The sequence below is a fragment of the Corvus hawaiiensis genome, chromosome Z (assembly GCF_020740725.1).
Source record: "Corvus hawaiiensis isolate bCorHaw1 chromosome Z, bCorHaw1.pri.cur, whole genome shotgun sequence".
Classification (NCBI taxonomy): Eukaryota; Metazoa; Chordata; class Aves; order Passeriformes; family Corvidae; genus Corvus; species Corvus hawaiiensis.
In genome coordinates, this window is record NC_063255.1 from 12,639,306 (window position 1) to 12,884,869 (window position 245,564).

General features: G+C 36.7%; 2 protein-coding genes across 12 annotated transcripts; one reads left to right on the forward strand and one right to left on the reverse strand.

The window, feature by feature from the left end:
* Positions 1–256: 256 nt before the first annotated feature.
* Positions 257–60,389, forward strand: CPLANE1 (ciliogenesis and planar polarity effector complex subunit 1). Of its 5 annotated transcripts, none has more exons than XM_048290918.1 (55): positions 257–679; positions 816–967; positions 1,756–1,891; positions 2,084–2,203; positions 3,027–3,256; positions 3,602–3,708; positions 5,407–5,563; positions 6,792–6,895; positions 7,038–7,220; positions 8,583–8,832; positions 9,809–10,012; positions 11,182–11,939; positions 14,318–14,502; positions 15,237–15,317; positions 16,173–16,337; positions 17,077–17,250; positions 22,665–22,893; positions 23,133–23,266; positions 25,003–25,220; positions 25,458–25,622; positions 26,659–26,797; positions 27,122–27,231; positions 28,302–28,463; positions 28,628–28,736; positions 29,088–29,397; positions 29,825–30,746; positions 31,928–32,091; positions 33,128–33,261; positions 33,837–33,919; positions 34,756–34,824; positions 36,993–37,072; positions 37,940–38,008; positions 39,516–39,708; positions 40,315–40,572; positions 40,750–41,484; positions 42,383–42,549; positions 43,773–43,902; positions 44,714–44,768; positions 45,839–45,943; positions 46,431–46,526; positions 47,168–47,280; positions 47,534–47,732; positions 47,999–48,243; positions 49,134–49,227; positions 49,874–50,035; positions 50,972–51,085; positions 51,445–51,475; positions 52,717–52,845; positions 53,629–53,794; positions 55,416–55,477; positions 55,917–56,081; positions 57,382–57,494; positions 57,833–57,916; positions 59,249–59,418; positions 59,820–60,389. In XM_048290918.1, exons 2-55 carry the CDS (start codon positions 887–889, stop codon positions 59,958–59,960), a joined length of 9,759 nt encoding a protein of 3,252 aa, XP_048146875.1. In that variant the 5' UTR covers positions 257–679; positions 816–886; the 3' UTR covers positions 59,961–60,389. The 5 variants fall into 5 exon arrangements, with proteins under 5 accessions (XP_048146875.1, XP_048146874.1, XP_048146876.1 ...); XM_048290917.1 differs by having other exon boundaries at positions 36,996–37,072; positions 49,868–50,035; XM_048290919.1 differs by having other exon boundaries at positions 9,809–9,961; positions 49,868–50,035.
* A 10,266-nt stretch (positions 60,390–70,655) lies between these two features.
* Positions 70,656–207,050, reverse strand: NIPBL (NIPBL cohesin loading factor). Of its 7 annotated transcripts, none has more exons than XM_048292357.1 (48): positions 206,967–207,050; positions 181,672–181,723; positions 167,551–167,694; positions 164,854–165,019; positions 163,574–163,704; positions 160,334–160,433; positions 158,521–158,669; positions 157,358–157,518; positions 153,494–153,587; positions 143,256–143,888; positions 129,379–130,899; positions 115,871–116,053; positions 111,303–111,500; positions 111,048–111,119; positions 110,869–110,958; positions 109,596–109,699; positions 107,954–108,040; positions 105,545–105,776; positions 104,723–104,874; positions 103,891–103,971; positions 102,698–102,798; positions 101,473–101,611; positions 101,187–101,269; positions 99,979–100,111; positions 98,982–99,125; positions 95,331–95,420; positions 94,867–95,081; positions 94,663–94,765; positions 93,699–93,797; positions 93,461–93,607; positions 91,684–91,818; positions 90,219–90,317; positions 88,661–88,714; positions 87,446–87,554; positions 86,736–86,872; positions 85,100–85,240; positions 84,698–84,791; positions 84,433–84,587; positions 84,081–84,171; positions 80,798–80,971; positions 80,082–80,272; positions 79,238–79,345; positions 77,725–77,925; positions 77,161–77,307; positions 75,228–75,523; positions 74,740–74,914; positions 73,978–74,163; positions 70,656–73,416 (listed from the first exon to the last, which is right to left on the reverse strand). In XM_048292357.1, the coding sequence occupies exons 3-48, from the start codon at positions 167,612–167,614 to the stop codon at positions 73,051–73,053; spliced, it is 8,331 nt and encodes a 2,776-aa protein (XP_048148314.1). In that variant the 5' UTR covers positions 167,615–167,694; positions 181,672–181,723; positions 206,967–207,050; the 3' UTR covers positions 70,656–73,050. The 7 variants fall into 7 exon arrangements, with proteins under 7 accessions (XP_048148314.1, XP_048148315.1, XP_048148313.1 ...); XM_048292358.1 differs by having other exon boundaries at positions 181,672–181,726; XM_048292356.1 differs by lacking the exon at positions 181,672–181,723.
* Positions 207,051–245,564: the final 38,514 nt, after the last annotated feature.

Below are 245,564 nucleotides of genomic sequence, written 5' to 3' on the forward strand. Positions count from 1 at the left end.
CGAATCCCCTCCGTCTTCTGGCCACGCTGCTTTGAATACAGCCGAGGGTACGGGCAGCTTTCTGGGCTGCCAGCGAGACTCCCACCCGTCTTGCCAAGTCGGCGCGTTCAGAGGCGCGGGGCTAGCCGGACGCCTTGCGCTGAGCCCGCCCGGGGCGGCACAGGAAGGCCCGCCCCTCCCGCCGGGACCCGCGGGGCGGGGCTGCGGCTGCGCCCTGCGCCGGCCCGGCGGCTGCCACAGCGCGGGGGGAGCGCGGGGCGGCGGGGCCGGGTTCCCTCGGCGCCCCGGCCCTGGCGAGCCAGCAGCGGTCTGGGTGCGCAGCACCTCCCGCTGCTCGTGCCCCGGGGGAGGAGTCCGGCACGGGGCCGTCTCCGCCCTGAGCCGGGCACAGGCAGCGCGGGTTGCCGCGAATGGCGCTCGGCGGCGGCGGCGGGGGAAGCCTGTGCCGCCCGTCGCTCCCCGCGCTGGGCCGAGCGGCTGGCCCCGCGCCAGGCCGGCGCCCCTGCCCCTGGAGTTCCTGATCTCGCCGGACGTTTTCCTCGTCTTGTGCGTTTTTGGAGTTCTTAGCAATGTACTTGCGTCTTCTCTCTCTTAAGTGCTTCTGAGCAAGCGTGTGATAACCCGCACGGCTGAGCAGCACATCGCCGCTGAGCTGCACGGACGAAAATATAGTTTGGAGGTACGGATAAGCATCAGTTCTCTTTGTGTTTAGCAGGAAGCTGCTAGAGATAGTCAGGACTTTGCGTCTGAGTTCCTCTCCTCTGCGCCTGCCCCCAGATAACAAAAACTTTCGCTCTATTTTTTTTCTTTCTCAGTTTCTCTGTAAATGTGTGAAAAAACCACTATTTGCTTTTTTGTGTAATGGTTACCTAGAAGTTTAGTAAGAATGGAGATTAAGCTAGATGTGCTCATCTCTACGTGTATCAAGCAAAGAAAACCATGGCCTCGCATATCATGGGTTGGACAGGTAAGTGCAATGAACTCGTTATATAAAATTCTGCAAAGAGTTTTAATTGTATAATACTTTGCACTTCCACTTGCTTTAGGAGGGTGTAAAAACAACCTCAGGAAGTGATTTGAGTGCATCTTAAGGGTTATCAAAATAAACGATTTTTATCTTATTGATATGAGGCTGGAGATTCAAAATTTCTCAGGGAAACATTGCAGAGCCTTTTTTTTTCCTACCCCAAAGACCCACACCTTAGATGAGATTGTTGCTTTGATGGTTCTAGTTTTCATAACCTTTTTTACAGTACATTATGGGAAATGAGAACAATTTGGTTTTCCCCATTGCATCCTGCATCTGTTGAAAGACATTCTTTCTTAGACTTCGATAAAATGAGACTAATTTTTTTGCTTCTATGATTTGAATTTAAGGCTGGTTGTTTTTTTTTTTCTATTGAAATCACTGGCAGCTATCTCACTCAATTAAACACTGTAAGACAAGATAGTTAATGTCCAATTTTTGTCATTTTTTAGCAGGTACTTTAGTTGAGGTACTTGGAATAACTTTTTAATAATAACTGTAAAATTGTTTGGTCGTTTGAAACCTGTGAATCAAGTTCATCATCAGTATAGGTCCATGGTAGATATGATGTACTGTAAGGCAAATATACCAAAGAATGAAGTTAATATGGCAATTGCTGCTCTTACTGTATTTTTCCCCTAACATTTTTTTATCTCAGCATTATTTTTCAAGCTTGTGTAGAAAACAGCATTTTGAAAAAATTAAATGCTCTTTAATTCTTTCAATAGGAAAAAGAGGCTGTTTTTCTTCTAGATGGTAAACGTATAAATGAAATTAACCTGGCTTCAGGGAAGACGAAGAAGAAAATCCCTTCGCTGCAGTCATTGTTGAAAAATGTGGTTGTCTTAACAACATCAGGAAATGGTTAAGTATAATAGCTTATGTATTATAAACTGAGGTCATTTTATTTGTATTTGTAAGAGTCTGGAAAGGCAGATATCTAAAGGATCTGCCAGTTCACTGTTAGCTCTAAAACTGTGGCTAAGATGGAAGAGAAGTAATTTTAAGTACTTCACAGTAATATCCTTCAAAACTTCTCTTCCCCAATGAACACAGCTGCTTGGTTGGCAGGAATACTTACAACAGGAGAGCTATTTCTTTGGAATAAAGATCGGGACTACTTGAAAATTGTGCCAGCAATCGAAGAGTCCAAGAAAGTAGTAGCAGCAGCAGAAGGTAGGTTTCTTTTCAATTAATCCTGTAAAAAAATGGAATAGAGGGAAACTTGTTTTCCATTCTTTAAAAGCTATTACGTGAGTAAAAACTATATTATCATATTGTTTTGCATTTGTATGATTTGTATGCTAGATAAACTTTGGCAAATGTCCTTTGTTATTTGGGTGATACAGATTTTTCATTTATTAATCCCTGTAAATAGTTCATTTTCAAATACTGTAAGTGTATTTTTTTAATGGTTAATTTTTTACTGTAAAAAAGCATTCCTGACTAGGTTATCAATATTTTAGAGCAGATATACATTTGATGTAAACAGTATATGGATAATTTGAAGCCTGTTCTCTAGGTGGGCTTTTATGACAAATGCTAGCTGGAGAGAATAAAGTCAAGACACATATTTGCAAACTTAAGTATCTAATACTGCCTTGTATTGGATAGCGTCACTGATACCAGCTTGTAAAGTTAAGTGTTGCAGAAGAAATTCTGTAATTTCAGGGAAGATCAGTAGTACACTTAAGAGCTAAAAGGAATCCATAGTAGAGCCCTTAGACAATCTCAGGAAACATCTCTAATGGCTGAGTGTTGTGGGAAAGATACTTCATAGGATGCATAGAGATGAACGTCCATCTGACATTACTGCTGCCCAAGGTCTGCTATCAGTGGTGAAGCTGGAAATTTAAGATGCTTAACATGGCAGCTTGGATTTCTTGTCATAGATGGGAAGTAAAATTTGCTTCTTCTATTCTTTTTAATTCTATGTCTAATGACGGAACAAAAACTGTTCTGGCACATTGTTGTGTTTGTTGTTATTTTTTCCCTCCAGAGTGTTCAATGAAGTTGTACTTGTATGTATCTGGAGATGGCAGAAAGGTACTATTAACTACTCCTACAGCGTGTGTCTTTCTTTGGGAGAGCACAGAACACAAAAATACAGCCTCTTGTAAAAACTCTTCTTCTGGGCGTTGGACACAAATTTTACCTGATGAATCAGTCATATTGCCTTCTACTGAAGAAAAAGAAACTGGAGTGCATGCTGCTTTCATAGAAAATGAGGTAAGAAATAAACCGTAAAGCAATCATTTTATTTCTTAGTTAAATTAGAGCAACAAAAGCTTCAGTGAATTTTGAAAGCCATGTCTGCCTCTTCGGCATTTTGCGTAGGCTTAATTATTTGGTTCATGTTATATTTAATGACAACATAAGAACAGCTATACTGGATCAGATCAGAGTGTCTAGCCTATTTATGTTCTTGGCAGCCTTTACATTTCTGAATGACAACATTGTATTATTTAATCTGAATTGAAATAGCTATTGATCTAAATACATGGATAATTAAAGAGAAGTTTGTGTGCGATGAGCTTTTTGGGATTGTTTTGATTGTTTTCTCTTTTTTTACAGGTACTAGGTGATTGCTGTTTATCTGCTTTTGTGTTTTACTCTGGCGATTGTTTGGTGCTCACATTTTTGATTCTTCGATGGCATGAAAGTGCCTTTAAAAATGTTAGGTAAGTTCAAAGATATCTGAAGTTACAACAGCTTCAGGAACATTTTAATTATTTTTTATAGTTGGGATTCAGAGATGCAACTGAACACATTTACATGGATGTCCAGTTAGCCTATGGTTATAAGCACCTACTTATGTTCACATATGTATGTTTTTAGGATGCTCTCTGTGATTTTAAAGCCATTCTCCCCTGTCCTTTACATGTCCCCTGTAAAATGTGTTAATATAACAGCATTTATTTACATATTCCATACTTCATTATCAGCTTACACCCAGATAAAAATGTGTGTATTCTTCATTCTATGTGGGTAGCTATGTATACATATGCCTGTTGGCACGCACATGTGTTTTAGTGTCATAGTTTTTTGCATTATGATAATAGAATGTATTTTTGTTGTTTTTTCTTAATATTGCTTATTTTATATTTTCTTATATTTCTTATACAGCCATGAATGCCCTGACTACCTCTTCCTCTTCTTTATTATGCGGATTTGTGTATTTTATTGGTTTTCTGTTGCCCTTTCCATTTCTTTTGCTTGATGAGAATAGTGTGTCTTTATCTGGGTTGGGACCAAATACTGACACAGTTATACTGATACAACCAGTTAAAAATGCAATTGAGTAATAATCTGGAGTATATGTGTAGTCCGTTCCTCTTGCTGGGTGACATATATATCTGTGAGTTTAAATGGATATGTCCTCTGCAGGTGTTACTTGAGTAATTTGCTAAAATTTTGTCCTACACATGATGTGGTACAACTGCTTTTGTTATATGATGTTCTTTTTATACTGACTTACTAATGATGTCCTCCTTGACCTAATCTTCAGTTTATCAAGGGCATGGTAATTCCTTTCTGGTAAAATAAAAAATGAAATAGAGCATAAAATACTCAGTGCAGAAATGTCTGTCTGTCTGTCTGTCTGTCCATCCATCCATCCATCCATCCATCCATTCACATCATAGTAGTTGCAGCCTGAAATTGTAACCACATTTCTAAGACATTTTACTAATATTTTCTTATGCCAACTTAGGCTTAGTTTCATTGCTTGCTGTTTTTTAATTAATTTTTTCATATTATTTTTTTTTTCCTGTCAGTTGGACGGCATGCTTCTAGACAGAATTGTATTTTCTGTCATGTTTTGAATCTTTTTAAGATCACAGAATGGTTTGGATTGAAAGGGACCTGTAAAGGTCACATAGCCTAACCTCCCTGCGATGGGCAGGAATACCTTCCACTAGATCAGGTTGCTGGAAGCATAATCCAACATGTCCTTTAACACTTTCAGTAATGGGTCATCCACAGATTTTTGTTCAGAGCCGCATAGTGTTGATTTTCAAATTCTGAGTATTCCTGGGGTGGGTGGTATTACAAGGTCTGAGGAAGCTCTTCCTGGCTAGAGTGCAAGTGCCTCAATTATGTGTCATTGATCTATATAGATTTGTATGTTCTAGACTTACAGTCCAAATTCCCATCCCATAAAAATAATTCTTAGTGCTCAGATATAATTTTTAAACTTGAGTAAATACAAATTTTTTTTTTTCATTCGTAAAGCATATGAAGAAAAACAGGTGGGGGTTTTTTTTATAGCTCATGCTTTATATGATTTTGTATTGCATGATTTTTTACTATATAGGAATAATCCCATTCTGCAAAATGGAGTGACCACTTGGTTTTGTTGTCTTTTTGTTGGTATTCAGTTCTTTGCCATACCAGATCCAGTGGGTACAGCAGACTTGTTCTCTTGTTAACTTGGTTCCTCAGTGTGTGTCTGTAAAGTCAAGGGGAGCTCTGCTATGTGCATTTGCAGGAGATGGACTTCTGCTTGCAGTAGCTGTTAACCAAACTAATCCAAAGGTATGTATGACAGGGCATCATTTAAGCTAAGAGTTCAGTTTGAATGAAGTGGTAACGAGGATTTAAAAACACAGTTTTAGGGTGATTCGTCAGCACTCATAAGGGGACATGGAATTACATTCACATTGATATCCACAGCTAAAAACTACAGCTCATAATTGTTTGAATGTGATGTTCAGTTAGAAGTAGGTATAAGATCCTCTGTCATTTCTAAGCTGCGATAATAAAGAAGTTAATTTCAGTTACTGCATTTTATCTGCAAAGATTCTGGGTGATTCTGATGCCATGATGATTTTTTGCCTTTTCTTTTAAACCCCTTTTATACCTTTTTACAACTTCTATATTCTTAGTGCTTTTTGCCTACATTCTTGGACTTGTTTGTCAAGCTGAGAGACTAAACATTTTAGAAGCTTTGTAGCTAGGGATCAGTGTGCCCCAGACCCCAAGGTCCTCTCCAGAACACATTCTGTAAACCAAGATAGAACCAGTCAGGGGAAGGTTCCTTGGGGAGGGGGGGCTCATTCAAGCCTCTCACTGGGGAATTTTTGATAGATATGCTAATTAGTAAAACCTATAATGCTATACCCGATCTTTTGGGAGGCACCGTAGTGTGCATTTCGGTGCATTCGACCTGGACGTGTGCACCTAAGGATCCTTAAAATAACTACCAAGGTAAAATCCCTTTTTCCCTTCTAACCGTGTTTGACTCTTGATTTTAAGACCAGGAAAAGGCATCAATTCTCAGTCAAGCCTCAGCCTAACATGTTTTGGAGCTCCCACTTCATAGTGTTATTCCTATTAACAACTCAGAGGTCAAATTTTAATGTACTTTTTAATGCTTATGATGATGGGGAACATGGACCAGTTTATTTGATGTACTAAGTTGGGATGATGCAAACCTTCAAACCTCCAGTTGTTAATTACCAGAAAGACTAAAGAAGACAGATCTTACATTGAGTGTTTTAGAAAAAGTTATGTTAAAAAGACTATTGAGTCATATATTAAGTATATCATAATCCTTAGTTATTTTTCAAGTGTTGAACACGGTGTAGAATTTAATAAATATTCACATAGTAGTAAATATTGAAATGCAATGTCATTTTCATGTATGGTAATGTTACCAGTACGCCAAATATAATGCATAAGTAAATAGTAGACATTTTTTTTACAATAATGACATTTTGATACAAACATTTATGATGTCTTTACATTTATTTTTTCTTTCTAGGCAACTCAGGTTTTATTTTTAAATACGTTGAATTTTGTAACTGTTTCGGGTAGCCTTCGAGGTTGTAGTAGCAAGAGTAGCATGACCCCATCCAGATTCATCAGGTCAGTAAGTGATGCTGTTTCTCCTGCTGTTGTGGATTTTTTTGTTTTGTGTTATGGCTTATTTGTTTATTTTATAACTATCGTAACTCTCTGATGCAGAAATTTGACAGAGAAAAAATATTTTTTTACCTGCCCAATTTAGATCTTACTGGGTTGGCGATATGTGTTGGACTCCTGATAGCCTTTTCTTGGCTTGCATGTTAAAACGTGGATCTTTGATTTTATTGACATGTATGGGTGAATTGCTGACCTTAATTGCTTCTGGATGCTCTGTAGAATTTGGACCAGCACAGTTTATTCCATTTCATCCACTAATAACATACAGGTAAAAGGGTTTGAAAAGGTTTATATATTGCTGTCTTATGGTGTTACCTTACTTTCTATCATATTTATTATAATTTTGCATAAATGTAATCTTTCAAATTCACTCTTTTGCTTTTCATGTGTCTTTCCAATATCTGTTTCTCATTCATAGTTCTTTTCTATTTCTTATAATGCGTTTGTCGTGATGAAAATTGACATTGCGACAATGTAAGTATACATAAAGTGATTTGTTTTTCTAAAACTGTTTGAATTTATTAGTAATTAAAATTAGCATTTTTTAATGAAAGAAGAAAAAATGAAACTTACAAAAGTGCTTAAAGTGCAAATTTATTTTAATCCAGTGCTATTTCTCTGCTCACTGTTTAATTTTATGTATAGAACCTGATGTAAGATATTGTAAATAACATATTTGCATGGACAGAAACTAGGTAGTTTTAAAAATGTTGTTTTGGGATTTTCTAGATCTGAATTCTGAGATTATGCTGCTGGGTGCATGAGAGAGTAGAAGGTGATAAATATGCTTTAGCATAAACTGAAAGTAACACAGTCAAATAGAGAAAACAAGATAGAATCTTAGCTTTAATTATTTTTTAAAAATCTTAATAATTTTGCATGCCTTAAACCAGATAGTGTGTAAATATAAAACCTTGTGAAGGCATTCAAAGCGGTATACTACCTTCTTACACTATCTGGTTGAAAAATCAGATACTAAAATGTATTAAAATACATGAATTATGATGAGATATTGAATGTATGCTGCTAATTTTTTTTCAAATAAACACAATGTATTAGGTGGCTAATAGAATACATGTATTACACAGTTTTCTGGAACTCAGTAAGGAGGGATTTCTGTATAAGGAAGACCTTTCTGAAACAGAAGATTTGTGTGTTTATATAATTTTTCTATTGAATGTCCTAACTGATGCTGAAATTGTGAGATTCAGATTTTCAGGATTCTTTTGTCTTTCATATATGACTTTCTTAGCGTAACCCTTCAAATTTCATATTTCAGTATTTGTCATAACAAATAAGAGCTAGATAAGAAAGTGTGATATAGAAATTTAAAGTCAAATTATGAAAAAGTACAATTATTACTAATGAAATAATAAATGAATACTGAAAGCTGGTTTTAATTTGTTTAAATTAAAAGAAGTTGCTACTGTAGTAAAATACTGGCGTCTTGCAAGCATAAATAGTGTTATCCAGAGCACTCATCCTGCAAAAGTTTAGACACTTCGCTAGGATTCTGAAAGGACTTACTTGGATAGTAGAGTGCATGGTATTACATGTTATGAAGTTATTCCTGTTTGTGATTATTACATATGATAGTTGCTTCTTAATTTTTGATGTATTTCTATTTTAGACAGCACCGCTCTTTCTGTCGAGACTCCAGCCAGTCTCTTGGTTCTTCAGATTCTGAATGTGACCTCATGAGACAGAGATTCTCTGTTGCTTCACATCCAAGACTACCCTACCTCATTGTCTCTGATGGATATATGGTAACACTGCTAAGATTTCCTAACAACTTTTCGCCATCAGGATTTATAAGATCCCTTCTGCTTGATTCAACCCAACAGCTTGAAAATATCCATCAGAATTTGCTGAACTTCAAGGTAGGGTTATGAACTGTTTTGCAGGCTTTAAGTAAAAAATCTCATGTGCATGAAAAAGTGTAAAATCTAGACTGAATACCTTTGAATTATAAAGTTGTTTAAACATGTTGATCTGCCAAACAATGAATACAGTTTTACTGAAATTTTATTCCTTTGATGTCTGGGTGATATTTCAGTAAAATGTAGTGGGTGGGACAGTCTTAATTGTCACTATATTACTTTTTGTTGGAACTGTAAAAGAAGCAGGGATTTCTACATCTGTAGAGTTGATTCAGGGCATTGACAGGCATTATGCTGCTCTGACAAACTCACCCTTTCAGAATGATGCAGAAAGAATTCTGTAAATCCTCTCTAACTTTGTCCCAATGGTTCTGCATGTATTTGTCTACTAGCTGTTCAGTCAAGGGTGGCAATTAAAGCTTAATTAAAGCATTTCTGTTTAATTTTCTGTCACTTCTAAATTGAGCAAAGTCTGGGAGAAGGGAAACCATTGAGGGAAGAGGTCCTGGTACCGTTGCTGACCACATAAGATATAACAGATACTTAGTTCAGAATACTTGCATTTGCTGATAGAATGCAACTTCTCAGTTGCAATTCAGTTTCTGTTCTGGATTTTTGGAGAAGTGAGCTATCATGGTGTTCCTGCATAAGCTAGAATAGTGAGCTTGAGGATTTAAAGAGGTACGTATAGTAAAAATGCAGAAAAATCCTACATACAGGCAAATTTCTAGGCATCAAGAAAGCAAATTCTTTCAAACTAAAGTTGTCTGGTGTGAGAGATTTCTGCTCCCCAAAGCATGGTGAGGTGATAGTTTGTTTCTGTGCAACAGATGCTTGCTGACCTGTTCTCCCTGTCTTTCTGGGACTTTTGAACTGGAGCTTTTTACATCAGTCACCAATTTCCTTGACTTGTTTAGAAAGTGTCTGTCTTGCTAGAAACTGATAATATGTTTTCTGTTGTTGTTATTTCTTTTAGTCTAAAGGGAGATCTTGGTATTTAAGATCACTGATGTCTTTAAAAGCTAGTCTTTTAAAACAAGTTCAAAATCAAAGTTCTATCTTCTCCACCATTCCGAGATTCCTGGAGGAGGACACAACAGAAATGAATGAGAAAACCATGGATTTACTGGTACTTAATGGCATTTTTCCACTTACGATTGTGAAATTACACAAGTTTAAGGTATTATAAGGGGAAATAACAGTGGGGGTTTTTTTTAAAAAAAAAAAGGTTTATTTGTTCTTGTTACATGTATTTAAAATAATTCAATATTGGTTAAATTCTCTTTTTCTGTATAGGTGTGAGGAACATGCTTATTTTCTTCAACTGATACTTGATTTTTTTTTTCAAGCATAATATTTCCTTCAGTATGTATTCACTTTTGGAGGAGTATGTGCCAATCTACATATATATCAATTTACTGTATTTCAGTACATAGAATGGTTTGTGTTGGAAGGGACCTTAAGGATCATCCAGTTCCACCCTCTTCTAGGGGCAGGGACACCTTCTACATGTCCTGGCCTTGGATACTTCAAGGATAGGGCAGCCACAGTTTCCCTGGACAACCCATTCCAGAATCTCAGCACTTTCACAGTAAAGAATTTCTGCCTAATGCCTTATCTAAGCCTGCCCTCTCTCAGCTTAAAACCATTGTCCCTTGTTCTATCACTACCTGACCATGTAAAAGTCTCTCTCCTGCTCTCTTGTAGCCCCCTTTATGAAAGGTCCTGTAAGGTCTCCCTGGAAACCTAATACTTTAGCTTCACTTTATAATAAAATGTATGGGGCTGTAGAGTATTTTAATAACAGTCTTATCCTTAGTAAATAAGATACTTATCTTTATCCTCAGTTTTAGAGGGTTCTTCAATCAGTTCCAAAATCTGTATTTGTCTTTTGGAAGAGTGGCCCTGTGATCATAGCTATTGAAGAGCCTTTCCCAACTTCATTTCATGCTTTTGCATTTTGGTTTGTTCTTTGAAGCTTTTGAGCTTTTGTTGAATAGCTTTTATATCTTACAGGTATCTGGCAAAATCTCTGTCTTGTACTCTAGGCTTAATGAAGGACAGGGTTTCACTTTCTCATATAGTATCTACTGCTGTATTGGCAGTGTAATTTTGTTGTTAGGTAATTTAATTTCTGTCTGCCCAACTGTTTTGCAAATAACGACATTTAATTTGAGATTGAGATGAAATTGCAGTTTATTAAATGTACTAGCATTTAAGCAAGGTAATTGAGCATAAAAATTTCATTTGTGAGACTCACTAAATGTTGGTTCGTAACAGTCTATGCTCTCTCTCTCTATCAATAATAAACTTGAATTAAACTGTTGATTTTTTGCTTGTCTGATTTAGGACCATGAAGAAGAATCAGACAATGAAAAGCAGTTTTGCAATAACCCTTCCAGCTTCTATAACCAAAGAATCCATTCGTTTGTTAGTAAAGCTGATCAAGGCTGCTTAGAATTTGCATCAATGTTTGATACCATCCATGCAGAAGATGATATTGAAGAGAAAGATAAATCATCATTGGAACTATATTCCATTCAGAAAAACCTCCTTGGTGCATGGCAGATAGGGATTTCAAAAAATACGGAAGAGAAAGATGTGTTACTGAATTACACAGTGAACTGCATTATCCACTTTTTCAGCATTGTTCAGTTTGTGAAATGTACTTTGCTAAACCAGGATGCGTCTTTAAACAAGTCTGTGAAGAACACTCAATGGATGCACTGTGTCCTCAAATATTTTCAGCAGTGTTTGACTGTCTTGTACTGGCATTCAAGAGCCAGTGTGACTGGGCATGTGGCAAAACTGACATTAGAAACTTTAAAACTGATGCTTATACAGCGACAAGATCAGTTGTTCTCAAAAAACCTTTTGGCATGCTTCTGTCTTTTGAAAATGGTTTCTCACACTCTAAGTAGAGTATGTGTAATACAGTACGAGAATTTTTTTTCAACTCCTGACAGTAACATTCTTGTGGAACTTGACTCACTCACTGTGCCTGTTTTCTTAGTTCTTGATGACAGTACTACTCAGCAGTTCAGCTCACTGAAATCTCTGCTTAGAGAGCCTCCTCAAGTAAACCGTGACACAGAAACAGAAAAAAGGTATGAATAATCTTTGCATGGGGAAAAAAAAATGTACAGCAAAACCAGGTGATCAGGCCCAGCCAGCACAGGTTTATGAAAGGTGGGTCCTGCATGACCAACCTGGTCTCTTCTGTGACAGGTCACCTACTTGATGGATGAGGGAAAGGCTGTGGGTACTGTCTACTTGGACTTTAGTAAAGCCTGTGACAAAGGTTCCCAGAACTTCCTCCTGGAGAAACTGGCTGCTCGTGGCTTGGACAGGAGTGCTCTTTGCTGGGTTAAGAGCTGGCTAGTGGCTGGGCCTGGGGAGTGGTGGTGAATGGAGTTACATCCAGCTGCAGCTGGTCACTGTGGTGTTCCCTAGGACTCAGTATTGGGGACAGCCCTGACTAATATCTTTATCAATGATCTGGATGAGGGGATGGAGAGCACCTTCAGTCAATTCACAAATAACACTAGGTTGAGTGGGAGTGTTGATCTGCTAGATGGCAGGAAGGCTCTGCAGAGGGATCTGGACTCACTGCTTTGATAGGCTGAAGCCAATGCTATGAGGTGCAATGAGGCCAAGTACCAGGTCCTGCCCTTGTGGATGAAAACAACCTCAGGCAGCACCGCAGGCACTATATCAGGCAGTATATCAACAGGCTGGGGCAGAGTGGCTGGAAAGCTGCCCAGCAGAAAAGGACCTGGGGTGCTGGTTGACAGCAGGTGCACATGAGCCAGTGTGTGTGCCCAGGCGGCCAAAAAGGCCAATGGAGTCCTGGCAGCAGGACCAGGGAAGTGACTGTTCTTCTGTACCTGGCACTAGTTGAGGCATCAAGTCCTGCGTCCAGGTCTGGGCCCCACAGTAGCTGAAAGGGTTGTCAAGCATTGGAGCTGGCTGCCTGCGAAAGTGGGTTGAGTCTCCGCTCCTGTAGGTATTTAAAGGATGTGTAGCTATGGTGTTTAGGGACGTGGTTTCGAGGTGGACTTGGCAATGTTAATGGTTGGACACAATGATCTTATGGGTGTTTTCCAACCTAAGTGGTTCTTCATGATGGAACAAAAATTGTATGAGTTGAACTATTAACTGCAATACCCTTTTGGGTTTTTTTCCTGCATTTTACTCTATGGAAAGTAAAAGATAAACAATTAAAGCATGCAGATTAAGGCTCAGACCTATAGTTGAATATAGTTTGCTTGTGGTGACTATACTATCACTGCAAATCAGCTTGGCGATAACTGATGAGTTGACAGCTGACACCAGGCCTGGTAGTGCAGCATCAAATCAGATATCAAAAATTTAGACGGTTTAAGTGCCTCTTTTGCATTTCACTCTTTCCCAGTTTCAAACTCTATGGAGCAAGAGTCTGCTCATATGCAATATATCAATAATGTCAATTTAGTCAGCAAAGTTTTTATTCATTATGGATGTGGTGTCTCAGCAATAAGAAAAACCCATTTATGGAAACGTACTAAACTGTCAGAGCTATTTCTTCCATACACATAAAGTTGAAAGACACTTAAGTGTGCTGTCCAACTTTTGGGAAAGTATACTGGTATCACTGGTGTATTTCCATACTGCAAAACTCAAATTAATAAAAGTGTGTTATTCACAAGAGCAGGCTTCTTCTTTCCAGAGATTTAGAACATAAGAAGCATTATAACTCACAAATTTAGTCCTACTACAGTAAAACGTATTTCTTAAATAATCCTTAAATGTAGTACTGTGTTCATTGCAAATCTGATATGCAAGGTTCAGTTGTCTCCAAGAAGATAATCCGTATTTTTGATTAATTGTGCTCCAGGTGCTGAGGACTGTGCATATGACTGACTCCTTATGTGTTAATTATGAACCCAGTAGTACTTGAAGATTCAGATGTGTTGCACTTTTGTGCAAGCTTCTTCGAGTGTCTAACAATGTGTATTTGCTTGTATTGTTAAACTTATTATGTATCTGAGCAGGTACATCTAATAGGACTGTGCTAGGCAACAGGGACTTGCCAGCCCTAAAACCATGCTCTGCAGTCTTGTTTTCTTGTCTTTGCTTTTCTGTGTTAGGCTTAAGTTGTTTTCTAATCAGTCATGTTTATAAAGATGCTGATACCAGTTTTGAGGTTTCTCTGTGTGAGATTATTTAATTTCCCCATTGTTTAGCTAGCAAGGAGATGAATTTTGGGGGCATTTAGATGCTTAAACTAGATTGCTGTGTTAAGAAAATTCAGAAGAATTAATGTTTGTTAGTCAAAAATGAGGCAAAAAGTGTTTCATTTTTCCCCCTCACTGAAGTCAAGAAAGTAGTTGATACAACTTAATTTTCAGGTGTATAATGCAAAATAAAAGAAAGTAAGAAATTGATGTAAGCAACTTTGTTAGTTCTTGCTTGATTCCATAATATTGTATTTCTTGAATTACAGGTTGACTGTACTATGGCGACTATTATATAAGAAAGTGCTTTGGTATCAAGTGCAGCTGAAAAGAAAAGTGAACAAGAATGCAAAAGAGGCTTCTGTTGTCTCCTTGCTTTTAAGTCATATACAAGCAACCATTCAGTCTTCAGGAGTGACATTAGAACAACATCTGAAGATGAATTCTATATCTGGTTTGTAAAAACATTAATTGAACACTAGGCAAATTAGGTCCAACTTAATAACAATGAGTGACTACCAGATTTTTAAAAAGTGAACTTCTGAACTTGAAAAATTCTTATGTCCTTTGTTTTGTGTTGTTTCTGCTGAAGTAAATGGGCATCACAATTTGTCTCTTCTGTGTAGAAATCTTGTTTGCTCCATGTGGTCATCATGGGCATGAGCATGTTGTATTCACAAATGTAGTCAGCTTCAAGTAAGCATCTAAATTAGTGTAACCTAAGATAATTGACTTAATCTAGCATATTTATTTTCCAAGCAGTATATAGTTGTAGCCTAATTTCTTAAAATTTACTGTCCTGTGTTCTGCCTTCCTTTTGACTTCTACACTATTAAGCCCAGCTTCCCATTTATGTCTCCCTCTATGATTCTGTGTCCTTGCCATGTTCTTGGTTTCTCTCCCTTAAATGACAGTTCTAGCTCCTCTTCCTCCAACACTCCATACAATGCATGAGCTCCTCCTGGAGGAAAGCTCCTACATTACCTGTCCTGGTGAGGAGTATTCGAAGTCATCTTCTCTCAGATACTCAAAATTTAGACTTAATTGTGAGAATAGAAGTTTACTGGGGACTCACATGTTTCATTCTGCTTTCAGTGAATCTCTGATACTGAAATAAGAGCATATGTATTTGTACATGTAAAAGTAACTATGTAGAGCTTTCAATTTGTTAATATGTCACTTTTATAGGTGAGGAACAGTTCCTTTTAGGCTCATACAGAGAATCTGTGGACATTTGGAAAAGATCTCTTTGTGAACTCAAGATAAAAGGTAAGGGATAAAATCTTTGGGGGTGGAGGGGTTAAGTTGTATAATCACTTTACATTTGTTGACTCTGTGTGCCCTTCAGAAAAAGGGGATGAGACACATAAAGGGTCTGACACATATTTGAAATCAAGATGGGATGAATAGACACCAGACTAGTTGCTCTCTGAGAAAAGTCTGTGAATTTCTATTTTGATACCAGTGCTTTCCTGTGATTATGAAGTATTCCGTGCAGAAAAGCTCTAGATATATCTGTGAGCAAGAAAGAGACAATGAAAAACAGATGAACAAAAGTCAATTCCTTTAATAGCTGTAAAATAAAAAGAATTAGTGTTTGGAAAGTAACAAAACTTCTCTCAGGAGTTTTCATAAGAGTTGATTTGAAACAGATATACCACAGTCTCTTTCCAGGCATCATGGGAAAATTTTCTGCTGGTTATTAGAATTATTCTGCTGGTTATTAGAGGAATACATCATTGAGGAAAAACTTCAGAATCTTGGAAGCTTGGTTGATGCTGAAGTAACTCCACTGTGGTTTAGGCATTCTTTCTTTGAAGTCTAGGCTTCCTTAAGCTCTCCTATCTTTGTCTCAACAGTTACGCCTAGTATTGTTTTGAAAACTGCTATATCTGCAGAAGTAAAAATGTTGTGGATGAGCTTTAACTTACTAGGGATTTAGAGGTTGTATAGAAGGATCATACTCTAAAATAGCTGCTCCTGATTTCTATTCCGCAAAGTATATGTTTCTGTAGATATGTTTCTGGAGAGGAAAGAACTAGTACTTTCACTTGCTGCATCTGTTTTTGTGTTTGTTTTTTTTTCCAATTGGACTTCTGCCTTTTTAAAAATCTTTTAATGCAGGTGGAAAAAGAGCATGTTTTCTTCAGCGTAGATACTATCTTGCAATACTGTTTTGTCACCTGTATCAGTATAACATATCTGAAGCTCAGGGACTCTGTGATCATCTGGTAAGAGAGATTCTAAGGCGATCACAGCTTTCTGCAAGTCAGATGGAAAAATTTTCCGGTATGTTTATATTACCTAAAAGTGTGATAAGGTATGTTGACACTGTTGAATAACCTAGTGTCTAATTTCTCTGCCCTCACATGCATACTTGACAGCTTTTGATGCTTTTCTCTTTACACTGTTTTCAGTGACTTTAAAGACCTTTTTCTGATCCGCAGATGATATTTCAGCTGCACTTGTTGTAATATGTGTTTAGACAACTCTCACTGTCTTCTAGTGTCCTGCTACATAATTTTAGACTCTAATCCTCTCAAGGAAAGACTTTGGATAAGAAAAATAAGGGGGAAATTATGTGAATTGGTTTTATATTAACTTTTTTTATGATGCAACATGAAAAAATAGTAGATTTTAGTTTGGCTGCCAGTCCTAATTTGACAGTGGGATGTTTTTGCAGGTGCTTGTAGTTTTTTTTTTTTTTTTTTACAAAGTCTAAATCTAAGTGAAATCTGAATTTCCAAGTTTGAACAAGTGTTTTTTTGACTCAGTGCTGGTCTAAATTTGGATACTAGAGGTCCGTCTCCAGTCATTAAAAACCTAGTAAAAAAGTCTTCTAATATTACTATAATGTGTAATTAGTGTAAAAGATTAAACTCTGTAAGTTCTGAAAGCTTGTCAAGGAATTAAGTAAGTTTGCTCATTTTAAAAGAATGTTTTATAACCTGTGAGTAAATAATTTTAGCATTCAGATTCAAAATAATTTTTCTCATAATGTTATAATTTGATTTTTTTTTTTTTTTAGATACCAAGTATTTTCAGCATGAACTATGGATGGTAACCAGCATCCATACTGACACTGCCATGGCTGTGATTCGATCCATGGCACGATTCATGGCTGCTTATTTCACAAGGCAGCTGCTCTATATCTTTCCCCCACATAACGTTGACATCCTTCATCCACTTCACATCAAACAAGGTATTTTTTTTTGCAAGCAGTTTTAGTTGCTTAAATCTTACAGTTTTTCTCATGTGTATCAATGATGTCTGTTATGCTTTAACTTGATGATCAAGTCAGCTTTTCAGTGGAGTAGGAAACAGAAAAAAAGGTATAACTGATAAAATTTTTGTTCCAACAGATAGGATCATTTAGGTTGGTGAACACCCGTAAAATCATTGTGTCCAACCATTAATATTGCCAAACCCACCACTAAACCATGTCCCTAAACATTGCACCTGCACATCTTTTAAATACCTACTGGAATGGAGACTCAACCCACCTTCCTGGGCAGCCAGGTCCAATGCTTGACAAGCCTTGTAGAGAAGCAGTTTTTCCTGATATCCAGTGTAAACCTCCCCTGGCATAACTTGAAGCCATTTCCTCTTCTATCACTTGTCACTTGGTAGAAAAGATGGATCCCAACCTGGCTACAGCCTGCCTCCTTTCAAGGAGTTATAGAGAGTGATAAGGTCTCCCCTGAGCCTCTTCTTGTCCAGGCTAAACACCCCCAGCTCCCTCAGTTGCTCCTCACAAGACTCATGCTCCAGACCCTTCACCAACCTTGTTGCTCTTCTCTGGACAGTCTACAGCCCCTCAATGTCTGTCTTGTACTGAGGGGCCCAGAACTGAACCCAGCATTCAAGCTGGCCTCACCAGTGCTGAATAGAGGGACAGTCAATCTCTTTTTCAGTTCACTTAGGGAGAGTAGTCTCTCTTGCTCATGCTATGGAGACATCTCCACAAGAACAGTTCCCTTATGGCTTCAGTGTCACAGCGAGACAGCTGCCCGGGTTGGTTCTCTGCTCACATATGAAAGTCCAGTCCCCGGACCTAACAAGCTTTCCCCACAACTGTTTTCGAGGGTCCAATCTTGAGCTACTGGGGTACCATTTTAAGGTTGGGCTGTTCAGAAGCAAAGGTTCTCTTCACCTATCTCTGGGAGCATCTTCAGCTCCAGGAACAGAGGTCTTCTTCTTCCCTGGGAGCAAGGGTCTTCATCACTTTCATCTCTCTCTGTTCAAGCTTCTCATCAAATCACAGCTACTTCAACATTTGCTTATTTCAGCACAGGTACTTTTGCTCACAATTGCAATTTGAATGCTCCACCCCCCATCCTTTCATGAAATTACAGTGGGTATTTTGATGTATCATAGTCCATCACCATAGCTTTACAACAGAATTTCAGCTTCTAGGTTTGAAGCATCTCCTCCTTCTCCTCCCTCAGGGTTTCGGCTCTTCCTTCTTCACTGACTTTGGTGTCTTTATGGTGTTTTCTTCACGTGGCTTCACTTTTCCTTATCCTCTGACTTGGGAGAGGATTGATGTCTGCAGGCTTCATCTGTTCTGGACAATCTTACAGCACTAAGAGAGTTAATCTCACCCAGGCCCCGCAGCTGGAATTCGCCTCTCACTGTTGGTCACATGATCTTTGTGGGGCAGTGGCCTCAGATGAATTTTGGCCGCGCTGGGCGAGGGCCGGGCTGGCCGAGCCGTGCCGCAGGGCTGCCTGCACGGAGCAGGGCCGCGGAGGGAAGAGGGCCGTGGAGGGAACAGGGACACAGAGGGAACAGGGATACGGATGGAGCAGGGCCACGGAGGGAACAGGGACATGGAGGGAACAGGGCCACGGAGGGAACAGGGCCACGGAGGGAGCAGGGTCACGGAGGGAGCAGGGCCACGGAGGGAACAGGGCCACGGAGGGAACAGGGCCGTGGATGGAGCAGGGCCGCAGAGGGAACAGGGCCACGGAGGGAACAGGGCCGCGGAGGGAACAGGGCTGTGGATGGAGCAGGGACATGGAGGGAGCAGGGCCACGGAGGGAAGAGGGCCGTGGATGGAGCAGGGCCACACAGCTCCAGGGTGGCTGTTTCCCGGCCGGCCCGGCTCGCACTGAGGGGGCTGCGCTGGGTGTCCAGCGAGCAGAAGCAGCTGAGATTTCAGCCAAGCCGTGCCGTGGCTGACCCAGCTGGGCCACGCCCTGGGCTCCCAGTTACCTGTCCAAAAGCTGGAAGAAAAAGATCTTTCCTGGGGTTTGTTCGTTCTTAAATGTGGATCACAGAGGTGTATCAAGCTTCTTAACTGGCTTTAAAAAGTTGCCAATGTTCAAACTAGCCAGTTGATTGGTTCTGTCGGGTCTAGAGGAAGCTGTAAGCATCTCTTTGCAAAAAATCACTTCTGTGGCTGATGGAGCCCTCCTTAACTAAAAACCCAAACTATGCTAAACCGTGACACCCCTGCACCACAGTTAGGCTGAGAGGTCTGTAGTTCCCCAGACCCTTCTTCCAGCTCTTCTTGTCAATGGGTGTCTCTTTTGCCAACCTCCAGTCAGCTGGAACCTCCCTGGTGAGCCAGGACTGTTGGTAATGATGGAAGCTGGCTTAGTGAGTACTTCTCCCTCAGTACCCTTTGGTGCATCCCATCCAGCCCAGTAGAACTGTGTGTGTCTGTCATGGGTTAGCAAGCATAGTCCCGGAAGTGATGTCCTTGCAGGGGGGTGCTTACAGCTTCCTCTGTGACCTGACAGAACCTATCAGCTGGCCTGTTTGAATATGGACAATTCTTTGAGCCACTTAAAGTTGTGACCGCCTCTGTGATCCACACTTAAGAATAAACAAACCCCAGGCAGAGCTCTCTCTCGTTTCCAGTGCTGGGACAGGTGGCTGTGGACCCCATGCGGCGCCCAGCGGGCCCGGCTCAGGCCAGGCTGGGCTGGGCCATGGCCATCCTGGAGCTGATGGGCCCTGTTCCACCCATGGAACCCCCCCACAGCAGGGCTGTGGGCAGCCGGAGCGGCTCGGCTCCCCCTCTCCAGTGCAGCCAAGATTCAGCTAAAGCTGCTCTGCTGTCCGGCAGAGATCATGTGACCGACAGTGATAAGCAACATTCCAGCTGCAAGGCCCAGGTGAGATTAACCCTTTTATTGCTATGAAGAGCTGAAAACCTGAGGGAGGAGAAAGAAGAGATGCTTAAAGCTGAAATTCTGTTGTAAAGCTATGATATATCAGAGCATCCCGTTGTAATTTCATGAAGATATGGGGGGTGGAGTGTTCAGCTCGTAAGCAAAAGCACCTGCGCTGAGATAGGCAGATGCTGACGCAGCTGTAATTTCATGAGAAGTTTGGACAGGGAGAGATGAACCAGATGAGGACTTTTGCTCCAAATGGGAAAGGAGAAAACCTCAGTTGCTAGAGATGCTCCCAGAGATAGTCCTAACGATGAAGATGAGGAGGACCCTTTGCTCCCAGGGAAGGAGAAGGGCCTCTGTTCTTAGAGATGAAATGCTCCCAGAGATGGGTGAAGAGAACTTTTGTTTCTGAAGGGCTCAACCTTAAAATTGTACCCCAAAATCCTTCAAGAGTGGACCCCCGAAAGCAGTTGTGGGAGAAGCTGCAAGTTGGGGGAAGGGACTCACATGCGAGCAGAGAGACCTCTTCCAATGGACTGAACAGAGTTATTGGGAAGTGGGCAGCTGTCTCGTTGTGATAATGTGTTCATAGCATGAACAAGAGAGACTCCTCTTCCTAAATGGACTGAACAAGGTTATTATGGAAGTGGTAAACAGACTGAACATCTTAAGGATTGTCTTTTTACATTGTCACTTGGAGAAGGGAGAAAGGTGGGGGGAAGTGTTCTGAAGGTGTGGTATGATTTTTTTTTTCTTCTTTTAGGTCTGTTACTAAACTTCTTTATATTCTTTCAAGATTGGTCCCTGCTTTGCATTTCTCCTTATTCTTATCTCACAGAAGATAAACAGTAATGAGTATTTTGGGCCAAACCACTACACGAAATTGGTGTTTCTGCCCGGTTACAAAGCAAACCCACTACAGTGTCTTAAGTGGTGTATGAGGTTGCTGACCACTTTCCCTTGGATTGGGGTCTTCATTCTGTTTGCCATCCCTGTCTTCCAGCTCAGGGGGTTTATTAATCAGAAAACTGGTCTTATTACTAAAGACTGTGGCAGGGAAGGCATTAAGTACTTCAGCCTTTTTATCAACTTTTGTCACAATTTTGACTGAAGATCTGGCTCTGACTGACTTTGATCCTCCCAGAAGTGAGATAACAGCAGTGCTTAAGAAGTAGTTGAATTGGATCTGTGATCCAGTGTGACCCCAACTGAAAAGCCAGAGGAAAGCATTTTTTGCTTATCTAAAAGTCAAGCTCTTGGAAGCCAAAATGCTTCAGATACCATATTGTCAAAGCAAGTGAGAATGTCAAGTTGCTTTGGTGTTGAACCCAAGTAGTATTTGTTAGTTTAAGTCCTGCTTCTCAGCTTTTTCTGAGAATTACTATTTATCACAGTGAGTGATTTCAGCAATATTCCATTTAAAGATTTCCTTTGTTAGGAAATTTTTATTTTCAGAGTTATGTTTTCAAATGTTTGTGGGAATAAAGATTTGTTTGAAAGTATTTTAAGTACTCTACCACTAAGTTAATATTATAATCCCATATATTTTTCTACAATGTTAACTTACTTTGATTGATTATGTTTTCTGTAGTGTATTTGAATACATTGAGTATTTTTAATGTTTCTGTACTACAGCATGCACTGGTATCTACTTCTTTCTTCATGGTCTTTTGGACGCTTTATTTAGACAGCTTTCAAGATAAAACCTACAAAATAAAACCTTGATTTTAATATTGATTAGGCAAAGATTGATGTATGTGGTGAGAAAATCGTGGTGAAATTAGTTGAACAAGCTGGATTAGTCTGAATATCTCCTAAGTAATGCAATTGTCTGAGCAAAACAGAAACTGTGAGAGATGCAAATAACTGCTTAGAATTCATGTTGGTCAGCACCTCTCCAGGAGAACCAGGAAGCAAAACCTTGAAAAAAAAATCTAAATCTAAACAAAGAAGGAGATATTAAATTTGTCTGAAGTTTGTCTCTATACATTCTCCTAAAATCACAGAATCACAGAATATTATGTACTGTTCTTTTTCAAAAATGCATTTTAACATTCTGTCTTATGCAGTAAGTAGCAAAGTGAGTACAAACAATGTGAGTACACTAGGAAAACGCTAGGAATTTCCATTTATCTCAGGTGTACCCTCTGGCATATCCTACAGATATCAGGAATATTTGCAAATGATCCATCAGTGTGATTAAGTCTTTAAAGTAAAAAAACCCACCAGTTTTGCACTTGCTTGCATATCCCACATTATTAAGCAGAAAAATAGCCTATTCTGAGCACACTATTATACCATTGCATGAGCTCCCTGTGCCTGCTGCAGATAAACTTCCATAGTGTGCCTCTAATAAAAGTAAATTAGTAATAAAAGCAGTAGTACACTGAAACGAATCCCCAAGCGATGTGAACTAATGAATTCTAGATTATTCATCTGATAGCATGCGGGTTTATGTAAACTTTAAAATGTGTTTTTCATGTCACAGACTTACCTCCTCGTGTCATTCCACTGCAATACTGTTTGGTTACCAGAGCTGTGGGGGACCAGAACCTTTCATCTGTGTGGACACCTGAATATACTCTTGATTTGTTCTTTATTGGTGGACTCATTCCAGAGGCTGTGTGGTTAGCACACACGCTTGGGGACTGGAAGCTCTCTGTTTCAATTGGTCTGGCCTACAAGCTGTATTGTCAGAACTCTGATGAGCTCTCAAGGTAAATTTACACTTGGAATTAGTATACTATATTTTGTTATATAGTTATTTGCATGAAGTTTATTGTGACAAGCCATATATATTGCCTTAGAAATTTATGTTCCCAGGCTCCTGGTAGGTATAGGACTTAAGGTATTATGATTAATTATTTTAACATAGGTATTCATTTAACAGATCTTCAGTGGATTATGTATGGATATTACTTTGTTATTCATGAGAAGTTTCTTATTATACTTTCAGACTGAAAAAAGCAGAGTGTCACCTGCCATTAAGCTTATTACCAATGCAGACTTTTCAGGAAAAGTTACAGTCTCTGTTAGGACAGCCAGTAACTTCTGAACCATCAGGACATATTAAATACAAGAAGTTCACAGGTACTTGAAATGAAAAATAATTGTGGTTATTTTTCATGTTATTTGACTACATACTCAGTATGTATTATACTCTGAGAAAGAAACAATTGCTTTCTCTTCTCCAGTCTGTGTATTACTGTTGTAATGTATTCAAGCACTTTAACTTCGTGAGGGTGTGTGTTTTGGCTTTGATCATTCCAGAAATGGAGTGTATTATCAATCTTGTCTTCTGTATTTGTATTGTCCAAACTCTTATTTGACTATATTTGATATTAACTTGTTTGGAAGAAAACTAAAGCTTCGTTAAACAAAAATTTAATGTATTAACAGTATGGAAAGTATCATCACACTTGAAATTAGCTACAAGAAGGTGTATAGTTTTGGGTTTTCCTTTCTCTTAAAGTGGGTCTCCAGGTCCAGCAGCTAGCAAGGCTGTGTTCCCAGCAGGCACATACACAAGCACACATACACAGCACTTACATACAACTGGCCACACATGAACACCTACAGACCTGCTCACTGCTAACACGGGCAGCACCAACAATCCTAACACATTTCCCTCTCCTCTTCGTCAGGGTGAAGGTCTGCATATAGATACCTGTTTGTACATTCTTCCAGTAGCTGGGCCAGTAGCAAGACCAGTAGCTGAGTGTCACAGGTTGCTCATGTCTGTGTATATGAGCCCCCAAAGCCCCAGCCCCTCTCTGTTTCCCAGTACAGACCCACTCACAAACACCCTCTTCCCCCACACACACACTGTCCATGCACCGCTGCAGTATCTGGCCTTGAGTATACAGCCTGTCCAGATGCCTGACACACACATACCTAGGTACACACTGTATTTCTGGCGTGTGGTCATGACTCCCTGGTTCTCCTCTTGTCTTGCCCTTAGAGACAGGAAGACACACAAGCAGGTCTCTCAGTTGTCTCTCTGGCTTGTTGCAGCAGGGAATTTCTGCAACTTGTATAGACAACGAGGCCTGTGGAAAAGAAATATAAGGACCGATTCCTGATAGATGTTTCAGAGAGATGTCTATTTTCCAGCCGCATGGCCGGGGACTGCCGAGGAGCTGTAGCAATCAGGGGACAACCAGGGTCCTTCCTGGGCAGGGGAACACAAAACAACCAATGGGGGAGCGAGGTTGACCAGTGAGCAGGGAAACCCCGTGCCTCCACCCCAGGGTGCCCCTCCCCCTGGACCTCACGCCACGGGGGAGGAACCCCAACACTGGCTGTTGGCCAGGTCTTCACTGGTACCTGCAGGTCCTGCGAGGTCCTAACTAAATACTTTACTCCTGAAATGCACACCATTAGCTAGATCAATCTGCCTTCATTTACATTTTACAGGAAGTTTACTGGCACAATCTGTATTTTTTACTCTGTTTTTGTCTCTTTGAAAACATTTCAAGTTCTTATCAACAGATAAGAGTTGCTTCAGTCCTTATTAATAGTGTACCTAGTTTATGCCTTCTTGTTAAGAATCATCTGCCAGAATGTTATGCCAAGCAAATGCCTGGCTAAAAAGTTCAATTCTCTGCCTAGAAAAGCAATAGCCTCCACGGTAATGGAGCAAAATTTAAAATTAATAATTGAATACTATTTTTAAATGTATGAGATCTTATCTTAAAGCAAGTAGATGAAGTCTGTCATTGTAATATATGAATGCAAATTCAGATAACATAACCTCATGATGTCAGAATGAAGATCCATGTATTGATACAATTAATTTATCAGCTTCTGGGCTTAATATGTCATAGATCCCATTGAAGAGGAAGATGCAGATGTTCTTTACAGTAAAATACAGGAACTACTAAAAGCAGCTGTTATGGCAGATGTTGATATTCTCTCAGAGACATTTCAGCTTTTGATGGATTCTGCCAAGGATCTTTGCAGAAAGTTTTACGGTTTGGTTCCAGTTGGGCTTTATCTTCCAGCACCACCATTGTACTGTCCTCAGCCAGCTTCCCTCAGTGAAGTAAGTATGTTTCTTGTGTGTTTGTTTAGATGTATTTATGAACCTTCATGAGCTTTGTTCTGGTTCCTTTCAGCTCATTTTTCTGTTTTCTTTCATATCTGCTTGTTTACTTAAGTAGCACAACGATGATAAGAAAGTACGTGTGCATGCTGTAAAGAAGGAGGGATTAGGACCAGAGACAACATTTAATTATATGTCCTTTCTAATTTTGGGGTTTGTTTGTCTTTGCATTTTCAGGAAGACAGCGATGGCATTCTTCTAAAAATGGAGAAAGAAGTCCGTCAGAAAGTGTCAGGAGTTCTTCAGCGAATTATCTTGCTCTTGCGGGCTGCTCGTTGTTCTTGCTCCGCAGCACAGTGGTATATTAGGCAACTGAAGTGGGCAAGAAAAGTTATGCAGAAAGTAAACATTTAACTTTATATTTTTAACTTGATTATCAGTTGTAAAGATTACTGACAAATTTGCAGCTGCAGGAGCATTCAGTCTCACCTGGCCTTTGATGTCATGTTTTGTACGTGTCATCTTCTAGTTTTACACTCATGTTCATTTTTTTTAGGAAACCGGAACTTAAAGATTTAGGGTGTCTAATTCATAAAGTGTTTCCTTTTGGGTGTCTTTCTATACCTGCTTGGTAACATACAAATTCGTTTATTGTCCATTTGAAAGAAAAAAGCAGACTTTAATTGGGAGTTATAGCTGTTAGGTGGAAACATGCTCCAAATCACTTAGGGTTGGATATGGAACAGAGAAGATAATGCTCACTTCAGGTAAAGGGTCATCTCCATGCATAGAACTTGTAAGATCTCATTTTACTTTTGTGCAATTTGTTTGCACAGAAGCAAGTTCAGAATAAATAGATTAAAAGTTTTTGTGTAAAATCAGCCTTTCCTTAGGTCATTGTAACACAGGTACTTAAGGAAGATTGAGTTAATACAGTGGCTGTCTCTCTTCCTGCAACGCCCTTGCAGCAGCATTAATGCAGTGACCGAGATCACAAACTGGTCTGAGTAACAAGTATTTACTTCTGTTTGCATGGTCACATGCTTAATGTTGGCATGGGGAGCTGGTCAGACGTACCAACTGAAACTGGAGGCAAAGCTGATTAGCCTTGGTGACAGCAACCTGGACTGTGTTGAATTAATCTGGTTTCTTGGTTGTGATCTTAGTTCTTCTTATACTTTGTTACTCTTGTATTTCACAGTAATCATGAGTACCATTCAAACAAAAGCATTTTTTGTGCCATAGCTCATATTAAACGTATTCCCTTAAATGAATTTTTGGAGTAGTGAGTTGAAGAAAATGGAAAGCCAGCTTAAGGGAGTTTTACTCATCTTGGCAGTATTCTGCTAATATCCGAGAGGCTGTGCATTCTGTAGTGATGCATGTAAAATGTTAACTGATTTTCATTTCCATTTTGATTATTTACTTGTTTTTATAGATTCGAATGAAAGGTTCTCTTCCTTCGCTGAGTCCATTCCCAGAGACTTTGCTTCGTTACTGCAGTTTCCGCACTGTTCTCTGTGGATCTACATCTTCTGGATGCCATCAGTTTGATGACATGACCTGTAAAATTTTAGGTCTGTATGCAATAACATAAAATAATTTAGAGAAAATCCACATGTGGCAAATAAACTCTTATTAGCTTGAAATAGTATATTGCAATGTGTCAGGAACACATTTCATTTCCAGGTTTTATGTTAGTTATCAAAACTCTTATTCTAAAATGTGCAGTTCTAGATTCAGGGCAGGGGGTCATGCTACAGACCTGACAGATGTGAAAGAACATGAACACTAAGTGGGACTAAGGAGCTGTAGCTCCAGAGCAATACTGAAAAATATCAAGCTGTTCTATTTAATTTATTTAAATAGAATCTCACCATATTGCATGTTTGTATTTGTAGGTTGGTTCAGGGAGTTCTGTGCATTATGCTGGATGTTTCATGTTCGTGAAAAATTATCTGACAACTGTAGGCGGTACCAAACTGCAAGGGAAAATATTAACAATATCAAGGTAATTATATTACTAATATAGTAGAGATACATTTTAATTGTGTGAAGCTATGAGAAGAATTCTAAAGGTCTGTTGTATATTTCTGTGAGAACTTTTATTTGCATAATAAAATAAAATGAGCGCAGTGCTTCCAATGTGAATCATGTGTTTGATGCTACGGAGCAGTGCTGTGCGTGTGAACTCCATCTTCCTGACAGTATTTCTGTTAGGCTTTTGCTTGGTATTTAACTCAGAAGAGCAATAGCTGCCAGGAGAGCAATAGCTTCTACATTCGTTGACCTAAGAATTTACTGTCTGGGTGGGGTTTTTTTTCCCCATTAGGTCAAGATATTTTGGGTATTTCCTGAATAGTGTATATTTAATACACACAAAATGGGGTTTATGGTGTACTAAATATACAGGGTTTTCAGAAAGAATAATGAAAAAAATAAAAACTTCATCACCTTTTCTTTACTTATACCCTCATCAATTGATGTCAGAGGTTCAGGAAGAAAAAGAAAGAAACTACTAGCATATTTGTCTTGTATTCTGTAAAAAGTCCAAAATTTTTCTTCACCAGAAAAACCAAGTTTCAGATAAACAGGATGGCTCTGTTTCAAATGGTAGAATATTCTGATTTTTCTGTACTTTGTGTGACAGTGGCAAATGAGATAGAAAATACTGTTCAAAATAAACTGATCCATCTTAAAAGCCTCTTGCAAGGCTTAATTATCTTGCTCACGAGAAAGAATTTATGATCACCTGAAGTCAGAAGTAGGATTATTTACTTCACAGTTTAGGCAAATCCTCAAGTTTTACCCTGACTGCAAACAGACTCTTCAGCAGAGTGTTAATGGAATTATTTCCTAAGCTGGTTTAAAAAAGCTCTTCTTTTTTTCTCCTTTTTTTTTTTAATTTACATTGTGATCTATTACAACCTTGATCTGTCTCCTGCCCTCACGCACTACTGTTTGGCAGATAAGTTAGAGATTTTTATTTTCTAGGAAAGAAGCATTACTATTTGTAATGTATGAATAATTTTGCTGAAATATATTGTTCATACCAATTAATGTTTCTGGTGATTTTTTTAGGATCTGAATAAGAATGGATATGATGTCTCCACAGTTGAGCATTGTCTGAATGCAGTGGAGTGGGCTTGTCGAATGCTTCCTTTCTGCAGGTTCATGAATGTTGAAGAGTTAGTTCAAGATGTAATTTTGAGTCTGCTTGGAGAATTGCCACCAATAAAAAAGGTGAAAGACCTTAAAACTAGAATAAAAGCAATAGAGATTATCACAAATATTTCTCCTCCTTGGAAGAGCTACTACTTAGATTTTCTAGTGGTATAAGTTCTGTGTGAAAAGACACCTTACTTGTATGTTAGCTACTGGAAAAGATGCTCTTTTTTTTTGTGTAGGTGGCAGAGATTTTTGTAAAAGCATTTCCTAATCCTGAAGATATAAGAGTTTCACTAAGAGATAAATATCATGGACTTCAAGAGCGACTAAGTCACAGTATTGTTAAAGGTAATGTTCATCCCTCTTCAGGAAATTTTAAACAAATTTTATTTTTTATCCTACTTTCTAATTTGTGAGAATACTTTCTTTCATATTCCGTGCAAAACAATTATTGTAGTTTTCAGTTAGACAGCTGAGTTTTGTGACAATTTCTGTATTTTCTGTCTGGTATGTGTATACCAATCACAGAGTATCATGGCTTTCAAAATGTTGGTGGTTCTTCACTTTATCACAGTTTCTTGTTAAATTTATAAATTACTCTAATTTATGATTTTAGTTGAAATCTAATTCATGTCTAAATTTGAGACACTAACTCAAAACTGAAGATTAAGATTGAAAACTTGATTTTCTTTCTTTTAGTAGGCCCTGAAAATGAAGAAATGATGTCTGTTGTTATACAGGCTGCTGAAGAAGTGAGGAAGAAGGCCTTGAGACGTGTAGTAAAGAACATAGGCCCTATAGAAATCAACATTTGGGAGCCAGTAGAAGAGGGAGCATCAAATGATGAGGAACACTGTTATGACAGATTCTCACTAGGCACTAGTCTTAGCACGAGCACACTTACTGATCTTGGGAATCCTCAGATATATAGTGATACAGACACAGCAGACACACTTTCCAATGCTTTGTTTACTGAGGAAACAAGAGCTCAAACACCGTCATTCCCAAGGTATGAAAAAATTGCAGCAGAAAGCTTTTGATTTAAATAAAGGGGAAAACGAAAGAAAAAAGAGTTGTGTCCTGCTGATCAAGTAATCTCTTCACCAAACAGGGTGATTGTCACTTTGGGTGATTTATCAAGTGAAGAATTACAAATTTACCAAATCTTAGAACATCTTAGGATGTTATATCAGTTAGTATGTGACTAATATGTTATTGAAGTGTAAATTATTATCAGCTATGTCCACATGTTACTGCCTAGTTTCTGTCTATGGATTTTGAATTTGATTAATCTGCCACTTTAGCATTGTACTCATGTAAATTTGGGTTTGTTCATTTGCCTTTTTTAACACCAATGGAAGAAAAGGAACTAATGTTGCATGTAATTCTTAAAATGGATTTGGGTATTAATGGTTCTTACATTTATTGTCTTACAGGGATAACGAACTCCAACGACAAAGGGAAATAGGCAGCAAAAATACCACACACAAGATAAAAGCTCCTAATTGTAAAACAAAACATAAAGTATGTCAAAGAGACATGCTTAATCCATGTAATTTGCCTGTAGTTGGTGCATGGGAATTTGAACGTGATGATGATGAGTATGTTAGATTTTTAGAACTCTTTTTGAGTTATGTTCTTGAGAGAGACCTGATAAAGTATGGTGAGCTTGGAATTCCATTTCTCACTAGCTTTTCTGGGCTGGTTCGAGAGCATGAATTGAACTCTCTCTTTTTTGATGTTCACACAACACTAAAACGTCGACAAAACAAAACTAGAAGTCAAAGTGTGTTTAGCGCAGGGTCTTGCTATACTGTCACCCTGGCATCTTGTGATCCTGAAAAAGTGCCTGCCTGTAGTGAAAACAAAAATATTTTGGAAAAACCAACAATTGTACAGTCCATTGTACAGACCACAGAACCTTCTGTGCATAACCTAATGAAAGGACATCAAGAAGGATTATTTGGTTTAAAATACAAGTCAATTTACAGAGCTCAGACTGACAATCAAGAAGTCACTGTTGCACTAGCAAGCCAGACCTTTCCTAAGCATACTTCCTCTACCCTGCAAACTCAGGCAACTTCTAAATACATTTACAAAACTCTTGATGTAGTTGGTATTCTGCCAGCAGAAGAACTGCCTATAGAATTGACAGGCAAGTTGAGCAATATTGCAAAATTGCTGGAGTGGATGATCAGATGGTCCGATAAAAGACTGCTCTGTGGTTCCAATAAACAAGATTCTTTAGAGGAGCCTCTCCCAACAATACATGTGAAAACATCATCGGCAGCTGTCCTTTCATCTTTTTGGTTGTTAGAACAGCTATATGGAGACAGATCAAAGAGCTTTAGATGTAAGGTAAGAAAAAGGATGGGACAAGTGTCAATGAAATGTGTGAGTGAGTTATGCCAGTAAAGAAAGTCACATACATGTTTTACCTCATAGTTCTGTTCTCAGTAAAACCTGGAGTATTGAGTAACAGCCTTTCTTTTAAGAGTTGCTAAGAAAAGAGAAAAATTCCAGAAATACTGAAATTCTCTCTGTAAAAATACTTGAGTTGGAGATGAAAGTTCTCTGGAAGTTCAAAATATAGCTCATTTACCCAGATACCACATTTTTTGCACAAATTCCTGTAAGTTTGGCCACTGTGTCTCGTCTTAGACATCATCTTTGAGGAAACCTACTACTGGAGATAGAATATGGCAAAGCAAGGCAAAGAATAAAGAAATAGTTTCTCTTGGAAGAGCTTAAGTTCATTTGTCTTTGAGGACAGTGCAGATACAGTCTGACTGGAGTATTTAGACTGCTTAAAGACTGGTGAAAAATGACTAGCACTGTTACAGAGATTTGGAGTATATGTGTGTATATGAAAGAAGAGATTTGCCAGGAGAACCTGGTAGGTATTGCTTTAGTTTATACTTTCAGGACAACTGGATCACTTAGCTCCTTTAATTAACAGTACCTAGAATCAGAGAATACATTAAAGGCTTTGAGGGGAGAGGGTTGTGGGACTTTTTTTGAGAAGGCTTTTCTCCCATTTCAAAAGAGATTTTTTTTTTCATACTTTTTGCTTGTATTTTCTGGTTTTTTGGACAAGTATTTTATTTACAACTTACAAATTTTCTGCATGCACCTAACAACAAGATTATGTATGTCTTTGCCTTTCATACTGTTTTCAGTGGTAATTTGAGAGTTCCATATTATACCTGATTAAGGCCAAATCTTACTGTATATATTTGTCTCGATTATATTGTCATATAGTGTCTTTGACAATTAACACTCAGTTGACACTGACAAATCTTTCTTAGATTTCATTTGGATAATTCAGAGGACCATTGCTTCACTTAATGCAAAAAGGGCAGAAACTCAGCGTTTCACAGGCAACTGTAAATCCAGGATTTCTTGGCTCTATGATAAAGAAAAGGATACGAATTAAGCATAATCATTCTATATGAAAGCATTGTGGTTTTTTAAAAGTGTCTGGTTTTTTTGTTTTTTTTAAAGTAGTGAATTTTGATTATCATTATTTTTATTAATAGCATCCAGATAATCAGTATCTGAAAGAAATTGCATCTCTATCAGAGGCCCAGTCTAGAACAGACGAAGAAAGTAGTATGGATGAAGGCTCTTCCATAGTGGCCAATTCTCCTCCTGGTGTCCAGAATGTACAAGCCTATGATGATCTTTGTGAAAGTGATTTGGGGTAATTTTTTTTTTTAACCTAAGAGCTCTAGTTGATCATAATTCTTCTGTTGAGCACCATGAAAAGATCCACTGTTATTATGTGTTATATATGTGTTTCATTTTGAGTGAAAAGTCAAAGTTGTGTATATTGGTTACAGCTGCATGAAGCAGATGAAATATTCTCCATCAGCACAGGTACATTAGGTAGAGAATAATGTAGCTGTTGCATATTAAGTGAATTGTACATGGTTGTTTATAAACTTAGTGATGTGGAAATAGAATCTAGATTTCCAGTATCATGGGTATCATGGTTTTCTCAAAGAATTCAGAGAACTTCCCCTCTCTTCACTGTAATTTTTTATGATTTGAGATGATTTATGATTTGAGTTCACAATGTTCGTTTATTTTCCCCTGGATTTGTAATCTAGCTGTGTTCATATGTGTGCTTGTCAGAAAAATAGATGGAAAAAGCAGTAATATTTGTTAATATCTTGCACTGTCCTGAAGATGAAGAATCCTTAACCTGAACTCCTCTGTGGCATTTCATCTTCTGTTGCAATAAAGAAAAAAATAGATCTCTAGTATTAGAAGATACATGTATATAGAGAGAGTTAGATAGATCTCTAGTACTCTGAAAATAATCTCTAGTATTTTGAGACATTGTTGTATGTCTTGTCTGACAATTTGCTATTTTTTTTTAATAAAGGAAGTTTCTGTGAGGGAGATAAGTGTAGCCTTAACCAGATGATTTTGAAGACATAGCACAGGTTTGCTTCCATTTTTGGTAGATCGTGTGTGTTGGTTACATTTTTCTGGAAACAGCTCATCTGAAAGAGTGTACCATTAATGACACTAAAATATCACAGCTATCCACAAAAAAAAAATTAAGCTTGGTTGAAGTCATAGTCAGAGAGAAAACTTAAATGAATATTGATTATATCACAACAGTGTTTATTTTACAGTTAGGCACTAGCCTGCAATCTGAAAGGAGCAGCATACTCGAAGTGAGCCAGATACTTACGTTGTTAATTACCTTTTGTAATCCCAATTACCAGAATGTCTACAAAGTCAAAATATTTTGATAAGAAGGAAATTAATCATGGAAATAATTCTATCCCTCTAATGACTGAAGATCTGAATGAAGTGGGACCATTTGTTCAGCAGGAGTTGAGTGTAACACCAGAACAAGGTTTGTTTTAATGGTATATCCTTTTACTATGGTCTGACATATAAAGCAGTAGTTTTGCATGAGTATGATTTTATGTCCCTCTATTTATTTAATCAAAAAATGTGAGTGTTTTCATTGTTGTATTGGAATTATTTTATCCAGTTTGTATTATAACTAAATTATATAAAATTGCTTTATCAAGACTTTCCAATTACTATTTCACTTATGTTACTTTTTTGCTATAGAGATAGAACAATGTATGATATATATGAGAGAACATGTTCTGTTCTCTCATATACGTTCATTCCAGAAATATTCATGCAAGTGTGTAAAACAATTTGCAAATTTTAACAGCTGAGTATGCATAAGTTATCGTATTTGTACCCTTTATATAAGCTGCTTTTTTTTTACCTCTCTCTTTGGGAGCATGTATCAACACTACTAAGAACACAATTTTGAATTTGCTGAAGCAACTTTGAACACTTTACTCCACACTAGTAAAAGAGTGAATTAATGTGACCTGCTGTCAGAAATCGCATAAAAGTACTATAATCCATGTAGTTTTCTAATTTAGAGTGATTGTGTTTATTTTGTAGAGTTCTTTGAGGAGCCATATGAAACTCCGAAGAGCTCCAATAGCTCTGTCAAGATCAAACCTGTAGAACATCAAAGAGAACAGGCAAGTTACCACAGAATCGTCAGGGATAATAGAAACATTTGGATTTGGAAGGGACCTGAAAGATCATCTCATTCCAAACCCCCTGCCATGGGCAGGGACACCTTCTACTAGACCAGATAGATTATCCAGGGCCCCATCCAACCTGGTCTTGAACACATTCATGGATGGGACATCCACAACTTCTCTGGGCGACCTATTCCAGTTCCTCACCTCCTCACAGGAAAGAATTTCTTCCTCTAATCTAATCTAAACCCACCCTTTTTCAGTTTGAAGTAATTCCTCCCTCTCCTATTACTATGTGCTCTTTGTAAGAGGTTCATCTCCAGCTTTCCTGTAGGCTCCTTGAGCTACTGAAAGACTGCTCTAAGGTCTCCCTAGAGCTTTCTGTTCATTATGCTGAACAACCCCAACTCTGTCAGCCTTTCCTCATAGGTGCTCCAGGCCCCTGAACACCCTTTGTCCTGGGCTTGCTTTAGTAGGTCCATGTCCTTCTTGTATTGGTGGGCACAGAGCTGAACACAGTACTCCAGTGAGTCTTCTGAGGACAGAATAGAGGGGAGAATTGCCTCCCTCAATCTGCTGGCCTCATTGCTTTGGGTGCAGCCCAGGAAATGTTTGGCTTGGACAATCTCTCAGTATTCCTCACCCTGTCCTTGTTTCCACCCTCTGTAAGCTTCATTTTTGTGTTTGACTTTGTCTGGGAACTCCTTGTTCATCTATGCAAGCCTCCTGGCGTTTTTCCCTACCTTCCTCTTTGTTGGGATGCATCACTCCTGAGGCTGGAGGAGATGATTCTTGAATATTAACCAGCTTTTTTGTGCCTCTCTTTCCTTCAGGGTGCTATCCCATGGGACTCTACCGAGCAGATCCCTGAAGAGGCCAGACTCTGCTCTCCTGAAGTGAAGGTCAGTGAGCTTTCTGTGTGCCCTCCTCACTGCCCTGAGGAACTCAAATTCCACCATTTCATGGTTGCTGCGGCTACGGCTGCCCTTGAGCTTCACATTCCCCAGCACCTCCTCCTTGTTGGTCAGATTGAGGTCCACCATAGCACCTCTCCTCACTGGCTGTTCTGTCACATGTAGAAGGAAGCTATCATCAATGCCTTACAGAACCTTCCGTATTTCCTGTGCCCTGCTGTGTTGCCCCTCCAGCAGATACTGGGATGATTGGAGTTCCCTGTGAGAACCAGGGTTTGTGTACATGAGGCTATCTGCATATTCCTATCTGCATATAGAGGACCTCATCTGCTTCATCTTCCTAGCTGGCAGCCTTTTATCAGACCCCCACTGTAATGTCACCTGTCCCTGCCCTCCTGGTAAACCTGAGCCATAAACTCTTGGTCAACTCATCCATCCCCGGGCAGATCTCCATGCACTCCAGCTAGTCATTGACGTAGAGGGTGACACCCACCCCTTGTCTCCCCTGTCTGTGCTTCCTAAAGAGGCTGCATCCATCCATTCCAACACTCCAGTCATCAGAGTCATCACACCACATGTCTGCAATGCCAGTAAAATCATACCTGGCAGATGTACACATCTCCAACTCTTGTTTATTCCCCATGCTATATGTGTTTGCATGGAGGCCTCCAGTGAAGCTCAGTTACTGGCAGGAGTAGCTGTAATTCCTTTGTGCAGCGCTTCAGGTGCTCTGTTGACATGCAGTCCCTCTCCAGGCATCTCTTTCTGTCTCTGGCATAAAATTGCCCCTCTCCTGGCAGCTTTAGTTTAATGCCCTCCTCCCCACTTGCCAAGACTATGACTGGAGATGCTCTTCCCCTGCTCTGATAGATGAACCCCATCAGCCCTCAGCAGACCAGGTTTCTCAAAGCAAGTTCTGTGGCTGAAGAAGCCATACCCCTGGCCGTGGCACCAGTCCTGTAACCATTTGTTGATTGAGCAGATTCAAACCCTTTCAGACCCTTTCCCTTTGACTGGGAGGATTAACAGCACTCCAGAGCCCTCATTGCCACTCCCTTCTCAGCCTGCTCCTGGATGTGTCACTGGCACCAGTGTGAAACAACAGTGGCGGATAATAGTGGGCTGTGCAGGGCTTGGTTGTCTCTTGGAGCCCCAGGGAAGCAGCACCTCTCTAGAGAGTGTGTCAGGTCATCAAATGGGTGCTTTTCTACCTCTCGGAAGAGAGTTGCTTCCTACCACCCATCAGCTGTCCTTAGTTGTGCTGGTTGTTACAAAGGGAGCAGGTTAGGCTGCCTTACTCAGCTCCAGCATTTCTCCTGGTGTCACAGGATCTTACATGGAAGCATCGAATTGTTATGAATACCGTTTTCAAAGTATCCTGACTTCATCAATATATTTGTGAAGTTGAGGGCTTAAAGTGTTTAGGATTGGTGAATCTTCTTCCTTGCTTAATAAAAGTAATGATTAGAAGGTAATAAAATGATGTGTGCTCTGATCACTTTTGAAAATGTACATATGCTTTTATATATGTATATATATGTTAGATATAATTATATATACATAAAATTACATTAATTTTTAAAAAACTAAATATATCAAGAATTTTATTTTGCTTCTGTCTGAAAACTCACTCTGGATTTATAAATGAGCCTTCTTTTTCAATGCATCATTTTTGGTCATAGGTATCTTTTCTTTAAAAGTTGCTAAGGGCTATTATGCTATGTATTGTGGTCTTCAATTTTGCAATACATTTTACTTCAGTGAATCTATGGCATGTGTAAAATCCTACATTTGTTTAATTTTCTTAGTTTGTAGGTAGTTTGTGTATAATAGTGTTGTTCCCACATTTTCTTCTTCACCTAGGGAGTGTGAGATTAGCAGAATATATATCCAGGGTACTACATGAATACGAATTTGAAACTAAAATCTCATAATAATGAGTTTAAGAAAAAGAAAGATGCTCAGGTGAATTGTTCTATCTCTTTGTTGCTGATCTGTAACTGTCTTTTGATAAGTATGTAATTTTGATTATTTTTTAGTTATATTTTTTTAATTGGATGATTAATCAAAAATACATAGGCCAAAAAACCTGTACTTTATTGAAGCAGGAGGGATAGAAAAAATTTGCAAGTTAAGATACATCTTTTTATATTCAGCAGGACACCATTTCAGCTGTAGATGGTCCTGAAGATCAAAACATGGAAGAAACAAAGGAAAAAAAGGCTAAACAGAATATGTAAGGGACTTGTTGGGTTTTTTTAATTCCTCTTTTAACTTTGCTTAAAAACAGTAGTAGTTGTGTTAATGATGGTATCCAGTGAAGTCTCAGGGGTTGCTGCTGTTGTTTATAGCAACAAAATCACAGTTTCAAACAGTTTCAGTCATCTCCTGTTTCATGTACAGGTATTTCACATATACGAAGTGCAGGGTTGATGAGTCATTATTTTAGTAATGATCTAATAAAATAAGCATGGTTTGTGGGAAGGTGTATTTTATGTCTAGGAGAAAGATAGACAATAACTGGAAAAATGGAAAATCTTATTATGATGACATATAAATAAATGTCCTTATGTATACGTAAAGTTTGTGAAAAACTTAAACGGCTGACTTTTTGAGACAGTTGAAATCGCTTACTATTTTAAAATTACATGGTTTTGTTTTAACTGAATGTAAGATGCCCCTCAAGAATTTATTATGGCATTGTTTTTTCTCTTCCAGAGATGCAGATTATAGTGATATTAACAGTATTAGTTAAATTGGGTTTTCTCTTCCTTTGTCTACTGGAATCAACCTCTTTTTTGCCTGCTGTTTGAATAGCCAGAACTTTTCCAGTGCTTTTGTTTGAATCAGTTTCTGATTGCTAGGGGAAACAAAACATGAATGTCAGTATTTGCCAGCTCAAATTGCAGTGTAATGCAGTAATTGAAGTAATGCAGATCAGTACAGCTTTGATCAGGTGGCTTTCAAGTATTTCATCTCATTCTAATTAAAATACTTCTTCAGGAGTTTATGTGTATATTTATACACATACATGTATATAAAATGAAAACAGCATAACAAATTATTGTAGAATTTGCAATACTATTTTTTTCTCTCTTTATAGTATGACTGAGGTTGTTACTAGTACCATTTCTCACTCATTCTCCTCAAAACAAGATGCGGAAGTTCCTAGGTAAGATAAACCTATACTGTTTTATGTAATAAAATAAAATTGTTGGTTTGAAGTAATGTGATATGTAAATTTGACTGCAAAATATTTGCAGGTATAGTATATTGAACCTGCAAACTAAGTAGCTTTTCCTGAAACTTCTTTGTACTATAATCCTTGTGGATCATACACACTCGTGTGTTGTCTGGAATATCCCATGAATCAAACCTGTTAATTCAGAGCTATCAGATTTCAAGAGACATGACAGTTTTGTTTTCTCTTTCTGGATAGAATTCATTATATAATATTACTATAGGAGAACATATAGAACACCTGAACGATGATATTTTAAACTTGTGAATACATTTTAATTAAAATTATTATAATGCATATATCCTATGGCAACTGGTATATTTACATAAATATATACAAAATAGAGAGAATGTTGGAATTGGGAAAAGGAGTCAGGAGTCAGTCTCAGGCTTTCAGTTCTAGAACAGTCCTCTATGAAGCTTTTTTCATTTTAGAGGAAGATATGAACTACGCATACTTTTGGGTTCCATTTTCATGTGTCACTAATCTCTTTTCCTTCATGAGCTTTTCATGCCAACTATTTTCAAAGAAAATTTATTCAAACTTTCGGCATCTCAGTCCATGCTTGCACATTCTAATTGCCTTCCAAAAGATTTCATATGCCCCTTCACAGCTCTTAGATATCTAAGATTATTACCCATTAGCCATTGCTTTATGCTTCTGTTTGTTCACATGCTTGGAGGCCATCCTGTACAATTGTAAAAAGTCTGTACAGGCAGCTCCAAGGGTTGCCTGTATCCATAGCAATGTCAGCATTTTTCTTAAACAGAGAAATGTCTCTTGGGTCAATTTCTGTAGGTGTAAGTGAAGTCCTTCAGTTTCTTTATAGCTTAATGTAAATCCTAACCCTCTCTTCCTCATGTAAGGAATTAATGTACTTGATATTCTTTACCTACTAAAAGATCTTGTTGTCACTGTGGGAAAATGTAATGTATTGTACATGTTACTCAAATTTTAAATTATTTTCTTTAATCTGAAATCTTGTTGCTTTTTAATCCCAAATATCTGAAGGAACATTACTTTAAGTCAAAGTGAATCTGTCTTCTGCCGTATTTCAACTAAAAATGTCCTTCTTCATTTTCTATCAGCTCTTTGACTTTATGACTAACCAGGCCTTTTTTCTTTCTGTCAAGTCATTGTTTTCTGCCTGTATCTCTAGTGAAAACAATATTTTAGATACACTTGTGGCTACAAAATCAGATAGAACTTACATCTTTACTGCTGTTTTTCAATATTTTAAGGAGTGTTTGGAAATATGTCATACATGCTCTCTGGTCAAGATTGTACACTGTTAATTATTAAGTTGTTCCTACAAATTAATTATGTTTTTATAAAACACAGCTATCTTTAAAATTTTTATGGACTGATTTAAGACAACCTTAGATAGGTGTTTTGAATTCTGAATGTTTTTCATAGTTCTGTCCTTTTCTTTCTTAAGTAGTGCGGACATTTCTGTAAGTGATTCTCAGCCTTCTCAGACTGTTGTTTCAACTATATCAAGTCTTGCCTCCCATACTTCTGTTTGTGCAAAGAAGCAAGAAGTCAAGGAAAAATCCTCTAGAGAAGAGAAACCAAATGCATCAGAAACTGTTAGGCAGATGCTGCAAGATGAAATGTTTAAATTAGTTCAGGTGAGAGCATCTGATTTTTTAAAGTAGTTTTCATGGTACAAACTGTGTTGTTTAAAAAAATGTAAATAATTACTGTGTTAAAGGCATTCTGCATGTGGTTGTTCTTGAAAGAGATTTCCAGTCCCATGTTAATCACTGTGAAAACTTATTTTAGACTTAACTCTTGCTTCTGATTCAAGAAAATTAGTGGTATAATAATAGAAGTTTGAGTGTGTTTTAGCTATATAAGTCAATGTGCTTTAATAGTTTACATTTGGAAAAATTCTGATGCTGTGATAACTTTTCAACTGTACTAGGATTTACGTTGTGGTAGTACATTGAGCCAATTTCAAGTGACCTTACATTTATTGAAACTTCACAGAAGAAGTGAAGACATTAATCTTGCTTCAGCATAACCTGTCTGTGGCAGGTATTTGTTGTAGCTTATAAAAAACTCCAGTACACATATACAATTATACAAATGAATCATTATTGAATCATCCTATTATTGGGATGGTTTTTGTTTTGTCACCTGATGGCAAACAGCTGTAACATAGCCTGGATATTTTTGCTAAGATCTCTGTTGAAGTTGTTGGCATTGTTAACTTTGTGCATGTGTATATTCAGCTACAGCAGATCAACTTCATGAGTTTAATGCAAATAGTGCAGTCATCCTTTACCAATGTGCCAAATGTGCAGCAAATGTTACCACAGCATCAATCAGTTCATCTGGCAGGGAGCCAGCCTGCACACACTGCTGTAAGCAATGCTTCTCCAAAAACACAAGTGCCCACTCAAGAAGAAAAAGGAAAAACTGGTCAAGAGAGCTCTGTTTTTCAGCCAAGGAAGAGTGTGAAAAACGGAAGCAGCAATGGCCAAATAAAGGTAGGTATATCAAAGTGTGGTTTATGAAGACTATTCAGTATGTCTGATATATTATCTATCCTGTTGAGTTAGGAAATGTGTTCGTAGTGATTGGTATAGAAAGAATTGGGTTTTTTTGGTGCATATTTAGTGCATGGTAACTATGTAAATGCTGGTTTGTTTGCTTTTCTCATTTAGAATCATCTGGATATGAGTGCATCTTTGACATTATTTGAAAGCAACAGCAAGGAAACAGGATTAATGTCACCATCCCAAGATTTGCATTCTTCAGTGCCTACTAAACCACTTCATCTCCTAGCTCCTTCCTCAGGCATCCAGAAAAAAATAAAGCTTATCCCTGTTGAAAAAAAAATTAGTTACTCAAATGGATTTCCTTTGCTTAAGCTCGAATCAAGTTATCATGCCAAACCAGCATTTTTACATCCGATAGAAATGTCATCATCTTTTGCCAGACCACCCCCAGTACCACGACTAGCTTGGAGTTCATCAGATTCCTTATCATATACACCAAGAAAGACTAAGGCAGGAGAAGATTTCCACAAGAATAGATATAACCCTGAGATTCCAAGGCAAATGCATGAGGAAAAGGAGAGATGGGCAGAAAGAGTGCATAAGGGACCTCCCAAATATCTGAATTTAGATCAGTATGAGGGACAGCAAGAAGTTTCACCTCGGCCACAGTTCCCTGCAAATGTCGATGTGTACAAAGCTCCGACCACTCAGAACCTGGCTGGTATTCCACTGTTGCGCTTGCAATTTGGCCCAGTACCTAGAATTCCACCAGCTGTAAGGCAGCCAATCACTACTACTTTAATACCTGTTAAACCTGCAACAAAAGATACTGACTCCAGAAAAACACTACAGGATGCAGGAATATCACTACTTCAGATTAATCTACCTGAGAAAAAGAAGGTACTGGATTTTAATAATATATTTTTCTAAGTTGTAGTGTTTTGTCAGTTTTATGGTTTCTTACTCATCACAAGTAAGTTCACGTTTACAGGCTATGGACTTTGGAAGTGTTCAGCACAGGTATCGGGAGGAATCTAGAACTAAATATATGTGCATATTGACGTGCCAGTGTGAGGCAGCCTGCAAGCCTGAAAGTGTTTTTAATGACATAAGATTGATTCTACATTCCATACTTAATCAACTATGGAATCAATTCATAGTTAATCACTGGTAATGAGTGTAAAGAATTGCTGTCTAAAATACTGAACAGACAATATTTATATGATAAAAAAATAGGGTTTTTTCCCAGAAATTATAATAGAATTATTTACAGAAGTAGAATGTGATGAAAAATCCTTTCTTGCGGGGCAGAAATGGAATGGTAAAAGGCTTGGTAAGAAAATCTTACGGATGCTGAATACCTGATGTTTTGAAAAATTTTATTTCTTATAGACTTATATGCTTGTATATCCCAGTTGAGAAGAATGGAAATGGTTTTCCTTGAAAGGTGCTTCTTCAGTCTCTGTGTGCATTGGATGGTTCCTAACTTCATCCTGAACTATGTACATAAGAAATGCAAATATTAGTGAAACATGTTCTATGGAGAAAATTCATGTGTTCTGTGGAGAAAAGTCACACCTTTTCATTCACTTTCAGAAAATAGTTTACACATGTACATATTGGCAGAGGTTCTGGTCTGATGCTATTAATATTCCATTTCCATTTTCTTTACAAAATGCTACAGGAGTTTTGTTTGTTTAATTGAAATCCAAACTGGACTTACTTTTTTCATGCAATCTGACTGGGATTCCCCTCCCTCTTTCCTCTGTCTTCTTTCTCTGTCTCTGAACACTCTTAGGCACCAAAACTCATTCCACTTCAAGATATCATTGCATTTGAGCAGCTCCAGAAGCATCATTCTGTGCCCAGTACTTCCTTTGGACAAGACCAAACCAAACCTATGGAGCTACTAAAAACCGGTGTTGAACCATTTGAACTAAGAGATGTACAGAACAATAGAAAAAGGCAAGCCAAATTTTTGAAGTGGAACTTCCTTTTGAAAGACTGACTGGTAGCCTGTACCTTCTAGCTTTGACATCAGAGGGAGTGGATATAACTCTCTCAGCAGAGAATAAAATAGCAAATGTTAGTAAAGACACAGCAGAATTGTATCATTAGGGTGTGAAGAGTTTTTGCTCTTACGAGATTTACAGGTAGAAGATTCCAGGGGAAATGTTTTTCATTCCACTACTTGTGTTTTGAGGTCTTCTTGTCTCCTGACTGTTTGCTATACACTCTTCATGAAATGATTTGCTCTTTGCACAATGATAAACTGCTGTCTGGGCTGCATATTGTCACTGTCATCTTCAAGAGGGAAAGGATTATATGCTTTTTCAGTATAATTCAATGTGTAGGCTGTTTTTAATATAGACAGTGATTAATTAACAAAATTCCTGCTGAAGCAGGGTTGGGGTTTTTTTGCTAGGTATGTTATTCATTACTTACAAAATTTCATCTATTAGATGTTAATTGATTCCACAAACAGTTAAAATAGATTTTTAAGCTGCTTACATATCTTTGTTCCGTTCTCATAGAATGCTGATAGAATGTTCTAGAATGGAATACTTGGTTCCTTCCAATTACCATGCTTTTAACTGTCATTCCGGAGCAGAGGCTCAAGAGGAGTTTTTCACTCTTAAAGTGAAAACTTGCTACACTAGTAACTGCAGATAGAGTTTAGAATACATTTTGATAGTATCTGCAGAAGTGCTTGACGCTAGAGTTGCTGTCATGTAATCTATTTGTCACATTTTAAAAAAGAAGCTACAGTTGCTGTCTTGTAATCTACTTGTCACCTAGTAATTAGAAAACTTCGATGGGTATTGAAGTTTGTTTCTTACAGATTCCTTACAGGCCTTATGAGTAGTAATTATTAATTATACACAAGATATAGATGTGAAATGTTATGTGGTTTGTAATATTTAATATAAATAGCTTATTAGACAATTAATGGATTTTAGTGTGATTGCTAGTATTTTTATGGGTTCCTACAACAATTTTATGTAGATTTCAAGCAGGCAAAAATTGTGTTTTGAACGCATCTGTATGCAGCAGCTCTGTTCATCTTTTCCAATCTTTATTTCAGGGTTTATTTCTTAATAGTATTATTTCTTAGAGAACAGCAATCGGTATTTTTGTTGTTTCAGAGCACTTCTTACTCTTTATCTGTAATTAATATATGTTGACAGTAAAAAGAGGCGTAATAAGAAACAACTGAAAGAGAAGGAGGATAAGAAGAAACCAAACGTGTCCTTCCGCCCAGACAACTCCATCATCAGTATTAGTGACACAGCAGTGGTTACTGAATCAGAGACTGGGGTATAGAATAATGTTTTTTTCTTATCCTTTTCCCATTCAAGTATTAATAGAAAAGAAAGAAGCAGGAAACTATAAACCAAACAGTAATGTACATCTCTTCCAGGCTCTAGCCTAGAAATAGTATACATATTTTTAATTCATATACTTGCATTTTCTGTAAACAGGAGATTTGTTTTTATAAAGGATTCCAAGGTTGCTATTTTTTTCCTGAAACATGAACTTGTCTGTTTTGATAGGATATAAGTCTGTATATACATCTGTAGTAAATATATACAAAAATGTTAAAAATGAAAAAAATATAATTTTTCCTAGTAGTAATGCTAGGACAAGTGACCCAGGCAATACTCTTTCCATGTGAGGCTGGATGGATGACAATATAAGAGTAAGCATTACTTAGTAGGAACAGTACCAGTTTAATGCTAGATCACTACCCAGAGCTGAGTTTCTGGTCCATTACCATACCTTCTCTGAGACTTCACTCCAGCACAGCAGCTGGAGACCCTCACCAGACCTGGAGATATCAGTCAGGGTACAGCAGGGGTAGGATAGACTCAAAGAAGAATAAGGGATTTGTGTTACTGCGCGTCACCCCAAGGTACATAAGAGAATGTTACCTAGTCAGTAAATTCCATTAAGTTGGAGTGGATCAGAGGAATTTTAAAAAGGAGTGAGAGCAGTAAGTGACAATTACTTTTTTTTTCCCCAAAATCATTACTCATATGAGGTATATTGGATAATTAACAGCATCAAGAAAGCCTTTAATCTGCACTGGGACTGTTTTCTAAGATGATGCTTTTTTTCCTTATATTAGGATCACAAACCAAAATCGACATCTTACGTTCAAAATGGTTTTCTGATCTCAATGGGCAAGTACAACTCCTTTTAATGTTTTGAGTGCTCAAATAAAAAAAATTAAGAAACATAAGTTTGTTAGAATTCACAGGAAAACTCTATAGTCGTTAACATGTTAAAAACTTGGATAATGTGTTCTGTGGGCTTACTGGCTTAGGAGGGCTTTCTCCAGACCTTTCAGGATGTACAACAGGTATTTGGAATTTTCTGGGGATACTCAGTTTTTAGGGGTTCGGTGTGGAGAGAGATGCAGGCAAATTTAAGATCATATATTAATTATCTGAAGATTCAGAATAGTTTTCCCAAAAATTATAGAAGTATTTTAATTTTTCTTAAAAATGAATGACAGTCTTGTATTTATGTTTATAAACAATGGAGTTAATGGAATAATAACAATTTGAGTAAATTCAATTAGCTGTGGTTGACAGTGATTTCTGTTCATGTGATTAATCAAAATAATTCTGTAAACCTTTCAAATCCTAAATTTTTTATTTATTTTGAAAAGATATTATTCCAACAGTATTTGCCTGCATATTCTAATTACACAAAATTAAGGGCTCTTTTAAAAGAAACTCAATGTTGACAATGTTTCTAGCTTGCAATATGAAGACCATGGCTGTGATTTGCTTCTTTATAGTGTGTTAATTCATGACAATATTCAGTTCTATCACAGGACAAAATGCAATTCATTCTCTGAAATTTGGCCTTAAATGCAAACTCTGTAGAAACAACAATAAAGAAATGAAGACATATGTGTTATAAATATTCCTCCCCTCCTTTTAGGATGTGAAGCAGACTGTTACTGCATACTAAAATATTTAATTTAAAAATCACATATCTAAACTGAATCTTGATTTTAATTCAGTGTAGCATTGTAAGTGTCAGTACAGCTGTATAAAGTAGGTAGCGCAAACTTTTCTTAGAATCATTTCTGAGGTATGCTTAGAGAAAAGTTAAAATTATCTGTTGAAAATACAAAGAAGGAATTGTTGGGGCCCATAGTTGTGAGTTAATATCATTGCTTTCAAAGATGTCTAATTTTTATATCGTTTGTAGACACCGATTTTGTATTATCACATTTTAGATGCAATGGAGAAAGCAAGTACTATCTCAGCAGATCTACATTATTTGGCTTCTGTAGGGAAAAAACCAACAGAAACTCAAGATGCAAGTACAAATACTAATCCAGGTAAGTGCTGCACAGGTAATCTGCAGAAACCAACTATTTCTGGTGCTGCTTCTTGATTAGTTGTGATATTTGGTCAGGTTTCAAAATGCAGCAAGTTTATAAAGGGGAAAACAGTTTTTTGTGCTCTAATTTCTTACTTTAAAAAGAACGAAACCAGAAAACATTGGAATATAAATTACAAAGCAGTAGTTAAAATAATTATAAATAAAAACATTACTGATGAAATTATGTAAGAGTCTCCTCATGCTTTCTGTAAGTCAGTTCTGCTGTGACTTTTTCTGAAAGCTTCTTTTAACTTAACTTGAATTTATCTAAATGCATTTTAGACAATGTTTTACACGTGTGAAATTGTTTCCTTGCCCTCCTCCTCCACAACTTTTCTTTTATTATGAACTGGCAAATCAGAAATGTACGCTTAGATAATGCTGTTGGTATTATCCTTAAACTCATGCATTCTGATCGTCTTCGTTTTTTTTTTCCAATCAAGTGCTCGAATCATATCAGGATCATGGGATCAGTAGATCAGGAAATGAGGTTTCCAAAGTTCAAAAAAACGAGCTGGTCACATCTGTTCCTGCATCAGGTGTGGCTTCAGTCTTTCTCCACTTCATTTATTGTTTGAGAAGTCTATAAAAGTGTGACTGTTCTAACATGGGTTTTGTATCTGAGATGGCTTAATGCACGGGGTAGATAACGTGCTAATTTATCTGACTTCTTGAAACCCAATCCTTGTTTTGTGGATTTTAGCGCCACTTAATCTTTGGAATTTAGTGTAATATAGACCAAATGAATTGACCACTGGGATGTTAAAAGAGATCACATGAAATTGAGCTGCAGTAGCATTGTTCCATAGATACTTCACATAGATTTCAGTACCCAAGTATTTTCCCTATGGTACCAAGAGAGCATGCTAATTTTTCCATTATTGTAAAATTCAACAGTGTTTTTCCATTTGAAGATAATTTTACTACATCATGACTCATTTGCAGATAGTTTTATTAGAGGTTTCTATCTGAGTAATCTAATTTCTTTGGATTAAGTAAAGATGCAGATTTTTTTTTTTTTTGCCTAAGAAGGCGAGACTGGGATATTAATAGCAATCTGGATGGCAGCTTAGTCAAAGCTTTTCTTATCTGCTAGAGAATGCAGAGCTGTTTCCTTATGGTCTGACTTTTTTTGGCTTTTACTGTAAATATAATACTGACTATTATTATTTTCTTGTAGAGTCATCTAGTTCCTCTGTGATGCTACTGTCAGACATGTATTTAAACCTGAGTTTCCCCACTGAAATGAAGGACAAACCTTTACCATCCTTTCTGTCAGATGCACCTGATTTGGTTAGTGATCTAATGTACATATGGCTGAAATGCATTTTAAGTATACTGTTTGTCTTGATGAATTTGGGTTCTTTGTATCTGCATGAGTCAGTTGTGTAATATGGTAGGGAGGATTGTATTTATTTTGTTCTCTAAACAAAAAGCCTTTCAGCTACAAATGTAGGGAGGTAAACACAGGAAATTGTGAACAATGTACTATAAACAGCTTATTAAAAACACATACCGTATAATTCTTCATTATCTTGTTGTTTAGCATAAACAGGAATATATAAGTGTGATCGACATTGAAGACAGTGACATCCTTAACAATTTGCCAATGATACCTGAGTCTACAGAAGAGATAGCTGCTGCACAGCAAAATGAGAAGCTTGAAATTCCATCTACTGCAAAACTTAATCACACAGCAGCTTCTGTTACTAATGCAATTCCACCTGAGGCACTTCAGAAGCAAGGTAAACCATTTCAGTTTTAGATCCAAGAAAAAGTAATACTCTTGTGTTGTCATAACGCCCACAGAAAATCTGCAGCCTTTTCCCAATTAACCTCGTTGTTTTTTAGTCTTAAACATCAACATTGATACACTTGATTTCTTTTTAATGATTCTTGCTTCGTAAAACATATTATTATCTATGGCACATCTGTACCTAATTACTTGGAATATTTAGGTGCTTGTGGCTTATTCAGTGATATTGGTGCATTCTTTTTTATTTATTTTAAGGTGATCATCAGAAAAAGGTATCAAACCAATTGCAAAAGAAAGATAAGAAGTCAGATTCTGCTACAGATAGTGTAACCTGGAACATAGCACATGAAGAAGGAAGAACTCTTCCTTCTTCAGGGCTTCCATCCAAAGTAATTGAAAAAGAATACTTTTCCACAAAACAGTGGGAAATGGATATGCAACTACAGACACTACAGAACATAATAGAAAATATGGAGCAGGATTTCAGAAATAGCAAAATGGTGAGTTCTGAGTGCTAACTGTTGTTTTTTAGACAGTTTATTTTTTCAGCTAAGGACAAAACCTACATTTTGGAACAATGTTCTCAATCTGCTTGGTATCTGTTAAGAGATATTGAGAATAATATTATATATATATATATAAAATATATTTATTGTATATTTTTACACTCAGGTGGATTATTTAATCATGTATATTCTTCATCAAGGTTGTTATTAAAGTCAGATTTTTTTAAAGCCTGTAGGAAAAAAATATTTTCACATATCCTGTATTTGTTTCAGCATTTCATAGCACCTGGGTTTTAAAAATTCTGAGTATCTAGCCAAATCCTGAAGAAAAACCTTTTTTTTTTTTGCCTGTTTTTTTCAGTTCATACTAGTTGATCATTCCTTTTTTAATAACTTCTTATGTATTAGGTATCAGTTATGAAAGTTGTTCTTTCTGAGACTAATGCTCAGTAAAATGCCTCACTCTGGGTTAGTCAGTTTTAGTTTTCACTTTCTAAACTTCAGAAAACTTCAGACTTACGAAGACTATGGAAATGTTCTAATTTCTGTGGGTTTTCGATAAAATATATATTGGAAAACTCCAGCTACTTCAAAAATCATGTGATTGGTAGGAGTAAAACTGTTCAAACAGATAATAGATCTTATATATATTTTTCTCAAAGTAAGCATCCAGAAGATTGAAATTCTTATATGAAATGAATCTACATGAACTACTTTGATTCCTGAACTTGTTTGTTTTCAGCCAGGAAACTGCATTAAAATCTTTGCAAGATTCTGACAAAAAAAGTGTATTTAAAGTAGACTTTGCATAAATATCTGTAGTGTAAGTCTCAGCAATACGTTGAAGAAAGTGTCATTACGTGATTTTTGGGTTTCACTTACAGTTGGTGAAGCTGATAGAAGATTTTGAAATGGCTGCGGATTCAGACCTTGGTGCTCGTCCTGCAGTCTCTGAAGCTGCTGGAGTCATTGGTGCTGGTATGTGTCCAACTAACAGGATAATAAATTTACCATTGAATATTCATCTTAAATGACTTTTAGTTACCACTGGCATTTAGTGCAATCCCTAAAGGGGTTACTGAAATACAAACCAAGAATATCAGAGAAAGAAATAAAATGAAAGGTAGCAAATCTGTGTATTGAGTTGTAATCTACTGGTTTTATTAAAATCTTACACCAGCTTAACTGTTCACTAGAGCAGATATATTGAATGATCATTTGTTCATTTAAGAAGTAGCTATGTAGTACCTACTTCTAGCTACTGTACTATGCCAAGAACATAGTCTAATCTACTTACGGAGTTAATACAAAGCCAAGTGGTGGAACCAAATCATGGCTATGTCTGTGTTTGTACGTAAGACAATATTTGGGATGTCCTTTAGGCTCACACGGAACAGCTCCTGGTCCAGTCATTTTCTTTGTGCCTGCAGGACTGGGTCACATAGCACAGCCCTTTCATAGGGAGGCACAGCTGATCCAGGTTCAGGCTGTTGTAGGTGACAGATAAACTAAAGATGTCACTAACCAGCTATCACTCATATATGAGTGATAGTTTCTGCGTTGTGGGGATTCTCCATTGGTCTACACTAAGTACTCTATCTTTTTGTTTTTTTCACAGGATCAGAACATCATTTGACAGGCATGATATTTGAAGAGGTCACAGATGATCAAAAGGAGAGCTTAAACTTGGAATACCCTGTACCCAGTTCTACTACAGTGGATGTACACTCTCCTGCCTCTGCAGCCTTGGCTTCTAACTGTCCTAGCGGCCTGAAGTCACCTTCTGGTATAATCTTTATTGTATATTTTTCCCCTTTGCATCTTTTAAAAATAAGTAAACCTTTTGTTCATGGTGTAATACTTTCTCATGGCTGTTACACAGAATGTTATGTAATGAGATCATTGAAGTCAGTCATGAGTCTTTCTAGATTGCATTGTTCAGAATGGCTTCATTGATGTGCACTGATAATGAGTTTGTTACAAGACAACAGTATCACTAAGCTTTGAAAACAGTTCAGCAGTGAATCATACTTGCACTTAAATTCACTGTCATTGAAAGAAAATAACATTGGGTCTGTTTCTGAAACCCATCACTGCGCTAATTTGTACTTACTTACCTAATTGAATATAAGTGGGTATGATGTCACAGAACACTCAAAGCTTCTTCCAAAAGCTGTCTTTATCATCTCTGTCATCTACCTGTGTCTAGAGGGGTGACATCTCTGTTAAATACAGCCTACATAAGCAAAATTAATTGGTTTATTTCACCGTACAGTAACTACTGTCTGTGTCCTAAAAGATTATTTTATGAGGTCTAATCATTTTGAAAACTGAGGGTAAATTGATTTTTGCAATTACGAAGACTGCAGTAGCATTAAAAGGAGGAGGAAAAATCATTCAGCAAGCGACCTGTTGCCCAAGGTTAAAAATGCAGTTGTATTGTTTTCTCTGCGTGTTGCCTGCATTGCTTGCAGTCAGGCTCCCAAAAATTATACATTCTTTGTGCATTTGAACTTGCATTTGACAGCCACATTTACAGCAGTCTGTCTTAAAATGTGTTAAAACATGTTCCTGTGTCTGTATACAGCACTAGTGAATCTCAAATAGTACACACACCCAGTTAAATTTTGAAAACAGTAATAGAGTTTACTAAGTATAAACTTGTTACTTGCAAGGTAAGAAAACTATAGGCGATACTAAGATACAACTATAATCTTTTGAGATGGAGAGTTTAGTTTAGGAGAGGAAGCAGTGCTCTTCCTTCCAAGACAACCATATTGCTCTTCAGTTGCATCTTCTGAATTCCAAGCTTCTTCTGAGTGCCTGGATTCCTCAAGTAAGTGTCAATCATTAATTTTCCATGAAATACTGTATAATTAATTGGAACAGATAATTTGTAGTTAGTTTGTCATGGCAAAAAACTGTCAACAGCGATGATATCGTCCTAGCAAAACTTCCCACAAAAGCCAGAGAACTGTTAATTAGTGCTCTCTGGAGCCTCTGTGCTAACCTGGCAGTCAATGACATGTTGTCTCACAGGCTGTTAAGCTTATGTACAATATTAATTTATTTTTAATGTCAGCATATTGAGGTTGGTGTGTTTCTGTATTTTATCTCACAGGCTGTTTAACATATGTATGATTAATTTTTGTACCAGTGCAAAGATATTATTAAAAAAGATTGTTCCTGTTTCAGGCTCTCGTGTATGCAGAGAACTATGTGCTGGGTATGTATTTTGCAACTGGTTTTGTTGAAAGTTGACCAAAAAGGTGACTGGCAGGGTGGAATCATCACTTCATAAAAATCAAGGCATTTATTTTCAAACTGAATAAAAGCCCTTTTTTTAGGTAATTTACTCTGACTTTGGTAATGCCTGTTAGATTTACTTTATGCAAAAGCTGCAGAAGCATTCAAAGTTCTTTTCTAGTTACAAGTATTGGAGCTGCTAATGTAAATGGTGCTCTTGTCTGTGTGCATTTGTTGTTTCTCCTATTTGCAAACCACTTTTTCAGCAAAGTACATGCAATTGCTGCTAGTAGTTGCCTACCAAAGCCAGCTATCACCAGAAGGTTTTTAAGGTGTTACTGTATGAAAACAGTAAAGCAACAGACTGAAGATTTCATAACTGGAAAGAGCATATGCATTAAATAAAGTGTTCTGACATGTATTTTTATTTTTAGCTGCTGTTACTCTTCTGGATATAGTAGAAAAGAGTAGCTGGTTTCCTTTCTTCCTAGTCATTCTGCTCCATTATCCATCTTTATTGTTTTGCTTAAATCATAGCAGTAAACTGAATGGTTTATCTTATTTTTCTAGTATTTTAAATGGAACTGCTTGTTGTGACTGAAGTAGATTAGGGAGTGGTTAAATAAACTAAAGAATGAGGGTATGATGCAATAAACTTTAGCAGACAGTGATTTTTACCCAAAGAAGTAACTTGAAGCAACTACAGCTTGTAGTCCTAAACTATGAGATCAGTTTTTTACTGGGAGCAACTGATTAAAAGAGAAGAAAGAAATGGGGAGAATTTAGGTGGAACTGTACTCTCACTGACACTGATTCTTGCTCAGAAGGTCATTGAGATTTGGGTACCACTGAAACTGGTAGCACCCCATAACTTTATCTCCTCATGGGCAACAATACAAACCCTGTGGATGCTACTGGCTGCCAGCCTCAGCCTCCTGTGGACCAGCCATGTTCACACACCCCAGTGGAGCTCAAGCATTTCAGCTCTGGATGGTCCCTCTGATGTTAGTCAGGTCATGCTCCTTCTGTCCTCATCAAAATTGACTCAAGTGTACTAACGCAGTGGAAATGTGGGGAAAGAAAATTCAGTCCAAAGGCTTTATGTAAAACAACCTGGGTATTCTCGTTTTCAGTGTAAAAGAAAGGGGTTTAGTTTGTTATTCTTACGGTAATGTTCTACAGTAATTTAGTAACAGCTTTTTTTCCCTACCTAACATCAAGCTCTTCAGAAGATCCCATGCAAATTACTGGTCTGAGTGATGTTACTGGCATGAATGATCGTGTGGTAGAAAGTGACATCTCTGTGTTGGAGCTGGGCTTTGCAAAAACACAGGCTAAGAAAATCTCCAGGTAATACCATGGCTGGTTTTTGTTGTGTGTTGGTTAAGTCATTTTAACCCTGGTTATTCTCATAGCTCACAACCTGTAAACAATGGAAGCAAGTATGTGGTTTGATGTAAATGGGACTAGTATTAGAACTTTTAATATCTACAAATTCGCTGGCCATTATTGTCATATGTACTAATTGTTTTCTATTATTTTGATTTTGAAATTCTTTCCTTCCTCTTTGCTTGTTCCTTCTTCTACTAGGTATAGGCTGGAGCACAACTCTTTTTATACAGTAGATTCAGTTCAGACCTTCAGGTCTTCTAAAGCAGTTCTGAAAGAACAGAAATTTCCTGCCCGTGGCACAGCAGCTTTAGAAACTTCCAGCCCCAGATTTCAGCTTGTCATGCTCCCCTCCTTGCTGGAGACTTCCACACCTTCCTGACTGTCAGTTGTAAAATCAGCTCTGTTCTTTCCTGAGAGAGGTCAAAGTGACAGCTGTTTCCTACTCCTGTTTGTGACATCATTTGCTGACAAAGGGAAAAAATACAGCTGTTCAGGTCACCAGTCTGTTGCATGGGTACCACAGTTCCCACCAGTTTAAGATCTAGTTCTATTATCTGGATGTAGCTGACAACAAGAAGTAAAATTTTGCAAAAGAAGATTTCCCCTCTTGTTCATTACTTATGCTTCCAGCTGTGTCAGAATTTTGAAGGGTTTGTCAGAGTTTTTATTTTATCATGTAGTTGCTGTTGTTTGCGATTTACAGGATGTGCTAGATTATTTCCTGTTTACATCTGCCCTTAGGGTTCTTGATTCTGCTTCTGGGCATTCTCAAAGAACAGAAGAGGAGCGGAAGGAGATACAAACATGGATGAAAAGAAAGCAAAAAGAAAGAATGAGAGAATATATGAAGAAACGGGATGAACAAAGACAGAAAGAACATCATCCATTCAACCTGAGGAAGAATGTGGTAAAAATAATGGGTGTCTTGAAGAGTAGTTGTTACTTATTGTGTGTTGATTATTCAGGTTAGATAATATAAGGACTGAAAGTTGGGTGTTTTTTGCCTATTGTAATGTTGGGGTTTTACATGTATAATTTGATTTTGTGGGAACTGGCCATAGTTGTGTCAGATAAGCAAATACACCAGTGTTCTTCACAGGCTGCAGTGGTGACCATTGGCTGCAGGTGGCCATTACAAGGTAATGGATACAGCTGCAACATTCACTGATGAAAGATACGTTTTTCAGGCAGTGATAGCTACAGCAGTTATTAAGATGTGTTTACACCTTGTTTCATCTTCCCATGTGTCTCCCAAAAAACCCCAGTGAATTTAAAAAGCAGAGTTCACATGCCAGCATCCTTTGCAAATATGGTAGGATACTGAGGGCAGCCATCACTGTCATTCACCCACACAAAAGTGTATGCAAAAATCATAAAGGGTCAGCAGAGATGCTAGAATATGTCATATATGTCAAGTATCTTAGGAAAATTTTTGTTGAAGTCTGGTTTCAGTGAACAAACAGTCCCCTCCCAGAATTTTTTACGTTTTAAATTTAATTAGTAAAAACACCTTTATGGCCTGATCTATCTTTTCTGTGCTGGAAATAACAGAAAATAAAAAAAACCACACAAAAGCAGTTCAGAAGAAATTTTCCAGTCAGTATTAACTCTCAAAATTTGCATTTGCCATCTGGATGCCTTCAGGACCTGAAAGGACCCTGCTGAGTCACAGGAAGCTCTGGGGTTACAGGAGATGAGACCTAACACCACCAAATATATCCCTCTACCTTCTACTTGTTGAATTCAGGATATGCTGTAAATACTTCCAGGCTGAAGCTCTGTTGGTTTTATCTCCCAAGCAGCAAATACGTAATATACTCAAGTTCCCTGTTACTAAATAATTCAGTTGTATTCACTTTCAAAAAGAGTAATAGATCTCTGTGAAATAAAGTATTTCCCCTGGTTTTAAACAATCTTTCAGAACTGAGCTGGGCTGCTCTTCTGCACATGCATGGAGAGAAGTGATTCAAGAAAAATGGGTCCTGCTTTCTCTCCTTTTCCTGTATTGTCAACCCATAAGTATACACTTGATGCTTTTGCTATGGGCTTTTCACCTGAAATCATTAGTGGAGGGATTCTCAGCTTTCAGAGGATGGTTTGGGTTTGGTTTTGGCTTTTTTCTTTTTAAGAAGGAAGAACTAAAGAATTCAAATTGTATTCTAGCAAACACAGGCCAAAGTGCAACCTTGCCCTGGTTTTTAAATTAGTTGTTAGGAACATCAGTGATGGTGAGGCCATTTGAAACTTTGAGCTGGACTATGAGGACGTATCCTTAGGAATGTTAGTATTTTAAGCATATACAGTATGAAAGATATGACTGCAAGATTTCAGTATGTTTTTTGAGACTGGAATGTTACAGAGACAATCTTACCTGAATTTCCTGGTAGGACCATATGTTTTCATATTGTTTTTCTTTGTGAAGAATGTCTTAAACAGTAACTTTCAAGTCAATTAAGTACATTTTGAGAGTGAGAGACTGGAATGAGACCACAGTACATAGTTAATGATTTTTATACTTTCTTACACAGCATCATAATCCTACTTCAAAGGATATTAGAATCTTCCAGAAGAAGAAAGAAGAAAAAGACAAGTAAGTTGCTATAAATACAGCTCAGGATATCTTTAGTTATATATTAGTTTTCCAGTCCTCAAAAAGAGGTAAAGATAGTTTTAACTATATTGCCTATGAAGCTTCAGATATTGATGAAATTTCAACCAAAAGCATAAAAAATTCATGTTTGCATCACCATTTAGGAAAACTCTGAACATGTTTCATCCTTTGACTGTATTTATCGCTTTCCAAGTATCATTGTTTCTTTTTTTCCCCAACATTTACTCATGCATTCTGTCAAACTCACTTACTCAACTAAGAAATGGTTTAACTTTTTGCTAATGATCTTAAAAGGCTTAGTATATTTCTGTGAAATTCTGTAAAAAAGTGTTCTTCATGTAGTCTTACAGGACTCACAAATCAGCTGTGGTGAAATGAGTGAGAGCGTGAGGTAATGTGTAATATTATTTCTCCACAGAGCCCTGTTGTCTGAGCATCACAGTATAAGAATATCACAGGCACTTTCCCTGATGAATGAAATGTTATCTGACACAGTGGCATCACCAGCAAGTGATCATAGAACGTTGTCCAGCACAAGATCACCTCAAGTGTACAGAAGGAGGGATGTGGCATCCAGTACAGGGTAACACTCTAAGCATCAAACCTGCTCTGGTGTGCTGGTATCTTCACCACACTTCAAATTTTGCAGCAAGTTGAGACAGGATTAGCTTGAGAGACAGGTCATATGCTGGCAGAATCAAAGATACAATTTGTCTGGATCAGCGGACTCTCAAGTCCCTGTTCCAGTCTTGTTACAACCAGTACAGCAAATCTTGGAGGGAGCCTTAAAAATGCCTTTTGGAGCATGGAAAAAGCCAACTCAGGAGTCAAGCTGTAATCAGTGTCATAACCAATTCCACTCAACATCAATTCCTTTACAGAAAGGGTGGTTAGACATTGGAACAGGCTGCCCAGGGAGGTGGTGGAGCCACCATCCCTGGAGGTGTGGCTGGACATGGCACTTGGTGCCAGGGTCTAGTTGACAGGGTTGTGATCCCGTCAAAGGCTGAACTCGATGATCTTGGAGGTCCTTTGCAAACTTAATGTTCTGTGAGTTCTACTGAACTATAGCCAGCAATATAGACCTGAAGAGCATCTAACAACAAGCAAGAAGCAAATAAAAATTCTGCTGTGCCAACTCTGGATTTGTTCTCTTGCTTGCTAATTTTTTCATCCTTTAGATTTTTACTTGATCTTTCTTCTGCACTTCACGTACTGCCTTTTGAGGAGGTGAGGGTATCTGAGTATTATAAATTGATACATCTGTTCAGTTTAATGGCATTAATGCCACATATGTGTATGTGTGTTCCAGGTGTATATTGCATTGTAGTTCTTCTTCTTATATATATAATTTTATACTTTTCAGAATAATAGGAGGAACTTTTTACTTCAGGTAATCCTGTGATTTCCAAACTTAAATATTTCTGCTTCTTTTTTTTTGGTACAGTACCTTTTTTAGGTACATTTCCAGAATACAGCATTAAAGTGAATGTAGTCAGTGCTGTACAGAGCCTGCTGGTGGTGTCCAAGGGAAATTTAAGTGCCCAGCCAGAATCAGACATGCTAAGGAACATCATGCAGGAATCCACCTTAGGAGTGGCAGGAATCACTAAGAAGTTTTGTTGGACCTAAAGTGGCTCTCTATAAAGCCAGTTTGATGTGTCTTCACTGTGATTGCAGCAGTTCTGATTCTGCTGAGGCTTACTGGCCCCACAGGCAGTGTGTGATGCTGATCCTCAGCCAGGTGGGCTGAATGTGGTTTCTCTGGCTTTTATGTCTCTTCTGAATATGCCCTGTCAGATCTAAGTTGTGTGGAGGAATGGTACAGTGATAAGTATTTAAGCTTTGTCGTTGTGTTGGTTTTTTCCTTTGTCTTGTTGTAGAGGGCATCTGAATAGTCCTGTTCTGGCAGAAAGGAGCAGAATTGCTGCCAAACCTGGCTTTGGTCAAAAAGTACAACGTTTCACCCCAGCTCTTGGTTTGACAGAGTCCAAGGGTAAGAACAGAACTTTTTTGATGAAGACACATACTGAAGAGGTCCTTCAAGTGACTGCTGAATTTTTGGGAGAGAGGAGCTTTGATATCTGTGTAGAAAATCAGATTTATAAACCTGCATGTTTCCTGTCCTGAGGCTTTTGCAACTGTGTTGCCATTGACCTGCTAAAGATGGGAGTTACCTTTCCTTATCACTTCTTTAAATCCAAAGTAGCTTAAATTGCCATAGCAAGAGTACTGTGTAACCCAGGCAGGAGACTTGTAGATGAAAATTTCTGAGCATCTTTGAGTATATTTGATCTGCATTTAAAAAACGAAATGCTTACTTTGTCTTTCCAGGAAATGCCTGTAAGCTCCTTCAGAAAAGTACCTCCAGAAGAAGACTGAGAAATGCTACAAACTGTCCTGTTAATTCCAGACACTGTAAGTTACACAGAACAATGACAGAATGCTGCATAATACAGGGGGGAAATAAGATGCAGATACAGCATTTGTTTAGAAGAATAAAACTCATAATTATTTCCCCACTTAAAAATCCTTTTAATTAGAAACTTGTGAAATATTTTAATCACCTGTTTAATCACCTCTGAACAGTTTTAGCGAGATGAGAGTTTCAAGATTACTGAAATAAATGTGCCAGATTTTAGTGAATTCCTGAAATGCATGTTATGAAATCACTAGATGAAGGCTTTGAGTCTTATCTTTCAGTTCAGACTGACAGAGAGAAAGTTAATTAGCAGACCAGGACACAAGAATTATGTCTCTCCCTTACCTTTCTGTGCTGCTTACTCTCCAAGCTCTTTAAAGTAGGAGTTGTCTTTATTATCCCTCTGTACAGTATCCATTTAAGATATCATTTTGTCATAATGTTAGCATGGAAAAATTTATGACTAAGCTTAGCAAAAAGAAAAAACTCCTTGGATTTTAGTGGTACTTTTTCCCATGCCTATCTTTGTAGGTCTGGATCCACAAAAGATTGCTCCTAATCGTATTCTTTAACAGAAGCAGTACTTGTTAATAGCAGCAGAATTTCTGATCAGACAAAGAATGAAGAGATAATCGGTCTGAGACTTACAAAATACTGTGGCATGATTCCATTCTGCCTTACACCAGAATTATACTATTGGCATGATTTGGACAGTCAAAGGTCAATGTATTTGAGTTGACAGTGCAGGAAATTGAGAGAAGCACTAAGAAGCAGAAAGGCACTTTTCCTGAATTCCTGAATTCACCTCTGCTCATGTGGAAAAGTAATTTTTCTCCTTTCCATATATTCGCTTTTTAAACTCTATATTCAGGTTGATCGTTCTCTGATTTTCTGGCACCTTCTTCTATCTGTTTTTCCAGTATATCACATCACTGATAAGGGTTTCATTGAAGTTCCATGTCTTCTAAAGAGGCACAAATCCAGAGTTTATTTAGTTTAGTCCTCTGCCAAATAATGAACAATGTGGTTTTTTTGGGGGGACTGCACCACAGAACCTGGATGCTGTAGGCACCATGCACAGTCCTGTTCCACTTCGTGTTCTGCCCTGGGAAGGCAGCTCAGAGCATGAGGCTGGAAGGGACCAGCAGCCTTTTCTCCCCATAACCCCCCGTCAATTCTAGATAACAGGGCTGGCTGTTTTCACGTGGATTTACACACAGCTTCAGTTCTTAGAACCTGGAGCTTCTATTCTTGAAGGAGTTTCAAGAGATTGAGATGAAAAAGGCAAGAAGTGTTGCAGTGCTGTGGTTGGCCTGTTTTCTCCTCAGCTGCTGAGTGTAGCGTCAGCAGGAGCTCAACACAAAAGCCTCTTCAAGTTGCCACTGCAGTTCAGACAGAAGGTGTTGATCTTGACACTGATCGAGACGTAGTGAGTCCTTGGACTGTGCCTGAGGATATCCAAAGAATACTTCAAGATACTCATGACTCCATGTTTCAGGTAGAGTACCTACTTATTCTATAAACTATTTGATACATGCCATTTAACACTTTGTTTTCTTCTGCTTTATTTAAAATGTGGTTCTCTATTCAAAACATGTGGGTGAGATAAATAATGCATCACACAAATGGTGGGGCTTCAGCAGAACTACAGTTTTCCTTTACAAGTGAAGGCATTCTTGTGAGCCTTGAACTTCAATGTACTTTTTAAAAACTGTGTAGGCACATTGCCTGTCCAGGAAACGGGCATCAGTGGGAGGGCATAAACAGGAAAATAGATTGCATTTGTTACAGAATAATCAGACACATAACTTGATTTGGACACGTTTTAAAAGAGTGGCATCATTTCTGCTGTCCATGAATGATGCACAATGATCACTTCATCTTCTCTTCCCCCACCAGGCCTCTGCAGTGCATGGCATGAGTTTCTCTCCTCTTGGCAGTATCAACATGGACAGTGTTTCTGAAAGCACAGGGAGCATCCTCAGCAAGCTGGACTGGAATGCAGTTGAGGCTATGATAGCAGATGTGGAAGACAAGTGAAAAGCTCTCAGCCACTGTGCTCTTCCAAACAGTTGCTAGTGTTTGGTTTTGTTTTTTAAAAACAGTAATTGTTCTGCTTAAAATGGATTGAGGCCTGCACTGTTTCCTTCTTAAGCAGCATGGAAACTCTGACTGTTTCCAGTCTTGCCTAGATGAAGCTGAATTCCTTAACATGTAGTTTGCTTTCCCTATGTCTTCAGGTGAAGAAGAACTAAATATAGTTGGTAAAGACAGACCCACAATCTTAAACAGATCTGGGTCAGCTGCTTTACACAGAAACATATGTAAACACAAAAAATGTTACTTTTATTTTAAGAGCAACTGTTTTGTATTTAATATTTAACATTATTATGAAATTATTTTTGTAACATAAGAGTTGTGATCAACTGGTTTAATAAAAGTGATTTTATTAGTTTCTGCTGTAAATGATTTACACGTCGGTCACACTATTAATTATTGCCGTGTACCACTAGGAATGTATATGTACATGTGCACTACCCTCATATTTTAAACCCAGCCTACTTGTGCAGTAGCTCTGAGAAATCGTAGAAGAGTTTGAATGATTGATAGAAAGAGGTACAAATAGTCAGAAATGAAAATGAAAAGTAGACTTTTAATAGGAAAGTCAGGCAGCAGTGTGAGACACAAAGGGCAAGTACTTATTGGGGTAAAAACAGTATCATTGTTCATCTGTCTACAGAATGCTACTGTTTAGAGCTCCTCCAGCAACCCCCAGGGGTTTGTAGACAAATTTTCCATGTGCTCAGTGACCATCAAGTTGTGGTAGTTTGAACAGATGCAGCTGTGTTGACTTGTTCCCAACAGCTGTAGTTTTTATTTTGTAGTGAAGAAATCTGAATTTTTCATGGAAGTCAAAGGTGTGTTAATTTCCAGTGGTTAATTATTGCCACCCCAAACTGTAATAATTAAAAACCCTAAAAATTGCATGTTTCCAAGTGGAGCTGCATCTTGGCAAACATCAAAAAATAAGGTTCAAAGGCTGTTACAGGATTAGACGCATGCCAGGGTAGAACTGACAGTGCCTGTAGGCTCAGAGGCCCAGACAGGCCAAGTGTCATAGGTTAGCAAGCATAGTCCCAGAAGTGATGTTCTTGCAAAGGGGTGCTTACAGTTTCCTCTGTGACCTGATAGAGCCTATCAGCTGGCCAGTTTGAATATGGACAATTCTTTGAGCCACTTAAAGTTGTGACCACCTCTGTGATCCACATTTAAGAATAGGCAAACCCCCCCACAGCTCTCTCTCGTTTCCGGCGCTGGCACAGGTGGCTGCGGGCCCCGTGTGGGGGCCAGCGGGCCCAGCCAGGCCCTGCTTGGGCCAGGCTGGGCTGGGCCATGGCCATCCTGGAGCTGATGGGCCCTGTTCCACCCATGGAACCCCCCCACAGCAGGGCTGTGGGCAGCCGGAGCGGCTCGGCTCCCCCTCTCCAGTGCAGCCAAGATTCAGCTAAAGCTGCTCTGCTGTCCGGCAGAGATCATGTGACCGACAGTGATAAGCAACATTCCAGCTGCAAGGCCCAGGTGAGATTAACCCTTTTAGTGCTGTGAAGAGCTGAAAACCTGAGGGAGGAGAAAGAAGAGATGCTTAAAGCTGAAATTCTGTTGTGAAGCTATGATAGAGCATCCCGTTGTAATTTCATGAAGGCATGGGGGGTGGAGTGTTCAGCTCGTAAGCAAAAGCACCTGCGCTGAGATAGGCAGATGCTGATGCAGCTGTAATTTCATGAGAAGTTGGACGGGGAGATGGAAGCGATGAGGACTTTTGCTCCAAACGGGAAAGGAGAAAACCTCAGTTCCTAGAGATGGTCCCAGAGATAGTCCTGGAGATGAAGATGAGGAGGACCCTTTGCTCCCAGGGAAGGAGAAGGGCCTCTGTTCTTAGAGATGAAATGCTCCCAGAGATGGGTGAAGAGAACTTTTGTTTCTGAACGGTTCAGCCTTAAAATTGTACCCCAGTAATTAAAGAGGGAACCCTCGAAAGCAGTTGTGGGAAAAGCTGCAAGTTGGGGGAAGGGACTCACATGTGAGCAGAGAACCAGCCTGGGCGGCTGGCTGATTGTGATAATGTTTTCATAGCATGAACAAGAGAGACTCCTCTTCCTAAATGGACTGAACAAGGTTATTATGGAAGTGGTAAACAGACTGAACATCTTAAGGGTTGTCTTTTTACATTGTCACTTGGAGAAGGGAGAAAGGTCGGGGGGGGGGGGGGAGAGGAGAAGTGTTCTGAAGGTGTGGTATGGACTTTTTTTTCCTGTTTTCTTTGTCCTTATTTTAGGTCTATTAATAAACTTCTTTATATTCTTTCAAGTTTGGTGCCTGCTTTGCATTTCTCCTAATTCTTATCTCACAGAAGATAAACAGTAATGAGTATTTTGGACCAAACCACTACACTAAATTGGTGTTTCCGACCAGTTTCAAACCGAATCTGCTACACCAAGTTTTTTAGCAATCCTCAGACTCTGCATCGGCTTTTCTCCCAGGATTGACCAGAGTACAAAACTCAATATTGGGTTTGGTTTAAATCATCTTTAAATGAAAGAGGCCATTGCCTTTGACGAGCCAGTCCAAGTGTGAAACTGTGACTTTACCCAAAGTGTAATACTGTGTTTCTCCAGAGAGGCAGCAAACAAATCATCAGGAAGTACTTTCTGTTCCTTGTGGAAAAATACTGCGGAAAATACTGGTTTAGCCAAGTGTGGCAATCTCCTTATGCCCTCAGCCAGCTGTGAGAAGGAAGAGAAAGCAGTCAGTCCATTTCATTTTAACAGTAGTAAAGGAAGTACTTTCTTGAAGTGCCTTCAGATGCGCAGCATCACAAATCATTAACACAAGGGCAGAGAGGGAGTTCAAAGCCCTCCCAGTCAGGATGTCAGCACTGAACTCACGCTTTGCCTGACCTGTGAGAGCAGCAGAGCCTGGGCAGGCAGAGCTGCTCCTGCAAGAGCCACAGCAGTGACAAAAAACACCTGGGACACATGGGAGGATCATCAAGAGCGATCTCCTAACTAAGCTGCTGCCAGGGTCTCACAAAAATTTCTTTGCAATTTCTCTTCTTCTATGATGCTCCTTTCAGTCCTTTCAGGGCTGAAGAGGAGGAAACTGTTTAATACATCTTTTTCTGACAGAAGCAGATAGTCATTTGAAATGGATGAAATTTTGAAATAGACATTAAAAAACCCTTGAGGAGGTCTGCTGTCATGGAAGTTAGGAGGTTTAAACAAGTAAAAATCTGTTAAATGATTGCAACCTTTTAGAAACAAATTTTAGAAAGCCCATTTTCTCTAATGTCCTAGTAAAGGTAATCGAAATATATTTGTATTTGCTAATCCAAACTGGTTTACAGTTTAATTGTCTTATGCTTGCTTGACTTTTTAGGGTCAAAGTTTCTCTCACAAAGCTGAAAGAGAAGTTAGTGGTTATGTTCAAATTTGAAGGTTTTTTTCCTCAAGCACCAAATCGCAGAACTTGAAACTTTGGCAAAGGAGGAAGTTGGTAAATTTTCCTTCTTTATCCAGCCTGCTTCATTTTTTGCCATCTCTCTGGGGTTTTTGTTGTTAATTTTTGGTGGTTTTTTGATCACAGCCTCTCACCTGTTCCAGTGACTCACTCACCACCGTCAACAGAAAAAATTTCTTCTCTATATCTAGCCTGAACTGACCCTCTTTCAGTTTGAACCCGTTCCCCCCTTCTCCCACCACTGCCTGCTCTTGTAAAAATGCCCTCTCCAGCTTTCTTGTGGAGCCCCTTCAGGTACTGGAAGGAGCTATAAGGTCTCCCCAGAGCCTTCTCTTTTCCAGGCTGGAGAATCCCAACTCTCTCAGCCTGACCTTGTGGCAGAGGTGCTCCATCCCTCTGATCATCTTGGCCTCCTCTGAACTCGCTCCAGCAGCAGCTGCCTTATGTTGAGGACCCCAGAGCTGGATGCAGTGCTCCAGGTGGGTCTCACCAGAACGAGCAGAGCAGAGCAGAGCAGAGCAGAGAGGCAGAATCCCCTCCCTCCCCTGCTGCCCACGGGGCTCTGGATGCAGCCCAGGACATGTTTGGCTTTCTTTTCCAGGAGTTTCATGAATTCCTAAAAATACTTAATGTTTCCAAGCATATGTATGTTTACACTTTGCACAGAATAAATGGTTAGAAACATAACTTTATTTTAATTTTGGGTTACTGGCTTGTGTGGGAAATATTCAAAGTAGCTTCTTTGGGAAAATGAGAAGGAAGGTGAAGAATAACATTGCCAGATGCAAACAAAATCCTCATTGTTTAGTTACAGTGTCAGTTCTGCTCAAAATATTTGTCAACAGTCTGGATGCTGGAGGTGAACGCATCAGTAGCAATTTGCTGGTGATCCAGACTGGGAGGTGCTGTGGATTCTTTTGAGGGACAAGAGGCCTTGCAGAGGCAGATTGGAGCACTGAGCAATCATAAATTGGGTGAAATTTGACAAGTCCAAATGCTGGATTCTGTACCTGGGATGGGGTAACGCCAGGCACAGGGATAAAGTGGGAGAGGAGTGGCTGGACAGCTGCAGAGGGGGATGTGGGGCTGGCTGGTGCTGGGCTCGGTGTGGGTCAGCAGTGCCCTGGCAGCCCTGAGGGCAAACCCCCTCCCAGAGCACCGAGCACGGCACAGCCGGCACAGAGAGGGGATGGTCCTGCTGGGCTCAGCCCTGGGGCAGCCTCAGCGTGGGCCCTGCTGGGCTCTGCAGGTGGAGAAGGATGGGAAGGTCCTTCAGCACATCCTGAGGAGGGAAACAAAGCTGGAACCTCCTGTGAGGAGCAGCTGAGGACTTTGGGCTTGTCCAGTTTGGCAAAAAGGAGGCTGAGGGGTGACCTCACTGCTCTCTGCAGCTTCATGAGGAGGGGAAGGGCACAGGGAGGTGCTGAGCTCTCCTTCCTGGTATCCAGGGACAGGACACGTGGGAATGGTTCAGAGCTGTGCCAGGGGAGGTTCAGACTGGACATTGGGAAACATTTCCTTATCCTATGTGCCGTTCTGGACTGGAACAGGCATCCTGGAGAGGTGGTCAATGCCCCAAGTCTGTCAGTGTTTGCATTTGGAAAGTGCCATTAGCAATAGGCTTTAACCTTTGTTCAGTCCTGAAGTAGTCTCTGGATTAGCAAAAAGGTCTTTGGAAGTGGCAGGTGGATTAGATGATTGTTGTAGGTCCCTTCCAACCAAAGTTATTCAGCTCTGTACTATTCTATTCTAGAGTCTTACGATTTCTTTATGGTGATATTGAAATGCCACATTAATTTTGTTAACCAAGCAGTGAGAGGACAGTGCAGCACCTGCCAATTAATGGCAAGATGACGGGAAAAGTGATGCACTTTGGGGGTCATTAACCCCAGAAGCTCCTTGGCATCTTTTACCACAGTCACTATGTAAGAAATCTCATTTTAAACATTAAAAGCCCATTTTCTTCCTTGCACAGAAACATCTAAAAGTACAAATTCTCTTTTGGAATTTTAAACTTGCTCATCTGCATGTGCATATCACCCACTAGATACAGGATGACCCAGAGGTTTCTCAGCTGTGTGTGAGTCAGTGACTTGCTCTGTCAGGTCTGTAGCTGATGCAGGAGTAGTGCTCAAACAGGGGTGCCAGCAGGATGCCTTCTGTTGTCATTCCCTGCAGGACACCTTGGCAGCTGCTCCTCAGGGCTGGCAGTGCAGCAGGACCACGGCAACCCTTTCTCTGACACACCTGACAAAGCCAGGATGGTGGGTGCCATGGCAACCATCATTAAAGCCACTGCCTGAGGCTGTTGCCATGGACACTTGCACTGGGATGTTGCTGGGGCTGGGCACTGTTGGCAACTGTGACAGGGCCTCAGTGCAGTGAATTCCTCTGAGACCCATTACTGAGGTTGGGTGCTGTGGTAACCATCCTCTGCCACTGCTTTTTAGAAATCTCATCCAAAGAGACCTAAACTTCATTTAGCACTCTAATAGCATGACATTTCCATCTGACTGAAAGAAATTAAGTTTCACAGATGAAGCATATGATTATTTGCACTGGATTAAATCATGTGTAGAGGCTGTGTTCTGTATGTCACGCATTTTACATTTTAATATGTTTCAGTCTTTATTTTCTGGTGTTTTCCGTCAGAAAGCTTTAAAAAGCCAAAAGCAACTTATTTCAGGAAAACCTTTGTGCAGGAAGTTTAAAAAACCAACAACAAAGCAAAACTAAAAGTAAAACCAAAAGCAAAACTAAAAAAAACCTCACTAACCAAACCCTGAAGAGAGATATTGTAGATAGCACCTAACACCAACCTAAAAAAACCCAAAGTACAAGAATTAAGAAGATGAAAAAGACAAAGCTACAAAAGTAAGAACATACTACTTCAACTATTTTGGTCCTTTAATATGAAATCTTGATTATTAAGGGACTCAGAGAGTAATAAAGTAAATGGTACTTACCACTGGCTGACATGAGATAAGCACCTTCAGCAGAGCTGTCTCTAAGCCAGAGCTCTGGCTGAGCGAGATATTTAAACTTGGAAACTACTAACAAGATGTCAAATTCTGTGAAAAGACACTTTAAGATACACACGGCTGGCATTGGTGTTTTGTCTACAAAACCACTGGTCAGTGAAGAAAGAGAAATAGTTATGTTTCAAGAGGAACATACAAGGGAAGACAGTTTCCTTTCCGGCTCCCTGTTGTTACAGTGGGGATTAAATATATATGGAAGAAATATATATGGACTGATTCTTGCTAGCTGTTTCAGAGATGTTTATTTCTCCAGCCGCATGGCCGGAGCTCTGCCCAGGAACTGTTCCAGTCACGGGACCAAGGGTCCTTCTGCCCGCGCAGGGAACACAAACCAACCAATGGGAACGAGGCTGAGCAGGGGCAGGGAAACCCCGTGTCTGTGCCCTCAGGGCCCCTCTCCCAGGGCTACACGGCGGGGGGGAAAGGACCCCAACACCCTCTCTCTTCAAAGCCACACTCGCACCTTCTGAAGATGGAAGTGAGTGTCTTCAGCTGAGGAATTTTAAGGATCCTACACAGGCTTCAAGAAATTATGTGTGGCATTGGTATGTGTACACAAGATAAATCTGCACTACAATTTGTAAAATTTCGTAGGAAAAATGAACAAAACTTCACTACTACCCAAACAATAAATACAACCCTAAAACTTGCTTTTGAAATCATATTGTCAGTTTGAGATAAAACAGAGCAGGTAAAGCACCAAAAGACTATTCCCTCACCTGGGAATTTTTCAAATACACTAAAATAAGGGAAGGATTTTTTTTCTTTTTCTGATATAGAAAGACACAACTAATAGATGGAAGGAAAGTTCAAAATGTACTCAAATTTGAAACGGGCCTGCTGAGTAATACATGCCTTGTAATGACCAGTTATGTGCACCCTCCTACAAATATCTAGCATGACATTTAAAGAAGGGGCCTGAGTGGGTTTCTCAGCCAAGACTTAAAAATCAAAGGTAGGAAAAATTTACTCTAACGATGGAGGATCCTGTAATTGGGATCTGTTGCCCAAAGGGAAAAACTCAGTGTGTAGAAGCCTGTATATGACTGGTCTGGAAAGTTTGATCTGGATGACTCGAAGGCTGAACATGGACTTAACAACTTCTGCACCAATTATTTCATGTGGATTTCAACATGAAGGGAAGGAAAGGAATCCTCTCTCTCTCGAGTAGTGCAACAGCAGTACTTTTGGACAGCAAATAAAAAGCCTTAATGAGGAGTGATCCAAATCACACAGAACTTGGTATTGCATGGATCTGACCTGCAGGTTTGTCAGTGGAGATGGAACTGCAGAACACATTGCACAGGCGATGATCAAGGCTGACCTTGAATCTGAACATCCACCTCCACATGAGACTATTCAAAATAAAAAAGCTCTCATAAATAAGAAACAAATATATTTTCTCAAGGAATCATCACACTTCGTTTGCCTGCTCAAAGAATACATTTAGTCTAAGCAGGAAACCCACAAATATCTCCCTCTACACATGGATTTCAGGAATTTAATTGCAGTTAAGGAGTATTTCTGTACAGTCATAACTCCTAACAAGAGAACAAAACAAGCAAAATAAGAGACTGAAAGAAGACTGTTGCTCAGAGAAAACATAAGTCTTCAGTCTGAGCTTGGGAAGTCAAAATGAAAAGCAGATGGCCCCCTGTATGGTTTCTCAAAAATAAATTACATGTAATGACAAAATGAGGCTGTTCCCAACAAATTTTGCAGCCTTTTATAGCTGGGAAGAGAAATACAGGTAAGGGACAGGTAAAAGAAATTCAGAAGCTCTCCTGGGAGAAGGGAAAGGAGGAAGTACATTGAAAGGGAGCCGATTGACAAACCGTGTTGGAGAGTGAGGTGCAGCCAGCACCAGAGTGCCCACCCAGCACAGTTCAGTGCTGGGGACCACAGCTCCTGAGAGGCAGAGGCTGCACTGCCGGCACAGCAGTAACATCCTGCTAATGACCAGTCCCCAGGAAAGTGGGGGTGGAAATCAGATAAATCACCTTTCTAGATCTTAGGAAGCAGGATCATGTTTCAAAGTAGAAATACGAGCCTTTCAACACAGCTGCACCAAGTACAGTGATGGAGAAAATCTTCTTTGAAGCCCAACCAGATTGCTTTAAATAAGTCGCTGAAATAATGAGAAACATGGGTCTCTCTGTGCCAGACACTGGAGGTGGCACAGGCAGCCACTGGTGACGTCCTTCTGTAACGCCAGTGCAGGGAGTCCCTGCCCTGAGATGGCTGCCAAGGGCACAGCCACACTTGGGCCACCACCCCGCTGGTGTTGGTGGCTGAGCCAGTGCTGCTTCTCGCTGGATAATCCCTCCCCTGCCCCCGCCCGTGGCCCCGAACCAGCCCGTAGGGTAAGGGGTGTTTGGAGGATATAGCTTGGGCAGCTGTGAGCAGCGCATGCAGCTGCACTTTACCTGGATAACGCAGAAATTAGAAATGTAGTTGTGTCTGATGGGGTGAACACAGACTGGCAAGAAGTCTCCCAGAATAATTCAAAAGTGCGTTCCCTGGATAATTTACAAGTGCCCAGGCATAATTTGAGCACTGTGAGCATAGTGAGAAAGGGATAACAAAGTGTATGCACATTCTAGGATAAAAACTTGCAAGTTTCATTTTAGAAGGGTCCAAACTGAACTCTTAAAACATTTATTTTAAATAAATGAAATATGAAAATACTATGAACTTATTTGTATATAACAATAACACTTTAATATTTAGTCAAGGAACCATGAAATCTAAAAACTTGCTACTTACATTAAGAACTCACCCATTACAACTCAGAACTTCAATGATAAGATGACAAATTCTCTGAGGGATATGGAAACGCTCATACGATCATGGTGTGGCTCTTTGGTGAGTGGAGGAAAACTAGGATATAGGAATTGTGGCTTGCACTCCTGCTTTTTGCAGGGCATGAGAGTTCAGGAGTGTCGGGACATAGGAAAGCATGGAAAACGTCTTTGTCTGAATTCAGCATCACTAAGATCTGCCTGGGGCTCGGAGTCAAAGCAAAGGATCAGCTGAACTCGTCCATTCTTTTTCCTGGAATACCATTAACACATGCATTTGGCAGAATGTCCTGCTGCTAACTAGCACCAGATGAGCCAGACCTGATTAAAAACTTTTTTTTTGACATGAGCCACAAACACATTTAAGAACTACTTTAGTGCTGCAAGGTATTTCATGTTAGAGCTAATGTTCAGCACAACCTAATTATTCCACAGTAATAATATTCTTACTAGTGACACCACATAAGCAAAACAAAGGCTAAAGATTGACTCACATTTCAAAAATTAAATAGTTTTTTTTAATGGCCACACCTCACTAAAATACTTAGGTGAATATTTCCCATGCCTACTTTATACACATTAGAGTTGTTAATATAAGCAATAAAGAACCTCAAAAATACAAAAGGGTGTTACTGAATCATTTAAAAAAATACTTATAATTACAGTTCTGTCAAAAACTATTGTGATCTTGAAAATATTCAAGAATTATTCTGCAATTTTACAGTACTGAAGTGGAAGATTAAAAATAATAATTTCATTTTTATTTAGATTGTGGAAGTGTCTGTGTTTTCTTAAAAAGTACAATATGGCTAGTGTTAATTCTAAGAGCTTGACAATACCCCTTTGTTAGGTAAGCTGCTGCAACAAGTTCCATGTACAGATCCTGTACTCAAAGGGAAAAAGTAGGAAGAATAAAAAATTCAATAATCTTATAGTTACATATGTAAAAATCTATAGTCATACAGTGAAAAAATACTACAAAGCTATGTCAATACAAAGGAGTAAAATTGTGTCACTGGATCAATTACTGCACTGCAGCACTTTAACAAAAACCAAAACAAAACCAAACACTTTTTCATGTAGAAAAATTCTTGTCTTGGTACGTGCTGTTGCTAATGATGTGGTTCATGCTGGTAAAACTGCAGTTGCTACTCAGAGGTTGAGCCCTGCACTGGGGTGCCACTGATGTCAAGTCTGGGCCCTCGACTTCATGGTGCAGAGAACAACCAGCCCACGTCATGCACAGCAAACAGGAGTGTTTCCCAAAACGGGGCACTGCTACCTTCTCCTTTCACAGCAGGTAACCAGAGTATTTGTGATTGGCAAAACCAGACTAGGTATTACTCTGTGTACTTTGGGAGGGCAAAATTCAACTCTTAACTAGTAAGAATCATATTCGATTTATTTAATAATCTATAATCAATTTTATAACTGTAAATTATATAACAGCCATCACATCCCATCAAGGAGCATGTATGCCACTGGCATATCATACAACATAGTAATGGTCTAAATCCTCTCAACTAAGACAACTTTAGACTTCAGGTTTATATTGTTTAATTATAGTTTCTTTCTGATAATTTTATTCCAATAAATACCAAGCAAATTGAAATAAATCCCCATCTTTGCTATTGGAAAAGCCACATGACAGGAAATGAACAAGGAAATATTTGTATTACCTACTAAAAATAAGATGCTTTAATATAAATCGCATCAGAAATTACTAACAGCCAACTTAATTCTAAACTGCAACTGTATGAAATCCTTGGGTTTATCACTTAGGAGTTTCTTGGTGAAGAATTTTCAACTCTGCTTATCAGTAATATGTGACATGTCATATAACCCCTCTATCCTCCGAGTATGAGTTTGACACTATAAAAGCTGCACCTGGCCCTGAGAAATATAGTCTTTCATTGTTTGCTACAAAAATGTCCTGTTTCCAGAGCTGCAGAGGACTGACTCCTGCTTCTTCTACTTCTCCCTACTTTAACAATACTGATCTTAGCCCAAGAGGTGGCTTTTTGTATAGTGAAGAAAACACTATCAACACTATCAAAAAAAGAGGTGTGAAAACATTTCTGTTAAGAAAAATTCCAGTGGTGAAACAGCAAAAAGGCATTCTCCAACAATTTACTAACTGGATTCTGAGGAGTTATTAATAATTAGTTTAATGTGTTGTTTGGTTTTTTTAACGTATGAATATTTTGGAATACTGTAACTATTCCTCACAAATTGAATAATGTATTAGAATTCTGCAAATCAGTTTCATAAAAACAGCCTCCTACGATATATTAAATTTTTAAAAGAAACAAAACATAATAGAAAAATAATTATGTTGAGAAACACCTGTTTTTGATAAATACATTTGAGAAGACAGCATGGTTTAATAGACTCCTAAAAAGTTTAGCTTTATTTTAGATTTTTCCCTGTTTTTAAATATGCTGCTTTTCTTACTCTCCAGGAAGATGAACTGCTTATGAAAGGTTGTGGCAAGGCAGTTGAAGCAAATGCTTCTGGAAGATTTCAATAACATTTTTTCAATTTACAAAATGTGAAAACATCTTTCAATTAGTAAAAAAATTAGTCTAATATACAAACTTTAAATAAAAAAATTCATTTGTGAAGGAATGTAGTGTAATTGCCCAGACTCATACCCATTCACACCTCAGATACTGGTAGCTAGCTCCTCTTGACACAAGCCTCTCTGTACTAACCCAGAGAAATGCATACATGGCCAGTTCGCCCAAGCAGGAGTCATTCAGCTTTCCCAAAATTTGAACTATCATAAATTACCATTTGGACAGCATTAGAAAGAAATTGAAGCATACAAGGAATAAACTATAGTTTCTTTTTATATCAAAATGTACTCTTGAAAATGTGTTTGGCACAGTGCTAAATCATATAGTTAATACTAAATATTGCAGGATACAATAAAACCCTGGAGTTAACTTGTGTTTACACCCTTTTAGGGATAAAAATAAAAAGATACCAATTATTCAGAAGCCAGCCTATACAAACTGTATAAACAATATTTTATGTCTTGTTTTGAAAACCACTGATATAGTAAATTTTACATAAAAGACTGCAAAATAATATAAATGGATTTAAACAGATCTTTACAATAAGAAATTCAAATGGAAACAGACAAGTAACAAAGAGAAGTAAAAAAATTTATTGCAGTATTCGTTCCACCAGATTTGCTGGGGATCCCTTTTCTTGTATTATTTCAGGGTGACCTAATACATCAAAATCTACATTTACAAAAACTCCTCCTGCAGATAGGTCATAGATACTGCATGCTTTTTTTTCTTTTTTTTTTTTCTTCAACAGAATAAATTATATATCCAGGAGATTCTGCCACTTTACAGCCTGGAAAAACAATGCTTCCCTGGAAACTGGGCTAAGCTAAAGAAAGCCATCCGCTGCTAGGTTAAACTCCAAGAACACTTTATTAAGAACATTAACAGACTAATTTCCAACATTCACTTGTTTATTTTTTTTAAACAGAAAGGTTTTTTTTTTTCAAGATATAAACAATTTTTTTGTTAAACTATAATACAGTGGGAGTAAAAATGAACTGAGAAGTTTCTGCTGCACAACAGCGAAGGAAGCTCCCACAAAAATGTTTACCAAACATTTCCTTCTTTTTTCCCCGCGTCCCAGGTTCCATTCTTACTCTTCATTTAACTGATTTTTTTTTGCCAGAAAGTTGGTATTTCAAGTTTTTCTGTTATTTCAATTCCTGTAAATTTGGCTGCATGTACAAATTCATTAGCTGGAAGTTCCATCCTTGGCGGCATACAGCGATCGTAAAGTCTGCACAACTTTATTAGTCAGCTTATTAGCACTCGTTAGAGCAATTTTTTTGTAAATAATGTCTGACTCTTTAATAGTGTCTACCCAAGGCACCAGTTTGCGGCCATCACGGCGCTTAGCCTCAGTCCAGGAGCCACTGTAGGAGCCTGCCATCCACTGAACACTGAAGCCATTGCTGGTTTTCTGTACTACTCTTGCAATTTGTGGTCGGTCTTTGTACTTTGGACAGCAAATAGCGATGACATCCATGACATCAACACTTTCATTCATCTGTGCTGCCAACTCCGTAGAGTCTGAATTTCGTTTTGACCTTCTCAATGACTAAAACATTGGGGGGAAAAAAGACCAAGTGTTACACAAAAGAACTTTAGTGAAATTATTGCTTTTATTGCTTTTAATCCCTTGACGCCGGGAGTTGGGATTCCCCGGCACACATTCCATTGCCGGCAATGAGACGCACCGCGACCGCCAGCGCCAAGGGGTTAACATATCCTTGTAAAACCACATACTCTTAATTTGTACCCGTGTCTTTATCTCTTATTGATATATAAAATTATATATACACATGAATCATAAAGCTACATAAAAACTTGGCAACAATAAAAAGGATAACACACAGTACATTCCAAAGGAAAATTAATAACTTTTTATACGGGATAAATCTCATTTTCTAGTTTGGTTTTTTTTATTGTCTTTTCTGTTAAACTTTCTACAAAAGTTGTATAAACGGTTAAGTAGAGAATCTCTATCTACAAAATGCTTTCTTTCATGTGGATTACATTACTTGGTGTACATTTAATATAATAAACTGACATTTATAAGCACATAAAAATCATTTTACGTAATACGCTGCGAAATACGTTGACTCCTCCTCCGCCTCACCCCTGAAGTGCCTCCTCCTCTATCCTCCCCATCACTTTCATCGTCCTCTGTCTCAGCTGCATTGTTTTTAGGGCTGCCTCCTCCAAGCAGCGAGGTAATTGCTTTGTTGCGAGCATTTGTGCTAGCTGACACCTCTCCGTCTTCTTCCTCTTCATCAGGATCCAAATGTTCCATAAGGAGCTTGAACTATTAAAAAAAAAAAAAAAATCAGTTCACTTTGTAACTTTAAAAATGGACATTTATATCACACCACATTATGTTAGAAACAAAATGCAATATAAAGAAACAGGGTAAAACAAACAGTAGACAACTTCAACCGATTTTGTTGTGTTCTACAAACTTAACTTTCTGATTTTTTTTTTTTCTTGGAGATACATAAAAGCTTTCTTCCTGTGTTTTCCAAAAGGCAAGTTTTCTCAAACTTATTGTTATTGTTGGGAGGTGAGGGGCAGTTAATAAACTACATCCAGTCTCTGTTCCCAGATGGAAACAGTCAGGAATAAAGTGAACAATTAATACGGGACAGGTATACAACATGGATGCCAGAAATTAGAAAATACTCTATAAAGATGAACCTCCTTTACTTGAAATTATCATTGAGTTTAAACTTATTAGAAATCTTTGAAATACAGTTCTGCTAAACATCCTGAAAGGAAGATCACACATCATATCAGACAACCAGGAACTTAACATTTTGAAGTGTACTTTCAAGTGTATATTGCGTTAAAGATTTCAGACTTTCTGCAAAGCAACTTTACTTACATCTAAGTACTGTTTTACTATACTCCTCTTCACTTCTTCCGTGATCTTGGAATTAGCCATATCACTCCGCAGAAAATCCAAGGTTTGTTTTGGATGGAAATGCACTCCTGTCTTCCTGTTTATAGCTTTATCATAAACTTTCGCAGATTCAGATGGAGAATATTTTTGAATTTTACTGTTTAAAGAAAACAAAAGAGAAGATCTTTCAAGGAAAGTCCAGAGTAATCTGAACAAAAAGCTTTTAAAATCTCCAATGTAAGTATTTATCTTTGAATTATTCCATATACAATAGATAGCCTGGTAAGAAATAAAATAATTTGGTTTTTTTAAGCCGAAGTTTCATTACATTCAACGTAATAAATTTGTTTTCTCTGTTACACAAGCAAATCTATTGCTTAAACAAGTAGTTACAATCAGCTTAAATAAATAGAAAAAACTCCCAAACAGCTTACTGCATTACAAGTGTCCTACTACCTAAATAGCCTTACCTATCAGAGAATCCACAGAGGTTCTTTAGATGCTGTTTCAGCATCAGAAGTAATAATATGCCTTGGGAGACATTAGCAAATTCAATTAAAGGAGCCGAATTTTCTGGTAAACATTTCATCACTGCATTTATATCATTTTCTTCATCAGAATCTGAATCAGAGTCCACTCGTTTCCGTAACCTCCGAGGCTTAGAAGCTTCCTCCTCACTTTCACTCCCGCTACCACTGTTACTGTCACTCTCAGTCTCCTCATCCGATGAAGGCTTTCTTTCCTTTTTTTTGTCTTTCACCATAGACTGCAAGACAGATAAGTTAACACACATTCCAAAATTAGAGTAAGTAACATCATGTATGTTCCTAAAATAATCTGTCCAAAAATCATTAGTGGCTTAAATTAGCAAGAATTACCTGAACAATGTTATTAATTTATAATTTGATAGTCTTGAAATTATTTATGGCAAAAAGATACTGAAAAATTTATCCAAAGCCCAGATTTTCTTGTGAGGTGCATACAAAAGGAAGTGAAGCAACAAGCACTCCCCTAGTATGTGATCACTAAAAGTTTATTATATTAATGATAATTATTAATTATATATATATATATATGAATATTCATATATTCATATTACGCTGAAGTTCATTAGCAGTGACAGCAAAACACAAGTAGAAGGCCAAACACAATAAATCAGGAAGAAAATTCTGGTTTTCTTTCACCTGAATATAATTTCAGTGTATCATGGAGATTTTCACATGTATTTTGGGTACAGACTAGTCCAAGCTGGTTTTAAATCCTCATCTCTTAAAACTCTGTGACACTAATTGCAGTGCTGACCAAAGTGATCAAATTAATAATGAATTAATAATGATTAATAATAATCAGCTGCCCTATCCCTGGCAATGTTCAAGGCCAGGCTGGGTGGGGCTCTGAACAACCTGGTCTAATGGAAGGTGTCCCTGCCCATAACAGGCAGCTGGAATGCGGTGATCTTTAAGGTCCTTCCAACCCAAGACATTTTATGATTCTATGATTAGTTCTACTACTTGTACATCTTCAAAATTTCACACATGCATTATTACTGCACATAGTATGATTTTTCATGACACAGACCTAATCAAGATCTCAACCTTTTGGTGCTGGGTGCTACACACTGGTTCTCAACCTGAAGAATGCATCGTCTCTTTCTAGCAGATTAAAAATCAACTTTGGTAGGGTGAGAGTTTAAAGCACAGTACTCTTCAGGCAGTGAACTTTCAGGCATCAACTCTGACTTGTATTTATTAGTCAATCTGGACATTCTAGAAACTGGTTTGGTTCCTGACAATTTGCATCTTCTACGGTAAAAGTCATTTAGGAAAGGAAGACACTGAAGTCTTTAAGAAGCAGAGGACTCTCACTTACAGGCTTGTGTGTTGCCATAACAACAGGCACTCTATCATGATTAAGGTTCTTATGTGCTCCCTTAAGAAATACTGCCCGCTCCTCTCTTGCAATAAACAGTGCATTTTAAATCTCTCAGGCAACACGAACGCAACTGCCATCAGCTACTTGACAATGAAATAAACTGCAAACTGGATTTTATTGTTAAAATTTTACAAACAACCATGACAAACTAGTATTCCATGATGATTCTGGGTTCATGTGCTTTCAGATGCATACACTCAAGTGTTATTCAGCCATACTGGGAAATTATATAGACTTGATCTCAAAACTCATAATTCTTTTTTAATAATATAAGCATCAATGTAAGTAAAGTTTTCTAGTGTCTACCAGATACAGGTCAGAACAGACTTGTTTTATTACTATTGGTTACATGCAAAGTAATGCAACTGGTTCACACCATAATAATGGTACTGCATCCATTGAAAAATTGACCACATTATAGAGAAACTTATTTCCACCATAATAAATATACTAAAATATAAATGCACATACCTCTTTAAATGACTGTAGTAGGTTGCTACCAGAAACTGATAGCGTAATGTCTATATGATGCATTATAAACAGTGGCTCTTCCTGTGTTTGGTAAGGAAAACAGGCTAGATTGTCCGCTATGTACAAAAGCATATTCACCTCCGTTTTCTGAAAGTTAAAGAAAAGATTACATATAAATACACGTGCAAATATCTTGGATTCATACACCTCTCCTGTGTTCCTAACGGTATAGAGCAAAAAACATGATCACAATTTTTTTCTATATAGCCCCCAAACCCACTCTAAACAACATATATACATGCAAAATTTAGTCATACCTGAAGATACACTAATTCTGATCAGTCCAAAGTGAGTATAAAAAGGTACAGAATGATGTAACATGCATTCTATTACACAGAATACCTTATATACCTTATATTTATACCTTACATTACAAAGCAAAAAATGTACATTGGGGACGAAGCTATCAATAATTATGTCATAAAAATACATCATAAAAGGAGAATTTAAGCTTGTAACACTGCATTTTAACTTCTTTTTAAGTGAAGGAAATGTGGTGCTTACTGCAGTATCATCAAAGAGGTTGAGTAAGGAAATTAGAAAGGCTCGTCTGTGTTGACGGTTCCCTCGAATCATGGAGTAGAGGTGTGAACACAGTGCACTGGACGATTCATCATGTCTAAAACCTCTTACAGGATCTTTTGGGCAGGTATTAATTGCCTGTTGTACTTGGTAAGACATCTTCATACCAGCCACTGCTTTCATCTGAAATGGAAATGTATTTATTTTTATTCAAAGCATTGCATCCAAGAAGTACAACTGATTCCTTTTAAAGGGATGCTCATTCAAGACTTAAATTTAAAACATGCACTGAGGCAATACTACCTTTCAAGGTGGCAAACAGATTTGAGCTGTCAAACAGAACTTGTGGCAGAGGTCAGAATGTCTTGTGAACTGCTTTGACTGTAAATTCTGCTAGGAATACACAGCTAATCTGTTAACCCACTACAGCCAGGTATTTAAATGACTTTCAAGAACACTGAAATGTTTTCATACATGAATAGAATATTTTACCAAATGTATATGCTTGGTATCACCTGTAGTGAAACCAATAACTGAATCCATATGAGCACAACAGGACTAACAAACAGAAAATTAGGTGGTTTGGGGTTTTTTTTTTATATATGCAAACATTTCCAGTTGATTTTACTCACTTCAGTGATCCTGCTCTTGTTTCAGAACACACTGAATCTCTAGTTAGGCTGCATATCAAACTGTCCTCATACTACATCTGTTGCTGTTCAGCAAAGTTGTCTATGTGTCTATACGCTGCCTTAAATCCCAGCTGCCTAACACAGCAAATTCCAACTGCTAGTCTTCACCTAATGGATGAGGTATTTGTTTGGATGCCACCAACAGTGCAATGCTCCAAATGCAGTGGAATACAAGGAAGGATATGTGAGAAGTCCTATAACATAGTACACACACTGAACCTAGACTGCGATCTTCCAAAATAAGGAGAATGGTGCAGCCTAATTTCAGAACTTAAGCAGAACTGGTGCTATGCCACAACTCCACATCCTTACGTAGCCCTCAGTTTTTCCTTTCAGCAAGGTTCATCAGATGTTTCCTATGCTCCTTCTGCTTAGATTATATTTTATAAAGCCTTGGTGACTTGCACGCTCTAATATATATACTCTAAGGACTTCTTTTGACTGTTACATGGTATTTTCTTTTCTAGTCCACTGATACAGGAAAATCATTGCTAAACATTATGAAACACTTGTCCTTACCTCTTATAAAATAAAGGCTCTTAAGTACTATTTAGTGTGGAAAACATGACTGTGAATCATAAAGGAAATTTTGATCTAGAAGACACACTTCAAAATATATTATCCTTTCTGTTTCTCAGAAAAGAAATCTCCAAACAGGGAGAAGAGTCATCTTTTACAACTGCTTACAGTTACTGTTTATTCTTTTACTTTATACCCTTTTTCTGAAGCTGAAGCATATTCAACTGTTAAACCACTAGAGAACATAAGAGTATTTTGTAAAATGTTAAATTAGAATTACTTACGTGAATGAACCCAGCATATTTTTTGTCTATTTCCACCAACTGTTGGTCAGCTTTATTTCGCATAGAGGGCTCTGGATCTGTGCCCATAGCAATTAAGTACGGCACGCACTTGAAAAACAAATGAAATGATTATTTAGAGGCATTGTACCTCCTCTTTCTCAGTTTTTGTTCTTTGTTTCTACTGAGGAAATTAGAATACGAAGGTCTATGCAACTTACTACCCTTTTTCAAGTAAATAGAACAAAATACTATGAGACACCAGCATTCTCACAAAGTTGTGTGAGATGTCAGGTAGTATTTCCCTTTTTCTCAATCTCTAAAGTCAACTTAAAATACAGAAAATTGCATTTAAAAACCCCCGAACAACCACTTATGACTGAACATGTGCAATGGTTGCAGTATCAAAAATTAATTACAAAACATTGTGTAAGCAAAGAATGATGGAGATGATGATTGAAGTTCTGACACTGACTGTGGAATTCCATATTGTTTGGAGGATATAGGGATTGAGGTGGAAGCAAGCTGACACAGGATAAAGAATTAAACAAAGAAAACATTTTGGCATATACCTCAAAGTTATAACAGAAATATGCTCCAAAGTACATATCTACATGCTCTTTAGGCACTGCTTGGGCTTCTACATTTTAATCCAAAAATAGATAATAAAGCATTTGGAATCTCATGGGCTAAAAACATAAGTCAGATTTCAAAATATATCTTCTGTAAAGGCCTCTTGCTACAGTAAGAAATCACTGTAACATAAGAGAAGACCTGGAAATTTATATAGTAAGTGTGAAAGCCTCTAAAAACATGAATAAAGTCCCACCACAAAAGCCTATCATACCTGAACAGGATGGATGAGACCTTGGTTTAATGTCAGTGCAATGACATTTAGAGCAAAGTGGCGTACACTGGACTGGTTATGAAAGAAAGCCTCAAGGACCTGTTTGAGATATAGCTGCATGATGGAACTACTCATCCCTGAGGAAATATCACCCATTTCTTTCAGGTCTTCCTGTTTTGCTACTTTTTTCCCTGTAAAAAGGACAAAAGCAATAGCACACTCACCATAATATAATCACTTTTTTTGCCATGACTTGATATATGCTGATCTTTAAGTTTCACAATAAATACACATTTCAGCTGTCTTAAAATAGGTTTATGATCTCATGAAACACAGAACAGCTAATGTATAAATATATATAAAAAACTAGAGAGACAAAATTTTAATTCAAGTCTTAATTCCTTAATAAAGGATTTCTAAAAATGTAGTATTTATTTTTTTATCTGCAAATTAAACTTAGAGGGTTTTTTGATAAAAATTATTATTACCAGCATTACAGCAATTATGAATTCTGGATTGCTTCCAGTATTTATACATCTTGGAAGTAAATAATACATCTATGCATATACCTCTTTTTAAATCATTCTAAGATACTTTGGGTACAACACTACTGATCTGGTTACAATTTTAAGTGACTCGGTGCAGATATATAGTGACTGTATGCAACAAAGTCAGGTTTTGCAAGGCTCATGAGCACAGAAGAACTCAGCACTTACAGTCTCTATCTGCCTGCTGCATACGTGTATCCTCCTCCTGCAAGTAGGTCTGGAGGTTTTTTAACACCTGGATTTTTAAGTTTACAGAACAGTTCTTATCTGAAAGAATGCTGTTGTACAGAGTCTTCACTTCCTGTTCGAACATTAAACTTGGGTGCTGTATAAATGCAAATCCTAAGGGTGGAGAAAAGAGGAAATGGTTCTCATTATTATAATCTAGAAATTGTATTTCTGCTTTTTAAGTCCTTCAGAAGAAAGGTATGACATTTATCTCCTCCCAGCAGCATGGCTTTTTCTAGTCCAAACAGTATCGTGTTTCTGTACGGACACCATCCATTGCTTACAAGGAGTTCTGATAGCCATATCAGTTCTATTAACCACAACTCTGTTTGATGGATAAAATGCAGTGTTGACCCAGGGCAGCTGCACAGAAAGTTATACAGGTCTGGAACCAGGTCCAGTGTAGTGGCCTGCATCTCAGTGACTAGGAGCTATCATAAGAACAAGAAAGGAACATTACCAAAAATTATCTGTTATTTTTCTAATACAGACAATCTAATACATTTAGAGACAAACATTTTGTTGCAACTGTAAAATGTGACTCACATGGATGCAGAGAAAATGTGGAAGAATTGATAAATATCATGAGTATTTAACACTGTAATAGAAAAAATAATCTCCAGGGAACACAGTAAAATTTATACCTCTTGCTGTCGTTATTCATATACCTATTGTAGTCTTCTCTTGAGGACTGTCTGAAGTGTTCCCAAGACTATGTGTGTTGGATGACACACACTACAGAACTGTTTTTAGCTGTAGTCAAGGAACTGGCTGTCCTTAAGTCTGTATTTAATAAAAACTTTTCTAAATTACTGGTAGTGTATACCATTTTAGATAATGTATGTAGATTTAGAAGTGCTGCTGACTACAGAGTATCTTAGAAAAACAGTAATGGGAACATAACATCCTAATTTAATTTACATTTAACTATTTCATTTTTTTAAGACTGTTTAGGAAAAGAAGACATTAGATGCATTTTCTATGACCACAAAAAATTCAGATTTTAAATGAGCACACAGAAAATATAGGAACATAAAAGAAAAATGGGGGAAAAAATGAAAGCAAATAAAATTGCGAAAGCAATATATAAAAATAGCTGTAACAGAGGGAAGGTTGAGTCAAGTTTTTAAAATAGGCTCCATACACACGAAAAGACAGTGTAGGTAAAGGCTAAGTCCAAGGCAAGCCCTCAGTGTGTTTCAGATCTCATTTCAGTCCCAAAACAAGAAGGAGAGAAGCAGGTGAGATGAAGGGAAAAAGAGAAGAAAAAGGAATTATGGTGTCTTTGGACTATGTGGTATGATTGTGCAGTCTATAAAAGTGCATATTGATGTTTGTAACTTGACCACCTCTGTGCAGAATCCAACCCATTTCTTATGGTTAATTTTGAAAATGAAAGGCACATGGACATATGTGTAACGACTCATAAAGCTTTTTTCTTCATTCGCTTTAAGAAGTCTAAACCACCAGTATTTTCAGAGAAATTTTTACTTTTCCAGCCCCAGTTAACTGGGGAAGAACTCTTACTTGGCATAAGAGGCTGTCATAGCAGATGAAAGGCACCTGCTATATGTTTTTCAAAGACTGAATTAACATCTGAGAGATGCTGTCACACCATTTCTCTTCACACCTTTGTTTTCACTCTGTTAAGAATCTTTAGAGTAAGCACTGAACTTGGTTGAGTAAAATGTTAACTGTTAGATACTTAAAAGTTTAGCTAAATTTATTAACAAAATCTTATATCCTCAACTTGCTTTGCAAGTACACATCTGGAAAAGAAGCATAACCACAATTATTAACCTTAGGATTAAGCTTAATCCCTCAACAGCAGTGGCACATCCCAAGACAAAGGCTAAAACTGTTGAGTGTCCCTACTAACGTGACAGGCTAATAGGAATGTTCACTCTTCACATGACCCTTTTCACCATATATAAATGTTGAGTTAGCTTGCTAGTCCTTTTCACCATACTGCTGCTCAAAAACATTGAATGAGTTCGGCAACTTTGCTCAGTGACCAGCCTGAGGTGGGCATTTGCACTGCTAACACATCGCCATACACACATACACAACAGCTATCTTCAGAATCAGTACTTGGATGCAATCAATGTATCACTGAAAACAGTGAGGTTTAATTAAAATAAAGACTGACACGCTTACAGGCAGAAAAAAAAATCTGAAGAATGGCTACTGACAAAACGGATCACAGTTCAGTCTATAATTCAGAAACATTTTTGGCAAATTGCACTCTGTATATCCATGAGCAGAGTGATCATGTCTATGGTTAGGAATACAGACCCTACCCCACATGCAATATTCTGTAGAGTGCAATTAAACTGGACTGGACTATAGTTAAGTGTTGTATACATTGACATAATGCCTAGAAAAACTCCAAGCAGTCCAGAGAACCATAGCATTGCTCCTGCAACAGAGGCAACTCCAGTGCCATTAATCCTGCTCAGCTGCCTGAAATGGTTTCTTATAGAATATGAAATGAAGATTCAGTCTTGATCCTTATCCTCAGAACCCTCACTAGCCTGAATTAGAGTAGGATAGCTGAAAAGCCACCTAAATAGCAACACAAAGAGGCAAATTCTTGTCTGTAGTTAAATCATACAACAGAGGCTCTCATGCCTCGGAGACAATTTATTTTAGACCAAACAATAACCATGAACCGAACTCTTCTAGAAACCAAGACCAATCTGCCCAAACAAGATTTTCTCCAATTTATGATTTTTGTCCCTAAATCAGTGGAAGTTCATTTTCTACTGCAAATCACTGAAATGACATATTAATCCCACAAAGGCCATCCAGCTACTATGAACTGCAGAGTTCCCTTGACTCCTGCAGAATGTCTGCTCCTACCCCTAAAATGTTCAAAGTTTTTCCATCTTTTTTTACCTTGTAGACTGGAAAACAAGGTTTGGAGTTAAAACATACTTGCATGTGGAGAAAAAAAATAACATCTTCATTACCTTGGAAATTTGCTGCTCTCTACAACTTGGTCACACATCAAAAGGCATTCGCTGTCAAAAGCACCCAGTCTGCTGCAGAATTATGCAATTAGCAACCCTTTGACAGCTTTTCTATGGCCAGTTCTCAAACAAAATACAGACTAAGTTTTGATTTTAAGCGAACTCTCTTGTGACTGCACAAATACATGAATTCCTACTGATACACATGGATTTTTACCAGAGCAGAATAAAAAAAACTATTAATTTCTTACCAAGACCAATAATGGCTTTTGTCTGTACTTCTTCATCTGAATGCTTTGTAAAATACATCAGCAGTTCAAGTACTTTATCCTTAATGTTAACCTGAGCAAATTAAAACAAAAATAATAGCCATTTGAAGACGAAACAGATGTTTTTAATCTTTTATAAAAAGCATATCTATCAAAAAGAAAAGGAGAAACACAACTTCACTGCATGGTCCTTGCAAAATCATGTATTAAAAACCAGAAAGCTATACCATATGCATTATGGAAAAATATATAGCTTTGGGGGACTAGGAATAATGTGCTTTCAAATTAAAGCAGAGCATTCATTATAAGACATGGAGAATAAATGTTATTTTACCTTACTGTTGCCCTTAAAATCTTCCTGATCAAAATCAAAATGCCGACACAGTGCTCCAACAGTGAAAAGTGACCTAAGGAGTGCTGGTTTATTGGCAGTAAGTATTGTACTGTTGGGGTCTTCTTGATGTTGATTTTTTAATTTAGAAAGTGCACCTGCAGTAAAATAAAAGTTTTTATCACAGTGTTTAATTGTGGTATATCCCTAAGATAAGAGTTGTAGTCAATACTGACAAGTGACAATTACTTTTTATGATTTTACTTACCATAGTATCTATTAAAACAGGCCCACACAAATTTATAGTTCTGAGTGACCTTGTTCACAACAGCCCCAAGACAGCTCACACAGTGCTGAACAACCTAGGAGCAAGAAAGAACAAATGTATTATCTATTTAGAAGTTTAAATTGAGCTTTTTGTGAAGTTATGCAGGAAAAACCTATGCTGAACTAAAATTAACAATCTAATATCATGTGATGTCCATCCCTAGACTGCTCTGAAAACCTGCTCAAACTCATTAAAATACAGCAAAACCAGTGCAAACCCCCGTAAACCAAGTACACTGATTTTTCATGACTCAGAAGTTATCTTCATAATAAAGACAAGACTGTCTTTAAACCAAAGTCATGTGAAATGTAATCAGTAGAATAGTAGCAATAAAAAACTTACTGTCATGCCATATTTGATGATGAGTTTCATGAGGTCTTCCTCAATAGTGGCAAGAAAGGTCTCACTTGGGTGCTCCATTAGCGGCACTACAAGCTCTAAGATTTTTGCAACATTGCAGATCACCATGAAATCATTCTGGGTCTGAAAAAACAGCATTTATGGTGTTTAACATTTCTGGCCATGGATATGCTAAGTACTATTAATATGCACTGGTAGTTGAAAACTCCAACTTATTTAAGATATTTGGTAAACATCTAAAAGAATATTTATATATTTTACACCTGCTATTAAATGACGTATTACTATGAAATTCAGTTCTATTTACTACAGGTATTCTGGGGAAAAAAGTCTGGATGAGCAGGATACATCTCTTATCAAGGCTGCATCAGACCTGAAAACCTTTGGGTCTGGTAACTTTCTGCAGTCCTACAAGAAATCTAGGAACTCTTCCTGAGATATGCACACTAGAAACACAACACCTGAAAACAGGTATCAGCAACAACATGAAGTTGTGCTATGACTTAATGCACCTAAAACAAAAGGTAATAATTTGCACAAGTGTAGAAATTACAATTAAAATTACTACTGGTTTGCATTATTGTGACTGTATGTATATGTTAAGTGTGGAACCTATGGAAAATATTTATCTATTAAAGAGACATCCTGCTAGAAATGGACTTTTGACAAATCCAGCTCGCTAATCAGGATAAATCCCTAATGCTAGTATCAAGCCATTTGACATGTTCAAGCTGTCAGTGGTAATTCTATGATTCATCTCAACCATGTGTAAATACAAACCATACGCAACCCACTAAAGGAGCTGCAGCAAGTAAATATTTAGATAACTCTAAATACTGTTTGTTCAGAAGCAGCTCTAAGAGTCTGTTGTAAATGTGCCTAGAGAATGTGGAAAATGGCTGGAAAATGCCAGGCTGTACCTACAACCTACGTTGGTGAAAATTACCCCTTAAGCCTGCCCTGGGCAGCTTACCTATTGAAAGGGACTGCTGCCACCCACCCATGCTCATCCTCCTTGAGCCATGGGTGCATGATCCTGCCCTGCTCCTTCTAACAGATCAGGGTGCCAGATCAAAATGGCAGAAACCACTGCAAGGATTCAGAGACCTGAGCTGGGGAGGTTTTCAGTGTTAGCACTCTCTACAATGTCTTACAGAGGAATACAAGAGCACTAGAGCTAGAGAAGTGAGAGATGAAGTCTAGAAGAGAATGGAGTAAGACATTTTTCTTCTCATATATTTGCTATATATTAGATCACTCTATCTTATGGAACCTTACCCTTAGTCTTATGACTCATATGTTAAATATTAACTACTTTTAAGACCGCGACTGTAAACTAAATTTTAAGAAATTACTTCCTAACAGGAGAAAACCTGGGAAAGAGTTTCAGTTTCATTTGGCTGTAAAATATGGAGGTAGAAGGTGAGGAAGAACATCTTAGAAGCTACAGGGATCTTCAAAAGGATCTAGTAAGTTCCAAAGCTATGATGCCCATGAAAAAAACCCTACAATGTTAAATTTTCTTTTCCTACCTTAAACTTCATCAAGTATTCAATATCAATGTTCATTTTCATGCTCAATTATCTAGAGGAAAAAAAGACTGATTTTCTCTACTTACACTACATTTAGTGGTCAGGTATGGCTGCATGGTCATGGCATGTTTGACCATTAGCTGGGGCCTTATTTTGCTGAATAAGAACAAAGTGGTTATGCAAGCAACCAAGCGACCAGAATTTACACCTTTATTGTCAGAATCTGCAAAAGATTAGAAAATATGAAAAGGATATTAAGACCAAATACTGTTTAAGCAGTGAAAAACATATGACCTACTGTTTAAGTACCTCTTTCATTGCATCTCTTTCAAGATCAAAACAGAATATTCTTATTAGAAATGGGAACATAATGTGTTAACATTTTTAAGAGACCACAAAAGACTTTCAAAAAGAAGTGAAGATGCATCAAAGACATCACTAGTTTTTAAACTCCCTACTGTAAATGTTAGACTAGCCCAGCTAATGATTCCTCTTACAATGTAGAACATACTAATGCAAACAAAATTTGCCACGTTTGTTTTGGTTTTAGTGATCTGAAATTTAGAACAAGTTATTTTAAAAGTAGTTCTCCTATTGTAGTTTGCTAGTGAAGATTAGGGAAGTTTTATTATTACACAGTGCTCAAAATTTCATAACTTAAGAGCAATGATTTATTACAATCAGCTTTATAACAGGAATTCTGGAACAGTAACTTCTTACAATGAAGTGATTTGAACAACTGTTACAGTATCATAAAAAATTCAAAGGATTTTAGCTGAGTTTTAAATAATATTACCTGATAAAGATTCTTCATATTTAAGAATGTGCTCAACCAAATTGTCAACAAGTTGAGTACAGGCTTTCTTCACAGGTTTATATGAGGCATCCTCTTCTGACTTCAACAGCTGTAGCAGATGAAACAGGAGATGGTTTAGTGTAAAGCTGCATTCATTTGCATAGGATACATGCTGGTTTTATAACAATAACTACAGATACACAAGAATTTTAGACTACAAAAGTATTTAATTCTCCATAAAACTTACATGGTGAAAAAAAATTATGGGAAGTAAAAATACAACATAAGTAAAGAAAAAGTAACTGCAATAAAAATCTGTAGAAGTTCTCCTGATTTTTCCATTGGGATGAAAGCTGCTTTATGCTTAATGAAATAATGCAGAAACTAACAGGAGTTAGAAGATTTTTTAAATGCTTAGAGAAATAAAGAGCAAATTCAAAACAAATGTTTTTGGCCCTATGCTAAAATACCAAATGAGGATCTAACATACCTGTGTATCAACATTTTATTCAAACTTTTTACATATGACTTTGGATACTAAAATTGTGTCCATGAAGATTCTTCTAGTATCTAAGAAGGATCGAGTCTGTATTATAGCCTTTTCTTCAGTGAAGAGGCTCTTAATGAAGAGGCTCTGATTTACTCATATCAAAGGATTTTTTGCTTGAAAATTAACCAGTGCATGCAAGATGTACAGAATGACAACACAACTTAAGAGCTATAAACAAAGCAAACTTCTTAGAAATATTGGTATAAGTAGAATATAATGCAGAAGTAACTTATACTCTGAGGATTCACTGCTTCCATAAATTGTGTAGAAAAGACAATGAATGTGAAAACACACTTATCTACTGTTTAAAAAAAATCTACATTACTAGATACCTTATTTCAGAATTAAGTATCTTAGCTGTGGACTTTGTGTTATGTCAGTCATTACTGAAGAACCAATGAAATTAAAAACAAACACATGAAACTCATCCCAAAACCAAGAAGTGAAGTATTTTTAAGAGATCATTTGCAAAGACAGAAACTAACGTCAAAGAAAACTGCACCGAGAAAGATAGAAAAAAAGGTCAAATGTTTAAAGGGCAGGAATTGAATTTCTCTATTGTAGGACTGCTCTTGGAGTCCCCCCCCTTCCATGTGTTTTAGAAGCAAAAGGAATACTAAAATTCTAACAATGATTGTACTATACATTCAAAATTTTTTACTTACATTTTGAAGAAGCTGTTCAAACCAATCATACCCTGTATCTCTACAAGCTGCAACCTATAAGTATTTTTGAGAATAAACTGGTTAATAAAAAAGGCATATGAGGAAAAATTACTTCAATACAAATGTCATCTCAAAAGAACAGTAAACGTGCATACATTTTCATGTGCATTAGGAACAATGGGGACCAGAAATTGTCTTCTACATTTGAAAAATAATTCCCACCATTTAAGTGACTCTGTAATTTGTATTACGTACAAATACAAATTTCCAACACAAGCCTACATGCTTTACTGGAGACTTGTCTCTAAGTGCAAGACAAACTTCTGTTTTGTAGAAAATTTTGCACGAATTTAAGTACAAATTTGACACTTTGAAAATGGACATGCATGTATATCATAGAATCACAGGATCTCTCAAGTTGGAAGGGATCCACAAGGATCATCAAGTCCAACTCCTGGTCCTGCAGAAGACACTCCAAGAGTCACACTACGTGCCTGAGCGCATTGCCTAAACTCTTCTTAAACTCTGCCAAGCTTGATGCTGTGACCACTTCCCTGAGGAGCCTGTTCCAGTGCCCAACTACCCCCTCTGGATGAAGAACCTTTTCCTGATATCCAACGTAAACCTTCCCTGACACATCTTCAGGCCATTCCCTTGTGTCCAGACACTGGGCACCAGAGAGAAGTATACACATACACATATTTATTTATTTATGTGTATATATACACATATTTTTATATAACCAAACCAAGCTTCACTGGTATTGTATGCCAGGAACAGCACACAGGTGCTTCAAATTAGAACTGGCAGGAGAACTGAGAATTAAACTGAAGTCAAATTGACTGACTTGTCAGACAGCAAAAATGCAAACTAGACTGTAATTTTTCAAAATACTGTAAAGCAGAATGAAGTTTAAACTGTAAGTAATGAAGTGAGTTTTTTATTTGAGATTTATATCTTTGTATAATTGATATTAAAACACCTTTTCAGCACAGTGGTTTTATACAACACATTTTCACTACAAATTAAAGCATTTTTATCTGGAACAGATTTTGTTATTTTGGAGAGATGCTATTTAATTTGCTGCTCCTAAAAATGAAGATACAATTATGCAGACACCAATTTACTCTGAGCAAAAACATGACCCTATATTTATTAAAAAAGCTTATTAACCTTGCCAAATAAAGGTTATCAATTGTTTGAGGAAAATTTTCTTTTAAGAGACAAGTTCTTAGGTAGGCTTAACTATATGCTGCTACTAGCAATTCTTGCAGAATGTTACATACAATAGAAATTGGTTGTATTTTAACTGAACAAGTACTTGATAGAACCTGAATATACTGTGATCACAGTTATTCTTGCCAGCAGATTAGCGAGCGTTGAAAATTTCCTACAGCCTGCTCAATCACATGAATATTTTTGGCATACATTTCATGCCAGGAAATACAAAAGGGAAATCATCTGACAAATTATCATGTTCAAAAAAATACAGATAATACTTCAAAGATACTAAAAACAAAATTGAAGTTTGCACACAAATAAAATTTGTTTAACATACCACATCAGTGATGTTTAGTATTTTCCTTGTCATTGCTTCTTTGTCATGGTGTGGAGTTGGAGTAAACCAGAGCTTCTGGAATGTCTCATTTACTAATTTCTGAAGGAAAATAAAATATTAGCAGAAATAAATAAACTTATATTGTCACATAAGTATTATTTCTAATACATCCACATACAATAGATTTGCTGATGATCTGTGCCATTTCATAAGGAATTATGCAAATTAAGTGAGACTGTAGTAGGAAATGTTGTCGGAGACAGACCCAGATCTACTATTACAGGACTTATAATGATCTCAAGTCAAACTTCAGCAAAATGAAACAATGGGAACTGATGTTACAGGAAATAAAGTTACCACCTTCTTGCACTAATTGGTGTTCCTCAGGAAAACACAGCTGAGAACGTGACAGCTGAAAAAACAATTCCTACAGCAGAACTTCAGCAGCAGTGGTAGGTTCCTTTAGTTTACAAAACAGCTGGGACAAGGTGGGAAAGAGAGAGAAACCAAGTCTCTATACTCAAATATAGGAATTATATTCCCTTCCAATGTTTTTGAATGGAGGACAATACAGAATAGAATGCAAGTGAACAAAAATTATTCCAAATTACTTCTCATTAATGGAATTGTTAAAATCACATTGAAGTTAATGCCCCATTTTTTCTCATATTGTTAGAAAAGTAGAAGGAAGGAGGAGAGAGAACAAGGTCATCCTCCATTTCCAGCAGCACCTTGGCTTTAGCTGTTCATCTACTTGTTGATTAAGAGTCTTCTCAGAAAGCCACTTTACATTAATGTACCTCAAGAGGTAAAAATATCTGCTGCAGCTTTAAAGTTTTCAAATTTTACTGAGAGTGTGATACAAAATTATTACAGGTGTATCCCGAATGACTCAAAAATTTTAAAATTATTTTGTCAAATTAAACAAAATAATCCTCAGGTTTATGATTTAACACATTATCTTAAGTTTGTGCCCTTCTGCAAACACACACCACACAAAGCGTAGAGTATGAGCACATAAGCAACATTTTAGAGCTAATAATTGCTTCATAGAATTAATACAAAATTAGCACAGATAAATAGTTTATAACTTTAATAATTATATATGGCATATATTAATATCAAGTAGTTAATTTTTACTTAAAATTTATTAATTTGCAGAAGTAAGTTTTATGCCAATTTTGCTTGTTAGAAAAGCACCAGAGAAAATATTTGCAAGAAGAAAAAAATCTCTGGAAAATATTTAAAATATTTCAATTCTCAGAAAGAAGTTACAGAAAACAGAGGATAGAAAAGAAAGAGAAATAAGTCAGAGAGCATTAGAGAAAGCTAAAATATTGGCTCTTAAAAATTCATAACTCATAATTATTACAAAGGAGCAATGCAATACTTCTTTTGTTTTGTCAAAATAGGGAAACACTAAAGTAACAATAACTAAAATTCTGAGGGATATGTTTCATTCTACCTTAATGCCTTCTTCATCATTGACTCTCCGAATCATTTTCACACACATTTCTGTAATTTTGGGAAATGTTGGTTGTTCAATGCAGATATCCCTAAGTATTTTTATGACTCTTTTTCTGACACTGATACCAGTATCCTGTAAAGAGAAAGAATTACACTCTTGAAAACAATTCAGAAACATTAATTTATGTTCTATACGGATTAGTATTTGAAGATCACCCAATCTGACTTGCAAAACTTACTTAGAAAAGGCAACTAAAATCTTCTGGAATGCATTTAAAAAAAGCTCAGCATAACTTGTTCTAAAAGTTCTGGCTGAGTTCCCAGAATGCTGGAACACTTTCTCCATCTATACCCTCCTATTTAAGAGCTCATGATGTTGTAAATGTATAATCCACTTCTTAACTCAAGAGCTTACAAGCCAGATGCAGTGATGCTTTAGCTACTTTATTGGAACACATGAGATTCCCTATAGATTTGGATAGTAATACTTTAAGCCTTTGGATAAAGCTTATGGATAAGATACATGCAAGCAGTCCTTTTCATTTTACTAGGCTTCATCTAAAGAGGTAGATGAGGAGCTCCACTTCGTATCACCTTATTAAAAATCTGTTGAATCTGAATGTCAGGTTTAACTGCTTTATGCAGTATTGTATGCACGTGACCTACTTACCTCCAAAAGCCTTCACAAACTTGTTTCATCCTGTAACTATAGCACATGTGTAGTACTTGACTAAAATCCTGACATGGATGCTATGAGCTAATGTTATTCTACAGTTAAATTAACATTGAACAACTAGACAAAACCTCCACTTTTTTTGTAAAAAAACTCTAATAAGCCTTTCAAAAAAGCTAGCATATAAAAATAGCATAGAAAAGCTGCCCTCAATGATCCATATTTCAGACTTCAAATACATAGCAAAATTCCTTATTTCATCTTGTCCAGGTTAAAGCTAGGGTAGAGTTAATTTCTTCTCAGTGGCTGTTACAGTGCTGTGTTATGGATTCAGAATGAGAACGGTGTTGATAACACACTGATGTTTTCATTTTGGCTAAGTCGTGTTTATCCTAAATCAAGGATCTTTTTTCCCCCCTCCTGGTCTCATGCTCTGCCAGTGAGGAGGTAGGCAAAAGAAACTGGGAGGGAGCATACCAGGACAGGTGACCTGAACTGGCCAAAGAGATATTCCACACCACAGAATGTCATGCCTGGTATATAAACTGGCGGGAGTTACCAGGAAGCACAGTCAATCTAGGTTTGGGAACGGGGCTCTGGCATCGGTCAGCAGATGGTGAGCAATTGCTTTGTGCATCAATGGTTTGTCTCCTTTTTATTACCATTATTATTATTTATCATTATTATTGCATTTTACTTTATTTTCAATTATTAAATATTCTTATCTCAACATGTGAATTTTACTGCAATCCTCCTGCCCATTCCACCAGAGTGGGGGTAAGAGAGGTGGGGGGTTGAGTGAGCAGCTGAGTGGTGTGTGCTAAACTTTTATTTGGGCTTAAACCATGACATAGCTAATTTGAGCACTAATAATGAAATCAAAAGGAATGTAACCCTGGTCCTGATGCAGTACAATTTTCTGTAGAAGTTTACCTTTCAACATAATAAAGCCTCCCTAGAAGCAAGTGGTGCATTTTACAAGGTTGCTCTTAAAAGCATGAGGGCTCACCATTCAAACAATTCCAATTTATTAAATATGCTCAGTTAAAACCAAATTTTCCAATGCCACTTATTTTACCATAAATACCACAAGTCACCGTACCAAAATTCTTTCAATCAGCATGTCATAATACTGCTCAGCAAGCTGAGGACGACAGAGCACAAATCGTCCGAGCAGCTCCACAGCTGCTTCTCGTACACTAGTGGAGTTATCCATTAGCCGCCCATGAACTCCTCGCTGCATATCCAGCTAAAAAGAACATATGAAGCAAAGATTCAGATTAAGAAATAAAGATTTATTTTAAGGATGATATGGGCAGGGTAGATATTTCTTTCTTTACCCTGGCTAGAATACTGGGGTCTACAGCAACAACCTCAGACAAACACTTCATGGCTTTTGTTCGAACAGCAATTGCATTTTCACCAAGTACACGCAGAATCTAGAACAGAACAAAAACAAAGATTCAATTGTTTTGGGAAGGTAGCAAATTGTAATTGAGAGCAAAAATGCAGCAGAATAACATACAAATAATATTACTAAAATAATAATACCTAAAAGCTGAGTTTATCTTCTCAGAGAATAAAAAGGTGCATGTAAGTGATGTTTCATGGCACTGAAAACTGCACATGGATGTTTACCATGATTTGCTAGTTCTCTAAGATGGCTTAAAAGGTTCTTAACTTCAAAGTCTACTTCTGTCATTCAGTTGTAGCTTTCACCATGGTTCTTTTAACAGCAATGTTGGATATGGGCACTCTAAAAATGGCTTTGTATGCAGATCAATTTAAGCAGTGCAACCTAAACTAGTACTGAATTTCAAACATGTCATTCTGCCAATATGTTAGTGCCCCTTCTCCGATAAAAAGCAAGAAATTACGCTGGTCAAACAGCAGCTTCCAAAGTGACAGTAACATGGACTGCAAACAACTGGCCAGTCTAGCTTTTCCTTTCAAATCAAATTATGCTCAATTTCATGAGCTAATCCTACCAAAGGAGCAAGCACCTTACAGAAGCTGTGAAAAATATTTCAACACTTTGTAACGATCCTCTGACTGTGTGCATACAGTGATTTTGCCACAGTCATACATGAATAAATAAAATAATGTGTGCACATACAAAATGCATGCAAGAAAAAGAAACCTAATCACTTATGCCATCAATACAGAATATGAAAGTACATGGTGTTATCATGGCCTGTAAATACCTCTGGTCAACAATGGACAGATATGGCACATTGCTGTGAAAGTGTTTGGAATCAGAATCCAACCATGCCTCACTATACTAAGACTTCCAGCACAGTTTACCTGTGTCAAATAAATATCGAAGCTCTGGGCAAACGGCCTCATAGAGGCCAAGTAGCGAACAATCAAACATGCATCTTCGTAGTCCACAGTATCAGAATTCATCCTGAAATAAATTCCACGCGTTAATCAGAATGTGTTCACAAAAAAATTATTTAAAACATCAAATGCATGGCTAATAAAGAAGTAACTGGTACTGAAACATACTTTAATGTACTGAACTGAGATGGAGCAGTTTTAATGATGTTGCGAAGAAACTTTTTGCGGCTTTCTGCTCTATGCATGATTTGTCCTGTGGTCTCAACATCTTTTGCATGATGAGTTCCTTCAGAAGAATCCTCATCCTTCTGAGATTTAATTGCTTTTTCTGTCTCCATAGTTGTATCACGGAACCACTGAGCTACATAAAACTTCCGAGAAAACTGGAGAAATAGAGCAGGATGCACAGAAAACAAAACCAACAGATACAGAAAAAGAAAATTAACAGATTTATAATGAGATTTAGGGAATGCATCTAATGCATCAACATTATTTTAAAAAATACAATCAACAGTATATGTTAGGGTGACAATTTAATTGAAGCACTAATATGCATAATCAAAAATCATTTTATTCAGTATGTTACTGAAATTATTTATATACATTCCTAATGAAAGAAAGCTGAAAATTACCACTAATGATGCATCAATTTCTGTGTTCTCATCCAGATAATCTAGTAAAGCCTTTTGCAGCTGTTGAATTTCATCATCTCCTCCCGAAACCTGTCAGAAGTAGAAAGATAGCTATAAACAAGAATATTGCACAGTCATAATTACTGTCTTAAAATCTGCATGTCCACATATAAAATACACTCAAATCAGTTGTTTCCATAATTGTAGAGCATTAATAATTTTTCTAACCAATTAGTTAAAAAGTCAAAAAAATATTAAGACAAGAATAAGACTGGTTTTAAGACAGACTGATTGATTTGGTTTGTTTTCCTTCTATGATCTTGCATGAGGACCCTCTGTCACAGAGGAAGAAAAAAGGGCAAAACCCATAAACCACTTTTATTTGCTCAATATTATACTTAAACATGCAGATCCTTGCAGTTGCTGATATTACAGCAGAAAAAGGTATTTTTTTTTTACTCCAAAATGAATGAGTTCAAGACTTCAAAGCATGCCTACAAGACATAGTGATTAGGTTTACATATATATATATATGCATATATATATATATATTTAACACTCTGACATATGTGCGAATTGTGAGTAGAAATTCCAGCCTTTGATAAATTTGGAATTCTGTGAATAACTGTATTAATATAAGGGTGCTTGATGCTTAACTGCCTAGCTACTTTCAAACAAATAAAAAAACCAGAACAATCAAAGACAAACTGTGAAGCCTGTAACAAATCATATTCAGTAATCAAAATGAAAGCAGAAGAATAATTTTTGGCTTAAAATTCTTCAGCCAGAAAACTTTCTTCTTCAGCAATGAAATTTCTAACTTATAACCATCTTAAGTTCAGTATTAACAGCACTGACCGCGAATCTTGACACAAATGCAGCTATAACATAGCTTGCAAGCATCAGCAAGAGGAGAAAGGTACAATTAACAAGCCCAGACATCAACGTATCAAGAGATAAACATGAAAAGCATGCACAAGTGTTCAAACAAACTAGACAATCTATTTCTAAAAAAAAATATATGTTTGAAAATGTCAAAACAGAATAGATTTTCCCCTAAAACCTATTCTATGAAACATGGGTCCAAACCATAGTAGAGAGCACTTATATGCATTTATCAATCCTTGACAAATATCGTGGCAATAGTATCACCGTTTAGAAGAAAATATCCAACAGCAGTATTCAATTTAGCAGGAAAGAAAAATCTGTAGAGGTGTGAGTTAATTTCTGAATGGAAATACTAGTTTAAGTTTCTGATGACAACAGCTACCAATGGATCTTATTTTCTTGCCATCTGAACAGGAAAGAGAAGTTCAGCTGTCCTGTACTCATTGTTCTTCTCTTACAAATTTATAAATAACACAACAGTCTACCCTGATTGATGGTACTGCATAGTACACACCTTCCAACAATGCATGGATAGTACTGTCTACCATTACTGATGTTAGGTCTCCTGAGAAACTGAAAGAAATATTTTTATCACCCTACTGCCCACAGCAATTTTATTTTCTGCAGACGCCAATGCCTAGCAACTACCTGATCCCACAAAAACCCAAAACCAAACAGAAAAATTCAGGTCACTGCTCAGGTATAAATCTTTCTAGGATATTTTTCAATACTATTACAACTTCTGAGGATAACAAAAGAGAAAAGGATTCTTCTAAAATACTTCCTCACTAAGTATAATGTAAAATTGTCAGAATCATTGTCAACAGTGGAGAATTATAATCTCTTAGTATATAGAAGTATAAATTATATTATGCCATGGACATAAAGATTTGACAATGTATGTTGTAGAATTTTCTAATTGAAAAAAATTATGGGAAGAATCAGCCTCATAAAGGAGTAGATGACTTCAATTCTTTAATTGAATGCCTGTGAAGTTTTTCCTTCAATATAAATCTAATGGTCATTATAAAGTAAATGTAATAGATCTGTAGTCTTTTCAGGGAAATGAAAGGGAAATCCTGAGAACAGTTAGTTCAGAGAGAAATGTATAGCGTCCATAAGAAATACGGAAGTCCCCATTTTTAAAAGGACACATGGGACACGAGATTTTCTTATATTATGTACTGTATAGAGCCCAAATGCATACACTGCTTTAGCATATGTGGCCACCCCTGCAGATTTTGAGCAGCATTAGCAGAAATCCAAATATGCACTCTCTAATGAAAGACTTTGCATGGCCTGGTTTTGGTATTGGGGGGGCTACAAGGGTGGCTTCTGTGAGAAGCTGCTTCCATGTCCAGCAGAGCCAGTCCCTGGTGGCTCCAAAGATGGAGGTGCTGCTGGCCAAGGCTGGGCCAATTAGAAATGGTGGTAATGTCTCTGTGGTAATGTACTCAAGAAGAAAGAAAAAAAGTTATTGTGCAGATGTAATGGTGGCCAGAGAAAAGTGGGGTGAGAACACGTGAGAGAAACAGCCCTGCAGACACCAAGGTCAGTGGAGAAGGAATGGGAGGAGATGCTCCAGGCACTGGAACTGGGATTCCTCTGCAGTCCCTGGTGCAGCCTATGGTGAGGCAGCTGTGCCCCTGCAGCCCGGGGATGAGCCCCACCCCAGAGCAGGTGGGTGCCTGAGAGCCCACAGGAGACCCAGGGAGAGGGGCCCAGCTCCCAGGCTGGAGCAGCCTGTCCTTGAAGGACTGCACCGCAGGGAACAGTGACCCACTGCTGCAGCAGTGTGAGGGGGACTGGTGCCCATGGGATGGACTCACATTGCAGCAGTTTGCAGGGAGCTGTTGCTCGTGGGATGGAGCCATGCTGGAGAAATTCATGGAGAACTGTCTCCAGTGGGAGGGACCCCACAGTGCAGCAGGGGAATGACTCCTCTCCCTCACTGGTGAGAGAAGCCCTGGGTGATGAACTGACCACAACCCTCATTCCCTGTCTCATTGCACTGCTGGGGTAGGAGGTAGAGCTGGGAAGGAGGGAACAGGGTGGGAAAGGTGTTTTTAAGGGCTTATGCTACTTCTCATTATCATGCTCTGATTTGGTTAGTAGAAAATTCCCTTCATATCTCTAAGTTGATCCCGTTTTGCCCACGACGATATTTGGTGAGTGATCTCTCCTGGTCCTTATCTCAAACCATGAACCATTCGTTAAATTTTCTCCCCTTTGTCCAGCTGCAGAGAGGAGTGAGAGCAGCTTGGGTGGGGGCCTGGCATCTGGCCAGCATCAACCCACTCAAACACATATGCAAGTTCAGTAAAAAACACCAAAACCCCCCCAAACCCTCAAATTACACCACATAAAAACTAACCGTACAAGACTAATAGATTAACTCTCTAAAGCATGTATTTGAGCATCAGAAGCTCAGGTTCCACTTTGCAATAGCAAATGCAGGTTCATATGTATCTTTAAGGCCTCTTAAGATAGAAGCCAACTGTTGCTCCATGATTTCCTCAGTATTGTCACCAGAAAACTGGCTAACCACTGTAATTAATTGATTTATATGATCACTACAGAAATGGTGCAAGGAAGACATGAGCTAACAAATGTGATACTTATAAATTGTGTATATTTGATTCAGAAACCTAAACAGTGAATGAAGACTGATTCTCCATCATGTCAATTCTTCAAGTATATTTAAAAATTTCAAATATTTGAATGGATAGATTTCCATCTGGCTGCCATGGATGTCTCTCGCACCTGTTTGAGGATTCTGGCTATAGATCCTTGATCCATTTTGCTAGTGACTGCATCTTTCCTCAGTCTTGCTGCTACAGTTCCAAGATAGTCAAGTGATGCAACTCTTAATGCCATTTCTGTAGATTTATTACTGAACTGGTGAACCTAAGAAAAGCAGAATAGACATTTAAAAATAAATATTTATGCCACTGATATTCTTCTCACAAAAGACTGCTTTACCTTATTAAAACTTCCACCCAACTTCCATATTGCATAAAAATATGTAATTTACTATTATATCACACACACCTTACTTACTTTATATTAATGCTTCTTTCTTTATTGGGTCTCTCTCTCTCTCTCTCTAAATATGTCTGTTAGAGTTTTTTAAAATATGTATTTTCATTAAACAAACTGGACAACTAGCACAGCAGATCTTCAACAGCAGCCATAAGTGCACCTTATGTAGCACCATACTGCTACCTCCTCATTATTCACACAAACATAAAGCTACATTATACCAAGAACAGGACCATACAATATTTTTTCAAGAAGCAGCTCAAATTACTGTGTTAATTACATTATAATACTTAAGAGCAACACTCAAAAAACACACAAACAAAAACATTCCCATTCTCTAGAATGTCATAAGCACTTGTTGTAGTTGTAAAAAACCAAACCACTCAGTTATTTTCTTAGTTGGTTCTGTGCTAAGGGAATAGTCCAGAGAAGATATTTAATATGTATAATTACAGCTATTAGGCTGACTTTACTCCAAATAAATATATGCACTTCTTAGATGCTATGCAATGACACTTTTTTATGTTGAAAATGTAATCAACTAATGGAACTGGACTTCCACGAGAAACTATACATACAATTTTTAACAAGCTCTTTATGAGTGATCCTCTAACCAAAATTTTATTATTTATTACATAGTAGTGATATATGCTGAAATAAACAAGTCTTCATTGTAATAAGAAATGAATTCATATAGTTAAAACCAAGAATCCCTTACCAATAGCCTTCCTAATAAGCTAAGTAGCAACTCTGCAGCTGGCCATTCTGGTTTATTGACTGTTGAAAGAAGATCTTGAATAAAGTTCTCAAACAGTGGCCTGTAATCTTCTTCCCCTTGTTTACTGCCACACCTGTTGAAAAGAAAATGCTTTTTGTAAGTGAATTTAACAGCCACATATGGTTTTCTTCTAATGTAAACAGAAGTAATCCTATGTTTAATCAGAAAAAACAGTTTTATGCAATTCCAAGAAAACAAATCTGAAATACTAGCAGAAAATTTGTTTTATTCATTTGCAGAAAAATAGCTTAAAAATACCTTTAAAAAGTGCAACTTTTCCAGTTGCACTGGAAATAAAGCAGCTAATACATGATAGTAGAATTTTGTTCCTAAGATTTTTTTATTTTTTGCTCTGCATTGAAGTCTGCATTAACTTGTACAGAAAAAGTAGGTAGAATTACAAAAATGAAGCTAGAGTAGGATATTTAAGAGTTGGAATGTTTATATTCTTTAAGCTTGGTTTCATTTATCTGATAGTGATAAGACATCTTAGTATTATGCTTCACAAAGGTTCCAGTCAATGCAAAAAAAAAAAAAAACAAAAACCAAAAAAAAAAACCAACAACAAACCAAAACCCCAAAAGTTAACATACCTGATACTTTTGGACTTTTCATCCCTAAGTTTAACATCAGAAGCATGCAATTGCTAGATGGCTTATTAAATAGCTTTTCAGCATTAAGTGTAGAAATTAATACAATAAAAAACCTAAAGACTTACCCTTTGCAATCCTATGGTTAATTCAGGTACATTTTTTATTCCTTTTTGAGCAACTGACATTCCTAACTTTAGCTAAATGAAAGTAATTTTTAGGTTTTTTTATATCTGATGACTGAATCAATATGGTTTCACCACTTAAATTTATTTGCTCAGCCTTCTCTTTCAGGCTTCAGATAAATAACAGACATGTAATAAAGGAATCCTACATGAACTGTGAGACAGATTCTTAAATGTATGAAGAACACTCTGCAGAATTTCTCTTCTATAAACTTTTTGTCTAGGCAAGAAGCTCTCTTAGGCATCTATAAAATATATTATTAAAAACAACTTTATGAATAGGTATTTATCACTGTTCAGTGGTCAGGTTTGTCCTGAAGTATTCATTTGGAGTTGGTTTCATCAACACACTAAAGAATGCAACAGTACTTACTTCTTAAGGAAAATAGAAAGGAAGTTTTGTGCTGTTCTCATGGCTGTTTCATATGAGTTAGTAATAAGCACATCTTGATCCACCTAAAAATAACAAGATACATTTGTCTATTATTTTAGCATAGATCTATAATTTCCAGATCAGCATTTTTCATGCATCAAAAAATTACAGCAGACATAAAATTATAATATTTGATTACTAGAGCAGTGTAATAACGTATTATACCTACGAACGCACATAAGTAATTTCTGCACACACATAAAAATGGCTTTTTAAAATATCTTACTTTCTTGTTTGATTCCTCCTCTGAATTAGAATCCTTTTCTGCTGATGGTAAGTGCACCACACACTGAATAAGTTGCAGAACTAGTGCTGTTACCATCTGAATGTACATAGGCTCTCCATCAGTGTCACTGCTATTTAACCTGTTAATAAGAAAAGACAGTATTAACACTAAAATTAAACAAAAAGGACAAAACACAAGAAAATTTTTTGTTCCTAAGCAGTACCTTTCAAAAATTATTACCACAGCAAGAAATCTACATTATAGACATTTATCTAGTAATTTGCTTATTTTTATGCAGTGTAACATTTGATCTAACAAAACCAGGAAGTATTGCTCTTGCACAGAAGAGGTGAAATGAAACAGCACACAGTTCATTAGCTGAAAAAGCCACAGGAATATTTACTAAATCAAACACCTAATACACCACTAAAATACGTAATAATAAGCTTATTATGTATAATACCATGTCCTCTCCAACACAGCAAAACATACTGAACTGTTGCCATAATAATTTTTCCGTAGTATTTAACATCTGTGAAATGTGTAGGACATTTAAACAACAGAAAATAAATGACCATGACCTGGACTGACTTGTACAACAGCTACATCTACAACAATCTGCAGCAGCATAGCAGAGTACAAACTTCAGCAGGCAACTGTCTTAAGTTGGTAAGAAGTCTGTTTTTCCCTAACATAAGCTCAGAAAAAGTATGAGTTTACTGCCCATACATATACCAGTACCACCTATTGCTAAGCTTAACAGCATGAAAAGGTGGTAAACCCTGACATACGAGATGATATGAATATGAAACTCATTCTCTTCCTGAAAAGGGTGCTCTGAGTGTACCCTCAAAGAAATTCAGACAGAATTTTCCTATAAAGATTTAACAATGAAGAAATTATGTAACTCCATACAAACAGAATTAAAGAATTGACCAACAAAAAATAATTCTCAACGCATGCTAACATTACACCCATTCACATTCTTAGTGAGAAAAATAAAAAGATATTTCAATTATTTTTGTAAATAGCGACTAAAGTGATAGCATAAAGCCCAGCAATTATTACAAGACATTTGTCAAACAATTTGTTTTGAAATCTCAACCTGTAAAAAGTGCAGCTACATTCACATTTTCAGTGTAGTTATCAATGAAGCCTAAAATCCTACATCTACAAAACTGTACATGCTACAGCCTACCAGTTATTAATTTATGTCAGAAGTTACCTGAAGTTTCTCAAACTCCTCTTGCTAGTTGGTAGTCTCGCAAGGGAAGTGAAAATTTCTTCTAGAATTAGCTGTCTGTGTTTTTCATACCGGGAAAACACCTATTTAATAGTTACAGGATTATTAGACAATGATTTATTGTTACATAAAATATTGCTTTTAAAATATATTGTAAATAATTATACATGACAGCATACACTTCACATGACACTTTAATAAATTATAATTCACCTTATTTTTAATGGATTTTTAATTGAATGCTTTCTCAATTCAAGCATTTCTTTATAAAATACATAAAAACTTTTCCAAATATAGATTTAAAAAAAATCCTTATGTAACATAAATGTGTAACAGGTCTTGAAAATACCTCCTATTTAAAAAATTTTTGCCGATGATATAACACACTATAAAGTCAAACAGTATAATACTGAGTTTTTGGACTTTGTATTTCTTTCTCTCAGTACAAAGAAAAACTGGGGTAACACAATTAACATGAACACAGGTAGGTTGCAGAGTACATTTGAGAAAACAGTTTTACTTTATATGCCAGGCTTAAATGCTTGCCTGACATGACATATTCTTTCAATTTACAGGGTCAGGACTGCTGATTTTGCCTCCCCTTTTGTTCGGGCAGAATATTGAAGTATATAATCCTTACAAAGATGGAAAGCTCCCACTTGAACAAGGTCATTTGTATTCCACTACATTTTTCCTGAAATAATACTTTACCTGTCCTGTGACTTTTTCATATAGTCACCTGTTCTGAGGAAAAGAATTTATTCTATTATACAGAAATACCATACTAGTTCTATGCCTTATTGCATAATTTCAAATCTTAACACAGGAAACAAGGAAAGCCACACAGTTAAGATTTAAGATTACAAAAAAAAAGATTTCTTACGATAAAAAAAGGGACAGGCAAGAGGAAGGAGTTTGTGTTTAAATGACAACCAAAACTGAGAAGCTTTTTTCTTGAAGTAGGCAATTTCTTTCTATAAGTTCTCTACAAATAGGAGCAGCTCAGGTAGATATAATACTGTTTCTATATTATGATATCAAGCTGTAAAAATGTGCAAGAATAACATTAATTCTACATTCCAATTCTCTACCAGAGAAAAAATACAGCCTATGTAAATGTCCTAAGAATTCTCAGAAGTACAGGCACATGAACACATAAATTAAAAAGTACTTACTGCAGTCACTAATTTGATGGCACATAACTGTAGCTCACTGACATTTTCTACAAAGAAAGGTGTTATTCCCATCGATGACACCTATTAATGGCAAGAAGTTACTTTAAGTATATCTGACTAACAAACTGGTATTCATGCAGTTTCACAAGCAGGTTATTAATTCGGCAGGTAAGGCATTCAACCATTACTTCATATTATTTTAAAATAGTTATTGAATTAGGGCACAGGTCTTATGAGGAGTGGCTGAGGGGGTATTATCAGGCCGCTTATCATGGAGAAAAGGAGGGTCGGGGAAGCCTTATAATCCTCTACAACTCCCTGAAAGGAGGGTGCAGCCAGGTGAGGTTGGTCTCATCTTCCAGCTAACAAGTGATAAAACAAAGGAAATAGGCCATGAATTGTGGCAGGCATGGTTTAGATTGGATTTAAAGAAAAAATTATTCATGGAAAGGGTTGTCAAGGATGGGAACAGGCTGCCCATGGAAGCAGTTCAGCCAATATCCCCGTAGGTATTTGAAAGACATGTAGATATGATGTTTAAGGGTGTGGTTTAGTGGTGCACTAGGCAGTTTAGACTTGATGTTCTTAAGGATCTTTTCCAGTGTAAATGATTCTGCTACTCTATACTTGAATACAATCAAGTTAAACTTTTCTTAAGTGTACAAGAGAAGATGCAGACGACATACTACACAACAAACTAGTCACTCTGATGTTAAGAATTCAAAAGCTTGTACTGATTACAAACTTCATGTCACTGAGACAATCATACTTTACATTCACTCTAGGAAAAGCAAAGCTAACATTTTTGGACAGGAATTCTGAAAAAACCTACCTGAAGAATAGTTGTATCAGTGAGAAGCTGTATCTCTAGCAACTCTGACAAGCTGCTGACAATGTCACAAACTTTGTTATACAACATCACTATAACTCTTTGCTTGTGGGTGGAACACTTGGCACGTTTTGCTTTTGAACTTAGAACACCACCTATAAAATAAAATATATATATTCATTAATGTTTTCAGTGTTTCAAATACTAGAAAGATGATCTTCCTCAAAGAGTGCCCCCAAAACAACTACAGCTTTGCAAAAGCAATTTAGAAAAACTACTTAGTAGCATCAGTGGGAAAACAAGAATTTCACATGATAATTATTTTTCATAATTACTCTAAATTCTGGACCTGAGGTTTTTAGAAAGGTTCTTGAAATTGGAGTCATGCATCTGTAGGTGTGTACATGAAAACAAGAGCCTTGAAGCTAAATAGTTTTCCCTGAAACAAATCATTATATACATGGAGATTATGACTGTGAAATTACTTATTCCTACCTATAATAACTATACACAAAAGTTGAACTTCAAACTTCTAAATACTTTATCCTAGATACTTTGGTTACATTGACATTGTTGCAGTAAACCAAGGTGCTATACGACTAAGTTCTTCAGATGACAAATTTAATTGTTCTTTTATTCTATGTTACATCATCCTCAGACTAACACAGTGCATTAATTCAGGATGTTGAATGTGATAAGAAAGAACTATCGGTATAAAAGTTGCATATAAAAATCTTATTCCAGAAACTCATATCATTTACATCATCATACAGTAGATGAAATTTTTATAGCTTTTAATATGGAAAGATTTCTTAGCATACTAACCACCATGAGGATCCACTCTATACACAGGATCATACTGAGGATAGAGAGTGTTTTGCAAATGAAATTTTGTGTACTGAATAACTCTTTCTATGACGTCCTCAATATATACAGCTTTAGGCATATTTGGTGATGTCATAATATTGATAGCAGTAAGACACGCATCAGCAGATTTTGTCACTCTTTCCATAATAAGATCTCGCCATAATCTCTCCTCATCTTCAGTGTCATTATTCTGCAAGGCAAGAAACACAGGAGAGCATGAATAAGAAGTAAAATTTTTATTCTCACCAAGTAAAAAAAAGAAACAATTACCTTAATATGCTTACAAACGCGCCTATATAAAATATTGTATTTTCTTTTTCATACCAAAATAATTTGTCTTAAAAATCAAGTAATATTTGTTTTACTAGTAACATGTTTGTAATGCCTCCCTAAGCTACACGTCTTCAAAGTCCTGTATTCTGTATTCGTCTGCTAGAATACAAAGAACTTTCTGTGTCTCATTGGGAAGCACTATGAGGGAAGACTGCTACATGCTCTATTTAAGACCACTGTACATTAAGCAAAATCTAATTCCTTCATTTGGTGTTTTCTTCACTGGCACCACTTGCTGCTTTGATCCATCTGATTTCTGCCACTAGAGGGAATTCTTACACAAAAAGACTGTTGCAAGTCACATGAAATCTGTAAGTACACAACTTTCTTGCTTCATAGACCAACCCATCTATTATCAACAGGTTTAAAATACGTCTTATCAAATATGTCCATTCAGATACCATAGGCTATTGAGTCTCTATATTACTGTGCTTGTATAAGCTACTAAACCAAACATACATGAGGTTAATTACGACCATCCAGCACTACTTAAATATTGTAGCAACATTACTACAGCAAAGCTAGGTAGAATTTCTCATAGCTTCTCTGACACACACAGAGCCTCCAGAGAAAAGGGGTCTAATTTACTACCTGTATGAAACCACCATAGTTCAACACGGTTGACTTTCCTTGAAAAAATTACACATCAGTGAAACTGTAACAGCTTTCTGCCTTTGGGGTAAGAGAATTTGAACCAATAGAACAGTGCATTATATAGATGATATACATAATTATAGAATCAACAAAAATCTGCAGATCAGGAGTTCTCTGCATATTTCTGAGATATAATGGCTTTAAGGAATTTACTACTTACACAAGTGAAACCTTGAGAAAAGAAAAAAATTTCCCCAAATTAATCTTGGAAATGAAAAGGATATTAAAGCATCCTCTGCCTCTGAAAAATACACTGACATGGAGGTAAGATACCTTCATTGCACTGTAAAAGTAGCGAGCTTACTCCATAGCAGAGGCTTTCTTTGCCACAATGATTTTAATAATTTTTAATAGTTTTAAGAAAAATCTAAAATTTGTTTGGTTTTTTTTAATCGAAGTTTGTCTCTGAATTGCAATCACTGGACAATTTCATTAACTGAAAACTTAATAATTTTGAGTTTTACTTCAAAAAGCTAGAAGAAAATTATCACTTTAAAATCATTACCATAAAAATTTCATCACAGTGAAGTAGACCAGGTAAACCAGCACTTTCTTTTTATGCATTTTTTGTACTGCCAAAGACACAGAACCGTTTACTGAAACTTTGAAACCCCTACAAACTGTCTAGATGAAAGTATTTAGGTATAAATAATGTGTCTCTGGTTTTCATTTGCTAGTTGAAATCCTTCCTTTCTGATATAAACAATTACTCTCTTATTTCTACACATAAGGAGTTTTTTTCTATAAAACTCAATTCTAATCTTGCTAGAATATTGTTTTGAATAGAAAGTGTACAAATAAATACATCAAATGTGAAATACAGGACATCAACCTCATAAAACCTCAAAATATTTGAGTAGTTTTAGGTATACCAGGAAAAAACCCCACGTCCTATAGTATTAAACTTCATGTTAATTTTATTTACATAGACAACTGTCACTTTGCAGTGTAAGAACACTTAAACCTTAAACTTCCCCCTTAATGCTCAGGAGAAAGAAACACTCCATGTGAAAACTGCAGTACTTCTTTCATTTTTTAAGGGATGTTTTAAGGACATATAGCAAAGAAATGTCCAACAATGCAAATTACACCTGAATTACCACGAATATTTCAGGATGAAACTATAATATCTAAAATTAAACAAAAGAAAATACAATTGCTCTTAATACATCACTACTATAGTAAAACATGATTAGTACTGAAAAAATATAAGTAATTAAATTTTGCTTCAAGTATTAAAATTTGGCAATGTCAATCACACATGTTATATCAGAAATCCCTTTCACACACATATACAGTATTGAACCTATTGCTAAATAGGACTCAAGTGAAGAAAACTATTCGGCACAATGGTGTGGAATTATGAAATTTCAAACTCACATGATTAAGTAAAGTAGAAAGCTTTGATCCATCTTGAATATTCTTCTCCAAAATATTCAGGACTTTTACTGTTTTATCTGTTGAGAGCTAAAACAAGTAAAGAAACATATCAAACAACTGCAGGAAGAATAGTGATTCCAAATTGCTGAAAAGAACATTGAGGAATGAAGGACACAGCTTGTACAATCTGAATCACTTAAATTGTAAGCAATTTGGCATAAGGAGAATGCAGATAACGAAAACAGGTAAAATATATTCTAGGATTACAACTAAACTGCTTTTTCAAGCAGCAAAATCCATAGAACCAGATTTTTCAACTGTCATTAATGTTGTGTAGTTACACATTTTTGCTTCTAGAAATAGAAACCTGCCAAATCCAAGTATGATCTACAAATTCTAACTGACCATAGAGAGCTTAATTAGGAGAAAATCCAAACTACATGAACAAGGAGAAATAAATTCCCACGAAAGATAGTAAAAGGGAAATGTATTCTTAATATCAGTGTTAACTTCAAAGAAGTAGCATGTTGAAAAAGGTAAATATAACTCACTTTATAACTTTATATATATAAGTTATATAAATATATATGTATATATATTTATATATATAAAAATATATATAAATATAACTTTATGATCTTCTGTAGCATTCTGATCAAATAATTTGTGGACTATATTAAACTCGAGGAGAGCCAGTTTCTCTCATCTAGATACTATTCACCTTTGAAAGCAACAAAACTGATTTTATGTAGATGTGTGTGTATGTATATATGTATGTGTGAAAAATATGAAACAGAGGTTAAGGGTGAGAACGATAAGGAAAGAAACAATCATGCCACCCACAAAGTACAAAGGAATGCAGGGAGATTGAAGTAAAATCCAGGAAGAATATCTTAAGTTTGGATTAAAGAAGTTTGGAATAGTCCAGAGTCACTATTATAGTAAGTGGTTTCACAGACACTCCATAAACAGAAGTGCAGGCAGAGAGTTTAACATAAGACTGCCCAAAGCCAATAGTTCCAGGAAGATAAAAGGAAATCACCAACACTGTTTCTAGAAGTGCGACATCAACAAGTCTGCACCAACAAAAGGTCCTCTAACTGACTGGGGAAGAACATGGCAAAGAAACCATAGCATGCAGTCTACAGAAAATTAACCTTATTATCACCTGGCATGGTAAATTTTGTAAGGATTTTTGTTTTGCGTTTCTGGCTGGACATCATACATCTACATTGCACTGATGGCATACATGAGGAAAGGTGGAACTTTTTACTTTGCCAGCAGGTTCTGATTAACTGTGGCTGTTCCAATACAGCTGAAAGGAGCAAAACCTATAGGTTGATGTGCTTTTGTGAAAACAGGTTAATTATTTTAGATTTTACTGTTGGCACAGGTGTTACATATTGGCATATAGTCAACACTGACACAGAGGAGGACCTTTCAACAAAAATGTCTCAACTTCTGAAACAGTAAGTTAGGATGTTGTAACTTCCTAAGCACTTCAGCTAAGCGAGCAGAAGCTCAACTGTTACTCCGTTCTGTGCATCCTTGAAGAGGGTGCAATGTTATTACAGAGGAAACTTGTTTTTCTATGTTAATCAATATTTTATGTTCCAAAAAACGTTGAATTATGAAGAGGTACCTTGTCCATAATGCCCATTGCCTTGATTTTTGCAGATTCACTACCCAACTCACTAAGCTGATGTTTTCCCAGCAGCAATTCCTGTGGAATCTCATCATCATCACCTTTAAGAAGAAAAAAAAATGTAAAAAATTAACAATTATATTTCTAGTAAGACTTCTAGGAAATCAGTATTTTTGATTCCAATATGAAAAAACTTAAAAAGAGTTGATTGTTCAAATAGCCAGCATCTAATGGTTCCAAACAATTAGCATCTAATAAAGACTGATAATGACACCTTTTGGTTGTGTTGAAACCACGACTACTTGTTAAGCCTGACTGGTTCTGAAATACCATTTGAGAGCCCAATATGAGGCATGCATTTCTGAAAGTCACAAACTAAAAGTTTTTAAAATAGCAAATCCCATTTATTGCAGCATTTGTGCCATCATTTTCAATTCAGTAAAACAAATCTTAAACTATTGTAGCCCTAAAGTTCAAATCTGGGCAAGAGCAATAGATGAAAAGCACATACGAAATTAAGCACCTTGAAATAATCTGAGTCTTAATTGTATTTAACCTTAGAATAAAATCATGTTACCAGACACAGAAAGATCCAATGCAATGACTTCACTTCTAAGTTCAAGGTTGCATACACTACAGCTTTAAAAACTATAGAGATTTGTTTACTATGCCTCTCCCCTGTTTTAATCCTGTGACAAAGATGGTAGAAAAAAAATTAATGAATATTCCATTAGCCATTTCAAAAGAAAGTGACCTTTGGCAACATGCACTATTTCCTCAAACACTTAGCTAAGGAGGCTGTTTTTCCACTGAAATAGGTAAGTGATTCAGTGTCTCAGCCATAAATTCACAAGGACTGTGCTGTCTGAATTGAATAATCAGGATCTGCTGGGGCAAAGGCCACAACAGATGTAAAATTATGTGCCTCAGACATTACTAGCAAGACAACCATCTTGCTAACATGTTTGACAGAAGGCAACACCCTAATGACATCCCAGAGAAGTCTCCTTTCCACTCCAAGGGGACTATTCATTATGATTTATGCCCTGTTTGGATTCTGCAGAGAGAAGATCTTCTTCAGGCAGTGGCAAGTGAAATTGGAAAGGTAAAGGCCACCACTCACGGTGGAAGCCATATAAATCCAGTATGCCCTAGCAAGTATCATGTGTAATTAAATCCCCATGAAGTAAGTTCAAAAATATCAATACAATTTTTTTAATGCTTCTTGGATTTCTAATTGTGGCAAGCATTTTGAAAATTTATGTATTACCAAAAGCTGTAAAATCCATGTCTTCCAGATTTTCCAAAATATTCTCTATTGAAGCAGTAAACCTTTTGAAGGTTGAAGAATCCATCATTTCTGGTGAAAAAAAAGGGAAATTCATAAACAATTATCTTAAATATAAAGCAGAAAATACAAACTGTCAAAAATAAATCTTCTTAAATTACCTTCAGGTGTTAGTTTAGGTTCATAAGCTTTCCTCTTCTTTTGTTTTTCTTTTTTCTTCATTTTTCTAGCCACTAATTGAGAGAATAAGGAGTCAAACAAATACTTTCTCGAAACTTAAAGACAGGATTACTTACATTTCTTATACTTGTGCTCAATATTGCATGTAATTATGTCCATTTAAAAATGTTTAACATATTCATCAAAAAAGCACTAGTAGTATGGAATAAAATTAAATCTTTATAATGATCAGTTACCCTCACTGAGGCTAGGAGGAGAAGAATAATCATCCATATCAGAGTCATCGGGACTGCGATTACGGTAACGGCCACTACCAGAAATCCTCCTTCCTTCATGATAATGACCACTTCTCCTGTGGTCACCAGAACTTCTTCTGTCATGTTCTTCATACTCCCAAGCTTCATCTCTATCCTTTTTGTGTCTCTTACGAGAAGCTGGAAATGAATGCATTTTCATTTTAAATACAAAACTTACACTTTTAATAGCTCAAAATGGAACACTTTTAAGCATTTAAAAGATGTGCAGATGTAGTGCTGAGTGACATGGTCTAATGGTGGACTTTGCAGCATTAGTTGTATGATTGGACTTGATGGTCATAAAGGTCCTAAATGATTCTATGATTCTCAAGTCAAACACTCTTACATAGCTGTTCTGTAAATCAAACGGACACTAAAGTTATCAGATTCTTTCTGATATTATTCAATTCTGATATGGATTATTTATTCTAATGTTTTCTTTTGAATTACACAAAAACTGTGCCTGAAACTGGAAAAGATACCAGAAAACATTTAAAATTATGAATTTACAGGGCATTTGTCCTTTAAAAAGTGAAGTAAGGAAAGTGGAACAAATCAAAATAAGTTTCATCCTTTTATAAGAGAACATTGAGATAATTTCCTCAGTTATGTAAATTGCGACTATTACTGGGTGTCCATGTTCCAGTTCAGTGATTGCCTTGCCCATCTAACACACCAAGTTCCAATGAGACTTAGTAATCTATTTTCTAAAAGATATTCTGTTTTGCCAAGACAACTAAAATTTTGCCTTGGTATATATGGCAGGAAATTTGTGTAAAGGAGAAAGCTGGAGTCACAATTCTGGGCCAAGCAGCAAGCCTCTACCACAGATGATTATTACAATTAATTTTCACACAGGCCCAGCAAAAGCGAATGTTGAGAAGCTGGAGTAAATATTGCATACAGTGATTTGGTGGAAATAAAATAGGGGAATAGAATGACAGTTCTCTGTTACTTTGAAAGAAAGTCTTGTATGTTTTGAAGATGACAGAGTTCTCAGTTGTAACAGAAAAGGAAATGGATGAGGAGGTAGCTTCCTCCAAGAAATCAGCCAACTTTCCATTTTTTTAACACAATCAGCTAACTGAGTTACCAAAGAGATGTCTAACACAGACTGTACTGAGAAGATCAAAACACTTCCAAAACATCACATTCTAGACTGGCAGTGTTTATTGCCAGTCTACTGCTTGTGAACCTGCATATAACAGTCCTGATATTGTGTGCCTCTACCAAAGCCTCCTTGGCATGACTGTATATAAGGTTGTTTCTGAGCAGAATGGCTCAAAGCACTTATACAGAACTGGAACTGAACTGAGACGTTCTTACCACAACTCATTTATTAAGAAACATACCAGGTTATAGTCAATAGTCAGCCCAGGATCAGAATTAATAAAAAAAAAAACCCTGAGGGAGTACTTCTATTTTGCAATGAACCCTAGAGGTTTCAAATTCCAAAAATGTAATATAAAACTCCTGCACAGAGGTGGTCCAAGTCTTCAATGTAATAACTCAGTTCAGGCTTCAAGCTGCACTGCGTCTGGATCAGACTTGCTTCTGGAAAAGTACAGTCATGTTCAGGATGGCAGAGGTACAAGCACTGCCTAAAATGGTTGAGAGAGTTAACTGTGACTGAAAAAATGGTGGGCCATCTGGGACCACTCAGTGGGTAGGAAACTGGCTGGATGGTCACACTCAAAGAGTTGCGGTCAATGCCTTGATTGTCAAAAGGAGACCAATGACAAGTGGTGTTCCTCAGGGCTTAGTGTTGGGGCCAGTACTGTAACATCTTGGTGACACTGACAGTGGGATTGAGGGCACCCTCAGCAAGCTGCAGATGACAGAGCTGTGTGGTGCACTGGATGGAATGTATGCCATCCAGAGGGATTGTGACAGGCTCTAGAGGTTAGCCTGTGTGAACTATTTTACAAGGACATGGAATCATAGGACAAGCAGTAATGAGCTGAAACTGCAAGAAAGTAGGTTTAAATTAGAGAGCAGAAAGAAATTCTTTATGTGAGGGTGGTGACGCAGTGAATAGGTTGCCCAGTGAAGCTATGGAAGAGACATCCCTGGAAATGTTCAAGGCCAGGCTGGACAGGGCCCTGAGCAACTTGGTCTAATGAGGCATTCCTGACCGTGGCAGGGAGGTTGGGACTAGATGACCTTTAAGGTCACTTCCAACCCAAACCATTCTATGATACCTGGAGTAAATGTACTGGAGAAGTAAGAGTTTTATGGGAAAAGGCTTTACACAACTTATTCCTTTACCCCATGAGACAGTGTTTTGTGAAGGCAGATCGATCTTTCTCCACAGTTTACAAATCATCTATAACATTAAGCTCTGTAGGATGAATTCTGACCTCAGTTACATTTCCAAAAGAAACGTAACTTCCAATATTGTGTTCTGGCAGAATTTCCAATGCTACGTGACAGAACAGAATGTGTTACACTTCTGCTAGCTCTACAAGACAAATAACGTGAACACTGGAACAGCTATTCACAATCACTGCTCTACAATATTTATTTTGAAATCAATAAAACTGACTAAAAATTTAAGTATTAATAACATTTCAAAGGTTATGATTGATTTTTTACATAAATAGTATTTGGAATATAAACACCCAATTTCCTTCTGAATTCTCCAAACGTTTACGCAATATCACATTTAGCAGTTACTGTAAGAGAATGACTTCATCAATCTTTAATTTCTCATTATTTAGTTTAACGGCATGTCCCTTCTTAATGAAATATTCAAAGAAACTTCTCTTTTTCTATACTAGTCACTATTTCATATTTTTAAGTTAATTTTTAGGCAAACGTAATAATTAAAAAACATGTATTTCTAACAATGCAAATCTATTCAGTGTACTTGCCACAAATCTTTCACTTTTGATAGTTTTGTCTTGTTTTAAATTTAATTCAGTTCTACAGTATTCTTTAAGAAATACTGTAATTTATTTTTAAACCAGATGTACTACTGAATTGATTAGAATGATGGCCAGATCTCGAGTGGATGTAATGAAACTAGGATTCCTCAAGGCATATAATTACCGTGAAAGTTTCCCTTAACTTCTTCTACTTTGTATTTAAGAATTTCAACAGCCACTATGGCTAATATATAGATGATGGTATTTGAAATTCTTGACAATTCTCTCCATTCCCAACCAACTTAAATAACTTTGCTTAGTTAATTAATTTTTTAAATTCACTGTTCCAAATTATTAACATCATAAACAGGTGATGTGATATGATATGATAAACAGAGAATATAGAATTCCTGAATGAAGCAAGTCATCATTAACCCTTTGTCATAATTTAGACTGATTACAATTTACCTCAAGACATCACATTCATGCACAGAGAAGCATTATTCAGTTAGAATTAAAAGGGAAAACAAACAGGACATTCTTTTCAGCTTCTTTGATAAAGATCAAAGGTATCAGTATTATAATTTTCATGTGCAAAAACACAGCGTATATATATGTTGGATGAGAACTTGAAACATACTAATAAGCTGAACAAACAAATTTTTCTCCTTTGGACCTTAAGAAATACTAAACCCCAAAATATTATATTTTACGGAAGTTCATTAAGATGTTTCTATAAACAAAGGTGCAAAACTTGGGAAAAAATCATTATAAGCAAGATTCCTTCTCAGGCTCCTGTAGTCCTGCACGGCTACACAGCTCCGACAGAACTGATTCACTTTGTTCTAAGAGTTTATTTCCACTGCTGGTTAACTTACAACCATAGAGACAAACCAACCATACTTTTATCAACAAGTAGGAAATGCCTTCCTAACTTAGAGGCAAATAACAATTTTTTTTTTACTCAGGAACTTCATTCAGTTGCACAGCAAAATTCTAACTAGAAGCTTCTTCTCTCCCCTTGAAAACAGTTAATTCAAGAACAGTATCAGCAGGAAATGGTATTTTGAGAATCCATCAAGACCAACTCCAGTTTTTCAAGTGATATGACAAGAGAAATAGTAGAAGAAATATTTTAAGAAACTTCTGTGCAGTAAGATTCTCAATTAATTATGTCAGAAAAATTAAAGAGCGGATCTTTCACTTTTCTTATCAATAAAACTAAGAATAACTCAAAAATTTATTTAATGAAATTTTTCCTTGCATACAATTGTATGTAAGTTCTGTGCTTCTTTAGAGGATATTTTCCTTAATCTGATTGGTTAGGAATGTTTCCTGGTACAACTGAAAGCAAAAAAAAAAAAAAAAAACCAGAAACAACAAACAAACCAAAAAAACAGGCAGCAGTTTCCAGTAAAGTAATTAGAAAAATAAATTTAACAACTCACTGCTTTTCATCTTGAGTGACAAACTGTAATCAAGTAATTTTTTTTTTAAAACAAGCGTTCTTGGCTAGGAAGTCAGGACAGCAAATTTGGGGCTGTATGTTTTAGGGTAGTCAACTTAAAAAAACGTGTATCTTTTTGTAAAAGCAAAATATTAGCTTTTTTACCTTAAGGAACAGAATTATGTACTACTTACATTCAAAAGCTTCTTCACTGTCATTGTCTTCGTCAGAACTGATTTCAGCATATTTTGGTTTCTCATTAACTGTGCTACGTTTGCGCTTGTTCATTTTCACACGTTCACAAAGTGGCATGGTGGATTCAATTTCTGCCAGGAGCTCAGGAGGCAACTCCTTTAACACTGACTGATCTATGCTACCTATTAGTGGAGAGTAAGAAGAGCAAATGTGAACCTGAAGATAAAAAAGAGGGCCCAACACTACAATCCCTTCTCTGGAACCACTCACAGGATAACCACTAACAATCAGTTAGATCACAGTTAGATAGACCTGAAGGTATTTCACAGCCTTTTTTTAAAGTTCACACTACAATGAGAAATTAACACAATAAATTGCATACACATTTCCTTCAATAAAATATTTTGTCAGTCATATAAGTGAACTACCTTTGAATCACCTTTTGAGTTACCTTTGTAGAATGATATCCCTGCTCTAGTCCACAAAGTTTAGTCTTACTTCAGTTCATCCTCTGAATTTATCATGTTTTCTAACAGTTATAAGTAAATTACGGATTCTTAGTGCCTCAATAACATTTCTGTTTACCATCATTCATAGATTAGTGTACACAAAACAGTAACATACCCTTTTTCAGTAAGGAGGGACAACCTGTGGCAAAATTTCGGGAGTCATATCCCTAAATAAAGACCAAATCATTGACAACCCAACTTTTGCTCCAGATTTTTTCTTTCCTCCTACTGGTAGTTTGATTATGCAACACAAATCCTTGCTTGATTTTTTTACAAAACAAAATTGAAACATTTTTATTTAATACAGACAAACAGCTAGCTGAACCACAAATCAGGCTTCTTTTCCACAGTGATAAATAAGTAGACAACATCACACCATTTTCATCATTTTGAAATCAAGATTAAACCCATGTGCAGTCAAAGTGAAGGAGATTTGCAGGCAAAACTTTTCAAACTGACAAAAGGAAACTAAATTAATTCAAAGGTATTTCTTTGGGGTTTGTTTATTTGATGTCTTATTTTTAGTTTTTGAAGAACCTATTGCACAGATTTGCAGGTCATCAGACTAAACTGTTAATCTTTTTCCAGCAACAGAAGAAACATTTTTGTCACAAGAACCCCTCTCTCCTTCCCAATGAATACTTATTGAGAGAGGAAATCACTTCCAAATTTCTATACACACATATTCCTCCTCAAAAACACTTCTGGATGATAATATACTTTTTAATTGCATTCACTACATCACTACCCTAACTTTCTAAAACTTATTTCCATTTTTGTGTTAATATCCTAACTTCTAATGCAAGAAAGTATTTGGATTTTTTTCTTTCTCTTTTTAAACATCTTTAAATGGAATTAGAAGAGTCTTACTATGAGATTCTGGCATCAAAATACATTCTGCAAGTCATCTCATTTAAGTGTATTTTAAAAAACAATTTAACTTCAAATATTGGGGGTTTTGAAGTAATGTAGGGAAACATATACAAAGTAGAGTGATAGTTAAAGTTGTCCCTTCTTCCTTCACATTGTGTTCACTGTTACCTATTTGTGTTAGGTTGCCATCCTTATACAATCACCATGTACCAAAGCTACCTAAATTCTCAATATTGCTTTCAAAAATGCTGTAAAACATTTCATGGTGTGGTTGGCCATATTTCTTGGTTAATAATTAATTTTGTGTGCACTTGACTTCAGACAGGTAGAAGTATTGGCAGCATGGGTAGACCACTTCCTCTGTGTGTACCAGCAGCTGACTGGATGACAGCCAGGTCCAGTTGGGATGCTGCAGAGCTGTGCATCTGAGCAGTGGTGTCCCCATACTTTGTATGCCTATACAGTGCATGAAGAGCTTACGTCGAGAACCAGAATACAGAAAATTTACATATACAAGCTTTAAGAAAATTTCCACAGATGAAATTGATAGAGTGCCATAAAGCCTGGTTCTCTAATAGTATTTGCAATTTTATGCCCATTGGCAATTTCATTAAAATCAGCAGGACTATACACACAGCATAAAGTCTACAGTAAATCTGGCCAAACAAAAACATTGCAAGGCAGCTACAAGTAAATGAACAAAAGTTGCATTATCCTCAAACAGCAAACAAAACTCACAGGCTATTCTATCGTCTCCTAGGAATATCTGTTCTTGCTTTCTTTTCTCACTGATTTTTCATTTTGAGCTAATTCTTGAAATATAGATCAAATATCACAGCATTCACTAGACATAAGTGGAAAAAAATTACTACTTTAAATATTTGTAAAACTAATTTTATTTCCATCTCAACAGTTTCAAGTTTCTATTCCTCCAGTGCTAAATTCAACTACTGCTTGATTTGCACTCTCTCCTGTTACAGATATTTCAGATTACAGTATAAACTCACCCATTTTTCTTTTATTAGGAAATAGGTAAAGCTTACTTTATTCAAGTAGGAAACAGCAGAAAAGAGAACAAATAGAATTATTATAAAGCTCTCTGTAAGCTATCATTGAAGTTTTTCTTTTTGTCATAATGTTCCCTGAAGTAAGTGTACCATGTGCCCAGTTTTCTTAGCTGCTGAGGATTGTAAACAACCAAATCTATAGAGTTTTACTTACGCAGTACAAAAGAGTTAAGAATGACTGTACACATATGAACAATTCTAATATACATGGAGAAGGATTTACCATCCTTTCTGAAGGAAATCAGGGATATTTTTGGTCAAGTCAAGAGCTTGTTAATATTTACTTTACTCTATTAATTATGCTACCTTGAGTCAGGGCAGCCCAAACGTCACTAGAAATATCCTACTAAATTCCTTCTTTAATATCTTCTATTTTATAATATAGGCACTATTTTTTTGTTCAGGGTGGTAAAGAAATACTTACAAGAATCCAGTTCACCATAAGAATCCAGTCACATGGCAACAAGAATTAGTTATAAACACAACCTAATGTCTTTTCAGTTTATGGGAAATTTTCCTAAAACAATTAATAGAATATACAACACTCTTTGTTTGTTCAAAGAACTCTTTGAAATCTACAAATCCATGTACAATCACTTTCAATTTCCCAATTTTTTTGCTAAGTTTGCTAAGACCTAGTACCTACTTCCATGTCTTCACTTTAATCAGTTACATCTGGCTATAGCATGCACAGCCTTTTAAACAGCAAAGAGAAGGTAACCTTACAAAAAAGTTACTTCATAATCTAATAGAATGCCCAAATATCTTGCTGAAGGACTGTCATCACCAATGGAAAAACTCCCATTTTCTGCAATTTGTGTGATCAGTGTACACAATATGCCTGAAATGGGACTATAGGCATCTATATTCTTCATATATCATTTATGTATACGTTCAAAGCTGTTGCAACTATGAAAGCAAACAACCAAAAAAAAACCCCAGAAGAAAAGAACCATCAAAACAAATTATTTTTCAAACTGCCAAGAAGAGCATGCTAACAAACTCCACATTGGTGAAACTGAAGGGAGGACACAGAAGAACAATTTATCTCAACAAACTGAATACATGAACAGTCACTTCTACAGTGCTTCTCCAAACATATGCAATGCTGTCTACAACTTACATGCTAGTTACTTGCCGAAGAACAAATTCTTGTTTTTGCTTGATTGCTATTATCAAAAAGTTTCTAAGGAAAGATATTAATGAATCTTGATCTACTACTCAATGTCCGCTGACCCTCAAGATAATGTGTTTTCTCATCAAGCATTTCTTTACAAAATATAATACGCTTAAAGATCAACAGAGAATCTCAGTGAGAAATTAGTCTGTAAGCCAGCTCCCATATTTTATTATAGACTGGGAAGCTTTTCACAGGGTTTTACTGTGTATAGTAGAAAGATTCCTATAAATATCTAGAGGATGTAGTATTTCCCTTCTCCACATATGGTTTAAGAAACTAATGGAGCAGAACAGATCTGAGTCACAGTTCAGTATTGTGTTTTGCAGCTTCGACTTTGTAGAACAGCTTTAGCTAATATTTATGCCTATCTAATCTTTAGGAGGATCCAATGTCACTTTGTGTTGACTTTGCAAGTCAAGTAGATCTTCCTGATCCAGGCAGATCACCCTTATGGACTTTTGCTGGGTCCTTTCAATATGGACAGCACAATTATTTTTTGACACACCAATCTGTGTTCACATTAGTTTCACCAGGCTTGGTGTAACGACTTCAAACAAGCACCTGTGGAAAAGAGGATGATTCTTACTGATGCTTAGGTGAGCTTTCCAGGATCAGAGTGGCTGCTCCTGTCATGAAATCAAAACCAACATGAATAAACTCTTATTTTTTCAGTAATGATGTATCTTTGCTTTCCAAACTATGGAAAATAAATGCATAGTTTAGATCAGATCTTCGTACAATTTCCTATGAACTACAAATACAGTTAGAAATCTAAACTCTGAAGTGCTACTTTCATAACTGTAAGAGAGAATTAATACAGTGGAAACAAATATCTTTTCCATTTTTGTGTGCTAATTGTCTGCAATAAGCAAAACTACAGTTAATGCAAATTCATATTAACTTTTTCCAACTATGAAGACATTATATGAAAGAACACACAAGGGTCTGAGAGGGAAATAATGCCACCTGTTTGGGGTGAGGATATGAATCTTTACTTCACATTTCTCAGCATTTAGAAATTGAAGTTTGACCACTGAACTTCTATACTAGAAAACTGTCACTCGTCTTCATTTTGACATTAAAAATAAGCCCCTACTGGCTGCAGCTCAATTTTGTCCTTTTCTTGTTCCTTTTTGGTCACAAAAGACATTACCTGCTACTGGACTTTTCTTATTTTGCTGATGACTAATATACCCAGTCTTGCTATTATTCCACAGAGGCCAAGCTCACCTTCCGTAAATGTCCTCTCTGAGGATTTGATAAAGGATATTCCTCCCTTATCTAATAAAAGCTTACAGCCTAACTTTCCCCTTATGTCAGGCATATACATGCAGGAAGGCAAGCAGTTTCTTTCTGAATTAGCCCAAACAACCTTCAAACCTGTGCTAAATGAAATAAATGATCCTTATTCCATAAGAAGAGTGCTGCTATCTTGCTGAACAGCCATGTCATTGTAGCTACAAAAGCAGAGACTCACAAGTTTAATCTACAGCAACTACTCATGCAGATAAGGTTGTACTTTAGATAAGGAACTAAAAGAAAAAAAAAAGAAAGGATAGAAGTACTCCCTATGTTACGAAGCTGTTTACAAAATAAACACCCTTCTAAAATAGCTAACTATTGTTAAGAGTATTCAAGCACTGCAGTGCAAAGGGCCACATGACTGCCTATAAACTGATGAAGAGGTTGCTGGTTAAAGCTGAAAATCTCTGATTCTTTCTCTAGTGTGGAAATTTAACGATATAATTTCCACCAGGTTCCCCCTTAAAATGCTCCAGTGTGTTCTTTACATGGTGCACTGAGCCCTTGGTGATCAGTCTGCTGCTCACCAGCTTCACACTTGTCCAAATAATTTTGTGCCCTGAACAGTTTCAAGAACAGAAGGGGAAACATGGGGAAATCCCAATAATTTCATTAGGTGAATTTAAGTTTTGAGGACTTATCTGCTCATAAGATGAAGTCCCGCTTTTATCTCGATACCCTATCATCAATTGAAAAACACATCATAAATGAATACTGGTAAAAATAAACTGAGTAGTACATTTACTCCAGCAGGTTTTCTCTTTCCTCTCCCCTCTCCATTTCACTGCTGTAAAGCTTATGGGAGGGTATACAGCTACCTCCTACAGGACGTATGCAAAAGGATATAACCCTCTATTGAGTGCCTTACCCTCACCTTTTGGCTACATACATGAAGGGGTAACTCCAGACCTCACCTCACATACATTCATGCCAGAAAAAGGGCAAGAAACTCAGATGCTCTCACCACTATCCAAGGGGCTGCACGCACAGGATTCTCTGATGCAATGAATTTAGCAGGATGGAGAAAAGTAGTGTTGGGGAGAAGTGTGCCCTACATTTCATAGAACCTGCTTGAACATATTTTTCGAAACAACTCTACCTCATCTGCCCCAATAGTAGCACAAAGGAAAGGCTCCCAGCCTAAAAAAAACAAGTTTCAGGCTCTTTGCTTCTACTCTGATCCTTAGCTCTGGCCTTGAAAGATGGGACCTAGACCAGGTGGTCAGAGAAGATCTGGACATGGAAACAGAATAATTCCATGACACAATGGAGATCATCATTAACCACAGCTAAGCAGCTTAGATTCAAAACCAATTTTACAATAGTACAATACTCTGAGAAAAAATAAACATTTTTAGAAGGAGGGAAGAGACTTCAAGAGAGAACTCTGAAATTTCCAGGCAGAGAGCAGGGAATATATCCAACAAACACTCTCCCAAGATGCCAAGAGAACTCACATTTACACTGGCAACAATGATGTTCTCAAGCTATCTGATTGCTGTAGGAACTTATTGCTGGCCTTATTGCTGGCTTTTTGTCTGTATACAAATTGAAAAAAGAAGGCTAGAGCAGTCTGGTCTTCCAAGATGATGTACAAAAAAAAAAAGCAGTACTTAGAATAAAAAGGAGCACGGTTGGCAATTGAAATAAATGTAGTGCTGCACAAACTCCCTCGCTTTTATGAATCAGTGTTGGGGGGTGCTTTTGGATTTTGCTTCATTGCTTTTGAACATATGCATTGAAATTTAGGCCAATTCAATTTATTGTATTAAGAAGTTAAGGTATTTTGTAGAGTTGCAAAACTCAGCATGCATTTTTCTGTTAATATTCTTCTATTAAAACTCCTTTCAGTACTCAAAAGGGGCTTATAAAAAAAGAGGGAGAGTGGCTTTTTACACTGGCAGATGGCAATAGGACAAGGGGGAACAGTTTTAAACCAAAAGAGGAGAGATTTAGTTCAGATGTTAGAAAGAAGTTCTTTACTGAGAGGATGGTGAGGTACTGGAACAAGTTTGCCCAGGAAGGTTGTGCCTGCCCCATCCCTGGAAGTGTTCAAGGGCAGGCTGGACAGGGCTCTGAGCAACCTGATCCAGCATTAAGATGTCCCTGCCCATGGAGCTGGAATGAGATGATCTTTAAGATCATTTCCAACCCAAACCATTTTTTGACCCTATGATGATTAATGTTTGGGATCTGAAATTTACGACTAATGTATTTTCCCAGCCATGTATTCTGATTAGAGAAAAACTTCTATATAAGGAATATAATACAACCAAAACTTTTGCAGAGAATAAGCAAAAAATGGCAAAAGCCATTATTTTATATCTCATCTGTGACTTCTAGGCACATCAAGAAGACCTGCTTATTTTTCTCACTATTGCATGGAAACATTCTCAGTCCTCATCATTGAAATTATTGCATGAAGCCACTAAGTTTGCTTCTTCAAGGTAACTTAATTACATAAGGAACAACAAAAGATTGCTGATGTTTTAGCTTTAAATATAAAATAGTACAGGAAAATTGCTTGGAAGATAATTAAACAGAATATATATTTTTTAAGGAAAAGTTATTCAATGCAAACAACAGTAATTTGAAGGACAAAAAACATTTCATACTCTTCTTTTCTGTTTGCTGGTAGTATTCCCATGGAGCAAAAATAAACTCCAAATTTCAAGTAAACAGTTTAAATTTTCTTATATGAAAAGAGTCACCTAGAACAGCTGAAAATGTTGAGCAACAGAGATGTTAATTTTCCAGAAGCAAATGTGAGCCTTTCTACTATTTGTATTTAGCCAAATTTACCCTTTAGCTAGAAGAAAATTAAAACCAAAAATTTCAAGCACATATCCCTGCACATAATCCAAGATTAACATCCATATTTAGATCCTCAGACACCTGAGCAAGTCCGCATTGCATACTGTAATTGACATCAGACAAATTGCTGGGCCACATTTACACATTGCAATGCACTGTTGCAAAATTTATTTATGCAAAATACCCTTAGCTATTCCCAAAAGCAAGAGGAACTCAATCAAGCATCCATGTCCACAAACCAAGAGCAGTTTCAGACTTTGAAGAAATTGTTCTGACAAATTAGGTAACAAATGTGTATCACATGTGCCAAAGTAATTTTTCAAAAATCAACTAATTCAACAATGCACTCCTAAATCTGCAAATAGACAAAGCATCATATTTCAGATGAATCAAAGTATAATGAAACTAGTGGATTGGGTCAAATTTATTGTTGCTGCTAAGAGCTGGATGTGACACACACAAAGTTCACTCTTCCTATCCAGAGAAATACTGTAGGAGCAAGAATCAAAATATTTACCTTAGCAGAAAAGTCTAAAGTAGGAAACAAATAGTAGGAAAGCAGCCACCAGGCAAAGCCCTGTGCTGAAAATGTCACCTCTATTACTGGTAACAGATCAACACAAGAAATTACTCCAGTATGCAGTGGCTGATTCCTGCTCTGTACCAATACCAGTTCATCCAACATCTACTTCTGAAAAACTAGCACCAAAAATGAAGGCCCAAGAGGATATGTACAATGCCCATACAAATCCCACCTACTTTCTGGAATGGGACAGACACACCAAGCCTTAAAATTCCCTGCAAGTAGGAACAAACCATTCCAGTGCAAAGCATGTTAGAGAAATCAGATCTTCCTAGACTTTAACAAGTTATATATAGTTTAGACTTTTACCTAAACAATGCTTGGAATAGTTTTCAAAATGTGAGCTTCTTAATCCAGAAAGGAAAAACAAATAATCAGGGGTCAATTAACAAAGTGCATACTAAAATGGATCCTCTGCAAACTCAATATATCTTGAAATACTTCTAATGGCACAAGGGTGAGCCAGTCCGTCCTCCTGTCAAGCCGAGAGGAGGTAATCATTCATATCTCAGAAAAGAGAAAAAACAGGAAGACTGTAGAATTCTCATGAAAGTCATAGCTGTTTTTCTAAATTGCAATTAAATTTTAGTTTGAAGAAGGTTTAAACATTTCAGCTGAGAAAAATCATTACAAATTTTCTGCTATAAATGCCAAAATACAGTATTTTTTCCTATGAAATGCAGCATAATTTTCTATACATCCCCCCGGTGCTGCATGCACATGCAAGATGGTCAGCAGGTTATTACTCTGGCCTTGACACATGCAAATGCAGTTGCTACCAGGAACTTCAAGACAGTGATTTCAAATTCAAGATATATGGAACTGAGGATTTTCAAAATGCTAACGTTTACAAAAGTACAATTTATGGGAAGCAAGCTGAGTTTGCTTTCCCTTTCCAAGGGTAGTATGTTTTTACTTCCGTTATTTCCTTGCAGCCCTTCTGATTTCTATGTCTATTTCAGCATCAAGAAATTGTTATTTTGGAAATAAATTTGTGTGAACTCTCAAATTTGATCTGCTAACATCCATAACCCATTTTTGTCCTTAGAGAAGTCCTATACATGAAGGATTTAAACAATGTTTAAAATTGGTACTCCCTTTCTGCCCACAGTTTTCATCTGTACCATAAAGCACCTTTAAGCAGTTTGGCAGTGCTAACTAGAAATCAGTGAGAGGCATCACAAGCTCACTCAACTGAGCCCACACAATCTGGATACAGCTTTTCATCCTGAAATACTCCCTTTCTTGTCACTACTAGAAGATAATTGATTGCTGTTCCACAAGTGAAACTATTTCCAACAGTGCTAGAACCCAAAGACAGACTGTCATGTTACACAAATGCCGAATCAGTTACTATAGGCTCTGAAAAAGTCACCTGGAATTGAAAACAAACAAACCAAAAACCCCAAACAAACCATATAAGCACAGAACACAGAAGAATCCAGAAGCATTATTTTAATGACATGAAGACAATTAGGCAGTAAGATTTTTAGCTGATCCAGTAAAGAGTATGTATGGAGAGCACATTCAAAGAAATGTCAAATCTTTACTCAAATTTCACACCAGGGCAGCAGGGAACAGAGTATATTTAGGAAGACTTGTAGTGAGCAATAAAATCTTATGTCTTCAGTCCTGTGTTGTACAGATAATGAAATCCCAAAACAAGACACATAATGGAAGAATAGCATTCAGATCAGAATTTCCTTTTTTTTCCTTAAAACAACAAACTCCTTTTAGGTGATGCAGGAATATCCAAAAGATGCTTATTTTGCAAAGACAATCCTTCAAACATATTTTAAACCTACTCAGACATCTTCTTATACAGACAGTTACAGCTTCTCTCATTACTCATACTTTAACAATGGAAAATTTGTCTTGCTCAGAATGCAGTAATGTGAAGCTGTTAACAGCTCCCATCCCAACACAGGTGATCAGCATAGGTCTAAAAAGCAGCAGAAAAGGTATTCGCTGAAGCTCTGAAAAGAAAGGACAGCAAACATGACCTCCTCATCGCAGGCACAAGCTTAAAGGGAAAAGTTTCATGGATCCCACAACAACATACATTTGCATTAAAACCAAGATAAAAGACATTCACAGATGTTAAAATCAGACAAAGAAAATGTCACAGTTCATTCTGACCTGGACAAAATTGGCCACAAGACTTCACCACAAGACCCTGTAACAAAAGTACTTCGAAAAAAATGCAAAACTTCCTCTGAGATATAGAGAATCTTTCAGAAAAATGCTCAAAGATCAGGAGAGAGAGAGAGAGAGAGAAAAGTTCCTTCTTCCTTGTAAATGCCAAAAGGGACTCTTGGATTGATTCAATATTAACAGTCACAGACTGTGGCTACCCCTCCCATTCATAACTTGATAAAATTTCAAATGTGTCTGTAAAATTCGGTGAGAATGTTACTTTGTCTTTTTGAAGTGCAATGCAAATAACGACACAATTTCAAAATTTACTGAAACAATGCAAAAAGTTGTACAAACTTTCAGTTTGCAAAGAATTAATTGTAGCTTAATATGAGTCAATGTTATTGAGTTTTGTAATGAATGGGAATTAGTGCCTTAAGACAGAATGACTATCTACATGGTGTTTTAAACCAGCTGAGCAACCCTATTTTAAACTGCATTTCAGATAATTTATAGCAATGAAGTTGTACATGACAAAGCCAGGAGAAGACATTTTCTTGAGGGAGGGATGGATGAAAAACAAAAAAGAAAGGACAAGAGATACAAGGGTAATGAAATAAGATAAAGTAAAATATACTAAGCTACATGGCATAAGAGGCATGTGAGAAGTTGAATAATGATGCTAAAAGGCAACACTAGAAAAGAATTGCTACAATCTACTAAGCAGTATAGGATGAACTAAAAGAAGGTTTACGAAAATTACATTTCCTAGTGTATTAAAATGTTTATAACTAAAAATGGCACCAAGTAGAACTGTGAACACTATTTCAACTGGACTGAGGACATTGTGGCAGTGGCACGAACACATCTATATGAGTTAGCTGTTGACAAATAGACTTTGCCTGATGAAGAGAGAGAACTTTATAAATTATGTACCTTTTCAAAGGTACACTGGAATTCACCTGGTTAATTAGCATAATGTGTTCTAGGAAGTAAGTTACCAGGGAAAAAAATACAGAACTAAATTACACATCAAAAATCTGCCATTCAAAGACACTTTCTCCAAAATCTGCCTGCTGGACGCTCAAAAGTTGATTTGTAAGATAAAAATAGTTACATTATTCTTTTCATTAAACCTATTTCTAGTATCATTGTAAGAACCTTATTCTGAATACAATTGCAAAAAGACTCATATCAGATTCAAACAATTTTTCCCCTGCAAATATGTCCCAAGTTATTTAAAAGTACGCAAGAAAAAGATTACTTCAGAAAGAAAAAAAAAATGCAGAAAAACACTGTAGAGAAATTATAAACCTGACTTTAAAATCAATGCTTTGCTCATCTGTGACAGCTACTAGAATCACACCAAAAGTCATTAAAACCTTTACACACTACTAAAGCGTTCTAGATACATAACCACATGTAATATAGACTACAAGAAAAAATAATTCAGAAACATTTTGGAAAGCATACATGCACTGCCTATTGTTCTGAAGACTTTAAAGGAATTGATTTTCTGCGCATAGAATTGTGTGAATTCAAAATCTATCCTAGCGACACTAGACCCTAGTTCCATCGGAAAGTTTTTAGCATTTCCTATCTAGAATATAAGGGTTTTATCTGAAACCTTCCGATTAAACTGAGAACAAAGATGTCATAGTTTTATGGCTAACTCTAGATACCTGTTATTAGAAATAGAAATTTTGCCTGTTTTAAACCTCAAAAAGAGACAGGGACAATGTTCTTATTTCCAGGACAAAGAGAAATCCCTAATAAGGAGGCTAGTATTTTACAAAGAAGTAATATACATCATGAATTATTATTAAGATTTTTTAGAGTTAATATAAACAAGTTAGTAGATAGAAAACAGGCATAGCACAAGAAATTGATGATACAGACAACACCTCTTTATAGATGCACGTAAAATAGTTAACACACTCACAAAGATGATTTCTACATAATTTCTAACCAGATCAGCTATATAAGAAAATGTTTTCATCTTGCATTCATTATACACCTGGAAATGGATTTATAAATCATCCTGCATACAGCTGCAAACATCTCCTATGGCTTTTGATCTGTCTATTTTAAGGCACAACAACTCTACAGACATGACTATATAAGAAATTTAAATTCTTTAATGTTAAACATTTAAAAAACCCAGAAACTTGACTAGTTAGTAATACTGATTTCACAATGTGAAATTATCTACTTCAGTCTGAAACCAAAGAAGCCAAAATTAAAGCACCAAAAAGAAAAGCAATCCTATTTTTAAAAAGTGTTAATCCGCAGAAGAGATAATCAGTTAAATATCAAACCTACAAGCTATTCTGATTTATTTCCTGCCCACATACTAATTTCAAAACGCCAGCCAATTGTTCAGCTTTCTTCTTTCTGCATATAATGAACACTAGAGACAATGATATATGAATTCTTCTACAGACCAAACGTTTTTCTAAGTTTATTATCACAAAGTCTCAATCATGGAACCTCCTCAACTGACTTGTATTTATAGTATTAAAGAGGCAGATGGGACTTTGCAACTAGGTTCTTACTACCACCCTGTCAAAACATGCCTCAGAAAAACCCATTTCAATTCAAATTAAATACATACAAGAATCTTAGGGCTGCATACTTAGTATTTACCATCACTCCAGCTACATTATTTACAGTAGTGGTAGTACTTCATACAGACACACCTAAACCCGGTAAAATTATACATACAAAAGTTACATTTCACTGGATAAATTACCATATTAAACTAATGCAGCTGAAGTATCATTTAGTGCAGCCTAAGACCATTTAAGTGTTGCCAGATTAAGAACTTGTACTGAAGTAAATAAATAATTTCAGGTTCAATTGTAGCAAGATTTCCAATAATGACAAGTCCTTAGACTAGTTTCACTTTATTTCTCAAAATCCCCATATAAGCAAGCACATAAACTAGCAAATGTTTGCATTTCATTTCTAACAGCAGAAGTAGAAAATCTACAAGAACTTGAGTGTAAAACATATAATGCAATTAATATTAAAACAATCTTACCTTTATTAGGTTTGGATGACTTGTTCTTGTTAGGTTTAAAACAAGAGCCCCTTGATTTATCTTCTCTGTCCTTAATAAATTTCTGCACATCATCCAAAGAAAGCTTTTGAAGGACAACTACAGGTTTAGCTCCTTTATTTAGATCTTCAACTAGCCCAATCTTCTCTACTTTTTCCTTCTGTTCACCTCTAAATTCAGTTTTCCTTGAATCCTGAGAAACATTGCCATCTTTATCACGCTTGATTTTTGGAATGACAAAATGTTTCAATGCGCCAGATCTTCCCCCCAACAAATAACTGGGAAACTCTGCTTTATTGTCACCATGTGTTTTATTACTATCTACTTTACTCTTATTACCATCTGTCCTTCGTTCATCCTTGCTGTTTGGTGACTTAAAACCAGGTTTATCAGGTCTTGATTTGCTAGAATCCCCTTTACCTTCCTGTTTAATACGAGGGCTATCAGGTCTTGATTTCTGCTCCCCAGAAGAAAACCTTGAATCACCAGGCTCTTGCCTATACTTCCTTTCAAATTTCTCAGGTTTTGAACCATCAGATTTAATACCATGCTTAGAATCATGTTCACTTTTGTTTGAGGATCTCAAATATTCAGGCCTTCTAATCTTGGATGGATCTCCTCTGTATCTCTCTGAATCCCCCCTGTCCTCAGATCTTTGTTTAAGGCTATCATGGTCACGCCTTGGTGTATCAGAAACTGAGCGCCCATCAGGCCTCTGTTTTGTTGGATCAGGTCTACTTTCAGGTTTCACCCTTGAAGGATCAGATTTCACATCTAGTTTGTGCCTAGATATTTCTATCTTCTTGTCTGACAAAGGTTTACTGGAGTCCCTCCTATTATCGTGTTTGTGTTTTGGTGTTTCTGGCCTCCCTTCACTCTTCTGTTTTGGTGTTTCAGGTCTGCCTTCACTCTTCTGTTTCGGCGTTTCTGGCCTCTGCCGTATTTCCTGTTTGCCATTATTTTGTTTTCCCTCATTTTGTTTCATCTCCATTTGCCTGCTCTCGTTCTGTTTCAATTCTGTCTGTCTGTTCTCATTTTGTTTCATTTCCATTTGTCTGCTTTCATGTTTCACTTCTAACTGCTTGCTCTCATTGTATTTACTTTCCAACCGTCTGCTCTCATTTTGCTGGAATTCCATTTGTCTGCTTTCATTTTGCTGGATATCTGTCTTTTGACTTTCAAAGTCTGACTTTTTTCTAAAAATTTCTGGATGGTTTTCAGGTTTAAATTTAAGAGCTCCAACAGTGTCTTCTTGGGGAACACACACAAATGCGTCATTATACTGCTTAATTTCTTCAGGTTTTCTGATGGTATCCAAATCCTGAGTTACTGTTGCCTGAGAGTCTGCTCTTCCTGCTTGCTGCAGATCAATACTAACCATCAATGCTGGCCTTGCCCCATTTCCTGCAGAACCTGTCTCCTGAGAAGCTGCTCTATTTCCTCCAGTAGCACCTCCAGCCTCTGGTGGTTTGTTTTCTTGTTTTCGCTTCTTCAGAGGCTTATCTGAAAGTTAAAAGAGAAAAGATCACAAATTATATATAAAAACTGATAAATGTCCAAGGAAGAATGTCCATTCCCCTCCACTCCCACAATTAATCCTCCTCAGCATGTATTGCAAACATAGAAAAATCCACTGAATTTAAAAGCAAGAATAGGACTTCTCTAGCTAATACTTTTTCATGTATTCAGGCTATCATTCACTGTCAGTCTACCACAGATGCCAGTTAGTCATTAAAAAACCCCTCCCTCAAAACACATGAAATCAAAGGCCCTGTGTAATTCCCAAGAGAACCACCTAATAAAGCAGCTAAAATACATTAAGACCAAAAAACCCCATGCCATTTAAAAAACCCCCAAACTACTCAATTACACTTGAAGCAGAAGCTGGAAAAGTCAAAGTTAAGGTGCATCTTCACAACTACTCTTTGAGGAATACTACTATAAAAGATATCTTCTGCAGATTCAACCTGCTTTATTATACATGTACTAAGCAAGGATCTGCAAAGATTATGACAGAGGTTTTCCCTACTTGGTTCAGTGCATCAGTTGGACTTCACACATTTTAGTCAGGGAACACACAAACAATGAACAAAACTGATAAAGTAACTACTCCACCACTCCATGCTTCTCTTTGAAGCTAAGCAGTACACCAAGGGTTGGAGTCTCTACCATAACACATGCATATTAGGTTGGGGACCACTACACACTTAAAAACTTGAGTATTTTCCCTTTGCAATCATAATGCTTTTTACAGATGAAACAAAAAGTATAGCGATAATTTTCTGTCAAGAACCCAACTCTGCAATAAGCCTTTCAGTTTACACTAAAAAATCATTAGGTGCAGAATAAAGAAAAATCAAGTGAGCCAACCACACAACCTGAAATCTGGTAGAATTCATAGAAATGAGAAGCACATGGAAGTATCCAAAAGAGTATATTCTACTCGTACAAACTTCAACCCATTTATATTACCAACATGGAACTCTACACTAAAAATAATTTCTGCCATGAAAACTAGATGCCCTACCTGCACTAAGGCATATATTCTCATTTCTCAACTATCACCATGTAATTTGTCAAAAAAAATCCTACTTTCTCTGTAATCAGGGAATATGATTTTAAGTCTAAGGAATGACTAAACACAGATGTATTGTCAAAATCCCTAGACCACAAATGCAACTTAAGAAAGATGTTGTACTTTGTGCCTACGTTTGTGGTGCCTTATCACTAGACACAATGAACCAGCTCTCCTATTCAGAGCAGGTGAATGAATGGTAAGGAGGATGCAATCAAGAAAGAGGGAAATAAATCCCAATGAAAAAAGCCACACACTCCTCTGTAACTGTAAACCAGAATTACAATATATGACTTCTAATTTCTTGTAAATTTTTAGAACATTCTTATTTAGAAATACTTGGAAGGATCACCCCCAAAATGAAAATTAGGCCACAATAACAAGCAGTAACATGGTCAATTCCAGTGATGCAAACAGGCTTCTTCCCCCCCATCACTTTCATCCTCAAATCTATTTCGGTATCTCTAACTTTCTAAAACACAAAAATTCTGTACAAGATTCAGTGGCTGGAAGACAGTAAGGACAGATACAATAAACTCCATGCAGAAACTGATCAACTGCAAAAAAAGAACTTTGCAAAGCTCAATAAAAGCCTGTAGGAATGACTGCCAACTTCATGATAGACGTGTGAAGCAAAATAAATTTTCCAAATCAAAGATGCAGCTTTTTAGCATGGAGATTTTTGCTTTTTTTGTGCTACAGCAGCTGCTGGATTCATATGAGGACTTACACAGATGATTTTTTCTACATTATGGATAAAACAAATATACAATACATCCACACACATCATTACCTTACTTCTCAATTAAAACTCTTTAAATTTTGAAACGTAAGTTCAGAAACTTGCATTCTTTTGAGAAAGTTGGTCAGCCTTGTCATTTTAGTCCAGAAATGCCAGGCACAATAAAAAAATCCTGTAAAAGCTCTGATGGTGGATCTAACAGTAGTCTTTAAGACATTACTGTTATTCATTATCTGCCCCATCCCTTTAACTGAAGTTATTACCTGTTACAGAAGGGAACACGCATTCATATTTCCACAACTACATTTCACTGTCTAATGCATCACCATAAGGCACCAGTGAAGGTGGTTTGTATTAACCTACCAGGCTGAATGATGCAGTTAAAAGCAAGAAAATGTTTTCCTCTCTTATGCCTATTATAGGAGCAGATGGCCACAAGCTATGGTGCCTTAAACAGCTGTAGCTGGATCATTCAAAACTCACCTTTCAGAGCCCTCATGCTGAAGGCACCAAGAATAAACAACCAAAATAATTCAAGTAGGGCCAATTTTCTTGCTTGGACTTCTGTAAGTGACCAGGCTCAACATGCTGCTGCTCTTCATCATCCAAAATGTCAAATTGTAAGTTGACAACACAAAAGTAGATGGTCACATCACAACTTGGCACACATATTCACTCTAAATACATAGCTCTTCTGATGCACATTCTTCATTTCTCTTGACAATAGCATACTGATATTTTAGTAACTTGACATCTTGTCTGAGAAGAAAGGGACACCTTCAAAAGTTTTATTTTCTTAGATGGCAAGGTGATTGCAGACAGAGTTAAGATGACTCACAGATTTCTTTGTATTTCCAGTGCATCTTGAAGGTGAGCCTCAAAACTAGACTCGATCATTACTGCTTTGCCTCTATGAGAATTCTGTATCTAGGACAAAAAAGCTGTCCCGAGTACAAGAAAATATCCGGTTGAACTAGGGGAAAAAAGGTAGGATGAATACATAGTTCCACTGACTTCATCAAGTATAATGAAAAAACTCCATTGAACAAGGATAAAAACTTTTTAATTTGACATGATAGCTGCAAAAATTTGAAAGCTGAAATATACCATTGGATTTTGTGGGCTTTATAAAATCTTGAACTCACTTTCAGCTATATGAGCATTAGAATCAGAGAGATGAGGATAGAGTAGTGAACCTCTGAAAACAGATGTGTTCAGATCTTCTCTTTTACAGTCAAATATATGCTAGTTTGCATATACCTGCTTCGTAAGTCATGAGTCCCAAAATGAACAGATGAACTTTTACAACATCCACTGAAATATACTTCATATCCTTCAAGGCATCAGTATCCAAGCTTCATCCACTTCATTCCATAGACAGTAGTATTTCTATTAATATGGGGATCTAGGACTTCACCAAAATATCAGACTAATGTCTTTCTTTGAAATCCTACAGACCTAGATCTAAAGCTTGTCGCAGTTTCAAATATGCTGGCTCACAAGCTCTTTAGTCCAATAAAGTGTGATCAGGACACTTTTGCTTCCATCTTTATAACAGTTTTCATAGTAAAAAGAATATGCAGTAAGTTACAGAAGAGCTTTCTGACTATATTAATGATTTGGTATACAAGTTCGTTGTTTTCAGATTGTTTCCAAAACCATTATTCACTCCTCCACCTTTCTCTGAGGCTGTAGATATATTCAAAATATATCTACATTTTTTCCAATTCCTTTAACAAATTTATGGTAGTTCAGAGAACAGTCTGATCCCAGTTACTCTACGTATGAATCCTTTTGACTTGGCAAATCCATAAGAATATTCTTTTTACCTTGCAACATGTTCACTAAAAAAGGCAGTACCTTGGAACTCAAAGCAAGATCATAAGCTACATTATACTGAAAAATAGTAGAGCTGTTCTAGCAAATGAAATTATTCATTGTGGCACAAGAAACAAAACATTACTGGAGCCACAAGTGTGACATGGCAAAAAAAATCAGCAGGATTTCCAAGTGGTAATCTCCCACCAATCCCTTTATGAACAGTATTCCTGGAAACAGGTTATGGCCTTCACCTTTGGAAATACCTGCACATCCAAGTTACGAATACTTTAAGATTAAGAAATTAATTAATTACTGTGGAACCTTTGTGCAAAAAACCACATTGCACTGGAATAACCACAGACACCTTGAGATACATTTCTGCTGAAACTACGAGGCAAACATGACTTGAAGAACATTCATCCTGAAAACAAAGATGCTTGGAAGCTGAGGAAGTGTTAGAAGCAGCAGCTGGATGAGGAGAGCTGTATTATAAAAGTATCTCTGTTCTTTTACTCACCCATGAATCTTTCCAAAGCAGCAGTCAAAACACCTTTAATGCTGAAACCCCTAGGTTACTGCTTCCTTGAAAGCCTGATGATTGCCTTAAATCCCAGAATAAACTCTTAAAACAACTAAGTATAATTGAATGATACCCAGCTCTAGAACTGCTTGGCCTAGCAAATTGAAATGGGCCTTTTGTAAGTATCTGTGAAAAGGTAACAAGTCTAAATAATAGCCATGAGCATCGTTGCTACGCTTCCTTTTAGTAGAATGGTAACATTTCCCTCTACTAATACTGTTTGGTATACTTATAAACAGACAAAAGTGATAAATTTTTGTTTTCCCATTTACACCTTGCAAGGGACTCAGTGGGAGACTTCATATCCAAAATGGTTAAATATGAATATTCCCCTCTTCAGAGACACAAATAAGACTGATCCTCTAATGCTGAATTCTAGATGAACCATTTCAATGGTAATTGAAAGTACAACTTTTCTTTTTGTAAAGCATACCATTTAAGAGTTTTACATTTTTAAAGCTCTAACTCTTCTAATGTCTCATATTAGAGATTACTTCCACTCATTTGAAATATCACTTATTTAATGACATCACTAATTAATAAATTTAACTCAAATATAGTAGTCCTAAGGGGTTATTACATATTGTCAAACCTTCGATTTTTAACAACATCAGAGACAAGTCAGACAGAGGCAAATTACAAGCTTATCTTATTTAAACTAGCAATCAAGATCAGAAATTTTCAACAGGTGACACATAGATAAATGTCCAAATAAGAAACATATGTCTACAGTCAACTGTTTCCTTTTCTTAGTTATTTTTCACATATCTCTTCAAAGCTGTCTAAGGGCCCTTTTCCCCCAACCAACAGTGCTCTGTAGAACACAAGAATCTAATCTGTATACAAGGAATCTTTAAAATTACTTCAATGGTTACCAATGGATGACCTATCAATGGAGTGAGGGCAAAAATCCATTCTTTCCTACTCCTTCATGAATGCACACCATTGACAACCATGAGAGTTTGCTCCCATCTGATCTCCCCTCAAAGTCCTATGCCAACTGAAAAAAAGAATTGAACAACCAAAGAGAACCCTTCACATCAGTAGAAGAGACTTCCACAGTACCAGCTCCTCTCCTTGAAGGAGAGATTTAGCCAACACAAGGCAAAGATTTTATTCTCACTGCTTCCTCCCTTACAGAAGAAATCAAGAAAGTACAGTCATGAACCTCTTATAGGAAGCTTTATAGAATGGCACGTAATTCCAAAAATCTCTGAAGAAGTGACCAGAGGACTTCCAGCTGCTGCAGTTCAAAGAAAGGGACTTGCAAGACTCAGAACAGAAACAGCTGCTAATCTTTAGCGACCTGTTAAAAGACTTCATCGAACTTCTGGTCACTGTCCAAAAAGGAAACCCCATCAGAAGGGATGTCTAAACTCAGTTCAAAACACGAAAAGGCTACAGTGATCCCTGGCATAACTTAAGGTGTAGAAGACTTTATCAAAATGAATATTCTGAAGTTTTGTTTGCTTGCTTAAATATAGCAATAACACACTCATCATACTGTGTTACGAATTTTTCTACTTAAGGATGTCTGGTAACTCATTATTCTCTGTCAACTACAGTAATATAAAGGAAATACTACACCAGGAAATAACAAAAATTAAACTGCAGGAAAGTATAATCAAATATCTACTTTTGTTTAGAGATTGGAAACTGTAACTTAAGCTCTCTGAATTTAATATTGCTGTCTTACAAACCATACAACTTTAATTTATTTATGAGATAGATTTTTCAACATAAACACCGGGTTTTATCCACGTGATTGCTTTGTGCAAAATTACAGTTTTGTAATCTCAAAATACCTGAGCAAAACCTGAAGTGCACTTACTTTGAAATACCCAGTGCAGCATCTAATTCCACAAGAAAAATGCAACACACTAATACCACAGCTAACATATCCAACTGGATTTTCATTCATTTGTATAGACAGAAAACTTTAGAAATAAGAAGTGACTTTCCCTTCTCCCTTCAAGCTGCTGATTTTGTTCTGACACAACGCCTTGCACTCAAAAATACCATCAATTAACTAGATCAGTAACATTTATATTGCATGACATTGAAAAAGAAATCTGTGTCTTCTTAGGCTGATGTCAGAGTGAACTTAGTGACTGCGAACTACAGAAATGATGGGATTAAGCTCTTAATAGGGTTTATTCACTACTCATGCCATTTCTTTATCAAGATTTAAAAACATTATAGAGAAATGAGTCTCCCAGAATGTAAGTTGTTACTGGGTAAATAGTATCATAAATCCTTTCATCCAACAGGTACAAACAAGGGTATACATTACATGAAATTTATATTGAATTTTCTAGTCTTAGTTCATGGTGTAGACTGAAACAAAGAAGGCTTCTTGCTAAACTGCTACAGTTTAGTTATTTCCTACACCTTCTTACAAGAGCAGTTTTCTACACTACCCTATGTAAAGCACGACCTAGAATAAATAGGGGAATTTTGATGTCATGTTACATATGAGCACAAATAAAAATTCTATTAAATTATATGACCCTACCATTAAAAAAAAATCATTTTGTAAGTATTTTAATCTTTACAAAAACTGTAAAAGGAAGTAACTTTTCCCAGCTAGGTAGAAACATTGCAACATTTCATTGCAATTCCTCTAATAGAACAGGAATTTCTTCCCTTCACTTTTCTTAAAACATGTCTGAACACACACAAACACAATATCTGTCTTCTACACGACATGGAGGCTGCAAAGCTGCTTTTTCTTGGAAGAGCTATACGAAGCACCAGTTTCATCCATTACATTACTCTACAAAATGCAGACCTAAGGAAAGCTTCTATACACAAAATACATGATAACTAAGTCTCACACTCTACTACACACAGAGCTATTTATCTTTCGCACTGTATCTCTTCACCTTCTGGTATTAATGACTGTAATCTGCAAAACTACTATACAAATTACTACTTAAAGCCCCATTTTTAAGGAAATAAGCCCCCTACAACATTTTTGAAAATGAATGCTAATATACTGGTTATAATTACACATTCTGTCATTTCATTAATTGGCTACATAAAATTAGACATAAACAAACTATTCATTCATAATAGTATTCTTCTGTTAGTTTCCTCTTTAGGGAATTTTATGGGGGAGATGGGTAATGGGGAGAAAGGGAGAGGAGCCGGGTAAGAACTTAAAAAGTAAGAGAAAAAGGGTACTTACCTATAACTGTAGTTTTGAGAGTTTTGCTCCGGCAGATTCACACTCTTGGGATGTGTGTCTCTGCTGCTAAGGGCTTGGAACGAACCAAAAAAAGAAGGGCCCACAGCAGGCATCCAAATGCCCCCTAACTGATCCAATTATTGGAAATAAAGTTATTAAAGCTTCCATACTTCCTAATTCAAAGAATCCACAGTAAGATTCCAAAGAAGTGGGTAAAATGGACCCTCAGGGGTAAAATATATAGGGAAAAACACACATAAACAAGTCAGTTTGTCTCATTAAAAAAATTCATCTAATGCTTTCAAGTTTAAAAAAAAATATTATCCTCCCAATGAAATGGTTAATGATTTCATTACTCTTTTCACAAATGCCAGAAAACAGTGCCTTTTACAAGCAAAAGCAGAACTCCTCAATCTGTAAAAACAGTGGTATTATAGAAAAGTATCTTTGAAGATGCCTAAAATCTAACCACACACTTTATGTATGGAAGAGCTCAGATTAAAACCTAGCAAATCTGAGTAAAATAAAAAAGCTAAATCAATTTGAAAAAGAGTATCTGAAAAAGATGGGTTACTTTCTGGGTTTTTATGTAATTTTCAAGGTTATCTTCCCTCTTCCTGTTGCTAAAAGACTCGAGCTCCTTTTAGCATTAATATGTTAAACATTTTTGTTTCACAGTATTTGGAGTTTTTAGAAAACCATGAAAGATCCTGATGTATAAACTTTGTATCTGAAAATTAATTCTGTAGCAGGTCTGAATCTTGAAAAACAAGAACTTCATTTAATGTTCTAGGAAAGTTTAGTCTGCAAGTGATGCACTAACTTTGAACTGCTTAACTACACACAAAAATAACTCGTGTACCTGAACAGTGGCAAAGCACAAGTTAATGCAAAGAACTGAGGTTACCAAAATGAAATTTCTCCCTCAACATTCCCATCTCCCAAAAGGAAAAAAGATGCCTGAGAACAACAGAAATTCCTGGGACAATTTCTAAAACTTAAGAGGGTTTCCTGAACTTTCTGGGAGTAGTCAACTTCAGAACATGAACAAAGCACAATTTCAGTTAAGTAAACAAAATTGGTTCAGAACATAGACCTCTACTTGTTTCAAAAGCCTTCAACTGCACCAAGTAATACAGGAAATGTGACAACTGGCAGTAGTTAGAAGAGAAGAAAGTGTGTGCTAAGTTTCACTACCTTCCTGAAGAAATTATACCATCAAAATATCACAATGTAACTAGAGAAGAGGATGTCAATCCTGTGGAAATCATTGTGGAAAAAGTCAATCCACTTCTGTAACATCCCTTTTGAATCACTTTTTTTCCAACTCAGATAATCTGAGTCTTGAGAAATAACAGCTAAATCTATCTGTAATACTACACATTTTTGTATCTGATGAGGGTATAGAGGCCATTGTGAGGGGAGCAATGGGAACTGAAGACCTGAGTTACGTCACGTTCCAAGGACTTACTTAGCAGTACTGAAGCTACTAAATGTAATGGATGTATTAGAATGTAACTTTTGCTGCCAACTGCCTAGATCTTCAAATCTCCTTTCACTAACAGATACAGAAAACTTACTTGTGAAACTAATCAATGGAGAGACTTTCTTGATGGAGAAAGTAGAAAGAGATGAACTCCTGCCCTTCCATACAGAGGACAAGGATGAAAACAGCTTTTCAAATTTCACAGCTCTCTATCATGACAATACACTCAAAAGACAATCAAAGACAATACACTCCACTTAATCCAAGAGCCAAGTACCCCAAAAGAACAGAATTATAAAAACACAGCTGCAGAAAGCACTCAGATATGAGGAAGGAAGTCTGTAATCTAAAATCACTCCTTATGCATATCTGACACACACTAGCTCAAGTTTGTTGGATTTTGCAGTAGTGATTTTTGCACTAAAGATTCCTCTTAATAAAGCAAAAGCATGAAAATCAGATTTCAGAATGATAAGCTGCTTTTCAAAGAAGGCACTTCTGCAAAACCCTGTGTTAGTTCCTCTTCTGAAACACAGACTGCCTCCCACTTTGAGAGACTTTGTTTGGTAGAAGTTAAATATTTTTACAGTTTTATTAGAAACAATGAGTTATTACAGAAAGTACTATAATTACCACAAGGCTCCAATCCCCATTTCCCACCAGTACCAAATATAATAAAAGGACCTCAGCATCAAAAAAAGACCCCAGACCTGAGCATTGCCTTAGCCAAGTTGTATAATTTTTAGCAAGAATGCCCCCCAAAAAATTTCTGCTGCTTCTCTGAAATAAACACCTCCACACTACTGGTTATTAGCCTCAGAAGAACATGTCCTATCCAACCAAACCATTACTGTTAAAAAGAAAGCATTTGAAAATCTGTGATGGAGCATAGAACTATTGAGATTTCATGTCTGAAATAAAGGACAGAAGAGACCACTAATCTACTATCAAAACTTGTGAGTACCACTTTACTGAAAGTAATTTATGGAAACTGGTGTGAGTACACACAGAAAACACATATGGCTGTAATATGCATTCCCATGCCTCTGTTACAAAAGCAGCAAAGAAGCTTCCATGCAGATTTTAGCATGTGCTAGCATTCTCAGTAAGTTCTCTAAAACAACGCTTGCTATTGTAAAGCATCATCTGGCACTATGCACTCTCACTTTAATTAGCCTGAGCACTTGCTACACCCACACTCTTTTCCAGACAAAATGTGATCTGAAGTTACAGTACATGTACAAAAATGCACAAATGCCAGGCTTTTGTATAAATACACTATACGCAGCTTTGCAGAAATGAATGACATATTTAGAAGTTACTGAATATGTTTCCAACAGACATATTCCCATAGGAATAATAGAGGAAGCTTCCTCTTGCAGCCTCACCAAACTAAACATCTCTAACTAGAAAAATCCCAGAGGGTATCAGTTTCTAGACATAGCACAAACTTACAAGCAATGGCAAAAGCACTACCAAAAAAGTAGTAACTGTATTTCTCTGAGGCAACATTTTCAGGAAATCTGTTCCAAGACTGCTAAAAATCTTTCTACTATATACTATGCAGTCATGGCTGAAACCTCAAGAGCCAAAGTGAAAAGTGCTGCTGTCTATCATAGAGGCAACTTAGCACAAGTGAATAAATAGTTATAATTTGTCCCAATATGAGGCAGCAACTCTTGCACCTGATTTATACCAAGTATAGGAACTCAGGAAGATCTGAGACCTACTAGTGGATGCAGCTAAGGGGAAACCATAAGATCAGAATCTGTATTTGGGAAGATGGTTACTGACCAGTGGTGAACAGGAAGGGTCACATTCTACAAAAATCACTCCTTTCCCCAAAAGAAACAAATCAAGGCTCTGACCATGGATGTTTAATTATGGTAAACAAACTTTACAACTAATACTCAACATTTTCTGAAAGCCAAAACAAAACAGAAAGTATGTTTTTAGTCTTAATCAAAGTGTTTGAAAGCTGCTGTGCATTTTTTCAGCTGCTTCTCAAGTAAAACGTGGAGATTCTATTTCAAGTGTGTGGACATAAATGTTGCTTTTGAAGTATTAGGCCACAAACCACAAGCTCTCCAACAATAAATTTATAATTAATGGAAGAGATTTAAGCAAATAAACAAATTCCCCATTTCACTGAATTAAAATTAAAGACAGTAGAGATCAGTAGACATCTTTTTTGAGGTGAACACACCTTTTCTCCTTATGTTCATAAATAGTTTTTCCTAAAAAGATTGATTCAGTTACCAAATAAGAAACATCTTAGAAGTTCAACCATTTAGTACTGCAACAATGTTTACATACACACACACACACACACACACACACACACAAACTCTCTCTTCCCCTCATCACTCAGGCATCTTTAAAAAGTGAAAAACCACTTTGAAAAGGGAGCAAATTTGCACCCTCTCTGGTGGTTAAAACCCAAACTGTGTGTAAATTCATTCCATTCAAGTATGTCTCCATGGACCATTTTTACCTATGAACTTCCAAAATCAGAATTTTCACCATTTTCCATTCTGCAAGACTTTTCTCGAGAGTATCTAATAAATTAGGATTATGTTACAAAAGATCTTTTTCTCAGAAGTTAAACACGGTGCAGAGGAAGATTCTGAAAAATACTTATGGTAAATTATTATTATCTAATTCAAAAAATACGTCTGACACTGAAGACCTTCAAACCAATTAACAACAGAAAGAGAAATCAAAATGAAAAAATTGATAGATTCAATTAAATCTATTAAGACAAGTGCACCTACTGAAGCAAAGATAAAACATCTCAGAAGCCCACCTGGTTCTGTGCTAGAGACCGTACAGATATATGGTAGTTCTCTAAAGTTTCTAATGCCTATATAATAATTAACATTCAGTTGAACAAACATTACAGACGACATAATTGTATATGCTACCCAATTATTACGCTACTTTTAAAAGAACAGAATAGATGTGATTTTAGTCTAACATCTCCTTCACATTAAATCCAAATGGGGATATGAATAGAAATGGGACAAAACCGTTTCCTGAATTTTCTTAAATTAGGCAACATGGATTAATAATACAACTATCAAAACTCACTACAAATTTTGATTTCTGGTACTGCTGGGATTTTAGAAACTATAAACAACATCAATTGTACTTCATTCAGTCTCATGGTTCAAAGTAAAGAGTATCTTAAAAGAATTTTGAAACATAAGAATTTCACTTTCCGTCCATTAAGACCCCAAATAAAGACTATCAGATATTCAAAATATGCATATATGAAAGCTTACAGTTCATTGTTGGAAGGGAATGGAGATGAATGTTGCAGAAGAACCTACACTGAGTAAACAGAATTGAACTATGTGACAATGACAGGAAGTTTTTTTTTTATATATATATATGGGGTTTATATGCGCATATATATATATTTATAGAATATATAGTGTATATACACACACACAATCCTTTTACCTTTATCTTGCACTTCTTTTGAAAATCGCTCCCTTTCAATAGCTGATTCACGTTCTATCCGCTCAATTTCAGCCAATGCATCCAATTCTACTTCATCATATGACGTTATAGCTCCTTGTTGCGAAACCTGTTGCTGTGTCTGTACCACAGGAGTTTGAGGTTGTTTTGCAGCAACTGAAGTGTTCTGTTGTAAAACAGGCACTTGTTGTGCCTGAAGGAAAGCTGTCTGTTCATGCTGCGGCAAACACTGAGCAGCGTTTAGTGGGCGGTTAACATCCTGTGGAGTAACGGGTGTTTTAGAAGTCTGTCCTGGGTACTGCACATTAAAAGGAATATCACCCTCTGACACACTGCTGTTTTCCAAGCCAGAGAGCATATCATCCTGCTGGTCCATATCCGAAGATCTTACACGAGACAGTCTTAATGTAAGCTTAGTGGAGTCCTTGGAAGGAGAGCTAATGATATCATACATTGCAGCTTTTTCAGTCTGGTCTTTTTCATCCTTGCCTAACTTCATTTTCTTTTGTTTCTTTTGCTTTCTTTCTGGAGAATCTAACAATATGTCTGGGGGAACATCTCTAGGTGATGAATAAGGTGGAGGCTGAGATTGTTGGATTAAAGGTTGTCTTGATCCTAGAATAATAATTCAGAAAAACTGAACAGTTATGTTGTTTCATGTTTATATAAAAACACTCTAAATATAACCTATATAATTTTAATGTGTAGCTCTACATTTAACTGTGTTTCACAAAAGGTCTAAATAAGATTGGTAGGAAGCACATCATTGCTAGATCAAGATGCAATCGAGATAGTTGCAGTATACTTCCTAGGAATTTAAGCTGTCCACTGCAAGTAGAGAAGGGATCATTTCAGAGAAGACGGAACAAAAAAACCCACCACCAAAAAAGAATAAATAAAAATAGTACCTAAGGTTCAGAATACCAGCTATTAGAAAATGATCAATGAAAGCAAGTTGATGACAGAAAAAAGAAAAGATCAAAAAGATTCTTATTAAGGCCCAGTCAGTGATGAAGACTTAATGATCAGTGTACAGGCACTAGCCATTTCAGCCACACATTTTTAATTTTAAAAAACCCAAAAAACCAAAACATACGCAACCTCCTTAACTTGGATTTCATTTTTAACATTTTTTTCTTTTCTTTTTTTTTGTCTTTTTTACAATTTTATTTTAGGTAAATTTATTCCAACCTCCCCCACTCATTACTATCTAGAAAACACTCATTATCTGAAGGCATTTTTCTACCATTCCCTGCCTTATCTCCCCTCCTTTTTTGTTAATGTACAATTTTTTGCTTCTACGTGCATTCTTTACAGGATTTGAGTGTATCTACAGAAACTTAAATAAGAGCATCCATCTAATTAAATAAATTCTCCAATTAATTACATTTGAAGTTCTAATTTCTCTAACTAATCAGTTCCCTCTGTTAGCCCAGAAAAAAATCTGAAAAACAGAAGCTTTTCAACCTGTCCCAACTGTATTTTTGGCTTAAAAAGGAATACTGTGCAAGGTGGGGGACACACACAGTCTCCTCTTCTTAAAGCAACCATTCAGATTCCATTCATCCATTGGGGAATACTGATCTTCAGAAAGCAGTGACTGAGATTGTTATTAGTCATTCTGGTCACGGCATCAGTACTTCTAACAACAAGCAAAATTAACTGGAATACAGTTCCCATGTGCTTCATTCAAGAAACACCACTAAACAAGAAAGCAGCTTTATTCTGTGGCTTAAATTTCTACCAGATATTTTTGGAAATGTTAAGAATCTAAGACCTGTAGATGAAAAAACAGAATGGATATCTCTATCAAAGCTTCAATTCACATGAAAGGTGTGCTTTTACTGATGATCTCTTTTTACAGACTGCTATGCTTATTTTGTCTCCCTAGACCATTCTGTAAGAAGTCCCATGACTTCTGTATGTAGAGAGCAGGGTATGACATGGGATTATCTTAATCCTTGGCCATCAGCAACAACTCCATATTCTGTCATATCATCCACAAAGTTGGGAAGCCCTGTTTTGACTCATCCAAAAATTTTCAAAACTCTTCTACTACTCTACTTCCCTTCCTCAAATCAGATACCACACTCAGCCACCAGTACCAAAGTTCTCACTACACCCTAAGAAGATTTCTCCCTTGCTTTTCACCAGATTCCTATTCTTGTTATGCTCCTCCCCGCAATTACCATTTCTTTGGGTAATTAACAAGATCAAATGTAATGTGTAGCAGGAATCATTAGCTACCATTTTCTTTTATGGTAATGTCTACCACCCAGGAAATACAAGCTGCAGGATAATTTCTACAAATACTAGAGGCGACTCAGAACTTTTCAAAGAGATATAACTGACATCTTAATCTTGAATTATCTCTTATATGAATACTTTTAAAGTTGCAACAATGGAACACGTACTGTTTTTCAGAGTTACACTTCTGAACACAGGGAACAGATTCGATTCTCCCTTGTCCTAAACTTCTGAATAAATATGACAAGATGAATCTGATTTGGTATTAATTTGGCATTTCTCATGTTGAAAAGTAACACTGCAGCAACAGATAAAGTGGTTCTTTTTATCTTTGAATAGACTTGAGGAGGTCAGAAGGATTTCAGTGCATTCCGTTGAACAGTCTTAGAATCCAGTAAATGAAGTAACAAAAGTAAAGTTTTGCCTCTCCTAGGCAGCACTACGAATAAGTATTTGGAAATATCTTCCTCCTGAAGGAAATTCTTGAAAGGTTTTGATAGTAAGGCCTGTAAGCTGCACATTCCAGCAATAACTTCATATATTTCTGAAATATTTAATGATGGTTAAGCCTCTGATAACAAGGAGGCTTGGAAGCTACAATGCCTGTGTATGGAGGTGAAAAGCATTCTTGAACAGTTCCACCCTACCACAAACTTTAGCAGTTTTGAACAGGTACAACACAATGAACACACAGCACATTCTGTTCAATACTGAGGCTTCAGACAAAAACCAGAAGTGTACTGAGGTGGCTAAGAAGGCCAACGGCACCCTGGCCTGTATCAGCAGTAGCACAGCCAGCAGGACCAGGGCAGCGACTGTCCCCGTGTACTCGGCATTGGTGAAGACACACCTTGAATGCTATGTTCAGTTCTGGGCCCCTCACTACAAGAAAGACACTGAGGTGCTGGAGTGAGTCTGAAGAAGGGGAACAGAGCTGGAGCACAAGTCCAGTGAGAAGTGGTTGAAAGAGCTGGGGGTGTTTATCCTGGAGAAAAGGAGGCTCAAGGGGAGACCTTATCACTCTCTACAACCACCTGAAAGGAGGTCGTGGCTAGGTGGGGATCAGACTATTCTCCCAGACAACTAGAGGAAACAGCCTCAAACTGCACCAGAGGAGGTTCAGGTTGGACCTCAGGAAGAATTTCTTCACTGAAAGGGTGGGTAAGCACTGGAATGGGCTGCCCAGGGAGGTGGTGGAGTCACCATTCCTGGAGGTGTTCAAGAAACGACTGCATGTGGCACTTGATGCTATGGTTTAATTGGCATGATGGTTTTCCATTAAAGGTTGGACCAGATGATCTTGGATATCTTTTTCAACCTTAATGATTCTATGAAAACTACACCCATTATACAGAGAGGGTTTTGGCTATTAATTTTGGGATCAGTCTGGAGTATTTCCTATGGGAGAAGTCTGAGAATATGTCTGAGAATAAATATCATTACCAAGACCAGATAACAGAAAAAAAAGTTTTTTTAAAGAACACAGTTATAAAGAGTTTGCCGAACCAGCTGAGATTCCAAGATAGAGAAGGTTTGTTCTACAGAATGCTGTTGATGCAGTAAATAATATACAAATCTTCAGAAAATATCTTTAGGAATGAACCAACTTTCTTATTTTAGAACAGGAAAATATTTAGGCAACTTTTGAGTCTAAATCTAGGGCTGGGCAGTAATTCAGGAGAAAAATAAATCTGACTTTTTGTAGTTGATTTTCCATAGATAGTATCATTAAAAGAACGTTGTGCATTCTCTGTTTATATAGCAGGAATATGTACAACTTCTGAGATAAAAGGAGGTTCTCCCCTGATTCAGGAATGTCATTGTATCATTACTGAACAGCAAATACTGGTACTCAACCAGATAACACCAAACATAACTGAGAAGCAGGTATCATTATAGGAAATGAGAAATGTTTGTTCTCTACAGAGAACAAACACAACCATCAACAATACCTCTCTTGTCTTTCAGCAACAGTCATTCAGAGCACCCATGATAACCCTAGGACAGGTTCTCTACATTTCCTAGTTCTTCTATTGATTCCTAATGGTAGATGGCACCAAGTATGGAAGAAGTTTTACCAACTGCTGTAGCAATTTGCAAACACCTTTTTTTCTGTGAGTCTTGACTGGAACCTTATCAAATCCTATATAATCAACTATAAAAAGAATTTGATTGCATTGACAGAGACTTAGCCTCCTTTAAAACGTAAAGTTTTGAATCCACTTCTAGTTTGTTTACGCTGGCTATACCTGCTCACTGTGTGTCACTAGCTTGGATAGCAAACAAGGAAGCTTCTGTCCAGGAGACTGCACAGATCACTGACATCTCCATCTTACCGTTTTGTCTGTACTTGCTAATCACATCACAATACTCACAACTTCTTTAAGTATTCATGATACTTCCTCTGATTGTCTCTAATCCTCTTCATGTCACTTGCCTTTCACAGGTGATGCAGCAAAGTCACACCACTGATCACATTCCGTGTTGTGATCCACATGGTTAAAAAGCAATTACTAAGGTTATCAGGAAGTCAGGACTCACACATTTTTCAGAATTAAAAAAAATTATTACCTTTCCACTTGTACAGTAACAACTTCCAAAGGGTCACATGAAACATTATCCTAATATTCCTTTAATTCCCTTGCAGGCAAAGGTTCTTGGGTGCTGATAAAAGCTTTTCACTCATTCTACACCCTGTTTTGCCAGAAGTATCATTTCCTAAGCATGAAAGCTGGAAAGACTGCTAGAGAATAAATGAAGACTAATGTTTAATACTTGGTTCACAGCACATTGGAGAGAAACTTCAAGAATGTTGAAGCACTACACTTTTTGAAATCTATAGGAAAGTGATCTTCCACACTCCTGGAACATGATTTCAATAAGTACCAAATTGGTGTATAAACCTGGACACAGCATTCCAGACATTTTACTGGACAATCCTTTGGAAAGACACTGTAAGAAAGGTGTATGTGCTACATGTGAATTATTAAGACTTCATATATGACTAATTGTACGGTAAGTAAGTTCGTAAGGGCACAAGTTGAAGCAGGAGAAGAGAACCAGAGCACCCTTATTGCATACACAATGACATTTGTCTGGGAAAGCTAGGAACCTTGTGATTATAGAACATGAGGAACACACGATTGCCAACAGATTTTAAGAGACTGCAGTTACACTGTGTAAATTAAGCGTGTCTTCCTCCCCCCGCCCCCCCCCCCAATAACATGATCTTATTTATCACCTTCACATAAAAGGAAAGTTTTCACGAAAATGGGATCAGACAAATTCACTCTGGAACTCCAGCTAAACAAGTCTCAAAATTGGTAATAATGACTTTCAGAATTTGCACGCCCAGTAGACTCAAAAAGGGAAGAACAGTTCCTTCAAAAGGACGGTAAAGGCCTGCCCAGAGTATAACACATAGTCTGTATGATTTAAGTATATACTAGAATAATTTTTCTGTAAGAACTGAGATACTGAAGAAGTGGTAGTCCAAAATTAATTCATTAAGAATAACTATAATCAAATCTTGAAGAGAACTGAGTACCATATCTGGATTTTAGCATGGCTTTCTATATAGCTTCTCATAATAATTTCACTAACAATCTGAAGAGTGTTAATCTAGTGTAATCTAGACAAAAATATGTTGATTATTGTAAACTGTACTGTAAAGCTATGTGCACACAAATTCAATTTTTCTTAATAAAAATGGATGAAGTGAGTATATGTGAACAAGTGCAGCTTTTCAGAGCACTGTCATAACAATAATAGTTTAAAATATTTGTCATTAATACCTTCTCATGTAACAGATTTAGAGACAATTTTATTAATCTAAACATCATTACTGCTTTTGGTTTCAAGTCTTTGAGAGGACAACTTTTAAAAATAGAATCTAAAGTTTTCTTGACTAATTCGAGTAACTTTCTGAAACAAAACAATTTCAGTGAAAAGAAGTACAAACTTCTTATAATTGCAAAACAATAAGAGGAAGATAGACAAGCTCTAAAGAAAGACAGTAGAATGTTTAAAACAATTTGCAATATAAATCTAAGTTACCAGCAAAGAGCAGCTATACTGTCATATACAACAGTAGTATCACAAAGCAGCCTCCACTACTTTACTGACTGCTCATCCTTCTAAGTCTTCAAATAGAGATGTATCTGTGTCTTAGGACAGTAGAACATCAAGACATATGTAGACCAACTAGAAGTCAGTTAAAAACATCAAAGAGAATTAGAAGCTCAGAAATGATGACTTATGTAAAGGTAATAGAAACGGTGCTGTTCAGTTTGTAGATTAGATTAGTGTAAGACATGATAATGCGCTTTGATATGTAAATGTCTGCTATAAAAAAAAAAGAATGTGACCTGTTTTTCTTTGCCCACTGGAAATAAGTCAAGAAGCATCATGACTAACTGCAACAAAAATGGTACAGGTTAAGCATTAGGAGCTTTCGAACACTAAAAATTTGAATAACTTGCACGGCAAAACAAAGGAAACTGTTACCGACATTTTAAAATACATCGAAGTTACTGAGAATGATACTGTTACAGCTCAGCCAACATGAGTGTAAGAAGACCGCAAGTCCTCAAGGCCTTTCCTGCCTTTCTAAAATTCCTACAATCTTCCTCTGGAAAACTCCCAAAATTTTGCACTACAGAAAACGTTACTTATTTTGATTAGCAGACAACGTTGACACTTATTTTCAAAGAGCATACCTTAATTTAAAATTCAAACTCAAAGGGATATCCTATGAGACAGATAAAGAACATACATTTGAAAAGTTTTTAGGGACAGATTGCATTCACTTTCCACGTCCTCTTCCAATAGTTTTCAGGGAAGAGTCCCTCCACTCTACCCAGAGTTTGAAATGCCTCGTGAAAAACCCAGCTTTGGCTGTTCTACCTGAGAATGGCTGTATTCAGAAGCCTCCTTGCATAAAAATTAAGACTTGAAGGAATAAACAAGAATGAATTTTTATTTTTGGTACTATCAGAAAAAAATCCTTGAATAAATTTCTTCTGCCTTTCTTTTGAAGGAGAGAAGGGAAGATGATATTTTTGCTTCACAAGTACCTTTGAGAGCACTGAAGTCTGCACTACAGATTTGAGAGGATTCCTAATTCTCCTGGTTATCCACCCTATATTCAGAGACCAAGTGTAGTGGAATCTGCCTGGAGGAGTTCTGTGAAGCTCTAAGAAAATAGAAATGACCTTTCCAAATTATTCAGAAAATAATCAAATACTCATTAACAATTTCTGGAGGGAATACAACTTATTTGTGGAAAAAAGTGCCGAATTACATCATTTCGTAAGAATTGTTGCTAATCCTTACAGATGCTTTCCTTTAGGAAACTACGTGGAAACAGGACTGTAAATGATATGAACATGCCTCTTTGTAAGCAACAGACTAAAAACATTGTGGAAGGCTTTCCTTTATACAAATCTTTAGAAGTTTCCTCAAGAAAAAATTAAGAATTAAAATAACAAGTGAGGTTCCATAGCAGTAGGAAAGTAGAACAAACAGATAAAATATTGTGACAAGTAATCAATCTTCAGTAATGGAATCCAGAGGATATTACGAGGTCAACAAAAGGAAAACACTCCATGATACTCCATACTCTATTCACAGAATGAGTTTTTAAAAAGTGGATGTGGCAACAGATGACAGCATGAAAATAGAGCCATTATGATGTTTCCATAGCTAAAACCAAAAAATTTATACTAAAAACATAGGATAAAGACCAGCCTAGGCCTTTGGGATTAAACTTCAGGTACTCTTGTACCTTTACTGAAGCAGAAGTGAAGCAAAGATAGTGAAATTTTACTCCACTGATTAAGTGAATAACCACCCGAAACACAAATGTTATGTCCTGCCATCTCTCAAATATTTGCCTGTGCTGCAAACAAAACTTCTCCCACATTCAGATTCTGTCAAACAGACAGTTACATTCAGTGTGAAGGTAATTCAAGACTGTGCAGTCATGTTCTCCATGTCTCCAGAAGTCCTGAAACCTTCAGCAAATGCCTCAAATGTCTGTGCCATGTAAGAAAGCTCAGACATTACAACAACCTTCCTGAGATCTCTCTCTGATTGGTTACGCCTAGTGCCATTCTTTTTGTCCTTACAGACAAATGATAAGTATTTTGCTAATTTTCTTTATCAAGGTTTGTGGCCTGCCAACCAAACTTTCAGGGTCTAAGAAGAGAGCAACAAAAAAGCTCAGCATAGATAGATACTTCTTGTTGTATTCATCCCAACTTTCATTACAAAACATAGGCGAAAAATTCCCTGGAGGGGATCCCACGTTCTTAATAACACTGCAATTATTTACACCTCTTCCATACATTTCTAAAATACTAGATGCAGCATCAAGAACTTGTTCTCTCAAGCAGGGTTCATTAATATCTTAAAGAGGGCAAAATGCTAACACCATTAGCAGCGGTATTTCAGTCGTGCAATTTATCAAAGGGAAAAGTAAAGCTAACACAGAGGTAAATAAATCAGAAAGCTCCTCTTGCACTTTCTCAGTCCCTTTAATGCTGAAATATTACCATCTGAACTATGCAATCAGATTGTTTTCAGAAATAATCTGAAAAGGTATCCCTTCAAAACTGGGTTCTAAGACAGCCAACTGAAATAGCAGCAACTTTAACCAAAAAAATAATTTTAATATTGTCTGGCTGAGTGGTAATCTGAGTGGACTAATTTAGATCCACAACCTTGTTAAACCTGTAAGTTTGACAAGGAGTGGAAAAATAACCACATTTACATAAGTCTTACAAGAAGTCCTTTAGCACAAGACCTCCTGAAATACTGAAGCTGCTGGCATCCTATACACATACTTTCCCTTGCCACCTGAACCATAGGATAATTCAGTTAAGAAGAGACCTCAGGAGATGTTTAGTTCATCCTCATGCTCAAAGCAGAGTGAGGCAAGGACACATTATGCCAGGTTTTATCCAACCTGATCCTGAAAACCTCAAGGATAGAAGATGCACATATTCTATGGGGATCCTTTTCCACTGCTTGACTGTCTTAATAGTGAAAAAGTTTTCCCTTCGACCTAGTTAGAACCTCCTAAAATTTAAATCCATTGTGTTTCATCCTTCTTCCACAACAATGAAACGACTGACTTAGATCTTCCTGATAATCTCCTCATAGGCACGGAAAGGCTGCCCTGAGGTCGACCCCTGCCAAACATCCTCTTATCCAGGCTGCATAATACTGTCACCTTTTCTGTAATCTCCCCCATCTTCTGTTCTCCTTCTCTACTTAAACTGATCACCTAATAAGACTTATATTTTTGTTTCAGTTGTATACAGAAGAAAGCACTGTTTCATCTTTCAATTATTGCCCTGTAAATATATAATCACTAAAAAAATTAACAAGAATATGTCCCAACCCCTACCTTACTAAGTGGATTTTAGTATAAAGAATTATTTTGAGCAGATTTTTTTCTCTTTCCTCTCAACTGACAGACAGTTCACCCTATTCCTCTCCAGAGCTAAGGTTTCCAGACTTCATTCATGCTATGTGTATTGAGCTCATTTATTTTCATGTTTTTAGAATTTCATTATTGTAATTACGACAAATATTGCATGTTAAAACACTTGAGCTGGTTAAGGGTTCAATACTCGTAATGCTGCCTTTAAAACTTTTCTTATGTAGAGCAACTGAATTCTTATAAAGAATTTAATCCTCAGATTGGAAAGGATTTTAAATCCTTCTGTCCTCCATAAATTTGAGCTTTATTTTGAAAGACGATTACTCAATTTTCAGACCATCAGAAATTTCTTCTGGATCAGGGCTCAAAATAATTTTGTATCCAAAACATAATGACATAGTCTATTACTATTTACTATATACTATTGAAATACAGAAGTCAGGAGGAAAAACTAAATACCTCTTTAAACTCTCTGTTCTTTAAAATTGGGAAAAATAAATTGACATATATATGACTACTAGACTACCTTTAAGGGCTCCATCACTTCCAGCTGGAGAGCAAACGGACTGTGGTGACCTCAAGGAAAAAGACGCAGCATTCCTTATTGAAGGATCGCCATCCTAAAGTAATAATGATAAAAGAAGTTAACATTATGAACATCAACATCTGTTAAAATAAAAACTGAAATTAGTACATAAATTGATAAAATGGATTGGACAAAAAAGCATACAAGAAGTATTAGAAAAATATTTACTTACATTAAAATCTTTGTCATTTAGACTGCTATTAGACTACTATATAAGCAATGCTCCAATCTGACCTAAGAATCTATAACCAGAATAGGCACACAAAAATAAAGCTTTGTACATGTTTTCTAGCTAGACAAGCACTTTTGGGTGTGCACTAAGATTCCACTTAGAACTTTTTGTTGCAGGTACTCATAGTAGAGAAGAGCAGATACATGAATTTATATAACACCATCTGAAAGAAACTGAGCATAAAACGTAGATTTTTAAAACTCCGGTTTTTAACTTAAGATTATCTAGAAAGCCATCTTGCTTTTACAGTTCAACAAAGTAATACTTTGTATCTATATCCTTAGCATACAGAAGGCATGACTGAACAGAATCTCTAGCAGTCCCATTACAGCAGCTGGGTTAGTCTCAAGTAAAACACAGCTGGAGTGATATTAGCTTGTAAGCGTTAAACAGGAAACAACTCAATGGCAATATGAAGCACTTCCCCAAATGCTCCAAAGAATAATTTCAGACAAACTTTTTCATAATATAATACTAATTGCAATGTAATTATGTCCATGCTCTATTTTTAGCAATGTAAATGTTTATTTTTTACCCCCACACTATCCTTACATGAAATATGAAACTCACTATTCCAATTTCCATTCAGAGTTTTACATGGGTTTTTACAATGCTTCTGTGAAGCCCTCTGCTGGTCACGACTACTAGCTCAGGAAATGCCCTAACTAAAATTTCAATTTTCCCACTTCAACTACTGTTTTTAATACAGCATCTCTGAGAATGTTTGGGGAAAGGAAAAACAAACAAATTCTGTACCTTTGAAAAGAAGATTTCTATAATTATAAACAAATTCTAAAAATGTCATTCTTCCAAAAAGTACAGCCATACAAACAAAGGAAGTCTCCAAATAAGTTCTACGGTTATTTCATGTTTCCTAATTAAACTGGTTATTTCCGTACCTAACATTATAATGTGGCCCCTGTTGAGGTATCTGGATACAGGCAATATTTTCACACAGCCTTTTCTTTCCTTTTTTTTCATCTGAATTATCTGTCTGACAAATACTTTTTAACCTTTTGACCAATACCAACCCAATTAACAGAATATTAGAAGGTTTAATTGTAATTATGTTTTTACATGTCTGCATGAACAAAATCAGCATCCAGTAGTGAGATAGAAAGCTAATTTGCTATTTCAAGGAGATAGAAGCCTGTATAGATGCACAACTACACAGCCCCTCTGACGATGGCCAAACAGCCAACTTCCACATGTGTAGCTGTAGACTGGGCCATTTACAGACTATGCCTTGTTAAGGGGTAGATGACACTGCTAAGGGAAAAGAAGAGAGTTTGAAGTTTATGGTCTTAAGGTGATTGCAACTCAAAGAACACAAATCCATAAGAAATCAGATTTCACTGGTTTCACCACCTATAGGCACTTATCACACAGTTACATTTGATTTTTTTTCTTTACATTCACAGCGCAATAAACCTAAAACTTACACTTATTAACTACACTTATTTTGCAAGAGTGTTTGCAAAAAGAGCTGTTGCCTTGTGAGGAAATTCTCATGGGCAAAGGAGTGTAATAGCACAATAAAATGAACTGCATATTAAAAGTCTATGATATTATTTTAAGTGAAACTGAATTGATATAATACTGAGTTACTCATTTAGCTACCACACTGAAATTACGGAACTGATATTTTTTTTCCCAAATGGACTTTTCTTTGACTTGTAATAAATGCGAAAAAACACCCCAAAATATTGAAAAATAAGCTTAGGAACTTCTTATCAGGTATGTTTTATTAGGTCAGGGGAGGACCTTTAACCATGATTTTCAAAGACACAGGCAAAGACAACTTTTACTAAATTTACTAAACAGACTAACTAGGTATATGACATTTTGGGTAGAGATGTCATTCCTACCAAAGCTGACAAATTTTCAGAAATGTGCGTTTACACTTTCTTGGTTTGGAGCTTCACCAAATTGTATTCTAGGAATGCTCTCAAATTCACAAAAAAAATTGTCCTTACATTGAGTGAATGTGTATTTAAGGGTATCCTTGCTGATTTTGTATTTCAGAGACACACAATGTTCCGTTAACTACTAACTTTTTTAAAGGAATAAAATCCTAAAATGTAAGTTTTAGAAATTATGCTAAAATAATTTAAGTTCTTGAGTCTTATGATTCTTAAAATACTCATTCATAAAGATCTTTTCCAAAGTAGAAAAGGCTGCAAAATTATGATTATTATTCATACATAGATGCAAAACTTTAATCCAAATTCTTCAAATTGTTTTTTGCATGATAGCTTCTAAGATCAGCTTTTAAAGGTTTCATATCTTAGTTTTCATGAATTAGGATGTGGTTGCGTTGCTTGGATCACAAAATTAGGGATGAACATTTTAACATGCTTATTCATTAAAAATATGAAATAAGTTATCCTAATACAAAAGTTTTCAAAAAAGCATGTTTTAACTGTTAACTAAATTCTGCTAATTGTCTTTTCAAAACCAAGATTCCCTTGATAGTGCCCATTTAATATAGTTGGAGGGATATCTGTACATCTAAAGCAAAGAATATTTTCCTACTTAAAGGAATTTGCAGCACTGAAGCAGAGACAGAAAAACATCTGATGACTGTGTATTATGACAGATTCTTTCATTACAACACTCTCTCATTTGAGATAGTACTTCTTAGCAAATATTTTTAACCACCGTAATTGTTATACTTAAGAGAAAAGCAAGATGAATAATAAACCCAGTAACCCTTTTTGAGTTCTACTGTATTAATCCCTATAGAGGATTTAAGGAGTCTGGTGTTTCTGTAAGCCAAATAAAACATGCACACAGCCACACAAAAGATAGAGGCCTGCTTCCTGCTTCTTAAGGGGTTTAGATGAAAAAATAAATTGAAACTTAAGGACTCTCTGTTTATGATCTGTAAACAGATTGCACACCAAACTTGCAAAGAACAATTTTGACCAGTTTTATCCACAGAATGGGATGGTTACGAAGAAAATGAATCAGCAGCTCAAAAAGAAAGTGGGAGAAAGATGTGAGGCCTTTTTCCTTTAGATTCAGGATTTCAGAAGGAATTTCTCCCATATGAAACAAATTCACTAAGGGAAAACATCCTCAAAAGAAACTACGCCATAAAAGCATGTAAGAGACCATTAAGAAAAAAATCTCTATTGCCTTTGACACCATTAGTATATTATCCAATAGTTTGGTCAATTATGTCAAATCAAATTGACAGTTGCATAGATTGCCAGAGACGTAAGATAACTACACACCTACTTAGAACCTAGATTGTTTGCATTAACATATTGCTACAGTATTTCTAGAGAAGCTCTACCATATCCTTAAAATTAACTCACTATGCAATTATGTGAAGATTTTTTCTTGTCCTAATTTCATCAGAATTAATGTTGCAAACAGTTCCAAAAGAAAGAGTGATTTAGAAAAAATTTAATTGCACGTGTAAAAGTTGCATTGTTGAGTCTACACATCTGAAATTGAAATCTATCTTCAATGGTTTTATCCATCAACAACATCATAAAATATCTGACTTGTAAGGCAGTTAAACATATACTTGCTTTATCATAGGAAACAGATTTTTAACATACATCACTACTGAGTCTGTGCACCATCTGTAGGTAGTCTTCATTTGAGCCATGTCTAGAATTATCAGCATGATGATTAGCTGAATTTCCAGACAACTGACTTGAAACTTTATTTTCATGGAGATTCCTCATCCCAGCTGTGACAATGGGACTGGATACAGAAGCTGAAATATAAAAAAAGTAAGTAACTGTACTGATACACTCACAAGTCATGAATTTGAAAAGTTTCAGAGAAAACACCCTAACAGTGGATATTAAAAAGTTGGATGCAAGAAGCCTGGAGTCTGAACAAGAATCCAACTTGCTACAAATACCTTGATAAAAAATAGATTATCTAAGATTTTTCAAATGGATTTAAAATCTTAATTCCATGTACAAATTAGCCAAATTTCTCTCCATATTTGTTCTAATTACAGTATCTTCCTTACTGATTACAGAAAACTTTGTTTACTTCTATATAATTTGAATTCACTACCTTAGTAGCTTTCAATGAGAGATACAACATTACATATAAAACAGCTGTATATATATTCTAAGCACAATGTTAAACTTCAAGAAAAAATTGTTTAAAAGAATCCAATAGAATTCTACCTACCAACATAGAAATGCCCTAGATACCTTAATACTGTTCATGGGTTCAAGATTGTTTTTAGACAAAGGAAGAACAAAGAAATCCATTCGTTCTGAAGGTCATCTTTGCCAGTTACTGCATACCTTCAGCATAATTCAAGCCAATTAAGAATTAATCTGACACTAAAAAAGGCCAGTAAGGCTAAAGAATCTTCCAGCAAAACTTAACTTTTCCTTGGCAGAAATGAGATTTTCCCTAGTACATGTAAGTGATGGTCACAGCTAACAAATGTAACTTTTGGGTTGTTCAGATTTTTTTTATTGTCATGTATACAGGACAGCAATGCAAACTGGATGCAAATAGAGGAGCATTGCAACATGAATGTGTTTTACCTTTTCTTCTTCTATTTAATCTTTTAAAAACAAAGTAGATACTACCACTCTTTACAGCCAGAAAAGCAAAGATTAAATACACCTGCCTCAAACATCTGCATTAAGCATGTAACTCCTTCAAAGAAATTAGAAACCCATGAAACATGCACATGAAAGTAAAGTTGACATGAAATAGGAGAACAAAATAAACATCACAGACTTACCTTGCATTTGAGGATGAGCTGTATAACTTGGAGGATGTGAATACGACATGTAGCCTGCAGGGCTTTGAGGAGCATATGGACTAGGCACTGGACTGTTCTGTTGTGCCAAAAATCTGCTACCAGAGCTTGTCTGTGGTGGCACAAACCGGCTAAAAAGAAAACAAAATTGAAAAAATGTTTTTAAAAGTTGAACTAGAAAATGTAGACAAATTCATTATTTCTTTTGGAAATTATATCTTCAGAACATGACAATTTATTTAAGATAAAAAAAGCCCACAGCACAGTCAAGAACTTCCTTCAAAAGCAGTATTTTAAGCTGCCTATACTTTCCTAACTGCAAATACTACTTAAGAGTCAGAAGATAATAAAAAGCATTCATAGGACCCTCCACCTAGGAAAAGAAAACAATGACACCAGTATGTATGGAAATTAGATCTGCAATTTCCGAAAGTTAATCTCAGAAATTTGAATGAAAGTGACAGCAATTTAATCGACAACTCAGTCACTAGGATTAACAAGGAGCCATTTACTCGTTCTTTACTTTCCAGTAAGATTTCAAGTAACTCCGTCTAACAGAACTACACTGTCAAGATACAGGAATGTGATAGGCAGTTAGGTAGGACCCGACCCGAGCCCACTGAATACAACTTTCTCTTTCACTGGCTTTATCTCAGATTCACTCTACAGAGAGGAAGCCATAAAAATAACATTGACTTGTAACAGTACATTATTACTTACATTCTTATATGAGCTTTTCAGAATTAAAATAACCAAATAAATACATGAGAAAGTATGTTTCATATTTTCATAACCCTTGGTTCTAAATAGGAACTCCATGAAGCTAAGCTTCCATAGAAAGAAACAGCAAGTTTCTTAACACAAGAATTTTGCAAGGATTTCAAGAAAACTTTGTACTATTCATTGTAATATTCACAATCTTTTGAGATATCTAAATATCTTTTTAAAATATCTTATTAAGATATTTAGATATCTAAATATCTTAATATCTAAAAATCTTTTTAGATATCCCTTTTAGATATAAAAGTTAAGAAGTGTACTGGTTGTTGTGAAGATATGGAACATTTCATTTGCCAAACAGTTACAGTAACTTGAAGTGAAACCTGAAATCAGTTTATTTTAATAATGATATCTAATAACTGAAGATGGGATCTTTTAAAGCCCAGTACCTGGGTTGAAACTACATGCAGAATGCTCTCCTCTGGTCCAGACTACTTTAATATATTAATAAAAGCCTAAATTATAGGTAGATGCTACTTGCAAACACTCAAAAACCCAGAAATCTGACAAGGATGCTGCTGGAAGACTGGCCAAACTATTGGGCCTATCCTTCTGCAAGAAGCCTTTTGTACACCTGTTACAGTAGTACTCCATGCTTTTATAAATCTTCTTTCCCACCATTCTGCTAAACCAGTACTGGGACATGCTGGAACACACCACTCTATTCTCTGCTATCCTTTTGCCACCAGTCTCAGCCTCTGACACGGGTAGAAGACAACCAGAGGGTAACAGGACGCAGAGGGACTCCTTAGGCAGGAAAGAAAGCTTGGCCAAATTACAGGATGGAGCGAGAGAGAGGAGAATTCATGATGAATCCTTGGAATACAGGGATTAGTTCACTGACAGAAAGATATTTCTTTGTGTATCAAGAAACTTACCCCACTGCCAGACAAATGCAAAATTTGTTGTGACACCGATCATCTTCTACTTACATACTTGCTACAAGAATTGGCTGTCAGTGTATGAAGAACTTGAAGTTCACTCCCCTCCCACCCCACTAAAAAGAAAGGATTACCTGGAAGGGCTATGTGAGATAGTGGTTTGTTGATAATTGGAAGATGCAGGACTACCACGCATGGAATTCTGAGAAATATTAAATTGTGACATCATCATCCCTATTAAAAAAAAGATAGCAGCATTATTTTGCACGCATTTCCTTTTCAATCAATGAAGTATCTCATTTCAGAATTTACTGTATACAATGAGATTATAAACTTTAATAAGATTATAAAACAGACAATAAGATCATCTACCCTCAACTGTTAAAAAACATTAGAAACTACTGAATTCATGTAAAATGTCCATTTTACATCATGACATAAAATTGTGTTCCCTAAAGTTGTGTTAATTCAGTTACAAATATTAACAGTAGTTTCTTCCTCTCTTTCTTTTTTTCTTTCTTTCTACCTGTTCCTTAGAGCTTTCTAAGTCAAAACCTAGTAGTAAAGAGAAACATTTTAAGCCAGGACATATATTCAGCACCTCAGGCTGGTGTGTACAGTACTCGTTGTGCTAATAAGCAAAAGATCTGGCAGATTCACAAGTCAGAAGAACAGAGAAAACTTATCTTCAATTGTTGGAGCAAGTATAGCAACCAGTCATCCTGGGCTGAGTGCTGCAAGATATTCTCACTGCTCCAATAATATTTAGCGGTCTCTTCCTACTCAGAGAAAAAAGCTTTCTACTCCACCTCTGCTAAGCTTAGAAGGAATGTTATCAAAGAGGGTGCTGAAATATTTCAATAGCAAGGCAGAACCAATATCCCAGCTGTGGCTCCCACAGCTAGTAGATAACCATAGTCATGTTTTGGAAGTTCAGGTGTCGAACCAGCTGGCAAGCCACATGTACCGCAGTTCTTGAAACTAATTTAAGAGGCATTTTGACAATGCCCTTAATTTGGTTGAACTTTCGGTCAGCCCTGAAGATGTCAGACAGCTGGGTTAGATATCATGGTAGGTCCCTTACAACTGAAATATTCTCTTCTATTCCGTTCTGACTCACATCACTGTAAAGGACAATTTAAAGGAATCTTTTTTTTCCTCTCTTCAACACAGGAATAAAGAACACCCTAACAACTACATGACACTTCATTTACACACAAATGTAAATGAATTTGAAGTTATTTTAGTGACAGAATTTCATGTCTTACAGCTAAAAAAGTGTCAGAACTCATGAGCACACAGTATCTTGGAATGCCAAAGCAAGTGATCTACAGCCATAGGTAGAAGCTCACTCGTATTTTAGACAGTTAGACAAAAAGTTCCCAATATGAAATTGTTGGAAGATTTTTGTTAATCCTACAGTTTCTATCATCAATTTCAGTTACTGCAATAATCACATGTGCAAAACTAGATTCAGAAACCTTCCCTGTCACCCTCTTTGCTCCTCCACTTTCTCCAGTAGATAGAGATAATCCCGCAAGAATTAAGCTATTACTACCTCCCAGTAGGTGGTAAATGCTGCATTCTATGTACTTGAGCACACTAAAACTGGCCCTCAACAAGAGTTAAAGTCCTGTGTTGTGCTGTAAAAAGTTAGATACTTCCATACCTCAATATAAGAGTACTTTTCAGTGTCCGGAGTAACAGATGGGGACTCCTCAACTTCTATAAAATTTGTTTAAATGGATACTGGTTACCTCACACAGAGGCAAGTGAACATGAAATCCCAAGGATTTTTTATGCTGGAACCAGTACCCAGCATGCCCACTGCCCCCTCACCGCTCACTGGCACTCTCAACACAGCCAGGTATAATATTTCAGCCAAAAAACTAACCGTAACATTCCTGTACAGAAAGCTGACATAATGTATCCGTATCAGCATGAACTATACAGACAAAGTTTCAGTTTTGTACTTAAAGTACAGAGTGCTCTTTTCAAGGGCTTTAAAAATATATCTATTTGTTTTCTCCTCCCTAATTTAAAACATGCTTTGAACCACAGATGTGTTCGTTTTTGTTTTAAAAGAATGATGGAAAACACATAATTAATTTTCTAATGTAATTTTAAAAATCTCCTAATTAACTTAATCTGTGATGGATAGCTCTCACTTCGCTATCTCTGTTATGGATGGCAAGGGTAGGCCCAGTCCAGGTAACTTAAAAAGAAAAAAAGAAAGAAAAAAACCAAAACAAAACTGAACACCCCCCAACAACCAAAAAACAGGTTTTTCCAAAGTTTCCAGACAGATAACTGTATATGTGATAATGATGTAATGAGAAAGAACTAAAAACAAGCCCCAAACACTGGGTCTAAAAGGGATTTGAAATCAGTCTGGGGCCATTAGCACTACAGTATCTTCTTTTACTTTTTCACATTGTTGTCATATTACTACATAGCACTGAGAAAACATCATCCTAGTAGAAACATTACTAGAATGAGATTCCTTACATATACTCCCAGTCTTACTACAATTTTTCTTCTTATAAAAAAGCAATATGCATAAATCCATTTTAGCATTCCTATCAAATGGCAAAGAATGCACTTCATAAAATCATAATTCAAGGTTACATAAAAATTCTTCAACAACTAAACTGTATTACAACAGCATACATGCTTAAGCTAGGATAGCTCAACAACAGATGATTTTTCCGTGAAATATATATTCCTATTAAAAGTACCCATGTGAAGTTTTTTCCTTTTACAGGCAAAAGTGCACTTGAGTTCTTGTATAAATGTAAAAAAATTATTGAAGTAATTGACATTTATGGAAAGATGCACAAGGTTTTAGTCTCCCAAAATTCATAAACAGCTTAGAGCTGTAGGGCATCACAAGTTGCTAAGATGAGGAATGGAAGGGAGGAGTGGTTAAGGATGCCTCATTCAACCTTATTCGTTACTCCAGAACTGTTAAGAATTCTCACTGCAATGATACACTATAACCATACAGATTTTCAGTAAGATCAACACATATTTTTTCAACTTCAATTATTTACTAAGACGAACATATTAACCTAGGCATAAAAAATTCAAAATAAAATTGTTTTGAAATAAAATCCAATTACTTATCCTACAGATTAAATTTTGAGGTGAAATAAAACATTTTTTAGAAAAATACCGGGTAGCTTTTACTTTCCTTCTTTTTACAACACAATTGCTCTTAGAAGATGTTAAGGTACATAGCTTTAAATCACTATCAAATACAAGGCAAGGCATAAATACAACAGCTGTGCTCCATACATATTTGTGGTTAATATCAGTCCCCTAGATTTACAGAACAACATAAAATTAACCAATAGATAATCAAAAATCCTTACCGCTTTGTACCCCGTATCTGTTTTGCATGCTTTTCTCCCTGAAAACATTAGGATTCCTTGCCAGGATAGCCTGCAGCAAGACTGGTATATCTCCCTCTGGATCATCACTGCCAAGGTTATCTTTCAACTCTCTGGAATTGTGGAAGTAAGCAAATAAAGAGGCAAATGCATTTTCAAATTATAAGAAACTATGAGTCAAGTAAAAAAAAACCAAAACCAAAAAAACAAAAAAAAAAACCAAAATCAAAATGAAAGAAGACAATTTACTGTTAAAATATAGGAAAAATCAAGTCTGCAAAGCACTGCTTCCTGCCTCTAGATTTTTCACTCTCTTCTTAAAGGACGGGCAGAAGAAATATTTCCTCCTAGTCCTCACAGTCATTTTCTATTACTCAACTCTTACATACATTGTATATGTGGCTGTCAGTTTCAGACTATCATAAGAAGTTTCTTAGGCACATTTTTATACCATGGTCTTCTCTATAATAGAATGCTTTGGCATATCATCAAGAACGTATTATTGTAGAAGTGAAAATAACATATGCATGAATGTATAACATTCACGTTTCAACTCAATGCTTTGAAAATCTTTTTATTTTATTTTTATAAAAGGGGAAATGGGCATATCTTTGAGATCACAGGATTCCCTCTGAACCATAAGGAAATGTAATGGATTTTCTATAAATGCATCTGTGCACTCACTTCTTGTTTGCTTTGAGGACTTTTTAAAGCTAGTTCCACTTGAACAAAACAATTGATTAGAACATGTAGGAAAACGACAGTGTTGTCAACATAAAACAATTCAAAGGACACCAGGGAGAAATAAAAAAAAAATAACAAAAAGAGAATACATTAGCATACTTGATGGCTCAACTGTTAAAATACTGAAGTTCAATACCTAATCAGAATTGACACAGGTGTCAAAAATTTTCTTTTGGGTATGTAATTTGTCTACACGCATTAGTGACTGACGTTGAACACAAATTAGTATTGCACAATCAACACCACGATGTCTGCACTCTTAACTAGCAAGGAAGGAATAAGCATCAGATCTATAAAATAACCCCCACAGTTATGCGTAAGGGGTGCTGAACAATTATTAACGTTGTCTGACTGAAACACTTGACTAAGTCTTATATTGCAGCCATCTGCAAAGTAAGCCTAATGAAAAACGTGCATGTTCTAATTTTCATACTCTCACAAACTTCCTTCTCAATCCAGTTAGTTTTGATTTCAAGGAATAAGGATGATGATCTGATGTAGAAGTTCAAAATACATACATGTGATCTGTTGACACCTGATTGAGACTGTGGACGAGCTGTGAAACCAGATTTTCATCCCTGCAAGCCAGAAGGCAGTTCACCTCTTCAGCTATTCGTCCATTGAAAAGCAGGCTTTTTGTTGTGGTGGCAGGTAAAGGTGATGGAAGAGGCAGCTGGTTCAAAACTGTTATCAGAAAACAGAAGAACTTCAGAATCAATTCACAAGACACAAACATACAAATGTGGATACCCCCTTACTCTCTTATGAGATTAAGAAAGACATCTTTTGCAAATGACGTACAGTAGCAATATGAAGAGAAAAATTAGAACCTTGAAGGTTTGGAGTTACACAAGATGTTGGGAAGAGCTAGATTTAAAACACAGGGAACACTTCTACACTTTTTAAAATTCTTGAATACATACACATAAACACACACGTCCCTACTCACACACCCACACTGGACTCTCTAAACATTCAAGAATATTAAGCTATTTATTATGTTATGGCATCTTTCTGTTGGAGCCAAAAGCACGGATTAAGAAAAGGAAATTCAAAATTTTTGTAGCTACATGCAGTACTATGAATGCATTGAACATATACTTCCAGTTTTCTACTCAAATCTCAATATTTAATCGGTGTTCCCACTTCATAAGGTCTTTAAAGAAAAACCTAAAAAAACAACCCCCCCAAAAAACCAAACAACCCAACAACCAATTAAATCCACTAATTAATTCTCAGGGTTTTTTTCTCTTCTTGTATTTATTCCTATGCAAACCATCTTCTCAAGACAGGGCTAGTATTGTTGGTTGGTGTGTTCGCTGAAGCGCCAATTCAGTCAGAAAAACTTACAAATCTCATAAAAGATTTAGTGAAAACACTATTTCAATTAGATTATAAGCACACTTTATTTTAAGAGGGCATTCTTAGGTCTTCAGACATAACAAGGAAGTGTACATATAAGAAGGCTTGACCAGATGATTGCAGAGTTACTCAGACCAGAGGAAGGTAAGCCAGAGGAGGCCCAAAGGCTAGATACAGAGGAAGGTCACTTCAGTGGGCTCAGGAAAACAAGCTGACTCTAACTGCAAGTTACCAGGCTGATCACATCCCTGAGATCAAGGTTTTAACTGAACCATTAGAAACAACTTCAGAAAAAAAACCCAAAACCGCCTAAGTGAAACATATTCTTTTGGTTCCTTCATATTTTGAAATTACTTATTAAAAAAAATTGGGGTGATTCCAGCATTTTTATCCCATATAATGTATATCATTGCTGTACTTAGAAATAAATTGCAATTCATATAGCTGTGTGTAATATATTAAAAACACTAGCTTTCATTACTTGCATCAGATTACCCTGAATGTGCCTGAAACTTGGAAAAATTAGCAAAACCAGCAAAACATACTGATTAAAGCTGCGCAAACTTTGCTAGCTTACTCTGCTGCCTTCAGGCATCATGTCACCAGTTTTCAGGGCAACTAGTCTTGTCCATTCCAGTTCAGTGTTTAAAGGAACTCTTACACCAGAATCTCATCAGTGACTTCTACCAGTTAAGTAACCTTACCTGCAAATGCTTAATTCTGGAAAACTGTCCATAGCCAGAAACTTACTATTTGCATCCTGATGGTCTATTATTAGACATACATGATCATACATACACATCTAAACACATAAGCTGCATCTTCCACTTAAATACTTCAGAATATACCAGAAGGACATGAAGTGGGTTTTTCCTCCAACACATCTGCCTTTTTTACTGTGAGGAATTAAATTCAATTGCTGGATATATACTTCCAGTGTTTCTTGGAAAGCCTTCAATTTTCAACAGTGTAACAACAGAAGTGCTTAGAAGAAGCACCTAGGTCACTGAATCCAATTATCCTCAGACAGAAAACTGAGCTATAAAGTCTTTCTTACACTTTACATAACCAAGACACCCCTTTGTCCCAACTGCTCTTACTGCAGTGATTGTTCTAGGACTTCACTATAGAATAACAAATCTCCTCTTAGTTTTCACTAGAAATTAATTTTTGGTCACATTATAGTGATTTGGTTTTGTGTCAGTACCAGCTTTTAATGTAAATAGTTCTTTTTCTTTCCTTGCATTTTGTCTTCCTGACGTATTTAAAGTCAGCACACACACTTCATATGCTCCTTTTTTGGGCTGAACAGCAAAGAAAGAAGACTGAGGTTCAGCTGCTTATTTTTATTCTAGCAGTCATTTTGTGCACCTATTAAAAAGTTCAAAATTAATGAAGGTTTCAAGTATATTCAACATATTCTACAACTCTCTTGATAAGTTGCATATCAGTCTAATCCTGTGTCTCTTTCTTTTCAGTGAAGATGATAGGATACATATTTTAGAGAAGTGCTTCATCATCTATATGTTTTTCTTTATTTGTGCAGTACCCAGATATGTTACTGAATGATATTCCAAACAAATAATGAGTTCCTATATTTTGTTTCAGGTCTCCTCAAGCGTTCTTTTAACCTGAATTTCACTTTATGCTTAAATATGCATGATTTTTTTGGATAGAGTTTTACAATTCCAGCAATAACAAAACTAACATATTTAGTGTCAAGTCTGATTTTAAACAGATTTAACTCTAAAGAACTTCTAAAATAAAAATCTTTTTAGTATTTTGAAAATGCAGGTATTTACCAAAGAGGTAGAAAACAGCATAGTAAAGACAAGAAAAAGAATAGTACTTACGGTCTGTAAGACTAGCAATCCCTGCAAGAGTAGTGATGGGAACATGAGGCATATCCCCATTCATCCTGAAGTTCTGGGAGAGTAGTGCCTACACAGATATTTCAGTTCAGGTGCCAGCTATCATTACTTCCCATCTCCCAAGCACTAAACACAAAAACAAAAAGAACAAAACCAAATACAATCTCTCAGTTTACTTTTGAAAAATTTTAAATTCATTAACATAAATGAAACAGACCATACTACCTTTAGTTGCATACTGAGTGAATTTTTTTCAAGAGTGGATAGAACAGTGAAGATTTTTAAAAACAGGTGGCATTAGACAACTAAAAAGCAAGCTTCCTTCTGGTCTCAGAAGCAACCCCTTCATCAAAAAAAGATTCAAATTAAGGCAATTAAAAATAGTTTGGTCAGGTTATACAATACTGACTGAAAAACTGGTAACAAAACTTCTGTTAGTTCATGCTGAAGTGTGATAGGACTTAATGCATAACCAATTGAAGTAATTAGCTGTTATATTCACTTCCCAGTTTTGCAGAAGGAGACATTTTCTTAAAGAGACTAGCAAAACTAAAAGTAGCAATTTACAGATTCAAAAATAAAGGAGCAAACAAATTGACAAATACAAAATCTAAGTACATTATAAAAGCAGTAGCTATTGCAATATCTTTTTAATATATCACTGTCTGGTCAAACTACTACCAGAAATACTATTAATTCCTCCTGGGGAAAAAACCAAAGCTTTGCTACCACTGAACTAGCTCATTTATTTCCTGTAAAACAGCACATTTTATATTCAACTACAGAAAAGGGAATTAGTTCACTCAGTTTTCACTAATTGTAAAGATCCCAAATGTAAGGAAGTCCACACTGCTAAAAAATAATTGTAGTTCCAAACTATCAGAAATTTACAAACATCACACATTACAATCCCCTAGTATATAATGAAATTGACATGATTTTTCTGAAGACATTAAAGGAATTTGATATGTGGTTACCTGTTGTAAACAGGCACCTGTGTTGTCAGTTTGGGAAATTGTAAAAAGAGTCCTTACATAAGCATTTCTCTTACCTACTGAAATGCTGAAATCATTATTTACTTACACTTACTTTACAAGCCTACATTTTTGAGAATTACATATGAAATACATACAAACCACAAGATCCTTGTCATTTCCTTAGTAACGTTTATCTCATTCTTTCTCATGTCACACCAATGTAGCAACATACGGCAATATATAGCAATATATATAATACCACTGCTTATAAATACATATAGACTCCAAGACAAGGAAAACAACGTTATAAGTCTTTTTCTGCTCAAAGTTTTCATCAGCCACTGAAATTACGCTTTCAAAGATTCCCTGTCTGCACATTTGTTGAAAAAAATACTAATACTGAGGTTTAACAGAACTGTCAGTGAGTTGACTTCCTTTGCTGCACCTGCCAGAGTCTCATTCTAACCTAAATTACTTTTTTTAAAATTAAAAATATAGTACATTGCAGATACAGAAATCTAGTAAGTAAGGAAACTGCTACAGACTACAGATAGTTATTCTATGTGGGTTGCTGTGTTTGGTTTGTTTTTTTTTTTTTAATCCAGGAGAAAACATCCCACAGAGCAGTTTCAAGTACTACTCAATACTCAAGGGTTTTTTATCCTGAATGAATACAAATATATGCAGAATTTCACTGGTTGCCTAATTCCACAAATAAGCAATTCTAAAAAAGAAATTAAAAAAAATAAAATAAATACTCTAAGAGTCCCATAATGAGTCTGCAGCAACAAACCCACAGGAGATAACACTTCTAGAATCTAACTTTTCACTGAAAGCCTAGAAACTAAAGAACACCTTTCATGCATAAGTTACATTTACTATAAAAATGTCATGTCTGGTGGCTTCTCCTGACTGAAACTGCATCTATGGAAAGGCCACATCACTAGCCAGTATTATCGGAAATTTTTATGTAGCACAGAAATAGTGAAATATAAGAAAAAAAAGTCTATTCACTTTCACTTCCTCATCACATGAGAAAGCTGTTAACGCAGAGGCTGTTACTCCTAACTCAAGTTCATTCCTAATTCAAGTATTACCGCCACAATAAATAAATTATACAGACATTTTACAGGAAAAATTCCTCCAAAACCAGACACATAAAATTAGAAACCTTTTCCACAGATATGTGATAAGAAACCTGAACATGGCAAGGTCCAGACCTGAGAGTGGAGCAAGTGCAGTGAGCTGGGATGGTCAGGGGAAAAGTAAACTTTCTTTGAAAGAGAAGAGAAAAAGTGGTTGGTTTGTTTAACTAACAAAACAAAGGTCAAGAGGGGATGTGGTTGCTCTCTCTAAGGCGATCAAAGAAGGTTACAAAGGAAGAAAGCCACAGAGCAATGCTAACACAACAATAAATGGGCACGTGAATGCAAGCAAGAAGAAAAACAGAAAAGAGCTTTTCACCATCAGAGCTGCCAATTTCTCGAACAGCCTTCCAGTAGTATAGATAAGCAACACCACTACTCCAAAGGCGGACTGTACAGATGTTACAAAAGGGATGGGATGTGGTTGCCTGCACCAGCTGGGGGCTAAGCATGGTAATTCAGGAAGTCTATCTCTGACATTATGAAGTTTTTGCAAGCATGATGAAATGAATAAACAGATGAGAGTAAACAAGAGAGAAAGAGAGACTGATGGGATTAAGTGATAGGATTAGTTTATAAAACAAACACAATATGAAGAAACCACATAGTAATATCTGGGTCCAAATACTACAGCTGTTGTGTTGAGGGGAAAATTGCATCTGTTATAAAATTGGCAAACAAGGTGGGATTCAATTCCAGAAGCAGAGACTGGGATCCAGTGAAATTACAACTCAAACTTGATGCTACTGAGAACATCAATAAACTCACTGGCTTAAAGATCTTAAAATCTCAAGCACTTAGAGGAATAAAGATTGACAGCTCAAGACAGTATAGGTTTTTCCATACAAAATATCAGAACAGCATGTAATGATAGCTTGACTGTCAGGCAAGTTTTGCTGGGGTTTTCTCCCCTACCACCATTCCCCAAATGTAAGAAGAGTTAGAAGCGCTATTGTAGCAGCTCACAACTAGTCAAGAAGAATCATCATTTTCAATATCTAAAAATTTTCCATTGCCAGGTTTGTTCAGTAATTGTTATCAATACTATAACATTTTTACCCCTTAACTGAAAAAAGTGAAACTGTTAGTTATATTAGCTGAATTAAGGAAATCAAAGATCTACACTGGAAGGCCTTTAACCAATGCATTAGACTGCAGCGTAGCAGTTCAAACAGAGTACAAGAAATTCAGTCTACATATATGTATGAGATCTTGGATATTCAGTATATAGGTACTTATACTCTTGCTTCCTTATAAGAAAAAACGGATACCATAGAAGACATTTTAGGGAGGAAGGAACTGCAATGTACAAAGGAAGCAACACAAAGAAACCCTCAGTGAAAGGAAAACAGTGAAATGGCAGCGTATCTAAAGACTAACACATGAAAAAGTTATCATCATAATACACATTAATAAAGCAAAGCCAAGCCGAGATAGCATGGAAAGTAATATTTAAAAAGTTTAGGCTATGGATAATAAGTACCCATTTAAGTGTTATTTTTGTAAGCTATCCTTTTCACTTTTGTTTTTTTTAATGATCTATATTTGTATGTTATCTTCTTTCCCCCCCTTTTTTTGTTTTAATTATCTATATTCTCCCTTAATGCAAGGGCAAAATAAAGTGACGAAGAGAAGATGAAAGTAAGTTGGGAACAATTTAAGTACAGACACTGACATCCAGTGAAGAGAAATTACAAGCATAAAAGGGAAAAAAAAAAAAAAAGCAACAACCCAAGCAAACAAACCAAAAAAATTACCTTGTTAAAATAAAATAAGAAATAGAAACAAATTGCAATTGTATTTTTTCAGATATTGCAGCATTTAACTACCAATGAAATTATGAGAGGACTCTGACCACTGGTTATCATAGGAAGGTATAAGCTCTGCATTTATAAAACATTCCTCTTGGTTCAGAAACTGTCTTGTATCTAACAAAAATACCAGGTTTTCCCCAGCTTTGCTACATGCATGCATAAGAACAGTAAAAAACAAATGAAAAAGAAAAATCTGTTTATATGCACTAATACAAAAAGGCTCAGTAGCAATGCAAAGACAAGCAACCTATCTCAGAATTCAGAAGTTTTAAATGTTTCATTCCTCATTCTCCAGGGTATTCTTCAACTTATTATATATTTGGATTTAAAACAATAAATTATATGTAACTGACATGATATTTTCCAGGAAGTAAAAAGGTGGATTAAAATTAAATTTTAAAGAAAAGCTACAATATTAGACACCTATGGTTTTCTTTTTAAAATTAAATAGTCTTGTTTTATTTCATTTAGATCATGGAATCTTTATTTAACATGAAAGTACTTTAAAAAGTAGTTCCAGTTTCCTATATATTGAGTAACATCATATAGATTTAATGACAGCACCAGGATCTTGATTTCTTCACCTGCATATGCAAATTAAACCAGTACAACTATATAGTAGCTAATTTGTAATTTAGATGAAAAGAGAACATTTTCTTTTTGTTTAAATCAGCAAACCTGCAATCACAATTTAGCAACCTTTGTCTCATAGTCAGTTTTAAACTTCTACATTTTGCAAAAAACTGCTTTTCTTGTTTGTTACTACATAAATCTCTGCTAGCTATCAGTCCCTAAACTATCCTTTAAAAAATTTGCTTCAAGAATGAGAATCACAAAGAGAATGAATTAATATCGTTTAGTTCTAATTCAAATAAGGTATTGTGACTGAGGTACATCATACAGATTTATCCACAAGAGGGCAGATTTCTGGTTTCCATTCCACAGCTACAGTTTTATACAATGACAGTAAGTTTCCAGAACTAAATGCTTTCAAAAATACTTCAAAAAACATACTAAAGAAGAAGATATTGTTGACAAAACATAATTTGATACTTAAGTATCCGGGGAGGGGCAAACATACACATTTACAATATAAAGTATTTAACACAAATTCAATCTCAGAAAAAGTCAGTATTGGAAACAGAAGAGTGAATATTAATTAATCAGCTGCCTGGTGCAGCTGTCTAAGGCTAAAATAGTAACACAAGAAAACATGAAGCTACTGGATATTTATTTAAGTTGAACAGCCAAAGAGGTGGTTGCAGCATGTGGAGTGAGGTAAAGGAAAAGGGGGGGTGCAAGCAGGGGAGGGTGTGTGTGTGTGTGTACTAGTGAAATCTGTATGTTTCATTTATAAAGTGATAAGGCAGCAGAACCAATGATGCTGACAAAACAAGTCGAAAATGAAAAAGTTTGAGATAAGGATCACCTAGTACAACTTCTAAACCAGTATTAGGATAATGTGTTTTCCTATAGTAGGTGCTCAAATCACCACAAACTACAACCACTGTAAAAAAAAAAAAAAAATCTCAGTGAAAAATACTATACTGTACAATTGTAAATTGCTTATCAGCATAAAGCAATCTTTACGGAAAAAAAATTTAAAGCATCCAGTTTCTTAATCTGTAACTACGGCCACATTCCTTTGGTCTCTGCTGCTCTAATTGGGTAACAATGACACTGATGTCTCTCCTGCCCATGTGATACCAGTGGCAGTGACACCACAGTACATGGCAAGAGAAATACCAGTATGAGCAGCAGAAGCACAGACAGAATGAGACTGGCCTGTGAATTCAGCAAAAGACATCCCCTAATGCAGGAGCACACATACTTCTACCAGGGTAAGCATTAGTTGTGCTCTGCACCTGTAATAACTCTTCCCAGGGGAAGAGAGAAAGGGAGTTGACACAATCAGACCATGCCCGAATTCAGACCAAGCCATTTGCAGAGAACAGATACCTATAGGTAATATGCAGCTTCCCTGATCTGTGGGACAGTGGGATTGAGTGCACCCATGGCAAATTTGCTGACAACTCTGAGCATGTGATGCAGTTCCCACACTGGAGGGAAGGGATGCCATCCAGAAGCACCAAGACAGGCTTGAGAGGTGGGACTGTGCAAAACGTTGTGAAGTTTAAGTGGAGCAGTCATGATACTAACCATCACTGAGAAAAAAACATAAAAGGAAAACACCAACCTACTTCATTTGCTCATACATTTATTTCTCATCTGCAGTACATATTCCACACACAATTTTTACTTCAACAAAGAAAGTAAAAGCTCTTTTTAGCAAGCATAGCCATGTGCTTGCTCAGGCCCATATGCAGTGGCTGGTATTAGATACAGTTCATTTTATTGAAAGAAAATAGCTAAGGGATGTACAGAAGAGCAAAAGCAAATAAAAGAGTTCATTTAAGTCAGCTCTGTCAAATGGAGAACACTTCAGATTGCAATATCCATCTTTGTTAATAAAATAGTTGTGACACGTATTAGGGAGGAAGTAGCAGTTTGGTTTTTTTCAACTTTCTGGAGTGTCTCATATTAGCTGTTACTAATGCTGCCCTTTCCTAAGAACTGTTGTGTACTGACTTCCACTTATATTTTAAAGACTTTGTTCTTTTACTAGGCTGGAATTTAACCAGACTAAAAGCCTAGTGATTAAAAACTGAACCAAAACCTACTTAATACAGTAGTCTCTTCCAATTTTTAATCTTGCATTTCTGCCCTCGAACTCTCTCAGATGCTTCATAACCTTTACAAAACAAAACCGGTAAGAAATTAACCTCTTGAGGCAGCAGTTGATTTTAGACAAGTCTTCATGACACACAATTTTTGCCTCTTTTTTGACTTCGAAAATTAATTAAAATCTCTCCAAACTTCTTCCATACACACTAAGGAAACAGATGCACCCAGTATACCATTTCTTTAACCATCTGCAATAAACACCAACGGAAAATTCTACATAAACAGATTTAGTGAGCTGCATTTCAAAAGCACATCACTTCCTCTTCATATTGGAATTAATACTGACCAATGATACGTTATTTCGTTTGTCCTAATACTCATCTTGTTGCCCGTTTTTCAACTTTAACTTCTCACACGTACAAGAGAGATGCTATATAGCACTGCAGGTAGCTAAGATGCTTTTCTTCTGGATTGGTGTATTACTTCCCCTCATCCTCTCAACACAATGAAGCAATTCCTCCATGCAAAGACTCTCTTTACTAGCCTGCTGTAACATACCCAGTTTCTCTCTCTCAAATCAAATCCACTCCCACACCTCTCAGCTGCTGGACGAAGAGAGACAGCACACGTTGCAGCCTCTTTCTCAATGGGAACACAAGAATCTCCTCTATTCAACAACCAATTTCCACAAACTAAATTGTCTTGAGACTTCCAGGCCTTGTAAATTATAACTGAAATTTGCTGATGCTTTCCAAAATTATTAGGCTGAAGGACTTACAGATAAAGAGGTGCCTAATGATCAATAGGTAGAAAATTATTAAATTAATCAGTGTTTTTAGTGACTGTGTGCAGAAACACAAAGAGCTCCCGTTATACTGTCCTGCTGTACCCATTTGCACCATTAGTGGCAACATAATTATTTTTGTGGCTTTATAGCATTCACTACTGAAAATTTGTTCTGTTTGGTTCATTTCACCAAGGTAAATGAGGTATTATATATTGTTTATGCACCATACAGGCAGATACACTCTCTAAAGGAAAGTATGTTAACATTTAAGAGACAAAAACCCCTAAATAATCAATGCAATTTAACATTTTAATTAAGATTAATAACATCGTGCAAAAACATATTGCCACAGAAGGTTGAACACAAGAGCAAAGGTAACTTGCAAAAAAACCCAACTGCAGTGTTAGTGTCTAATAAATACCGTAACTGTGTAAGAGACTCCAAGAGATTAAATTTTTCTGTTTGATAACTGATTTTAGTTAGTGTTTGTGTGCTAAAATTGAGAATTACATAAGCCTTTTGAACAACACACCATCCAACCTATCAACGCTAAAACTGTAGAACTCCATGACTTTGTGACTACAATTAGTATCAGGATTCCTTGATGTTTTACTTTATGACATTTAAAGGAACGTATTTAAAGGAATACATCCTATCCTATTTATTACAATCCCTATTAACACTATAAAAAAGAAGTTACCAATAAGCCTGTAAACTAGTATCACTAGTCAGCCGAGATAGTCCCACACACACTCTGGTCAGCTAACCTTCTGAGGCAGAATGAGCTCAAAGACATAGAACAGAAAACAAATGGAGACTAGGGCTCAGGGAAAAAAAACCAAACACATTTAAAAAGTTAATAATAAACCCTGAAGCATAGCACACACATCTAGACATATTGTGCTGCAATAACTGTTAATGAACTAAGCTCAAATAAAGGCCAGCTTACCACGAGCAATTGGGGCTAGACAGTAACAATCTGAAATGTCTCAATAGCTAGGAAAAATATTATATTGGTGTTTGGTCCTTGTAGGTCTGGGGACGGGTTCACCACGTTACCTATGAAAGTGCCCTGTGTAATTCTGAACTTCTGTGGCTGTTGCTGGTTCTCCTACAGCTGCAGCAAAAACACAGCAGAAATTTCTTAAGCTCACAAACTGTACTGAAAGGAGGGATGCACTTAAAAAAAAATTAAATTGCTCCGAAGTGGTGTCTCTTCACCTTACTGACCATCTTCCACATGTTACTCTTGATAGCCTGTATATTTACAAATCTAAACCAAAACTACACAGGAATTGTACCAAGTAGTTTGCAAAGCTGCTCACTGGCTAAGGCAAGCTCACAGCTTCCACCAAGATTACACTTTGCAACTTAGGAAGTTTTCAAACTTACCACTGTCACACCATAAACAAACATTCTATCAAGAACAATCAGATGAAATTATGATGGTCATGCACAAAAAATGTTTGGGGATTTTTAATGTGTGTTCTGTCCATGTTAAACATTCTCAGTTCACTTTCACTGGGTACTGCAGCAACACAAAGAAACACAGAATAGCTGTCAACAGTGACAACATACTTGTAGAAGTCATAATTTACAGCAAAAAAAAAGGTAATTATTTATGTGGATAGGAATACCATGACCCAGTTACTATATAACAAGTACAGTGAAGCACACTACTTTGAGGAAAAATCTCCTTTTCATAGAAATTGCCTAAAACATGCATCTGATTTTTTTTCTTTAACAAACTTAACTAACTGAAACCAGTTTGGAAATTTTCTTCATACTTGAGTAGAGCTCACTCAATACAACTTAATTTTATAGTAAAATAAAAGCAACTGAATTTAAGCTAATTCTGAAAGAGAATATAAACTCAAATGTTTAATGTAGCTCAACTCAATCACTTTAAATTAATTCCTCCTGTTAATTTGCATTAAAAGTCTTAAGTGTTGTGAGGTAGACAAGGATTGAGCAACGCCTTTACTTCTAATTATTTGAGCAAAGTCACACATTTTGAAACGGTTCAGCTGACCACAAATAATACACCTATGAACTAGCTTCCCATTTGTTTTTCCAAGAAACAAGAACAATTCCAAGTTACACCTTATAAATTTCTTATCAGAACTTCCAGTACAAACTTATCAATCACAATAAAAGTGTGTAGAGCACAGAAAACAGAAGATTAGCTATGACATTTTGATATTGAACTGTTGTCAATATAGTAGATTTTACTTTCACCTTAAGGAGCACAGCAGATCATAAACTGTGACACAAAGAGCTGAGAACTGAGGAATGGTGCAAAAAATTTCACTTCCTTTGCGGACTTCTTCGAAAAACACAGAACATGGCCCATCTGTCATGGCTACCTCCTCATCTCACAACAATTCCACAAAGTAGAAGGATGAAAGAGACAAGGCCAAAGAGCTTTCTGAACAGTCCATGAAATGAATGTGATTACCAACCAAACAAGTTATGTTTTGCTGACCTTTTTCCCACATCCAAAATGGATGTTTTTAAATTTAATGTCTTGGTATTCCAGTCTGGTTTTGTTCTGTTCCTTTAGCCCTTTGTTTCACCAGCTGTTTTTACACAATTACCAAGGATGAGGCTGAGTCACATGGTTAGAAAGCTGCAGCTCAGCGGCTCAGACAGGTAGATGTGCAGACACGGCTGCGCACTTACAGAAACCAGGGAGGTAGATGGAAAAATGAGTTCAGATAAATCTAAGCAGTAACTCCAACTGGGATTCCCATCCTGTTACGGAATTTGGCTTCTGCCGATGCAGTGGACAGCACAAAGACAAATAACTAAAAAGCAACAAAGATACACTTTCCAAAATGTTTAGGAACATTTGAAAACAGCATCTAGCCGACTGAAGGCACAATACACACATTTGTTGTATCCTGACCTGCCTTTCTCCTGCTCCAACTGCTTATCATTTAGCTCTGTCCATGATGTATGTATTAATCCCATTATTGCATAAAATATGGTCTGCCCATGCAGATATTTCTCTAAAGGTCTCCTTTTCAATATGCAACACAAAGAACAGCAGAAAACAAGTAATTTTAAATTTGAAAGGACTGCAAGCTGCCATCACGTCTGCAGCTGGACAATGCCTTTCAGTACCAATGAGGTAAACAGTTCACGACAACAAATACCAAAGACACTGAACACACATTTGTTTTCCCTTCTTTGTTCCCCCCACCTCCTTACCCTTTGAGGAAGAAGGAAGGAATAGAGAACTACTACTGTGTTTATGCATCCTGGAGTAATTATCTCACTACATTTTTCCAAAAAAAATCACAGAATATTGAGGGAAGTGACCTCTGGAGATGATCTTGTCCAATCTCCCACTCAAGCAGGGACACCATGATGTCCAGAAAATTGGGGAGGGGGGTGGGAGGGGGATATAAACCCTCCCATTTTTTAAAGAATCAATGTACTCAAATTGACTATGCACTTTATTTTCTTTAGCAGTAATCTTTATTTAAGATGGCACAGAAGTACCTGATTTGCTCTATAGCAAAATAAATCCAAAGACAATTCAACCATCGAGACAACTTCTTTTATTAGACTTAGGAAAAAAAATATTTCCCAAAATCTAAGGCTCTCTGTTCAAAAAGTCAAAGTGTAAACAATCCATTGAGCAACATTATATTAGCGACATTAGTATTTTCAATAATTGCAGAATACTCTGTTTTTGAACTCCTACTCTAGTAGTCATTTTCTCCATTTTCATTTTAAGAGCAAGCAGTGAGAGTTTTAGATTAAAAAGGCCCCAGGGAAAGTAACATTTCTAATCTTGACAGTGACAGTAACAAAGCAAAAACTTCTCCTGAATTTAACATTAGCCTCTATCTTTAGACCAAGTAAGTCACAATTAACCACATAACCATATACCAAGAGTATATACAACTATAAAAGGTTACCACAAGCTAAAAGGACATCAGTAATTCAGAAATTGTACCAAATTGTACAAAGAATTAAGTCTACACTAAACTTTGATTTCCAAAGCTATTCCATATTGTAGTTTTTACTTTTGGCTTTTAATTCTATTCATGCATTACTTTGATGGAATGCAGAAAGTAAGTTACTTGCTTGAAGACAGCTAGCATGTACAGTAAATAGTCAAAAAAAAATCCCTTCTACTGTAAATAAGAATAACAAATAAAAAAACCAAACCCAATACAAACCACCAGAGGCTTTTAAAAAGCATCTTCCAAAAAGAAACGAGTATCTCAACATCTCCAGCTGGAAGGGGCCTTTTAAACAAAATTCAAAATATCTGTAATGACAGAGAGATTTTTTCCTACATGATTAGTGGATACAATGAAGTCTTTTCTACTCTTCTCAATTCACGTATTCATGGAACTGTACAAGACTCAGCTTTCAGCTTTAAGTGATAGTACTCGATATGAGTCACAGGCTTCCCAGTCTTGCTTTGACAAATATGAAGAATTTTGGTTAAACAAGCTTTCTGCAACCAGATGAAGTTGAAAGAGGAACACATCCAAGTATCTGACTTTTCTATTTCCCCAATCAGAGTGTACCTGTAGTTTAGATTTCTCCTTTTGCAGCAACCCTTCTCTTGGATCACCAAATACAATGCCTTTCAACTGCTGAACTAACCATTATTAACACTCAGCATACAGCTGGCCTCAGTGCCTGCAATTCCTACAGCACAGTCTTACCAGTAAAACCAAAATACTGGGAAGTATTTTCAACATTACAAGAACCTGAAGCACTTGATTTTTGCAACAAACAGTGCGCAGAATAGAAGAAAAGGTAGGCAAGTCAAGGCAGTTTACCTTATAAACAACCCTTTGCTACCAATGAAAACTAAGAGTAGTTACTTCCACAGCTGTAGAGGAGAATGGAATTTCTGTAATTCTAACAGCTGTTGAAAAATCTAATGCAAAAAAGCCAAACAAACAAAAATGTATCAATTTATAGCACTATATAAACAAGTAACCAGAATAAAGAAAATTATTGTGTACATACTTTGGGTCATAAAGGTTTCTCCATTATATAAACTCAATTTTAACGCAGACTAAAAAGGATTTCTTAAGTTTTAGAAAGAAAGTATGTGAGAATTTAGAAACTGTATTTCACCTCTGCAAAACTGCCTTCAGGCTAGGAAAGCTGAGAATTCTTATGGGTTGTTTTAAGCGTGCCTCCTGATAACAAAACTAGACTAATACTGCAAGGTTTTCCCTCTCGCACTCGTGTTTCAGAATTGCCAGAAGAATTTACACCAACCAGTGTTTAAACTCATCATCTGAGAATTCCGGCACCCTCCAGAACTCTTGTTTCTCTCCCTGTCTCTGTACACGGAGATAGAGCAAAACAGTTTCATGTGCTGCAGAACCAAGGAGAACTTGTTTTATGCAGTTTCGTATTCATACCAACTTGAACTTCAGCTTTTATCCCTTATCTATCAGTTTATGGATAACTCTTATTTATCAGGTTACAGATATACTACATACAACACACAACATCCCATTCCTAATTCAGAGCTACATGGATGCTGGACAATGTTATAAAGTGAAGTTATGACTGATTTTATTCTGAGACAACATGGCTGGGAAGAACTAATTAAAGCTTATGCCACATTTGGCCAAGACAGCCGTCATGAAGCATGCCACAGCAAACTGTGCCTCTCTTTCAGACACAGCTGACTGGCAGAAAAGTTTCAGAATTTGGTACAACTGTGTTTCTTTCTGTAAGAAATTAAGCTAAGGAACTGCACTCACAGTCTTAAGAAACTTACCTCAATAGATAGGGAAATACTACAGAAAGTGACATATGATAGTCAGCAAGTTGAACAGACTAGCAACTTAACTCAGAGGTGGTTTACCAAATCCATGATTCAATGGAAGAGGGATCATGAAATGCTATTGCAATTTAGTAAGTCATGAAATGAAGGCAACATAACCAGCAGGAACTTAGAATATTAAAGTAATATAACCAAAGTCTCATCTACATACACTTATTTCCAGCTTTACTTCACTGATACAATTGAATCTGCTTGTTCAAACCTAAATTTTACAAATGTAGAAATACTGTCTAGTTTCACACAAATTTTGTAAACCTCAAGAACTGTAAGTATTTAACTTTCTGTAACTGCCAAAATTAAAAGTTTTTCTTCCAATGCATTTTCAAATTATTTCCAATTAATCAAAAAACTTAAGAGGAAGAGAGCACAACAGAATCAGTTTTTACTCAGAAAGTTTTCATCCTTTTTTGACTGCGAGGGACAGAAATTGCATACTGGGGACTATAAATGGTTCTAAAATTTCATTATATTAACACCCACTAAAGAATAATTATATAGCCAAGTATCATAATGCTATTCACTCTATTTACTATGTTCTTGGGATAGGGGAATTCGCAATGTATTTTCTCCTCAGTTAAGGATCACTGAACCTTGTTCGGTAAAGAAGGGAAGATATATCACCATGTCCATCACCATTGTTTATAAGACTGCAGTTTAAGGCGTAGATTAAACTCACGTGGTCCCTGATTTTCGTATAAAACAAGTTTCTCTATCATAAGCAACCCATTCTTTGGCTCCAAGCATATGGACTGAAATCATGGCAAAAGCATGGGCCTCCAAACTGGGCTAGAAAGAACATGGTTCTTTTTTTTAACTATCAATTCATTTGCTACATGATTTTTGGTCTAGGCAAACTCACCTGTTGATGCCTCAATTTTTCTTCAAATTTGTACAGGAATGGGATGGCACATCTGCTAACATACAGAAACAGAACACAAAACTACTCAGCCTCCTTCATTCCTTCCACACTCTTTTCTAAAATTTATCAAACATGGTCATTCACAGAAGCATTCACGAACAAAAGTCCCCTCTGAGTATACATGAAGACAGAGCAAAACTATTCTAGGGTAGAAATGAAACAGTCAATTGCTTTGAAACAAAGAAATGCACTTCAGCAACAGAAATAGTTTTGGTAAAGAGACTGAGTAATACAATACGCATTTAGAAAGCAAGCTTTCCAAAACAGGGTCTTAACTACGGGATTTCTTTGTGAATCACATAGCACATTCAATGCCATTCTCTTATCTCAAAAAAATAGCTCCTATAGCAGCATTGACTACAAATCAACACCATTTCTTTGAAATGTACTCATTTCAAAGAAAAGGAACATGCAGAGCAAGTGCATTTGTTTTTTAAGTGTCCACCTTCAAACGCAGCATCAAATCAGGTTCTTCCTTTCAAACACACCACTTCTTTGGTCCTGCATTATACTTGCAAAATCCTTCAATGGAAACAGCTCAACACTACAAATGTTTGTTTCATTTCCACCTTAAGATACCCAGAAATCTTAATCCTATTAGCACCAGTGGATTTACGTATGAATAGTAAGTTCCAGCTGAACGAAGTGAGGGGGACAAATTAATCTCACCTTTTAGTAGTACCAATGACTCTACCTTCCCAACAGAAAAAACAAAAACCACAAAACCCCAGAAATTTTAGCTATCAATGTAAAAATTCAGTATACATTTAGAAGGCTGCCTGACTAAATTAGATATTAAGTTCCCTTTCAAAGACAGCTACAGTCTAAAACTACCAGTAATTCCATTACTCGAAATACGGCTAAATATACTAGTCCCATATATATAATATTCAGGTTCTTGCAACTTTTGTTATTTACAGACTTTATATTTTCACATCAGAAATTATTAAACAATTTTCACACAGTGTTGTCTTACAAAATAAGAATATCCCTTGATCATGAAGTCCAGACCATTATAATTTACATCACACAATCTACTTCAAATACTTAGTAATTTCATAAACATTTTGCCTTCATCATTCTTACTGGAATGCAATTCCAGTATCTCATTCTTTTGCATTCTAGAGCTTTATATAAATTTCCAGACCGGAATTATTCAGTCAGTTTATGTTCCCTTTTTCTTGCATCCTCTTGTCCGGTAGCTCCTCTCCTTTCCAGATGTGACTCCTTCCAGAAAATTTAGAGCTCATCTGTGTCATCCCCTCTGCAAGCCCCTAAAGACAGGGCTGTAGAACACAAGCAGTGTATACTCTTGACAAATTTAACAGCAGGAGAATCACTTTTAAAAACCCACCAAAAAACCCCAAAACATAGTCCCAAGCTCAGAAATGGAACAAGAGAGAAAAAAGGCTTGGGAATTGAGGCATGAATAGGTCAAATATTAAGAGTACCACTTGTAAACACTCCAAGCTAGTCGGACATGAGCCAGCTGTAGCCCAAAAGTCATGTAAACAAATTAGTTCTAATTAGTTTTAATTAGTTTAGCTGCACTGTAGCTTATGCTGAGAGCCCTCTGTTGCAAAAATAATTTTTCGCATAAATTTTTCCAACCTTCTTATTATCCTCTACACTTGATGCTTTCTGGTTATTCTCCTGAGCCCAAAAGAATCACACACCAATACATTGTCAATGCATGTATTCTGATACTTGAATATTTCTACAAAGACATATCTTTCCTGACAGATTAAAAAAACTGCATACGCTTTTTAATAGTCTCATTTTACTGATGACTAAGTATTTTGTAATAACATTAGTATACAGAGATCTTATGCTTCCTCTGACATACAACGCTGAAATGCTGTCTGTTTTCAGCATAAATTCTAGTAATGAATCTTTAAATGTACCAACACTTCGCACTTGAATTTTACCCTACTTTTATTTCTGCTGCTCTCAAGGTCATCAAATATTTCCTGACAGGTATTCCCAACCTTCCATATGCTGAGGATAGACAGCAACTTTATATCCACAAGTGATAACTTCTTTTTTTATTCATGGCTTTTTAACAAGTCATTATTTTATAAAGCTTGTGGATTCATATTCCAGAACTCTTATTTCCTAATAACTACCTTTTAATGCCTAACACTGCTGTACATTTCAATGCATTCCTTCTTGCACTAACCTACAAAATTAAATTCTCAACTAGCATATAACTTTTCAGTAGCTAAAATAAAGTACGTTCTTTAGAAAACATTAGATTACATTCTTTAAATATCACTACTGTGAAAGAACATTGAGTTGAAGATATAACAGTAGTCTCCACCTACAAAAAAGGTACATCCATAGGAACTGGAAATAAAAAATAAAAATATTAGGAAGAAACTGAGCTTCTAATTATGATTGCTTTGAGTAACACCCATCAGGAAACACCTCTAGGTAAATTACTTTAGTACAATGATTCCCACTGTTTCTTTCATCATTTAAACATAGAATTTCAAAAACTGGATATGCAATTACAGTAAATCAGATCTCGAAATTTGAAATTACATTTTAATTAGATAAACATCTTAATCTAACTGAAACGTCTAATTCCATCAGATCCATAAGAGGTACCATATAACTTATCCTAGACAGGCGAGTAACCTCCAAATGTTGTGCTTAAATGAAACTTTGTATTCACTCTTGGATTATCTTGAATACATCATCCAAGTAAGACTGAACTGGACCAGTATTTTAACAAAGCTTTCTCTCAATAACTCCTGTTGCTACCAAGTGTAGACAATGATTCTAAACAGAAGCTGGCACAAAATCAGCCTCTTTACTGTTACAGGGGCATCTGGACCAACCCTTTGCTCAAAGGAAGAGCAATCTCAAAGTTATGTCAGGTTACTAAGGGCCATCCCAGTCAAAATCTGAATTCTTTCAAGAATGGAGACTCACTGTGCATTTTTCCAGTTAAACCCAGTCAGCATTTCCCTTATTGCAAGAGCAGCTGTTGCTTCTTTTGTTTTGCACCTCAGAGGAGTCTGCCTCGCCTTCTACAAAAATGGTCATTATCAGCCAGCTAAAGACAGCATTTCAATCCCTCTCTTAGCTTTCACTTCACCACAGCAACCAAACCTCAAATTCTCCTTCTAAATTTCATGCTTCAGCCCCATATCATCTCAGTAGCCCTCTGTCACACTTGCTACGCTTTATCATGGGATTTTTTTTTGTTATCTGTGTCATTTACATTCTGTTTTCAGACTGATTTTGTCTTCATGCCCCACAGCATAATTCATTGTTACAACTGTCATCATGGCATTTTGAGTCCACCTTTTTGTCTTCTATCTTCAACCAGCTTCCATATCTACCCCACAATGTTACAGCTGCAAGATTTTGCAGTTTCTCCCGTATCACTTACATGCTTTGTCTCACACCACATTTCATGCCACCTCCTCCACACTGTCAATAAGGCCAGCCTCCTCTATCATTTGCTCCTTTCATACTAACAGTCAAATGTTTTGAATGCTTTGTTCTGTCTTCTGTACACAAAGTATATTTCCTAGATACATCACAAGTCCTTTGTGTTCTCCACCCTGATATCTTTTTCGAACAATATTCTCCTTAAAAAGCACAGAACACTTGCTGATTATCCTGAAAAAGGTACAACTTGTATACACTAAGGTGCTGGTTTCAGCTGGGGTAGAGTTAACCACGACAACTATTTACATAAACTTGTAAATGTAACTGTATTTACCTACTTTATTTACCCACAAATTACCCCATCTTTCCTGAGAGTGAGAAGTTATTGTAACTTTTGGTTTAGAAGGCAGCTGTACAGCTGAGGTAATGAGCTACTCTTTCACCACTTTTGAAAAACTACTTATTTCATGTATGGACTTGATTGTTTTCCTGACAAATTGCAGAATGAGTTTATATTGCCAATATTCCAGCTTAGGTCTCTTCTTCAGGCTGCTGTGCACCAGCTGAGCTATGGTCATTGCTGACTTCCTGCAGCTTTGCAAAAAAAATATAGCAAAAGTGCAAACAAGCCTCTGTCAATATACAAAAAACATTATGCTATCGTATTTTGACAACGGAAGTTTAGGCCCAGAAAACATGTGTTTTCTACATCAGGAAGATTTCTGTTTCATTTACTTTTGCATTAGTATGGCAATTTTATAAAAAGTTTGTATTATAGGTTTAGATTAAAAACATGGAAGCAGGAATCTGAATCACTTCAGAATTATTCATATATTTAAAATTTAGACTGTTCACAATCGAAAAGAATTTAAACAGTTTACTGTATTGTTTACATAAACAGAAAAAATGGAGCAAGAAATAACATGATCAGTTGACAAAAGTTAGTCCCATGGCCTTCTGTAAATTAACACATCAAGAAACAGGAAGAGTAAATAGAAATTAACACACAAAACAGTAAATGCAGGACAACCTGAGAATGGGAGATGCTGAGTGAGAGTAGTAGCACTAAAGGTGCTGACATAAAGCAGAGGATAAAGTTCCAAGTAACAGCTGAATTGACTGCCACCGAAAGCTACTGTTCTCACAGCACTGTCTCCGATTCATTATTCATTTCAATGAGAAAAGACAATATAGTACACAAACAGGAGGGTAAGAATGAGATGACCTAACCTTAACCTGAAAGGGGGTACTCAAAAAAAGTCTGTATTTTAATTTTCTAATTCAATTAAGAGCTGGATTGAGAAATAGTAGAAAGACACTAACCATTTCTTTATCTCCCTTTGCCTCTTTCTGTATATTTCCAACCTCTAAAGAAAAAACAAGTGTACCTCCTTTCCTACTATTGTTGTAACCTGCAACTCCTCAAAATGTTGTTTTGCAAAAATATTTTCTCAAAATCAACTATTTTACTTCTTACTGCTTTCCATTTCTCTCAGTTGTATTCACTAGCCAGGTTTCCTTCCATGCTGTCCCCACTGCTTCATGCAAAGATCAAGAGAAATATTTACTACATAAACACCAAGAAAAACTAGGATTAATCCTGCTCCTTTTGCTACCTCATGACAGGACACCAGCAGTATAGTACATCAATGTCAGTGTCAGTGGAAGCACGGATGAGAAAAGGAGATAATGTTTGAGAGCACTGATACACTGAATTCTTCTGTCCTATCTATCAATATTTCCAAATTCTTACATATTATAGAGTAATAATTCAAACCTGAGATGTATACCTCAAATATATAGGGGCAAATATATAGGGGCAAAAAACTACAAAGAAAAACAAAAACAAAGAACCTCCCCAAATAAAGAAACGAAACCCACACAAAGAGAGAAACATCATGGGAACTTTACCATCAGTGAGGAAAATTACTCTGATGAAAGGCCTCTCACCTCCAACTACTCCAGAGACTATGCAGTGATCCAAAGCAGGTAATTTCTGTTTCACCTGTTTCGACCATCTTATTGATAGTTAGTTGGTCTATAGGGGGAAATTGGTCACTTTAAATACTCACACCCCAATGTTCTGCAACTGTCAAACACCCTGACTGTCCCCACATACCTGACAACATATATGTATTTATATACATATAATAACACCACATACTATATCCAAATTAAAATGAAGACATATAATCACTAAAATACACCCAGGTCACTGAAGAATTTCTACCACATTGTCTGGCAGAATCCATGAAACTTTACCTTACACTGGTTGCAGCGCAGCAGCATAACAACCCTGGCAACATCTGGCCATTTTCACTGGTACTACTTTAGAGAAAAACACCTAGGACTGAACCAAGTTACTACTACTGTAGACTGGAATATCAGCAAAATGATCATGACTTCTATTTTTATACTGTAGAAGAATTACCCATGCTGCTCTCTGGAGAATCAAACTCAAACTCCACCTGATACTTCACTGGCCAAGTAAACCCTAACAGTTCATTTGAAGGTGGTTTTGGTCTACTGAATAAACTGACTGAAAACAACTCATGGTTGAGGTCTGCAACTTCTATGTATATATGGAGATATTTAACCCATCATGCAAGACTGTGTATACGAATATATGGCATAGTTTTAATTTAATCCTCACTGTTCACTGAAAATGGCTCATTTTATACAGGTTCTTATTTCAAATATAAAGGGCAAGCTCTTCTGTAACTTGAATTCTATTCTGTGCCTGACCTCCAAATCCAAATTAAGAATACAGGCCTTCTAAAGCATTAACATCTTCTGTGTAAAACCTCAGCAATATTTTGGCACCAACTCCAACACTGTCAAGTAATCCTCTTCAAAAAGCTTAATGACCCAAGATGATTCATGACTCACAAACAACAGCAGTAGTAAATACTAGAAATTAAGTAGTACTTCAGTGAAGGGGCAAGTAAAGCCTGGGATTCAGCAGCAATATTTCTTGGGAATATTTATGGATCCTGCAGATGTGTTCACTGGCCTGTAAAGGAGCAGAAAGTTATCTTGAGTTTTAAAGGGTGGTAGGCAGAGATGCCTAATCAATACAAGATGTGGTGAACAGGGAGAAGCATTTGACCCCTAAACTGCATGTAGGTATTTCCAGCTCTTAACATAAGACTTTTTTAAACATATAACCTTACACAGGAATTCAGTGAAACCTATTTAGCATACAGAAAATCCAAAGTTAAATGCAAAATATATGGTTAAGGCAAGGCCTAACCAACAGAATGTAATAACACATTCTTCAAAATATCAGTTCACATGTCAAAACAGTGTATAACTATTCTAGCGGTTAACTTCAAAAATATTTTCTTCTTGTCAACATTTCTGCTACAATGCAACCAAGATCTCTCAAGCAGTAGTTAGAAAAGGTGCTTCTTAACAATTGTTTCTTAATAATTTAATTAACAATTAATTAATCTTTCACGCAATTTCAAGTATCAATAGGCACAAGCTGTGTAAGCTGTGGAATGGCTGAACTCAATGATCTACAGTTGGTCTTCATCTAAGACATCTTTTCCAACCAACACAATTCTGTGATTCTAAGCTGGGTATGACACCTGACCAGCCAGACCCTCTGCTGAAGGTACTGGAAAATTTAAAAGTTGCAAAGCTTTTAAAAATATTTTTTTTCCTTTTTTAGTCATACCACCTTCTACATCATTTTACCATGTTTTGCACACTCTTCAAGCTAAGAACTTGAAAAGCTAAGAAATTAAACTCAGAGATAACTTCAAGTACAGAGAAGAGTGATTACACCATTAATATTAACATATGGTCTCATAGTATGTCTCTCACTGGTTTAATATGTTCAGTTGGATAGACAAATCCTTATGAAAAATAATAAACTAATTTCCAACACAGTAATGCAAGTCTTCCATTGTTTCAGAAAATAGACTGAAAGGCAACTGACATAATCGTACTGAAATAATCAAATATTCTGAAAGGCTGTTTTTTAGGAATCAATACATTTTTTGTTAAGAGTCACAGTTTGACTGCCTGGGGCTTTTTCTGCCTGGTACTCAAACTGGTGTTCAAATTACACATTTGTTAGTTCTCTTTGTATTATACACAGACACACACTCAGATAATACAAGCAAGATTAATGATATCAAGCCAATCATAAAAATTTCTGGCCAGTAACACTTACCAGTAACAGGACCTAAATTATGAATCTTTTTTAGTTTGAGTAAACTAAAGCTGTAGTTACAAGGGTGGCTGGACAAGCAATATCAAAATGAGGGCTAAAAGAAGAACCACTGTGAAACTAGAAAATTATTAGAGGATTTCAGATTTTGTTAGTCACAGTTAAACTCCTGCATATGACAATCTATTTGGTAACATGTTTTAAAACAAATGTAAAACTCTGTATTTTCCACCTCGAACACAAAACATGGGAAGGAAAAGATATATAAACCGGAAAGGACTCTCAGTCAATATGTAATGACTGCATGCAACGGTATTACCACAGATATTTAATCTTTTTTAAAGACTGTCCTTTTAACAGATTCAAACAAAATTGCAGTGTTAAGGAGGCTCTTACCACAAAAGGTAAATAAAACTTGATAGTGAGGTTTCATTCACCAATTTTGAATAAAAGCATTTTTCCTTTTTTTTCCAGTTTTGGACAGTCAGAAGATCAGAGCCGTGTACATCCACTACTTCTCACTACAACTCAACAGTTCTGAATAAACTAGTTTAATAGACTCATTTAAAGTCAGTAATTGCAAAGCTTCTGCACTATCTATTGTGGAAAAAAGTATCACTGTTCAGATAAACAAAGTACCTATTCTATAATTTAGGATAGGGTGTGCACTGACTAGGCATGGTCACTCCCAACAAACCTCCTTGCTCTAAAAAGAGAGGCTTAATTTTGCATCATCCATAAAAGCTTGGATTAATAATCTTTATGCTTCCCCAGTACTATACTGTCAAACTCATATAACTAAACCACCAATTTTATAGTACAGGAGTAAATTCAGCTAAATGTCATTGACTACCATAGTTTACCTAGCTGGTCTTAATATAATCATTGCACCCAGAGTATTTTTTTTTAGCTTAGGGAAATTTAAATGTAGCACACTCAAAACTGGGGAGCTGAATAAGCAAAGTTGTTCATATTATAATTGTCCTGTCATATGAACTTGACAAAAAAAAATATAGCAGGCAGAGTTAAGGATGAGAGATAAACTGAACCGCAGACATCTTAACTCTCTGTGTCTTGTACTTTCCAAGAATAGATCTGGTAAACAGGCAATAGTCTTTTGGAAAAAAAAAATAAAGGAAAAAGAAAGGAAAAAAAATCATGCTAGTGACAAGGCAACTGAACCCTCTCCCTAAGTCCTTGGCATCTCCTGTAATATCTTAATAAACCTACCTATTTAACAAAAATTTTAAATACTCTATGAGTTCAGAGCAGTCTAAGGTTCTCTGAAGTGGTCTGTGATAGGTTCTAGAAAATAACTGGAAAAACAAGAAGCATACAAGACTGGAAGATATCTTACAGCTACTAACTTACATATGTACAGAAACAGAAATAATTTAATGGCCAGAAGTTTTAGGACATTATTCAGATCACATTACAGCATATGAGACCCCTATAAATAAAGTACAGGGGGGAGACACTGGACATTGGTGAAAATCCCACTTCCCTCACCTTCAGTGGGTAGAGAGAAAATATTTATGCCCTTCCCAAACACCTATCCATTTAACTCAATGAGAATTTTTAAAATTAGAATGCTTCGCTGAGCACTGTCATATGTCAAAGTGGACACATCTTAGAAATAGACTTTAATTTAAAATAACAGAACTTAGTTGTTTCAACTTTATAACATTGCAGTACTTCTAAAATAAAACAATTACATTCTACAATTGCAGGTCTAGTACACTTTGATTTGAATTTTCCCCACAAATATCACTATGTTGTTTTCAAAAGTCAGATTAAGGATTTTTACTGATGCAAGATTTCCAAAAAACAGAGATGCTATACAGTGTTCCTATTTTGCTTCGGAGCAGAGTATCATCAAAAACTGTACATTCCATACGGAAAGTCCTCACTAGATCATATAACCACTACAACTTAATATAAGAAAGAAAACAAGACAACACATTCATACATGTAAATCCATTTTACCCCAAAAGCAAAGAAAATAAAAGATACAGGCAGAATTATCTATTATATTGAAATGTGTAAGTTGTTAGTATCTTCCAACCAGCCAAAACATTTCTCAGGATCTATTTTAGCAACATATTTTGAAAGTCAGTATTCCTGATTATAAAATCATTTATAAGTACTTCTAATCAAGCACTGCAATACCATAAAACAAACAATGAAATTCATTGCAAATCAACAACAAATGCTCCCTCAGAAATCAAGTTTTCTCCCACAAACCTACCCAACTTACTGACGTCAAAATACTTCTCTTTATATTTTGCAAGGCGAGAAAGGGACTATCTAGTTCATGTCACATACTTGCAAAGCTCTGGCCTCATTCATACATCACCCAACCAGTATCTTCTGTCAATGCTCCAAAGTAAAACAGGACAAGAAAGATTTTTATTTCCCTGTACCCCCCGAGCAGTCTTTCATGATGTGGCTTCTTCACTGGCTTATGAGAGCTAGTGATTAAATAGCCAATTTCAAAATTGTGGGGGACGGTGGGAAAACAAAGAGATGAGCAAGCCCTTAATAATGAAAAACAACTACACTTTTCTAAAAAGTAGATATTTAAACTGGCATCAGAGAAATGCAGAAACCTAATTCTCAGTGTAAGAGCAGCTTGGTTTAGGTTTAGCTAAGCCTGTTTTCAACTTCACTTACTAAAGTATTCACATGGCCTTTCCAGCAAGTATATTCTAATTATGTCACATATACAAACTCTAACATACAAAAGTAAGGAGTTAATGAAATTGACAAATAAAAAACACACCAAAACCCCATTAATATGTGAAAGAAAAAAGTGCTCTTAGCAATACTTGTTCAAAGAAATTACTGGTAAAACCTGAGAGAGGATAAATGCATTGCTACTGCTTCTTTACTCATTAATGTACAGCACATATTTTTTCCATATTTATATAAATAAGTCACACCTTCCAATATGAGGAAGTTGGTCATTAATTAATGATCAAAACTGCAAAATCTGCATTTTTCCATGTGTGAACTTTATTTCTATGAGTTGTAGATACCATTTAATTGATCAAATAAAAATCCATGTGCATCCTGTATCTAAATCTAAATTCTAAACAGATGAGCTAATGTAAAAGAAGTATGTCTTAGGCCAGGGACACAGTTCCAAGTTCCTGGCTGCACTGCCAAGTGGACTATGTTATGGGCACATGGGGAAGGCCCAAGAACTCCTTCATGAAGGTTAAATTAGTCCTCACATGGTCACACCACAAAAGTCAACACTGAATCCTTCCATCCCTGACAACCCACAGATGTTCTTTATCTGTTATGTACTTTATTCTCCAGGTACTTAATTCTAAATGACAACCATCTCTTCTTAAAGGTTTGAACCTCACTACTGTGGAAGAGAAGGCTAATTATAGCTCTCAATTTCACTGAGGCTTTAATACAAAACTTTTGACTAGAATTTAGACAGCATTATTGTTCCAGCTGTTGCTAAGGTAAAGGTGAACCATGGCCCATGTGCTACAGATACCGGATAATCATAATTGACCATGCAGATCATCAAATTAATGAATAAACTGAAGACTAGATTAGTGAGTCATGCTTAATTTTTTAATAGAATTTATACAATTGGATGCTGAGCACTTTATTTTCATAATCTGTTGAACCACAATAACTTGCAATTACATTTTCCCTTTTTCTAGGAAGGGAGAGGATTTTAAAATAACGTAAGTTACATTTGAAGTGTCACAAAGAATCACAGAATATTCTGAGTTGGATCATCATCCAGCTCATAAATGATTGGCCCATATAGGGAACAAATCTCCAGCCTTGGTGTTACTAGTAGTACGCTTGAACCAACTGAGCTAAATTTTACCTATCTTGAAAAAAATATTAAAACCTCACAAAATTGAATTATTATCATTGTATCTTCTACTTACTTTAAAACTAAACATTTTAAAATATCCTAAAATAAATGTGCTATGCTTTTCAGTTCACTCTCTCGTAAGACAAATACAGTTACAGTTGTTTGCCAATCATAAATCACTGATGAATGAAGATAAGTATGTACAAAGTAAGATGTAAACCATAGCACTGCTAGAAATATATACCTGTAGGGCAGTACCTTTGAGGGAAGACTAAAGCTGATCTTTGCAGTCTTTCCTGAGATGCAGTTAATAACACCCACCTTTTAGAACAATGGCTCAATCTTTCTGCTATGAAACATTAACATTGTTTCACAAGTCACAAGCTCATTTTGGAGTTTTTTCTCAATTCTCTGCAGCTTTGCTGCAATCCACATGTTCTTTTTCCAAACTGAAAGTTATTTTAGCACAAAGCAGACACAGAAGCGACACATCTTTTTGGGAATATTCTAACAATTCAGAAGCATCAAAAATTAAGGATGATACCCTTCTAGTTTCACTCACATGCCATCTGAAGAGAAACCAGAAGCATCTGAAATGGATCAGGTATCAAATACCTTAGATTTGCATCAAAACTGACATATACATGCTGAAGTAGGAATAAGGAGTAGCTAATACTATTTCATCCCTATTTTGGATGCCAAGGCACCTATACACGCAGGCACACTAACCACTGGTAGCCACTTGTCCAGGCCATAAAACTACTGAGTTTTTGTCCTGTTTCTCAACAGAATAATTACTAACTTACCAATCTCTGTGATTAAACACACAACTGAGAGAACAGTGCCTTAGCAGCAAGGTAAAGATCTGTTCTTGTGTGAACAGGTTGTTTACGTCCAGAAAAAAATAAACCCTTCACGTTAAACTCACAGGATATGATCCTGGGACACAACTCAATTCATAATCCTTTTTTTCTCTTTAACAGTTGCCATGGGAGACCATAATTTAGAGTCTGCAGAACCACAAGCGGCCTTCCCAGGCCAAATGTTTGACATCATTGTCTGCATGCTTTGGCATACATGATAATACTTGTGTCTGAGACACAAATTTATACTGACAGTAGTATTCTGTATAGTACTAAACTGCTATCTCACATAATCCAACATTCACTTACTTTTGTGTCTTCCAGGTTCATATTACAAGGAACTTGAGCTCCCCCCACTGCTAATTATTCCTACTGTTTACTCACAACAAACATCCTCTTCTACATTTTCTAAGACACTGACTGTCAAGGAGGTACTTCTTATTTCTAAAAGATTTTAAGGTGAATTCTCAAAGACAACTCTGCTTTTTCATTGGGCAAGTATCTGAGTTATTACCAAGCAAACACATAAGTATTTTACACAGGTGTTTATAAAAAAATCCTCAAAACTTTCAAGTTATCTGACGCTAATTAACACACCACTGATAAATGTGTTAGTAAGCTAAATGAGTGCTGAATTTTTAAACTATGTTCAGAAAGTTATTGCAAAGTTATTGCAAAGCAATCACAAGTGGGAGCCCAGCACTACATTTCAGCAATTAGCACACCAGACCACAACCCACTCTCAACCCATTCCCCCAAAATACAAACCTTAACTTACAAAGATCCAGGAAACAAGGATTACGAAAAAACCAAATTAACCACGGAACAATACTAAGTAACTACATCAGGATCATAAAGCTACTGTTAGCCTTAATCGGGTAAATCTAGCCCAAAAATTATTAGGTATTATTTAAAGAAAAAAAGAGCTATTTTGTCTTGTGTGGACCCACTATGTACTACTATAATCATTGAGTTCATTAAATAAATATTTTATTGTATGTGAATACTCTAACATTAAGGTCCTTGTTATTTCTTATTTTAGGAAGCAAATGTGTTGACATCAATTTTAAGTAATCATACATGTGTAAACCCACTGAAAGTAATCCATTTGCAAATGTATCATTTCAAAGCATTATTAATGAACCTGCATGTAGCTTTATTAACAGAATATTTATTCATCATAATCACGCACATGAAACTAAACTGAATTCTTCCTATCAAGGTGAATGTCATTTTGCAAATAAAACTTCTAAGTTCTGTACAGTAAATTTAATGTCTTTGGTAACTGAGGCTATTTCTATAGGGTCACCTTTAAAACTAAAGTTTGTCGATTTTCTAACTTTTATTTGATTCATTACAAAATAGTATAAGCACGTAAGCATCATCATAAAACTGATGTTTCTGTTCTTGTTTAAAATAATTATCTGCTACATCTATAACAAGCTTTATGATATCATCTATCCAAATTTCAAAATTTGTGTATTTTACAATGACGATTTCACCCATTTTGTTTGTCCTTCCCAAAACACGTGGTCCAATTTACACCTGTATCAATAATCAGGTGCAGCTAGTAGCCTTTAAGTGTTTTTGTTTCAGACAAATACTGTTCTCTCCCAAATTTTACATAGGGTTACATGGAGTGTCAGCCACACTCAGGCAAGCTGATTAGCCCAAGTAGATTACACTCTCTAGTTAACTGTGCATCAGCTGACTTTCAGTAACTGTACATAATGCCCATGAAAAATGCAAATTAATCTAACCTTCCTTAACCAACAATGCAACAGGTTTAAAATAACCCAAGTTATGTGCAATTGCCACATGCTACATATGCACAATTGAATGTTCACTGTAACTGAGCATGCAATAACTTCAAATTATCAGGACTTGTGTTGAATTCTCAGAAGTCCACCTACAGAACTTTTTATAAGACATTACTGACTAATTGTTTATCAAGATATGATTAGGAACTTGCTTAATTTCATGACATCATATGTCTACTTTGAGTCTAGAAAAAAGATTTGTCAGGAATAAACACAAACATTTACAAAACAAGAGAGAATTTCTATTCTGAAGTCCACTAATTCAATACAAGCATTTAATATGCCACTAAATTAAATAAATGGTTCTCATTATTCTTTCTCCAGGTTGCAGGCTAAAATTATAGTATGATGTGAAAACTGAGAATGTTTACTTTACAAGAATGATGACTTGTTCATGTAATGATATTTAGCGAATTATAGACAAACCAGTCTTTAAATGGTACCATTTTTATTGCAATTCCTCAAATATTTTAATTATATTTTCCATGGTAAAAATAATTATCTATTTTTGCAAACAACATGACTAAATTTTACATCATGCTAGATAGAATGCCAGCAGGAATTACTCCAGTGAGTAAATATGCAGAGTCATAACTTTAAATAATCTTTTATAATAGTGACTGTAGAGTGCACAGCGTGCTCCTACAACTCTCTAAGCCATTAGTTGCCTAACTTATCACCAGAAAAGTTCACCTACAACCTTGCTTCAGTGTATGTCAGAACTAAGCAGCTCAACACCTGTTTTACATGTAAGCCTGGGCAAGATCTTCAGAGTAGGAAAGCCCAGTCATACAGATGCTTTGAACATACCTAACATACAAAACTGATTACTTGGCACTATGTACTAGCCACTGCCTCCAACACTTCACTCAAAATCTCAGGAGCACAGAGATAGAACACTTGCTCGAGGTATCAGATACAGATTCGGAAATCCTCCTCAGCAGCAGGACACTCAAACATGCCTTTGTCACTATCTCTTAGGGTCTTTAACTGGCTCTATACTTCATGGGGTATATCCATGAAGTATAGAGGCAGTTGAAAAATCCTCCTGTTGAAATAGTACTACATCACAGTGCAAAGAAAATTAATTAGAACAGGGAAAAAAAGTGAAGAAGATAATATGATTTTCAAACAAAGTGATTTAAACTGAATTCCAGGATGTAAAAATCTCTCCAATGTTGACTAACCAATATGGATCCCTCACTTAGCACCACAGGAGCTGAGTTCCATTTTGCACTCTCACACATCTCAAACTTTTGACTGACATTCTAGGGCTGATCGTTTCAACAGCAATATCACAACAAAGTCCCTTTTTGATCTCACTCCAATTCCTTTTTATGATGTAGAAATCAAGATTGAAAATTTTACTTATTGCACTGTAACAGCTATTTTAAAAGACAATGCTTAAAAATGTATCACACTAAATGCAGAGCTGTATAAAAAACTCTCAAAAATGTTAAGAGGTATGACTTTAAAAACATCCTCTAAAACAGAGCACTCAGCACTAAAAAGTTGGTATCAAACTACAACATTACTTTTTCTGAGTATCAACTCATAGGTTCCTAGACTTTTACAGGAAATCCCACACCCCTAGGCTGAAAGTCTTTGCAAAGTCAATCAAAAGTTAATAAATGTCCCTTGCCTCCAAGAATTCCAACACAGTCCTTGGATTATGTAATTGTGTAACACTTCCCTGATACCCCCAGGCCCAATCTTCCTTCAGCTTACAGGTGTGATCTGCTCTGGAAATGAATCAGCAGCTATTCATAAGGCTGTAAGGTCTGTTGTACACATGACACTTCAGCTCCAAGTAAACACAAAGAAAATATGAAGGGAAAGATGCTTCAGATCAGATAGCAGGAAACAGAAAAATGCCACTCTTGGGAATCTCATTCTATTTTTATTACCAATGGTAAATATTTCTGTGTTCCTTTCATCCTGCGGGCTCCAAAGCCTAATTTGAACAAGCACTGATTAGTCATATTTGTAACCAAAATTAACAAGATTTGTTCTACTATTATCATACAAATCATGATGCAAAGAAAAAAGCAAGTTAATTTAAAATTAAGGCTGTACACTTGTTCCAGTTAGACTTCCGAAGTTAATAAAGACCAAGTTCTGCATCTCAGTACTCAACTTGCATGATCATATACTACCCTCAAAAACATTTAAAAATAAGCATTTGTGGAGCGTTATAAGATTCCAATACAGACCACAGAAAAGCCTATGAGGAAATTAAGACTTCTGTCTCTGGAGCAGGGCTTCATGACATGAATCAATTCAGGTAAAAGGCTATACACCGAACACCAAAGAGAAATCAAGATGTTTAATCATAAAAGACAGGACTGCAAGCAATTTCAAGAGTTTATCCCTTTCCCCAAGGCAGAATCAACAATATCTAAGGCAAATAGTAGGAGATGTCCACATACCCGTTGTATTAAAAAAAAAAAAAATTATAAAACACAATCCAACTTACTTTACACAGTCAGTGAAATAGACATCCTGTTGTCAGTAAAAAAGGCATGACAGAGTACCACAATGCATTCACAAAGGTGGCACACATACCAGGTACCTACACAGGTAATCTGAACTACAGAATCTCCTAGCATTTGCTCTTATAAGAAGTAGTCCAAATTTCTGAGCTTTTTTTTCTTACTATGTTATTTTCTCAGTTTAGAAGGGGAAAAAAAAAAAAAAAAAAGGGACAATTCAAACAATGAATTCCTCTGTGTGAAACAATGCTTCTTTGCCCAGCCAATCCTTGTTTTGTACCTCCGGCTTCTCAGGCAATTTCTTCTCCTTCCCCTCTCTGGCCTCTCTCAGAAGACACTTCCCATCCGTTCTCATCCCCAAACTGCTTTCCTTGACAGTAGAAGCAAATCTACAGTACCTTTTTGCCTTGGCTGCTTGATAAGCCTGTTTCACAGCTCTTGCTTTATCTTTCTTAAGGACATTTATATCTGCCCCACCAGCTCCTTTATCCAGTCATCATAGTTCAGTAATTATTTCATAGAATAACAGAATGATCCTGGGTTGGAAGGAACCTTAAAGGTCATCTTCCATGCCATGAGCAAGAACACCTTCCACTAACCCCATCCAACCTGGCCTTGAACGCTTCTTGGGATGGGGCACTACAATTTCTTTGGGCAACATATTAAGTATCTCACCACTCTCACAGTAAAAAATTCCTTCCTAAAACCTAATCTAAACTTTCCCTCTGTCATCTTAAAGCCATTCCTTGTTGTCCTAGGACTACATGCCCTTGTAAAAGATGCCTCTCCAACTTTCCCAAAATGCCTCACTTAGGCACTGAAAACTGCTATGAAGTCTCTCCCTAGAGCCTTCTTTTCTTCAGGCTGAACAATCCCAATTTCCTCAGACTGTCTTCATAGGAGATGTGTTGATCATCTTAAGGAGTGGCCTTGCTCCTAAAGAACTTCAAAGCTCCTACCTCCTCCCAATTATTCCTACCCTTCAAACTCCATTCCCTTCCCATCTGTGTACGTCTGGTTCCAGTCCACCACACTCCTTCTCCATATGTTCACCCTTCCATCCATCTGCAACTTCACTTCTTGTCTTTTACACACTTAAATTAATCTGTATTGTGGATAAGCAGGGAATGGACACCATAAAATTAAGAGTTTGTACCACATCTCACTGCTTAGAACTTATTAGGAAAGCTCTGTTGTGCACACAAAATTTTTCAACAATAGTGCCTGCAATCAGGGAAGCCAGTGTATTTTTTCGACACTAATAATTTGGCCAATTTTTGGAAAGCTTTTTAAATGGCAATAAAATGCACATTATTAATTCAAAAAGTCATCTCACACTGAAATTCTAAACTCCTTTTCCCAAAAAACAGTGGTGCTCCAATTGCTTGGAAAAAAGGTCAGGAATAATTTTTAAACATTTTTTTCTCTATTGTGACCCTTAGAAGCCAGTGAACTATGTTAATTTAAAACATTATTCAGAGAGTAAGTCAATAAAGGGCATTCACTCAACATGGAAGATTTTGGCCCAAATGACCGAAGTTCAGCAAAGTCAGAAGTAAAATCATTACCTTTAAATAGTATGTCAGTAAGCAGGAAACTGAGAGGAGAACACTACCAGTCCTACCTATATGCAAGGAGAAACAAGCATTCTTAAAGTCAGCCAGTAAATCTGTTAAGAAATGCTTCACATCCTTGTAACTGCCAAATTTTAACAGAATAAATGAAATTTTGCTCTGTTACAGGTTATGCCTCAACAGGAGTTTTTAAAAGAAACTGCGAAGAAGAACCAACCATCACTGCACATGCTAGCAGAAAAAAAATCAATTTCCCACTATTTCAGAAGAAAAAAAGAAGGACATATAGCATCCACACAGTAAAAAGCAATCACATCACCTTAGTTTTAACTAGAAAGTTAGCATCCACATCATCAAGTAGATTTTAAATTTTCCCTCCAGAAAAAAACAACAAAGTTTAAAAAAAATCAAAGATTTTAAATCTTCACAAAGAACTCCCCACAAATTCTCACCACAGCCTCATTAGAATCTTATCAAAATTTTTCCAGCTTTTAGACTACAAAAAGCAGGTTCCAGCTTATTTTTTCTACAGACATTTTTTTAAGTCAGCTGCTGTACACAGCATCTGGTGAGGGCCCTCTAAATTTTTCCTCCTATCCTCAATATCCAGAAAGCATATCTGAAGAAAGAGAGAAAGCAACACATCTGAAGGGAAAATAATATGAAAGAAAAGGGGACAGTCTTATTAAGTCGTAAGAGTTGAAAACAAAATTTCAGAGACAGAGTATTTGCAACCTCATCCTTTCTGAGCACCTGGCCAACACAGAGAAAAGGCTGAGTTCAAAGATGAGAGATAGAAATTGCATTATCACAAACACATGTTTGTTATTCAGCGAGCTTGGGGGGGAAAAAAGAGAGAAAAAAGGTCAGTACTACAAAAACAAGCATCAAAGTACTAAGAAATGTCAGAATTATGGTTGCTTATATCTACATTTTAGTCCCTTGTGTGTTGTGATAGTCATCATATACCATTTCTTGTCATTGACAGGATCACTGCCCCATTTATGGCACATGACACGAAACACAAACTTAAAAAGTAGGAGGCCCCTTATGTGGGACGTAACACGTTCCTGTTTAGGAATTTTAATAAAACACAGTTAATAAAACCAATTCATTTAAAAGTTTCTCATTCAAAACATCTTTTTCTGGGAACTGACACTTACGAAAATCAACTCTTCTTAAAAAAAATCAAAACCAGAAAAACCAAAACAAATTAACAAAAACCCTCCACATACATACTCTCACAGAAAACCTTCACAAGTAAATATAGAAAGGAAAGACGTTAATAAGACTAAAGTGCTACTTATTCAGCTTGTTCCATAATGTACTCACAGCCCCTGAGCCATGCCTTGAGTACATGATATAAAAAGCCACAGGGGAAGAAAAAAGTTCAATAAGTTCTCTGAGTTCTCTCTCTGATACAAATTATGCATTTGGGCCTGGACTTCCTACATCCCCAAAGCAATTTTCTGACCAGGAACGCACTTATTACACCTCAGAACAGCTTTGCTTCCCTAACAGTCTTAGGGGAGCTTGACAACTGACTGACATCGCAGTGGCGTGACCACTAGATGCAGAGGTGGGCATTCAAGCAGTCTACATCAACTGCAACAATTATCATCAAGTCAAGAGCCAGAGTTTTTCCCCCCAAGAATCAAAACCCAACACTTTGGACACCTTCCAACAGGAACTAGCAATCCTAGAGAGTAACAGTAACATTTTGTATCTCTATGTTCAATATTGTAGCCACAATGTTTAATTACTTGCGGCATTTGGGTTACGATCTAGTCCCGTTCTCAGGTCTCCCTGATAAACTTCAAGAGATAGATGGTGATTCTTTTTTAGGTTCTCAGGCAGGAAGTCTGTTCTTTTCCATTTGTTGGCATGATCAAAAGAGTTGAAATATAATAGATGTTTAAGGCCCTCAGTGAAAATCCATTCTATAATTTTTAGAGCTTCAGGAGAAACAATGAACCTAACATGTCGAAATGTAGAACACACATGACCACAAATAAGGTCAACAAAAACAATATTATTAACTTCCTTAGTGCTGTAAAGTAACTTTAAAAATCTGAAGAGTAAAGCATACATGCCACAATAGACAAGATTTATAAGTTTTTAAAACTACTTTGATTCAGTTTCAGTCTTTCATCTATAAAAGTGAAATAGTATTTTACAGATGTGCAAAACCAAAGCTCTCTAATGTTTGCAAAGCACTTTATTTTGAGATAACTCTACAAATTAAAATATGAAAACACTTCAGTCTTCCTGAAAGGCTGGGATGTACACAGCAGGTAATAAGGCAGCAGGCTACACACTGAATGGTAAGTATATAAACTAGGTTATAAGAGTATAGTGGTCAGCCGTCATTTCCCATGCCCTGTATGAGGCACTGAACTGGGGCTGCAAGGGTAGGGTTGAATATAATGGTGCAGTTAAAGGCCCAGCTCCTCAGTCTGCTGTTTCCTTGTCTAATTCCCTTATTTTGCAGCCTAGGGCTTTCTGACACTGTTCATCTAAAATGCACTGCATGTCTACACATACACACTGCTACAAAAACCAAAGTGCTTCAAATCAAATCACAGCAATAAAATGAAAAATTTAATTATCTATTCATATAAAAAATCTGAGATCTCTGATTACTTATACTTAAAACTAATACAAACTCTAAAGGCCACAAAAATTAACTTTTTCTAGAATTTTTTATGGCTTCAACATGAAAACTGGTCTTGGATATTTACATTCTTTTAAAGTTATTTGTGTAGACCAGGTAATCACCTTCAAATACAGTATCAACAACCATGTTCAATCTGACTGGAATCCCTCTTAGTTTCCACATACAGTTGGGCCAAAATCCTTTCTCCCTTCCCTTTTGCTGGGCAGATTTTCCACGGTTAACAGTAGGGACAGGAAGTGAGACGCAAATCACAGGTCCTGCACAATTCTCCTCAAACACAGTTCCTTACTCATGGGGTGTCACAGATGTCAATGTAAAACACTTCTTTCACACCTGCTTTGGGGGTCAGGATCAGCTACTAAGAAGCATGTTTGTAATACAAAGAAAATAAAAATACAAATGTAGATTAATTAAAGACTTTAAGAAAACAAGTGTTTAACAATTGTAATTTCAAGAGTACTTCCTTTTTTATTATTAAAAGGGATCATTATTGTACAGCATTATTAGCAAAAATACACAGGTGTCACCGATTTCAAGCATTTTCTTGCATGTATCTCTCTGCAACTGAATGTTCATTACTGCTGTTGTTCCTAAATCAGAAACTAACATAACCTGTACTACTTCTAATAAAGGCAAATGAAAAACAAGATCAAAAGTAAGTGGTATGATATTGAAATGGCTATTCTTTCAAAAACAGTCCTAGTGTTTTCTGACACTAAATAGCCACCCTAATGCTGGATGACCCACCTTATACCTACCAGTCACCAAATTCTAAAGCTATCACTACTCATATTTTTCTGATTAAGTATGCTCATAGTTGTTATCCAAATTACACACATTCATGAATATTACACACTCCTCTAACATAATTTCTGGAAATCATAAAATTGTGAAATTGAACACTTGATTTCTTTCCTAGGTCTAGATATTCAGGACAGAAGTACATTTTTTTTCTCACTACTTATAGCAATTATCCAGAAATTTCACATTTCTTGTGCAATTTTTATGAAATATTAATATAAATTCAATTTAATCAGTTTAACCCTTTGTAATATAACAGATTTAAAAGTCAAGTTGCCACTGAACACATAAAAATAGGAATAGGATCTCTAGCTCAAATCAATTTGCATTTTTCATCTAGTATCCTCCAAAATATAGTTTATTTATATTGTAGAGGACTATATACGTGAAAAACCTTGGGTTAAAGTTATATTACCATAATAATCACACTAACACAACACCACAAACAAACAAAAAGGTTCTGTCCTAAGGAAATCACTATCTACGGCCTCAACTCTGCAAGAAGAGTTGTATGAACATTTATGTACATGGAGTCTCAAGCATAAGGTTTCACAGGGGTACCTGTGCTCTTATGTAGAATAAGGATCTTCAAAAGGGCTTAGGGATATAATTTTGCTTCTCTGATCCTGTCTGTTGCTTCTAAATCAAAACTTAAACATTTCAAATTTTAAAAAATATATTATTTTACTGGTATGCCTGTTTCTACGTCCTTATTTTTAAAAAGTATAAAACCAGCTTTAATCAACAGCAGAATACTTCAGGAACAGATTTTTGTTGGAATAACGTCAGGTAAAATGTTCAAGAAGTTGAGGAAAAAAAAAAAAACCTGTACAGAGGAAGCAAATTCAAAATGTACAAAACAGTCAAAAGTACAAAATAAAACAGAAAGAAGCATTTTCCTCTTTTTGTTAAAATAATTGTTACAACTAATGTTTTGAGAATAATTAATTTAGTATTTCTATAACATCAGTAAAAGAAATACATTGTCCTTAAGCAACTGCCTGTTGTGATAAACATTGGATCAGTACAAGCTCCTAACATCAGGGAAAAAGTAGTATGAAAGTGCCACATGCCTGCTTCACACATACACACTCTCTTAAATATGCTAAAACATGCAACTCAAAAGAAGAATAAGTTCTCTTATTAATACTTCGACTTTAAATATTTCTGTAAAACTGTATAAACTGTGATAAAGTAACTAATTCAAGATTAACCACATAATGGCTCAAAAGAACAAACCCAAAAAACTCATTGCAAATAAAATAGACAACATCTTACATTTCCCTTTATAAATACATGTATTTTTCATTCCAGAAAAGTGCATCAGTTCCGATTAAAAAAAAAAAAAAAAAAGGAAAAAGGAAAAAATAAGGGTGCTGTAAACACAACCACACAACCCTGGCAAGATAAATTTGACAGGAACTGTGTAACTGCAGTAGCTCATTTCCTGCTCATATCTAGAATATTTAAAGCAAACCTCCTTAAATGAAAAATCAGTCAGAAAAGTTCACTACTGTTAGCTTAACAAACATATTCTTCTTAGAACGGCAGCTGCCTGAAACAGAGACGAAAGAAACGCTAGGGCTATAATGTCGCTTCTTGATGATGAAAACTACCCAGGAATTACAACTACTTCTGCACAGTCCTTTCTTTCCTGTGAGGCAGAGTTACACTCGGCTTCAACACACGCTGTGGGCCAAAAGCAAACAGCAATTCCGCTGTTACACACCGAGGTGGGGACAGTTAGAGACGACTAGTGGCTCCCTCTGCATTTCACAAAGTTTAAAAATAAAAAGCTGCTTTTTCGAACTGTAAATGGTTCCTCTCCACGCACGTAGGCCTGAGGCCCTGTTGCAAACAGTGTCTAACAGGACCAGGCAGCACAAAGACAGGAATGGGAGATTAGTGGGAGGAAGGGAGGCCGGGATTGGGGCTCAGCAGGATCTTCTGGCTTTTTAAAATTCAAACTGCTCCCTGACCAATACAAATCACGGACACGCTACTGACTACTACACGGATTTACAGCATTAAAAACACGCCTTCTACGTGACAGCTATATTAACTTCACCCTTTTAAACATGTATCAGGCCACGCGGGAGGCACGATAGCAGAGTTTTATTTATAAGACTGAGCACGATGCACCAGAAGTTACTCTATCAGATATAGTAACCATATATTATAACAACAAATTTACCTGAACAACTAAAAAACCTGCTGAAGATTTAACAAATTATGTAATGTCAATACTCATTTGCCACTTACAAAATTCCTTGCTACAAGGATGAAAACTTTGCATCTTAAAATTTCCTGCAACTATGTAATTTATGTATTTTTTTTAGTTCACAGGGTGTTTGTTTTAAATCTGCCTGAGTTTTTAGCAACACTTACAACTTTACCACTTATAAGTCCAAGACTTACTTTATTGTAAATCAGCTACCATTTATTTACAAAGACCTGAGACTAATAAATAGTAATTTTCAAAATACGTTTGACCTGTAAAAATGACACCTAATTACATATTCAAACATCATGGACACAAACAGCCAATAACAACCTCAGGATCTCAAAGTGATATGTCCTGACAAGAAAAGATGACACTTTTTAAGCATTCCTCACATTTCACTTAAATAAATTGACATTTGATTCTCAAGTATTTTGATTAAGATCTCATCTTCACCTTGGTCCCTTAAATGTCATAAACGCAACACTTTACACACGATCCATTGCCTGTTTTCTGTTTGTTAGAAGAAGAAAATGGTATTTCTTTTTTTAATATATATTTCTGTAACATATACAGCACAAAGACAGCAAGATTGTGTGGAGTACCTGATACAATATGCTTGTCTATCTGTATTTCCTGGGTCTGCAGGTGTCCGTGTTGTGTCAATCATCCCTCAAGCACTATTTTATACTATAAATATACTAAATCATTAACACACTAATCAATAATATTATTTAGAGATTAAACGCCTGCAGTTTATAAAACCAAAAGCATTCAAACTTTTTAATGTTCAGAACACAGTTGGTTAGAAGAAGAAGGTAATAGCAAAGAGAGGTGGCATTTTTGTTTCTTAGTATTTACATTGTCTCTCCTCCCCTATTCCGCCAGTTACTCCTGGCCCACTTCAGAGGGCTCTCTGCGCTGGGACCTTCCTTCCCTGACCTAGGTGAAGTTGTAAATATGGCAAAGGATCAGTGCACATTTGCGACTAATTGTATTGTTTCCACCTCCTCCTCCTCCTCCTCCTGCTCTTTTCGGGTTGAGGCCTGTCACTGAGCAGCCGCTTCGCCTTTCTAATCCCCGAGCTGGAGTAAAGGCGCTGGCCGGCGGGCCTGCGCCCTCCGCCGGGCCTGGGCCTCCCGGCAGCCCGGCAGGAACCAACCTCCTCCGCCAGACCCGACCGAGCAGGAAGGAGGGCTGCGAAATAAACACCTCCGGTTGCCACTTACTCCCCTCTACCCCGGATAACAGCTAATCCCCTCTGCTCCCGGCAGTGCTGGGCCGCTGGGCTGAGAGGCCCGGCCCGCTGGTGGAGAGGGCAGGGAGGGGAAGGGGAGACAAGGAGGGGGGATTACCTGAGCAAATCGGCGTCTGAATCCAACGAGAATCCGAGAGAGGGGGAAAGAAATCCGCCCCCCTCCCTCCTCAGAGGAGCCGCCGCCGCCGCTGGGCCGCCGCCGCCGCCGCGGAGCAGGAGGAGGAGGGGAGATAATATAACAACAATAATCCGGGCCGGGAGGGGGGCTGGCTCCTCTTCCGTCTCCTCCTTAGTGCAGCGAACATGTAGAGCCGGGGGGTGTGCGGCCGAGGCAAATCCCTTCCCCCCGAGCCTGCTTCACAACATCAACACGGGCCGGGCCGCGCCGAACCGGTTCCGAGCCGCGCTCCGAGCCAGGGAGAGCAGGAGGTGGCCGAGGGGCAGCGCTGCCAAGGGGCCGCCGCCGCCGCCGCTCCCTCCGAGAGTGCGAGCGCAGGAGGGCGGGGAGGGGCGGCCTGGGCACGGTGAGTCGGTACCGAGCGGGGGGGGCAGGGGGAGAGAAGGGCGAGGAGGGGGAAGGATCCTGTGTGTGTCTCTCTCGCTCCCTCTCCGAACAAAATGCCGACCGGAAGTGCAGCGGCAGGAATGACTCCCTCCACCGGCGCCAAACACCAGCAGCCTCCCCCTTCCCTCCGCTGCCTCCTCCTCGCCCGATCGCTCACTCGCTCCACCAGCGCCGCTTCCGCCGCTGCAGCTGGAGGGGCTCCCTTGCCTCGCCTCTCCCGGTAGAGTCTCCCTTGTGTAGGTCCTCTCCCTTCCACACCCCTCCGGCTGCGGCACAACTTTCTCTTTCTTTTTTTTTTCTTGTTTTGCTTCCCCCGCTCCCCTCCCCCCCACCCCCACGTCCCCCCCACCCCCAGCCTTTTTGGTGTGCGGAACGAGACCGAAGTTTACGCTTAAGCCTCCGATGAGGATTTGTGAAGAAGGGACCGTTGGAAAAAGAATACGCATTTTGGTGTTTATTTTTTGTCCTGCCTAAGCATGGTGGGGAGGACGAGGAGAAGGACTACAAAATGTTGCCTCGCAGGAGGCAGACTGAAGGTCCTTACACTGAACCCTCAGAGGCGGCAGCCCCTGCGGGTGGGACACTCACTGGAGCTACTGTCGCCGCTTTTGCCCTTCTCTGTGGATGTGAAAGGCCGCGCCTCAGGAACCGAAAGACCCTCTGCTCAAAGCATTGCCGGGGCGAGGGATTTCAAGATGGACATACCGAACGGGAGTGGCTTTAAAAAACAGCCTTTTTGGACGAGCACTGGGGAAAATACTGATGTTCAGGATGTCCTTCGCTGGAGGCTGATGCTCCACCGCCACCTGATTTACTGGAAATATTTTAATTGTGTGTTGTGAAGGAGTGTTTGGAAAAGAGAATGTTCTAATCTGAAAGACTTTCTGGTGTTCCTCTGGACAGGTAAAACTGAATAATCATAGCACAGGATAATAATGAAGAAGCATTAATGTCCCATGAATTAACTGTGTCTTTTAGTACTCACTTAATGTCGTTTTGCTGATCAGTACTTGGACAAAAATCCTTTCATTTCTAGAGGAAGCATTGCTTGTCTGTCGACTTCAGGAATCAGCTGGACACAGCTGTAAATACCCTGTGACATATAAACACACCCTTTCAGCACTGGATGAATGTTATTTGCAAAAAGGGATAAAATCATACACCAATGCGCTTGAATCTTTCCAATATTTAGGATTTTTTGAATAGTGCTCTGTCTTTAATACGGATTTCAAATGCCTCTCTCAAGCCTAAACTACTACAAAAGTCACAATTTTGGATGAATCAAAGTTTGGTTTATAAGTGTATGTGTTTTTGTTTAAAGGTACAAAAATGAAGATGGCACTGGAGAATACGGTAATTCAGTAGTGGAAATACTATTATCTAATGGCTCATATTAACAGAGACAGAGTAAACTGAGTTCTGAAAAAAAATGTATTATAGACCTTTGTTTCAAGTTAATATAAAAGGTCCCAATCCTATAACTGTTTATGCATTTATAACTTGAAGTTATCCATTTGAAATAAAGGGGAGTAATTGGTGTTGCAAATGAAGTGTGTCCTTAAGTCTTTGCACTTAATTTAATACATTGCAACTCTGTAACTCAAGGAGAAAACTATTTACCTTCTCTTGGTAAAAAATATAATTAATGAACTCCCTATCTGGAGTTCACGTATCATGTAGATGTTTACTTATACATCTATGAATTCTCAGGAAAATGTAATTCTAAAATTACAAAGTTCAGGAATACTATTTCAATCTACTTCTAAATGATTGTTACCAATTCATGTTGATGGAGTCTTTCTGTGATTTTAGTTATTTATTTATATAATTATTTTTTCCTTAGTTGGTGAATTAATATGTAAATTAAAAAGAGAACATTGAAATTCTAATTTTCAAATGCCAAATACATTTTAGACTTTACAAACATCATGGTCAGGCATAACACCTGTTTGATTATGGTTTCAGTGAGACTAGCACTAGACCATTTTATGCTTTTAAAATACCATTCAACTAAAATAACTTGTAGAAAAAAGCTATTTTACTTGATACTATGCTGTATTACCTGCACGAGAGAACAACTAATTTAAGCCTTTAGTTCTTTTAGAAGGTGATGTGTAACACATATGGGCAAATCAGGACTTTATTTTCCTTAAGGGAAATTAAATGTTTTTTATTCCATTGGATATTACTATAATTCACTTTTTTAAATGAAAGATCGAATTCTGCATGTGGACAAGTGGTAGTCTTCTTCAAAAGCTCACTTACAGCAGTCTATTGCAGAATGGAGGTTCACTATATTCCTAAAAATACTTTGGTATGCCCAGGATTCATCTCATTATGCCTGAAATGACCAGAAAAAGTGATAAATCAAGTATTTCAGATACCTGAAAACGACTGTAAAAGCCTTTAAACCGTACTTCTGTTCCAGGCCTTAGTCATGGGGTGGGGATAGTCCTAATCTGTATGGGAGGAGCTATGCAGCCATGCAACCATGACTGGAGCACACTAAGGAGCATACACTGCATGAACAAAGCTGGTCGCAGTGTGGAGAAGGGCAGAACTCTCTGAATTCCCCTGACAAATCCACACCTATGTAGTCCAGAAAATGAATTACAAGTTTCAGGGTAAAGCTTTAGAACCTAATCCTACTCCTTTTGATGTCAAGGGCGAATGCATCTTTTGCCCAAAACAAATGACTGTTTGGTCATTATGGTTCCCATAAATTTAAGCTATTTATACAGTCTGTTATTCTCAGACTTATTTCTTGTTCTTCAAAGTAAATCTTAACTCAAAAGGAAGGATTTAAAGATCTCAATGTAGAGAGTACTGGTTTTAAAACATTTCTCAAACAATTTTCACAAAATATATGGAAAGCTGTAGGTGTGTCTCTTGCTGCTGTTTACAACTTCTGCTACTGCGTACTGAGATAAGCTTTCTAAATGGAAAGATAGTATTTGTGAGTACACTGCTGAAAGTAGAGAAGGAACCTCCCTCCGATGTTAACTTCCCTGACTGTTACATGTTGTTATTCAGCTTCATAAATTATGCACAGCATGTAATGCTGGAGTGAAAATACAGCTGGCACCAATGTTTTCTTAGATGTGATTGTTGTAATTAGATTTTTTTTTTTCTGTAGAATGAATGAAAAATGCATCGGTTTTTACCATTTTTGTCTCTTTAAGTGCCGGTACAACATTCAGGTACGTGTCATTTTAAGTTGTTATGTGATGCACAAACACTGTGCATTGTGTTTACCTCTTAGTAATTTACAGGTATGTATATTACCTGTATTACAGTATTTCTAGCTAGATTTTTAAAATAAATAGGACATGTCAGTAAAATAATTTTTAAAATTATGGTTGTATATTTTATCTACTCTCTCAATAATTGAAAATAACTTTGCTATAAAAAGAGGGAGCTTGTTATCTGAATACAGTAACACAATCATTAGCTATCATCCTAAATTTAAGTACTGAAATTATTTAGAATCTGGTGTTAAGGCTGTACCGCACAATGATTAGGAAGAATTTAATAATGTATGCTGTATGACAAGTAATACAAAGTTATGTTCTTTCCATTGCCTTTAGTTCACAGGAACAAATAATAGCACCATGTAACTGATTGACTGGGGAATATTCACTGTGAAAAGTAAGCAACCCAAATATGAAACCTTCAGTGGTACAGGTTAAATAAAAAGCCAAGGAAACCTGTAGACTGAGGAGTCAAATATTTGTATGGTTACTTGCTTTAAGTTTACAACTTTATGGAGATTACTGATTTTTATTTATTTTTCCTGGTAAGCCAGATGGAGGTAATACTTTTTCCTTCTTCTAACTATTTAGCTTAATTGACTAACAAGAATTTAATATGAAATTAAATAGTACTATTTCATTTTAAGTGACAAACTTGCATTATCTCTACCATGTTAAGAATGAGCTTCTGTTTGTACACAATACAAATTCTATGGCAGGCATATATATTAAAATGTATAGTGTTTCTGTGGAGAGAAAATGACAGAAGACAGAAGTCTGGTACTTTCATTTGAATGTTAAAGTAAGCTCTTGATTACGCAAGGCTCTAGGGATTCTGAATAAAGTTAAAATAAAGACAAAATAAGACAATTTACATCATAAAACATACATAATAATAAGACACAATATATAATTGAAAAAGGCCAGTGATAGACTGCTGGACAAGTAGACTGTCCCAATATTGTTACATCAGGGCCATAAAAACATACCTAGTAACAGTTGATTTTTTAGGGAAGATAAATGATTAGTTACACAGTGTCATTGGAAGTAATCTGAAATCCAGCCAACGATGTTCTTTAGGCTCTTTTCTCACCATTGCTGAACTTCAGAAAGGAAGCAGGTATTCCTGATACAACTGCTGTGATTTCCCAAAATTTTTCTTCTTTTTTTTTTTTTTTTTCTCTCCTTAATTTGAGTGTTATATAACTCTATCCTCTCAACTGTCTTGGTTTGTCTAGGCACTGGGAGAACAACTTACTGTCATGTTAGCCACATAAGAAATACTGTTCAATTTCCTACAAGAATGCTGTTGAGGCCCACTATGGACAATTTTAAGACAGAAATATAAAAATATTCAGACTTTTTTTTTCTTTCTCCACTTCTTAAGAAGTAAAGATAAATCAATACAGAGCTTCACAGGCCAGCAAATAAATGTGGACATTCATCTTCTGTCAAAAGACAGAAGTTAAAAATTGGCCTTAAGGGCTGTTGTATTCAGCTGAAAGTCATACTTGTATGCGTTAAAAAAAATTGAGAATATCATAACATGCTTTAGATACCTTGCCATTCCATTTTTAATGAACTTACCAGTGAAACGAAGATTTAAGACAGAGATATGCTTATCTATTTAATGTATGTTGAAAAAGCCTCTTAGGCTCAGGCCTTTAAAAACTGCTTCCTTGGGAGAAAGAACTTTCCTGTTCTTCAGAACTGTTAACTATCCTCAGCCAAAGCATTAAATAGCTAAATAAAATATCAGGTTAAACATGCCTGGGACTGTTCTCTGACATTGCTGCTTGTGGCCAGATAATGTTCTGTGCTTGACCCTTCTATTCTTCAAAACAGGATAGTCATGTGCATGTTTTGCCCATTGGGAATGGTTCCTGACTAACGCGAAGTCCTAAATTGTGCACAGGAATTTTTTGGGAAAGTGCACACCAGCATGCTTTTTTCCAGTGTCCATGCATGTTCCATTTATGTTGCATTTTACAGACACACCTAAAGCAATCCTCTCAAAGTGATTTGCCAAAAGGAAGGTAAGAAGAAACTGTGGTTCCACATCTAGGGATAAATCACATTCACATTTCTAAGTATTTCTTTATTCAAGCAATTAATGACCTTATATTTATCCAGAAACCTGATAAAAGAATGTTGATTGATATTTGGCTATCAATTTAGAAATTCGTTGATATGAAGACATTTATAATATTTTATAAAGTCCTACACAGTGTCTAAACCAGACTTCTAACCTGCAGCAGATGTCTGTCTTGGTTTAGACATCCTGTGGCCTTTATGAAAGGATGTTACAGTGGGATCAGGAAGAGAAAACATAGTGCAATAAAATTAAATAAGCACAAGTTACTTTTGCGCTCCTTTGGGTTATGGCTGTCAATAACAATTTGTAATGCAAATTACTTCTGAAGTGTAATTTATTGATTTTAAGATAAGAATAGAAAAGGAATAAAGATAAAAAATCGTCTGTTATTTTCTGAATGCTGAGTGTTCTGCTTATAACTTTTTTTTTTTTTTTTTAAACGTAGCTAGACTTGTACTGGAAATTTGCTTTTCAGCATGACCACAAGGACAAATAGCAGTGCATCTACTTTGTCGGGACTTAAGAATATGTGTGGATGCTCCATTAGTGAACCAGAAAGCAGTATAAATTTGTCACCGATTTAATTTCTCACAGACTTGCAATACTGTGCATTCTGAAGCACAAAGCCTTTTAAAAATTTTTCTTTCACCTTTGACAGGGACAATAAGTGGTCCAGAAAACTGAGCTGTTGACCTGGAGAAGCTCAAATTAAATACAAATAAATGTTTCTAGGTGATACAGACTAAAAATCCCATCAAAATGATCTATTTATGAAAAATGTCCTTTTCTGGATCATGATGTATTTAAATTTCAGGTTTTGATGTTTACATTTCTGTATTTATCTTTCCACTATTTTAAAATACGTGCTCAACTTCCTCAGGTTTCTTAAACATAATTCATCTTATAAAAGAACACCATAGAAAATTTTTGCCTCAGAGGTGTACATTTGGAGAAATAACACACTAAGCATAAGCAGTTTTCTTAAAGTTTATAAATAAGTGGAAATAATTTTAAAATCTTGATGATAATGAAAGATCATTAGGGTGCACAGCATTGTTAATTATAGTTTTGAATTATTATTGAACATTTTGTAGATTTGCCAACTTTTTCTACTGTCGATTACATTCCAGTGCAAGTACTCATATGAAAAATTATATAGTGACTGTCCTGAGAAGGCTATGATCTGTATACCTGTGCTATTGCTAGTGTGTTTTCCATGCTGACTTCAATTTATTAAAGTGGTCTGCTGTCCATAAAATTGCTGTTAGATAATACATATCACAGCAAATTGTCATAGACAGCGCTATTCAAAATCATTGTAAGAAGTAGTTTAACTTTGTGAAAAAAGAAGAACCAGCTTCCACAAGAACATGGGTGCATGTCACCACCAAAAACAAAGACACATGTGGTTGCCATATGTTTTGTTGGATATTTGAGGATAGGCATGTGTGAGAAAAAAAGACGTAAAATGCCATAGAAACAGATGCAGAGAAGACACAGAAACCCATACACAGGCCTGAGAAATCGCTGGGAATGTAGCTGTAAGAAAAGCAGAGCAAGAGAGATTCAAGATGACTGTCAACCAAAAAGGAGCTGAGATTTTGAGTGAAACATTCACATGGCTTCAGAGGGAAAGAACGTACACACAGTCTTTATAAACAGAGTGCATCAAAACATCTGATGCAATATATTTTTCCTGACCAGAGACACTGCACTAACCAAGTCAAATGAAGTAAGAATACATGGCCAATTTTAAAGACAGTTGCCTTCTAAATAAGATCCATAAATTACAATAATCTGGCAGCATTCAAAATATGCATATCCCTGTCAGGAAAATATGTGCAAATGCACCACAAATTACTTTATATACTTTCATTCTCTAGACTTTTTTCCTAAACTTACTCATTACTTTCATACCTCCCATTGCTGTTTCCCCTCATTTCCAGACTTAAGAAGTCTTTTGTTTATTCCAGGCTACACTAGTGATTACTCTCCTCTGGTTAAAGTGCTTTTTTTCTCCTGCATTTCCTTGGGCAATATTTATCTTTTCTCTGCCATTAAGCTGTGTTTTTGCTAACATTTTGGATTGTTTCCTTCTTACATGCTCCCAAAGGTTAGAGGCAGCATATAAAAGCCCTTATTTTCTTTATTTTCCTATTTGATTCTTCTTCCTTGGCAAAATAATCCATGATGTGAATCTCCATCTGCTTCGCTTAAAGAATCACTGGCTTAAAAAGAGGATGTCTCTATAAAAATTTATCTTACTGGGTTTATTTTTTTCTTATAAATAGTGTTTACAGAATAGCCAAATGCCTAGAGAAACAAAAGAAGAATGTACTATGAGTAGAAAGTGAATGAAATACTTACTTTGGTGGGTACACCATTTTAATACTGTAGAAAACAAGTTTGTGATTGAATAATGTTTGGATAAAAAGTTCAGTTAAATAAGGGATAATCCGCTGGTAAAAAGATTATTTGCGAAAGCCATTTCTGTTTAAATTGTAGGATAGCAGAAAAAGTACTTACATGAAAAACTGTCACAAAAACTGTTATATATGTGCAGATCTGAAAATATGATCTTTCCTTCTTAAAATTTTTTCACACCAGATTTCATTTAGATTAGTGAGTGCAATTTTTTTTCCCTTTAGTTTAAAATGTAAATGTTCTGTGTTTATGATTGTCTGTGAATAACTTTGCATATTGCTAAACTCGGATGTTGCCTCATAGTCTTCAGAAATGCTAAAGTTGACTGTCCAGCCTAGGGGCATGCTAAGTAGAGATGTTACCCATATCTGAGCTTTCCTTAAGAGTTAAATTTCATGAAAAATTGATTATCTAAAAAATTAGTGATAGGCATTTAGGGAGTTTGTTTTGGTTTTAAAAACTAGATTTATAAAGGTAAATGCAGTTTTTTCTAGTCCATCAGAATTTTGAATGGGAAGTATGTTTTATTTTACAGTTAGTCATGATATCCTTAGCATACCTTTATTTTTTACATCTTCTCATAAATACCACCTAGAACTTGAAAAGTGAGAAAAATCCTTAGTATTCCTTTATTGTTTATGATTAACTCAAAAATATAACATGGCCAGTGGGGGAAGGAGTGTCACATACGTGTCTGATGGCCTGGCTGTGAGTCTTTGTTTCATTACGATGGACATTGTGTTGCACATCATTCCAGCGACCTTCATGGTAAAACTATGTAACAGTTGAACATTCAAGATCTACCAAAATGATTAACTTTAGCAGTTACACCTTCTTCCTCCTTCTCACTCCTTTAATAATCTTCCCTCCCAACAACAAAATTGTGTATATTTAAATGAAGATTTTCTTACCAGGCCTCTACCAGCTTTACCCTCTTCTAAAAGCAGTTCAGAGATGTCTATATGAGACTTCTTTATGGCTGGTGTTCTTCACATGTAATAGATATAATCTGTCCAGTTCCCAAAAATTTCATTCAAAATGCTATTTACTGCTGTCAAAATGCCTGAAATAGAAAATTTCACATGTAATTTCAGGGAAGCTATAGAGCTGTAATAACCTGGCTATAGGAATACAACTACATGTTTAAGTAGCTGTAGAATAATATTTAATTATTGCCCCTAGGAATATGGGGGGGGGGGGGAATTTACATATGCAGAAATTAATGGATAAGCTCTTAGAACTCTGTATGTGCCAAGCAAAAATTTACAGTACTATTCATCTAATAGGTTTTCTCCGGCATATACACTTGCCTTTGATTGCAGAAACATATTGCAACTTTTTAATTAAACACTATTTTTGGTTATGTGGTAATGTAGAGCTCAAGAAAGGTTCTGAATTGCTAGTCTGGTGCACTGAGATCCTTATTTAGCCACAAAAACAAACAGTGCAGGAATAATGATTAAAGCACACTTCCTGGTGCTGTTTCACTGTTGCACCCCAGAGACACCCAGGTAGTTCAACCTCTTATACATTTCTCTGGAATATGTGGACTCTCGACCTATACTATGTTACCACAGTATTACTGGAACACTGCTGCTCAGCTGGTACTTAAAAATAATTAGGCAGACAAGAAATCTTCTTATAAATAATACAGAAGAAAATATGTTACAAAAATTATTTTTGCTTCTCAAAGACAATGCCCCTTCTATTCCCTCATTTTAAGCACTAAATGTGTTGATTCTGTGTGGTTTTGGTCTGCTTTTAAGTTTCTGAGTTTCTCAAAGGAAGTGGGCTTGGCATTTTATAGTTGCCTGGGAAGCACTGCCCATGCTTGTGATTCCACAGAAATATTTTTAGTATGATGGAAAGCTCTCTATCACAAATAGCTCCTCTTAAACCACCTCCTTCATAACACTTGAAGTGCCCTCAGTTTCCTTCTGCCAAGGCGCAGACCTAAGAACCCAGTTTCTCACTTTCTTAATTCTTATCATTAATAGCAAAAAAAAAAAAAAAAAAAAGTGTAGGGTTTTTTTTTCCTAAACGGACATATTAAATCGATCCTAAAGAACACAGTCAATGTCTCTAAGACACTCCAAAACACTGGTGTGAGCAGATGTCTGAGGACGCCCTCCGCCTGTTCCCGAATCGCCTGGGGCGGATCTCAGCCCCGTCTCTCTAATACCGCCTGTGAAATCCGGCCGAGTTACTCGAGGTTCTGCTCAGGACTCCCAAACCTGTCTGTCACACCTCTTCCACTGGGCTCGGCGCTACCGATTCTATTATTATTTGAACCAAAGAAAGCCACTGACCCCCTGACCGAGCAGCACCCCGGGCTGCCCCGGCCGCTTCCCGCGCCTTTGTCACCTCAGAACCCTCCTGCCGTCACCGCTCCCCTGGCCGCCCTTCCTCCTCTCCTCCCAGTCCCGCTCAGGCAAACAAGGCCTGTTACAAGCAGCCAGTGAAGAGGAAAACTCTAGCGATGCTGAAAGGAGAAATTAAAGTGCATCTAAAACTCCTAAAGCGCCCTGCAAGCCCCAAACACGCTACCGGGGTGCCGCCTCGCCTCCTCCCTCAGACCGGGCTGAGCGCAGCTTGCCCACGCAGGAGAAAAGACAGAGGTGGCTTCAGGATTTTACCTCAGGTTCACCAGTTTTAACTCACAGACCTGCTTCTCATGTTTTATAACGACTGTCTATAGCTCTCCTTTTTGACTCTTAACATTATTTGATAGGGAATAATTAGCAATGTGTAAGTGGGACCCCCCTATCGAGGTAATGGAACAGTCCGCCGAGTTCCAGGCGCCGAGGCTTCGCGTTTAACCCCTTTCCTGCCAACCCCAAAGACTTTGCCTGACGGAGGCGGGGTGGGATCCTGCCTCGGGCTCTGCTGCGCTGGAACACCGCGGGCAGGTCAGGGTGGTGAGTACACTTCATAACAGGCGGTGTGAAACGGGGGCAGCGACCACCCACGCGCAAAACGGTCTTATATGCCATCAGGTAAAATCATCCAACGTGTTTTATTCGTAGTTTTGGGGAAACGTGTGACAGTGTTTAAACAGTGCTTGGGTAAACTGAGGAGGGTTTTGTTGTATTTTTTGTTTGTTTGTTTGCTGGTTTGTTTGTTTTTATGATTCCCATTGGAGAATTTTGTAGACCCTGTATAGACGGTACCTGCCTGCCCCCCAGGTGAGCAATCTCCTCATCCCAGCAGACGGAGCATCGGCCTCGCTCAGCCGGAACGGCTGCTTCCCTCAGGTGGGCTCAGTCACGTACGGAAAAATCACTCTATGGAAAGCCAGTGTCCATAAAGGAGACAGAGGAGTCCTGCAACTTTATTCGCATAAAGGGAGAGAGTCCACCGTGGCACACGCCCCCGGGGTTATCTCTCTCGAGGTTTCAGAGGGCGCAGCCCCCTTTTATCCTAAGCTCCCGGCTGCATGTTGCTCTCTTCCTTTCCCCGCTGGCTGAGGTACTGGGAAAGTGCAGCCTTCCCGAACCGCCTACCCCATATCCCCCCTTGAACCTGTCGTTTTACCCCAAAGTTCGGAAGTCCAGGCTTTTGAAGACCCACTTTTCTGTTTCAGGAGCCAAGCTGTCTGGGCTCTGCAACAAACCTGCTTCTTGAAGTTAGCAGAGACGTTAACACCCATATCTTCACCCATAGAACTGTTTGCAGACATTGGCACACATCTTCCCTATCAGTCACCTCTCAGGAACTTTTCTCTTCAGCAATAACTGGAGAAATGGAGGTGTTCTGAGCCTGAGAGCTGGGGTCCCAACCTGCCTTTCCCAATTTAAGTGCTTAAATGTCTAAGGTAAGATGGTATGGGTTTTTGATATACAGTCTTTCCCAATTGCAGCTGCTGAGGGATTAAAGAAAATTGTAAATTTTGTACTTACTTTTTAAAATAATAAAATGCAAAGGGTCATTTAGCTGAAATTTCTGGGTTTTGTCCTTTTTTTAACTATTCCTTATTTCTCTATTCCTTCTTCTCCTTAACTTCAAGTGGCAATTCAATTCCTAAAAAACCTTTTGTTAAACAAAATAAAAGCATATAAAACCCCCTATAATCTTCTTCTCAATTCTTAGTCTCTTCAGTCTATTGCCATATTAGAGAGAAATTCCATTTCTCTTCCTCACATCATCTCCTAGGGTATTGGATCCCTTTGGAGTTTACACTGATGTCAATGCCTGCAATTAAATATTTTCATTTCAGTATCTTCCATCTTTAACAAATTTTCCAGATTCCTTCTCAGAATCAGGCTTTTTCTTGCCTTTCACTTTTATTCTCTGATTCTCACAGGACAATGCCCTGAACCATATTTAACTGTATGGCAAGAGCCATTTACATTTTTTAGGAAGAAAGGAGGGAATATAGCTTAAAGTAAATGCAGGAGGAAATTTCTAATTTTACTCCAATTTATTAAAGTTAATCCAAGTTATTAATTATTAGGCCTGCACTGGTAGCAGGAACATGTGGAAAGACTTTTGGCAGAAAAACTTCTGCAAGTTCTACTGGTGCAGGAGAGCATTTTCCAGAAGCCTCCCAAGTGATCTGTTCATAGAATGGATCTATGAATTAGAGTTCCTTGTCTGCTTAAGGCCAAGCAAGGTGAGTTATTTGTGCTGGTGTCTGACAAATCGTGAATATTGGTATCATATTTCTTTTGACATATTAGGCATTAGAATATTTGAATTTATTGCAGTTGCATAACTTCTGGTCTGAAAAGTGCTTTGTGCTTTCTGTTTATGTTTCACCATCAAGCCTGGCTATCTAATCTGGAAAGCACACATGGTGTACAACTGCAACCACAGTCTTCAAAAGTGATAGGAGCAGGAAAACTCATTTTACAAAATAACAACAACAATTTGCAAGATTTTGTTTACCACATCGCAAATGAGTCATGTCTGCTTTTCCTTAGAGTTGGATGAGTTCTTAAAAAAAACGTGTAAATTAGGGTATTTTACTCACCCAGTGAATTTTGTTGTTTGCTTGTCTTCAACTAAATGTAGAGCTTTCCTTTTCATTGGAGAAAGTGTTGTGAGCCCTGGGAACTTTTGAGGCAGTCCTTGATTCTGTTGACCTCCTTACCCCTTCTCTACACAGAAAGGTGCTTTTTAACACTACTGTCTTGCAAGATGGCTACAATTCTTTGGGTTTGGGGTTTTGTTTTTGGTTTGTTTTGGGGTCTTTGGGTGTGCTGGTGCCCAGGAAGTTCTACTTGAGCATGAGGAAGAACTTCTTTACTGTGCAGTGACCAAGCACTGTAACAAATTGCCCAGAGAGGTTGTGGACTCTCCCTCACCTGAGATATCCAAGCCTGGACAAAATCCTGTGCTGTGTACTCTGACATGGCCCTGCTTGAGCAGGGAGATTGGACCAGATGACCCACTGTGGGCCTTTCCAACCTGACACATTCTGTGATTCTGTGAATATATTTAGGTATGAAAATACACAGGCCAGAACCACCTGTAATACCCCCCACTAAATGCTACATTGATATGTGAAGATAAAAATAACACTCTTTAATAGCTGAAATCTATTAAAAGTACATGCACTGTGCTACCTCAGCCCCAGTCAATTTTGAGAATAGTTACCATGTCCCTCTAACGTCACTGAAAATATTAATATAGCTTTTAAATTTTAGCCATACTGGATGTAAAATTTGTCTTGGAACCAAATTTTGCCTTACTATTTCATTAGAGGTACTGCTTTAATGTTATAATAAAGGATAATAAGTGTTAGAAATCTTTCTCTGTTCTTTGAATGCTTACCACATAGACATGATTTTTCCAGTAGTGCCTTCTTGTCCTTGTTTCAGGAATTGAGCAAATTGTGCCCAGTTGTTTTATTTCCCTAAAATAATTACGCCAATTTTGTGGCTCATTAGTTTGCAAGAGATCCATTACTTGTAATGAATCTTTACACCAAATTTACACAGTTAGGGAACAGCTTCCAGTTTTTCACCTCCAAACATGAAATTTATTATATTCAAAAAAACATGCTGAATGTTTTGGTCCAAGGAAGCCACAGGGTAAAAAAGTTGACATACCCAGAGCTCTTAGTTGTTATTTTGAATGTACTCTGGTGTAACATCCAGCCTCCTATCTGGAAGTTAATTGATCTCGGGGCATAAAGATTTATATAAAGCAGGTAGTGTGCAATCCATCAGCTGGGGAGTTCAGTCAGGAACCTGCTCTCACACTCCTGGAGCTCGGCTGTGTTATGGGCAGCAGGGCTCTTCCCCACTAGATGGTGATACAGGAGCAGCTTTGGCTTCCCTGCTTCTAGAGCATCAGGTTCTACCTCCTGCAGGTTCACATTCCGACTCGTGTAAGATGTAAGCAGACAATTAAGAGTACTTTCAAAACAAACTTCTTCCTTCTTTTGTAAAAGATTCTGGTAAGGTTATAAAGAAGGTCGAACTTTACAAAGCGAGAGGAAGAATTTGAGTCACTCAATGAATGTGCAAAACTTATTAGGACACTGGAGGAATATTTGTTTCAGAAATTTGACTTTCTAAATGGCATGAGTTAGACAGTCTTTTGTCTAACTCAAAAAGAATGGTTTAATTCAGCACATAACAATCTATCAATCCTTATGGCATGAATGATTCTGTGGGAGATCTTAGTTATATCAGAGGGATGTCTGTGGAACAGTTTTTAATATGCAAAGACAGCAGCAGAAGTTGAAGCTGTGAATATATTTAGAAATGCAGGTAGGTAGTTGTATCAAAAATACATGATATAAACTTTAGGTAACTTGATGTTAAGGGCTGTGGGAAAATAACTGTGCATATGAAAAGTCACTGATAGCAATTAAAAGTCTCACACTTCTTTCTCATCTGTGAAACTTCAAGTTTTTCAAATAAATAGGTAAAAAACCTCTTTAATTGAGCAGTTTTATAAGTGTGGACCAGTAGCAAAAGAATTCCTCCACAGTTATTTCTCCCCAGTATTTTCCATGCTTCTTCCTCAATCCTCTGCATGTCATCTCTTAAGGCCTGGTTCTTCTAAAAGGATGTGGGTTATCTGAGATGCAGACTACAACCATGAAAATACAGCAAATGGAAAATAGGAACATTGAATAATAAAGTTAATTTGGAAAGCTTTTGTTTGTTAATCGTCAGTGACAGGCTAAGAGAACTGCTTAGTGTAGTTTAGCAAAGAAATAAACAACTCACTCCCTACATTGAAAAATTTTAATTGGGCTTTGCAATTTTCTTTGTCAGCATCCAGTTTTAATTTCTGAAATACTAAGTTGTGAAAACATCCCAGTACAAGTTGTTACTATTAGAAATAGGCAAGAAGTAAGACATTTTAGGAAACAGGAGATTTTCCAATATATTTTTGTTGTTGTCAGTATGAGTATTAATATTAGATGCCAAAACACCTTGGTTGAACCTTACCAGTTCAGACTTTCCTTCTGACTTTCTTGAAAGGTACCTTGATGCTGTCACTCATCCTGCCCTACTATGTCCCTTGTGGTTGTTCAAATGTTCTTTTCACAACATTGATAATTATTTCATCTTTATAGGTGAAATAATTATTTCATCTTTATAGGTAGTAAAAAGTCTTTTTCTTGAGAAATCTGTGATAATTTTTCTCTACTACTGTCGCAGTTGTACCGAGAAATGGCAAGAATCACAACACAGATCCAATGAGAATAACCCTATTTAATTAATTATAAACCGGTTTATATAATGTGGTCTGCAAGAGTGGTAGGAGATCATTGGTCCTTTGACCAGCCACCCGTTAGAAGGACTGGCTGAGGTTCTCTAACACCCATCCAAAATATTTTCTCTAGTGTACCATAACAAGACTGTGGAGGTGCAAGATAAAGTCTTGGTTTAAAAAATCTCTATACTATTTTCAGCTAGCTTGCATGAGAAAGGAAAAATTCACAAAATGCTTCAGCAGCTGGAAAATTCCTCTGCTCCTAGCTTTTTAGCATCCACATACTGCTATTGCCCTGAGTAGGATCAGATGACATGGTGATAATATGTCCTGCCCATTTTCCACTGTTAGAAACACCAATAGAGTTGCATTAGTGGATGAAAAATAAACAAATAACACAAAAATCCCTTAGAGACATTTACTAAGGTTGTGGCATGTATTTGCTGGAATTTCTACATACAACTTAGTTTTCCCTCTCAGCTTGAGTGGTACAAGTGCTTGGATATAAGCTGTCACAAAAAGATCCTGTCCACCTTCTTACTCTGTGAACATATATACATTAACACATTTCTCCTAATGCTCTATCTAGTTGCCACAATCATTTCTCCTTCTCATCCAGTTTCTGTCTTTATTTTTACTACCTACCATAGTCTGCATTCGAAGAAGAGTATTTCAAAAGACATCTAGATATCCCCATTAGAAACAGGGGGAAAAAAAAATTCACAGTTTTGTTGCTGAAGTAAAGGATTTTTGGAACCACAGTCTTAGGCATCAGATTTCCAAATTTGAAACACTCAGATTTAGCAAAGAAGAAAAAAAAAAGAATATAAACTGTGGAGCAAGTAGGTTAATGAAATGGTAAAGCAACAGCATTAAAAAGTAGTTAGTGTAGAAAGTTGTTAGTGTTGAGCAAAGAAGTGATTTTTCCATCTTTTAATTACGTTTGCCACCTTCTGCCAAATTTGTTTGTGCCAGGAGCTAACTGACATTTGAAAATATATTTAAGTGAAATGTAAGAAATGGTATAGAGCATTCTGTGTATTAAGAATTGGATCCAGGAAGATTACATGCAATAGAAAAATTAAGATCTGATATGTATCTAGAGTGGTCCAAGAGATTTGTGAAAAATGATTTGACTCTAGGAAGCCAAGTTCACACTTCCCTATTTACTAGTATTTATCCATGTGTCCATTATTTGCATGTTTCAGTATCATGTTTACCAATTCTCCTGCAGTGAACATCAGGGTTTCTAGGCTGTAGTTCCAGGTATTCTGGGAAAATTTTTATAACAGTAATTTTATTTCATGATAGTTTTGTTGTGATACAGGAAGTATGGAAGTTTTACAGGTGACAAAACAGAAAAATTATTTAGAGCTTTGTCTTGAAATAAGCAGGTAATATCAATTCAGGTAAAGTGACAAAAGTAATGACTTTATGCAAAATTTATACACAAATGCACTGAGAAGCAAGACTTAGTCAAAGGCATTTAGTATCTAACTTTCTAATCATTGTGATATATAGAATTGTTGTTATGTATTCTAATAAATAGGAATACTGCCACTCAGGACTGAAAACTAGTTTATGCTTTTCTGCAATGTGGTTTGAGTCCCCATCTTTAAGACTGGCAAATGTGCATTGAACTTTTTTAATGTATTCTTACAAATTCCATATATACAACTATGAATTTATTCTTCTCATTTAGTGTCTGTTCTGTTCTACATCTAGCTATTTGCTCAAATGAATAAACTTACCTATCATGTTTCCCTCTTAAGTAGACTCAGTACATGCAATTACACATGTAGTAATTTTCTTAATCATTTAAGAGAATCTGATAATCTACCAATTATATAGTGTCTTCAGTGATAAGCACACATATTGTTTATTTCCATTTTGAAACAAAACCAGTATTTACTAGAACTTTTGGTTAGCCTTGGCATAGTAAATTTTTCCATTAAAAAAAAAGAAATCAATTAGACTACAGATAGAGGTGTCTGTAAAATAACTGTGTTGTAGTGTCACTGTGATATTGCTGAACTGGCCAGAGAGAAAGTGAAATACCTTCTTTCAGACCCAGTCACTGTTATCTGTTGAACAGTGTTGGTGCAAAGCTTGGAATTTTCTTCTCAACAGTGCTTTGACTTGGGCAATTTCAACTCTCTGGAAGCTGTAGAATGTGAGATTTCTAGTTAGAAACACTCAGCTCTGTTGAATGAGAGCTATATTCACACTAGAGTGGTTAGCTCATGTCTCATTTTCAACCCCTTCCAGTGCTTGAATAGAAGCTTCTCTTCTGTCTCTTCAATGCTTCTTGCTGCCGTTGGCACTGCCAACATCTCTGCTTTAACTTCTGGGATCTGGCTCATTCATTTACTTCATCTCATCTACTTTTGAATTTTCTACTCTGAGGTCTAGAGTCTGTTTTCTAAGCCTTCCTCTTGATCATTAAAAAATCTATTGTGTTCATATGAAACAGAATATACATGTTGTTGTTTATAATAGTTGCTTGTTAGTACAGAATGCCAGCAATCTGTATTAACAATGAGTCAGAAAACAACCCCCTCACCCTAGAGAGCTTACAGTTTAGATGAACAGCCAAGGGAAGAAGGACTGAATGGGAAATAACAGAATAGTAAAACAACTGAACGGCTGAGTTCAATGCTTATCTTGTTATGCTGTTTGTTCTTTATTTTTTTACCTTAGAAGTTTAAAAATTGAGAATATTTTGTTTTCCTACTATTTTTTGAACTGACGAGGGGATCTGACTTCCTTGGGCCTTAAAGATATTAAAGAAAGAAAAATCCAAGTAAATATATTTAACAAGTTATTATTTTGATTTTGGAGGACAAATCTAGAGATGTTAGTAGACAAATCTTATTTCTACAGGTTATTCTAGTTGCACCAGCTGATAACTTTATTGTTTGCTATAAGACTTTTTCAAAGGTACATATTTTTCCAAATAAACTATTTTAGGATTCAAATGCACCTCTAATTTGTGTCAGTTTCTGCTAACACAATTTAGAATGGATTCATTCTGATAATAGAAAGTTTCACAGAAAAGGGTAAAAACAGTTTATAGTTGTCTTAAAGCATCATTTAGAGCCCGTGCTGTGACTTAAATGGGTAAGACTGGGTAAGACAAGGTCCATGGCCAGGACATACCCAGATGTGTTTCTGTCTAGGGTGGTTTTCATACCTAGACTCTTATGTAATCATATCAAAATGATGAGGAAATCTTCCCCCAGTAAAGTCTTAGGGAAGGTTAATGGTGCAAATACTGCTTTCTCTCTTGGAAAGACAAGTTACTCAGTCGGCAAAGTATAGCCTCAGCTGGAGCAAGAAAGTTTAATTTGCATGCTGTGTGTCTGCAGTGGTGAGCAGAAAGAATGTAGAAGAACAATGTGTTATGTTTTTTACCCACGAAAAAGCTTATTTGAAAATTGAACGTCTTAGTAGCTACTACAGAAAAGTGTGATTTCTCTCTGATCAATAAAAGAGTCTAATAAACGTACTACTTTGTTTTCTATTTCACTATCTAAGTGTGTATCCTGCTAGGAAATTTTGTGGCTTGAAATGTGGGTTTTCAGAGAAAATTCTTGCTCATAGTTCTGCAACCATTTAATTTTTCTAAGTTTCCCTAGGATTCTGAGTAGCTTCAGACATAACAGGTGTACTGTGCTATTATTGCCAAATCATATTATTTATCTCCTAAAATATTCACAAATGATTCATTGAACAAGACATATAAATAAATACAATAAATTGCACAACACATTAGAATAATATTCAAATTAAGGTGTGCTTTCTAGAAAATACACATTTTAAATTACATTAGTTAAATATCTTACTAAGACAGCAATTAAAGGAATCCTTAAAATGAACAATGGGCTTAAAAGGTTTTCTTGTTCGGCTGTAAATGATTTTAAGAAAAATTTAATGAAAATGTAAGTAAACTTTCATAATTGTACCAGACAGTCCATTTATTGTTTCTGATATAATTTAGAAGTACAGGTATATAAAACAATTAAAAATATTTTTTCCTAAGGCAATAACAACATAGTAATATAAATACACTTTGACACTAGGATAAGTATTTGGTGATAGGGTAATAATGATATTAGCACAGCTGGACAACTTCCCAGCATTAATGAGCTGCTGAAAAATTTTGCATCTAAAATTTGCATCAGACACTTTCTATATTTAGGAAAGTTCTATTGCCCTTAGTATTATTATTTTTTAATGTGGGTGATTTGTTTTAGTGTTATGCATTCATCAGGTTTAAAAACCATTCTATCATACTGCACTGTTTGGAAACCTAGTTAGGAATACATCCATTTGTGAAGTGAGAACAAAAACAAATTAAGCAGATAACAATCATCTGTTTGGACTAACAGTAGTTTCTTAAGCCTCATGATTCAAATATTAATATAGAATATGAAACTTATTAGGAATGACAGTCAAAAAAGAGGAGTAAGATATTATTCCATATATTGGGGCACACATGCTTACTCTGAGTGACAGAATCTGTCAGTAGCTATACCTGTTTAAAGTCCAAAGGGGTGATAAAAGAGAAAAATCACAAAGGTGCTTTAGTGGTCAGTCAGGATAAAACATCAAAACATTTCAGACTAGGCTGAACTTTGGTAGAAGTACAGCATGTAGCAGGACGCAAAATATTAACAAGTTTTTGGAATGTATTGGCCACATTTGTTATTTCAACCTTAAGGAGGAAAACAAGGTGAAGTGCATCCGACATTCAAATCATCAGTATAGAGTTCTGTGAGAATTTGAAGGTGAAAAGCAACATTCATGATTGTGGAAGTGAAATTGTAGAACTCCTGAATTCTAGGATGAAAATAAAAATAACATTAGTAAAGAATCCCATAGTAAAGGATCATAATGGAATAAAGATCTCAGGATGCCAGCAGATCCTTCAAAAAAATATTAACAACATTATTTCAAAGTGAAGAAGCTTGGAATAATAAAATGAAAAATGTAGGATAGCAAATGACAGATTTACAAAGAAAGATGAGAGCATATTAGTAGTTATCCTGAATATCTATCAGGACTGTCATACTACAATCCAATAATCAAGCACAATATCTGTATGTTTAAATAAAAATATCCTCAGCAAGATATATGACGTAGTATGTCCATTGTGTTTGAAACTGAAAAAACTAAAACAGACTGGGGTTTTTTTCAGTTTTGATGACTGTATTTCATTCAAGTTTTGGACAACTTGAGAATCAGTACAGGAAACCTACTGCAAAACTTGATACAGTAAGAACAACCTCCTGGAAAACATGACATGCCTAACAACTTGAACAAAATGAACTTTACAAAAACATGAATGAACAAAATAACATAAAATTAATTCTGGCTGTACAGGTATGATGTCTTTTGTTCAAATATGTAAAGTGTATCTGAAAATGGGAAGGCAAACACCAGTGTGTGTTCTGAGACAAGAAATAAGAGCTCAGTTTGCAGGAATAGTGATTTATGTTAAGCATTAGAAGGAAAAAAATTAAAACAAAAGCCAGTATTTTCACAATTTGATAGTTAAATACTGAAATAGATAGCCTGGACAGATTGTAGTATCTTTATCACAGGTGCTGTGAGCAGTTTAGATCTTGTCTTTGGGCATGAGAATGGACTAAATCAGTTTCCTTTCAATTCTTTATGATTCTTACATTTTATACGTCCTTCACAGATTTAAGTCAGCTGTGAGAAAAAGGCACAGAGAGTAGCAGGGTGAATAAACATATGTTTTTATCTGAATTATTGTCCTCTATTAATGCAGGTAGAGATCTGCACTGTTATTTTAAAAGCAGAAGACCTGCATTTTTAGTTTCCAGTTGGAATATAAGTTTACAAAAAAGAAAATAAATTTCATCTCTCTGATGAGACATTGATGATAAGCATTTTTTAATTATTCCTTGTATTCTGGAGGTAATGTGGTTTGTACCTATATGAATGTATTTCATGTAGTTCCACAGTAATATAAGGAAGTCCTTCTTTCTCAAGAAGGACAGATTTGATGTAATCTTTTTATTTAAAACCCTTCAGATTGTACCTATTTTGAAATTACTTATTTCTAATGAATCTGCATTAGTCATTAGCTGCAGAGCATCACTTGTAGATGCGAGCCCTTGCCACTGCAATGGCTGTCTTGAACCTTGTCTTGACTCCGGGACTACATTTAAAATACTGAACTATGTTAAATGAAATTTAAAGTATGGAGCTGGGGTTAAGAAGTTTTGTTTGCCATTTACACTATGCACATTAGTCAATAATAAATTTTATTGCCTTTTAACTTTTTATTGGTTAGTTGATTGGTTAGTTGGTTGGTCGGTTGGTTTTTTTTGCTTGGTTGGTTTTGGTTTGGTTTGGTTTACTGATTTTGGTTTTTTTTCCTCCAGACTACAGCAACTCATAGATGATAAAAGTCTTTCTCAAGCTGAGAACTGTAAGTTGTTTGTTATGAAATTTAATTATTACTACATTTGTTTTTGATTAATTTACTTGCTTTTGATACTTTCTGTAGAAGAAAGCTATGAGCCACATTTCAAACACTCTAATGGTGGTGGGATAGCTGTGATGGTTTAGGGACATAAGCAAAGCCAAAACTTTGCTCATGGAAATCAGGGGTTGTAGATTTTCAAATCCTATAGTGGTGGTGATGACTTTATTATGTAGGCGGGAAATGATATTTGTCTGCTTTCTTTTCTTGTGTGTTTTGGGTGTATTCAATTTCAAATAACACATTTCAGTATCTTCTGTCTTTTAGTTAAGATATGGATTATGATTATGGTATAGTTTGGTCTGCGTATTAGATTCATTTGCTTGATAAGTTGTTCAGGAATGATAAGGGGCCTGACCTAAAATCCGACACTGTTAGTAAAATTCTCCTATGCACTTAAAAGGAAATAGAGGTAGGCTCTAAAGTGGCTAGCACGCCTTTCATGAGCACCTTTTGTTCCAACAAGCTGTTACAATTTTGCTCTTACATTGTATACCACAACCTTTGTATGTTTGTGCTACTAGGAAAGACAAAGAAAATAGGGGTCACCTGTTACAGCGGGGATTCTGTAACGCAATGCACCAAACCAGGAGTCCCGTGGAAAGGAAATATCTACGGACTGATTCTTGCTAGATGTTTCAGAGATGTTTATTTCTCCAGCCGCATGGCCGGAGCTCTGCCCAGGAACTGTTCCAGTCACGGGACCAAGGGTCCTTCTGCCCGCGCAGGGAACACAAACCAACCAATGGGAACGAGGCTGAGCAGGGGCAGGGAAACCCCGTGTCTGTGCCCTCAGGGCCCCTCTGCCAGGGCTACACGGCGGGGGAGGGACCCCAACAGTCACCTCCAGAATGAAAACATTTTTCAAGTGCATGACTTTTATTTCTGCTACTTAATATTTTCCAATAAAAGGAAATTGAGACTAATGAGATTTTATTTCTCTGTATATTTGGGCTTTGTGCCTACGGTGATCATTTGAAGCAGTCATCTAAGTAGCAGTATTTAACTTATTTCGTATTTTACTTTTCACAGATAAAGAGGATATACCTTGAAGGTGTTCAGGAAAAACATTTCTGTAGAATTATGTAGTTCTGTTATTTTATCCAAAGTGAAAGGAACAAACAAGGCACTATTCTCATGTATTATTCATTCAATTTTTAATTAATGTGGTAAAACCAACTGCCGTCTACCTCTAGAAGTTTTATTACTAGTACCTGTCTTGCTTCATTGGATTACAGACGTATAGGAAAGGTGATTTCCGTCTTCACCTCAGCAACATTCACAGTCCTTTTTGCCCAACAAATATCTACTCCTTTCAAATATTTGTTTTCTTTCCTCTTGTCCCTGAGAATGGAAAAAAATCTTGTGACAAAGCAATTAAATAATTTGCTTCAAAATTCTTCTCCATCTCTTTTCCTATGACATTTACAATAACCGTATTTTGCTCATTTTCATCATCAGTTCTATAGATCATTTTGTGTATCTTAGTTTAGCTGTTACTTTGTGCTCCCTCTCCTTGCGCCAACCTTATGTATGTAATTTCCTTGTACTGGAAGATGACACTGTAGTCTTTTTGAAACAGTTAATGTATTTTTATTCATATTTAGTACCATGGTGAAGACTTTTGGGTGGTAGATAACACAGCTAATAATAGTAAATGGGAAAAGGGATACCTTGTAGGACTTCATACCTTACATAATTTGAGTATCTGATCTGAGAACTTAACTAATCATGTTCCTTTTGGGAAATACTCAGTGTTTTTTCCAGGGATAAATTTAGCTAGTTTGGGTGCACTAATACTTAGTTACGTTTGGTTCAAATTAATATGTAAATCCTAAACTTGAGTATAAAAATTGTTAGTATCTCTCTAGAAAAATGACACGTATTTGAAAGTAAACTTGGGCAAACTTTATAAAGTTTTAATTCCCTTCACCATCCTGATTTTCACATGTCCAAATGCTTTTCCTTTAAGGTGTTCTTTCTTTAAAAAGTTGCTTTCTACAACACTATTCTACTATGAGGTCATATTATTGGTCCAATATGCATCAGAAAATCAATTAAAAGTGCATCTTCATTAGTTTTTCAGTTTTGAAGCAAGCAGCTAACTTACTTTTGTTCTCCTTTGCACAACAGGCTCAGAGAAGGCTGAACCAGCAGCCTGAAGGTGGCCAAAATGTGATGGTCACACAGCTCAGGGGACCGAGCCAGGCAACATAGTCAGGAAGGACATCTGTCCTCATCACCACTACTGCCCTGTGCCCCTTGCTAACACAGACAGCGCCTGTTTTGTTCTATTATGTGTTTGTTCTTGGAGGAATTATTGCAGCTGGATGTAAGCAACTGTCACAGTAGTTTATGAAAAAACATGTTTTCTTTAACAAGAGGCAAAAGGAAAATTCTTCTTTGGAAAATACCTGAATCAGAAATTGTGGTAATTAATCTTCTTTTTCTAAAAATTTTTTCTTCTTTAAATGAATTTTTAAATTAATTTAGTGGTGCTTAACTGATGCTACACTTTGTTTGAAAGTACTATTCTAACATTTTCCTGTTCATCTTTGCAATAGTTCTACTTCGAGGAAAAAACTGTTACAGGCAGTCACTGGGAAAAAAAGAGACTGGAAGGCTATAACCTGAACAAAGGAAAATTTCATCTCCCAAATTCTTCTGTGTTCCATTGGTGTATATTCACAAGTTTTTTAACTGAAGCAAGATAATTAACTTTCACCATAAAGCTTTACCACTTTCATCACTTCATCACATTTAAAATATTAATTCCAACATCATATTAAGCCAAAGAAAAACCATTTTAAATACTGTATTTTACTGTAGCATGTAAATTTCTGTTTTTCTTGACTATTAATTAGAGTGCTTAGAAGTCATTTTGAGAGGTACTATGGAAATGAAGATGGCATGTTTTCCTTCTGCTATGTACAGTACACCTACACAGACATGATTGGGATTGTGGGATGGGAAACAATATCCCTTGAAGTTAAATGATGGAATCAGTGTCATGACAAGTGAGGTTATGAAAATTAATCACTCTGCATGTTCAATAAAGATTTTCTAAAGGTACACACAGAATGATTTTTTAACATAGTGAAATTGTTCCATTTATTAGCAGCTTGAAAACATTACCTCCTAGATGTAAGTTCTAAACAGGAGAAGATTATTTTCAACTCAGTAGGAAGAAACAGAAATCAGTACATTGGGTTTAGAAGAGAAAAGAGAAAAATCAGGAAAAAACCTGAAAACAAAAGGATTTAAAATAAAAGAGAATACACCATATTATTCACAAAACCCCAGGCTATTTTAAAGTGTTGAAATATTACAGATTTCGTAGTGGATTTTAAAACAGTAAGTCAACCTGGTCTTAATTGCAGGAGCCTTTCTCAGTCATTTAATGTCTATCTGTGGCAGTTGAGAGGTGATTTATAACTTTTCTCAAACCTGTCTAAACCAGAAGTTACTTTTCCTGCTACAACTAGACAAGAATAAGTTCACTGGTCATTAATGGGATCACTTTTGAGGTGAAATGTGATAATGTAAGCAAATGAAGTAGTGCTCCTTAGGTTTCTTCAGTACCGGAATAGAGATTATTGTACCTTGCATCACAAATTGCAGGGAGGATTTTGTTACAAGTTATTTCACTCTTCAGGACACAACTTGGTGGAATCATGAAAAGAAGGTGTCACTCTCTTCTTAATGAGAGGTTTTGCTTTAAGTGCAAATGAAGCTAGGATGTCAAAGAAAATATAAACATCTGCAGCAGATGTCAAAGAAAATATAAACATCTGCAGCAGATATATTCTTGACAACCCTCAATTCAAAGGCCAGACGGCTTGACCTAATGTAGCTTCTCATGTAATCTGTGAAAAAAGTAAAATTCACACTAATTTATAAAAAATATATACATTTTTTCTTGCAGTGGTGGGAAATTCACTTGATAATTCTATATTTCATAAAAGAGATCTAGATACGTCCTCTTTGTACATGACTATTCCAGTTAAGTTTGTCATTTAATCCGGATTGTGTTTTCTGGTTGCTAATAAGGTTTTTGCTAATAAATACTTTAGAAATTAAGATTCTGATCTCTCACATTCCTAATATCATCCATGTTTAAGCATTAATGATGCTTCTGAAACATAAAAGTCCCCCGAAAGTCCCCCAAAATTTCTGCATTCAGAATCTTCATTGTGTTTGTTTGTTTGTTTATCCTCTGGACTAAAACTTACATTTGTGGATTCCTATTGCCTGCACTTCAGTTGTAGTCCTCAGTCATTCCATGACTACTTTTTATTGTTAACCTTGCAAACTTTAAAAGTCCTTTAAAAAGCACTTCCTAAATTTTGGGAAACAAACTACCCAGCTACGGGAGGACACTTACCTCAAGTCAGTGTAAATAAATAAACTAAAGTATTAGTTTAGTTAATCTTCCTGTATTTTTTAGAGTACTAAGGTCCATATTCTGAAAAGGGAAATGGCCTTTTATTTTTAAAGACAATAACATTTTATTCAAGAAAATATGATTTCTAAATATAAATTGGAGGCATAATCATTTTCTTCTGTTAATCACTTAAGGAAAACTCAGAAGTGAGGGCCAAGTAATATCATCTGCAACAATTCACATCTACAAAACAGTTTGAAATTTCCTCTAGAGTAATTGTTTACTGTTTTTCTTGAAAGTCCACCCCATTTTGTCCTATCCTTTCACAATGGGAACTACTGTACGTAACCATAGGATAACAATTGTCTCTATTCTCCCAGCAGTTACCAGGGAGACTGAGCTAATTAAGAATCATGCACATTGAAAGCATCTTCAGTTAGGGACTGGGAAAAGCAAAAATTGTTCCTGGATAAGAAAAACAACAATCATGTTTATCTTCATACAAATTTGGGTTTGCGTCACTAAAAGTTGTAAGTCAGTTTTCACTCTGAAAATTTGGGTGTATTCCTGATTACCCAACTTTCTTACTGGTATGAACCTTGCATCAAAAATTTTGAGAAAATTAATAAACTTCAGGTAAATGTCATGACAGAACAGTGTCTTTGAGCTAAAAATCTGTGACAGCTTCTGATCCTGGTCCTGCTAAACAGAATGATGAAAACTCCATGAACTTCAGTGATGTAAATTAGGGCCCTAAGAACACATTTAGAATACCAATGTACTTGCTGGTTATGATCATGGTTTTGTGTTTAAATCCACTGAAGATTTGTGTACTTTTCTTAACTGGATATTTATTCAAGTGGGATGTTGTATGTCATCACATACTTTGAGTGGCAGCTGTTCTAATGACAAGAACGTTAGCTTGTTAGACAAGAACATTTAACTTGATATAATTTTAATATAAATTCTAGTACATTTTGCAATGTTCACTTCTTCATTCTGTAAGCTAAGAAAATTTCATTGCTCAAAATTTTTACAGGCAAGCTAATAGCTTCTAAACACCCAGTCCTTTGAAATAACCAATGTAGCTGATCGAAGGAAGCCAGCTGTTTGAATCTTCTTAGTTTCAGCGAAGTTTTCTATACTGTCTCTCATAGTGTCCTCCTAGACAATATGTCCAGCTCATAGCTGGGTAAATACATCCTGCCATGAGTGAGCAGCTGGCCCAGAGGTCAGGCATAGAGGGTTACAGTTCCTGGGGTAACATCAGACTGGTGACTTGTCACTAGTGGAGTTTCCATCCACAGCCCTGTGCTCTTCAGTGTCTTCATAAATTACTTGGATGCAGTACTGGAAGGGATACTGAGCAAGTTCACAGATGGTACAAAACTGGGAGGAGCTGTTGGGTCCCTTTAAGGCAGAAAGAACTTGTGAAAATCCTTGGGAAATGAGAGGGCTGGAAAATTACCAACCATGCAAAGTTTAACAACAGCTTCTGCTGAACTCTGCATCTGGAATGGGGCACACCTGGTTGTGTGTATAGACTGGGGAATGAGAGGCTGAAAAGCAGCACCATGGAAGAGGACCTGGGGGTCCTGGTTGATGGCAAGTTGAACACGAGTCAGCAGTGCCCTGGCAGCCAGGAGGGCCAACCCTGTCCTGGAGGGCATCAGGTACAGCATCGCCAGCCGGGCAAGGGAGGGGATTGTCCTGCTCTGCTCTGAGCTGGGGCAGCCTCACCTTGAGTGCTGGGGCAGTTTTGGATGCCCTCCAGTGTAAGAAAGGCATTAAACGATTAGAGAGTGTGCAAAGGAGGGCCATGAGGATGGTGAAGGGTCTGGAGGTGAAGCTGTGTGAGAAGAGGCTGAGGTCACTTGGTCTGTTCAGCCTCGAACAGCTGAGACTGAGGGAAGACCTCATTGTGGTCCTCAACATCCTCATGAGGGGAAATGCAGGGGCAAGCACTGATCTCTGCTATGTGCTGACCAGTGACAGGGCCCAAGGAAATGGTCTGGAGTTGTGTCAGGCGAGGTTTAGGTTGGGTATCAGGAAAAGGTTCTTCACCCAGAGGATGGCTGGGCAGTAGAACAGTCACCCCAGGGCAGTGGTCACAGCACCAGCCTGACAGAGCTAAAGAAGCATTTGGACAATGCTCTCAGGCACAGGGTGTGACCTTTGGGGTGTGCCTTGCAGGGCCAGGAGTTGATTCTGATGATCATGGTGGGTTCCTTCCAGCTCAGAACGTTCTGTGATTCTGTGGAATAGTGTTGAGAAATGGAGTACCTTTCTGTTTATATTTACATGTATCAAATCAGCAAATCACGCAAATAAGCAATCAATATTGTTTTAGAGGATTCTCTACCTGAACCTATGATTACCTGAAGGAAATCATTATCAAGAATAAGATCATTATTTATCAGCTGGATGAAAATTTAGAAGGCAGTTAGTCAGTGTTTCTTACTGTATTTAAAGATGCAGGCAGTAAAAAGAGCTTCACTTTGACAATTGAAAGGAGAAATTTCTTAAGACACTTGCATGCTGAAATCTTGAACACAATAATGTCATCATCTGAACAGAGCATTAGCTTTCTAATCAAACAAGATTAGGTGGAGTTCAGTGCTGAAGTTCCTCATGATGGTTGCAGAAGTCTGTAATTTGCTTTAAGTGAAAATTACTGAAGAAATGTGAAGAGGTGCCATACCTATGTTATCACACACAACACAGCTCTACTTCTTCTCAAGTCAATGGCAATATAATTGTTGATACCAATAGAAGCAGAACTGAGCCAATATTCTGTGAAGAGCAAAATTTCTTCATAGAATTAATTTTTTTAATATGTTAGCTGGCACATGTGACTACAAAGAAACAAAACTTACGGGAAGTATGATGGACCAGTAAAAAGTTATCTTTGATCTAAGGCCAAAGACGTGTAAAGCAAACTAAAAATGTTTTAGCCAAATAATTTTCTAATGTTCTGATTGAAAAAGTAGGACAACTCTCTTTCCAAGTTTGAAGGCAGAGCCTACATTATATTCAGGGTATATCTTGTAATTTTTAGGAAGATGAATACCAGTGCTGTCTACAACAATACTAAACTAAAGTGGCGCAAGACTAACCTGATGTCAGTCTTAACTATGAAAAGAGTACTGTAATATCTCAGTATCAGTTATTCTTCTGGAAAATAATTTGAATTATGAAGTATTGTGATATTTTGGAGGGAATACAGTGTTCTTTGGGGGATCTGTTGAAATACCTTGTGTTTATACTTTTTGCCGTAGAGCAGAGACACCAGTTGATTTAATCTGGTGAGTTTTACCAATTAGTAGGCAAGTTGTATGAGAAAACTAAAACACATGCTTTATGACTGGCTGCTGGAGAATTATATATTTATCTTACTTGCATTTTTAGTTAATAAGTAAGTTGATTTACAGTGTAGCAGCAAGTACAACATAACATCTGGTAAATGCCAGGTTATAAACTGAAGCAGTGGAAACAGAGGAATTCTGGGTGTGTTTACAACATAATTCTTGCAGGTAAGATATGCAATTGTGTGAAAGGAAACCCAAAATCAATCATATAAGCTTTTCAGTTCCTTTGCAAAATCAGTATTATTATTTTCTTCCTTCTGATGTATTTAGGCCACAGACTAGCACCCTTTCAGTATTCTTCCCTTCATTATAACTGCATCATTGCCATTTATAATCACAAGTGAAATCCTAGTATTTTGGATAACAGCAGACTGTTTTTCTAAGTACTCCTCTGTGGGTTCAGAACACTTATTCTCCGCACCACTCCTCCTCAGACACCATCTCAGCAATGTTTCTTTCATCTTCATTCATAAAGATGCAAATATTGGACTTTTCATAAACAGCAGAAAGCCTACACCAGCAGTGAGAAAGAGGCTGCAAAAATTAGATGTGATGCAAATTATGCTGATCTCCTTCTCCTTGGTTCTGAAAAAAAATCCACCACGAGCTTCACTGCATAATTTTGGTGTTCTACAGTAGGAAAGATAACAAGCTTCTGTGATAACAGACTTCTGTGCTTTGCTTGTTTAGATATGTTTGCTTGTTTGCTTATTTGTTTCTGTGGGATCTGCTGGGCTATATGATAGGATATATTTAGGAGTGAAATCTTCTGACAAGTTGAACAGAGGCAGACTGGTAAAGCTCAAGAGCCTGTGAGAGTTTCAGTTTGCTTATTTTAATCACATTAGGCTAACTGTGCTGTGTATCCTAAACTGTGATATTCATATGGAATGATGTTAGATGAATGATGGTATATGATTTATACCACAAAACACAATGTCAGTTTACCTTTGTGTTTGAGATCTATATGTGATAAGGAGGAGTTAATTACTAGGATTATAGCAATAAACTGTGAGAAAAAGATTGCTTTTTGCCTTTGTCCACCTGAGAATTACGCCAACTACCTGATTATTAGGTTGAGATGGCTTATAGCTGCCATAGTGAATCACATTTCATGTGGGCGAAAGAAAATGAAAATTGAAATTATGTAACTGGTGGTCACCTTCCATTTTTAAAATATTTACCATCTGTATGTGCTGTTTCCCAAATACAGCCATTTGGAGGAGCAGTTGTTGCACAGAAATCAATAGAGGCCTTTTATTTCATAGCCACTGAGACGTTCCAAGCAAGGCAAAATGTCTGAGCAGAACACAAAGTGGTGCTGAAGAACCTTCATGGCATGTGTAGTATTTTGAAACTATTATATTGGTGTTCTGTTCATAATCCTTCTTGTTCCCAGAACTTACTTGGCTTTACATTACCTTTTCCTTTACTCTGCCTTGTTTTCCCCCTCTCCTGCAGCTACTGCTGCAGATAGTGTTTGCATACACTAGAGCGTGATTTCTTATTATGACCCAGCTGAGCAGGGTTGGGAATTGATGCACAACTGGTCAGGAATCAGGAAGTGGTCTTGTAAAGCCATTGTCTGTATTTGTGTTATCAGGGTGGCAAATCAGAGCTTGTGGTTTTCACTGGAAATCTGATAGATGTGTTCTGCTATGATGAAATAGGGTTACGTATGAGAACAGTGACTGCCAAACTTCTGTAATTTGGACCTTCACCATTCACTTTGAAGATTCAAGAAAAAATTCCCTCAAAAATTCTTCACTGCTCTTCAGTCTACAAATGCATACATACAGCATCCAACATGCAATGTACACATGCATTCAGTTTTCCAAGAGCTAGTGCTGGAGGTTTGCCAGGTGTCTTTACATCTACAAAAGGTTTTGGGTAGTATCTTTAAGTCAGTTTGTAAGAAAGTTACTGATTTGCACAAGAAGAAGTGAATCCTTTATAGGAGCCTCTTATGGTCTCCTTTATTGAGTTTGAAATAAATACTTTGGAAAAAAATCTTTATTAACATTTTCAAGAATCACAGAATCACAGAATTATCCTTGTTGGAAGACACCTTCAAGATCTTCAAGTCCAACAGCACTACCATAATCACCCCTAATCCATACCCTGAAGTGCCACATCCAGATTCCTTTTGAACACTTCCAAAACCAGTGATTCCACCACCTCCCTTGGCAACTTATTCCAATGCCTAACCTCTCTTTCAGTTAAAAAAATATTTCTAATACCTAATTGGAACCTCCAAATATTAACCTTGGAAAGTAGTATTTAACAATATTCATAAAATGTGCTTAAATCCAAAGATCGAAAGAAATAGTGGCTATTGAGGCTAAAAGACATTGTGAAGCATCCTGGACTACCCACCTGAAAAGCAGAATGCCTCTGCAATAAAATCTGTGGGAGACTCTGAGCAGAGGATGTAAACTGAAGGTGCAATATACCTTAGCACTGAATTTGAAATCATACTTTTAAAAGGGCATCATCATTTCTATAATGCTTGGACTGTGTTGTGGTCTCTGTAAAGCCGTCACTTTTCTGTAGATGCCCCAGAGATGTACCCAGCCATTTTCAGAGCTGAACCTTTATTCTTCTTAAACACTTATTGAAGTAAATTGGTAGAAATGAAAGGAGTCCATGCACATATGAATCTCCAAGACTTGTACAAGTACAAAAGAAATTGCTTTCGAAGTATATATCTGAAGATAAAAGCAGTTTCAAAGTTGTTATATGAAAAATTTAAATAATTAACCAAATTATCTTTGAATTTCTCTGTAACAGCTTTGAAAGATTCTACCTTTGTCATGCATCCTGGTGAGAGAAGCATTCCAGGGATCCCATGTTCTCCATTTGTCTGTCAAAATGGGAGTATCCTATTTTATTGATAATTACACTTTTTTGTTACATGGTAGCAAAGACAATTTATTTTTGGTTTTTAAGTTGTTCACTCTTCCTTATAATTAACTAGTCATTAAAATACACTTTATATTATGTCACTGCTTCTTTTAAAGAGGGGCATTAATGTTAGGGGTAGGAGAAGCTCATAAAATAATGACAACCTGCTTTGATAAGATCATTCCTCTAGTCAATTCATTGGGTATCAAAAGGCCAATAATTTTTCTTCATTCAGAAGTCACTGTAAAAAGGCAATCTACATTTACACAGTATACTGCAGATTATTTGAGAGATTATGGAAGGCATACAAGAAACAGACTTTATTATTATTCTCTTAGAAAACACAGCTTACTAGTACAATGTAGGAAACTTCTTGGCATTCTCAGCTGGTTTATGTGGGTAGGTGTTTTCCCATGAATAACGAATTTTTCTGTATTTGGAACTAGTTCACAAATATTAGAAATTAATTAAGGTATCTATTAGACAATTTACTCATTGTCATTTATTGTTACATGTATACATTTTTCAACATTCTACATGTGCTGGATATAAGATGTTTAATTTCTCCCTTCCCCTTTTGCAGTAAGGCACTGTGCTTGATTTCAGATAAGATACCATCCTATTGAAATCCCAATAGAGATACATGCACTTGGCTTGTAGACTAAGATTTCCAGACATTGATAACAGTTACACCATAGTGGAGAAAATCTACAAAATTTTAGTTGATATGGCATTTTTTGACACCTGTACTATCACAGCAGGAGCTGCTAGTGCAGAACAAGGAGGTATGTCGTTTTCCCACTCACCATTCTGACAGCTAGGCATATCACAAAGAAAAGATGTGTGGGTATCCAAGGAAAGAACCGATCCTGATTTGGATGGCTATGCTTGTATCTGCCAACAATTTCCTACATGAGCTTGCCACTCAGGGATGACATTTGTAATACTTGCAAGAGTTTCTAATTAAGGTCCTAAGTTCACTCTTCTGAGGGGAGTTAGATGAGCCTTCGGCTGGTGAAAGCTAGATGGGGACAAGAATTTAGTACATGCTTGTTTCCTATTGCTCTTCATATGATTCATAAGGCAAATTTGACTCCTTGCCTAATAAAGTCCTGTAAGAGTAACTCTGGAGTTCTTGTGGGCTGCTAGATGTCCAGGTCCTCATGTTCTTACCATGTCTTCACATCTGCAGGCCATGTCTTTTAGGGGGCTGTGCCTAGCAGTCCACCCAGCAGGTATTTTTAACCTGCTTCTCTGAGGAGCTATAGTGATGGCACAAAGTAGTACAGCCTAACCGACCTGATGTGTGATTAATGTATGTCTGGACTGTGCCCAGGTGGAGGTCTCTCCACTTCTGGGAAAGTTACCAGGCAGTGGTATGGAGACATTAGCTTGATGTTGGGCATCTTCATATGCACTGACAACTCCAGGTTCAGGAAACTCAAGGCTAGTACTGTGTTTACAAAGAATATAAGGATTCATCTTACCTTCCAGTTCAGTGACAAGCTGGATGAGCTACTCAGCAAGGAGCTGAACCTAAACTTCTGATAGTTTAAAACCACATGGATTTGTTACAGAGAGCTGACACCAAGGAATCCAAGGACGTCAGTGGAGGGATCCTTATTGCCAGGCCACCACAATTTCCACTGTCATCATTTTCACTGTCAGAAAGATTGGCTGGTTTAGAACAAGTCACTGCTCTACCAAGACTCTAGATTTAATGCACTTTCTTAAAGAACTATTATGGCATCCCAAGAGCAATCCTATTCTAGAGGGTGGATCCTGGCAAGATCTTTTGCAGCAGGAGACTGCAGGCTGATCAGAGCAGTCTAAGGAGGTTAAAGCATACTACTCTAAGCACAGTCCATGAATCCCCAGGAAATATATGTCAGATCACCTGACACAATCCACAGGCCTCAAATATCAAATCTATTTCCCAGAACGAATTGAAAACTGCTTTTCTGAAATGCTGAGTTCTGGCAAATAGTTTTGAGTGAAGTTTCCCAAGAGACTCAGGTATTAATGTAAAAATATAATACATAGGAAATATGGACACGAATTTGGAAATAGCAAGTACTTACAAGGATAATAAAAATTCTGTTTCACAAATAAAATTTTGGAAGCTTTAAAAAGAAGGAATTCGCCTTTTTAAAGCAGAACATGAAAGAAAAATGATTGGCTACAAAGAGAAATATCTTTCATTAAAAGATCACAAACCAGAGGTGTCAGGCAAGAGGGTTGTTACGTCATTTTTTTAAATAAAAGGAACAAATGCATAAACCCACTAACTTTTCTTCAGAGTTTTCCAAGAACTGCAGGATTTTTACTAAGCAAAAGGACAAAGCCCCACTTAGCCAGCAGTGATGAATTCTTGGCTGGGTTTCTTGACAGAGATACAAAGCTTGACTGAAGAGCAGTTTGTGACTCCAGAAATGAACTAACTGAAACTGGGGTAAATGGTTTAAGTTGGCTTGACTTCAGTGGAGAGATTCTTCACTTTTGAGTGGAAAGGCTGGGGCAGTAAGTTGAAGCATAGAGTATTACCCCAGTATTTGCCAGGAGATCTGGAACCTGCCTAATTACCTTGTACAGGATGCAAAAAAAGGCTTTAAGGACTGGATGACTTACATATATCAGGACATGTTAGAGATGGTGTCTCCTACCCACAAGTATTGCAATAGAACATAAAAATAATTACGAATTACTGGACTTTTACATAGTACCAAGAAGGTAATGGCATTATTTTTGTGTGGCAGGAAGAAATGAAAATGCCTTTGTGGTTGCCAAGGAAGTCAGATTATTATTAAAAATTATGCTGTTAGATTGCTGGACAATCATTATGATAAAGCCAGGTAAGTTGGGAATTATTACAGATATGAGTAAGGTCCTTAAATGTGAGCATTACATAATGAAAATTTTTCAGGGAGAGATTTCAAACTCTGTATGCCAACAAAAAGTTTTGATGGCATTGGTTATATATTAAAAAAAGAATTAAAAATCACAGAAATACAGCAGTTTTCCTTGCTATGTTTCTATTTATGTGACTTTCCTCAGTGTAGTCTGAGTAGTAAGGCACAGTGATCTGGATATTTCAGAGAGAAAGTAAGTATAAGTGTGTTCTTAATTTATCATGAACTTAGTGACAGTGATAGGCTGTATAATGCTGTGGTATGTATGACAGAAAAGAGCTTGTCAATGAAGAGGAGAAAATGCCAGACAGGACTGAATGAGATTAATTTGAGGCTCAATTAGCAACAAAGGCACAAGAGAAAGGTGAAGGGTATTGTACACGTGCAAAATGAGAGGGTGTAAAAACTTCATGATACCTAACAGCGTATTTCAGTTAATTAATCCTTTATTTGCTAAAACTAAGTGTTTCTCACAACATCTGTTAAAACTAAATGTTTCCCTCAAAATTCCTTGGACTGGCCTTACAAAGTGAAGCGAAACTGGTGTGGAAGAGAAATTCTGGAAGAAATAATCTTTTAAAAATGAACAACTGGAGTGCTTTCTGAATCTGTTTCTAAATGAATCCTACTATCTTAATCACATGCTATCTGGAACTCCTTTTTTAAACATTGTCTACTTGTGTTTGCAGAATGCTGAATAAAAGTTAATAAAAACCAACACTGTTAGGTTTTCAAGTGGCTTCTTGGATCTGAGGTCATCAGGAGTTCCATTATATTTGTGTAAGACACAATCTACATTTTAGAAAATGATGATACCATTACATAATTGATTGCTAAATCTGAAACGTGAGCACAGGCAGAAACTTGTGAGGCATATTTTTGACAAACAACAAATAGTGAAAGCAAGGAACTGCTTGTACAAGATTCTAAAAGCAATGTAACTCAAGACACCCAAGTTTTTAGAGCAACATTTGAAAAAGGAAAACTACATAATGATGCAATATGAAGGTCTTTAGGGAGAAATTGTAGATAGTTGCTTAACAGAAGATTTTCCAAGCAGCTGGAGGCAGAGAAATATACTGGGGTTAATGAGATGGAATTGCTCACTAAAATGGCATTCTGTACAAAGTACCATTCACATTTCACAATTCCCAGGAAACTGTTGTAAGCCTGTGTTACAGTCACAAACCACTTCGATTCCATCAGATTTAGATAGAGAAGTCAGAAGTTTTCTGTAGCAGTGAATGATTCAGATTTATTGGTCTGATTTCTCTAATGGATTCTTATCTCTTCTGACCATTAAACTTGGAAAACTACTGGGTCACTGGAAAAAAGGATTCTCTGTTCTCAGGGTGTGCTGAGAATTGTTCATTAGCACTTATGTTTGCACTCTTCTGAAAAGGATTCAGGAAATCAGTCTGACTTACAAGTTTCTGTGTTAGAAATGTGCTTTCAGGATTACCACTAGGATACACTTACAGCAGTGAGCCATCCTCCAAACAGCAATGTAATTTTCAGCGTCTTGTTAGAGGATTTTATGAACATCAAAGTCATCCTTTTAACACCCAATTTTGCCTTTGTTTACAGTATCTACACTTATATATGTACATGGCAGTATATCTGTGTATACGCATATATATGTATATTACAGTATCTACAAATACATCTACAGATATATCTGACATCAGCGAGATATGCAGTAGGCAGCAGGATCTATTGCCTCTTGCTTCTCTCTTTTTTTTAAAGAAGAAAATACCATTTTGCATTTATTTGAATGGGATCTACTCTGTGGAGAAGAAAATTCAGCGGAAGAACATAGAGTTTATTCTGAGCTCTAAGGTACTCTAAAGTACTGCAAACACTCTGCTCACTTTTCCCCTCAAAAGCTGTGTTTGGATGTGAAACCTCTCCCCTTTCTCAAGTTTGCACTTCAGTAGCATCAACTTCACAATCCTCCTTATTTTTTAACTGTTTATTAGAAAATACAAGTGTTCTTAAGGAAGGTTGTTCTTTGCCTGATGCCTTCCCTCCAGATACCGTGACAGCAGGGTGGGGAAGCATTTCTGTGTTTTCAATACATGAGGTGCATCCTGCAGATTTTCATGGTTAAACTGCTTAGGAAAATAGCACAATGCACAGGGAGCAGCAAAAGAAATAACATGTTGTTTCTACAGATGGGGCATCAATTGCTGCTTTTTATTTTTCACAGCCATGGTGTGTTATAGTACCAGTGAATATGTATGTATCACACACTCCCCTGACATTTTGTAAATGAAATGTTTATAAATTTAAAACCTTTTAGTATGTCAGCCGGTATCTAAATGGTAAGAGGCCTACCATGTCCACATCAGTCCTCCACAAAGGCAACACTTCCATACTCAGGAGAATTTTTCAGTGAAATTTCTGCTTTCAGACACTACTGCCATCTCCAGACAATGGAATACCATACTGTTCATCACCACTGACCAGCCTCAGTATTTGCAAGTCATTTGTGATGGGAGAGGAAGGCAGTTTCATCACCAGAGTTAATAACGAAAGAGTTAAAATGTAATCTTGATAGATCATCCTGTTAAGAGGAAAATAGAGAATTGTTTAAAGACC

Coding starts and splice junctions, on each gene's coding strand:
- NIPBL (XM_048292356.1), bottom strand. CDS start 167,614: ATGAATGGGGATATGCCTCATGTTCCCATCACTACTCTTGCAGGGATT. Junction 158,670..160,333: donor ATCTCACATAGCCCTTCCAG/GTAATCCTTTCT, acceptor TTTTCTTTTTAG/CCGGTTTGTGCCACCACAGA. Junction 153,588..157,357: donor TGCACAGACTCAGTAGTGAT/GTATGTTAAAAA, acceptor TTATTACTTTAG/GATGGCGATCCTTCAATAAG.
- CPLANE1 (XM_048290917.1), top strand. CDS start 887: ATGGAGATTAAGCTAGATGTGCTCATCTCTACGTGTATCAAGCAAAGA. Junction 15,318..16,172: donor TTGTGAACTCAAGATAAAAG/GTAAGGGATAAA, acceptor CTTTTAATGCAG/GTGGAAAAAGAGCATGTTTT. Junction 30,747..31,927: donor CAAAGAGCTTTAGATGTAAG/GTAAGAAAAAGG, acceptor TTTTATTAATAG/CATCCAGATAATCAGTATCT.